This window comes from Budorcas taxicolor, chromosome 21 (genome assembly GCF_023091745.1).
Source record: "Budorcas taxicolor isolate Tak-1 chromosome 21, Takin1.1, whole genome shotgun sequence".
Classification (NCBI taxonomy): Eukaryota; Metazoa; Chordata; class Mammalia; order Artiodactyla; family Bovidae; genus Budorcas; species Budorcas taxicolor.
This window is the reverse complement of record NC_068930.1, coordinates 31,264,947-31,553,304: the sequence shown is the minus strand read 5'-3', so window position 1 is coordinate 31,553,304 and position 288,358 is coordinate 31,264,947. Positions and strand designations below refer to the sequence as shown.

Below are 288,358 nucleotides of genomic sequence, written 5' to 3'. Positions count from 1 at the left end.
GGGAAGATTCCACAAGCTGCAAGGCGACCAAGCCTGTGAAAGTCAAAGTGAATTTGCTCAGTCGTGTCCGACTCTTTGCGACCACATGGACTGTAGCCTACCAGCCTTCTCCATCCATGGGATTTTCCAGGCAAGAGTACGGGAGTGGATTGCCACTTCCTTCTCCAGGGGATCTTCTCAACCCAGGGATCAAACCTGAGTCTCCCGCATTACAGGGAGACACTTTACCCTCTGAGTCACCATGGAAGATGCACCAAAACTATTGATTGAGCTTTCATGCTGCAACTACTGAAGCCCGTGCCTAGAGCCCATGCTCAGCAACAAGCCCTTCGCAACAAGACCAAGCATCACAATGAACAGTAGCCCCAGCTTGCCACAACTAGAGAAAAGCCCAAGCAGCAATGAAGACCCAGCGCAGCCAAAAGTCAACAGTAACAAAAAAAGAAGACAGCTTTACAATAGGACAGGGGGCTGCAAGGGGCACCCCAGAGAGGGAGCAGGGCCACTGTCCCTTAACTGTAGCAAAATGAGAGGCAGATTGTCCCTGCATCAGAGGCCTCCTCAGAGTGGGAACAAAAGGTTTGAGGCTTTGTCTCTTCAAAGTGGCCCCCTCCCAGCATTCTGGCTCCCATGTGTTGGTCTGAGAGAAGCTTCTGTGGGAGATCCACAGCCTAGAGCCGCCCCACCAGGCTACCTCAAGGCATGGCCCTTAGGGGTGGGGGATGCAGCCAGAAAGGAAGGGTAGCTCCTCTCCTAGCCCTTCTCACCCCGGATGAAGACTCTATAGGTCCGCCCCTCCCCCCTAGAAAAAGAAAACACAGGTTGCTGGCCCCAGGTAGCTAAGGTGGACATCAAAGTAATGATTTCAGTGAGCCCAGACTTTTGCATATCTTCCCATACACAGTAAAGCGCCAAATTCCTTAACTTGGGATATCTGGTTTTCTTTAATTAACAATCATCTTTTGATGTTCAGGGCTTCCCTGGTAGCTCAACTGGTAAAGAATCCACCTACAATGCAGGAGACCGCAGTTCTTGATTCCTGGGTTGGGAAGATCTGCTGGAGAAGTGAAAGGCTATCCACTCCAGTATTCTGGCCTGGAGAATTCTATAGTCCATGGGGTCAAAAGACATCACTGAGCTACTTTCTTGATGTTCAGACCACCTGCCCTTTGTTGCAAAACTTCTATATAACCTGACTCCTCCCCCACTCACCTCCTGGAAGCAGTTCTCTCAGGGTCACTTGAAACACTGTCTCTCTGGCTTAAAGTCCTAAAAATTCCCACCAAATAAAACATAACCGTCAAACTTTATGTTGTGAATATTTTTTAAGTCTACAGGATCAAATGAGTTACTGCATGCAAAACGCTCAGAGCAATGCTTGGCATTTGGGTACCAGTCACTGCCCAGTAGGTCTTTTACTATGCTGATCTCATTTCTACACCAAGCACATTAAAACACACCAAGGCCGATTGATCCAGCTGTACATCCTTAGCCATGAACAGTGGTTACCTGAAGTGGGAGTGAGGTGGGAGAAAGGGGGTCAATATGTTGCAGGAAGGGGGACCCCTTCCAGGGCCTGAAACTGGGCTCTTGTCTAACACTCAGAAATGAACTGTCCAAGGAGACACACGTGCTGACAAAGCAAGAGCTTTTATTGGGAAAGGGCACCCTGGTGGAGAGCAGTAGGGTAAGGGAACCCAGGAGAACTGCTCTGCCATGTGGCTCACAGTCTCGGGTTTTATGGTGGTGGGATTAGTTTCCGGGTGGTCTTTGGCCAATCATTCTAATTCAGAGTCTTTCCTGGTGGTGCACGCATCGCTCAGCCAAGATGGATGCTAGCGAGAGGGATTCTAGGAAGTGGACGGACACGCAGTGTCTCCTTTCGACCTTTCCCGAACTTTTCCGGTTCATGGTGGCTTATTAGTTCCGTGTTCCTTATCAGGATCTCCTGTCATAAAACAACTCATGCGAATGGTTACTAAAGGGACTGACCAGGGTGGGCGGTTTCAGTCAGTGTGCTTCCCTAACAACTCCCCCTGAGAGACTTCATACTCAAGATACTTCTTGGGAATTGAGGTGGAGGTCTCTTTCTTCTGCAACTTCCTTCTGCTGTGCATGGGCATAGGCCTGCCTACTAGAGCAGAAGTCTCTCTTTACCTGATCTAAGTCAAGGTATTTTTTTGCCTGAAACCAGCATTCACCCTTGTAATAACAGCAATTTAGTTAGAAATTGTTGGCCCCTCTCAGAGATGAAATCGACAGGGGCCAAACAGGAGACCTAACAGGATGGTCATCTCTGGTCCCTGGAAACAGAAGGCAACATTTGGGGTGAGGGTTGCGGGGTTTGTGACCCTTTTTGATTGGTTGGTGGTGAGGCAACAGAGCTGAAGTTACCATCCTCCACCTGGGTGGGGGCTCCAGTTCTGTAAAAGAACTCAAAGACATTGTTGTGCATATTTCTTTGAGTAGGAACTAGGACCCTGTCTGGAGGCTGTACCAACCTTTGATTGTTTCTCTTGTTTCTGTATCCCCTCCCTTCCATGATTAGCAATCCTTTGAATCCACCCTTTGGAACTCAGGGAAAGTAAAGGAGGCTGAATGAAGCCTGTATCTTACAGACAAGAAATGGAGGACACAGAACAGATCTGTACTCCAGAGCCCCAAAGAGTCCTGCTTAGTTTTAATTTAGGGAACAGGGCAACTATGACTGTGATAACTTCCTGTCAAAATGGGGCATAGGACTGCCTCAGCTTGGAGAAGAGACACTGAAATGGAAGCATTTCTGAGTTCCAAGTCCTACATCTGAGCCTTGTATGATTAAAATCTCAATCTCTTGGTCTGTCATTTTGTTGTAACAGACCCAATTAGAAGTAGCCAGAGGAGGGATAACTGGAATTTTAATAGACAAAATAAATCTCATTTCTTTTTAAAAGAATAGGCCTGAAACTCAGTTTGGACCTGGCACTTCGGGGAGACTTGTAGCCAGGTAGCCAGTTGCCTAATTTTATAAAAAGCAAGGTTGCAATTACTAGCTTCCAGCAGACATTGTTTTGAGAATGGTGGCATCTAAACCTGACACAACTCAGAAAACTCAAATGTTAGCAATACAATGTCTAATCAGAAATTACACCATAGTGTCACCTAGTTATTTCTCAGTATGTCTGAACCATAGCCACTCTATTTTGACTTTTTAACTGTAAAATTTTCCTTAATAGCCAAAGCAGATGTCACCGTTAATGACCTCAGTGTTTCTCTAGGTATGAGAAGACGCAAGAATCGGAACTCATAAAATCTTTTCTTGAGAGGATCTAACTGAATGCCTGTTCTGCCAGTTTTTTCCAGAGCACAGAGTATCTCATTTCTGATTTTCACCCTGAACTCCTTTCAGGGGCGTCGAAAGTCAGCAGTTGCAGTGGCCATAATTTAATCTTTGTAGACGTAGATGGCAAGCATCAGTTTTCAGTTGGCAGAGCCCCTTTTTGCTCATAAACTTGACCATGATTTTGAGGGGGGCATTTCATGATCATATTATCCCATGGTGCTGAGAATGTCCATTCTCAGGTTTGGCAAAGACTTTGTTGTTAGGCCACTCAATGTGCTGTTACTGGAAAGTGAAAATGAAAGTGAAGTCGCTCAGTTGTGTCTGACTCTTTGCGACCCGTGGACTGTAGCCCACCGAGCTCCTCCATCCATGGGATTCTCCAGGCAAGAGTACTGGAGTGGGCTGCCATTTACTGGACTAGGCCATAAAACAGTATCCAAAATTTTCTGGACCACCTGTCTTACTAGCCTCTTGGTCCAGGAAAATATTTTTTCTTGTTGTTTCTTCCCATATCTTGAGTTACACTGTTATCATCATCAATCTCATATGGAACTATATATTATTCTATCAGAGGTCTCAGTCACACATTTGGCAGTGGAAGAAACAGCAATTTTGTAAAACAGGTGAGATACAAATAACATAGCCAGCAGTATTAATAAAGTCACAAGTAAGACTTAAGTTAAGAGCTTCCCTTAGATGTAGCCCAGTATATCTCAAGTCATCTGACTTAGTCTGCTCTGTAGAATCTTTATCTTCCAGAGAAATTATATATTGGCACCGTCTATAAGGTACATAGCCCAGTTTTCTAGTGTTACTAGACTGATTATCCTTCAGTTCAGTTCAGTCGCTCAGTCGTGTCTGACTCTTTGCGACCCCATGAATCACAGCATGCCAGGCCTCCCTGTCCATCACCAACTCCCGGAGTTCTCTCAAACTCATGTCCATAGAGTTGGTGATGCCATCCAGCCATCTCATCCTCTGTCGTCCCCTTCTCCTCCTGCCCCCAATCCCTCCCAGCATCAGAGTCTTTTCCAATGAGTCAACTCTTCGCATGAGGTGGCCAAAGTACTGGAGTTTCAGCTTTAGCATCATTCCTTCCAAAGAAATCCCAGGGCTGATCTCCTTCAGAATGGACTGGCTGGATCTCCTTGCAGTCCAAGGGACTCTCAAGAGTCTTCTCCAACACCACCGTTCAAAAGCATCAATTCTTCGGCGCTCAGCCTTCTTCACAGTCCATAGTATGATTTAATTGTTTCCAACATAGAGGGGACTTTAAACCTAAATTACCATAGCATGGTGTTATCTATATAAATCCATCTCATAATTGTGGGAGATTTTTTTCCTCCTTTGCTGAAACTTCGCTTGTTGCTCTGATTGAGCTTGAGTAATAGAAGAAAGCTCAAATTTATGGCCAGAGTCAGAGAAGACATTATTAATTGGCCCAATGAGGGGATCCCATCTAAAAATATCATAGTCACCTGAATATGACTATAATTTTTTTTTAAAGTAAATTTTCTCAGGGCCAACCAGTTAGAGTCTTGTAGTAGAGAAATTTACAAAGGTAACCCAGAACTGCTGCTGCTGCTGCTAAATTGCTTCAGTCATGTCCGACTCTGTGCGACCCCATAGATGGCCTCCCACCAGGCTCCCCCGTCCCTGGGATTCTCCAGGCAAGAACACTGGAATGGGTTGCCGTTTCCTTCTCCAATGCATGAAAGTGAAAGTAAAGTCGCTCAGTCGTGTTTGACTCTTAGTGACCCCATGGACTGCAGCCTACCAGGCTTCTCTGTCCATGGGATTTTCCAGGCAAGAGTACTGGAGTGGGGTGCCATTGAACTAGACACAGGTAATTGGCCACAAACCCAACAATTGGATTGATTTCTAAAACTAGCATAGGGTCAGGCCTATGATAGAAAAGCATTTGATTTATATGCAAAGGTCCAAGAAGTCAAGGAAACATTATAAATGATCATACGAATCAGGTCCAGCATCTTGGGCAAGCTGTCTACCTCGGATGTCATCTTCTCATCCTGGTGTAGTGTAGTTTCTCCTCTGTTTGAGGATCATTTTAAGGTGAGATTAGGTCAGCTATCTTTTTTATAGACCAATTCAGTGTAGGGGACTTTGGAAGTGGGAATTAGTCTAAGAGTTAATTTCCCTTCAGTTTCATTGTGCATGAGCTAGTTAAGAGTACCTGATAATAAAGTCCTTCATCCAGGTTGGAGACAGTCCCTTAAATTATGTCTTTTTCCAGTCCTGGTTGCAGGTCATGAGGCATCTGATCTTCATCCAAAGATAGATTACTGAGATAAACTTCAGAAACAAACTTAGGGTGTTCTTTAAGAATTCAATTAAATTTTATAGTAATATTACATAACAGCAAAGAACTATCCAAGAGATGAGTCTTACTACCTCCATTGGTAGACCTCCATTAACAAACTGGGATTTAGCATTTATTGAAACATCTTATTCTCCCTAAAATTACCCTCATTTTTATCAAATATAACCAAATTAAGGCTAGCTTGTTTGCAAAATAGGTCTGTTCTAATTTTGGTCTGATGATTTATATAACCATAATTGATCATAGACTTTTTATTTTGCTGAAACATTTATAGAGTCTCAGATTGAACTTTTAAAATAAAACAGGGCTGGGAAACTCACACCAAAGGCTTATCACAGATTTTGCCTAACAAATCTAAGTGAATTTTTCCCTTTTTAAGGTCTCAAAATTCCTTGAGATTTTTGTACCTGTTAGTCAGATAACCTTCCTAATTAATTTGATAAACTTACTGGAAAACTAAGAGTTTCCAATTTCTGGAGGAGTCAGAGAGAAAATATAATTGATTTGTTTATAATGTATAATTTCACCAAAGTATTGTCATAATTAGTTTGAGAGGAAGGTTTTCCCTACTCCCGGAAAACATAATCCAAACCCATAATTTTTCAGACAGAAACCATAAAAGTTATAAGCATACTCACTGGTTCATTTAGTCTTTTTGTTGCAGGAAGGGGGACCCCTTCCAGGGCCTGAAACTGGGCTCTTGTCTAATACTTGGAAATGAATTGTCCGAGGAGACACACGTGCTGACAAAGCAAGAGATTTTATTGGGAAAGGGCACCCGGGTGGAGAGCAGTAGGGTAAGGGAACCCAGGAGAACTGCTCTGCCATGTGGCTCACAGTCTTGGGTTTTATGGTGGTGGGATTAGTTTCCAGGTAGTCTTTGGCCAATCATTCTAATTCAGAGTCTTTCCTGGTGGTGCACGCATCGCTCAGCCAAGATGGATGCTAGTGAGAGGGATTCTGGGAAGTGGACAGACACCCAGTGTCTCCTTTCGACCTTTCCCGAACTCTTCTGGTTGGTGGTGGCTTATTAGTTCCATATTCCATATCAGGATTTCCTGTCATAAAACAACTCATGCAAATGGTTACTATGGTGCCTGACCAGGGTGGGCGGTTTCAGTCAGTGTGCTTCCCCTAACATTTTTGTTAACTTTTGTGAAGTCGTCAGGTTTTCCATTATAATACCAGGACATAGCAGAATGTTAAGAACTCCATATAATTTCTAGGATATCTGTATTAGTAATTTTATCATATATTATAATGAGAGTGGATTTATTACTCACTGATAATCTTTTTCATGTAATTTAACCAACCAAATAAACACAGTTTAATATCTCACTTTGGGATGTTTCAGCGGCCCTCTGAAGCACCTCAAAGTTAGCCAGAGGTCAAAAGAACTTAAAAAGAATTCGATTTAGGAAGTTTTATTGAAAAGATCAATTAAAAGGATTTAGAACATTTGGTCAGATTTAGTTGATGGGTGTATTATTTAGCTTGTTGATATGTCACAATGGGCTTTGCCAAGAAAATGCACTGGTCATAGCAAACACCCTCTTCCAACAACACAAGAGTAGACTCTACACATGGACATCACCAGATGGTCAACACCAAAATCAGATTGATTATATTGTTTGCAGCCAAAGATGGAGAAGCTCTATACAGTCAACAAAAACAGGACCAGGAGCTGACTGTGGCTCAGGTCATGAACTCCTTATTGCCAAATTCAGACTGAAATTGAAGGAAGTAGGGAAAACTGCTAGACCATTCAGGTATGACCTAAATCAAATCCCTTATGATTATACAGTGGAAGTGAGAAATAGATTTAAGGGCCTAGACCTGATAGATAGAATGCCTGATGAACTATGGACTGAGGTTCGTGACATTGTACAGGAGACAGGGATCAAGACCATCCCCATGGAAAAGAAAGGCAAAAAAGCAAAATGGCTGTCTGGGGAGGCCTTACATATAGCTATGAAAAGAAGAGAAGCGAAAAGCAAAGAAGAAAAGGAAAGATATAAGGATCTGAATGCAGAGTTCCAGAGAATAGCAAGAAGAGATAAGAAAGGCTTCTTCAGCGATCAATGCAAAGAAATAGAGGAAAACAACAGAATGGGAAAGACTAGAGATCTCTTCAAGAAAATTAGAGATACCAAGGGAACATTTCATGCAAAGATGGGCTCGATAAAGGACAGAAATGGTCTGGACCTAACAGAAGCAGAAGATATTAAGAAGAGGTGGCAAGAATACACAGAACTGTACAAAAAAGATCTTCACGACCCGGATAATCACGATGGTGTTATCACTCACCTAGAGCCAGACATCCTGGAATGTGAAGTCAAGTGGGCCTTGGAAAGCATCACTACGAACAAAGCTAGTGGAGGTGATGGAATTCCAGTTAAGCTATTTCAAATCCTGAAAGCTGCTGCTGTGAAAGTGTTGCACTCAATATGACAGCAAATTTGGAAAACTCAGCAGTGGCCACAGGACTGGAAAAGGTCAGTTTTCATTCCAATCCCAAAGAAAGGCAATGCCAAAGAAGGCTCAAGCTACCGCACAATTGCACTCATCTCACATGCTCGTAAAGTAATGCTCAAAATTCTCCAAGCCAGGCTTCAGCAATATGTGAACCATGAACTTCCAGATGTTCAAGCTGGTTTTAGAAAAGGCAGAGGAACCAGAGATCAAATTGCCAACATCCACTAGATCATGGAAAAAGCAAGAGAGTTCCAGAAAAACATCTGTTTCTGCTTTATTGACCATGCCAACACCTTTGACTGTGTGGATCACAATAAACTGTGGAAAATTCTGAAGAGATGGGAATACCAGACCACCTGACCTGCCTCTTGAGAAACCTATATGCAGGTCAGGAAGCAACAGTTAGAACTGGATATGGAAAAACAGACTGGTTCCAAATAGGAAAAGGAGTACGTCGAGGCTGTATATTGTCACCCTGCTTATTTAACTTATATGCAGAGTACATCATGAGAAATGCTGGACTGGAGGAAACACAAGCTGGAATTAAGATTGCCAGGAGAAATATCAATAACCTCAGATATGCAGATGACACCACCCTTATGGCAGAAAGTGAAGAGGAACTAAAAAGCCTCTTGATGAAAGTGAAAGAGGAGAGTGAAAAAGTTGGCTTAAAGCTCAACATTCAAAAAATGAAGATCAGGGCATCCGGTCCCATCACTTCATGGGAAATAGATGGGGAAACAGTGGAAACAGTGTCAGATTTTATTTTCGGGGGCTCCAAAATCACTGCAGATGGTGACTGCAGCCATGAAATTAAAAGACGCTTACTCCTTGGAAGAAAAGCTATGACCAACCTAGATAGCATATTAAAAAGCAGAGACATTACTTTGCCAACAAAGGTCATCTAGTCAAGGCTATGGTTTTTCCAGTAGTCATGTATGGATGTGAGAGTTGGACTGTGAAGAAGGCTGAGCGCCGATGAATTGATGCTTTTGAACGGTGGTGTTGGAGAAGACTCTTGAGAGTCCCTTGGACTGCAAGGAGATCCAACCAGTCCATTCTGAAGGAGATCAGCCCTGGGATTTCTTTGGAAGGAATGATGCTTAAGCTGTAGCTCCAGTACTTTGGCCACCTCATGTGAAGAGTTGACTCACTGGAAAAGACTCTGATGCTGGGAGGGATTGGGGGCAGGAGGAGGAGGGGACAACAGAGGATGAGATGGCTGGATGGCATCACTGACTCGAGGGATGTGAATCTGAGTGAACTCTGGGAGTTGGTGATGGACAGGGAGGCCTGGCGTGCTGTGATTCATGGGGTCGCAAAGAGTCAGACATGACTGAGCAACTGAACTGAACTGAACTGAACCAAGGCTCAAGGTCTAGTGAAATCAGCTCCGCCATCTTGGACCAAATTGGCTTTAACCAGTTTTCTTATGGCTGTGTTATTTCTAACAAAATCCATTTATCTGACTAATTGTAATCCAATTTTAGAAAATCCTGATCATGCATAACTCTTTTTAGTATTTTTCATAACTTTTTTTTTTAACTGAAGACACACTTCCTACTTTTCTTTAGCAACCAAGAACTAACTTTTATATCAACATTTTATAGATTGGTGAGCATAAACACCAGTGATAATTTCTAAAACCCTTGCATTTTTAGAACATTTTAGGATGGCTCCAAACATTATTCACTTATAGTCCCAAATTTCTTTGTTTCTCTGTAAAAGGAAATTAGGGTTTAGTAGTAAATGTGTCAAAATCTTATTTTATTTGGATAATGGCCTAACTATTTAATAGACTTCTAACACTTAGCACACTTAGCATAACCCATAGAAATTCAAGTTACGCCAATCTGGAGAGACTATTTTAGACAGATATTCCTAAAGAAGATTTTCTAAGTTTAGTCATGAATTAGATATTACAATATAAATTTTACTAGTTTATAAAAAAACAGTCGGAAGAAATAAAACTTTTCTTTCCATTTTTACTCAGTGTCAGGGGTTAGAGATGGTCTAGATAAGTGTTCCTGAGAGCCCTGGTCTCAAGGCACAGGGAAAGAAAATCAAGTTCTAACAAAATGGTGGTAGGTCTAAACCAAATGGTGGCCAGACAAAGCAAAATGGCCATCAAAAATCACAACACAGAACACAGAGTTGAAGTACACACATATAAACCTGGCAGTCCTCGTCAGACGCTTTCTTAAATATAAGAATACAGTCTCTCAGAAAACCTCCTATAGAGACACAGAACTTTAGATCCAAGTACTAACACTTTAAGGAAAATATCTCAGGTCTTCAAAGATTTCAAAGGGAGGAAAGGAAGCCAGGTTGAAAGAAGAAGGGGGAGGAGGTGGGAGAGAGGGGTAAAAGGGGTGGCCTTACAGACGTCTCCTGCCACCTGCAGATACCCAGGAATTATGGGACTTTACCCTGGGCTTCCCTGGTGGCTCAGAGGGTAAAGCATCTGCCTGCAAAGCGGGAGACCTGGGTTCAATCCCTAGGTCAGGAAGTTTCCCCTGGAGAAGGAAATGGCAACCCACTCCAGTATCCTTGCCTGGAAAATCCCATGGACAGAGAAGCCTGGTAGGCTACAGTCCGTGGGGTCGCAAAGAGTCGGACACGACTGAGTGACTTCACTTTCACTTTCACTTTCTTTCCCTGGTGGCTCAGATGGTAAAGCACCTGTCTACAATGCAGGAGACTTGGGTTTGATCCCTGGGTCGGGAAGATCCCCTGGAGAAGGAAATGGCAATCCACTCCAGTACTATTGCCTGGAAAACCCCATGTACAGAGGAGCCTGGTAGGCTACAGTCCATGGGGTCGCAAAGAGTCAGACACGATTTCACTTTCACTTTCACCCTGGGCCTCCAGAGAAGGGAGGACTGGAACTTGGCCCTACCAGAAATCAGACCAGAACAGAACCAGAATTCGAGTTCTCTACTAAGAGGAGGTGATCAATCTTCAATCCTCAGCTCAGGCTGAGGCCCTTCGACCAGATTCCTGTGTCCACGACCGGAGAACTAGAAAAAAGGAGGAGGATAGGAAGGGTTAAGGAGAGGAAGGAGAGAACGAAGGGGAGAGAGGTCAATAAAGTCTCTTGCTCCTTACCAGTCAGGGCACTCTGGCCAGTTGTCCGCGTCAGGAGGAGACCAGGGACAAAAAGGTCCCAGTTGCGGCTGCTCGGTCTGGTTCATTGGTAGGCAAGCTGGCCCCTGAGTACCTCAAGTGGTTAGGATGTCAGTTGCAGTGAAGAGTCCCACCAGAGTCGCCATTTGTTGCAGGAAGGGGGACCCCTTCCAGGGCCTGAAACTGGGCTCTTGTCTAACACTCAGAAATGAACTGTCCAAGGAGACACACGTGCTGACAAAGCAAGAGATTTTATTGGGAAAGGGCACCCTGGTGGAGAGCAGTAGGGTAAGGGAACCCAGGAGAACTGCTCTGCCATGTGGCTCACAGTCTCGGGTTTTATGGTGGTGGGATTAGTTTCCGGGTGGTCTTTGGCCAATCATTCTAATTCAGAGTCTTTCCTGGTGGTGCACGCATCGCTCAGCCAAGATGGATGCTAGCGAGAGCGATTCTGGGAAGTGGACAGACACCCAGTGTCTCCTTTCGACCTTTCCCGAACTCTTCTGGTTGGTGTTGACTTTTTAGTTCCGTATTCCTTATCAGGATCTCCTGTCATAAAACAGCCCATGCAAATGGTTACTAAAGGGCCTGACCAGGGTGGGCGGTTTCAGTCAGTGTGCTTCCCCTAACAAATATGGTGTCTATTGGTCTACAGTCAATGGATAAATCCTTTCAATTTCCTCTAAAAAGTACTAACTCCTGTAGGTAGGCAAGTATACAGATGACAAATACTCAAATGGATGTAACAGGACAATGCAGGCAGAGCCCTGGGACCTGAGGCCCCTCCAGGTCCCTGAGAGGCACTCAGGAATGGGATGGGGGTGGGTGGGGGCGGAGCTGGGAGGTGGACCCTGGAGAAGGGGCACTGCACAGAGCTAGGCCATGATATTCATCATCGCCACTCTCCTTTCTGCCCCGCTCTTCGATCCACCACGTCCCAGGGCTCAAGTCCCCCCAGTGGACACAGTCAGTGAGTGGACAGTGATCTCATCAGAAAACGCACAGCCTTCCTGAAGGTCCAGGGTCCCAGCTTAGTGGGAGAAGCGGTGTAGGCACTGTTTGAGACAGGAGCTGGCTGACCCCAGGCGGGGGACGGGGGTCAAGGCACGAGGAGGGTGGTACAGCCGGTACCCTGCACCCCTTAGACCTGGAAGGCAGGTACACTGTTCATTCATTTCATAGTTCCCTGTAGGGCTAGCCTAGGGCCCCGGGGAAGAGGCAGGGGTGCGGCCTGCGACCTCCATCTTCCTCCCGCTCCTCGCTTCCCCCTCCTGCCCTTCCCAACCCTCCCTCCCTCTCATTTCCCTTCAGGTTCCTTTCTTCTCCTCCCCACTCCCCGCTCCTGTCCCCTTGCTTCTTCTCCCCTTTCTTGTCCCTCCTAACCCTCTTGCCTCTCTTCTCCCCGACCCTCCTTCGCCTTTATCTTTTATCCTCCCCCATCTCCTGTCCCCCCCCGCGCCCTGCCCCCAAGCAGAGGCGGGCGGGCTGGGTGGCCCCAGGCTCGGGCCCCGCCCTGTGCTCGCACCTGCTCTGCGGCCGCGTGGATTCCCCGCCCCCGGCTCCGCGGCTGGAGGGAATGTGGGTCAACGCGGAGCCGCTGCGCCTGTGTTTGGGAGCAGACGGGGGACCCGGGACCTCTGCCGGGGCGGGAGCCGCAGGCGGCCGCTTGCGTAGCCGAGGATGCGGGCCCGCTGGCCCCTCCTCGCCCCCTGGCCCGCGGGAGGCTGCTTCCCTCCGTGATGCCCAGGCCGCTGCGCCCAGCGCGCCTGCACTTCATCTGGCGGGTCGGAGGGTCTCCCCTCCAGGACTTGGTTCCCGCTACCCGACGCTGCCCCCTAGTGTCAGCCCCCGGACTGCGCAGGCTGGAGCCCAGCTCAGGAGCACGCCCTTGTGAGCGTCTGTCTGACTCCCCCAGACCCCGGCCCTTCTGCCCAGGTGTGCGGGGCCCTGGGTCTGCTCTGTGGGGAAGCCCCGAAGCGGCCCTCTCGCCTCTATCCAGGGCGGTGCTCCCGCCTGTAGCCTGGCTGAGCGCTGTCCAGCCGCACCCTAGCCCAGCATCCTGAAGTCCCGTTGCAGATCCAGGTCCCTGGCCTGCGGCAGGGACCAGCTATGGGACCATGGAGATGACCTGGCCTCCCAGGCATCAGCCCACCCTGGGCCTCGCTGCCTCCTGTACGGCCCTGGGACTTCTCGGGTGGGCATCGCAGCTCTACCACCTCCTAGTACACTCATTCTGAGCTCTCTCCAGCCTAGGCCTTGGATTCCTCCTGGACTTAAGCCTGATCCTGGAAAGCCCTACCCCTTGTTCACCTGACCAGTGGGTCACCTTAGCCCAGAACCATTCCAAACCCTCTAGCCAGAATGCTGCTTCCTGCCCTGGTTCCCGGGATCCACAATTTGCATCTGTCAGTGACCAGGCTGAGCACTGGCCTGTCAGGGAGGCTGGTGTCTGTGAACCCCAGCAAGATGAACTTCTGATATAGGAAGCAGGAGGCCTGCTCAAGTCAGAGGCTGCCAGAGTCTATCCACCCCGACTCCACACCCACCCCCCACGCCCCTGCCCTCACAGGGCTCCAGGTTTGAAAGACTGCCTGGCGTCCTCAGTCATGTCAAACTCTTCTCAACCCCAAGGACTATAGCCCGCCAGGTTCCTCTGTCCATGGGATTCTCCAGGCAAGAATCCTGGAGTGGGATGCTCTTTCCTTCTCCAGGGCATCTTCCAGACCCAGGGGTGGGACCTCTGTCTGCTGCATTGTCAGGCAGGTTCTTTACCACCGTACCACCTCCAGACAAATCATCTGTGGAGCCCTGTGGATCTCTTGGTAAACAGCGATCAGGAAAAGCCAGGGTAGGCCCTGCCCACTCAGTTAGGAAACAGATTTGGATTCAGTTTAGTTTTGTTTTTATTTGAAGCTTTGGTCACAGGCAGGTTATCATCGTTGAGGATCTTCCTTCCCATCAACTCCCGCTGAGTTCTGAGGCTCTGCAGTTCTCAGGGGAACAGACACTGGTTAATAAAACTTGGAAGGGGCTTTTTTTTTTTTTTCTTCATGAAGTAACCCTCCTTTCATGTATGTTTACTGCCGGGCTCCATCTCTGGCTCCACATAGTAACGTCTGATTAAATGCCCAACATGTCCCGGGGCAAGAGACACATAATTGCAGTGCTTCGTTTTCCCATGTGATGATTAAGGAAAGCTTTGCTCATTTTGTACGTGTGGGAAAGAAACGATGTTAGTATTTGGATTTGAAAACTTGGTGTTGCTGTCCTGAGAGTGTGATACAGTGTGGGTTGCCCCTGCAATGGTTACGATACAACTTTGAAAACAGAACAGATTTTTGGTGTCAGATGGTACAATGGGGCATGGAGGGAGGTATTCCCAGCCTGCCTTATATGTAACGTTACACACAACAGCAGGACATATTTCTTCCTCAAACAATAGATAAACAACATACACCATAAATGAGGATCCTTTGTCATTAAAGATCTCAGTGTGACTAATGTTTTGGACCTTCCACAAGGCTTTTTTTCTCAAGTAAAAGGAGAAAATATGCCTACCTGTACTGCTTCTCCTATGGAACTTTCCTGCCTCTGACTCTATGGGGAGAATGGAAAGAGCCTGGCCAAGGAGTCAGGAGTCTGTTCAGTGATGAATTTGGCTGTGAGCTGGCTGTGTTACGTTGCAGAAATCACTGCCCTTCTCTGGTCTCAATTGCATTATATGTGTATAGACAAGAGAGTAATCTCTCTTCCTCCCTTTCTTTCTCTTTCCCTCCCCTTCCTTGTTTTCCATATTTTTGGGGTTTATTTGTTTGTTTCTGGGTTTCTTGGCTGCACTGGGTCCTTGTCATTGCTGAACAAACTTTCTCTAGTGAGTGGGGGCTACTCTCTTGTTATAGTGCTTGGGCTTCTCATTGCATTGGCTTCTCTCGTTGTGGGGCCCAGGTTCTAGGGCATGCAGGCTCAGTAGTTGCAGCGCATGGGCTTAGTTGCCCCTCAGCATGTGGGATCTTCCCAGACCAAAAATTGAACCTGTATCCCTTTCACTGGAAGGAGGATTCCCAACCACTGGAGCATGGGGAAAGTCCTCCTGTGATTTTTTATTATGGAAACTTTCCATTTCAAAGATAACCAATTGTAGAGAGAACAGTGAATAAATAATAAGCTGTCATGTACCCCCTCACCAGCTTCAACAGTGACTATCATAGAACACATCTTGTTTCATCTTTGCTTCGACTCAACCCCCGACCCCCAGCTTGTGCATGCGTGTTCAGTCACTCAGTCATTTCTGACTCTTTACCACTCCATGGATGGTAGCCTGCCAAGGCTCTTCTGCCCATGGGATTCTCCAGACAAGAATACTGGAGTGGGTTACCATTTCCTCTTCCAGGGGATCTTCCCCATCCAGGATTCAAGCCCATGTTTCCTGCATTGACAGGCGGGTTCTTTACCTATGAACCGCTGGGGCTTCCGTACCCTCCAGCTTATTGGGAAACAAATCCCTAAACATCAGTAATTTCATCTATATATGTTTCAGGATTATCTGATTTATCGCTGCAATCTGTTTGCTTGAAACAGCACTACTCTATTAGATTAAGATGCTCTGGCTTGACAGTTTTGGCTGGGACCAACTGGACTGTTCTTCTGTTGATGCTGCCTGGTTCTCTCATATAAAAGTAGTTAGCTGGTGTCTTGCTTGTGGCCACACAGTCTGTGATGGCTTTATGCGTCTGACAGCTGGCCTAGATGCCTCCATTGTCCATGTGGCTCCTCCAGTTAGGCTAGCTTGGGCTTGTTGTCATGGTGGCAGCATTCCGTGAGTTTCCAACGGCAAGAGAAGGCAAACCTCAATGGGAAGTTACTTTTCAAGCCTGCTGCTTGTGTCATGTTTGCTAAAGTCCCATTTGGCAAAACAGGTCTTGTGTAGCCCTGCCCAGAATCAACACGGGAGGGGAAGAGAGATGTACAAGGAGGGAGAAACAGGGGAAGTAATTTACTGGGGGCTGTTACTGCAGCAATAAGGGATCAAAACCATCCCCAGAAAAAGAAATGAAAAAAAGCAAAATGGCTGTCTGAGGAGGCCCTACAAATAGCTGTGAAAAGAAGAGAAGCAAAAAGCAAAGGAGAAAAGGAAAGATATACCCATTTGAATGCAGAATTCTAAAGAATAGCAAGGAGAGATAAGAAAGTCTTTCTCAGCAATCACTGCAAAGAAATAGAGGAAAACAATAAAATGCGGAAGACTAGAGATCTCTTCAAAAAAATTAGAGATACCAAGGGAACATTTCATGCAAAGATGGACTCAATAAAGGACAGAAATGGTATGGACCTAACAGAAGCAAAAGATATTAAGAACAGGTGGCAAGAATACACAGAGTGAAAGTGAAGTCACTCAGTCGCGTCCGACTCTTTGAGACCCCGTGGACTGTAGGCTACCAAGCTCGACCCAGGGATCGAACCCAGGTTCGCATTGGAGGCAGACACTTTAAACTCTGAGCCACCAGGGAAGAGAAGAACTGTACAAAAAAGATCTTCACGATCCAGTTAATCATGATGGTGTGATCACTCACCTAGAGCCAGACATCCTGGAATGTGAAGTCAAGTGGGCCTTAGAAACCATCACTACAAACAAAGCTAGTGGAGGTGATGGAATTCCAGTTAAGCTATTTCAAATCCTGAAAGATGATGCTGTGAAAGTGTTGCACTCAATACGCCAGCAAATTTGGAAAACTCAGCAGTGGCCACAGGACTGGAAAAGGTCAGTTTTCATTCCAATCCCAAAGAAAGGCAATGCCAAGGAGTGCTCAAACTATCGCACAATTGCACTCAACTCACACGCTAGTAAAGTAATACTTAAAATTCTCCAAGCCAGGCTTCAGCAATATGTGAACTGTGAACTTCCAGATGTTCAAGCTGGCTTTAGAAAAGGCAGAGGAACCAGAGATCAAATTGCCAACATCTGCTGGATCATCGAATAAGCAAGAGAGTTCCAGAAAAACATCTATTTCTGCTTTATTGACTATGCCAAAGCCTTTGACTGTGTAGATCACAATAAACTGTGGAAAATTCTGAAAGAGATGGGCATACTGGACCACCTGACCTGCCTCTTGAAAAACCTGTATGCAGGTCAGGAAGCAACAGTTAGAACTGGATATGGAACAATAGACTGGTTCCAAATAGGAAAAGGAGTACGTCAAGGCTGTATATTGTCACCCTGCTTATTTAACTTAGATGAAGAGTACATCAGGAGAAACTCTGGGCTGAAGGAATCACAGCTGGAATCAAGATTGCCGGGAGAAATATCAATAACCTCAGATATGCAGATGACACCACCCTTATGGCAGAAAGTGAAGAGGAACTAAAAAGCCTCTTGATGAAAGTGAAAGAGGAGAGTGAAAAAGTTGGCTTAAAATTCAACATTCAGAAAACTAAGATCGTGGCATCCAGTCCCATCACCTCATGGCAAACAGATGGGGAAACTGTGGAAAGAGTGACTGACTTTATTTTTTTGGGCTCCAAAATCACTGCAGATGGTGATTGCAGCCAAGAAATTAAAAGACGCTTACTCCTTGGAAGGAAAGTTATGACCAACCTAGACAGAATAGTAAAAAGCAGAGACATTACTTTGCCAAAAAAGGTCCGTCTAGTCAAGGCTATGGTTTTTCCAGTGGTCATGTGTGGATGTGAGAACTGGACGATAAAGAAAGCAGAGTGCTGAAGAATTGATGCTTTTGAACTGTGGTGTTGGAGAAGACTCTTGAGAGTCCCTTTGACTGCAAGGAGATCCAGCCAGTCCATCCTAAAGGAGATCAGTCCTGGGTGTTCATTGGAGGGTCTGATGTTGAAGCTGAAGCTCCAACACTTTGGCCATCTGATGCGAAGAGTTGACTCATTTGAAAAGACCCTGATGCTGGGAAAGTTTGAGGGCAGGAGGAGCAGGGGATGACCGAGGATGAGATGGTTGGATGGCATCACCGACTTTTGGATGGGCTCCAGGAGTTGGTGTTGGACAGGAGGCCTGGCGTGCTGTGGTTCATGGGGTCACAAAGAGTCGGACACGACTGAGCAACTGAACTGAACTGAACTGAACCATAAAGATATATTCCTAAAACTTAAGCCCTTTGCCTTTTTAATATAACCACAATTCTGTTATGAAAGCCTACCAAATTGACTACAAATCTTTGATAAGGACAATATCCAGAGTTCCCCCATTTTCATATAAATGTGGAGAAATGGGACCTTTTGGGCAGAACTGGTAAATAATATGGTGCAGCCACAGTGGAAAACAGAATAAAATGGAGTATTGTTTGTGTGTAACTGCTGTTAAGTTTTTTATGACTGTGTGCACTCTTATAGCATAAAATATATCTCTGTTATTAAAAAGGTTTTACAAACCCAAAGGTTGGTCATTTTGTCAGTAGCAGAGGGGACAGAGTTCTCAAGGAATGAGGAGCATTTGTAACAGTTCTGAGGGCTTTTTGCTTGGGTCTGAGCAGCCACACTGTGGCTTTATTGTCATTCATTGTCACTTGAACAGCTACTTTCACATTTCACCAACTTTAAATCTCTCAGTTGCTGTCATTAGTGCAGTAATGAGACACTCAAGTCCTTGCAGGCAAGATCAGTTGAAATACATAATTTTCCTTGATGCAATATAGGTATTATTCTCTAAAATGTAACTGTACACTCTTAGGTCTTAACAGCCATTTAGACAGGGTGGATCTGGATTCTGTGAGGTCTGAAGATTACAGACTTGTGAGACTCCTGTAAGAATTAGATGTTGCAAAAACCAAGTTAGGTATAAAAGTGAATATTTAGAATGAGAAAATAAATCACAACAAATCAGAAACTTTAAAGGGCTGAAAAATGCCCCAAACACTGTAAATCCAGAAATATAACATAACATTAAAAAATATTAACTTCCTGACATAATTATATAGTACTTCTTTTTCTACATTTTTGGCTAGACTTTCTTATATGGCAGTTCTTTTGTCATATATTTTTATAAAGTGTTTAAAAAATGATTAGAAAGTGAAAGTGAAGTCGCTCAGTTGTGTCTGACTCTTTGTGACCCCATGGACTATAAGCCTGTCAGGCTCCTCTGTCCGTGAGGTTTCCCAGGCAAGAATACTGAAATGGGTTGCCATTTCCTTCTCCAGGGGATCTTCCCTACCAGAGATCAAACCCAGGTCTCCCACGCTGCAGGCAGACTGTTTACCATCTGAGCCACCAGGGAGGCCCTAAAAGATGATTAATCTCTGTTATATAGCACAGAGATCAGCTAACTTCTCCTGTAAAAGACCTATCAGTAAATACATCAGGCTTCATGGCCATAGGGTGTCTGTCACGACTACTCAACTCTGCCACTGCAGCATGGAAGCTGTTTTAGATGATGTGCAAATAAAGAAACATGACTATGTTCCAATAAAACTTTATTTATGTAAACGGGTGCCAACCCAGGAAGTGACAGCAAGATGGTGTAATAGGAAGACACAAATACAGAAATTAACAACAATAAATAGTCCAAAAAAGTGTTTCAGAGAACTCCATAAGCCAGTTAGGAAGTCATAACATCTCAGGAAGGTGAAAGCTAAGAATAGCTGTGTTGAAACAAGGAAGAAAAATCCATTTCATTTAAACCGCATCAACCCTTTCCCCAAGCAGGCACAGCTTGCTATCAGGAGAAAGTGCAGCTCCCAGCTTCTCCTTTGAGAGGAAGAGAGCAGAACATACGTCCAATGTTTCAGCTTTTCAGGGGGCTGCCCAAGAGACTGGTTTCTGTCTTTGCTGACTCAAAGCAGTGATAGAACTAGGAGAGCTCAGATGCCCGGGGCCACAGAGAAAGCTCAGCAGCTTGACACTGCTCCAGAGAACTTGCAGTACTACAGGCAGACACCAGAGGGACCAAGACTACAAGCTCCTGAGAAAGAAATTGGCAGACCTCATCAGGAAGATCCTCTGGAGGAGGAAATGGCAACCCACTCCAGTATTCTTGCCTGGGAAATGCCATGGACAGAGGCACCTGGTGGGCTATAGTCCATGGGGTCCCAAAGAGTTGATATGACTTAGCGACTAAAACAACACAGCAGCAACAACAACTTCTCTCTTTAGAAAAGAATATGTTGGTCCCTGTGAACTGGTGAACTCTTTCGACGTTCAGTTCAGTTTAGTTGCTCAGTCGTGTCCAACTCTTTGCGACCCCATGGACTGCAGCACGCAAGGCTTCCCTGTCCATCACCAACTCCTGGAGCTTACTCATATTCATGTCCATCAAGTCAGTGATGCCATCCAACCAACTCATCCTTTGTCATCCCCTTCTCTTCCTACCTTTAATCTTTCCCAGCATCAGGGTCTTTTCCACTGAGTGAGTTCTTCCCATCAGATGCGCAAAGTATTGGAGCTTCAGCTTCAGCATCAGTCCTTTCAATGAATATTCAGGACTGATTTCCTTTAGGATTGACATTGGATCTCCTTGCAGTCCAAGGGACTCTCAAGAGTCTTTTCCAACACCACAGTTCAAAAGCATCGATTCTTCAGTGCTCAACTTTCTTTATAGTCCAACTCTCACATCCTTACATGACTACTGGAAAAACCATAGCTTTGACTAGACGGACCTTTGTTGGCAAAGTAATGTCTCTGCTTTTTAACATGCTGTCTAATTTGGTCCTAGCTTTTCTTCCAAGGAGCAAGCATCTTTTTAATTTCATGGCTGCAGTCACCATCTACAGTGATTTTGGAGCCCAAAAAAATAAAGTCAGTCACTCTTTCCACTGTTTCCCCATCTGTTTGCCATGAGGTGATGGGACCGGATGCCACGATCTTAGTTTTCTGAGTGTTGAATTTTAAGCCAACTTTTTCACTCTCCTCTTTCACTTTCATCAAGAGGCTTTTTAGTTCCTCTTCACTTTCTGCCATAAGGGTGGTGTCATCTGCATATCTGAGGTTATTGATATTTCTCCTGGCAATCTTGATTCCAGCTTGTGCTTCATCCAGCCCAGCATTTCACATGATGTACTCTTCATCTAAGTTAAATAAGCAGGGTGACAAGATACAGCCTTGACGTACTCCTTTTCCTATTTGGAACCAGTCTATTGTTCCATATCCAGTTCTAACTGTTGCTTCTTGATCTGCATACAGATTTCTCATGAGGCAGGTCAGGTGGTCTGGTAATACCATTTATTTAAGAATTTTCTACAGTTTATTGTGGGCTTCCCTGGTGGCTCAGAGGTTAAAGTGTCTGCCTCCAATGCCGGAAACCCAGGTTCTATCTCTGGGTTGGGAAGATCCCCTGGAGAAGGAAATGGCAACCCACTCTAGTACTCTTGCCTGGAGAATCCCATGGACAGAGGAGCTTGGTAGGCTACAGTCCACGGGGTCGCAAAGAGTCAGACACGACTGAGTGACTTCACTTTCACTTTCACTTTTGTTGTGATCCACACAGTCAAAGGCTTTGGCATAGTCAATAAAGCAGAAATAGATGTTTTTCTGGAACTCTCTTGCTTTTTTGATGATCTAGCAGATGTTGGCAATTTGATCTCAGGGTCTTCTGGCTTTTCTAAATCCAGCTTGAACACCTGAAGTTCATGGTTCACGTAGCCAGGTGTTGAAGCCTAGCTTGGAGAATTTTGAGCATTACTTTGCTAATGTGTGAGATGAGTGCAATAGTGCAGTAGTTCAAACATTCTTTCAAAGAGCACAGTGAAAATGGCCACCAAAGTGTGAAAATTGCAAAAATATCATTGCACATGTAATTAAAGAGAATTGCACAATTATGTTTATTGACAGGGTGAAGATGTCAGAACAATCTGGATAAGTGAAGAAAGCTGGCTTCACCTGGAACTCTTAATCCCGTCCAGGCAGCTCTACAAACAAGAAGCTTGCATAAGCGGCAAACATTCCCGAAGGATTCACGCACAGATGGACACAGTGGGTGCCTCGAGGGAGGGGTCCTTTCCAATTTAAATCCTTCCTTGATGTTTGATGGTTTATCGTGTTTATGAGTTGTTTTTACTTTTAAAAAACACAGACATTTATTGTAAACATTTAGAAGCATGCGTGCATGTGTGCTAAGTCGCTTCAGTTGTGTCCAACTCTTTGGGACTCATGGACTGTAGCCCACCAGGCTCCTCTGTCCAAGGGATTCTCCAGGCAAGAAAACTGAAGTGGGATGCCATGCCCTCTTCCGGGGTATCTTCCCAATCCAGGGATCGAACCGGAGTCTCCTGCACTGCAAGCAGATTCTTTACTGCTGAGCCACCAGGGAAGCCCATGTAGAAGTATAAGTTCAGTTCAGTTCAGTTGCTCAGTCGTGTCCGACTCTTTGCGACCCCATGAATCGCAGCACGCCAGGCCTCCCTGTCCATCACCAACTCCCAGAGTTACCCAAACTCTTGTTCATCGAGTTGGTGACTCCATCCAGCCATCTTATCCTCTGTCGTCCCCTTCCCCTCCTGCCCCCAATCCCTCCCAGCATCAGGGTCTTTTCCAATGAGTCAGCTCTTCACATAAGGTGGCCAAAGCATATCAAGATACAAAAGAGAAAGTTCTACCAGCGACTCCACCTCCCAGAAATAAGTCCAATGATCATCTTTGAATTTGTCAGTTAAGGAATTCATACAGACCTTGAACTCTGGATGTCTCTTCAGGCTACTCAGCCTTTTCCCACAACCCTAAATTCGGCCATAGCAGATTTTTCTAGTTCCTGGATGATCTTTTGACACGTTGGGCCACCCCTACCCTGCCCCACCCCGCCCACCTCCCCTGGCCTGTAACTGAGGCCATCCAGGGGCCTCATCTGTTAGTTCTGCACCAATGGCCCCTTGGGCAGCATCCCCTTCCCAACAGAAAGATACATCACAGTAACCCCATGGGCCCAACAGAGGACAAGGACCCCAACGCAGATTTCTGTCTGCAGCTTCACCTCTGCTGCTCCCAGGGGTCCCTCCAGACCCCTTGACTGGTCCTTTCCTGTCTTGTTCATAAACGTCAGCCCTGTCCACACTACACTGTCATTGGCTTTGGGGACACTTTTAAATTCACCTTGTTCTTCCCCTCTGCTTTCTACTCATTACCAGCAAATGGCAAATGTGCTCAATCCTTTGCAGATTTCAGATGCTCAACAAATAGATGTTGAAAACAGCAGAGTGAAGGAGGCTGTGTTTATGGGTGATTGTGGTCCCCACTCGTCACACTAAACACCCCATCACAGCAGCCAGAACTCAGGCCCTACATGGTGGAGCATTCTGCCATTTACAAGGGACTGGGAACTGCGGGGACTTTTCCTGCTGTGGGAAATAAACATTCCCAAAGGCTCACAGCTGCCAGGTCTTCTGTCAAGAAGCAGCCAGGCTTTGGCAGAGGGCAGGATCACCTGTCTTTCCTGTGACACATGGGCAGGAGGGTGGCCATATGGGCCACAGGGAGGACAAAAGTCACCCCACTGTCCTGGGCTGCACTCTCAATACAGGTGATCATCTGGGCTTCTGTTTAGGGTCTCAGCTTTGCCTGGCCCTGCACTCTTGCCTTTAATCCTGATTTAGGATGCACCCCAATGCAGGATGCTTAAGCCTGGTGAGTGGGCAGGATTAATAACATTTGGGCTTAGAGGGAAGTTAATTCTCTCCACTCTTTGGGGTCTGGAGATCTCGGAAAGCACAGGTATCTCCGGGCACATGTAAGGACACGGGCTCTCCCAGGCTCTGTGTTAGCAGCAGGTTTCCCGGCCATTCTCAGGCTGCTCCCACCTGGAAAGAACTGTCTTGCTAAACTTGCAGCCTTGACCATCCTTTGGGCGCTGCCATGAGGAGACATTTTCCTTCATTGGCAAGCCAGCAAAGACTTTCTGAGTCCTGACAAGCCAAGGAACACACTGCTGACTTAAAAAATATTCAAAACCTAAAAGTTGGGACTTATGTTTCATTCAGCAGGAAGTTTTAAGACTTCAAACCCAGAAGGCAGCATTTCAAGTAACCCTGAGAGAACTGCTCCGAGAATCTTACTCAGACCTTTGTGTCCATGTGGACAAATGTGCCTTGAAGGTAGATGGCCAAGAAGCGGATTTTGAATATTCATAGAGGCAGTCATTGGCTTTCTGTACCAAACAAATTTCTTTGCCTATGTAAATTTTTTTCCCCTCCAAAAATCTTTGAAAAAGAAAATAAATAAAACCTGAAATCTCAAGAATCTGAGATAATGAGTATTATCATTTTTTACCCATACACACAGACACACATGTTTACATTAGTGGCATCTCTTCAGCATTTATTATTATAAAAAACTTAGGTATCCTCTAAGTGTTTCCTTCCGACTTTCTCTTTTCCAATTCCCCACCTCCCTAATCTTTTTTAATCTAATATGGACCTCTGGTTAAACATGCTGAATTGAAAGTTGCATTAACCTCTGTTCCCTCCCCAAACTCAGCTAAAATGACAGTAAATGGATGACAAAGGCATTATCCCTAAATGACAAAGAGCTCAGCAGAATATTGGACAGCCCTTGAGAAATGCCCGGGACATTTGGGAAGCAGGGAAACAGCTGGGTTGACTGCTGACCTTGATTCAGCAGGGCTGGGGAAGCTGAAACCTAGCTGCCTTCAGTTGGAAGCACACAGGCTGATTTGCCCCCAATGACCCCGGGAATGTCAGTATTGGGGGGCATCTGAGATCCTTTGGGAAAATATGAAGTCAGCAGCAGTTGCAAGTCAGCCTAAGAAGCAACTGAATCTCCAGGTTGTCTCCTTCACCCCTCAAGTGACTTCCCGTCCCTCTCCTAATAGTAAAACAGGAGGGAAGGGGGACAGGGTACAACCTTTAAAACAATGACATAGCCCAAGGACACAACATAAACTGATTAGAAACAAACATCACCAACTCAGTGGATATGAGTTGGAGCAAACTCCAGGAGAGAGTGAAGGATAGGGAAACCTGGTGTGCTATAGTCCATGGGGTCACAAAGAGTTGGACGTGTCCTAAGAGACTGAACAAGAATAAGGTCAAAGATGGCAAATAGGTCAACTCTACTAGACCTTAAGCCTCAGTATACGTTCACTGTAACACATTAGCTAAATGATACATGCACAGATGCTGTGACATTCCCAAGGCCAACCATTAAGGTAAAAAAATGGGCAGTGGACCAATTTCTGGAAATCCCCACCCCTTCCTCCAAATAGCTGGAATAGTCCTCCCATTCATTAGCCTGTGAAATTAACCACTCCTATAAAAACTGACAACCCAGTACCCAAGGGCTGTTCTCCTCTTCAGAGATGGCCCACACTCTTTCTCTCTAAATAAATGCACTTCTTACCTACCACTGTGTCTTTCATTGAATTCTGCAGAGACATCAAGGACCTGAGTTCCATTATGTCTTGAGGCCAGGTGTGCGATCTCAGTTAAGAGACAAATTTGGGTTGCATGGTTTCAGCAGGAGGTGAAGTTGCTGTCTGGAGAGGTTGAAACCATGAGCCCCATGGATGTGGGAACCCCAGGCACAGTCCAGGGTACAAGATCCATTCTGGACCCAGGACACAGGGGATGTGAACTACTCCAGACCTTTCCTCCCATGGCTCAGGGAAGCTTAGGGGTCAAGCTCATCCACCCAAGTCAGAGGCTAAAGGGCTTCTCTTTGCAAGATTTACTTTATAGGAAAGATACACAGATGCTGGTGTTACCAGAATCATACCCCAGCCCCTCCCTTGAATTGAAACTAATTACTCTTAGCTAAGAGTCAGAATGAAGCTGCAAAAAAAAAACCCCAAAATGAAAATAAAAGCTGGTTGGAACCAACTAGGTCCAAGATAGCAACCTGCAGTAGATCTTGAACCTCATCATAGGCTCACTGTGACACATTCCCTAAAGGACACACCCACCAGCCCAAGGCGGTTGACAGTTGCCATAACAACAACCAGAAAAGCCCATACAAAGGTTATTTTAATGATGGTATGCATATTGTACCATGATTTACTTATTTCTCCTTTGAATGACACTGATTTTGTTTCCAGTTTTTTTGCTACTACCAAAAATGCTGTAGTTAACATCTTTAAATATATATATATATATACATTTATATACACATGAAAGTGAAAGTGAAGTAGCTCAGTCATGTCCAACTCTTTGCGACCCCGTGGACTGTAGCCCACCAGGCTCCTCGCTCCATGGGATTCTCCAGGCAAGAATACTGGGGTGGGTTGCCATTTCCTTCCCCAAGGGATCTTCCCGACTCAGGGATTGAACCCAGGTCTCCTGCATTGCAGGCAGATGCTTTAACCTCTGAGCCACCAGGGAAGCCCCTTATATACACATATATGTGTATTTAATATGCATACATATATATATACTATGTATACATATGTGTACACATATATATATATATAAATAAAAGAAATTGTCATTTGCTCAGTTGTGTCTGACTCTTTGCGACCCCATGGACTATAGCCCTCCAGGCTCCTCTGTCCATGGAGTTCTCCAGGCAAGAATACTGGAGTGGGTTGCCAAGCCCTCCCGACACAGGGATTGAACAAGGGTCTCCTGCATTGCAGGCAGATTCTTTACTGTCTGAGCCACCAGGGAAGCCCATACATATACATGTAGAAAAGATACACAGATGCTGGTGTTACCAGAATCATACCCTTGCCCCTCCCTTGAATGGAAACTGATTATTCTTAGCTAAGAGTCAGAATGAAGCTGCAAAAAAAAGAGATATATATATGTGTATATATATATATGTATATCTTTACATTACATAGAGCTTCAATTTCTGTGAGATAGAGCCCATAGAGGAGTTACTAGTCAACAAGTAAGTGTACTTTTAAAATAATATATTAAATGTATTTTATTTATTTATTTGAATAGTATAGCTAGTTTGACTTCCAAACAGTACTGCAGCAATGAATGAGAATATACATTTCATCAAGATCTCCTTTCACGTTCTTCAGTAAAATTCTATCGTTTCCTCACGTTGAACTTACAAACTTGTTGCTAGGTTTATTGATGGGTGTTTTGTTATTTCTTTAGCAATTTGATGGGGATTTTTTTCTCACTGGGGCTTCCTACTTGGTGCTAGTGGCAAAGAACCCACCTGCCAATGCTGGAGACATAAGGGATGTGGGTTCGATCCTTGGGTTGGGAAGATCCCCTGGAGAAATAAATGGCAATCTACTCCAGTATTCTTGCCTGGAGAATCCCATGGACAGAGGAGTCTGGTGGGCTGCAGTCCATAGGGTTGAAAAGAGTTGGACATGACTGAGCGACTTAGCACGCATGCACGAGGCGGAACTCTTGGGCAATACAGGGATGTGGCACCCAATGCTTCTGCAAGACTAGGGAGAATTAGGACTGAAAATGCTACTGGGGGACTTCCCTGGTAGGTCCAGTGGTTAAGACTCTGTGCTTCCAATGCAGGGGGTCTGGATTTTATCCATGGTCAGAGAACTAAGATCCCACATGATGCAAGGCACAGCTGAAGGGAAAAAAAAGGGCTAGGGCTTAGCAACACCAAGTCCTGGATTGTCTCTCCAAAACCATTTCACCCACAGGCTTCTCTGTGTCACCCAGGGCAACTCCATCCTTCCAATAGCTGCGGTCCTGAGCCTGCTGCGCACTGAGTTTTCTCTACCCCTTCCCCGCCCTGTCATCCCCAGGCCTGGTCCTTCACACAGCCCCTCAGCTCTGCTGTCACTGTATCTTCAGGGTCAGACCACCACTCACCACCCTGCTCCTGCCTTCTCAATGACTGGGCTCCCCTTCTGCCCTGGCCCATCCAGCTAGCCCTCCCAGGGACCACAGGGGTCCTTTTCAACTGCAAATCAGGCCACATGGCTCAGCGAACTCTATGGCTCCTTAGGATGGCTTGCAGGGCCTCCATGATCCCCACTGCACATTGACCCCACTTCCAGCAACCTGTGCTTCCTGGCTCTTCCTCTTTCCAGACATCCCCCCACATACACCCCCTTTCCCCCTCCACCCCCTCTTCCCGACTGCTCCCTTGGCCTGGAGCCTTCTCCCACATTCCTGTACGGCTTAGACCATCCCTTTCCTGGGAGCTTTGTCCACACTGAGAGAGTGGGGAGTGTGTTGAAGAGATGGCAGAGTTGGGCCTCTCCAAGCTCCTAAGCCCCCTAAGAGGAAGAGGTCCTGTCTCCGAGGTCAAGCAACCTCCCGGGGCAAGAAGGAGTGTGTGACACCCCAGGAGTCTGACTCAACACACTAGCCTGTTCCTCATTCTCTCTACCCATCCCCTTTTTCCCTGCAGCCCCCCTCCTTATCTCCCTTCTATCCTCTGGTATTTGGGGTGGTCCTGCTCCAGGATTCCTTCTCAAGGGGAATCCAGAGAAGGGTCAGGATGAGTGAATCTCAGATTTCAGCAGTGATTGCAGCAGCTCACAGTTCACTAAAAGTTAACAAAGTTAGGGCTTCCCTGGTGGCTCAGATGGTAAAGAATCCGCCTGTAATGCAGGAGACACGGGTTTGATCCATGGGTCAGGAAGATCCCCTGGAGAAGGGAATGGCTACCTGTTTCAGTAGTCTTGCCTGGAGAATCCAATGGACAGAGGAGCCCGGCAGGCTATAGCCCACGGGATAGCAAAGAATGGGACATGACTGAGTGACTAAGACACACATGTTGAGGTTAATAGGAAAAGGAAATGCCAAAGCAGAGAGTCCTGCTTAGAGTGCTATGCAGGCTCCAGCAGCTACCATTTATTTATTGAGCTAAAGCCTGTCTGTCCTTAAAAAATTCACCTATGACCTTGGGAATACGTCACTGTCCTCTGAGGCTCAGTCTCTGGGTTCAAGAGGACAGACTGTCCACGTCTGCAGGGAGTGATGACACCTGTGCCCACAGAGGCGAGAGCAGGGTGGGTAACGATGCTGACACAGAGCACCCCATGGGGGACACCCACCACATGCCCACCTGGAGCCCTGGGCCAGAACCTACAGCCCCGCCTCCCTCAAGAAACTGAGCCCTTTTGTGTGGGGCCAGACCGGCACCCCTGAAATAGCCATGACAGAGAGGGACTCACAGAACACTGTGAGCCCCAACCCAGACTGGATAGACCATCAACAAGGATGTCTGTAACAGGCCATGACAGCAGGTTAACAGCGGAGAGAGAGCGTGCCTTAGGCTGGGGGAAGGAGCTGTGACCCAAGGGGCCAGGCCTTGGTGCTGGTCTTACTTCCAGACTGGGGAATCTGGGTGCCGCCCTTGGTGGGGGTGGCCCACCCTGTAGCTGTGGGCTGTCTGCCCCCATCTGCGCCTTTCCGCTCTGCACGCTCAAATCCCTCCCGTGTGACCACCCTTTGCAGCCACCACTTTCTCAAAGTGGATTTAATTTCAATCGCCATTTGCTAAATCTGCCCCCTCTAAACCTTGAGGGGATGGAGGGATTAAGCCTGATTACAGATGTTATAGAAGCACCCCGGAGCCCCAAGGCGGGAGTCTGGAAAGAGGGCAGCTGGAACCTGCACCTGCTCTTCCTGGGCTGATCAGGCTCTGGACCCCTTTGACCAGCCCTTCGGAGGCCCCCACAGGGACTGTGTCTCCACCCATCCCAGGACACGAAAAGCAGGCTCATGGGCTCCGTGAGGAAGATGAGCAGCTCCTTCAAGAGGGGTTCACTCAAGAGCGCCACGTCAGGGTCACAGAAGGTGAGTGGGCAGGCAGAGGGCCTGCGGGGAGGGGATGCTGGTCTCCCGCTGCCCTTTTTCAGAGTGCCTGGGTGGTGGAGGTGGGCGTCCGAGACTAGAGCTCCTGTGTCAGGACTGCTCCTCACCCTTCAAGCCAGTATATCTAACGCCCACCCCTCCCAGCTGCCCCCACCATGCACATATCCCCCACAGCTCTAGAGAAGGCTACTAGGGGTGTGAGCCGTGCAGATAGTATGAGTCTCACATTCCATTCCTCCACTGTGATGCCACCCCCTTAGCTCTCGAGGTCTTGCCTCAAAGTTCACCTTTGTTCCTCATCACATGTCTGCAGGATAACTGTGAGGACTTTGGGGAACCCTCAGTGAAGATCAGAGATGCCTCAGAGGATCCCGGGAGGGCCAGGGGGCTCCTGGGACTCAAAGCAGACTGATGGAAAAAGGTTGTAATGCCCCTGCCCCTGGGCCCCGTACAGCGCCTTGCAAAGAGGTGTGCTGACTTGAACCCTACCTGTGCTTTTCCCAGGTGACTGGACTTGGGGGGTCTGAGCACCTAGGGCCTTAAATGATTCTCTGAACTCAGGGGACCTGGACAGGCCAGCACTTAACACTTACCATTCAGAGAGTGGTGAGATCCAGCCAGGAAACCAGCCTGGGCCACTCTGGGGGCCTCTGGACATCTCAACCCAGAGGCTCAGGGAGGGGGAATCTCTGTTTTCCCTGGGGATGCCCACTGAGGGAAGGGAGTAGGGGAGGCAGCAGAGGTGCCACAGTGCACAAACAGGGGCCTGCCCTGTGTGGGCAGTGAGGACACCCCTCTCCCACAAGCCCTCGCTAGCACCCACATGCAGGCGGACTCCAGGGCCTGGGACTTGAGCCAGGAAAGGCCTTTCCCCTGGGCTGGAAGCAGAGGGGTCATCTTGGGGCTCCCCAGGCTTCAGGCTCCCAGCTGCAAACTGGGTGGGCAGGTATGGACCAGTCTCTCACATCCCATGAGCCTGAAGATTCAGATGGAACAAATGAAAGGCTTTCTCTTCTAAATAAAGAGTTAAAATTCACCTGTCTCAGAAATAGAAAAGATCCATCCTTCGGGGGCTCTGTGGGGGCATCTCTCTGCTTTTATGCGTGTATGAGTCAGTGTTCTTTGCGGGGACAGTACGCACCCATGTCTTGTGCAAAATCAACATCCAAAAACCCACCACAGCATTTGGCAGGAATGAGACCCATGTGCAGCCTGGGACCACGTGACCCCTTCTTCCCAAACCAAGCTTCCACTCTGTTCTCACTGATAAACTCTGAAAAGGAACAGGCTTTTGTTGTTCTTGAACATGATATTTCCTCTTGACCTGTGCCTGACACTGGAGAGGGAATGGGAGCAGGGGAAGTCCCAAATGGTGCCAGATGGGGTCTGGACTCAGGGAATTGGGCAAGAGGGGAGGAGGGGGAAGTGCTCATCTTTTGTTCAAGATTGAAAAACACCTCACTGATATAGACACACTCACAATCTTCACTGTAGGCGACATGCCATCGGTGACAATTCCAAGAACAAAGGTCTCAGCCCCACTTCTCATTTCTGAGCAGACAGTGCCAAACTCATAGAAAAGCTGCATAAGATAAAAAGTCTTAATGTCATCATTTGCCCTATTTACAGCCCTCAGCCCTGGAACTGAGAAGTGCTCTTGCTGATAGAAGAATGAACGACAATACCTCTGGCTTTAAGGAAGCCACTCTTTAAAGCGGTGCTAGGAAACACCCCCCAAAACACACAGGCAGATAGAGGACTGTGCCCATTCTATTTTTTTACATACTTGGCCCTCCTTTGACATCACTAGCTCAAGGCCAGGTCCCTATTTCCTAACCCAAACCCACATTCTTCTGCCTGGTGTTCACTGAAACACACCAGGTGTCCCAAAGGGAAAAAGACTAACACAAGGTATAGCACGCACAACCTCCCTGGGGTCCTCTCATCCGAACCTTCCATTGCCAAAGGCAAATTTGGCCTTTAGTCCTTGTCTGGCCAGCTCTTCTCACCTCTAAGGCTCTTCCTATGGTCTTAGACAGACAGGGATGGCCGGCACGCAGTCCTGGGCGATGAACCAAACTCAGTGGACTTTGGGGCCCCTGGAACTCCATCCTCAGCTGCCTGGCAGAACGGTCTGTCTTCCAGAAAAAGCCTCGAGTGTTCACAAGGGAGATAGAAAATATGTCTGTGTGCGACTCCTTGTCTGTACTTTCGTCTCCGTCTGCATTTTATTTAGCTAAAAGATGCAGAGGACATTTAGAGTCCACAGCCAAGGTCTTAAACACAACTAACTAATAGTCTGGCCCAGTGATTATATCTTAGAGTCAACCTTGAAAAACTGTAGTCCATGTACTCAAGAGAAGCTACACAATGCTTGTGTCAGCGTTGCATGCTGCAGAAAATCAAAAAGAACCAAGCAGTCCCTCTAGGAGGGTAAGGATCAGCTTCTGTTTATTCACACAATGGAATACTCTACAGCACTTGAATAACCAAGCCAGTTATCTCAGCATGGATGCACTGAATAAAAAAGCAAACCCTGAAAGCGCACTCTTTATTGAAATTCTAGAACACAGGAAAATTCCACATAAGTACACATATTTCTTTAGTGTGGAGGTGGTTAGCTGTATCTGTAGTGTGCTCTCCCACCCCCTCCTTCCCTCTTTTTAAAGGTAATAAAAAAATACGAAGCATATATGGAAATTTGGAACACCTGTAACAGCAGGACTGTGGTTCTGTGCTTATCTGTTGTATTAGCTGTGTCTCTGATATTGAAATCAGAGGCATGTTTTAATGATTTTTTAAAAAACGTGCTGATACTTTGCTTTTTAATGTCACAACTGCTACTGCTGCTGCTGCTAAGTCACTTCAGTCGTGTCTGACTCTGTGAGACCCCATAGGTGGCAGCCCATCAGGCTTCCCCATCCATGGGATTTTCCAGGCAAGAGTACTGGAGTGGGGTGCCATTGCCTTCTCTGAATGTCACAACATAGGATTTTATTTCATTAATTCATTCAAATGTTCACTGAAGCTTAGTCCATGCCAGACACTGTGTGAGGCCTTGTGAATAGACAAAGACTTAGATTTTGTGAAGCTGATATTTCAGTGGAAGAGATGAAGTATAACAGAATGTGATAGGAAGTAAACAGGGGTAGGACAGAGAAAGATAGGGTTGGGTAGGTGGCCATCCAATTTACAGATAGTGTCTAAATAGCTGGCATTTATACACATGCCTTCGGTTTCAGAAGGATTCAGCTATTCAAAGAGCTGAGAGAACATTCCAGGCAAAAGGGAACCAAAAAATGTGCTAATACCTTTAAAGTAAGCCACAGAGGCAGTAAAGGTAAACCGTCACTGCCTCACAGGGTGTCCTGACCTGGGGTTGCCCAGCTGTGTGAATGGAGAATGAATTGTGAGTGAGGGCAAAGCACATTACAAAGCGGGCTGAGAAAAGACTCCTGTAAAGCCGCCCCCAGGATTGTCTGAGCCTCCTTCTCAAAGTCAGCATGCAGGCTGGGGTCACTGCCGCCAGTCTCACCTCCTGCAGTCCCACTGCCCCTCCTCTTGCAGCAGCGGTGGCAGGCCTTTGGCACTATGACCAGATCCAGGGCCCCAAGGGGTTCTGCCTCCCCTACTTCTCAGAGGACATTGCTAGAACCTTGGGTGTCATGCATACCCACACAGCCTGCATTTGGAATCCACTTACAGAATTCCAAGTGCGTGTGTCTTCAGTTGCTCAGTTGTGTTCGACTCTTTGCAACCCCATGGACTGTAGCCCACCAGGCTCCTCTGTCCATGGGATTCTCCAGGCAAGAATACTGGAGTGGGTTGCCATTGGTTGCCATTTCCTCCTCCAGCAGAATTTCATATGTAAATCCAAACCATCCCCATCCCCAAGCAGGAGGGGCCCAGCTCCCTACTCTGTCACAAAGGCCATAGAGGTAACAGACTCCCACCATGACCTGTCTTTCCACGGTTGCCTCAACATCTGCGGGACAAAACCTGAAATCTGACTGTTGTGAATAGCCAATTGTTGTTACATCTTCAACCCATTATAGACTGATACTTTCATAGAATGCAATACAAATGAATTATTAAATGATGAAATTTTTAAAAGAGATACAAAATTCAAGCCTTAAGGTTTTAAAAAATTATTAACTGGAACAGACATCCATTGATTCCTTCAAATTGCTGCACTGGCGTGGCCCTCATGGCAGCCCTTACAGTCTACAGCCCCGTGCTCAGGGCGCACTATGAATACAAAGGGCCAGGAGACTACACGACTCCTTTGATCCCTACCACTACCCCAGGGAGCAGGGGCTGTGGTCCCCTTTGAGGCTGAGGAAGATTCTCAGAGCAGAGCTGAGCCAGGGGAGACTAAATCTGGGCCCCGTCTTTCCCCAGGCACTGTGGTGCCTGATTCTCTAGCATCTGAACTGGGCAGGGGAGCTCCCTTTTGTGTGAATATGGAGCTTTGGGGATCCCCAGGCCCAGGAACAGGCCCCAGACTCCATGTTCAAACCTGAGCAGAGTTCCCCAGGCAGCCACCCATGGGAGAAGGGCCTGGGTGATGTGGAAAGAGCCCTTGAGTTTGGGAGAATGTGCCACAGGGGCCCCCAGCCTGTGGACAGTCCAGTCACCCTTCACCTATGTGACAACAGGTGTTCCCAGGGACGGTGGGTCCAGCCCCTCTCTGGGGCCTGTGGGGTCGCCCACTTGCCTGCAGGTCCTAGCTTCTGGTTTACTTGGACTCCTCACTGTTCAGTAGCCCCCAGGTTTAGCCCAGGGGCAGAAAGTTCAAGGCCTGCTTCTTCCACTCAGAGGCCAGGGTGGGGGAGTTGTTATTCAGTCGCTAAGTAGTGTCTGACTTGACAACACCATGGACTGCAGCATGCCAGGCTTCCCAGAGTTTGCCCAAATTCATGTCCATTGAGTCGGTGATGCCATCCAACCCTGGGGGCGGGAGAGAGCAGGGAATGGGCTCGGAGTCACTTGCTCAAAGGATATTGCGCCCTCTTCTCCCTGCCTCTCCTCCTCCCCACAGTATTGGAGAAAGGGCCCTGGAAAGAAGCTGCCAGGGTGACAGGAGTCAAAAGGAGTGGGTTGGGATACAAGGTCTGTGTTTGAGGAAGTTGGAGGGGGAGTACAGGAGGGGCGAGCAGATCTAACATTGCCCAATAACTCACAGGCCCCCAGGGCTGATGTTGGGTCCAGGCTGGGCTGAGGGGCACCCCTGGGCTGAGACCTGGCCAGAGCCCACCACGACTGCTGTGTTGTCCAACCAGCCTGCCGCCCTTGCTTTGGGCAAATACTCAGGGGGAGGTATGACCCTGGCAGGCCAACCCCCACCCCAGTGTAAAGGGGATGCCAAACAAGAGACTCTTGGAAGGCATTCCAAGGAAGGCACCCCTGTACATTCTAGGAGGAGTTTGGCTGGGCTGGAGGGGAAACATTTGGTTGCTTTGTTGAGTCGGCCTGAGAACGAAGGAAAGCCATCACAAGGTTGAGACAAAATCTCTGATGGGTTGGGAGGGGCTGTAGGCAACCAAGATGTCCTGTTGCTTCAGGACCCCCAAGAGGACCCTGTGAAGCCTAACATCAAGAACAGCCTGGAGACAGCAGCCCCTAAACCAGAGGGACCAAGGAGTCCCTTGTTAGAGATTCACAGTGCACACCGCCATATTAAAGGTTCTGATAAGTCTTGCATGAAAGAAACTTCCATTTAACTCAGAGCACCCCACCAAAACACTTTTCATGTCACCATTTTTGGAGCAGTTCAAGGGGAAGGTTGGGTACGCAAAGGCAGCCCTGTGACCTCTGACCTCACCTTACCCTTTGGCCTGTGCTTCACTGTACACAGCAGATCAAGCCACAAACCAAGCCCTTCATCAGAACCCCCATCCCTAGAAGGCAGCTCAGGTGACCCCCACCTCCTGGAACCAAGGCCCCTCTCCCCTGGCCCCTTTCAAAATATCCTCCCCAAGAGATTTTCAGCTGCTAAGAAAAGTCATACTTTTTCCCACATCAGCCCCTCTGGGTCTTGGGCTACATTTCCTCTTTTGAATGCAAGTAAGTGTCTGGAAAAGGTGCACGTGACCCTGAGCAGTAGGTATCACATGGTATAACCGTGGGCCTCGCTGGCAGGCTTGACCTTCAGCTCTAGAGCAGCCTAGAATGCTAGAAAAGAGCCTGGAGCTGGGAAGGCCTCAGTGTAAATCCTAGTTCTGCTGTGTGGCCACAGAGAAGCCACTTAACCTCTCTGGGCCTTGGTTTTCTCATCAGTAAGATGAGCTGGTTTTGCATGGGACTTTTCTAGAAAATTTCTTACTTTCTATATGTTTTATGCCATTAACAACAACGACAACCACAATTTGTAACATATCACAGGTTTAATTTTTAGAACACTGGCTGAAAGACAAACAAAACCCCATTATGATCAGCTAGGAAGTTGTTGGTGCAAGTATGTCATGATTCTTTGTTCTCTGCAAACCCACTGTGGTGTTTTAGTAAAGCCAGGTGCATGCCATCCTTCCCCAGCAAGCACATCTTAGCCCTGCTGCATGCTGCCGGGACCTCTTGGAGCTCAGGAACCAGTGATGGCAAATCAGAAAACAACACTGCCATCAGGGGCAGACATCCAACAGGGTCACCTGGATAAGGTGACAGCTAATGAAAGCATGACAGCAGCAGGAGGGGCAGAGCCTCAGGGCAGGGGCTCCAATTCTATGTTGGCCCCAGAGAAGGAGGCACTGAGCAAGGCCTGAAGGACAGGTGGCTCAGACGGTTAAGAATCTGCCTGCAATGCAGGAAATCTGAGTTCTATCCCTGGGTCGGGAAGATCCCCTAGAGTAGGAAACAGCAACCTACTCCAGTATTCTTGCCTGAGAAATCCTATGGACAGAGGAACCTGGTGGGCTACAGTCCATGGGGTCGCAAAGAGTCGGAAACGACTGAGTGACCAAGCGCACATACATGCACATAACTTTACTGCAGTCAGCTTTGACCTGTTATGAAGGTTTTCGATTCAACAGTAAAAGAAAGATGGTCCAGAAGACTGAGAGTTGGGATTTGGGCAGGGGGGAAGCGGAGGGGGATTGAGTTGCATCTCACCGGATTAGACTGGATTTCACATTCTTCCATGGGCTTGGAAGAACCCCTGGCTTGAACAATACAGTGCTTCAGTGTCTTCTAATTTTACATGGTGCTGTGACATGTATTTCATACTGTCAAGTATGACAGTATGTTCCCCTGGCAGGCTAGGAGAACACATAGGGAAACAGAGCCAGTGTTGCAGTCACTGGGGCCGCCTGCTCCCCTGAACATCCTAGAGTCTGTCAGCACCCACAAGCCCCCTGCTGCCCACCCTCCCTCACCCCACATCCGGAGGAAGCAGTGTAAGCCCCCGCTCCCTCCCATCCTCTGGAGATAATTGGCAGGTGGTTGGTACCCCACTGGCTTCTACACACTCAGACTGGGAAGTACACACACACGGAGGGGTTAGTAGATGGAATCATCTTCGTGTGTGTGTGTCTGCTCAGTCGTGTCCAACTCTTTGCTACCCTTTGGACTATAGCCTGTCAGGTTCCCCTGTGCTTGGGATTTTTCAGGGAAGAATACTGGAGTGGGTTGCCATTTCCTTCTCCAGGGGATCTTCCCGACCCAGGAATCAAACCAGGGTCTCCTGCATTGCAGGCAGATTCTTTACCATCTGAGCCACCAGGGAAGCCATTTTTACTCAAACAGAATTCCGTAGTTCTCATCACTCACACCTTTAGCAGCCCATGTACTCTTTCAGCAGCATCCCTGTAAGCCAGCTGGTCTAGAGCTAAGTCTATCTTGCATTTCTGGGTATTTCATCCATATATGTGTACCCGTGATGGGGTCTTTCATTTCTCTCCCCTCTTCTTCCCTGTCTACTCGCTATGTGCGTGTAACACGGCATCATGATCACTGTGCTCCAATGAACAGACAGTAGAGTCTGTGGACATAGAACGAATACACGTATCTTGGGGTTTTGTCAGTGTCTGCTTCTAAAGATGGGATCAAAAAGAACATGTTTCTTGGTCTTTGGGGATGTAGGTGATTTAAAACTCTTGACATCAGCCCAAATAATTTGAGGAAACGTAGGTCCAGAAAAGGTGACCTAGGACTGGACTTGGCTGGGCTTCCCTTGCCCCCTAAGATCCAGCCCCACCCCATCCCCCTCAGCTCTCCAGCCACACACAGTGCTCCTCTCCTCCGGCCCACTGGTCCCGCCACCTGAGGGCTTTGCACTGGCTGTCCACTCCCCTGGGCTGCCCTTCCCAGAAGCCTTACTCATTCATTCCCTCAGACACCCCATCTGTGGCAGCCACGCCTTTAATTTTCCCTCTTTACATGATGAATCTGCTGGTTTATTCACATTCAGTCTGACTAGAGTGACTGCTCCAGAGAGCAGGGCTCCATCCACCTAGGTGTCCTAGCTCCGCAAAACTGCAGCCTGCGTGGTGAGGGGGTCTCCTTGGGCCTGTGGTGGAAGACGAGCCCTTCATGGGGTCTGAATTTACACTGTACTCCTTGGTATTCTTTTCTTTCAGTGCCTTTTTTTTAGTTTTCTTTTTTAAAAAAATGTGGGCCATTAAAAAATGTCTTTATTGAATTTGTTACAATGTTGCTTCTGTTTAATGCTTTGGTTTTTTGGCTGCAAGTCATGTGAGATCTTAGCTCCCTGAGGAGGGATTGAACCTGCACCCCCGAACTGGAAGGTGAAGTCTTAACTTCTAGACCAGAGAAGTCCCCTCCTTGCCTCTTTTTGTAGCCAGATTCCCACCATCAGCCTTTCCAGCCCCTCTGTGGTTAAAAAGACTCTGGGACCAAAAAGGAGCAAAATGTATCCACACTTGAATCCCCTTGGCCACTGGGAGGAACCTGAGGAGCCAGAGATCTCTCCTGGAAAGCTATGCTACAACCAGTCACGCCTCCTTCCCCAGGGTCTCCTATCCCCTCAGGCCCATGGAAGAATATGTGCTTTTTAATACTGCTGGTTGTGGTTAATAGCAAAGGGGGCAGAGGCTGTAGATTTGGGAGGGCTCATTTGCTGCCCAGTGGCCATTCTAACACTGTGTGAAGCCTCATTGGCCATGGGAGGAAGGGTGAGTACGAAGGAGGCCAGGCAGCTGTGGGTGGTGGGGATCATGGACCCACCTGGGGGGCTGCAGGATCCCAGCAATCCCGAGATGGGGGCGAGGGTACAGTTCAAGGGTAATCCAAGTAATGGCCTGGGAAGCAGGATGGCAGCTGGAGGGCTAATGCTCCTTAGTATCTGCTTTCGTGTGATTAATGGCTGTGGATAAACCCTTGAGCCCGGGAAAGCGGGTGCCACAGCTAAGCCTGGCTGCGAGCATCACTTTGGGTTATCCTGGGAGCAGGGAGTATTCCATCCATTTACATTTTAGCACAACTGTTTGAGGACAGTGGCCAAGTCATCATCTGAGAAATACTAAAAGCTGACTAATAACAGAGGTGGGGCTCTGAACTCACGGAGAGAGCAGAAAGAAAGCCAGGAGGGAGCCTGGTGCTGGGGCCCCAAGTACCCTCTCACTGCCTCCTGCCTGGGCTCACAGGTCTTCTGCCCCACCTGGACGGCTCCTGGCCGCACCAGTGGTAACACCAGGAGCATTCTGCCTCTGAATCATCTACGTGTCTTTCCTCTGCATGTGATCCATTTGCACTTCACCAGTACCCTGTAAACAGCAGGATCGGTGCAGACAAATCAGATGCCAGGCAGGGCATTAGGCAGGTCCCCGCTGTCTCAGGTGTGCCCAGCATTAACCCTTCAGCCCCTGGGTCATAGAGAAGAGTCCAGGGTTCCAGGGGAGGCACGCGGGTGCCTGGGCAGCTCTGGACAATGGCTATTTCCTAACATGTATAGAGGCATCCTGATGTTTTCCCATCTGAAAGTGCATTCCTGCTGAAGCCCAGCCCTGCCTGTGATCACCTGCCTGTGCAGGAGGCAGGTGCTTGGTTCCTAAAATCACAGGTGAAAACACTCAAGCTCAGAGGGCTCTGGACTTTGGCACCATCCAGCGTTCCCATCAGACCAGGCACTGACTGCATTTGTCATGTCCTTTCCTTTCTGCCAAATTGGCCCGCTGCAACCAAGGCTCGTTGCCCCAAGGCAGCTCTCACTCATCCTCCAATGTTGGTTAACCTCTGGGCCAGGAGAGGCGCCCCACCCAGGCGTTAACTGTTCCCGCCCACCTGTCCTCACAGAAGGAGCCGCTGTTTCTCTCCCAAGAACAGTGAGTTGCCTGTCTTTGCCCAGGGGTGCCTGGCTGCTGCCCTCACTGAGCACACCCTCCCTCTTCCCCCTTCCTGGTCCTCGGGGGAGGGAGGTGAGTGTTGTTCTCACACCCATTCACTCCCCACAGGCAGTCAGTTTCTATGCCAACATCTGAACTGCCCCCAGAGCGACTACAGAGAGCTGACAAACTCCCGGCCTCTTCTGAGCAAGTGCTAAAGCTGTACTTCACGATTGTTCTGTTTTTTTTTTTTTTTTTTTTTTTTTAGGGGGAGGAAGATGTTCAAGATTTTTTTGGAGTATAGTTGATTTACAACGTTGTGTTCAGTGTACAGGAAAGTGAATCAGTTATACATACACATATACCCACTTTTTTTAAAAAGGCTCTTTCCCCACATAGGTCATTACAGAGCATTGAGTAGAGTTCCTAGTGCTGTACAGCAGGTCCTCGTTTGCTATCTATTTTATACATTGTAGTGTGCCTATGTCAGTTCTAATCTCTCAATTTATCCCTCCCTCCATCCCCTGTAGGATTGTTCTTTATACCCATGTCTTTTACCCTACCTTTTCACCCATGTCCCTCCATTCCTTTTTGTAAGACCCTGCTAATCCATGGTATGAGGTTGGACCACTGAAAATCTGCCATTTGTATGGGTCAAAACCAGCCAACTAGCGGCAATTTCATGTTGCTTCAGGGAGCTGGCAATTTAGAGCCAGACAGATCTCCGACTGTGGTCAGATGGGCTGTAGAGGCGGCCAGGAGAGGGCAGCAGAGAGCTGAGCCGGCACAGCTCTGGTCCACAAGCGCGGCTGGGGCTGGTGCACGAAGCCAGCCGCCTCCGGCCTCTTCTTGAGCCCTAATCCTGTCCCAAGTGGGGTTTCCGGAGGGGGCAGCTGCCTTCCATATCCATCTCTGCGGTGGCTCCAAGGCTCTGGAAGCAGGGAACCACTGGCTCCGGCAGCCAGCTTTTGGTTTTATTTATTTTCTCTGTTGATTCTCTGTTTTTCATTTCATTGGTTTCCTTTCAAATTTTTATTATTTCTTTCCTTGCCCTTGTATTAGGCTTAATTTGTTCTTTCTCTGGTTTCCTAAGGTGGAAGCTTAGACTATTCATTCTTTATATTCCTTCTTTTTAATTATAAATGCATCAAGGCTATATATTTCCACCTCGGCACTGCTTTTGCTGCATCCCACGGATTTTGCCTTGTTTTGTCGTTGAGCCGTGTTTGAGTCTTTGTGACCCCTTGAACTGCAACATGCCAGGCTTCCCGGTCCTTCACCAAGTCCCAGAGCTTGCTCAAACTCATGTTCATTGAGTCGGTGATGCCATCCAACCATCTCATCCTCTGTGGCCCACTTCTACTCCAGCAGTATACATTTACCTCTAATCTAGGTCCCCTTGAATAACATGCCAGTTCAGCCCATCTTCTGGGCGCCCACAGAAGCACAAACACCAGGCCTGTGGGATGACTGGAGAAAATGCAAATCACAGGGACCCTACTGTGGCCACGCAGAATGGGTCACGGCTGCCTCTGCCCTGTTTCACATTCCCAAGGGGAAACAGACCAGCGGACTGGACTCAGGCCATTACTGCAGAACCCACTCTAGACACAGTTCTCCCTTTGTGTGTTCAAGTGTTCTCCTTATCTTGTATTTGTAACTTTAAAAAAGATTGATTGATTTATTTTTATTTGGCTGCACTGGGTCTTAGTTTCAGCATGAAGGATCTTTAGTTACTGTATGTGGGAACTTAGTTCCTGACCAGGGATTGAACCCAAAGCCCCTGCAGTGGAAGGTAAAGTCCTAGCCACTGGACCGCTGGGGAATTCCCCCCACTGAAGGTTTCCTTTGACATCTCCAAAATCACTGAGTCTCCAGTATCTATTCTGCCAGTGAGCCCATCAAAGGCATTGTTCATTGCTATTATAGTGTGTTTGATTTGATTTCCTTTTTATTCTTTTTTAGAGCTTTCATCTCTTTGCATGTATTTCCCCTCTATTTTTGCTTGTCATCTTTTTTCACATTAGACCCTTTAGTGTAAAATCGTAATTATTTAAAATTCTTGGTCTGATGATTCCAAAATCTCTGCTGAATCTGAGTCTGGTTCTGTTGTTTCTTTTGTCTCTCAGACTGTTTTTCCTTGTCTTTCAGCACTCCATGTAATTGTTGAAAGCAAGACATGTTATATTGGATAATGAGAACTGAGGTTCATATGACTTTAGTTGGAGGCTTTATATTTATTTGGCTAGCAGTTACACTGTGTTTGCTCTTTACTGTGGTTGTAGATGTCTGAGGCTTTACTTTCATCCAGTGTATTTTTTACTTTCGTCTATTTTTTTTTTGGTCTTTGAGTTCCTTTGAGAGTCCTTAGCATCTGAGCCTTGTGATCCACCCAGCTGTAGCCCTTCTATTCCACAGGAGCTCTGTTGTGGTGGGTGGGAAGATATGAGGGCCGGTGGGTGTACAGAAGCATTCTGTTACCCTAAGATCAGGTCTCAGTCTTAGTGTGCCTGTGCCCTGGGCTCCAACCTTCCCAAGTGCGTCTCAGCTTTCTTCTCCCACTTACACAAGACAAGAAGACTGGAGGAGGTTAAAATTATAAATTTTATGTTATATATATATAGTTTAGGGCAGGTAGAGAAGGGGGCAATAGAGGATGAGATGGTTGGATGACATCACCAACTCAATGTGCATGAGTCTGGGCAAACTCTGGGAGATAGTGAAGGACAGGGAAGCCTGACATGCTGCAGTACATGGGGTTGCAGAGTCGGCCATGACTTAGCAACTGAACAACAAATAAAAGGATTTTATGTCTATTCTTTAAAAACAACAAAAACATTAATTGGATGCCATCAACTCTGCATCTGGAGACTGGTGTCTTCACTTGGTTTGGGTGTTTTCGGCAACACAGATGAGGGGGAGAAGGGGAAACACCCCAGGCCTCCTGCAGCTCCCCGGAGGGGCAGAGATGGGAACCCAGAGGCAGGTGAGAGTAGCCCCCAGTGGAGCAGAGGCAATGGAACCAGGCAGGGGCCTCAGAAGAGCTTTGGCGCAAGGCTGCCAGGTGTGGATAGAGACCCCAAGAGCACAACCAGAGTAGGGCCCTGGGGAGGGAACTCCAGGAGGGGCTGCAGCATTGCGGCCGCAGCAGAGAAATAGGAGCCCAGAGCACAGCCATGGCATAGAGCTGGTAGCCCCTGTGGGGGCCCGCAGGGCATTTAACACTCAGGAGAACTTCTATCAGGCCCACGGGGACTCCTGCGCTATGATGATATCCCAGGCCGTGGAGTCATGTCTGGCAGGGAGTACTGGCCTGTGCACAGTCGCTCCCATCCCAGGTGGGATGGAAGGTGCTAGGGAGCCAAGAAGGACACAGAGTCCCCAGGCTGGACCACCGAGGAAGGAGTTTGTCCTGCTGGAGAAGCTGGCCCTTTGTGGAGCTTGGGACAGAAAGTGGGGCCCGTGCTCCTCAAATGTGCTGGATAAAATGTCAAGGGCAAGAAAGAGAAGGAGGGAAGGAGGGCAAGATTTAGAGCCCTGCAAAGAGAGGGCAGAGTTGCCTGGTCTAATGGGGTGGGAGCAGGACCACAGAGGCAGGGTTGCACAGGATGCTGAGCGTGACAGCTGGCCACAGGACAGTCACCAGACCACCCTCTGCCCCTGACTCTCCAGGTCCTGTCTGGCAGGGGGTTCAGGGGGTTCAGGGGGCAGACCCTGGAGTCTGAGAGAGCAGGGGTCTGCCTCCATTTCCAGCTGGTTTAGCTGGGACACTTTCATCAGGTACCATTCTTGTCACCCAGCTGAAGGTGGGTGACAGTGTGAGTGATTCAGACAGAATGCACACAGGGAGATGATCCCATCTCACCAAAGCCAAGGAGGTTTCTATAGGGATCCTTAGCATCCCATCTCCAGACCTTCGGATGGACCTGGGCAGGGGGCAGTTTGCCTCAGAACAGTCATCAGCCCCCCGATGGTTAAGCTCCTGGTACTTGGGGAGGGGGCTTCCCAAACCCTTCCTTGTGACTTTGGATCTGAGATACACTTGGAGGTACTTCAGAAGAAAAAGGGGGATTAAGGGCCAATGAGTTTGGAGAACACTGGGTTATGTAAAATTAAAGACGTTTATTGGTTGTAGGACTTCTCAGAGCCTTTCCACATCCTAACATGTGAATCTCTGAAAGGAAAATACAATCTGCAAAATGGTCTCAGTTAGTTCATATGGGACCATTTTTTGAGAATGTCCAGTCTCGGAGGAGCCCAGTTTAGAAGTTTAGGGAATGTTGTTCCTGGGCAGACTTGATTCTCTAAGGAACAGCATCACTGAATTAGGAACTCCTCACAGCAGAGATATTCCTCTTCATCTCAAGGGGCTTAAAAAAATGTTTAATTGGTACCTTGGGAGGAGGGAACTGGGTGTGATGGGGAGAGAAATCTCAGCTAGCAAATTTTCCCAGCACTAGGGGAAATTCCGGACTCATTGCTAACAATCTCATAGCCAGTGTTGTTTGTTGTTTGCTTTTTTTCTGAATCAACTGGGAGAGAAATGGTAACCTGAAAAAAATAGAGTGATTCAGTCCTGAGAAGAAGGAAATCCCGTGATTTCCCCCCTCCCAATCCCGCCCCCCAGCCCCTGGACCTGGAGGGCATTGCCCTAAGTGAAATAATTGAAATAAGTCAGATAAAGAAAGACTGAGTCACATGCCTGCGTATTGGGAAGAAAATAGACCTTAAGTGGTATCACCACGAAAAAAAAAAGAGAGAAGAAGAGGGTGGAGATGGTAGCTAATACTATTTCGGTAATCATTTTGCAATTTAGAAATGTATCAGATCAACACTTACTTACACGATGTTGTGTGTTAATTATTTCAATAAAGTTGGAAAAAATAAACATAACATGAGACCTTGGAACAGAGAAAGGAATTAGATAAAAGAACCTAAGTTTAGCTTTTTAAGGGAACTCCATACTGTTTTCTATAGTTCAGTTCAGTCGCTCAGTCATGTCCGACTCTTTGCAACCCCATGAACCACAGCACACCAGGCCTCCCTGTCCATCACCAACTCCCAAAGTCTACCCAAACCCATGTCCATCGAGTCGGTGATGCCATCATCCCTTCATTCTTCCTGGAGTTATTTCTCCACTGATCTCCAATAGCATATTGGGCACCTACTGACCTGCGGAGTTCCTCTTTCAGTGTCCTTATCTTTTTGCCTTTTCATACCGTTCATGGGGTTCTCAAGGCAAGAATACTGAAGTGGTTTGCCATTCCCTTCTCCAGTGGACCGCATTCTGTCAGACCTCTCCACCATGATCCGGCCATCTTGGGTGGCCCCACATGGCCTGGCTGTATCAATTTACATTCACACCCATAGTGTAGGAGGGTTCCCTTTTCTCCACACCCTCTCTAGCATTGTTTGTAGATTTTTTGATAATGACCATTCTGACTGGTGTGAGGTAATACCTCATTGTAGTTTTGATTTGCATCTCTATAATATTGTTATATTGAGCATCTTTTCATGTGCCTCTTGGCCATCTGTATGTCTTCTTTAGAGATATGTCTATTTAGGTCTTCTGCCCATTTTTTGATTGGCTTGTTTGGTATTTTTGCACAGGGGACTCAGCTTGGTACTCTGTGATGACTAGAGGAGTGGGAAGAGGGGGTGGGGTGAGAGGGAGAATCACTAGGGAGGGGATATATGTATACATAAGGCTGATTCACGCTGTTGTACAGCAGAAACTAACACAACATTGTAAAGAAATTATATTCCAATGAAAATAAATTAAAATTAAAAAACTAAGGAAATCTGAATAAAACATAATCTTCAGTTAGTGATAATATATCGATATTGGCTCATTAACCATAACAATATACCACAGTATATGAGGCTTTCCCAGGTGGCGCAATTTTAAAGAATCCACCTGCCAATGCAGGAGACACAGCTTTGATCACTGGGTTGGGAAGAACCCCTGGAGAAGGAAATGGCAACCCATTTCAGTATTTTTGCCTGGAAAATCTCATGGACAGAGGAACATGGCGGGCTGCAGTCCGTGGGGTCACAAAGAGTTAGACATAACTGAGTGACTGTTCACACACACACGCACCATAGTATATGTTGTTGTTCTTCAGTCATTAAGTCGCATATATGCTACCAGAATAATGTATTGGAGAAGGAAATGGCAACCCACTCCAGTATGCTTGCCTGGGAAATCTCATGGACAGAGGAGCCTGGAGGGATACAGTCCAAGGGGTCACACAGAGCCAGACAGGGCTTAGCAATTAAACAAAGAACAACAACAGTATATACAACATATATACATTTATATTCTAGTATAAATGGACCATAATAATATGTTTATATTATTAAAGAGTAGAGGGGAGATGGAAACTATCTATACTTTCTCTTTTTATTTTTATTTGTTTTACGTTTTATTTTCTTTAACACCAAAAACATTTTGTATTGGGTATAGCCAATTAACAATGTTGTGATAGCTTCAGGTGAACAGTGAAGGGACTCAGCCATACATATACATGTATCCATTCTCCCCCAGTGGAGAAGGAAATGGCAACCCACTCCAGTGTTCTTGCCTGGAGAATCCCAAGGACGGGGGAGCCTGGTGGGCTGCCATCTACGGGGTCACACAGAGTCGGACATGACTGAAGTGTCTTAGCAGCAGCATTCTCCCCCAGTCCCCCTCTCATCCAGGGTATGCTGCTGCTGCTGCTAAGTCACTTTAGTCATGTCCAGGGTATACTGTCTTCTCAATTTTTCTATAAATCTAAAACGGTTTTTAAAATTAAAGTCTACTTAAAAATTTTTTTAATTTTTAAATGGCAACCCACTCTAGTACTCTTGCCTGGAGAATCCCATGGACAGAGGAGCTTGGTAGGCTACAGTCCACGGGGTCACAAAGAGTCGGACACGACTGAGTGACTTCACTTTCACTTTCACTTTCACTTTAAAAATTTTTTAAAAAGTAAAATGCCAGAGTCTTTCTTGCTGTTTCTAGAACCGAACCTTACAGACCATAAGCTCTGTGCTCTCACACTGGCCACCTTCCTCCAGAGCACCCTGCCTGGGCTTGTTTTTCAGATACTTTTTGGGAGATTTTCATCAAATGATTAAAAATCAAAGAGTCACTGTTAATGGAGACATGATTCAAGTGACATTGAGTACTTGATTCCCAGAATGTTTTGTTTGAAGCCTTACTGAGATTTACAGGATGTGCCTAAATTTTTATTTTGGTGTATTTTTTTCTTCATTGATTATTGCAACCGAATTGGGTGAAACCCAAATTTTAGTAGCTGTGAAGCATTGCTCAGAAGAGATGAGGCGGGTAGGAGATACGCTGATGAAGACCATTACGAGCACTCCCTTTCCAACGAAGTGTGAGGTAGAAACAACCGAGGTGCCAGGTGGCCAGGGGAGGCCCCGTGTGTAGAATGTGTCTGTGTTCCAAGGCACCTTTCAGGGCCCAGCAGTGAGGAGGCACAGCTGGCTTCCTGGGGCTGAAGTTCCTCCTTTTATCTCCCAGCAAGCCTGTGCTGTTGCAGTCAGCTACTATAAACAAAGTCAGACAGAGGCAAAACAACTTCTTGCATGGTTCCTGCCCAAACGTCTCCTCTGAAACACAGACATCTCAAAGGAAGACAAGGTCACAGTGACTTCCACATAATGGGACCCACATTTTGGGAGATGTGCCACTGTTCCAGAGTGAAGGCTGAAGAAGCATTAACCACCAGTGCTCAGAATTTGTAAGAAGGGCCCTCCTCAGTCCCATCAGAGAGCAGAAGATGACATCGTGGAATTAGATGTGTGGCGGTTCCACCACCGAGACGTGGTGGGTCCTCTTACAGGTGGTTGATTAGTTTGCAGATTAACTAGATGTCAGGAATTTGACGACAAGAAAAACCACCTCAGAAAAATGTTCTCTCCTGGGGACTCCCAGAAGCTCCAGCCATGAGCAGGCCAGCCCCCAGAAGGACAACGCACACACTGCCCTGTGCCCAGACTGGCCACCCCAGTTCCTGGAATTTATGGATGGTGACTGCAGCCATGAAATTAGAAGGCACTTGCTCCTTGGAAGGAAAGCTATGACAAACCTAGACAGCATATTAAAAAGCAGAGACGTCACTGCCAACAAGGTCCGTATAGTCAAAGCAGTCACGTACAGATGTGAGAATTGGTCCATAAAGAAGGCTGAGTGCAAAGAATTGACGCTTTTGAGAGTGTGCTGAGAAAAGGGAACGCTCTTACACTGTTGGTGGGAATGTAAACTAGTACAGCCACTATGAAGAACAGTGTGGAGATTCCTTAAAAAACTGGAAATAGAACTGCCATACGACCCAGCAATCCCACTGCTGGGCATACACACTGAGAAAACCAGAATTGAAAGAGATATGTGTACCCCAATGTTCACTGCAGCACTGTTTACAATAGCTAGGACATGGAAGCAACTTAGATGTCCATCAGCAGACGAATGGATAAGAAAGCTGTGGAACATACACACAATGGAATATTACTCAGCTATTAGAAAGAATGCATTTGAGTCAGTTCTAATGAGGTGGATGAAACTGCAGCCTATTATACAGAGTGAAGTAAGTCAGAAAGAAAAACACCAATACACTATATTAATGTATATATATGGAATTTAGAAAGATGGTAACAATGATCCTATACACGAGATAGCAAAATAGACACAGATGTAAAGAGCAGACTTTTGGACTCTGTGGAAGAAGGCAAGGGTGGGATGATTTGAGAGAATAACACTGAAATGTGTATATTACCATATGTAAAACAGATCATCATTTCAGGTTCGATGCATGAGACAGGGTGCTCAGGGCTGGTGTACTGGGATGACCCTGAGGGATGGGATAGGGAGGGAGATGGGAGGGGGGTTCAGGATGGGGACACATGTACACCCATGGTTGATTCATGTCAATGTATGACAAAAACAACTACAGTATTGTAATTAGCCTCCAATTAAAATTTTTTTAAAAAATTGATGCTTTCAAATTGTGGTGCTGGAGAAGACTCTTGAGGGCCCGTTGGGCTGCAAGGAGATCAAACTAGTTAATCCTAAAGGATATCAACCCTGAATAGTCATTGGAAGGACTGATGATGAAGTTAAAGCTCCAATACTTTGGCCACCTGATGCGAAGAGCTGACTCATTGGAAAATATTGAAGGCAAAAGGAGAAGGGGGCGGATGAGGATGAGATGGATTGATAACATCACCAACTCAATGGACATGAATTTGAGCAAACTCCAGGAGATAGTGAAGGACAGGTAAGCCTGGCATGCTGCAGTTCATGGGGTTGAAAAGAGTTGGACAGAACTTAGCAACTGAACAACAACAACAACCACACCAGTGTGAGGCTCCTACAAAGCTCTGAGGCAGTTGGTCATTTCCACAATAAAATCACCAGCTTTCTTTTTACTGCAGAGATTATTCTGGAAACTAAAATATAGTCAATGTTTGGTTGTGTTTTCGTTTTTTGCCCATGTGCTTGTGATTCCAGGACATATCATCTGCCAGCATTGCAACATAACCCATTGAGAAGCCAAAATAAATAAAGAGAAGAGAAAAAGGAAAAATGAAGAGAAAGCACCCAGGATTAGATAGGAAGCTGTTGTCCATTTGGACTCTCTTGGCCTGTGTCCTCCACTGAAGAATGACCAGAGCTCTGTCTTCACCAGTCTAGAGCCATGTGGGAAGGGGAGGGAATGTGAAAAGGTTGCTGCCAATATTCAACTATTGATCGGAGAAGCACCCTTTGGAGAATGACCTATGCATTTTGGTCTATGTGGCCCGTGAGATTCACCAGAAAGACCCTCTGCTTTTCAGACGGAGAGGGGTGAGCTTCCCAGGCCTGTGTCCCAGATATTTGAGGATCTTCTTTCCCCAAAGTAGAAAAACCTTCCTTGTTCTTCTGTCAGTCAGTGGAGGATTTCCAGAGCTATGGAGTCAGAGTTTATGGTCACCAAAGGTTTTGATGGACCTGTCAGTCTCTGCCTGATCAAGTTTTCCATTTATATTTATGACTATCCTTGATCTTAGTATCAAAGGCCTTCAAGTCCACTCTGACCTTCCTCATGTATACAGGCATTGTTTGATGACATGTGAATTTTAATTTACAAAGCCAATATATTTGTTTGATAAATCTACCATTTCAGCTTTGTTTCAAAGATTCTGCCAAGGGTCATAGGCCATAAGTCAACACTACTTGGTTTTAAAATGTATGTAAATAATTCAGAAATATTGAAAGTGGATGCTGACTCCCGCAGCCATTTCCAGGAGCAGCATAATCTGTCGAGCAGGTACAAGTCCTGCATCAAATGAGACTTTCAGAAGAAGGCCTTTGGGACAGAGCTCTAGGTCAGGATTCACAAATGGCCAGTGCTGGCCCGAGCACTTGGCACTCCCCAGGGCTTTTTCATCCCTCCCTGGACACCTGTATTAATAATGAAAGACCTCAAGTCAATAATCTAATCTTCAGCCTTGCTGCTGCTGCTGCTGCTAAGTCGCTTCAGTCGTATCCGACTGTGCGACCCCATAGACGGCAGCCCACCAGGCTCCTCTGTCCCTGGGATTTTCCAGGCAAGAACACTGGAGTGGGTTTCTGTTTCCTTCTCCAAATCTTCAGCCTTGGAACACTAAAAAAAAAAAAAAAAAACAAAAACCAACGAGCGAGAGTTGGACTGTGAAGAAGGCTGAGGGCTGAAGAATTGATGCGTTTGAACTGTGGTGTTGGAGAAGATTCTTGAGGGTCCCTTGGACTGCAAGGAGATCCAACCAGTCCATTCTGAAGATCAACCCTGGGATTTCCTTGGAAGGAATGATGCTAAAGCTGAAGCTCCAGTACTTTGGCCACCTCATGCGAAGAGTTGACTCATTGGAAAAGACTCTGATGCTGGGAGAGATTGGGGGCAGGAGGAGAAGGGGACGACAGAGGATGAGATGGCTGGATGGCATCACAGACTCGATGGACGTGAGTCTGAGTGAACTCCGGGAGATGGTGATGGACAGGGAGGCCTGGCGTGCTGCAGTTCATGGGGTCGCAAAGAGTCAGACATGACTGAGTGACTGAACTGAACTGAACTGAAACCTGAATCAAGCAGAGGGAAGGAAATAAGACTAGAGTAGAAAGAAATAGAATAGAGAATAGGAGAACAATAGAAGAAATCAATGAAAACAAAAGCTGTTTTCTTGGAAAGATAAACACCATTGATAAGTTAGTTAACGAACCAAGAGAAAAAAAAAAGAAGACTCAAGTTAGTAAAATCAAGAGTGAAAGACAGGATACCACCACTGATCTTCTGGAAATAAAAAGGATAAGTTTAAGGGAAAACCATAAGCAACTACATGCCAGTGTAGTTGTAATGTATAACAACTAAAAACCCGGATGTAATGAACAAATTCCTGAAAAGATTCAAATTATTGAGACTGTCTCAAGAAGAAACAAAAAAGTCTGAGTAGATCTATGAAAAGCAAAGAGCTTGAACTATTAACTTTAAAACTTCCCACAAAGAAAACCTCAGGCTCAGATGTTTTCACTTATAAATTTGATCAAACTTGTAAAGAAGAATTAATACTAACCTTTCACCAACTCTTATAGAAAATAGAAGGTGAAACATTTCCCAGGTCATTCTGTGAAGCCAGGATTATCCTGATTAAAAAACAAGCAAACAAACAATAAAACTGGACAAGAGCATTGCAAGAAATGAAAACTATACTTATTAAGACATCATTTCTTAATAAGATGGACAAAAAAATCCAAAAGTTTAATAACACATTCTATAGACACAGCTGTGGGGAAACAATTCTCATAAAATATTGGTGGAAATGCAAGATGGTGCAACCTCTATTGCGGAGAAGGCAATGGCAACCCACTCCAGTGTTCTTGCCTGGAGAATCCCAGGGACAGTGGAGCCTGGTGGGCTGCCATCTATGGGGTCGCACAGATGGAAGGAAAACTTTGCAATGTTAGCAAAATTATGTGTGCATTTACCCTTAATTCCAATAATCTCACTTCTAGGAAACTAGCCTAGAAATGACTGGCAAAATACAAAAGGACACGTGGCAAGGCTTTTTGCTGCTCAGTGATTTGTAAAGACCAAAACTCACCCAAGTGTCTGTATGGTTGAATGAATTTTCATGCATTCACTCAAGGATTCAGGATACACAGCTACAAAACAGAAATGAGACACGGCTAAGTAACACCTCCCCAAAGTGGAGAAGATAAGTACAAAAAGCAAGGTGGGAAAAAGTGTATAAAGTCCTCTATCAGTTCCATGAAAAAAATACTGTGTCTATATAGACACAGAATTAATATTATATACCAATACTCAAAAGGAGAAAGATTAAACAAAAAATATTTTAAACCTTACACTTTAAAGTAAATAAACTTTAGGAGGAAATAGATATAGTAGCCAGACACTTCTGAAAAAACCTTCTTTGCAGTTTTGAGTTTGCAATAATGTAATCATTTTCAGTTCAGTTCAGTACTCAGTCCAGTCTGACTCTTTGTGACCCCATGAATTGCAGCACGCCAGGCCTCCCTGTCCGTCACCAACTCCCAGAGTTTACCCAAACTCATGTCCATCGAGTCAGCGATGCCATCCAGCCATCTCATCCTCTGTCGTCCCCTTCTCCTCCTGCCCCCAATCCTATTTTATGTAATTATATTAAATTGAGAAGCCAATTTCTAAAAACCTAGGGGAAAATTCCATATGTGAATCCAACTATGTATCATTTTTGCCAAGTAGCCACACAAGGCAGAATCATTTTTAAGTGATGTGAAAACCCTAAGTCTCTTCAGTTGGGTCCAACTGTTTGTGACCCCATAGACTATAGCCAGCCAGGTTCCTCTGTCCATGAGATTCTCTAGGCAAAATACTGGAGTGGGTTGCCAGGCCGTCCTCCAAGGGATCTTCCTGACCCAGGATAGAGCTGATGTCTCTTCCGTCTCACTCTGGCAGGTGAGTTCTTTAGCACTTGAGCCACCTGGGAAGTCCTTGATGGGATATACCTCAGACCAAAAAGAAAAATAAAACAACATTTTAAACTGCTTTCAGTAATTTATGAGTCACAGTAATACTGTTGCTCTGAAACTTTACCTAAGTTAAAGCAAAAGAGAAACTGTGTCAATGACCTGAAGATAAGAGAGCATAAAGAAAAAGAGACATAAATATAAAATCAAGGACTTTAAAGAAAATCACTGTTTCTAAATGTGAATGGGAAATCATCAGTACGAACTCATGATGAATTTTCTTTTATGTATATTATATAAATTAATATATGTGATAAAAATCACATTTATTTTTATTAATATAACCTGTTAGCATATCATGTTCCTTTCTGGTCCTTTTTTCTCTAAGTATATTTTTACAGTTGGAATCAAACTGTACATAAAATTTACTCATATTTTCCTCCTAGGATTAATTATATTGAAAATTAAAATATTAAAATAGAATATATTAAAATATTAATAATATTTTTAAAAATATGTTTTATTCAACTGCAAACATCCAAAATATCATTTTAACATGCAATCAGTAAAAAATATGATCACCAGTCTTGGCCATTTCATGTGTTTTATGCATAGATTTCATCTCAGATTGAACGGGGCATGTTTCATGTTCTCAGTCAGCAGGCAGATGGCGCTGGGGCCACCGTGTTGCACGTGGCAGTCCCAGGGGACTGGGCTCAGCATACTGGCCCCGGGGAGGATGGGCATTGGCTTGCAGAGGTCTGGGTATCCCATTCTCTCCATCTTATCTGACCCTGAGAAGGGCCTAAATGACCAATGACAGTCATGTCCACTGACTGGAGAGCCACTTACTGGCTGGCTGGGATGGGGTTGGTCCTTGGCACTGACCACCAGGCTTCGTGTTCTGCACCATGGTGGGGCTGGCCATAGAGGCAGCCGCAGGGAAGGCGGGAAGCCTTCCTCGTTGCTCCAGTCTGATTCCTGATGCCCCAGAAGCACCCAGCACCCATAATTTTCCCTCGAGCCCTGCAGTCAGACCTACAGCCACCTGCAGCCTCCCCTCTGCCCAGAAAGACTCCTGCTAAAACCTATGAGCCCATCAGGGATGTGGTCTACAGGGCATATAACCCTGCTGCCAGGCCAGAGCTGCTTCAGGGTAGGCACTGCCGACTCACTCCAGGCTGTGTGCATGGGCAAAGCTTGGCAGGAGTCACACTTTACCCGACCCCAGCACCCTTGCTGGGACAAAGATGTCAAAGATGTCTCTGCCCTCTAGTGGGCAGAGACCTGAGACAAGCTGCTGAAAGCAAAGGATAGACCTCTCCTCCCCAGGCCCCCTGCACAATCCTGCATCCACCTCCAAACTTCAGAGGCTCCCCAAGCCTCTGGGCACCCCCCAGGTGTAGGTATGTTCTCCTGCAGCTGGCGGTGGGGGCTGGTCCCAGGCTTGGCCTGCAGTCCCAGGAGCTCTACAGGGTGGACCTGACAGCCTGGGCCAGTTAGGGTCCTGCCCGCCTCTCACAATGTCTGGGCAAACAGCCTCTTGACTCACATGATCCTCAGTCTCCTCATCTGTAAAATGGAAACTCCCCCAGTGCCCCTGAGGTCCAGTCTGCCTGCATCTCTGTTGGTTCCTCTGGATGACAGAGGGAACCCAGGCTGAGGAGAATTGCACCCCCCTCTGCTGGGGAGGCATTCCTTGAGTGGAAGGCCATGGGTGGGAGAATTTCAGGGCTCAGGTTTCTTCTTTCCTCATTCATGTCCATTGAATCGGCAATATCATTTAACCATCTCATCCTTTCCTGCCCCCTTCTCCTTTTGCCCTCAATCTTTCCCCCATCAGGGTCTTTTCCAATGAGTCAGCTCTTCCCATCAGGTGGCCAAAGTATTGGAGCTTCAGCATCAGTCCTTCCAATGAATATTCAGGGTTGATTTCCTTTAAGACTGACCTGTTTGATCTCCTTGATCACTGGACTAATCATTACAGCAAACCTCAGAAGCTCTCATCAGGGTAGTTGTGGGGTGACTGTGGACATAGGTCGCTTGGGCTGTGGTTGGAGTGGGGACCCGGGGCTCAGGGGCACCAAGACAAGGCTGACAGTCACATGGGACTCACATCCACCTCGACCTCTGGCCCAGCCTCAGATGATATGAAAGGATTAGGGTAATTAGGGCACTGCCTTCAAGCTAAAAGGCTGCTGAAAGAGCCAGTTATGTCCAATTGTCTCAATTATTCAAACAGTGCTGACATTTTTAGCTGGGAAGAGCTGCTGGGGGAAGGGTCACTTCAAAGGGAAAGTTCTCACTCCCTTCCTCCAGCCTCCCCAGACCCCAAGGCTGCTTTTGTGGCATGGACATTGAACAGCCTGGTGGGCTGGGCTTTGGCTTCCTTTTTGGGCTTGGAAGCGAGGTCACAAGCCTCATGGGGATCATGAGAGCTCAGTATGGGGGCTCACGTGCTCCTCATGTGGACACCTCCTCTTAAAGGGTGGGCCCTCCTCGGCCAGCCTCCTGCCTGGCCAGAGGAGGAGGCGGAAAGAGGCCAGCTGCACCCTCTTGGCCCCGTGCTGGGGCAGGTAAGCTCAGGTGTGGGGGAGTGTTGGAGGTAGGACTCAGCTTCCTGGGGCCTCCAGCTCCTCTCCTGTGGAGCCTGGCTGGACAAGGTCATGTGGGAAGGGCCAGTGAATCCATGTTTCCTGAAGGGACAAGCCTATGGAACCGGCCACCACCAGGCTCCATTGTCTAAATGCAGATGCTGGGGTTCTGCTGAGAAGCGCCAGCTCCAGGGCTTGGCCTCCTGGCCTTCACTCCCTAGCATCTTACCTTGGTCCCCTGCTTCCTGCAGAATGTGCATCTGTGAGTCTTCCTCTTGGCCGGGATGTCCCTATAAGCCTTTATCAGCTGACTTTTTAGCTGTTAGTTAAAACCTCGGTGGAAAGATTGATTGGCTGTGAAGGAAGATGGAGATTGCTTCTCACTGCTAGGGGGCAGGGGGTGGGAAACGGTAGCTGGCTTCTAGAAGGCAGTTCACCTGCCAGTGCAGGAGATCCAGGAGATGTGGGTTTGATCCCTGGAGAAGGGCATGCCCCCTGGAACAGGTCATGGCAACCCACTCCAGTGTTCTTGCCTGGGAAATCCCATGGACAGAGGAGACGGGCAGGCTACAGTCCATGGGGTCACAAAGAGTTGGACACAACTTAGCATGCACATACGCCCAAGTCCAACAACTGCACAACTAAGGATATGTCCTAAGGAAATAATCCTGATGGATTAATGTAAATATAAGCCAACATTTATAGAGCACTGTTTACTACAGTAAAACACAGGGGACAATCCAAATGCTGAAACAGAGGACTGGACACATAATCGTGGTCTATCTACAAGGTGGAATGTAGTCTTTTTTTTTTCGATGTGGACCATTTTTAAAATCTTTACTTAATTTGTTACAATACTGCTTCTGTTGTATGTTTTGGGTTTTGGGCCTTGAGCCATCAAGGATTTTAGCTCCCTGACCAGGGATAAAACTCTCCTCTCTAGCACAGGAATGTGAAGTCTTAACCACTGGACCACCAGGGAAGTCTTTGTAATGTATTAACTTTTTAAAAGACAGAGAAGAATGAATAACGACAAAGCAGGATAATCATAGTTTTCATTACACACGCGTGCAGACACACACACACACATCTTATCTATTCATAGGAAAGAGCCAAGGAATACGTTGAAATGCTAGCCATTATTTTAAATCCAGTTAGTTTGTCTGATGTTTATTTATTCCTTTGTACATTTCTTTTTCTTTTACTTTAACAATATTCAATAAGAAATACATTTTCCTTTTGTTATCAGAAAAATTGTAAACTTTAGCAAATATTAGCAAAAATAGTGGGAATGTGGGGAATGTTGAAAATATTCACAGGATTTGTTCTCGGTTGAACAGAGGTAGGAGACGGGAATAAAAGAAGGGAGAGAGGTCGGGAGGAAAAAGACAAGACAGATTTGCTGAGCCTAAAGTAAGTATTTATGGAGGAAATAAGAGGGAAAATCGGCCTCTCTGGGAGAGGACCTTAGTAATACAGGTCTGATTTTGGGAAAGGGTTGTCTTCGGGAATGTTCACCAAATTACATTTTGCAAACTATTGAGCAACATTAAAAAAAAAAATATATATATATATATATATATATACATATAATTTGATTTGTTTATTTATGGCTGTGATAGCTCTTCATTGCTGTGTGGGCATCACTCTAGCTGTGGCCAGTGGGGGCTGCTCTCTAGTTGTGGTGCTCAGGCTTCTCTTATTGCAGAGCATGGACTTTAGGGCACACAGACTTCAGTAATTGTGGCTTCCGGGCTCTAGAGCACAGGCGTCGTTGCTCCATAGCATGTGGGATCTTTCCGAATCAGGGATCGAATCCATGTCTTCTGTGTTGGCAGGAGGATTCTTTACCACTGAACCCCCAGGGAAGCCCTTCAAGCAGCAGTTTTGATTCATGGCATTTGCCGTGATATTTGTCCCATAAAGTGATCATTCCCTGCCTTGTATTTTAGTCAACCAGTGCCAAGGGTATTTGCTGTCATGGTTTATGTTTTATTAGTTATTTTTCAGCAGAAGTCAGGGCTTGTGTTGGGTTTGGCTCCTTCGAAACTTCATTTGTTTGTTTTGCGAAGTTGATAAGTACAAGGCACAGAAAGATGTGCAGGCATTTAAGTGGTTGGTCTTCATTCTGAACTAAGTGAAAACAAAGCAGACTTTCTATTAACTTACAGTCCTCTTGACTTGGAGCACTTAGGTATTCTTAGAAAATTCTCTCTTGCTTTGTTTGAAAATGTTTTAAAGTTGTTCTACAATTTTGTGTGCGCGTGTGCACATTTGTGTGTGTGTGTGTTAAAGTTCTAGATCTGGGAAAATAGAAGCCCTCATCCAGAGGACTAATGAGACCCAGTCCCTGACCTAGAGATTAATGGCATTCAGTATTTAAACACCTCCATTAAAAAGACAGTCACCAGGGATGCATTAATATGCAGAGAGATCTGTCCCTAGACATCAATGTACATTGTAGAGTAGCTGTATCCAAACAAAAATAAGTCATGTTAAAAAAGTTGGTGAAATATAAAAATGTATTTAACTCAATATATCCCCAATATGATCATTTCAAAATGTGGTCAACATAAAAAGTGTATTAGTTTTTTAATGCATTCGCAGCTATTAGCTCAGTTGCGTCTGACTGTTGTGTCCACAGATACAAGGCTCCTCTGTCCATGGGATTCTCTAGGCAAGAATACTGAAGTGGGTTGCCATTCCCTTCTCTAGGGGATTTTCTCAGGAATCAAACCCACTTCTCCTGCATCTCCTGCATTGGCAAGCAGATTCTTTACCACTGAGCCACCTGGGAAAAATCCTCCCAAACACTTTTTCTTTTCTTTCTTTCTTTCTTTTTTGGGGTGGGAGGAGTGGGGTGACAGTACTGCAAAGCACATAGGATCTTAGCTCCCCAAACAGAGATCAGATCCACAACCCTTTATTGGAAGGTGAAGTTTTAATCACTGGACCTTCAGGGAAGTCCCCACTTTTCTTCCTAAGGTCCAGTGTTAGACATGGCAAATGATAACTTGCTGTTTTACATGTAAATTCACAGCATATCCCAACTCAGACCACCCAGATTTAAGATGCTCCATAAGCTACCTATGGCTGCCATGGTGAACTCGACATTTACACCTCAAGGGTGGTCCTTGCACAGCTAGATCATGCCAGAAAAATCTTATTACAACTTTTTTTTTTTAATTCAAAATAGAGATAGTTCTGTTCTCTATCCTCCTTAAAGGGAGGACCTCAAAAGCATCTGCCCATTTTGGAGAAAATTTTTTGTATCTGCCAGAGAAGACAGATGTGAGATGAGGGACAGAGCCATGCAGGGGAGTCAGCCCGGCCACCTGGCCATGAGACTGGCCAAGCTTGTGGCTTCACCATGTCACTGTGTCTTATGTCTTGATGCCCCCTAACTTCCCAGCTGTTGTTCAGTCACTCAGTCGTGTCAAACTCTTTGCGACCCCATAAACTGCAGCATGCCAGGCTTCTCTGTCCACCACTATCTCTCAGAGTTTGTTCAAACTCATGTCCATTGAGTCAGTGATGCCATCCAACCATCACCTCCCAGAGCTCCTACCAAAGTCCTAACCCCTCCACTGTCTGTTTCCTCATCTGTGAAACCACAGTGAGGGAGCCCACGGTCTCTGCATGGCCCCCACCCCAAATGCATCCAGGTTTGAGCGGGCATCACTGTGCCCATCACAGCAGAGAAGGGAGTCCTGGCATTCTTCCCTGTCCTGCTGTCCCCTCTTCAAGAGCACTTTTCTCATTTCTCCTGTGTGGGGGTACTCACAGCCTCAGCCGTGCAGGAGGTCTGTCAGCCTGAGTTCCCACATCCCCAGGGCAGTGCAGGGCAGCCAGAGGTCAAGGTTTTCACATGGGGTTCTTTCTTGCAGTTAATAACAGCAGAGAATTCTCCTGATACAAGGGTCAAACCAAGTCCACGTGTGGGCCCCATGCAGCCCTGGATGAGAGCGCAAGACGTCTGCTCTAAATAGACACATGAGACCAGCGGTTTCTTTTGGCTAAATTGGTCCACAAATCACCATTTCACTGTGGCCTTTGCTGTTAATTTTGGCCCAAGAAGCAGGGCCACTGAGTAAACAGAGACTCACCCAGCAGCAAACCAGCTCTTAGTTCCGAAGCCACTTCCTGAGGCCCAGACCAGGCTGTCCCGTTGCCCCAGCCCCACCCTCCCCACCTTCCCTGGGCACCCCCACTTCAGCCCTGCCTTCTCCAGGCTGTGCCCTGCCCTGCTGCTCCCACCCACACCTCCCCAGAGGCCCCTCCCCATCCACATGAACCCATTCCAGAAGGTCCTGATGCCACCCCTATTCTGAATGGGGGTGGGGGTGGGGGGTGAGGCTGGCTGTCTACAGCTCCTCAGGACTTGGCTCTAAATCCACATAAAAGTCCAGCAAATGACCTGATCATGAGATCTGGTGGTTACTCCCCAGGTTGTATAAAGGTTACCTGGGGCTTTTTATTGTTAATAGCAGATACTTCTTCTTTTTTTTTTTCTTTCTTTGAAAATAAAACAAAAAATGAGCTGGCAGGGCCATCAGCCCACTTCACTATGACCCTCCTCCCGCAAACCTGGCTAGTCCAAGGACACTCGATCCTTAGCAGGCTCCTGAGACACTGTGTCTGTCCTCGACCTCCCAGACCTTGTGTCCCCAGCCCTCTCCCCTGCTCCTGGGGACTCAGTGCCAGACACCTTCCTCACTACTTCCTGCCGTCTCCCCATCAGCAATCTCTCTGATTCCCATTATCTAGAGTTATCTAGATATCGCTATACCCTGGGTCTCATTCATGCAACCACCTGACCCCTTTCCCTCCCTGCAGGTCCAGTGGGTGCCTGGAGCCTGAGGTGTTCACTGCAGGGGGCTGGATTGTCTTCCTCAAGCCTGGGCCTGCGTGGCCCCACCTCCATAAATTGCACCCCCAGCCACCCAGCTCCACCAGCCAGAAACCTAGGTTCGTGATTAGGCCCCTCCTGTCCCTCCATCCCCATCAACATCAGGTCCTTTCCCAGCCCCAACAGCACCACCAAATATCCCATCTGCCTGCTACTGAACCTTCTTCCCCGAGTAAGAGAAACTGACTAGAGGCCAGACCAGGCAAGGCTTTTTCTTTCATTATTAGGAATTGCTGTTCATTTGTGTTATTTTATTATTAGTTATTATTCTATTATTAGTTATTGTTAATCTTTTACTGTGCCTAATTTATAAATTAAACTTTATCATAGGTATGTATGTATGAGAGAAGGCATAGTATATCTCGAATTTGGTCCTATCTGGGTTTTGGGCATCAGCTGCGGGGTCCTAGCATGTAACCTCTGTAGATAAGGGAGGGGAGCTGTTGGAATGACCAAGATTTCCATTTAAATGTGTGTGTGTGCCTGCGTAGTTGCTTGGTCATGTGCGACTATTTTGTGACCCCATGCACTGTAGCCTACCAGGCTCCTCTGTCCATGGAATTCTCCAGGCAAGAATACTGTAGTAGGTTGCCATTTCCTTCTCCAGGGGATCTTCCTGAACCAGGGATTGAATCCAGGGATTGAATCCACGTCTCCTGTAGCACTTCCCAAATATGGCACTAGTATCATCTCAGTTGAAGCTCAGAACTATGCAAAGCAGTGTCCCTTTCAGAGACAGGAAAGTTGCAGCTCAGTGTGGTGGGCAGTGCTCCCACATTCCCCTACTCAGCTTCCTGCACTCTTTCAGATGGGAGCCTAATCCCCAGGACAGGGGTCCCATTACCCTGCCCCAAGGCATTTCAAATAACCACTTCTTCCCTGAAAAAAATAAAATGCTTCTCAATTTCTGTTAAAAAAATAAAATAATATAAATATTTGTGGTGGAAGAGACTACTTCAAATGAGTGAGCGGGATTTAGCCTAGGGGCTGGGGGGACTTGGAGGGTTTATGAATAAACCCCAGGAGGCTCTGCTTCCTTTCATCTCAGTCCACATGCCCTTCCTTAATCCCTTGGCCTGACTCAGCCCTGGGGCATCCTCTGGAGGGCTGGGAGGACTGTTTACCAAGGGGCCCTCCACCCATCGCCTCTCACCTGAATTTGCCTCTGAGACTGAGCTCGCCCCACGTCAGCTGACTTGGGTGACTCCCTGTTCTGTGTGCCCAGCTGCCCTCAGGGGCCCAGGGGTGGGCTGCTGCCCGCATCCCTGGCCACACTCCACCTGGGCTTCTGAATCACCCCTTAGTCACCAGGGGACAGTGAGCACCACCCTTCCACCAGGCACTTCTACAGGAGACCGAACAGGGCTGTGGCTTCCGAGATTCTTGTGGGAGGAAAAGGGTCAGATGAGAGAGGGAGGGTGTGTAGGAATAGCCTGCCGGAGGGGCTGGGGAGCAGGGAGCCAGAGAGCCTCCCTGCCAGGCCTCTTGACGGAAAATAGACCCTGTGAACCATGACTGCAGGCATAGAGTGAGCGACTTCCGGGACCTCTTGTTCATCCTCAGAAGATTCTAGAACATTTCTGGAGACTAACCAGTAACATAGTACCACAGACTTGATGGATATGAATCTCCCACAAAAATCACAGGAGCCACAGTCCTGCTCAGTCCCCTGCAGGAGTGCCTGCAGTAAACTCCAGGAGATAGTGAAGGACAGGGGAGCCTGGAATGCTGCAGTAGTCCATGGGGTGGTAAACAGTTGAATATAACTGAGTGACTGAACAACAACAACAAGCAGTAACTGGAATTTTGGAACTGGATTCTTCCTAACTAACCTAAAAAAAGAATAAGAAAAATTCAGAGTTAGTACTAATGCAAAGCCTTTCTTTCCTCAGGGAAAGTATGGTAATCACATATTAGCTTTTTCATTAGAAAAAGAATGGATTTTTGGTGAAGCAGAGGGAAGTGGGTTGAGCCTGGAGCTGTGTGGATACCAGCTGCTGCCCTTGCCCATGGCTACAAGCAGAGTCAGTGCTGGGCGCCTTGAAAAGCCCCCTTCTGAGTTGGGGGAGCAGATGCCAGGCTGATGCCCCTGGAGGCCCACAGATGCCCTGCACCAGCAGGAAGGGTGCCTGGGGGGCGTTTGAATACTGCCTGTGATGGAATAGATGTGACTATGTCTGAGGCATGTTACTGCCGGCCCTGCTCCTTACCCACCTTAGCACTTGAGACCCTGCAGGGCAGATGGCTTGTCCCCCTTGTGATGACAGGGGCCTGAGCCTAGTTTCCCAAGGGGCTAGACCCTGGCTTTCTGATTTCCCACGTGCATGTGTGCCCTGCCGCTAAGTTGTATCCCTCTCTTTGGGACCACATGGACTGTAGCCCACCAGTCTCCTCTGTCCATGGGATTTCCCAGGCAAGAATACTGGAGTGGGTTGCTGTTTCCTCCTCCAGGGGATCTTCCCAACCCAGGGATCGAACCTGAGTCTTCTGCATTAGCAGGTGGATTCTTTATCACTGTGCCACCTGGGAAGCTCCCCTGATTTCCCACACCTGGTTACTAACAGTTTTCTGTGAGGGGCCCACTTGTTGGTTTCTTATGCAGGGGTGGGGTGGAGGCACTGGGAGGAAGGGTCAGTGAGCCATTAGAGGGAGTGGGGCCTGGAGAGGGATCAGAGGGTGGGAGCCGGAAAGGGTGGGCGGGACTGGGGGGCAGGGCCAAAGATGAGGCAAAAAACTGAACGGTATTCCAGGGTCAGGTCTCTATAGCTCCTGTGACTGTTCCCCAGCCTTTACTTGCTATTCATGGCCTTTGGAGTTTTGAAGGTCAGTGATTTCAGTTATTTTCCAGGATGCTCCTCAATTTGGTTGTCAAAAGTTTCCTCCTTATTAGATTCAGATTTTGCATTTTAGGCAGTTTTTCTTCTCTGCATTTCATCTAGAGGCTCATGGTGAATATTGGTTTCATTGCTGGTGACAGCTCACTTTATTTTAGGTGGTATTTACCAGATTTCTCCAACCTGTCAGGTTTCTCATTTCCCCTTTGTGATTAAGAAATATCTGTGGGAGATGCCTTGAGATTATGTAAGTGTACTATTCCTCTCCAATCCTTTACCTATGGCATGTAGATTTCAACAAAGATTCTTGACAGTTGCCAAATGTTGGTTTTCTTTATTTTCTTTATTTTTTAAATATTTATTTATGTGGCTGTGCTGGGTCTTAGTTGTGGCATGTGGAATCTAGTTCCCTGACCAGGGGTGGAACCTGGGCCCGCTGCATTGGGAGGGTGACTAAAAAAATGCAAGAAAGAGCTTTCCCATCTCCCCTATATATTTATTTATGTATAAATTTATGCCACTGTGAGTTCATGGATCCTTATTTCAGCCAAAGGGTTACAGTTCTTTATTGTGATCATTTAGTTTCATGCTCACATCTCAGATAAAGCCAATGAGAGCCTTTCAAAGAGGGTTGTGTGTTTTCTGACAAGTTCCCAAGTGGAAAGTAAACACTTCCTTACTTTCTGGCACAAGATGTTCCAAGCTCTTCTTGTACTTTCTCTGCCCCAGATCTGGATTCAGTCATTTGTCCTAGGAGCCCTGGCTTTTTTTAGTGGAGAATGTTGTTTAGAAACAAATATTTGCACACTAAGTATATTCAATTCTGTCAGAGTGTTTTTAGCCCCTTTTGGTGGATGGAACCAGGAAATAAATATACATACATGTATATGTGTGGTCAGCCGATGATCCCCAGTCTCCTGAGCTCTGTGCTTTGTGTAACCATGTTGGTCTCAGCCTGTAGAAAATGAAGCTCCTGGCTAGGCATGCCCAGGGCATTCACCCAGGCCTCACTGCAGGGGGTCCCACAGACATCACCCCTCTAGGACTGATGTGGCTGCCCTAACCCTTGTGGTTCTTATTCTTATTACAAAATACACTTCAGACAAGACCAAGGGAACTTGGAGGAATAAGATTTATTAGTCACAGGTCCTGGAGGGTCTATGGCAAACTTGAGGCATGGCCACACACCAAGGTCATACATTCACATCATTCAGATTTTTAAATGGGAAATCTTACACCCGCATGGAAAACCACACACAGATTCTTATGGCATCTTTATTTGGAATTGACACAATTTAGATGCAACCAACTTCAGAGGGTAGATGGGTAAATAATCTGTGGTACATCCAGACCATGGAATATTATTCAGCACTAAAAAAGAGTTATCTGTCAGAAAGGCATGGTAGAAGCTTAAAGGCATACAACCAAGTGAAAGAAGGGGCTTCCAGGTGACACTGCTTGGTAAAGAACCTGCCTGCCAATCCAGGAGACATAAGAGACACAGGCTTGATTCCTGGGTCAGGAAGATCCCCTGGAGGAGGCATGGCAATCTACTCCAGTATTCTTGCCTGGAGAATCCCATGGATACAGGAGCTTGAAGGGCTATAGTCCATAGCATCGCACAGAGTCAGACACAACTGAAGCGACTTAGCACGCTTGCAAGTGAAAGAAGCCAGCCTAAAAGGACTTTAGAGTGGTGATTCCAACTATACAACATCGTAGAAAAGGTGCAACTATGGAGATAGTAAAAATTCAGTGGTTTCCAGAGAGTAGGAGGAGGGAGGGATGAATAGGCGGAGCACAGAAGATTTTTGGGGCAGAAAACACTGTGTATGATACTATAATGGTGGATAGAAGTCATTTTAATTTGTCAAACCATAGACTGTACAATGCCAAGAGTGAAATAACACACACTATCAACTTCGGGTGGTAATGATTTGTCAATGTAGGTTCGACTTTGGTAAAAAATACACTTCCCTGGTGAAGAATGTTGATAAGGATGGAGGGCAGGGAGTTTATGGGAAATCTCTGTACCACCCTTTCAGTTTTGTTGTAAACCTAAAATGGCTCTAAAAAAAATAAAGTCTTAATTTAAAAATTTTTTAAAATTGAAGTGTAGTTGATTTACAATGTTGTGTTAGTTTCAGGTGTACAGCAGAATGATTCAGCTATCTGTATCTGTATCTATTTCTATGTATCTTTGGCCACATTGTGCAGTGTGTGGGATATTAGTCCCCAACCAGGAATTGAACCCAGGTCCCACAGTGACAGCACTAAGTCCTAACCACTGGACCACCAGGGAATTCCCACATATTCTTTTTCACATTCTTTTCCTTTATAGATTATTACAAGATATTCAGTATAGTTCCGTGTGCTATACAGTAGGTCCTTATCATTTATCTGTTTTATATATAGTGGTGTGCATCTGATAATCCCAAGGTCCTAATTTATCCCTCCCCCTCAACCTTTCCCCTTTGGTAACCATAAATTTGTTTTCTGTGTCTGTGAGTCCATTTCTGTCTTATAAATAAGTTTGTTTGTATCACATTTTTAGATTCCACATAAAAGCAATGTCATACGATATTTGTCTTTCTTTATGGCTTACTTCACTAAGCTTGACAAAAAAGAAAATCTTAAAAAAACTAAGCAGGGCCCCAGGCTATGGGCACCTCCTTTCCACCCAGGTCCCTGAGGCCTCTAGGTCTCCTTCTGAGGGAACCACTGCCAGCTGCTCCTGGGGTATCATTCCCATACATGGTGTCTATTTTCTAGAAATTATCCTGTGGCTTGCTTTTTCACTTACCATAGCTCAGTGATTTTCCCCTATCGATAGAATAAGAACATCCTATTCTCTTTCAAAAATTTTGTTTGTTTTGTCAAAGAATTGCATCGATGACTAATTCCATGATTTGGGTAACAATCCCCTACTGATAAGCAGTAGGTGACTCCCAGCCTTTTGATATCACAGACAGTGATGCAGTAAATAGCTTTGGGCCTGTGTCAGCTTGTTCAGGCATATTTGTAGAATAAAATCCTAAAAAATGGCAAGTGAAAACATATAAGCTTTGTAACTACAACAAATGATTGCCAAATAACCCCTGATGGTAAATGTACCAATTTCCAGCCCCAGCATCAATGTTACACGAGGCCCCAGTTTTTCACAATCTTCAATATTTTTAATTATAAAAGTAACAGTTGGTGAATCTGAGCACCAGTTAGAAACATTACTTATAAAATGACTATAGTGCAATGGGGCCTGGGAGTCTAGAGAAGACCAGGTTCTTGTCAGCAAATTGGAGACCTGATCAGAATGACTTCCTTGTTGGTCCAGTGGTTAAGACTTTGCTTCCCAATGCGACAGACATGGGTTCCATCTCTGATCCAGGGGCTAAGATCCCACATGCCTTGTGGCCAAAATAACAAAACATGAATGGAAACAATATTGTAGCAAATTCAGTAAAGACTTTAAAAATGGTCCACACACACACACATCTTAAGGAAAAACAAAACAAAACAAAGACCTGATCAGAGACTGACAATTTTGTCAGCTTTTCCAATAACTCAGGTCCACACCAGGCTCCGCAGGACACTGGCTGTCTCTAGGGGCACCAACATTCCCCTTCTGTAGACTCTGATTTTCATGCAAAGCACAGGTTTCCTAGCCCTACGGAAACCACAAAAGCATATTTCTGAGCCATTTCTCTTAAAAAGAACCAGAGCTAAGATCCTGAAAGGCTTGCATTCACCATTCTTGGAGGTGTTTATTCAGATGTTTTGGGCAGACTCCCTGTTACTATTCATTTTATAAAAGTAAAATAATGAATTCTGAGGTTGGTTTGGGAATATCTCAGTCTAATGTCCACTTTTTTCCTCTTCTAGGGACAGAAAGCTTGGATAGAAAAAACTTTTTGCAAACGAGAGTGTATCTTTGTCATTCCCAGCAATAAAGACCCAAACAGGTAAATTGGAAGCCATAATTAAGATGTTATTCAAAATAGCCCTTGTCCACCAGCTGCCAGCAACTATTCTGGTGTTTGAAGGAAAGGGAGGAGGAGTCAAGGATGCCCAGAACTTATTCTCCATGTGAGTCATTAAGCAGAGAGTCACCTGGGCTATAAACTCCTCCATCAGGATGCAGACAGCCAAAATGACCTACAGATTCAATGTAATCCCTATCAGAGTTCTGGGTGACTTCTTTATAGAAATCGACAAGCTGATTGGCATGGAATTGCAAGGGATCCAAAATAACCAAAACAATCCTATAAAAAAGAACAAAGTAGAAGGGCTCATGTTACCTGGTTTCAAAACTTTCTACAGTTCTACACTAATCAAGGTAGTGTAGTACTGGAATAAGGGTAGACATAAAGACCAATGTAATAGAACTGAGAGTCCAGAAAGAAACCCACTTGTCTATGACTTGTCTATGATTTTTTGGCAAGGTTACCTAACCTGATGGGGGAAGATTAGTTTCTTCATCAAATGATGCTGAAACAACTGGACATCAAGGCACAAAGGAATGGCTTTAAGCCCCTACCTCACACCACATATAAAAATTAACTCCAAATCTATCACATATCAGATATAAGGGCTAAATCTATAAAGTTCTTAGACAAAAATGTAGAAGTTAATCTTCATGACCTTGGATTTGGCAAATGATTCTTTGAATTGACACCAAAAGTATGAGCGGCAAAACAAATACACTTTCAATGTTAATTTGTGTAGAGAAATGTTTTACTAAAGCAATGGAAGAATTTAGCAATATTGAAAAATCCTTGAGGGTCAACTCTATATGGGGGGGGTGGGTGGAGAATGAGTGTCCTTTGTCACAGAATTTCAGTGATTGGTGGCCATAATCATGTTGTCAAAACACCAAAAAGAATTAAAGAACTTCCCTGGTGGTCCAGTGGTTAAGAATCTGCCTGCCAACTGCAGGGGACACAGGTTCAATCCCTGGTCTGGGAAGATCTCACATCCGTGGGACAACTAAATCCCTGTGCTACAACTACTGAGCCTGCGCTCTGGAGCCCTTGCTCTACAACAGGAGAAGTCACTGCAATGAAAAGTCTTCAACTTAACTATAGAGTACCCCCACTCACTGCAACTAGAGAAAGCCTGGATGCAACAACGAAGACCCAATACAGCCAAAAATAAATAAATAAATAAATTTTTTAATAAAAAATTTAAAATAAATACAACAATTCTTAAAAGAAAAAGAATTAAGATGTGTTCAGTAAGGAAGGGCAGTCATCCAATGTGTTTAAAATAGTCTGGTGTGGAAATAGATATGCACTGATTATCTGGAAAAGGACACCATAAGGGGTATTTCTGTCCCCAGTAAAACTGGATGAGGAAAGTGTTAGTCTGCTTCTATTCAGGTTAATGCAGTGTAAGAAGGAGAATGTTCTAGAAAGACCAAGCTTTGTCTTTGTTTTCAGGTGTTGCTGTGGCCAGCTCACCAACCAACACATTCCCCCTCTGCCAAGTGTAACAGCCAGCAAAAATGGAGAGGAAAACAAGCTGGCGGAAGTTCAACCAGAAAAATGGTCTGTTGGCAAACACACCCAGAGCTACCCCACAGATTCCTATGGGATTCTTGAATTTCAGGGTGGTGGATACTCCAACAAAGCCATGGTAAGAGAGGCCTTGGGAAGGGGTGTCACAAAGCCACAGCCTCCATCAGAGGCCCAGCCTCCCAGACTCTGAGACCGTAGACACCTGGGTCTTCTTTCAAGGGCGTGATGCAATCTTCCTAGAGTTTTCATTGTAAAGACAAGAAATATATCTGCACACTCCAATTTTAGCCGTGAGATTTGGAAACTGGGCACTATGATGAAGAGCACATGCTGTGCTGTGCTCAGTTGTGTTTGACTCTTTGCAATTCCCTGGACTGCAGCCCTCCAGGCTCCTCTTTCCATGGAATTTGCCAGGCAAGAATACTGGAGTGGGTTGTCATTTCCTCCTCCAGGGACTGAACCCAGGTTTCCTGCACTGCAGACAGATTCTTTATTGTCTGAGCCACCAGGGAAGTCCCAAGAATACTGGAGTGGGTTGTCATTTCCTTCTCCAGGGCATCTTTCTGAATCAGGGATCGAACATGCATCTCCTGCATTGCCAGGCAGGCTCTTTATCACTGAGCCACCAGGGAAACACAATAAAATCTATACTAAGAATCGAAGTCCAGCCGGACTCTACAAAGAAACTGTTCCATCTCCAGGGATAAGAGACGAATTATGTCATTTGGTTTTTAGGGTTGTTTGGGGCTTTGTTTTGTCTTTTCTATTAAATAACTGCCGGCATTGAGCCACCCTTAAATGGGTGAGGAGCGCCTGGAAATATTTCTCTCTGAAGTCCAAGCCCAGCCTCCCTTGGCAGGCATTCAGCTGGTCCAAGAAGACAAGAAGACGGCGGCCTTTCACATTTGCATGTAAACAGGGAGTGCCCTCTGCCTTTCTGAGGAGCCCTGCCAGAAAGGGGAGGCGGCAGCACTGGGATCCCTTTCAGCCCATTCTAAATAATACTCCCACGGTCCCTGTCAGGCCATTTTTTGCTATTTTATTCTATTTCACTGGCCCAACATCATTGTTCAGATAAAATTCAGAAGTGTTCCAAGCAAATACCATAGCACTGGGTCTTCCAGAAGGGCGCCCTGCCTACTGGCCAGGACACAAAGAGGCATTTTACAGGGGCCAGTGCATGGACTCATTAACCTCTTCTTCATCTTAAGGGAAAGGTCCAGCCCCAAGATCAGTTACAACCCCCATTTCCAGCACCCATCCCCTCTAAGACATCCTGTCCAGCATCTGGAGCCACATTCCAGCTGAGCCAGCTTGGGACCTTTTTTAAAAAATTTTTTATTGGACTACAGCTGATTTTCAATGTTGTGTTAGTTTCTGGTATATAGCAAAGTGAATCAGCTATACATATACATATATCCAATCTTTTATAGTCTGCTCCCATGCAGACCATGAGCAAGTTCCCTGTGTTATACAGGAGGTCCTTATTAGTTCTCTATTATATGTATAGTACTGTGGGTAAATGTCAACCGGAATTTCCCAGTTTATCCCTCCTCCACACCTTGGGTTCTATAGGCTTCCCTGGTGACTCAGTGGTAAAGGATCTGCCTGCAGTGCAGGAGACTCAAGTTAGATTCCTGGGTTGAGAAGACCCCCTGGAGAAGGAAATGACAACCCACTCCAATATTCTTGCCTAGGAAATCCCATGGACAGAGGAGCCTGGTGGGCTACAGTCCATGGGGTCGCAAAGAGTTGGACACGACTGAGTGACTGAGCACGTAAGCATGCACAGAGCTTTACCGCAGTCAGCTTTGACCTGTTATACATGTTTCTGATTCAATAGTAAAAGAGAGATGGTCCAGGAAAACAGATTTGGGATTTGGGTGGGTGGAAGGGGAGGGGGATTGAGTTGACTATCACTGGATTCGACTGGATTTCGCTTTCTTCCATGGGCTTGGAGGAATCCCTGGCTTGAACAATGTAATTTAGCAACGGATCATGAGCACATGAAATATAGCCCAACAATGACCAATTGTTAAAAAGCTTTACATAAAGTAGATAAATTCCTAAATTGCTCTAAAATTTTTGTAAACCTAACAGGCATATTTCTTAGAAGTTTCCAATGAACAAAAAGTATCCAGAAATAAAATCAATCTGGAGTAATTTCTGTGCTCCTATGAATGCTAGACACAGTGAAGAAGTGTTTCAATTGTTGTTTAGAACTATAAATGGTCTTTGCTTTGAAATTTTAGAATGTGTTTCCTTTGAACTTTGGTTTCATTTTCTACAAATTTGTTTCTACAAAATTTCTGACAAATTTGTTAATTTGCAGACATTTGTGCATGTGTGTGACAGTACTTAATTTTTTGGGGATTATTTACTTTAAAAATATTTTTTATTGGAGTATAGTTGCTTTACAATATTGTGTTATTTTCTGCTATAAGTCAGAAACAGAAAAACGAATGTCACATATTAATGCATATATGTGGAATCTAGAAAAACGGTACAGATGAACCTATTTGCAATGCACATAATTTTTAACAAGCTAGTTAAATAATTAAAAATAAATCTTTGCTAATCGTAATATCTTTCAGTATTGGACACTTTCAGGATTCCTTTTACTCTCAGTATTAATTATTGTCATTATAGAAGTTCTGATACTAGGAAAATTGGCTGAGAACTTTGACAAAATAAATCATCCTAAGGCAATGAAAAATGCAACCCACTCCAGTATTCTTGCCTGGAGAATGCCGTGGACAGAGGAGCCTGGTGGGCTACAGTCTAGGGGGTCACAAAGAGTCTGACATGACTAACACTCACACAACACAAGGCAATGAAAAAATAAAAGATAAGGTTTGCCAGGTAAAATACAATACCCCCAATTACACTTGAATTTCAGATCAATAACATGTAATTTTTAAGGATGCCCCAAATATTGCAGGAAGCATACTTATACTAAAACATGTTCCATTGTTCATGTAAAATTCAAGTTTAGCTATGCATTCTATATTTTTACTTGCCGAATCTGGCAACCCTCCAGTGTTCCTTCCCATTGTGTGGCCACGGACTTGCACAGAGGGCCCCAGATCCCTGCCAGAGAGAAAGGCAGGAAACTGTCACTTGAACCGGAGTGACAGTGACACGAGGGTCAGACCCAAGAAAGGGTGCTGAGGGCCACACCCTCTTTTGCAGTATATCCGGGTCTCCTACGACACCAAGCCAGACTCGCTGCTTCATCTCATGGTGAGAGACTGGCAGCTGGAGCTCCCCAAGCTCTTAATATCCGTGCATGGGGGCCTTCAGAACTTTGAGATGCAGCCCAAGCTGAAGCAGGTCTTCGGGAAAGGCCTGATCAAGGCTGCCATGACCACTGGGGCCTGGATCTTCACCGGGGGCGTCAGCACGGGTAAGTGTCGGCCCTCTCCCTGGCTGTGAATGTGGAGACCCTGAGATCACTGTGATTCCCTAGAAGCTTTGGGATAATTAAGATCAAGAAACAAAATATGCTACATCCTGAGATTGAGACAGGCTGGGTCCTGAGACCCTTCGCTGCAGCGCTGGCACCTGGACACACCTCTCCTTGAGATACAAAATCAAAGTAACTAAAGAGAGAGTCTCATAAAGTTATTTTTATGGGACTAAACAGTGTCTATGTGTATGCACAGTTGGGACAAATTCTGGACCCAAAGTTACAAAGAGACTGAAAACAAAAAAATAACTGCCACTTCTGAAGAGCCTGGAGCAAAAGCAGGGGATCAGGAGCAAAAACAGTATTGTGCATGCCCCCTGCACACAGCACCACCTAATAGGTGGGCAAAACACCTAAGCCACCCCTCCAGACTCACCCCTGGACACACTCCTGATCCTCACTCCATGTAAGGAACCAGCTCACCCCACCTTGGGGAGCAAGCAAGGGCACCTGTTGTTTGTTCTCACTACCCCTCCTGCAGCAGCAGGGACCCCAATAAAGTCTTGCCAGAATCTTGTCTGGCCTCTAGGCGATCTCTATTGATGGGGGAAGGCCAAGAACCCTGGTTGGTAACAATAATGTTTATGGCAGAAGTGAAATTTTATGTGGTATCTTGGTATTTATTTTGGTATGATCATGATAATGGTCAACATCTCTGGCACCTACTATATGCTATTCTTTGACGTGAGCACTGGACAAAGCCTCATTTTCACTGAGGCTTCTGACAATTCTTTTCCCATCACTGAGGCCCAGAGAGGTTGAGAAACACACCTGGCCATCTGACTCTCAGCTTTAGCTGAATGCAGACAAAGGGAGACCCTTGCTTCATCCATCCTTAGGTTTTGGAAACTTGTAAAGAAAATTCCTGTACAGTTGCTTTGGTTTTTATTTTCCCTTTCCTAGGAGCTAATGCAGGATGACTAGTTTTTATGAGCTCAGACTTTCAGTGATTCAACCCTGTTCTGCAGGAAGTGGAGCAGCTCAGAGCAGGGATCCCTAAAGTTCCTGAAAAGTGATTTGATGGGAGGTAAAGGGCCTGCAAATATGACTTACGGCTGCTCACAGGTGTCATCAGCCATGTGGGGGATGCCTTGAAGGACCACTCCTCCAAGTCCAGAGGCCGGGTCTGTGCTATAGGAATTGCTCCCTGGGGCATTGTGGAGAACAAGGAAGACCTGATAGGAAGGGATGTAAGTATTTTCTCCCCAGAGGTGTGCAATTTTTAAAAACTGAAGGCTTTATTTTGATGTCATTGTAGATTTCACCTGCAGTTGTAAGAAATAATAAAGAGAGGTCTCATGTAGCCTTTTCCCTTTCATTAGCAGTAACATCTTGCAAAATGATGATACAAGACTTCAAGCAGGATACTGACCGCCCCCCCCCCCCCCCCGCCCCCCGCCCAGTGCTTCAGCAGTAAAGAACCTGCCTGCCAGTGCAGGAGATGAAGGTTCTATCCCTGGGTAGGGAAGATCCCCTGAAGAAGGGCATGATCTAAAATGTTGGGATGTTGGGACTTCCCTGTTGCTTCAGTGGTTAACACTCCATGCTTCCATTGCAGGGGATGTGGGTTCAATCCCCGGTCAGGGAACTAAGATCCCGCATCCCATGAGGTTTGGCCAAAATATGAAAAAAATGTTTTTAATTGCAAAATTAAGATACTGGGTTGTCATGATGAAAGTATTTTTTCTAATTTAATATAAAACTTAGAAACAAACAAACAAAAAAAAAACCTTTCAATAGAGAGGCTAGGGAAGGCAGAGCAGGTTGAAGTGCACAATTAGATGAAGCCGTAGCTCCACATCTGAGTGTTTTTGTTTCTCCTGTTAGTCTTACTGTCGAAGTTCTGCAGCTCTGAACTGTGCTGTGCATTTCATCAGGTGACACGGGTGTACCAGACCATGTCCAACCCCCTGAGTAAGCTCTCCGTGCTCAACAACTCTCACACGCACTTCATCCTGGCTGACAATGGCACCCTGGGCAAGTATGGGGCCGAGGTGATGCTGAGACGGCAGCTAGAGAAGCACATTTCTTTGCAGAAGATCAACACGAGTAAGTTGTTCCACGGGTCGGGGCTGTCCTACAAAACAGGCTGGAGAAGAGACTGCCCGCAGGCATTTACAGCCTTCCCTCGACTCCTATTCGACCATAGCAAGACCCTTTCCCATGGCCACCGACCAAATCCCACTCCTCGAGCTGCACTAGGATGCTTTTCCCCAAGTTCACAAGGAGTGCAGACCCGAGAAACAGCCCTGCAGCCGTTGTCATGGTGATGGCATTCCCCACCATGTTGACAGTGGTTCTCATTTCTTGTAATGACTGTCGTTACTTTAAAATAATTTTTATTGGAGTATATTTGATTTACAATGCTAAGTTAATTTCTTCTGTACAGCAAAGTGACGGTTCAAACTCCAGTGATTCTTAATGTCAAACAATGGTCAAACGATCTTAAAGCGTATTTTGTTGTAACCATTATTGGTAAGATTGCAAAAGACATTCTAGACCTGGGAAATGGTCATTGTGAATGATAATTAAAGGGTCTGTGGGGCTGCAGTGTAGTTGGAATGAGACAGCGTGCTATGAAAAGTTGTGGATTTCCAAGCAGCAGCTGCCTGGCTGATGGCTCTCACATTTTTGCTGTTCTGGCCACGTGCATGTTCACACCGCCCAGCCTCCCCTGCCCATGTGACCTGTGGGCTTCCCTTTGTCATCCTTTGCCCAGGGTTCTGAGTGGGGCAGGGACAGCAAAGGGGTGCTCAGTCGTCACCTCCCACAGCACGGAGCTTCAGTAGTCCAGCCTGAACCATGAAGAACCAGCTTTCCTCTGTTTTTAGAAAAGAAGGTGATTGGGTCCCTGAAGTCCTGAAGATCTCAAATGTCAAGCCTTGCAGAGGTTGAAAATCTCAAGGGCAAGTCTGCATAGTCTTGGTCCAATTTCTTCAGCATCTCTTGGTTGATTCATTTCTCCAGCATCTCTTGGTTGGTCCATTTCTCTAGCATCTCTTGGCTAGAGAGCCTGCCTGGTACATACCAGACCCTCAACACATAGCTTCTGAAATGAATATTACTGAGATTACTCTGGTAGGAGACTGCAAAGCTGTTCACAGTGGGACTTCCATGTCAGTCCAGCAGTTAGGACTCCATGCCTCCATTGCAGGAGACATGGGTTCTAGCCCTGGTCAGGGAAGTAGGATCCTGCATGTCTTGAAGTGCAAGCAAAAAAAAAAAAAAAAGTTCAAAATATTTAAGAGTTACTGACTATAGAAATGCACTGTGGAAGCAAACCAGAACCTCTCAATTCCCCTGCTTGAAGTTCTTAGACCTTCTCCCAGCTGTGCTGGCAGTTCCTATCCAGAGTCCTTCAGAACCGTGAGACCAAGGACATGTCTTCTATTCACTGCCTTATTCACCGAGATCAGATAACTCCCATCACAACAAACAGACACTGGGGAAACATGCTCAGAACATAGTCTGTCCTGGCCAGTTTGAGGGTAAAATTGTGAAGTAGGAAAATGGGTCTCTGCTGCTCCTTCACTCCCACTATCTCCCCTCCTACCCAGAATCCTGGGTTCTTGAGGCACGCCTGTTACCACCTGCTTCCCGGAGCCCACCTTCTGGTTCTGCCACCAGAGTCGGCTTGTCCTACCATGTTCAGAAGAGTCCTGTTGTCTCATAGAGGCAGAGGGAGGACTCAGGGGGAAGTTATTATTTTTAAAATTGATTTTTATGAGAGTGAAGTTGCTTTACAAGGTTGTGTTAGTTTCTTCTGTACAGCACAGTGAATCAGCTATATGTATACATGTATCCCCTCTGTTTCTGGATTTCCTTCCCATTCAGATCACCACAGAGCACTGAGTAGAGTCCCCTGTGCTGTACAATAGGTTCTTGTTAGTTACTTATTTTATACCTGGTTGTATATATATGTCAACCCCAATCTGTCAATTCATCCTACTCCCCCGCCTCTTGGTTTTTCTCTACATCTGTGTCTCTATTTCTGCTTTGCAAATAAGATCATCTGTACCAATTTTCTAGATTCCACATATATATATGATGTTTGTGGAAACACAATTTTAATCAGTATATATTTATTGAAATATAGCTGATTCACAATGTTGTGTTAATTTCTGCTGTACAACAAAGTGTGTGTATGTATATATATATACATATATACACACACATATATATATATGATTCTTTATGGGAACAAGTTATTAACTGGCGAGCTAATGATGGCCCATGCCTTTGCCCTCTTAGATAACTCACTGCCTATTCCAGGCACTGGAGGCTAATCAACAGCTACTATACCTACTATAACAACACTGCACATTCATAGCACCGCTTGAGGTTGACAGACCGCCTTGACTTGACAGCCTCACAGTTTCTTATACTTTACATCCATTGCTCCTTCAGGAGGCAGAGGAGGCCCTGGGGTGATTCACCTCTTACTGATGGTCTGCTGCAGTTCAGGGTGGCCTGGTGACTGGCCCCATCTCCTAAGGCTAATTCACATGAGGCTGGTATTATAGAATGGAGCTTTCCTAGCACTGGTCCAGACACCATCTGCAGTGTCATTCTTGAAGGGACAGCCATCCAGAATGGGAACATCACCCAGGACAGGGTAGCAGGGAAGTATTCTTTTAGCAAGAAGAATCTTCCATGTTTCTCGCATCTCACCTTGAAGCATCTTGTAAGCCATGTGAGTGATACATACAGTTGAACCACATATGTGTTGTCAAGTTCGTCATTTTAAGGCTCTGCTTTTTCCAATAAGGCTATGATGTGGGCTTTTAATAAAAGAACGTGAGCAGCCATCACATCCTGAGGGCCTTCAACTCTCCCAGTGAAAACTAACCCTCTGTAAGCGCACGTCCAGGCCTAAGGGTTTCCTTCTTCTCCATGTTTCAGGAGTCAGAGCAAGGGGTCAGATGGGGCCTTGACAGTGGTCTGAACTTGGATGTGGTATGTGTTGCAGGGCTGGGGCAGGGCGTGCCCCTCGTGGGCCTTGTGGTGGAAGGGGGCCCTAACGTGGTTTCCATCGTTCTGGAATATCTCCGAGAAGATCCGCCAGTCCCCGTGGTGGTCTGTGATGGCAGCGGCCGGGCCTCAGACATCCTGTCCTTTGCTCACAAGTACTCGGAGGAAGGAGGGTAGGAACTCTGATGTGTTAGGAAGGGTGGGGTTTGAATTGCCTCTTGTGAGGCCCAGAAGGAGTCGTGGTATGGCTAGCCAGCCCAAAAATATAAGAGAAGGAAGTTTTTCTAGCTCTACTCTCCCACTTCCCAGGGTCAGTAGGTGAGGGTGCTCTCAGAAGCAATGTTTCTTATGGATTCTTTCTTGGGCAGGGGGAGGGTATACATTCTCTCTCAACTTCATTTTCCCTTCTAAGGTTTTCAACCTAATAGCCTGAAATTTGGAGCTTCCCAGCTGGCTCAGCGGTAAAGAATCTGCCTGCCAATGCAGGAGACTCAGGTTCAATTTCTGGGTCAGGAAGATCCCCTGGAGTAGGAAAAGGCAACCCACTCTGGTATTCTTGCTTGGGAAATCCCATGGACAGAGGAGCCTGGTGGGCTAGAGTCCATGGGATCACAAAGAGTCAGACACAACTTAGCGACTAAGCACTCACACAGCCTGAAATTTAGGACAAGCGTAAATGCAGCTGTTGACTGTGGTCCCTTTTGGACTCCTATCCTGGTATCCTGGAATATCCTCCAATGGTTAATTTTCAAACCAGAGATACCAGACATTATCACATTCAGCAGTCCTCAACCTTTTTAGCACCTGAGATCAGTTTTGTGGAAGACAGTTTTCCATGGACAGGGGACAGAGGGATGGTTTTGGGATGATTCAAGCACATCACGTTGATTGTGCCCTTTATTATTACATCAGCTCCACCTCAGATCATCAGGCATTATTAGATCTTGGAAGCTGGGGACCCCTGACTCATATAGATTTATTCATATGGATTTCACCTGTGTTTTCTTCTTTCTCCCATCTCCTTCAAACAGGATAATCAGTGACTCCCTCAGGGATCAGCTTATAGTGACCATCCAAAAAACATTTAATTACAACAAGACACAATCACATCAGCTGTTTGCAATGATCATGGAGTGCATGAAGAAGAAAGAACTGGTAAGTGTCTTGAGTGGGTTCTCGAGGCAGCTCCACAGAGAAAATTGTTTCCTTTCTGATGCTGCCGATGTGTGCAGGATGAAGTTGTTCCTATTTCCATTCAGGCTTTTCCAAGAGGCAGTTTACAGACCCTGACCCAGCTGGCGATTCTGTCCATGTGAGGGAAGCAGGTAAAGCATAGGCAGGTTCTCCTCAGAGTAGGGATACAGGTGCATAGGATCTTGTGTGTGTCAGGGCACCTCAGGCCGCATCCCACCAGTTCTGAGGCTGATGTCATCAATGAGATTTACAGTGTTGGAGTCACAGGGATTTCCCTTGTGGCCCCTATGCTTAAGACTTTATGCTTCCACTGCAGGGGGCTTGGTTGGATTCGATCCCTAGTCAGGGAACTAAGACCCACATGCTGTGTAGTGTAGCCAAAAAGTTTATGAAAAAATTAAATAAATAAAGCACTGAGGAGTGACACACACCATGCTTTCAGGTGTGCTTAGAAAATTCTACCAAATACCCTCAATATTTTCTACCCTTTGCCTCCTTCAAGGGGAAAGTGAAAGTGTTAGTCACTCAGTTGTGTCTGACTCTTTGCGACCCCTGGACTGTAGCCCTCCAGGCTCCTGTGTCCGTAGGATTCTCCAGGCAAGCATATTGCAGTGGGTTGCCATTCCCTTCTCCAGGGGATCTTCCCATCCCAGGGATAGAACCTGGGTCTCCCACTTTGCAGGCAGATTCTTTACAGTCTGAGCTACCAGGGAAGACTTTTACCTCTTCAATTATAAGGAAGACGCACTCTTGTTACACAGGCATTCTTCAAAATTCTAAATCTACAAATTTCCTACAAATGTATCAAATCTGAGTAGAGATGCCTTTGTCACTTTCAGTAGCCATTTAGATATTAGCATGCATGTCCTGCATGGGCTCTTTCAGCTCCACGTGGGGTGAAGAATAAAATAAGGTCCCGGTGAGGATACAAAATGCTGTCCCTTCTGGAAATCAGAAGGCCCTGATGGAAAATCCCCTTGCTCTAGGGATGGTTGTATTAACATTGGCCTCTGAGGTCCTTTTTTTAAGCAACACTCTAATTCTCCCTCTCAATTTCCGCTTTGCTTTACTCAGTCTTTTCACAATTAATCTATTTTCAGGTCACTGTGTTTAGGATGGGTTCTGAGGGTCAGCAAGACATCGAGATGGCGATTTTAACTGCCCTGCTGAAAGGTGAGCTCTCGGAAATGGCTCCTCCTGTCCTTTCCATGCTGGCCTCTCCAGGCCCCACTCTTGGCCAGGAAACCCTCCCCCTGCAACCTCCTCCCGCCAGGAAATGTGTCTGCTGGGGATGGAACCCTGAGCTGGCCAGGCTGCCTAGAGTTATTGTAGTCTAAAGCTGTGGTAACATGATGAGGCTCCAAGTGGGTTCTCTGGAGGGGGACTTTTCTGGGAGGAGGGAGCAATGGTTCACTGGTTCTTGATGGCTAAGAACCAGTTTCCATTGACAGCTAGCTCATGACAGGTTTCAGCTCAGAGAGGGTAAGCATGAAACAATTTTTCATTTGTGATCCCTGTCACTGCACTTTGTCAATTTTCCCAGACTCTCCTAATGATAGGCTGCCACCTGGCTGCTTGAGGAGTCACCTCCCTCCTCCACTGCGAAGGGGAGGGTGCTGGAGGAGAGAGGGGCAGGGGTCCCCATTGGGCCAGCCTCCTGGTGGTACTGAGCTGGTCTCCCTGCAGTAGGGGCTGGTACCCTGGACTGTGCTCCCCTTTGATCTGGAGGAGCAATGCCCCTTGACCTGGCCTGGCGGGTGTCTGGGTGGCCCCAGGGCTCCCGCCCTCTTGCAGAATAGGAAAATGGGGTCGCTGGCTTCCTCCTCTGTTCCCCCCAGGGACAGAAACCTCTTTCCTGACATGGAAAGAGGTTGCCTCCATCCTCCTCCCAGCCAGCTCTTAGAAAATACTGAGTCACTCAGGGGCCAGAGAAAAGGGTGAGATGCTGAGCCAGTCTGTGGAAGCCCATGCTCCCCACCCAGCCCCTTCCCCCACAACCCACCACAGTCCAGGCATGAGGTGAGAACTGCCCCGTCTCTTGCCTTCCAGGAACAAATGCATCGGCTCCGGACCAGCTGAGCTTGGCCCTGGCTTGGAACCGTGTGGACATAGCTCGGAGTCAGATCTTTGTCTTTGGGCCCCGCTGGCCGGTGAAACTAAGTGTTTTCAATCTATACTGTTTGTCATGACTTTGTACAGAGGGTGTATTAGTACAAGCTCCCTTGTGCTGTGGATCTCAGAAAATCTTCTGGGGTTTCTGATGACCCAATGTCTGGTCGCTTCCCTGGTGGCTCAGATGGTAAAGAATCTGCCTGTGATGCACAAGATGTGATTTGATTCCTGGATCAGGAAGATCCCCTGGAGGAGGGCACGGCAACCCACTCCAGTTTTTCTTGCCTGGAGAATCCCATGAACAGAGGAGCCTGGCAGGCTACAGTCCATGGTGTTTCAGAGTCGGACGCAACTAAGCAACTAACACCAACAATGTCTAGTTGTTAGGATTATTAGGAGATGTTGCTGTGTCATTTCAAAGAACCAGCAAGAAATAAGAGCTCCTGGCACTAACTTCAGATTCAAACCAGTGCTCCTGAATAAAGAGCACTAAATATTTTATCATTGCTGGTGAACATGGGTTTTTACACTTTTAAGAAGAAGAAAGAAGATTGCTCATTAAAATGAAATACAATGATTGCATTGAAAGCATTGATTTTTAAACTATGTTCTATGAAACCCCAGAGGGCTAGGGGACTATGTGTTTGACCTTTGTGTGTAGTCTTTGGGGCGTGGTATGTTTGTATGTGGTTTGGTGTATTGTATACGTGTATCTATGTGCAGTATGTGTGTAGGGTGTGAAATGTATGTGTGGATGTGTGGTGTGGTTTACCGTGCATGCAGTGTATGTCTGTGGGATCTGTGTATGTGTGTGTGTGTGTGGTTGTACATGGGTGTGGTGTGGGGGCATGTGTGTGCAGATATGAGCAGGCATGATGAACAACTCTCAGCAGCCTCCTGCTGCTTCAATCAAAGCAGCTTCTTTACAACTTGTGGTTACCAAGTGGGAGAGGAGTAGAGGAAGGATGGACTGGGAGTTTGGGATTAGCAGATGCACACTGCTATATCTAGGATGGATAAACAGCAAGGTCCTACTGTACAGCACAGGGAATTCTATTCAGTCTCCTGGGATAAATCATAATGGAAAAGAATTTTTAAAATGTAATATATGTGTTTATTTATAACTGAATCACTTTGCTGTATAGCAGAATCCCAGAGACAGAGGAGCCTGGTGGGCTACCATCTATGGGATTGCACAGAATCAGACACAACTGAAGCGACTTAGCAGCAGCAGCAGCAGCAGCAGAAATTAGCAGAACATTGTAAATCAACTATACTTCAATTTTTTTAAATTATTTTTTTTTTAAAAAAGCAGTTTCTTTGATAGGTTTTGTGTATTGGGACTTCGGGAAAATTTTTGTTTGCAGAATTAGGGCTCTGCTGCTTCTAAAGGGGGTTTGGAATATCTAGAGGGTTCATGTCAAACTTTAAAAACCTTATTTCTCAAAACAGGCCTGGCATGTACCTTCAAAGTACATCTCATTTTCACAGTTACCTTTTATCCAATTAGTGTGAAGAATTTAAGCAATCAGTGTGTGCATGTGTGCTCAGTGGCTTCAGTCATGTCCAACTTTCTGCAACCCCATGGACTGTAGCCCATCAGGCTCCTCTGTCCATGGAATTTTTTAGGCCAGAATACTGGAGTGGGTTGCCATTTCTTCCTCCAGGGGTAAGGAATCAGAGAAGTGTATTAAAGGAATAAGATACAAGTTTGGGGAGTGGTTTATGCGTGTTGTTTATTGAACTACACAAGTTAAAAGAACACTACCACACCTTACATATTTTAATTTCGTTTTGAATCTCCCGGTTTGTCTACTCTTGGTAAAGGATTTTCGAGCAAAGTGAACCGGTCCATGAGTGGTGATGAGGCAGAGAAGCTAAGAGCTCCAAGACAGGGCTGGCAGGAAGGGCAGTGTCATGAGCTCTGGAGACCGTCTACTCAGAAAGAGGAATCCCAGACCTTGGTTGGTTTTTCTCTTTGAAGGGCAGCTTTATGAAGACACAGCTCTGAATCAGCCACACCGAGAGAGCCAGGTTTTCAGGATTACAGAAAGGGCCTGACCTGGGGAACACATCACACACACAGGGTGCCAGGCTGAAGTAATGGCCTGCACCCACTTTCTTGTTATAGAAGCAATAAGCGGTTTCTAGAAAGTGTGGAAAATACAGACAAGCAAAACAAAGGAAACAATCACTCGTGACCACCTCCCCCTAGAAAAATTCAGCAATACTGTCAATATTTTATAATTTCATTTTTCACTCTTATGTTGGCGTTAAATTCTCTCTGACTTCCATTTTCATGCTGCTTAGTGTTCTTTGCTTTCTGTTATTCAGTAAATGCATAAATATGGTTTGAAAAGCAGATTACAAATCCGAGCATGCCATGAAAAGCAGAGCCCTCACGCCCACCTCCGAAAGCCCCTCAGTTGTCCCCATGTTCTGCTTTCCAAGGGAGCTGTAGCATTTTACATTCCCATGAGCAATGTAAGAGGGTTTCTTGGCATTGGCAGGTTTTAAAAAAAATTTTAGCTTCTTTAATGATAAGTAGTAGTATCTCATTATGGTATATATTTATTTATGATCAAATATACTTTATATTCTCAATGTAGGAGGGACAACCTTCAAACAAATTCCTAATGAAATTCTCATTTAAGACATACATATTTTTTTTCTTTATTGTTTAAATTGAAGTATGGTTGATTTACAATGTTGTGTTAGTTTCATGTGTACAGCAAAGTGATTCAGTTGTACATTTGTATAGATCTGTATTTATTCTTCTTCAGATTCTTTTCCATTAATACTTATTTGTTGCTGTTTAGTCACTCAGTAACGTCCGACTATATGTGACCCCATGGGCCACAGCCCATCAGGCTGCTCTGTCCGTGAGATTTCCCAGGCAAGACTACTGGAGTGGGTTGCCATTTCCTTCTCCAGGGCATTTTCCTGCCCCAGCAACTGAACCCATATCTCCTGCATTGGCAGGCAGGTTCTTTACTGCTGAGCCACCAGGGAAGATTTAATGCATATTACAAGACATTGAATATAGTTCCCTGTGCTGTATATTAGGTCCTTGTTTTTATTTTATTTTTAATTGAGATATAATTGACATATGACATATTAGTTTCAGGTATACAATATAGCAATTCAATATTTGTATATATTATGAAATCACTACAATGTGTCTAATTACCATCTGTCACCACATACAGTTACAATTTTTTTTCTTGTGATGAGAACTCATAAGATCTACTGTCTTAGCAACTTTCAAATACACAACACAGAATTATCAGCTGTAGTCACCATGTTGTACATGACATCCCATGGCATTTATTTTATAACTAGGACTTTGTACCTTTCAACAATCTTTATTCATTTCGCCCTCCTCCATCCTCCATACTAGGTCTTTATGTTAATTCTAAAAATGGAAAAACCAGCAGATTTTACTGTGATTCTGTACAGATTGTTCACAGCTGAGCCTAACATTGTAGCTGAACTCAAAGGGAAAGAAAGGTAGCCCTGGGTGAGTAACCGGGGCCATACAAAGGAAAACACAACAAGCATGAAGGTTTGTACAGTCCATCCATTGTTTAAATTATGCGATCTTTGAGTTTCCTTCATATTTAGACCTTGCCTTATTTGAATAGATAGATGTTTGCTTTCCCTTGCATTTCTTTTTTTAAGAATAAGTTTATTTATGTATGTATTGTTGAGTGTGTTGGGTCTTCATTGCTGCACATGGACTTTCTCTAGTTGTAGCGTGTGGGGGCTACTCTCTAGTTGTGGTGCACAGGCTTCTCACTACAGTGGTTTCTCTTGTTGTGGAGGACGGGCTGTGAGCACAGGCTCAGCAGTTGGGGCATGAGGGATCTTCCTGGACGAGGGATCAAACCTGTATCTCCTACATTGGCAGGCAGATTCTTTACCACAGAGCCACCTGGGAAGCCCCTCCCTTGCATTTCTAATTGATTCTCTCTTTTCTTCTTAGCATATTCCTTACATCATCAAGACTATCTATTCTTTTATTACTGTCCGTTGAGAGGAATTCCCTTTCTTACAGTATCTTTCAAAGGCCCTTGTATCTCTGGAAACATGTGCCTGTCAGTTACACCCAGGAGACCTCAGCCCAGGCTTCTCTCCACACAAGCATCTGTGGTTTCACTTGTCATCTCCGGCCCCTCACAGCTGTTTTCTCTCGTTTCCATCACTTTCCACAGACACTTCTTTTTGGTGCCTTTGAATTTACCTCTCAGCACCCTTTCTTTTGGACAACAACACACATCAACTGAAACAGCCACTTAAAGTACATGAATGTACTTCAAGCATATACGTAATAGAGGGTCGCGAGATCAGGGTCTTTGCCACCAGACAACCTGGCCTGTGACAGCTAAGTGTATGTGTGTGCGTGTGTGCTCACAAGTATGTGTGCCTGTGTTGCCTGTGTGCATGTCTGTCTGTGTGCTCATGCTTGCATCTGTGTGTGTGTGCCTGTGTATCTGTGCATGCATGTGTGTGCTCCTGTGTATCTGGACGTGTGTGTGTGTGTGCACACATGTGCATGCAGAGGGGAGGCACTGGTCCTGGGACAAGGGGAAGCTTTAATCCCTTTCCCAACCCTGCCTGCTTGAACTGCAGCCCCTGGGAAGCCTGGCACCTCCGACAGATAGCAAGGCCACGGAGAAGGAGAAGAAGCCACCCACGGCGACCACCAAGGGGGGAAGAGGAAAAGGAAAAGGCAAGAAGAAAGGGAAGGTGAAGGAGGAGGTAGAGGAAGAAACTGACCCCCGGAAGCTTGAGCTGCTGAACTGGGTAGGTGGGACGGCTCTGGTCCCTTTCCTGGGCTCACAGGGACCTCTCGGAGCCAGTCACCCTCCTCGAGGGGAAGGTCCAGTTCTCGCTGCCTCCTCAGCTGCCCTGTGAACTTGCCCCTACCCCGCAACCCCCAGGTACTCATGCCCCTTTCCTGGGCTCACGCAGGTGAATGCTCTGGAGCAGGCCATGCTGGATGCACTGGTCTTAGACCGTGTGGACTTTGTGAAGCTTCTGATTGAAAATGGAGTCAACATGCAACACTTTCTCACCATCCCGAGGCTGGAAGAGCTTTATAACACAGTGAGTGATCATGAAGGAGGGAGAGTGGAGGGGAGCTGGCCCCATCAGAACACGGCTTTAGTGGAAGAGAGAGGGAAATGGCAACCCACTTGACTTGCCTGAAGAATCCCAAGGACAGAGGAGCATGGTGGGCTACAGTCCTAGGGGTTACAAAGAGTCGGACATGACGGAGTGTCTAAGCATGCATCATTTAAGGGCCAGTGTTCTCGCCTGACCAGTGGCTCGGCGAGGGTCCCATTCTCACCTACCTCTGCCAGGCTACCCAGCCCCCCACCCCATCTGTACCATTAACTCAGGGATGGTGCATGAAGACAAGTTTCTTCAAAGGAAGAGTCCAGCTCCTAGAATCATTATCAGAGTGAAAAGTTCCCGGGGTGAGCAGTCATTTGTTCCTGGGGACTACCACTTTTTATGAGGCTTTGATAAAAATAGAAAACTGAGTTTGCACAACAAGGAGCTCCTGATATGAGAATCACAGTGTTTGGATAAAATCTTGGCTTGTATTCTCACCATATGAACTTTGAGATGTACATTCCCTTCCCTGTTCTAAAATTTTAAGCCTTAGAGGTGGTCCTGAGCAGTTGCTTGTAAAACTTGGTGAACTTTTAAGACGATATGGTGCCCTGTGAGATTCTCTTTAAAATAATTTGATAAATGGTATTTAACATATTTTTGAACATGCAGGATACTTCTTACCCATGACCAGTCCTGTGTTGTAAAAGACATAGGCTGATAGTGGATGACATCCCAGCTTTCACAAATTCATTAATTCTATACAGTTGGATTTTGCTCTAAGAGTTGAAGAGAAAAACATATTTAATATGGCTGAATGCTTCTCTTTCAGAGACTGGGTCCACCCAATACACTTCATTTGCTGGTGAGGGATGTAAAAAAGGTCAGTCTTCTCTTTTTGTCTTTGCTTTTGTTTATATATATAATTTTTTTTGAATGAGCTATTTCAAGGTTTATTTGTTTTTTGTTTTTTTAATTTAATTTTTGGCTGCATGCCATGAAGCATGTGGGGTCTAGTTCCCTGATGAGGGATTGAACCTGTGCCCTCTGCATCAGGAGTTTGGTGTCTTAACCCTTGTATCAGCAGGCAAGTCCCAGTCTGCTGTTCTCTAGTCCTTTACCTGTTGACTTCTTTCAATAAGACATTTTCTAAAGCAATTTTTAAATTTCCAAATGTGGTATCATTTTATTGGAGGCATAGGAAATCATGAATTCTTCTCTCCATAAAAATAGTTTACTTTTTTCCAATGTCATCTTCTTCAAGTGTGGTGTTCATCCCACACACAATCGGCTTGCTCTAAATGACCGTTTGGTGGTAGGTTGGTCCCAGCCAGGGGTGGAAGTGGGGGAGGACAGCAAGTTCCTTTCTGCTGCCCAGGGCCCTCATGCTCTGCAAGTTTCAGATTTGCCCTCTCTCCTTCCCTGTGCCTCTTTCCAGAAGTCCTAGCAGGACAGGCCTCATGTCATTCGGCGTGTCCCACGCAACAGTTCTTCCTGGCCCTGTTTCCTCATTAGACAGTGATAGCCACCTCCACTTCACAGCCCCATCGCCCTTTCCAGCACTACTGCTCCTTACAGTCTTGTAGGATTCCGTCTACTCCCTGTTCTGTCGTGGAGTTTCTGGGGTCCTGTTGGCCACCACAGGCTGGAGGATCAGACCAGGTTAACATAGAATGATTCATGAGGCCAGAATGCAGCCCCTGGCATGCAGAGTACAGGATGGGTGTTTGTGTTCTGAGCAGGAGGGAACAACTCATACGGGAGAAAAGGGCCTTCAGTCAGAGTCCCAGAAAGACTGTTTAGGCTTCAAACAGATATCTGATTCTACTGATGTGAGAATGTGGCTTTTACTACAAATGTTACCAACCTGGCTTCTTGACCTTCCCCAATCAATAGCGATTGACTAGAGGCCAGACAAGGAATTCAGGTGAGGCTTTATTGGGGTTCTTGCTGCAGCAATGGGGAGTGAGAACAAACAACAGTTTCCCTTGCTTGCTCCCTGAGGAAGGGCAAGCTGATTCCTTAGGCAGTGGAGTAAGAGTAGGTGTGTGTCCAGGGTCGGGCTGGAAGGGTGACTTAGGTGGTTTGTTCACCTCTTCCGTTCAGTTCAGTTCAGTCGCTCAGTCGTGTCCGACTCTTTGCAACCCCATGAATCGCAGCATGCCAGGCCTCCCTGTCCATCACCATCTCCTGGAGTTCACTTAGACTCACATTCATCGAGTCGGTGATGCCATTCAGCCATCTCATCCTCTGTCGTCCTCTTTTCCTGCTGCCCCCAATCCCTCCCAGCATCAGAGTCTTTTCCAATGAGTCAACTCTTCACATGAGGTGGCCAAAGTACTGGAATTTCAGCTTTAGCATCATTCTTTCCAAAGAACACCCAGGGCTGATCTCCTTTAGAATGGACTGGTTGGATCTCCTTGCAGTCCAAGGGACTCTCAAGAGTCTTCTCCAACATCACAGTTCAAAAGCATCAATTCTTCGGTGCTCAGCTTTCTTCACAGTCCAACTCTCACATCCATACATGACCACTGGAAAAACCATGGTGCTATATGAAGGGGGCAGTACCCTGCTTTTGCCCCAGGCTTCTCAAAAGAGGCAGTTGCAATGTTTGGTCTCCCTGTATCTTTTGGGTCCAGAATTTGCCCCAACGGCACATGTATGTGATTATTTTTAGGCCCATACAGTTCCTTTGTATTTTGTTGTTCAAGGAGAGGTGTGTCCAGGTGCAAGCATTGCAGTGAAGGATCCCCATTCCCAGCCTATCTCACAAATGCTCATTGGATCAGAGCAGAATCATTGGGTCTGGGAACCAAGAGGGACCAGGGACTGCCCTGCCCTTGTTTCCCACTTTCCCAGATTTCTTAATTAAGGAAGCACTGAGAGTCAAAAGCCACTGCTACTCAAGTGTAGACCCAACCAACCAGGTCTCACCTAAGTGGCTTCGATCATTCTCCTCCCACCCTCCCCAGACACAGGATGCCCTCACTTGAAAGCCAAAGCCTCCTACATCTCATGAAGTTGAGGCTCCATCTAAGACACTTGCATCCACTGGACCCATCACATGCCCACCATACGGGGTCCACCACACGCTCATGTGTTCTGTCCTGGGGCCAAGCATGATCATATCTGTGGTACTCTCTGCCCTCAGTTGCAGCAGCCCCTGCTCTGCCTCAGTGTCACCCTCCCCAGGAAGCCCTTTCTCACCTGCCCACCCAGGCAGAGTGGGGGTCTGAACATGCTCCTGTGTCGAGATTTGGGTGGCTTGGCCCTTAATCCCCTCCCCTGCCACAAACAACAAGCTCACCGAGGCAGAGATATATCTTGTCCCCTCATGTGAAATCCCTGACTTGATCAAGGATCACGATGAGGGATGAACAAACTTGCAAAACCTGAGTGAAGGATGAGGTCCCTGTGCACAAGGAAGACATTCAAAAATTGTAGTCTCCGTGAGTGGAGAAGGAAATGGCAACCACTCCAGTATTCTTGCCTGGAGAATCCTATGGACAGAGAAGCCTGGTGGGCTACAGTCCATGGAGTCACAAAGAGTCAAACATGACTAGTGACTAAATAACAACAGAGTCTCCATGGGATGGACCCCAGGTTTCCTCCATCATTTCAGCTGCAGGAAGTTAACTAAGCCAGAAATAGCACATAGTATAGCATCCTTATAACGGATGGGTCAGCTCTGCCTCCTGGATCAGCCAGCTGCCCAGGGGCATGAGTGACTGGCTTACAGGTGCATGGATGCCCTCAGTCCCTCTCTCTTCTGCCCACACCCTGCCTTCATCTTAACACAGCCTCATCCATTCTGCAGCAGAACTCTGCCCCTTCACCAACTCCCAGCCACTTCAGGGAGTTTGTGTTCTTACTGAAAACTTCGGGGTCCCTCAGAAAATCCTGGGGCACCATGTGGAGATTTCTCCAGAAAGGTCCCAGTCCCAGGAGTGTCCCGTCCTCCCCCTACCTTTCACAGAGTCCTCCTGCCCATCATGTGCTCACTCCCACATTCTGTAGAAAATCTGGACACCAGCCCCTGAAGATACCTTCTCCCTTGCAAGCAGCTGTCAAAGCACCTTCTCAACAGGGCAAATCTACTCACATCAAGGAAGGCTTGTACCAGCTACACCATCTGTTCTCAACGATTTTTTTCCCTTAATCAATTTTTTGTTGAAGTATAGTTGATGTACAGTGTTGTGTTATTTTTTGCTGTACAGCAAACTGATGCAGTTATACATACATATACATTCTTTATTTGTATATATATTCTTTATTTTTATTTTTGGCCTCACTCTGTTGCATGTGGGACCTCAGTTTCCAGATCAGGAAATAAACTGGTGCCTCCTGCAGTGGAAGGCAGAGTCTCAACCTCTGGACCACTGGGAAGGTCCCTCTTTCCTTTATGTTTAAATGCACATTACTGATCATTCTGTCCAAGCCCACAGACGACCCCAGACCTCTCCCCTATAGCCCTGCGGGTTTCTAACTCATCTCATGGGAAAGTTTAACCCATTTTCTGGAACATGGTTCACCCTCTTATCTCTCTCCATCCTGTGGTAACAGAAGATTGTTCAATGCCCCATTGCTTCTGTTAACACCCACATCACCAGCAGGGATGGCCACGACGCCAAGGTGTGTGATGCAGTCCAGGCTGCAGGAGCTTCTCGCAGGGCCTGATACATGGCTCCTTTCCTTACAGGGCAACCTTCCTCCTGACTACCACATCAGCCTCATAGACATTGGGCTTGTACTGGAGTACCTCATGGGTGGTGCCTACCGCTGCAACTACACGCGCAAGAGCTTCCGGACCCTCTACAACAACCTGTTTGGACCCAAGAGGGTAGAGCTCAGCGGACACGCAGTCTTCTGTGGTTCCCAGGGCCACACATGGTTCTTTGCTCACCTCCACAGTAACTCAGCCTATTCAAAGCCAAACTCATCACCCCATCCCCCCACACATCTTCCAATCCTCCTGCAGTGGCTCTCGGTGTGAAGCATCCTTTCTTCCCTTCACACATTGGGCCCACAGCCCAGCACTTGCACCTGCCCCTTCCTTTGTCCACGACTGTCTTCCTCCTGGGCTCCTTTGTCTCTGTTTTCTTCCATGCATCCTATCTCTCGAGCCACCCTGATCCTCCAAAATGAGGAACCTGTTGGGGCATTCCTTGCTCACAAACTCCCAAGGCTCCCCAGTGCCTGAGGAATCACTGTCAAGCTCATGATCAAAGCGTCTAAGGCTCTCCCTCATTATCCACACCCTGTTGTGGGTGACGATGTACCACTTTCAGAACAAACTCTACTAATGTGTCAGCCGCATCCCCCACTTCAAAACCCGATGTGTATCCCATGCCCAGCTCATGTGTGAGACCTCCCATGAAGCCCTCCTCTCGCCCTACTCAGAGCCCCATAGTTCTGTGTCTGCATTTCTGTGAGTGAACTTCTCTGTTCTCCCTGGGGTGGGGGTCCCATGTCTGCACATCTCTCTCCTCACTTGACCTGCGCTGACAGAAGCAGAGGAAAGGAAAATAGATTTTAATAGATAAAAGAGTACTTTATATCATTATAAATGCTTTCCTTAGGTTTGTCCTTCATTGTTAATTATACAAAGTACTTTAAAAATTTTATTTTTAATTGGAGGATTATTATTTTATAATATTGTGTTGTACAGTATTAATTGCTTTACAATATTACAATACAATGTTTTTGCCATATATCAATATGAATCCACCATAGGTATATGTATATGTTCCCTCCCTCTTGAACCTCCCTACCCCAAGTACTTTTTAATATATTATCAATCTACTAGCGATATCAATAATGTATAACTCATAGTATTGTAACTTCAGTTATCTGATTCCATTGAATTTTTTTCCCTCCCTTTTCATTATGCAGCCGAAAGCTCTCAAACTTCTGGGAATGGAAGTAAGTAGGATTTGTTTCCAGTGGTTTCATGGTATCATGGAGCCTCTTCATTTTGTATTTAACATAAAATTGATTGAATTTGTTTTCCATGAATAAATCCACTTCACCGTACACCAAGATTTACTTGGATGATTTAGTCAGATTATATTCAAAGGTCATAGATATTTTTTTAAAAGGTAAAAGCCACCCAGCTGACTTTTATTAAAATCAAGAACAAATCAAGCTCACCCATTATTGTTGGCATCATTATCCCCTCTGGTTTTTAAAAGTGTTCTGGAAATTTTACCACATGAAAACATAAATAAAGGAAGAATATATAGAAGGAGGAGGAAATGATTATTGGCAGAAAAATATTTTGTATAAGTCCAGGATAAGCAACAAAGCTTCCTCGTAATGGGACAAAAATATCCAGAAATAACCTAACAAGTGAACTTAAGAACAAATCACTAGACATGAAAATACATAAACGAGTAGAAGAAGTACCATAACACAATATTGAGACTGAGTATTGTAAAGATTCTTCTCAAATAAATTCATGAGTTAAGTAGCATTCCAATTTCTATATGGATTCAGGGTAGGAGGTTTTGTCTCTTGTTCACAGTTGACACCGACTTTCAGCATAACTAGAAGGGTTATGAAAGTCAGTGTTGCATAATCCCTTAGTCTCTCAGACTGGTTGTCTCATGTAGGGTTTATCTGCTGAGTGAAGCCTTGGTGGAACTCTCCTACATAATAGCCTGTCCAGTGTTGTTGTTAGAGGCCCATTTTTTCACCACTGTAGTAATAACGTTTATAATAGGAGTTCATCGAAGCTTTCTATTTTCTGGAGTCAGCTTTGGTCAGTTATATTTTCATAGAAAACAATTTACTTTATCTAGACTTTCAGGTTCACTGGTGTAAATCTTTGTTGTTGTTTAGTCTCTCAGTTGTGTCCTACTCTTTGTGATCCCATGGACTGTGGCCTGCCAGGCTCCTCTGTCCATGAGATTTCCCGGACAAGAATACTGGAGTGGGCTGCCATTTTCTTCTCCAGGGGATCTTCCTGACCCAGGGATTGAAACCATGTCTCCTGCATTGGCAGGGCGATTCTTTACCACTGAGCCACCTGGGAAGCCCCATAAACCTTTACCGAGTATTTTAATTTTTTCAATTTACTCAAGAATGTCTTTAGTTGTATGCCATTTCTTGTTCCAGTTTTGTTTTTTTTTTTTCATATTTTCTCCCTTTCTTCTTAACCATACTGTCTTTGGATTTCATTGGTATTTTTGTTTAACCCAGCAGCTTTCTTTTTTCTTTTTTCTATTTTATTAATAAATTTTAATTTGTATTCATTCCTTCCATATACTTTGTATGGAGTTATTGTGTTATTTTTATTGACTCAATTTGAAAGTGTTTGCCCATTTTCAATCTTCTTTGTATTTCAATAAATTCATGAAGAGTATACATTTTTCTCTGAGCATTGTTTTTCATGGTATCCTACAGGTGTCAGTAAGTAGAACTTTTATTGATATTCATTTCTAAACAGTTTATAATTCCCTCCTTAAGCCAAGAGTTATTTATAAGCATATTTTAAGTTGCCTAAATACAGACTTTTGTTATTGCGGTTATCTTAGTCTCATTGATTTCTAGTATTACTCTTTAGGTGTAGACTGTATGATTTCCAATATCTAGAACTTGTTGAGATTGAAAATCTCAAAAGAATTGAGGAATAATGCCAGGTGGAATTTTGTTAATGATCTACGTGTGTTGAAACAAATGTATTTTCTCAGTTTGTTGGGCACAATTATATACTTCTCTGCAGGAGACCTGGGCTTGATCCCTGGGTTGGGAAGATCCCCTGGAGAAGGGAAAGGCTGCCCAGAGTTCCCTGGACTATATAGTCCATGGGATCACAAAGAGTTGGACAGGACTGAGCGACTTTTGCTTTCAGCATGCTGTCAGATCAAACTTAGTAATTTTATTATTCAATTTGCTTCCATATGTACTAGTTTTTTCCAATTAATTTCTGACTGAGGTGTGTTTAGAGGCTCTTACTATGATTTGTGATTGTGGATGGATTCATTTCTTAACTTCCAGTTCATATCTTTTGTTATTTTATTGGGTTGCTTCTCTTTTACTTGTTGCTTTGTGTCTTTTCATGCACTTTAGGGAAATGAACCCTTTGTTGGTTATTTTCTGTCTATAGCAATATTAAAATTATTTTATGAGAAGTTGCATATAATTAATATTTTAGTAACATACTATGGAAAGGTAGGATTAAAGGGGTTTCTGTTTGGGCCTTCCCTGGCAGACTCCATTGGTTAGGACTGCGCTTCCACTGCAGGGGGCATAGGTTTGATCCCTGGTCAGGGAACTAAGGTCCTCCAGGTTTCGTAGTGTAGCAAAAAAAAAAAAAAAAAGCTTTCTGTTTTACAATATTTCATTAGTCCTTAGCGGATTTTTATTTGACTTGATATAATCTTGAAAATTTTATATTTCTTTTTTAATTTCAATATTCCCTGAGTGACTGAAACTGCAGTGACTGGGACAAATTAGAACAAAAACATTTAAATTCAAGGCAAGATATGATACTTTCAATAAAAACATCAGAACACCTCATAATGAGCTTATAAAACTTGGTTTAGTCATGATCTACTTGCCATAAGAATTGAAGACTCAGGCTCCACCCCCTCCCCCCCCCCCCATGCCCAGCCTCTCCATTCATGTGAACATGGGCAAATTATTCAGCCTTTAAGCCACAACTTCCTCATCTGACTGACTAGAAGACATTAACAACCTCTCAGGATCAGTGTGAGAATAAAACAAGGTCACTGATGAGAAAGCTATTTGCAAAAGAGCAGAGATCCATTTTTGTTATCCTATTGGGTACCGGATCCTCAGCCTGGAATAGTTTATTCAGTTCAGTTCAGTCACTTAGTCGTGTCCAACTCTTTGCGACCCCATGGACTGCAGCACACCAGGCTTCCCTGTCCGTCACCAACTCCTGGAGGTTACTCAAACTCATGTCCATCAAGTCAGTGATGCCATCCAACCATTTCATTCTCAGTTGTTTTCTTCTCCTCCTGCCCTCGATCTTTTCCATCAGGGTCTTTTCCAATGAGTCAGTTCTTTGCATCAGGTGGCCAAAATATTGGAGTTTCAGCTTCAGCATCAGTCTTTCCAGTGAATATTCAGGACTGATTTCCTTTAAGATTGACTGGTTGGATCTCCTTGCAGTCCAAGGGACTCCCAAGAGTCTTCAACACCACAGTTCAAAATCATCAATTCTTACGCACTCAGCTTTCTTTATAGTTCAACTCTCACATCCACACATGACTACTGGAAAAACCATAGCTTTGACTAGACAAACCTTTGTTGGCAAACAAATGTCTCTGCTTTTTAATAGGCTGTCTAGGTTGGTCATAGCTTTTCTTCCAAGGAGGAAGTGTCTTTTAATTTCATGGATGCAGTCACCATCGGCAGTGATTTTGGAACCCCCCAAAATAAAGTCTGTCACTGTTTCCATTATTTCCCCATCTATTTGCCATGAAGTGATGGGACCAGATGCCATGATCTTAGTTTTCTGAATGATTCCATGCCACATGCATGTTTCACCACCAGTTTTCCCAGTCATGAATGCCTTCCTTTAGGATCCTGCTCTATTATTAGAATGACCCCTCATAATCCCTTGGAAGTGGAAAGCATTGGCCTTCCATTTATAACACATCCATGAGAAGACAAATCTCATTGAAAATAGAACCCCTGCTTCCTTAAACTATTGGTAGATGTGTGTGCATGCTCAGTCATGTCCGATTCTTTGAGAACACATGGACTGTAGGCCTTCAGGCTCCTCTGTCCATGGGATTCTCCAGCCAAGAATACTTGAGTGAGCTGCCATCTCCTCCTCCAGGGGATCTTCCCAATCCAAAGATCAAACCCCTGTCTCCTGTATCTCCTGCATTGGCAGGTGGATTCTTTACCACTGAGCCACCTGGGAAGCCCAAACTACTGGTAGAAAACCAAGATATTTTTCTCCACCTCCTTCTACATTTTTCCTATTAATCTCTGGTTCAGAGTATTGGTATTTAAAGACATCCCTCAAGAAATGAGTTTTGGGCTTTATCTCTCCCACAGGATGATTTGGATTGAGGTGTTTTCTTTGTTTTCATTTTTGCAGCTTCTCTTCAATTTTTAGAGGCTTCTGGAAAAAACAAACAAACAAACAAACAAACCTGCCAACCCAGGAATATAAACTTCAAACAGTAGTATGCCTTTTCAGCTCATTTGATTTTCAATGGTTTACTTCTCATAATAAACATGTGCATCTTTCCAAAAGAATTCATAAGATGGGTGGACACACAGATGTACTTAAGAAGTCTCTCTGTTCCCACAGACAGTGAGGTTTCCCTTCTTCCAGTTGGTCCTGAAACCCTTTACTGCATGTTTATGGCAGAACCACGGTAAGGGTGTTTCTCTCCCCTCAGGATGACGAGCCGCCAGCCAAAGGGAAGAAGAAGAAGAAAAAGAAAAAGGAGGAGGAGTTGGACATTGATGTGGATGACCCGGCCGTGAGTCGATTCCAGTACCCCTTCCACGAGCTGATGGTGTGGGCTGTGCTGATGAAGCGCCAAAAGATGGCGGTCTTCCTCTGGCAGCGGGGGGAGGAGAGCATGGCCAAGGCCCTGGTGGCATGCAAGCTCTACAAGTCCATGGCCCATGAGTCCTCCGAGAGCGAGCTGGTGGACGACATCTCCCAGGACCTGGACAACAACTCAAAGTGAGTGTCTGGAGGGAACGTAGAGCTCAGGGAGACCTGGTTGTTCTGAGAACCACTCCTTTTCCAGGAAGGGTGGCAAATATGGTTCTCACTTAAGTATCATCACATTTAAAGCTTGTTCATCAAATGCTTTGCCATTGTGTCAATATTTTTCCTTCTGTCTTTCTGAGGCATTTCTGAACCGTCATTGTTTTTGTTGACTGTCTTCTTGTGCAAACTATGGAAATGCAATTTTTCATTAATTAATTTTTATGTGAGTATAGTTGCTTCCGGAGAAGGCAATGACACCCCACTCCAGTACCCTTGCCTGGAAAATCCCATACGGAGGAGCCTGGTAGGCTGCAGTCCATGGGATCACTAAGAGTCGGGCACGACTAAGCGGCTTCATTTTCGCTTTTCACTTTCATGCATTGGAGAAGGAAATGGCAACCCACTCCAGTATTCTTGCCTGGAGAATCCCAGAGACAGAGGAGCCTAGTGGGCTGCTGTCTATGGGGTCGCACAGAGTCAGATATGACTGAAGCAACTTAGCAGCAGCAGCAGCAGCAGCATAGTTGCTTCACAATGTTGTGTTACTTTCTGCTGTATAACAAAGAGAATCAGTTACGCTTATACGTGTATCCCCTCTTTTTTGGATTTACTTCCCATTCACATCACCATAGAGCACTGAGTAGAGTTCCCTGTGCTGTACAATAGGCTCTCATTAGTCATCTATTTTATACCTAGTTGTGTATATATGTCAATCCCAATCTCCTGATTCATCTCACCCTCCCTTCCTCCTTGGCATCCATACATTTTTTCTCTATGTCTGTGTCTCTATTTCTGCTTTGCAAATAAGATCAACTATACCATTTTTCTAGGTTCCACATACATACATTAATACCTGATATTTGTGGAAAAACAATTTTAGACAGTATATCTTTATTGAAATATAGCTGATTTACAGTGTGTTAATTTCTGCTGTACAACAGTGTATACATATATATGATTCTTTTTTATATTCTTTTCTATTATAGTTTATCATAGGATACTGAATATAGTTCCCTGTGCTATACAGTAGGACCTTGTTATTTATCTACCCTATATAAAAAAGCTTATGTCTGCTAACCTCAACTACCCACCCCCTCCCTTCCTCAGTTCCAGTTGGTAATCACTGCTGTGTTCTCTATGTCCTTGATTCTTTTTCTGGGAAACACAATTTAAATGCAAAGACAACAAAACTGATTTTTATAAGGAAACACACATTCAGAGGAGTACAGCCTTAGTGAACCTATGCCCTTGGACTTGATCTTCCCAAGGACCTCTTAGGTAGGACAGGATGGCTACAGGGGGCTGGAGCTAGGTATTTCCCTACCCTCAGCTCAGTCAGTCTCTGATAAAACACCAATAGGTTGGACTCTGGTTAACTAGTTTTCCCCAGGGCAGGCTTTGTTAGGAAGAAAAGAGTGCTCTGGGCATAGTTCAGAATGGACCCTCCCCAGGCTGGCAGGATGAGGGGATTCTCCTCCCATCTTCCCTGTGAGAACTCGGTGGGGCACCTGGAGGTAAAACAAATGAAAGCGTGGACACACTTCTTTCTCTAAGCCAAGGCTCCCCAGACTTATTAATCTGCCGATTTGTCCTCATGGGACCTCTGGAAGTCAGCCTCCAACATGGCTGAGCACGGACCCTGGCCTCTGGCTGCCCTGGGAGCTCCCTAATGGGAGAGGACAGGGAGTCAAGGACTCTGTGTCCTGTGGCTCCGTGATGTCCCCATGGACACGGCTCTCTAACAAAGTATATGGCTGTCACTGCCTCACCCGCTCCCATCTGTGTCTCGGCAGAGACTTTGGCCAGCTGGCTGTGGAGCTCCTGGACCAGTCCTACAAGCATGATGAGCAGATTGCCATGAAACTACTGACGTACGAGCTGAAAAACTGGAGCAATTCGACCTGCCTCAAACTGGCTGTGGCAGCCAAACACCGGGACTTCATTGCCCACACCTGCAGCCAGATGCTGCTGACGGACATGTGGATGGGGAGGCTGCGGATGAGGAAGAACCCTGGCCTGAAGGTACCTGTGACGTGGCTATGTAGTGTCAAGTGACACCTGTGGGCTCTGACTCCCTGCCCGGCTGAGCTAAACACTTTCTGTGGATTATTTCATCCATGACTCTGAACAACCCCGGGAGGGAGACCCTGCGGCAATCCTTGCCTTACAGATGGAGAACCTGAAACTTTGAGATGAAGGGATTCGCCTAGGATCCCAGCTGTAAGGTGAAGGGCAGGACCTGAACACGAGTGGTCTAACACCAGAGCCCAACCTGCAGCAAGACTAGCTTGTGGGCATGGAGTCTACTCTAACGAGTTGTGCACCCCTGACCATCCACCCACCACTAAGGCAGGCACCTGAGCTCTGTGGCTATAGATTGCCTTATGACTCTGAAAGTACTTGCTATCATTTTATTATTAATTTTCACTGAAATATAGTTGATTTACAGTGTTGTGTTAGTTTCAGGTATACAGTGAAGTGAATCAGTTTTATATATATATATATATATTTTCCTTTTTTACATCCTCTTCCATTATAGGTTTTTGAACATAGTTCCCTGTGCTATACAGTAGGTCCTTGTTGATTATCTATTTTATACATAGTATTATGTAATATTACATAAAATTACTATGTAATAATAGTTTTAATATTATATTAAAAGTATTTTAATATAATAGTTTGTATCTGCTAATCCCAAACTCCTAGTTTATCCCTCCTTGCTTTGGCTTTATTAAATATGTTTGTTTTCTATGTCTGTGAGTCTATTTCTGTTTTGTAAATAAGTTCATTTGTATTCTTTTTCTAGATTCTATATGTGAGTGACCGTATATAATATCTGTCTGACTAACTTCACTAAGTATGATAATCCCTGTCATTGTTGTTTAGTGGCTCAGTTGCATCTGACTCTTTGTGACCCCATGGGCTGTAGCTCACCAGGTTTCTCTGTCCATAGGATTTCCCAGGCAAGAATACTGGAGTAGGTTGCCATTTCCTTCACCATTGGATTTTCCCAGCTCATTGATAGAACCCACGTTTCCTGTGTTGCAGGCGGATTCTTTACTGATGAGACACCAGAGCAGCCCACGTAATCTCTAGGTTCATTCATGTTGCTGTAAATGGCATTATTTCATTCTATTTTATGGCTGAATAGTATTCCATTGTATATATGTACTACATCTTCTTTATCCATTTTTTTGTTGATGGATATTTATGTTGCTTCCATGTCCTGGCTATTGTTAATAGCGCTGCAATGAACAAACATTGGGGTGCATGTATCTTTTTGAATTATAGTTTTGTTCAGATATATGGCCAGGAGTGGGCCTGCTGAATCATTTGGCAACTCTATTTTTAGTTTATTGAAGAACCTCTATACTGAACATATCTATGAACCAGAAACAGATTCACAGACATAGAGAACAGACTTGTGGTTGCCAAGGGGGATGGGTTGGTGGGTGAGGGAAGGATTGGGAGTTTGGAATTAGCAGATGCAAACTAGCTTATATAGTATGTATAAGCAACAAGGTCCCACTGTATAGCTCAGGGAACTATATTCAATATTCTGTAATAAATCATGATGGAAAAGAATATATGTATAACAGTCAATTTGCTGTACAGCAGAAATTAAACCCAATATTGTTAATCAACTATACTTCAATAAAATTAAAAAAAAAAAAACACAACCAACCAAGGTCTGGTCCAGCCTCAGCATGCAGCTGCCAAGTGGCAGAAAATAAGAAAGCCAGAGGAGCACCCCCAAGTCCACTCTGTGATCAAGTCTACAGGTCCATATGTTCCAGCTCTTCAACCCATAAACAAACAGGGTACATGTGTACTAAAAGTTCACCAGGACTTCCCTGGTGGTCCAGGGGTTAAGACTTTAGGCTCCCAATGCAGGGGGCACTGGTTCAATCCCCGGACGGGATCTAAGATCCCACATGCTACCTGGCACAGCTAAAAAAAAAAAAAAAGTAGTTGAATATATATACTAAAAAGTAATTTTTAAACATGCCAGAATTTAAAGAGTGAGATTAAACTGTATTATCTTCAGCAGCACTGTCCAACAGAAATAAATCACATATGTGCTTTAAACTTTAAATATTCCCATTACAAAAAGATTTTTAATAGCTATAAAAAGTTTTTCAAGTACATTGTAAAAAGTAAAAAAGAAACAGTTGAAGTTAACTTTTAAAACTTATTTGTTTATTTGGCAGCACCGGGTCTTAGTTCAGCATGCAGGATCTTCAGTCTTCATTGAGGCATGTGGGACCTTTTAGTTGCAGCATATGGAATCTAGTTCCCTGACCAGGGAGACAACATGAGCCTCCTGCATTGGGAGCTCGGAGTCTTAGCCACTGGACCACCTGGGAAGTCCTGAAGTTAATTTTAATAATATATTGATTTAAACCAGTAGGTATAAAATGTTTCCAAAAGGAAAAATATCATTAATGAGATAGTCTATATTCTTTTTTTGTACTAAGTTTTTGAGATTTGGTGGGTGTTTTGCAATCTCTTCCTTTTCTTTTTTTAACCTAATCCTTTTTTTTTTTGATATAATGTCTATCCATTGGTATAAATATTTGTAAGCATCAAATTTCCTTCAAAGCATTTTTAATTTGCAATATAAATATGTAATTATTATAAAGCCAGGATTGTTTTTTTAAATTTAATTCTTTGACTTGGTCATATGATATGCACATATGAAAAAATTAAAACTGTTTATGGGACTTCCCTGGCAGTCCAGTGGTTAAGACTTCACTTTTCAAGTGTGGGTTCAATCCCTGGTTCCATCCCTGGTTAAGGAGCTAAGATTCCACATGCCTCTGGGCCCAAAAACCAAAACATAATACAGAAGCAACATTGTCACACATTCAATAAAGACTTTGAAAATGGTGCACATCAAAAAAATAAAAATAAAACTGTTTAAAAGTGTGACAGGTCTTTCTGCTAACTCCTGTCCCCCATGTGACCTATTCCACCCAGTGGCAACCACTGATATTTGTTTCTTGTGTATATTTCCATATGTAAAGTGAATGTGAATACTCTCTTTTCTTTTCCTGGTGAATTAAATATACTTACTGTTTTTCTTTTTCACAAAGGTTGACATAGTCATTGTTATGTACATTTTTTCCACTTCTCTGGGAACTCTTTCTGTATTACGACATAGAACATTCCTTCATTCTTACCTGCTTCCCCTGTTTTCCTTTACACTGGACTGTCACAGCTCAGGCCAGTCCCCAGTGTAAGTCACTCACCCCTGGGGGTGCTATACTCATGGCCACCAAGGCTGCTCTTGGACACACATTGTGCCTCACATGTCTGCTAGGTGAACATCCAGAAGGGGAGCTGTTGGCCCCATGGGCATATGGACTTTTGATCTTGATAGCCTTTCCTTCTGTGGAAGTGTACCCCCTGCCATTGTGCAGAGAGTTTTCCCACAATCCCACCAATATGGTGTGTGAGCACACACTGGAATTTTTACAATCTAATGGTAAAAAATGAGATCTTTGCATAGTTTCTTTGAATGTCTTTCCCCCACCCCACCCCCGACCTTTTTAAAGATGCTATCAGTTTCTTTATTGTTATTTTATTTTTGGCCACACTGCACATGGGATCTTAGTTCCCTGACCAGGGATCAAACCACTGGACTACCTGAAAGTCTCTGAATATCTCTTGTGAGTGAAATTGAACCCATTTGCTGTAAATACAAATGTCCCTAAGTTCACTGCTTTTCCCATTTTTTTGCTGGGTTGTTAGAAGTTTCCTTCTTGAAGTCTAGGAGATCTTTCCTAATTAGAAAGATTCGTCCTTTGCCTGTGTCAAGAGCTGCAAGTATATTTTCCCATGAGTTTGTTTTTTTTTTTTTTACTGTGGTTGTGATACGTGTTTTTGCTGTGCAGAAGTTTGTGATTTAAGTATGAAATTTATTGATCTTTGCTTTGATTGTGTCTTGATTTGGGAGCATCATTAGAAAGGCTTTCTCCTCCATTTATGAAAGAATTCTCATGTGATGATACTTAGTTGTTTAATTGTCTCTCTATGCATCCCCCTCCCCTATTTTCTTTCATGAAATTATTGAGCTAGACAGTTATTCTAGTGATTGTGTGAGATATGGATTCAACTTATTTATTTTATAGATGATCACACAGATTCTCAATACCATGCATTAAATAGTCATCTTTACTCCTCCCATTGAATGTGGTGTTTGTCTCACAAGTAATGACTTTTGTGTATTTGAATCTTTTTCTGGATCCTTCCATTCTGCTCCATTGTTTGGTCTCTTCATATACCTGTACTACACTGTTTTAATTATTAGTGTTTTATAAGATAATTTTTAGTATATGATAGAAATAGCCCCTTTGTGTTGTTCTTAATAATGGATGGCTGAGGGGGAAAGTTTTTTAAAAAATTAGGACTTAACATTGGAAACAGCTCAGTATTGGAGGTACACAACACAACACTGATAAAAATGGCAAGAGTGGCACTTCCTTGGTAGTCCATTTGTCAAAACTCCACTGTTCCAATACAGGGGCTGGGGGTTTGATCCCTGGCCAGAGAACTAAAAACCCACATGCTGCCCAGCATGGCTAAAAAATTAAAAAATAAAAACAGAAATGTGTTTTTTTTTTTTTAAAATGACAGAGGTCTCCATCTATAGGTTAGGCCATGCTTTTGCTGTCTAGGCTGAGCCCATGTTAAGTTCTTCTTTCTTGTTTTCCTAGAAGAACAAAACCAATTTATTTATTTTATAGAATCAACACACATGATTGAGTATGAAGACTGGTAAATCAGAATCTGTAATACAGAAATCAGGATTTCTATATTACATTCTTGAGGCAGAATTCCTACTTCTTCAGAAAAACTTTGAGTTTTTTTCTTCTTTTTTTGTTTTTTATGTTTTTTATTATTGTGATAAAAGTCACATAATATAAAACATACTGTTTTAGCCTTATCTAACTATACAGCTCAATGGCACTAAGTACATCCACAAATCCGTCTTTGAGGTGTCACATTCGTCTTCCAACTCTTGGCCCATATATTCACATTTACATCTAAGTTATTTCTATTTAAAATATTTTGGTCTAATTAATTAATTTTTACTTACTATATTTTACTTTAAAAAATTACCTGCTTTGAAACTCAATGTAAGATCTTTACTTTTTAAGTTAGGATTCCACACCATCCTGCTTGCTGTTCATCTTGAACAATGTGGTGGTTGTTCACATTTCTCAGTGTCTGCAATTCTATCCATGTACTAAACCGAATAAGTCACAGACCATCAGAGCAGAGACAGACCCACTCCAGGGCTGCTAGCTTACTGAGGAATGCTGAAGCTCATCATTTAAAATTTTACCTATACTGGGAAAATTTTCAAGAGTTCTCATAGCTTAAAAATCCACTTTTCTCAATATACCTAGGTTATCATGGGGATTCTTCTCCCTCCAACCATCTTGTTTTTGGACTTTCGTACCTATGATGACTTCTCCTATCAGACATCCAAGGAAAATGAGGACGGCAAAGAAAAAGAAGAGGAGAATATGGTCAGTGATGCCCCCGACCATCAACCCTCATCTTCAAAATGATTGTTATTTCTCTTGCCGTGAATTTAGACACTGCAGGAACACAGAACATTTGAGGTTGAACATCATTAATGTATTTATTTGTTTTCCTTATACCTTCATTGGTGAAATGTCTATTCAAATCTTTTACTCCTTTTCTTTTTTTTAATTTATTTTTTATTGAAGGATAATTGCTTTACAGAATTTTGTTGCCTTCTGTCATTAGCCATTGGAAAAATTCAGTTGTTAATAAATCACAATAATATGTCAAAAGAAAAAGAATACAGAACACTTTTATAATCCTTGATTTGGGAAGGTGCCTGTCTGTTGACTGTGGGGCTAGGGTCCCAAGAGTTTCCCACCTGGCAGCCTGCTTGCCATGTGCTCTGCTCTGTTTTCAGGATGCAAATGCAGATGTCAGCTCCAGAAAGGGGGACGAGGAGAACGAACACAAAAAGCAACGAAGTGTCCCCATTGGGACCAAGATCTGTGAATTCTACAACGCCCCCATCGTCAAGTTCTGGTTTTACACAGTAAGGCCTCCCTTAGCATGTTTTAGATGTGTGAGAATCAAGAAGAATGATTCTTCTTCTTCAAAAAAGTGCTTTTAAAAAAATCAATGGATTAAGATGAATTACGAAAATAGAAGTGAGACTAACTCAGATCCTCAGTTAAATTATATAACATCCCTTATATGCAGAATCTAAAAAGAAATGATACAAATGAGCTTACTGACAAAACAGAAAGAGATCCACAGACTTAAAAAACTGACTTATGGTTACCAGAGGGGAAGGATGGGGGTAAGGGATAGTTTGGGATGGACATATACACACTGCTATATTTAAAATGAATAACAAACAAAGACCTACTATATAGCACAGGGAAAATTCTGCTCAATTTTACATGGCAGCCTGGATGGGAGGGGAGTTTGGAGGAGCATGGATACATGTATATATATGGCCAAGTCCCTTTGATGTCTACCTGAAACTATCACAACATTATTAATCAGCTGCACTCCAATGTAAAATAAAAAGTTAAAAAAAATCAGTGGATTAAAATGAATTATGCACATGAAGTGGGACTAACTCAGATCTTCAACTAAAATTGGACCTAGGTAGATAATATTTATATACAGGAATGTGATCATTCTAGACTAACTATACCATTTCATAAAGCCAAATAATCATATTCTATTTCCTTAAGAAGAAGGATTTTCAAATGTCTTATAGTAATACACACTTAGGAAAATACAGTTCTAGTCCGACAATGAACAAAGATGACTCATATTGAGACAGCAAGTTCACGGAGGCTATTTTTCAGAAGACTGATGGGATCACTCAGAGTAGAGTTGAATCCAAAGCATGAAGTCCTGTATTTGAGGAATGAATCAAGGCCTCCAAACTGTGGCCACATACTCTCATACAGCCCTATCTGTGGCCACTGTCTGGATTGCTCTAGGAGGGCACTGCACCTGAAGCAGGAATGGTCCAGTCTTACACATGCAGATGGGCAGGAGAAGTGGGGCAAAGAGACTGGAGCAGTTTGGAAGGTTCTGAAGGAAACTGGGCTGGTTGTGGGTGGTCCCAGCAGGGGTGGTGGGCACACTGTGCCTCCTGAAATCACTGCAGTCTTCAGGAGGGTTGTGAAGCCCCAGGTACCAGGGCACAGCCCATCTCAGGCAGATCCTGGCCATTAGTGGATCCATTAGTGACTGGGCATGAGCAGGTGATGGAAAGTGAGGAGCCAGGTCCAAGGCCATGGACAGGGCAATGGATGTGGGTAGCCAGAAGGTGGAGGTGGAGCTCCAGGGCACAGCACCCTCAGGGCTACATGGGGACCCAGGCCAGTGAGAGCCTGGACACCCGACCTCTTGGCAGCCACACCTGAAGCCACAGATGTCCATCTGTTCTGGTCAGAACCAGCTGAGGCCCAGGTGGTTCTGAGCCCAGGCCCAGAACTTGAGCTCAAGTGGATAAAGAGGGTGGAGCCAAGAGGCTAACAAGCCTTGGGTGTCTCCCCAGGGCCTCTAAATGCAGCCTGCAGATGTAGGGGAGGGGGGTCGCATGCTTTTACAGCTCAGGAGATGCAGGTTCAATTCCTTGGCTGGGAAGAGCCCCTTGAAAAGGAAATGGCAACCCACTCTAGTAGTATTCTTTTCCTGGAGAATCTCATGGGCAGAAGAGCCTGCAAGGCTAGAGTCCATGGGGTTGCAAAGAGTTGAACACAACTGACATGACTGAGTAAAAGGGGTTCCCAGTGCAACCCAACTTTGAGAACTCTCGCTCTAACCTCCTGCAAAGACTAGACATGGGATGCTGCCTGTATCCTGATTAAAAAAACCAATCAGGAAGGGGCCATTAAAAAAAAAAAAAAGACTGGGAATCACAAATGATCAGTTGCTAGCACACACCTTACCCACACCACCAAAACTTTAGAAGGGGCCTGGACCAGAGGGGTAGGGGCTAGAGCTGAAGATTCTTCATCTTTGGAGTGAGTCAACCTCACTCATCTTCAGATCACCTTCCTCAACCTCGTACCTCACTCCTGTCTCACTCAGCTCTACATGCCTCAGAGATAGGGACCCTGTTGTGGGTGCAGCACACCACAGACATATGGATGCTAATTAAGGGGCCTCAGGACTGCTGGGCGTGCTGGGCAGATTCCCCATTGTCACCCTCCCCACTTTCAAAACTCCCCTGTCCATCAGCAGTGGGAAGATTGAAGAAGGAAATTAGCAATGCAGGGAGGAGTCAGTAACATTTTCCAATTTCCAGGAATGTAGAAGGCATACCAGTATACTACTCAGTGTTTCTCTATTTATCATAATTTTGTGCAACTTCATAATTTCCCCATGAAGCTGATGTGCACGCATGCGTACATGTATGACTCTTTGTGACCCTTCGGACTGTAGCCCACCAGGCTCCTCTGTCCATGGGATTTCCTAGAGAAGAATACTGGAGTGGGTTGCCATTTCCTCTTCCAGCGGATCTTCCCGACCCAGGGATCAAACATGAATCTCCTGCATCTCTTGCATTGGCAAGCAGATTTTTTACTGCTGAGCCATAAGGGAAGTCCCATGAAGCTGACACTAGCAACAGATATACTTTCATTTAGAGAATGGACTTTCAGTGTGCATATTATGCTAAAGTACAAATTGCCTCCCAATCTGTCTCAAGGTTCTTACTGCACCTGTGATGTGAGTAGAAGGTTTCCTCTAATAGACTCCGTGCACCTAAAAATGAAAATTTGTTTTAGAAGATTTGTCCCCCTGTAAACAGGGTTTCAGAGCTTTTCCGGGCTCTGATTCCCACCCCCTATCCCAGACACTGCTGTCGATCTCTGTCTTTCAGATATCCTACCTGGGGTACCTACTGCTGTTCAACTACGTCATCCTGGTGCGTATGGAGCGCTGGCCCTGCCTCCAGGAGTGGATCGTCATCTCCTACATCCTGAGCCTGGCCTTGGAGAAGATTCGGGAGGTGATGCTCTGAAGACCTATCCCATCCCCACTCACCAATGACTTCAATTCAGATGTAGATTCTTTATTTATTTATTTAAATTCTTTTCAGCCACAAGGCATGTAGGATCTTAGTTACCCAGCAGGGATTGAACCTGTGCCCCCTACAATGAAAATACAGTGTCCTAACTGCTGGATCACCAGAGAAGTCCTCATAAGTTGCTTCTTATTGCAAAAATGAGTCATGTAAATCCCAAGTGCCCTGGATGTTTTCTTTCCAGGTGTCACAATCCCAAATTGATTGTTCCCTCGCAGATTTATATGCCTTCTGTTTCAAACTGAAACTGAACTTGGAAATCAGAACACAAAGCAGAGTAGATGGTGTTTAGTGATAAAAAAACAAATCTCAGGGCCTGTAAAAGCAGCAGGAATTCTGCCAGGTACCTAAGATAAACCCATGACTCCAACTGGGTACAAATTGGGGCTCCATTTTCTGGGAGTTGAACGTAGACAGGGAGATGTAGGAGACGACATTTTTCTTGTAACTTAGGACTTTGAACCACCCTGTACTAGCTGGGTCTTCCTCCATCTGAGGTGGGGATTTTTGTGCAAGTGGTTTATTAAAGGAGAGCTTCCAGGAGAGCGGGGAGAAGGAGCAGGGTGGTCAGGCCGGAGAGGGGACAGGGCTGAGGGAGGTGTGGCTTCAGTGCAATCTGTCCCTGGCCTCGGACTCTGAATGTATTCAGTACTGTAGAGTCTGTTCCATCTTGACCAAAGGGATCTGAGTTTCATACCCACATGAGTCAGCCAGCAGGGCCTCTGGGTAAGGGCTCCCATTGCCTAAGGGGGCAAGTGGGAGGGAACAGTGGCCCTTGCAGCAGGTGGGGGCTGGGCACCCCCACCCAGAGGAAGCCTCCAGCACCTCTGGGTAGGCTTCCAGCACATCTGCTGCAAACACAGGAAACAAGGTTTTCAACGAAGTGTTGAAAAAGGACACCAGTTCATGCACGACTCATATCATGGGGACTTGAAACTCACATATCTGAGAGGGCAGTCTTTGCAGGTGGCAGAAAAAGTATGGGCCAGGTCCTTTTCTTTCTAATATCACCTACAGGTTTCAGCTCATTATATCAGCTTATAAAGGGAAAGCTTACATCCAAGGAAATGGCAATCCACTCCAGTATTCTTGCCTGGTAAATTCCATGGACAGAGGAGCCTGGCAGGCTACAGTCCATGGGGTCGCAAAGAGTTGGGCACAACTGCAAGACTAAATAGCAACAACAAAGGTCCGTCTAGTCAAGGCTATGGTTTTTCCAGTGGTCATGTATGGATGTGAGAGTTGGACTGTGAAGAAAGGGGAGCGCCAAAGAATTGATGCTTTTGAACTGTGGCATTGGAGAAGACTCATGAGAGTCCCTTGGACTGCAAGGAGATCCAACCAGTCCATTCTGAAGGAGATCAACCCTGGGATTTCTTTGGAAGGAATGATGCTAAAGCTGAAACTCCAGTACTTTGGCCACCTCATGCGAAGAGTTGGCTCACGGGAAAAGACTCTGATGCTGGGAGGGATTGGGGGCAGGAGGAAAAGGGGACGACAGAGGATGAGATGGCTGGATGGCATCACTGACTCGATGGACATGAGTTTGAATGAACTCCGGGAGTTGGTGATGGACAGGGAGGCCTGGCGTGCTGCGATTCATGGGGTCACAAAGAGTCGGACACGACTGAGCGACTGAACTGAACTGAACCCAAGAAGAAATGAACTTGAGATAACACACAGCAGAATTTCGTATTCTTTCTCCCACTGAGAGAGAAGCAGTATTATTTTTTTGCAATATAATTTTTGTATTGACCCTTTCACTGAACTGAAAAATTATTACTGGCAACTTCTTCCCAGGAGAGCTAATTACATGCTGTCAGTCTGATGACAGCCCCAAAGGAAAAGTGCCAGGTCTAAAATGTTACAACCCATCTCCTACACTTCTTTCTTTTCTACCTGGGCTTCATTCAAACTCTGTGCATGCTACAACAGGGACTTCCCAAGTGGCCTGCGTGCCACCTCTAGTGCTACTGTGAGCTCACTGAGCACCAGCCCTATGCTAAGACACTGTTCTTTACTGCAAAGAGCCCATTGTCCTTGCCCCCCACCCTCAGTTATAGGAAAGAGGGCAGCAGGCATAAGTCAGAGTGCATGGGTTTTCAAACTAGTGAATGCCTTCTGAGTTGGATTATGAATAGCTACCACCCCATTCCACCCCTGGGGTCCCCAGGACCTATTAAGAAACTCCATAGCTAAAGGTGCACAACCTTTAAAGACCCCACCCTGCTGCACACCATAGCTGCATCTATGTTTGCTTTGTGTGTGCCCCTGCATGCTGCTTGTTAAATATTTTCAGTTCTACTCTGAGGAGAGACATCACTTTGCCGACAAAGATGTGTGTGTGTGTTAGTCACTCAGTCATGTCCAACTCTTTATGACCCCATGGACTGTAGCCTACCAGGCTCCCCTGTCCATGGAATTCTCCAGGCAAGCGTCCTAGAGTGGGTTGCCATTCCTTTCTCCAAGAGATCTTCCCAACCCAGGGATTAAACCTGGGTCTCTTGCATTGCAGGCATATTCTTTACCCTTTGGGTCACTAGGAAAGCCTCTGAGAAAGTGTTCTTTTAAGCTGTGGTAACTTTGAAAGGGTAAGATCTCAAGCAGGAGAAAATGAAGCTCAGCTTTCCCCTGACTTCTCATCTCTGAGTTACAAAGGAATCTGGGCTGATTTACCCGTCCTATCCCAGTCCCTCCATCTCCTGTGGGTGGGACGCCCCTCTGTGGGACCACATAGGTTTATCTCTGCTCTGGGGTTTTCTTCCTGGACTAACTCTGGAACATGGGCTCACCGGCACGTGTCCAGAAAATTGGAAAAGGGGTCAAAAGGCAGCTGCTTTCATTATGGCCAGAGGGACATAACTCAGAAGGCATTTCCTGAGAGTTTGTGAAACTAGGAATCTAAAGGCGTCTTGTGGAATTTCCCTTTCTAGATATTTTATCTGCCTAAGAAGATGAGTACTTAGAAATCTCGAGCAGGAAGGGCGACCAGATGCCCTGGAATGCTGCTGTGCTGTGCTTAGGTGCGCAGTCACGTCTGACTCTTTGTGACCCCATGGACTGAGCCCACCAGGCTCTCTGTCTGTGGGATTCTCCAGGCAAGAATACTGGAGCAGATTGCCATGCCCTTCTCCAGGGGATCGTCCCAACCCAGGGATCGAACCCAGTTTGCCCCCATTGCAGGCAGATTCTTTACTGTCTGAGCCACTGCGGTTCAGGGGAAGCCCCTGGAATGCTGCTCCAGCCCTCCATACCCAGGATTCTAAGGTTAAGCTTCCAAAACCACTCTCCCTGTTGTTTGTTGTTGTTGTTGTTGTTTGGCATTTCTTTTCAGATCCTCATGTCAGAACCGGGTAAACTAAGCCAGAAAATAAAAGTTTGGCTGCAGGAGTATTGGAATATCACAGACCTCGTGGCCATTTCCATGTTCATGATTGGAGCCATCCTTCGCCTCCAGAAGCAGCCTTACATGGGCTACGGCCGCGTGATCTACTGCGTGGACATCATCTTCTGGTACATCCGTGTCCTGGACATCTTTGGTGTCAACAAGTACCTGGGACCCTACGTGATGATGATCGGAAAGATGGTTAGTGCCGATGGCCCATGAGGAACTACAAGCACAAGGCTGTTGGTTAGGACCTGGGGTCAGGCCTCAGGCGTGACTCTGTGACGTTTCATTTGATCTTTCCCCAGCAATTGGTTTCTTACAGGAAATGTTCTTTGCTTTAAGCTCTTCTACATATTGATCACTTAATTAAATCCAGTTGACAAACAAGAGTTAAGGGCCTGCTGTATGTATATGTATTTCTGTCGATAACCCAATGGTTAATCTCCTAACATGTTGTAGAAGCCAGAGACAAACAGGTGGGTGCAGTCACTCCTCCACCGCAACTCCAGACAGTTTTCAGATCACATACTCTAGACTGGAGTAACATATAACTTGCTCAGTGCTCAGTCAGTCCTGGTTGACTGCAATCCCATGGACTGTAGCCTGCCAGGCTCCTCTGTCTGTGGAATTTTCCAGGCAAGAATACTGGAGTGGGTGGCCATTTCCTTCTCCAGGGTATCTTCTTAACCCAGGGATTGAATCTGCGTCTCCTGCATTCCACATCTCCTGCGTTGTAGGCAGATTCCTCACTGAGTGGACACAGGCAATGCAGGGGATGAAGTCAAGACAAATCCATGGCAACATTTATCCAGAAGAGGCTATAGAATATGCAACTAAGAATGAACCATCCTTACATCACTTAAAATAGTCTCAGGGTTAGGACTGGTCCTAAAAGACAGGACATCTTTCAAGCTTAGGAATAACTCTTTGTATGGCAAGTGGTTTTGAGGGAAGGAACATATAGTCTAGGTGATCCCAGTCAGGGCTCTCATCTTCAGGGATGTTCAAAATTAAGAATTACACAAGGCCAGTATCCATAGCAACCAGAGCATTACTCACTGTAACGACTCACCGTTAGTATAATGAACGAACATTAGTATACACTCTCAACTCACCATCTTATACCCCCCTAGACATCTCCTCTTCTTACCCCTGAGTTTCCCGTACAAATTCCTGTTTTCCCATAATGGTTCTCTTTCTCTACTTGCAGTCGTAGTTACTAGAGGAATTTGTTATGGGTAACAAGAGAGGAGGGGCTTCACTGGTGACTCAGATGGTAGAGAAGCCACCTGCAATGCTAGAGACCTGAGTTTGATCCCTGTGTGTTGGGAAGATCCCCTGGAGAAGGGAATGACTACCCATTCAAGTATTCTTGCCTGGAGGATTCCAAGAACAGAGAAGCCTGGTGGGGTACAGTCTATGGGCTTGCAAAGAGTCAGACATGACTGAGCAACTAACACATACACAAGAGAGGAGAAGAAAGATTGAGAGCAGGAGATGGGAGTGGCAATGTTCTAGAATAAGGTGTATGTGTTGCATGGAATACAAGAACTAGTAGCCCATGGATGGCAGGGAGAGGGGGGAAGAAGCTTCCTCCATCCTAATTAAGCACTCATGAAGTCTCTGAGGGGAGCACACAGTAATGAACCAGGTGGACTTGGCCCATTTCCTCTCTCCTCAGATGATTGACATGCTGTATTTCGTGGTCATCATGCTAGTGGTGCTGATGAGTTTTGGAGTAGCCCGTCAAGCCATCTTGCATCCAGATGAGGAACCTTCTTGGAAACTGGCCCGGAACATCTTCTACATGCCCTACTGGATGATCTACGGGGAGGTGTTTGCAGACCAGATAGACCGTAAGAATAGAATTCATAGTAAGATTCTCTTCCCTGCTTCCTGAGGCAGATGATCAGTTCCAAATTAATGGAAGAACCTGTGTTAATTTGGGAGTAGGTATTTTTTATTGTGTCATAGGCGTCCAATTATTTTATGAAGAAATCAGTACAGATTATGAAATACAGATTTTTTGAGACACCAATCTTCTACTCTGAGAACCATTCCCTGGAAATCTGAGTCTCACATCCCTTGAGCACATTCTACACATGAATGTGGTCCCAATGCCAACATCCTAATTTTTCTTCAACCTAGATCTCTTTCTGCCCCAAGATAGAGCTCATGGTGTTATTTCAGCCAAATGAGACAGTGAGCATGAAGGTGACTAGTGCCTTGTGTCATCCTGTTCAGGCTTCACAGTTCCTTTTCCATGTAGCTGTGCATCTCCTCCTCACTCCTGAGGTGCTATTTTTGTATTATCAACAGTAATATGGATGTTAGCAGAGGAGATGAGCTGCAATCTTACATGGATTTCTGGGGAATGCAGGCCCCAGCTCTGCCCAAGCTGAATTGGTAGGTCACAGTGTCTCTTGTGTTATAGGGAAGTGAAGTTCAAATGAGCTTACATGATAATGAGCTCGCATTATCAGTGAACAAGTAGCTTCAGACCCATATTCATATTCACACTGCATATTTCGATTTGCATATTGTGTTCTGTCAAAAAGCGCCAGGTACAGTACCATGGCTACTACTTCCAGTAGAAGCAGAAGCTTCTTTAGACTAGAAGGTTTTGAATATCCTTGCGTTGTAGGAGATGCAGGGTTGTTCAGTGTATCTTCACTAGGTGAGACTGATAACCAGTTCACACAAATGCCTTCCACCTACTGCATTTCGTCATGTGATTCAGACCACATTTTTATCATGATTATCTCAGAGTCAATTAGTGGATGTGTTTGTAGCTTGGTAAACCAGAACATAAAAATCTAATTTGGTTTCAAAAGAATATTAGCTTCAGTAAACATACATAAATGTGGAAAAAGTCCCTGGATCTAGACGTAAGTTGTAATATTTTTTAATTAAATTGGGTAAAAACAGAAAATGAAGAGGCAAACTTGAGGCTATTTTCAGTAACAGTGGGAAATGTAGATTTTCAATTCTTGATCTGATTACTTCATAGTAATTTTGTATTTATTTGTGCTGATGAGGTATTTGGGTTGGCATACAGGGGATGTTTGATTGGTCAACCTACACATTAAAATGATCATCTGTCAGTAGCCTCACGTCTTTTTCACAGTCTTTTTAACTAGTGAGCTTTAGCTATTGCTTATGACATCATAAAATAAATATTCATGAAATATATATACATATATTTCCTAGAACTAATAATGTGCACAATTCTCCTAAGTAGATCACTGTTTCCACGTGTGAATGTGTAATTCCCTTGAATACTTTGCATTTCTTGACAGCAAAACAGTTCTTATATTACTCATCATTTGTTTGACATTTCTCTCAACTGTCTTATGTTCTTTTCTTCCTTCCTGTCAAAACTAAAAAAATAAAATGCTGCTATCCAATCACTCTATAGTCTACGCCATGGAAATTAATCGTAAGTTTACACATAATTGATGACTCTAGTCTATGGAATGTGTGTATTAATTAAAGTCTCTTCCTCAGCTAATTACCCAGAGTTGTATGCTGGTTTCAAATACTTGTTTTCTGGTATCAGTGCTTTTTTAAAATAGGAAGTGAAAAATAAGTAGACTGTGAATTCATGGATATTACTTCATTAATGACTCTTAGGATCATCCTATCTTTTTCTTCAGAAAATAAGTCCCATAGGATCAAAGTAGCATTTCATATAAGCAGAGAGAAAAAAGATTGTTTTTCAGAGCACAGAATAGCCAACTAATGAATTTGAGCCTAGAGAGGATACTTACCTCCTACCTCATAATAAAATCATTTTCAAAGTTAATGATCAAGAAGACAATGTAAGTTAATATTACATAATTAGAAGACCCAATCACTTTCTAATGGTTAACAGTGAAAAAAAAAAAAACCATAAAGACAGATGTGTCTGCTTAAAGATGAAGAACACATTTTTTCATTATAGATTTTCACTGTAGATTGAAAAACATAATGCAGAAATGAGAAAATATTTATAAATATGACAAGTTAAAACTAACTCTGAGTGCAGAAATGAGTTTTTTATCTCCTTTGTATGAGTCGATATCTTTCACATGGAAAATTACTGATTAGGAAATCAGAAAAAAAATCACAGTAAAAAAGAAATAGGTCCTTTAATAGCATAGGTCAGTTATTAATCTTTCCATTCTATGTGAAAATCAAGCACAAAAAGACAAACTCTCATTTCAGCTCCTTGTGGTGACAACCAGTACGATGAGGAAGGCAAGCGGCTCCCCCCTTGCATCCCGGGTGCCTGGCTCACGCCTGCCATCATGGCCTGCTACCTGCTAGTGGCCAACATCCTGCTCGTGAACCTGCTCATCGCCGTTTTCAAGTGCGTGTCACAGCTGATGACGGTGTGCTTACTATTTACTGCTTTACAGATTTTCAGTCTAATCTCAGAAACCTCTGAGGCGGCCTGGCATTTACATGGAATCCACTAGGGCTTTCAAATGCATACAAATTTTTTTTTGCAGTCCTTTTTGTTCAACCACAATCAGACTTCATACATTCCTAAATAAAGAGTTGACACCTCAATATATTTACATTCAATCTTAGTTTGTATTTTAACACTTTGGTATGAATTTTAATCTAATGAAAGTATTTCCTCAGATGAAAGTCTCTTGAGATAGAAAGATTTATCAAGTTGAGTCTTGAATTTATGATCAGAGGCACAAAAGCAAAGCTAATTTTATAGGCTGTGGCTAACACTGGATACTAACCTGAGCAAACTCCAGAAGATAGTGGAGGACAGGGAAGCCTGGCATGCTGCAGTCCATGGGGTCACAAAGAGTCAGACATGACTTAGCCAATGAACAACCATGACAATTACTGTACTATTTATTACGTGAAATATTTTTCTTATAATTTACTGAATAGAAGATAAAGTGACCTAGGAAAAAAATGGCTTAAAATTCACAGTCCAGTTTCTTGTAAAACTTGCCCCTCTTGGCATGATGCATTGAGGATGTGACCATGTTTAATAAATGTTGAAAAAACTATTTTAGCTTCTAAGATGAAAAATATGAGAGAAAAATCCCTCACAGAAATAGAGACTCTCAGAGCTGACCAAGGCACTGGAGAGAATATGGTTACACTCCTGACTTAACAGATGAGAAAATGAAGGTTGACAGAGGTTAGCTGGCTTTTCTAAGGACCCCGTGTAGACCACACACTTGATCAGGATTCCAACAATTCTAGGCTTACTGCCTTCTGCTGGAAGCTAAAAGAAGACAAAGATTGTACCAACCTAATATCCAAAATTTGATTTAGGTCATACCTGAATGGTCTAGCGGTTTTCCCTGCTTTCTTCAATTTAAGTCTGAATTTGGTAATAAGGAGTTCATGATCTGAGCCACAGTCAGCTCCCAGTCTTGTTTTTGTTGACTGTATAGAGCGTCTCCATCTTTGGCTGCAGAGAATATAATCAATCTGATTTCGGTGTTGACCATCTGGTGATGTCCATGTGTAGAGTCTTCTCTTGTGTTGTGGGAAGAGGGTGTTTGCTATGACCAGTGCATTCTCTTGGCAAAACTCTATTAGTCTTTGCCCTGCCTCATTCCGCATTCCAAGGCCAAATTTGCCTGTTACTCCAGGTGTTTCTTGACTTCCTACTTTTGCATTGCAGTCCCCTATAATGAAAAGGACATCATTTTTGGGTGTTAGTTCTAAAAGGTCTTGTAGGTCTTCATAGAACCATTCAACTTCAGCTTCTCTAGCATTACTGGTTGGGGCATAGACTTGGATAACTGTGATATTGAATGGTTTGCCTTGGAGACGAACAGAGATCATTCTGTCATTTTTGAGACTGCATCCAAGTACTGCATTTCAGACTCTTTTGTTGACCATGATGGCTACTCCATTTCTTCTGAGGGATTCCTGCCCACAGTAGTAGATATAATGGTCATCTGAGTTAAATTCACCCATTCCAGTCCATTTTAGTTCGCTGATTCCTAGAATGTCGACGTTCACCCTTGCCATCTCTTGTTTGACCACTTCCAATTTGCCTTGATTCATGGACCTGACATTCCAGGTTCCTATGCAATATTGCTCTTTACAGCATCAGATCTTGCTTCTATCACCAGTCACATCCACAACTGGGTATTGTTTTTGCTTTGGCTCCGTCCCTTCATTCTTTCTGTAGTTATTTCTCCTCTGATCTCCAGTAGCATATTGGGCACCTAATGACCTGGGGAGTTCCTCTTTTGGTATCCTATCATATTGCCTTTTCATACTGTTCATGGGGTTCTCAAGGCAAGAACACTGAAGTGGCTTGCCATTCCCTTCTCCAGTGGACCAGGTTCTGTCAACCTAGATAGCATATTAAAAAGCAGAGACATTACTTTGCCAACTAAGGTCCATCTAGTCAAGGCTATGGTTTTTCCTGTGGTCATGTATGGATGTGAGAGTTGGACTGTGAAGAAGGCTGAGTGCCGAAGAATTGATGTTTTTGAACTGTGGTGTTGGAGAAGACTCTTGAGAGTCCCTTGGACTGCAAGGAGATCCAACCAGTCCATTCTGAAGATCAACCCTGGGATTTCTTTGGAAGGAATGATGCTAAAGCTGAAACTCCAGTACTTTGGCCACGTCATGAGAAGAGTTGACTCATTGGAAAAAAACTCTGATGCTGGGAGGGATTGGGGGCAGGAGGAGAAAGGGACGACTGAGGATGAGATGGCTGGATGGCATCACAGACTTGATGGACTTGAGTCTGAGTGAATTCTGGGAGATGGTGATGAACAGGGAGGCCTGGCGTGCTGCAATTCATGGGGTTGCAAAGAGTCAGACACGACTGAGTGACTGAAGTGAACTGAATATCCAAAATAATGCACCTTCAATAAAAAATGTTCAATAATTAATGAACTCAGTTCCAAAAAACTGTAGTCAACTAGTTTTATGACTGAATTGAAAGTTTAAATACTTCAAAATGCTTAGCTGAATGGCTCATATCTTTAACTATATGAAATAAAATATCTGGAGCAGTCTGTAGACTATGGTGTGGTTTTTCAAGAAAGTAGGGGATAACAATCTCAATACCCTTCACTCTTAATTATTTATACAAGTAAAATGCCCTTCAATGTAGACAAGCCACACTGATAGACAAACCAAAAGACAAGTCATCTAGAAGTCAGCCCTAATTCCTAGAATGGAACCAAAAGGCCATTTTATTGCATATTTTCAATTCAGTGTGAGTAACTCTGATTGTTCTGGGAAATCACAATCAAAAGTATTACAACTGCTTTACAACTTTGTGTTATTTTCTGCTGTACAGCAATGTGAATCAGCTACATGTATACATAACATTGTAAAGCAATTATACTCCAATTTTAAAAATTAAAAATTAAAATACTTATTCTAGTGCTAACAAAAGTAATACAACTTTGCAAATAGGTTCCTCTGTACCATTTTTCTAGCTTCTACATATATGCATAAATACACAGTATTTGTTTTTCTTCCTGACTTATTTAATTCTGTATGACACACTCTAGGGCCAATATGATTATATTATATGACTTTTGTTTACTATATGACCATATGGTTATATTATGTGACTTTTGTCACGATAAAAAAAAGTTTTTTGAGTAATATAGCTAACTAAACCTGTAATCTTTTTAAAGCAATACCTTCTTTGAAGTGAAGTCAATATCTAACCAAGTGTGGAAATTCCAGCGTTATCAGCTAATCATGACATTTCATGACCGGCCTGTCCTGCCTCCACCAATGATCATTTTAAGCCACATCTACATTATCATCATGCGTCTCAGCCGTCGCTGCAGGAAGAAACGAGAAGGGGACCAAGACGAACAGGATCGTGGATTGAGTATGTGCTATCCTGGGCGAGTTTCTGAAGAGTTACAATTGGATACCCGTTAGTTTATTACTAATTAATATCACTGAAAGTCCACTCCTGAGGGGATGAAAATTTGAGAGAGTTCTTGAAAATAACTTTTCTCTATAAACCCATTGTTCCTTTCCAAATATTTTACTGTGTTACACTTAAGGAGAATGGGAAAATATTCCTGCCACCTTGCCTCTATCCATAAGATATATGGAAAACATTTTCCAGAAAATGCTTGGTTTCACGTTCCAAATAGCAGCAATTTGAGTTGTGTTAAAAAGTGAGCTGTTTAGGTGTCATGTAACCCAGCAGACGCAGCCAGACGCTCTGTGCTTGAAATTTGAACTTTCAGTGAAAGGAACCAGTTGGGAGCTTGGGATTAGCAGATGCAAACTGGTATATATAGGATAGAAAAACAATAAGATTCTACGGTAGAGCACAGGAAACTATATTTAATACCCTGTGATAAACCATAATAGAAAAGAATATGAAAAAAAATGTGTGTATAACTGAGTCACTCTGCTGTACAGCAGAAATTAACACAGTATTATAAATCAATTATACCTCAATACTCTGGAGGAGTGGCAACCCACTCCAATATTCTTGCCAGGAGAATTCCCTGGACAGAGGAACCTGGCAGGTTACAGTCCATAGGATCGCAAAGAGTCAGACACGACTAAAGTGACTTAGCATGCATACCTCAATAAAAATTTTTATTAAAAGTGAGCTGTTCATCTCCAATGGAAAGATGATCACTGATATTACAGAGTCTTTGTGTGATAACCAGTCCAGGAGGCAGGGTGCTGCCTGCAAGGGATAGGGAAATGAGCTTGATTAAAGGCGGCCTGTGAAAATCACTAGGACACATCTACCTGGCTGATGTCTCACGTGGTAACCTCTTCTGCTTATGCATAGAGCTGTTTCTCAGCGACGAGGAGCTGAAGAGGCTGCACGAGTTTGAGGAGCAGTGCGTCCGGGAGCACTTCCAGGAGAAGGAGGATGAGCAGCAGTCTTCCAGCGAGGAACGCATCCGTGTAACCTGCGAGAGGTGCACCTGGGGCATGGCCACCGGGGGAGCGGGGCATCAGGGCCGAAGGGGACATCGAGTTTGATTTAACATTCACTTGCAGTTCTCCTGTTGACCCAACTTTGGCTTTTTAATGCGTTTCCCTCCCTGAAATAGTGTGAATGTTCCAAATGATGCTTATACATTGTATAAAGAAGTGAATGATGACATTTATCGCAAATATCCCAGGCCAAAACCAAACCAAAACAAACAAAACTGTGACAGTTCTTCCCCAGCCCCTAAATGGGCGCCTTTACAATTCAATACATGGGGAGAACCATCAGCTGCAGGGCCGTGTAACTGCTGGGGACGTTTCTCCCCCGCTCTTGACAAATGCTGTTGCCTTAGCCAAGGGTGGTCTGTCCCCAGCTTGATTTCCTCATCCTGACTGTGCCCTCCTTGCTCCTTCCCATCACCTTTCCACCCTCAGGGAACACAGGTACAGGAAGTGCAGTCATCTGTCCTGGCTACCCATCAAGATCAGCATCATCGCTTACAAGCTACATGAACTGTAGCTTGGGAGTCAGTCAATTAGAGGAAGGCAGGTCTGGGAGGGACAGAGAGGGACTTGTTCTATGCTTTGTAGTATTGCACTTCCTGCAGCAGCTCACCACAGAGCAACTAGCAAAGGTGGACAAGAACAATCAACCCACACTATGGACATTTTTTTTTTCGCATTTTATAGTCTTTAAGAACCTTGGTCACTTCATAAAAGCAACTGAAGCTTGTTAAAGTGCATGAGAATTGATAAGACATCATTCCAAAGACTTGAAGGATGAGCATAGCAAGGGAGCCATGCCTAAGGGGATTCTGGAGCATCATTCTTTTTAAATTTTATTTATTTTATTTTGGCTGTAACAGGTCTTAGTTGTGGCACTGGGGAGCTTCGATCTTCATTGCAGCATGCAGGATCTTTAGTTGCAGCATGAGAACTCTTAGTCAAGGCACATGGGATCTAGTTCCCTGACGATGGATCAAACCTGGGCCCCTTCCATCGGGAGAGCAGAGTTTTAGCCACTGGACCACTGGGGAAGTCCCCTTCTACCCTGGAGTCTTGAGCATTAAAGTTTTCTGAAACCATGTATTTCATGTCTGATATACATGTGTATACCGAGAAACTTAAAAACATGGTACAATGTCAAAAGAATATGTCAGCACATAATTCCCAATCAGGGGCCTCAGCAATTACAAGAGAATACATGATACACCATGAAGTCTTCCTGGTGTGTGTTTAGGCCACCGACTCTGCCCCAGGCCACAGGAGGGACGGTGCCTCAGGCAGCTGCAGGGCTCTGTCCCCTCCCCACTCATACACCTAGTCACCTTGTATTAATAATTCTACCAGCCAAACTCAAGGGTTATCTACACCAACTTTTGGCCTTAATACTTTTCAATAAAACTTTGAGACACTTCTTGGCTATTTTACTAGTAATTACTAACCTTTCAAGATGATGAAAAATGGTTTCTGTATGAGAAGGATAAGGTGCCTCATCTTATAACCTAATCTCCACGTTTTAGTTATACGTTAACTTGACTGTAATCACAGGCAGTGATTTACCATGGGAACAGTGCTCTTTCACCCTGCCTGGCCCCCTCTCCCTTTCCCAGCATTGTTTGGATTTTTACCATTCTTGGATCAAGGCTCCAGGAATGTGATTATCAGGTTGCTGCCAAATTGCATTTTCCTCTTGGGGCTCCTTGCACACGTAAGAGGAATGAAAGTGTGCTGGGGCTGGTGGCAGCGGGTGGGAAGGTAGTAAAAACACAATGCTTTCCATTTCCCTTGGCTGTGTTCTCAGGGTGACGGGAGCACATTCCTGCCCCTCCACTTCCCTTTGTTGACGCTTTCTTGGCTGAATCACAGGTAGATTCCAGAGACAGAAAGAGGAGGGGGTCCAGGAGAAAGTGGCTTTCCTTCACCCTTAACCAGGACTGGGGAGCAATGTGGGAGGAGGATCTTGTGAAGGTCTTGGGTTTCCTGTCGGCTTAATGAGAAATCAGCAATTGATCTTTTGGTGATCTTTGGTATCCTCTTCCCAAGTACCAGGAAGAGAAGATGCTGGTAAGAAAGATGCTTCTAACAAAGACATAACGAAGAGAAACAAGACAGTAACTGCAAAAAGACCTCAAAGAATGATCAGTCTTAGAAAGGAGGTGGTAATTCCTCTGATGGAGAGAATGCCGTCCACATAGGAGTGGGGAAGGTGGGGGAAGAGCTTACCTGAAAGTCTTAATTTTATAAATTCATAAGAGTCAAGGATGCTTAGATGATAGAAGAGGAGTGGGATGAAGTGGTGGAGTTTCAATGTGTCTGGTAAATGACAATCTCGCTCCTTATGTGACTTTGAAAGCCAAATCGGAGATCATTGCAGACATTGGACTGAGATTAAAAACATCAGCTTTATTAGTAATACATTTTGTGCTAGAGGATGTGGATCAGGTCTTGCCAAATACACACTCCTGTCCTCACCCAGGCACAGGCAGCTCCAGGAGCCCACAGCCCACGCCGTCTTCTCCCCTGCTAAGCTTACTCCATGACTCTGACAAAATGAGAACCCACACTCCCTGCAAGCAGCAGGCTCCCAGAGAGAGAGAGAGAGTGAGAGAAGTACACTCATGTCCTGGTCCCCACTCCAGAAAATCAGTTTTTGTCAAGAGTAAATGAAAGGCTAGAGAGAGGCCAAGAGTTTTATACGAATGGAAAATTCGAATTGTAAGAAGAAGCAGTAGGAATGGGGAGAAAGAATGGCCCAGCAACATTACAGACTTGAAGCCAGAAGGAGGATCTGAGTTCACCTTGAGGGGAAATACAGTAGGAACGTCATTAACCAAGAAGTTGCCTGGTGGCAGTAATGACAACCCAGTTGTGGCTCTGTATTGTGTCAAGTCAATGTGGCTCCATGCCTCTCAACCTGATGGCAAGGATGCAGAAAGTGAATGATGCTTGAGGTACAGCAAAAGGGAGGCTGATGGTGGCCTGGGCTGCTGAGAACCAGTCAGTGCAGGTTCCATGGTGATGTCAGGGTTCACAAATGGCAGCAAAACATATTACATCACCTCCAGCCCTGTTTATCCCTGTCCAGCCCTGTAGTCCTGGTCATGATGGATGAAGGCTTAGGGACTGTCACTACTACGTTGGAAGTAAGGGAGAGACAACCTAGGGTATCAATAAGAGCTTCTCTGAGGGCCTGACCAGAGTCTGGCCAGAGCAGAGAACAGAGTCAGGAAAGGTTAATGATTTAGATGACCTGAATTCTAGAATCCAAGGTTTGAGGTGTGCCTGGCCAAGCTGCTGTGTATAAATGATGTGGCATGGAGACAGAATCCCAGAGAACTTAATATTCTTCAGTGATTACTAAGTCTTTTGCTGACTGAAAAGAATGAGTACAGAAGATTGAAGACTCAAGTATTGTTCTTTGTTTAGCCTTTCACATATAAAAACTCCATAAGTAAACACAACCAGGTGCCACCCTGGGTGTTCTCCCTACAATTACTAAACTTACAAGGCAGCCCCATACGAAGAAGCAGATGGGAATTAAAATAGCTGAATTTTGGCTGGATGAGACAACTCTATGATCTATAGACCTGGAATGAAATGACAGGGTAGGAATAGTCTTAGAACTCAACATAGATGACCATGCAATCTTGAAACATGGGTCTTGTCAAGTAGGAACCGGACCTGGTTGCTCCACTAACATTATGTTTTTATGTTACCTTTTAACTCTATCATTAAGGAAACGTTCCCATATAATTTGTGAGACGCCTTGCAGGTAAAGGGTGATTGTTTCACATAAAACAATGACTGTACAAAAAATGAGTTTTAATAACTGGCTTACTACAGAGCTCCCAATGTCTGTGTTCTGTCCTTTGCAAAGACACACAGGACTCTTACCATGAGAATGTGAATTTGGACCTCATATTTTTTATTTATTTATTATTATTTTTAATTGGAGGATAATTACTTTATAGTGTTGTGCTGGTTTCTGCTGTAGAACAAAGTGAATTAGTTATAAGTATACATATATCCCCTCCCTCTTAAGCCTCCCTCCCACCTCCCGTCCCACCCCACTAGGCCATCACAGAGCACAGGCTGAACTCCCTGTGCTATACAGCTACTTCTCACTAGCCTGGACGTTATATTTAATAGATAAGAGTCTATGAAAGTCAATAAAGTTATGCCCTACTTAGGCGTATATTCTCTTGGTGCATGCTAAGTCGTTTCAGTCAAGTCCGACTCTTTTCAACTCCATGGTCTGTAGCCCTCCAGGCTCCTCTGTCCATGGGATTCTCCAGGCATGAATACTGGAATGGGTTGCTGTTTCCTTCTCCAGGGGATCTTCTCAACCCAGGGAGTGAACCTGCATCTCTTGTCTCTTGCATTGGCAGGTGGATTCTTTACCACTAGTGCCACCTGGGAAGCCCAAGTTACTACAAAAGTTCCAGTGATTTATAGATTGTTGTGCCTATTATGTGAATGGAATGGAAAACATTATTCACAGAACCTTAACAAAAATGCATTTTGGTTAAACTACTTTCAGGTTTAGTGGTATAAGATTCAAATTTAAATCCTCTAGGTATTAGATATACTGAGATACGGACAAAAATATTTGAAGATCTGTAACCATTATGACCAACCTAAATAGCATATTTAAAAGCAGAGACACTACTTTGCCAACAATGGCCCGTCTAGTCAAGGCTATGGTTTTTCCAGTAGTCATGTATGGATGTGAGAGTTGGATGGTGAAGAAAGCTAAGTGCCAAAGAATTGATGCTTTTGAACTGTGGTGTTGGAGAAGACTCTGGAGAGTCCCTTGGACTGAAAGGAGATCCAACCAGTCCATCCTAAAGGAGATCAGTCCTGGGTGTTCACTGGAAGGACTGATGTTGAAGCTGAAATTCCAATACTTTGGCCACCTCATGTGAAGAGCTGACTCTTTGGAAAAGACCCTAATGCTGGGAAGGATTGGGGGCAGGTGGAGAAGGGGATGCCAGAGGATGAGATGGCTGGATGGCATCACCAACTCGATGGACATGGGTCTGGGTAGACTCCAGGAGTTGGTGATGGATAGGGAGGCCTGAAGTGCTGCAATTCATGGGGCCGCAAAGAGTCGGACACAACTGAGCAACTGAACTGAACTGAACTGAACCGAACCACCTCTACCCGTATGGTCATGTCATTCTATACCTGTTCAGCACCTAGAGTTCAGGGAATCCTTTCACTGAAAGTTTTTAAAACTAAACTGAAACTGCAAGTACAACCCACAGAAAGCATCTATAAAAGAAAAGAAAAAGTGATAGACTGGATTTCATCAAAAGAAAAAACTTTTGCTCTACAAAAGACACTGCTATGACAATGAAAAATGAGGCACAGACTGGGAGAAAACACATGCAAATCACATATCTGCTGTAGGGCTAGTGTACAGGATATCTAAAGAACTCTCAAAACTCAATAATAAGGGGGAAATGATCCAATGAAAAATGGGTCAGCAACTTCCCTGGTAGTCCAGTGGTTAAGAAACCGCAATTCTAACGCAGGGGGTGCAGGGATCTCGCATGCCACAAACAAGACCTGGTGCAGCCAAATAAATAAATAAACATTAAAAAAAAAAAAAGAACCATACACCAAAAGAAAAAGTAGTCAACTAACTGTATGATAGCTTTAAAGAGAAAACATGACCTTAGGATTACGACATTATTGGAAATATGTCTTCGAGAGGAAATCGAATTTATTTCATGGGTAGGCTGTGGACCTAGAACAATTTTTTGTTCTGTGCTGAAAAGAAAACAGAATTAAGATGTCAAAAGCCAGGAAAGTCCGTATCTCACTGTGAGTTCTGTTATAAACGATGGATTTCTCTTAAATGCTCTCCTGCCATTCAGTGTGTAGAGATGGGACCCTTTCCCAACGGTTTCCTCCATCCCTTCTCTTTCCCCTCCTGAAATGGAAACCCCTCCTTCGATTTCCATATATGGATGTCAAGATTTGTGAAACACACTTAAGTCATCATGTTATAAAAGTTACAAGTCAAGGCTGGAAGGGGAGATAGTTTTCCAAGTGTCCTTTCTGTTAAATCATTTCAGAGAGAAGTGAATGGCATCTGGTTCTTTCTTCCTTCTTTCACACATGCTCTAAAAATTCAATACAACTTTCCTTGGTTTGGCATAAAATGTTCTGTCTCCATGCTGTAGCTATTTAAAAATAAGCTTGAAATAACATTCTATTTAGTTACTTTTTTATTGGAGTATAGTTGCTATACAATGTTGCATTTATTTCTGCTGCACAGCAAAGCACATCAGCTATATGTATACACATATCACCTCTTTTCTGGATTTCCTTCCCATTTAGGTCACTGCAGAGCCTGAGTAGAGTGCCCTGAGCTGTACAGTAGGTTCTTGACAGTTATCTATTTTGAAATAATATTCTTAACTTAAACTACATCTTGAAGCTTTATTTCCTCCACAGCTTCAGTTAAGGGAGTGGCTACAGTAGGGATGGGGCATTTCTGAGACACCTAAAGAGGCTTCTTACGCACAGTGGGGTTATCTAGTCATCACAGGGGAGGAGGGACGGTAGGGAGATGTCAGGGTGACAGAATCAGATGAGTCTGAGGTCTCCTTTTTCTGAGTGGCTGGTGATGCTATCTTCTGGATTAGGTCACACAAGGGATAAGTCAGGCAGAGAATTAGAAAAGATTTGAGAAGATACTTATCTCTATTTTACCAGCTTATTTATTTTTAAAAGTTTGCACAGCTGCTTCATCTCAAAATTCTGTGTTTGTTCAAGGATCTCAAGTCTGTTCCAGAGGCAATGTGATTTCTAATACAAAAAGAATGAATCCTCGTGGCAATGGATTTGAAGGGTGTGAGAAGACATGACATTTAACAGAGAAAATTAAGTTGGACTTGAAGTCATGGAAAATTAGGAGTGAAAAGTTCTTCTGTTGGTCCCTGAAATGCAGGAGGAGAAAGAACCCTTAGAAACTGTAGTCGGGCTCCCTATGGTTGTTGTAGTTGTTTAGTTGCTAAGTTGTGTCCAACTCTTTGCCACCTCATGGATTGTATCCTACCAGGCTCCTCTGTCCATGGGGTTTCCTAGGCAAGAATACTGGAGTAAGTAGCCATTTTCTTCTCTAGGGGATCTTCCTGACCCGGGGATGGAACCCACGTCTCCTGCTTGGCAGGTGGGTTCTTTACCACTGAGTCACCAGGGAAGCCCAATGGTAGGGAAGCTTGTGTTTTTTTTTTTTAATATTTATTTATTGAAGCATAGTTGATTCACAATGTTGTGTTAGTTTCAACTGTACAGCAAAATGATTCAGTTTTATATATATATATATATATTTTCAGATTCTTTTCCTATAGAGATTATTGTAAAATATTGAGTAGAGTTCCTGGTGTTACACAGTAGGTTTATCTTGATCATCTATTTCATATATACTAGTGTGTGTATGTTAATCCCCATAGGGAAGCTTCTAAAGGAGGAAGTCACATCTCCTCATACATGGTGAATTTGGTGAAATCGGTCCTCCTGGTGGCAAACTTCCAGGAAGCCAGATCCTTCCTGCTCAAATGATGTGGTTTCCTAAGGGGCATAAAAATAGTTCTCTCCTCACGAAAAAAATTAAGAATAGAATCCAAGGACCCTCCCACACATCAGAGCACAGCTGTTCAATGCGGCCAACAGTAGAACCTTAGCAGGTTTTAGTTCAGGCAACATTATGATTTCACAGGCTGTTGCCTGATCATCTAAGAATTAGAAGAAAATCCAAAAGCAGGTATTTATAATCTGCCATGATCTTCCTTACAACCCCATAAGGGAAGACCAATTATTAAATATAGTTAACAATTTAAGTTCATTGGTATTTCTCAGATAGCTAAATGACTACTTGTCCCTGAAGTAAAATATCTGATAATCTAAACTTAATTATTTTTGCATTAAAAATTACTTCATTGACGTATAATTGATGTATAATATTGTATTAATTTCTGCTTCAAAGTGATTTAGTTACATACATATATATTTTTCATATTCTTTTCCATTATGGCTTACCCAGGATATTGAATATAATTCTCTGTGCTATACAGTAGGACCTTAATTGTTTATACATCCTACATATACTAGTTTGCATTTGTTAATCAGAAACTCCCAAACCTTCCCTCCCCACTCTCTCTCCCCCTTGGTAACCACAAGATCTGTTCTCTAAGTCTATGAGTCTGTTTCCATTTCATAGATAGGTTCATTTGTGTCATATTTTAGATTACACATATAAGTGATATCATTTGGTATTTGTCTTTCTCCATATGACTTAGTTCACTTAGTCTGATATTCCCTAAGTCCATCCATGTTGCTGCAAATGCCATTATTTCATTCTCTTTTATGGCTGAGTAATATTTCTTTGTCTATACATACCACATCTTCTTTATCCATTCATCTGTTGATGGACACTTAGGTTGCTTTCATGTCCTGGCTATTTTAGTGCTGTTATAAACACAAAAGTTCATGTATATTTTTGAATTATGGTTTTCTCTGAATATATGCCCAGGAGTGGGATTGCTGGGTTATATTGCAACTCTATTTTTAGTTTCTTAAGGAACCTCCATACTCTTCTCCATAGTGGCTGCACCAACTTACATTCCCATTGACAGTGTAGGAAGTTTCCTTTTCTCCACACCCCTCTACAGCATTTGTTATTTGTATACTTTTTGATGAGGGATATATTGTCTGGTGTAAAGTGATAGCTCATTGTAGTTTTGATTTGCATTCCTCCAATAATTTGTGATAAACCTAAACTTAACTATTAACAATGTATTTTCTGAACCCTGAATTTCAAATAAGGATTTGAATGTATTTATTTTGTCATTGTAACCATTGCTTGCTGACAGCTATACTCAAATCTCTCAAACCTAAGTGCTAGTGTCTTCCTTTATCATCAGAGGCAGTGTGATGTGCCAGCTAAGACAGCAGAGCTGGAGCTCATGTTGGAGCCCCAGTGTCTGCCAGCTGTGCATCCTTAGGCAGATTACTTACCCTCTCCTTGACTCTATTTCTTCATGGGTAAAATGTTGTTGTTCTTCAGTCACTAACACTTCAGCAATCCAATGGACTGCAGCTGCTAGACTCCTCTGTCCATGGGATTTCCCAGATAAGAATACTGGTGTGGGTTGCCATTTCCTTCTCCAGGGAATCTTCCTAACACAGGGATCAAATCTGCGTCTTTCTACATTGGCAGGCAGTTTCTTTATCACTGAGCCACCTGGGAAGCCCCATCAATAAAACGGGGGTGTTGGAAAGACTGCCTGCCTCATAGGGCTGCTGTGAGATTAAACAAGCCTAGAGTAGGACCTCAGTGAGTACGTATTAATACATATATAAGGTACTTAGTGTGATGAACAGAGAAGGCAATGGCACCCCACTCCAGTACTCTTGCCTGGAAAATCCCATAGACGGAGGAGCCTGGTAGGCTGCAGTCTATGGGGTCACTAAGAGTCGGACACGACTGAATGACTTCACTTTCACTTTTCACTCTCATGCATTGGAGAAGGAAATGGCAACCCACTCCAGTGTTCTTGCCTGGAGAATCCCAGGGACGGGGGAGCCTGGTGGGCTGCCGGCTGTGGGGTCACACAGAGTTGGACCCAACTGAAGTGACTTAGCAGCAGCAGCAGCAGCAGTGTGATGAATGGTAAAGAGCACCCTATGTGTTAACTGTACTTCTGTTGTTTCCGGATGTTCCTCAGGGTAATTTTCAGTGGTTATATTACGAGTGTGTGACGTTTAAAAATATGTCCGAGTCCCACGATTCCCCAAAGCCTGAAAAAATCATACAACAACAATAACATTAATTTTTGGTTTTAATCTTTAGTTCATCTCGGGGTAATACACCTGTCCCTTTGTATTTACTAGAGTTGAAAACATGTCTATGAGGTTGGAGGAAATCAACGAAAGAGAAAACTTTATGAAAACTTCCCTACAGACTGTGGACCTTCGCCTCTCCCAACTGGAAGAACTATCTAACAGAATGGTGAACGCGCTGGAAAACCTGGCGGGAATCGACAAGTCTGACCTGATACAGACGCGGTCCCGGGCCTCCTCGGAATGTGATGCCACGTTCCTTCTCAGGCGGAGCAGCATCAGCAGCGCCGATGGCTACAGCCTGTACAGGTACCATTTCAACGGGGACGAGCTGTTGTATGAGGATACCTCCTTCTGCATGCCCCTGGGGGCAGCGAACAGGAAAAAAGCCGGTTCCTTCCGTGGGAAGGAAGAGAAGGACCAAAGGACGTACCTGGCCCCAGAGCGCCAGGGCAGCCTTCGCCTGCCACCCAGTACCGGCGCGCCAGCATCCCCAGACCGAGGTCAGCTTGCCTCCGACAACGGCAAGAGCAGCTCGGAACCGAAGTCAGGTTCAGATACTGGGATTTCCGCTGAAAATGATGAAAGGCAGGTAGTCCCTAAAAAAGAAGAAATGACTTCCCCACGTTTAAGTCAAACAGATGCTATACATGGAGAAAACAAGTCGGATTTTCAAAAAAGCACTCAGCAGACAGTGGAAACCACGAAGATAGAAGGCACCATTTCTTATCCCCTGGAAGAAACAAAGCCAAGCCGCTATTACCCTGATGAGACGTTCAGCGCTTGTAAAACGCTAAAGTCCAGAAGCTTTGTGTATTCCCGGGGAAGAAAGGTGGTTGGCGGGGCTAACAATTGGGGTGCAGCCGGGGACCCAACATGCCCCTCGACAGTTCAGCAGTGGACCACGGAATGGAAGTATGAAGTTCAAAAGATTATGCGTTCTCGGAGCACGGAAATACCTTCCTTTTCGTCCGAAGCTGCACTGCAGGCTGAGCATTGTGGACATTTCACAGACAAGGAAGATGAAAACTGTGTTTTTAAAACAGCCCCTCAGATCTCTTGCTTGTCTTTTACTGACAGAACTGACAAGGAAAACTTACTGTCTGTGAAAACACACCAAACTTTGGGATTCCCATCTTCAAGGTCAAAAAGTTTACACAGCCGTCCTAGGAGTGTGAAAGCCCTCCAGGGCAACTTACACAGACCTGGACATGCCAGAAGTGTAAGTAACTTAGTAGTTGTGTCTGGAATTACAATGGAAGACCCCAAGGTTCAGCAAGAGAAGACTTCCTCAGAAACAGCGTGCTAGTGTGTTTTGTTTCTTTGGTTTTTACATCAGAACCACAGATGAGCTCCATCTTGGTCATCTAGACATCATCAGTTTCTGAAAACATTTTCATTAGAGATCTTTGACCATTAATTTAATTTACATTTTGATTAATTTAAAATGTAAAGGCACTAAACTTTAAGTAATAGTTTGGTAGCATATGTTAATAAACTTGGTTTTGTTTTTTTTTAGTTGGAATAGGATCAAGAAAAGTGAAGACTCCAATTGCTTAATCAATAGGCAAGAGCTTATGAGCTCTTTGGGGCTTCCCAGGTGGCTCAGAGGTAAAGAATCCACATGCCACTAAAGGGAGACCCAGGTTCAATCCATGGGCCGCGAAGATCCCCTGGAGAAGAAAATGACAACCCACTCCTGTATTCCTGCCTGGGAAATCCCACGGACAGAGGAGCCGGGGGCTGCAGTCCTTGGGGGTCACAAAAGAGTCCATCATGACATAGCATCTAAACAACAATTACAACAATCTCTATTTCTGAGGGCAACCAAAAACAGACAAAGACATGCTTTTGGGTGTCACCAATAGTTTATTTAAGGGAGTAAGCAGCTTTGTGAGAAAGAGAAATGAAAGAAAAAGCAAACATGAGAAAAGGAGGGGTGGAAGAGAAAACAAACTAAGAGGTGCAAGAAGGGAGGACTGGAAAGGGGACTTAAGTATCATATCTTCTTTATGGGTTTTTGTTTTATGTTTTCATGTTTTAAAATTACACAATAAGAAGAAAAGGCCACGATTATATCAGAGGTCACACTGTAATAGGGTAAGGTGACCAATAGTTTTGTTAATGTGTAAAAATAGTGTCCCATATGAATCTTCTTGTTGTGATATAGTCCTGGATGCCAAATACAAATTAATTGTACTTCTGTCTATTGCAATGGTCTGTGTAAAGCTGTGGCTAAAATCTAAAGGATCCATGTTCGAGGTGGGAGTTCTCAAGAGTGTCAAAGATGAGTCACAGCTAAAAACAAAAGGTAAGGCTCAATTTGGAATTTCAGACATAACATTGCTGTAAAGTGGCAAAGAGTTGGGGAGAGAGGTAGAGAGAGAGACACAGTGCCGTTGTGCCAAAGGTACTGATCAGAGAGACTCTGGAGGCTGAAGAAGTTCATGCACAGATCAGAATCCCTGAACTGGGCTGGATTTACCAGAAAGCACTGCTATACCATTGCATGGATGATGGGAATTTGACATTTAATAAATGATAACATTTATTTAATAAAGAAAACAATTGCTTATCTATTGCTACATCGAGATTGTTCAATCAATCCTGCTTCCTGTGTTATTTGACCCAAGGATAAACCCATTCTATTTGGCCTCATTCCTAATTCTTTGCGTTGGATGCCCAGAAAATTTTCAGCCCTTTCAGTTCAGTTCAGTTCAGTCTCCAGTGTTGGAGTTTCAGCTTCAGCATCAGTCCTTCAAATGAATATTCAGGACTGATTTCCTTTAGGGTGGACTGGTTGGCTCTCCTTGCAGTCCAAGGGACTCTCAAGAGTCTTCTCCAACACCTAGTTCAAAAGCATCAATTCTTAGGCCCTTTGCTACACCCTAAAATAAAACGTGTTTCTCAGAATAAGCTGGAGAACCTCTGACAGCCCTAGAGAACAGGTTTGAAGAAGGCAAAGCTTCTCAACAGAATTCTCCACCTGTCCACTCATTACACCTGTCGCCTTTCTAGGTCCCTCCTACCTTGCCTCAGGTGTGGGGCCTGAATCTATCCCCAGGAGTCTCACTGAGTCTCCTGTTGACATACTGGAAAGGGTAGCTATTCCCTTCTCTAGGGATCTTCCTGACCCAGGGATTGAATCCAGGTCTCCCACATTACACGTGGATTCTTTACCATCTGAGCCACCTGGGAAGCAATATTTCTAATTCTGGTTTACCTAATTTATTCATGTTTCCTATCATTTTCTTTGTGTCTTTAGCTCCATGAAATGCTGGGTGTTGTTTTTTGATCTGTATGAAGGGTATGTCTTCCTGATGTGCTTTTACCGTCTGTAGGAATGCTATTCTGATCTTCTTTTTTATTACAATACTTGTCTATGGGATTTGACTTCCATGCTTTCCCTTGATTAGTGTTATGTGAAATAGGTTTTCTCAAACTTTTTGAAGACGGCAGTTGTCAGGATAGCTTTTCTAACTTCACAAGAGAACCTTCTTTATTTTCACAGTCTGGCATTAAAATTTTGTAAAAGCCAGGGGACTTCCCTCGTGGGCCGGTGGTTAAGAGTCCATGCTTCCACTGCACAGGGCACAGGTTCAGTCCTTGGTCAGGGAACTAAGATGCCCTGCAAACAACAAAAAAAAATTGTAAAGTCAGCTTATTTTCAGAGATTCCTGGTCCTCCATCTTTATTTGGACCTTCCCTTTCCTTTGTCTTGACTTGGCTCATTTTGTTTCCATGCTCAGCAGTCTGTTCTTGGTGTGGCTCCCTTTCTTTAAAGGAAGCACAGGTAGGTCAGTTGCAAGAGTTCCTCTAGCAGCTTCCAAAGTTCTACCCCTCAGACCTCACCAGGAGCCCCTGCGCTCCCAAACACCATTCTCTACTTCACTTGCTCTTCTCCACTTGACTGGCCAGGCCAGTAAATACCTTCTGGGTATTTGGGAATTCTCCAGATGCCTCATTGATTCCCTTTGCTGATATCACAAAAATCTTCTAAGTGCTGTGGTTTGCTCCTACTTACCTATATTTTGGAAATCTTGGGGAAACTAGTTCACTTAGATTTGTGGTGAATGTTGTCCATGGGGCTTCGGTTTTGCTTTATAGTTCCTTTGTCTGTTTTCCTGGGGAAACTGAAAAATTATGCTGCTGTTGTCATCTTCCCAGAATTCCCCCTCAGGAAAAAGATGTTTTATATGTCTTAACAGTTATCTTCAAGGGCCATATACTCAGGTAATGGCATAGTTTTGTAGATGTTGTTGTTGTTTAGTTGCTCAGTCATGTTCTGACTCTTTGCGACCCCATGGACTATAGCCCACCAGGCTCCTCTGCCCATGGGATTTCCCAGGCAAAAATAATGGGTGAGTTGCCATTTCCTTGTACATAACCATCATACACGACCTCTCCCCGACTGCTTCCACCATCACTTTCTGTTATCTGGACTCTTCTAACAGTCCCCAACTAGCATTGTTACGGAAAGTGGGGTCTGGCTGCTGGCTGCTCTAAAGTCAGTAAAGGGGCAAGGTTGGTGGGAAGTTTGCTTTATTTCAGAAGCTGGCAATGTTGCAGGGGGTCAGGGGGAGAGGAGACTCCTGTTCAAAGGCTGACTCCCACCACTGACAATTAGTGGACAAGGGCTTTTCTAGGCAGGAGGGGGCTTCATGCAGAAACAGTACAGGCAGCACTGACAGTCATCTTGAAGTCGGTCATCAGTGGTCTGACCAGTGTCATCTTGATCATTTTGAGTACAATTAATCTTCAGTCCTGGAGTTGGTTTGTTCCCATTTCTTTGAGGACAGTTCTCAGAATTGTGGCAGCTTAGGTCATGAATACAATCTGGTTGTCATGTATTGATAGTTAACCTCTTCTGCCTGGTGGGGGTTTCAGTACCTGTAAGACAGTTCATGGGTTTGAGCAAGCTCCAGGAGTTAGTGATGGACAGGGAAGCCTGGCATGCTGCAGTCCATGGGGGTCACAAAGGGTCGGACACGACTGAGTGACTGAACTGACTAACTGAAGACAGTTCACGGGATATGGCTCAGAGTATCATCTATAGCCCCTGAGGAGGAACTAAAGGTCCTTGACTGTGCTTAATGACTAAACTGTTATTATTTTGTCCTGTTTGACTGTTTTCCTTTGCTTCTGAATTTTCTCACTTCTCTGATTAAATATATTCTTTGACTCAAGTTTTTTGACAGGCAGGAGGCAGGTTTAGGGCATGGGAGGTGGGGGAGAAGCAATGTAGGGTCCTGTTCTATTCAGTCTCACAGCTTCTACCATTATGTACCTCTACAGTGGGGTGTGTGTGTGTGTGTGTATTTTTAAATGTCAGATCAAGTCATTCTCAACTCAAAGCATCACAAAAGCACCTGAACTTTCAGAACCTATGTGATCTGGCTTGTTGATTTTCTCTGACCTCTTCTCCCACTGGATTAGGCTGCTCTGAACACACCAGACAAGATCTCAACCCCGGGCATTTGCATGACTCTCTCCTCTTCCTCCTGATTTCCACCTGGGTTGCTCCTTCACTCCCTTCAGTTTTTGTCTGCTCAAATGTCATCTGATCAGAAAGACTTCCCTGATCACACTCTATCTCCCATTGAAAAAAAGCCCTCATCCTCTTCCTATATTTTTCAATTCATGGCACTTGTTATACATTAATTTTGTGTATCTTTCCACCTGTAATGAAAGTGCCAGGAAAGTAGAAACTGTCTTCTTAGTGACCCAAGTAGTTTTTAACACAGAGTTAGCAATCAATAGGGCTTCCCTGGTAGCTCAGATGATAGAGAATCTGCCAGCCAATGCAGGAGACCCAGGTTTGATCCCTGGGTCGGGAAGATCCCCTGGAGAAGGGAATGGCACCCCACTTGCCTGGGAAATCCCACAGACAGAGGAGTCTGGCAGACTACAGTCCATGGGGTCAAAAGAGTCAGACATGACTGAGTGACTAAAGTGCATCCATATGTAGCAATCAATACAAATTTGGTAACTGACTGAATGAATATATACATTACCTAGCACATAATAGGTATTCAAAAAGTGTTAGCGCCTTTTCTTCCCCTCTTCACAGGGAAAAGGAAATGGTCTGCAGGGAATACCACTATCCCCCACCATTTTTGTTCAGTCACTCAGTGATATTCAACTCTTTGCGACCCCATAGACTGCAGCATGCCAGGCTTCCCTGTCTTTCATTATCTTCTGGAATTTGCTCAAATTCAAGTCCATTGAGTCAATGATGCCATCCAACCTTCTCATCCACTGTCACCCTCTTTTCTTGCCCTCTATCCTCCTATCCTGCACAATAGAAGAACCAATACAAGAAACAGAGTCAGAAAAACAGGACAAAAGAGTGACATTAGAGACAAAGAAGGAGATAGGCAGCTATTTCAAAGGTAAAGAGTATCAAGGAGACCAAGACTAGTGCTTGGAATTGCACTGATTCTCCCAAAATTCAGACACTAAAGCTGAAAATCAGTGAGTGTATTTGGAGATAGGAGATACCTCTTTGCGAGGTAATTAATGTTAAATGAGTTCATAAAGGCTGGGATCGTAATCCAACAGGATTAATGAATGCCCCTATAAGATGAGGCACCAGGAACAAAATTAGGTCATTTGCAGATGTGGACGGACCTAGGGTCTGTTATAGAGTGAAGTAACTCAGAAAAACCAACATTGTATATTAATGCATATATGTGGAATATAGAAAGATGGTACAGATGAACCCATTGCAGGGCAGGAATAGAGACGCAGACATAGAAAATGGACATGTGGACACAATGGAGGGGTGGCTGCATTGGGAGGGTAGCACTGACACATATATACTGCTGCTGCTGCTGCTGCTGTGTCGCTTCAGTCGTGTCCGACTCTGTGCGACCCCATAGATGGCAGCCCACATATATACAATGTGTAAAGCAGATAGCTAGTGGGGAGCTGGTGTGTAGCACAGGGAGCTCAGCTCAGTGCCCTGTGATGACTTAGGGGGTAGGATGGGGAAGGTGGGCAGGAGGCAACAGGGAGGGGATATACGTAAACATATGGCTGATTTGATTCATGTGCAGCAGAAACCAACACATTGTAAAGCAACTATACCCCCCAATAAAAAATTAACTTGAATAAAGAAGAGGCACCAGAGTGAGTTCTGACACCCTGCACCCACCCACCACCCATCTCCCACTGCTCAGCTCTCTTCATTGTCTGCAAGCCCAGAGTGCTTTCACCAGAATTCTATCTTTCGTACTTGATCTTGGGCTTCCCAGCCTCCAGAACTGTGAGAAATAAACTGCTGTTTAAGCCGCCCAGTCTGTGATGTTTTCTTATGGCAACCCAAGCACACTAACACAATTAGATATCTGAAAAAGTCCTAACATTTAGGGTAGGTCAAGACAAATCTGGAAATCAGTTTTTCAGTTTTTTAATTGTATGGTCACTTAATAGAGTTGTAGATCCTAAAACTTGTATGGCAAAGCCCAAGTCACAGTAAGCCATTTCAGCATAAAGATCCATACATTCCTTGCAAAGCGTGTGTGGGAAAACAATCCATTTTGTCCAGTTTTATTAAAGTATAATTGACATATATCACTACACAAGTTTAAGGTGTACAGTTTAATGATTTGACTTGCATATATTGTAGAATGATTACTGCAGTGAATTTAACTGGCATTCATCATCTTATATAAATACAGTAAAGAAAGAGAAAAAAAGTTTTTCCCGTTGTGATGAGAATTCTTAGGATTTACTCCCTTAACTTTCCCATATAACATATAGCAGTATTACATTATTTCCCTAGTACTTACTTTTCTTATAACTGGAAGTTTGTAGCTTTTAACCACTTCTCTCCAGTTCCTCTCTCCCACCTCCTGCCTCTGGGAACCACAAATATGATCTCTTTTTTCTGAGTTTAGTGTTTTTTTTAAATCTATTTAATGCGGACGAATCACAGACAATTCATAAAAAGGTGTTAAATGTATGTGTACAGCAGTGTATGTAATACCTATAACTCAATGGACTTGATATTTTAAAGTACAGTTGTAGAACCTGAGCAAAATGGAATCATATGTCACTCAAACAAGTTAACCAGAAAGATCATTGGGGTTCTGGATCCAAGATAAAATTTTTTTTTTTTAAAAGGTAAATTTTGAAGTCTTATTTAAATTTTGTTGTTTAGTCAATAAGTCTGTCAAGTTCTTTTCGACTCCATGGACTGTGGCCCACCAGGCTCCTCTCTCCATGGGATTTCCCAGCTAAGAATATCAGAGTAGGTAGCACTTTCTTCTCCAGGGGATCGTCCCAACCCAGGGATTGAACCCACATTTCCTGCATCACAGATGGATTCTTTACTACTGACCCACTAGGTTGTTGTTCAGTTGCTAAGTCGCGCCCAACTATTTGCCATACCAGGCTTCCCTGTTCTGCATTATCTCCATGAGTTTGCTCAAACTAATGTCCATGAAGTCAGTGATGCCATCCAACCATCACATCCTGTCACCACCACCTCCTCTTGCCCTCAATCTTTTCCAGCATCAGGGTCTTTTCCAATGAGTTGTCTTTTCCCATCAGGGAGCCAAAGTATTAGAACTTCAGCTTCAGCATCAGTCCCTCCAGTGAATATTCTGGGTTGGTTGATTTCCTTTAGGATTGACTGATTTGCTCTTCAAGTGACTCTCAAGAGTCTTCTCCCGCACCAAAACTTGGAAACATCCGTTCTTCACACTCAGCCTTTTTTATGGTCCAACTCTCACATCCAGTGCATGACTACTGTAAAAACCACAGCTTTTACTATACAGACATTTGAGCCACAAGGGAAGCCCCTTAAATTTTTCAGTGTTTCCATTAGGGACACTTGTCAGAAAGATTGTGACTCAGATGGCCTCACTGGAGCTTCCCTATGGCATTAATTATAAAATGCTAGATTAGAGATTTATTCTTTAAAACATAAGAAAAACCTAGTTTCAATTAATAATTTACCAAAATCTAACATCACCAGTCCCCTTCCACCCAAGGCGGCTCCAGTTCGGAAACATGCTCGAGTTCAGAAATGCCCTGGGCTTCATAAGCTGAAGGTAGCTGATTCTTTGCAATTATTGCGTCCATAGCCTATTTGGTCCAAACAGTTAAGGTCTGCCTCTCGCTGGGCTTTTTGATCATTTATCTGCTCACTGGTATTTTTACACGTGAGGATAGCCAAGAAAAGAAGGCAAGATAACTTGCTTAATATGGAGTTTAATAAAGAGGGTATAAGTTAAAGTAAACGGAGGCGTTCAGGTTGCCTGGCAACGTCCTCTGTCAACAGCCTCAGTATCCCACGCAATTCAGCAGGACACCCGAGTCTCATGGCTCCGTGCACGGACAGACACACTGGGTGATGGAAGGCACCGCGCTGACCGTCTGATCCCGGTCACTGCCCGCTGCCCCGGGCCGCTTCCCCGGTGCCCGATCCTCACAGGCTGGCCGCAGACTGCGTGACCGGTCGATCTCGGGCTACAGGATCCCCTTTCCCCGCTCTGGGATCCTCCTGACTACGGAAAACACCGATCGCGCGAGCTGGGGAAGTAGCGAGCGGCGTCCAGGGACCTGTCGTGACCCCCGCCGGCCTCCGTACGTCCCCATGACCCCCACGGATGGCCTCCGTGACACATGCTGGCCGCCGTACGTCCCCGCGAGCCGCAGTGACCCCCGCGGGTAGCCCCCGTGACCCCAGGCGGCCGCCGTACGTCCCCCTGGCCGCCGTGGACCCTGCCGGCCGCCGTAGGAGCGCCCCCACTCCCGCCCGGGCCGCGCTCTCAAGATGGCTCCCGGGCCTCACTGCCCCCCGGCCCACTCACTGAGGGCAGGGCAGCGGCGCTCGGCACAAGCCTCGCGTTCCGACGCCGGCGCAGCCTAGAGGCTAGGAGCGGCCGGCCGCCGGCCCTGCGCGCGCCGTTTCGCGGGGCGGGGCGGGGCGGGGCGCCGGGCCCCTTCCGGGGATGGGCCCGGGCTCCTCCCCGCTCGGGCGGGCGCTCCGCCGTGTCCCCGCCCGTCAGCCCGCCCGGTCCGGCTGGCTGCAGACCGAGCTCGGGCAGTCGCACCGGGAGCTCTCAGCCCGCGGGCGTCGGGAGGCGGGTCCCGGGCTGCGACCGGGCCGGGCCGAGCAGGCGGCCGCATCATGTTCTCGCTCAAGCCGCCCAGACCCACCTTCAGGTCCTACCTCCTGCCGCCGCCCCAGGTAAACAGTCGTCTCCCCGCTGCGCCCTCTTATCGCGCTTCCGGGGAGCCGCGCGCGGGCCGGCCCGGGAGGCTGTCCCGGACTCTAGACCCCGGCCCCGGATTCCGTTGCGGGGAAGCCACGCTCCAGCGATCCCCACCAGCTCGGGGGAAACTTGCAAAACTCCGCCGCAGCCGTTGTCGGCTCGGAGACGGAACCCCAGGGAGCGATCGAACCTGGATTTATTTAGCCCTTTGCCCAGCGGCTGTCCACGCTGTGACCGCCGGCGGGATTGCATCGCCTGCGGGGTTCTGGAGGGAGGGGTCACCTACCTGTCGTAAATGTGAACACCTTGAGGCACCTCAGGCGGTTGTACAATATTGTGTTTTAGGTCCGACTCCCAATACCTTCACGAACAGGAGTTTAGTAAAAATGTGAAAGAATTTAAGTGGGGGGATACGTGCCTGTCGCGTGTGTCATCACTTAGGAAAAAAATTTGCCTTCTCTCACGGAGTAGGGGGGGAATTTTTATTTTGATTTGTTTTGCTAATGTGTTTCAGACTGAAGATAAGATTAATTCGGAACCGAAAATTAAAAAACTGGAGCCGGTTCTTTTGCCAGGTAAGCATGAGAGTTCTGGCAGATATTTTATTTGACAGATACTGGCCTAAGATTATTTTACCAACTAGTATCATGTGGTTAACTTTACTCATTTACTTTAAACTTTAGCGAGTTAAACACCTAACAGCTGTGGAGGGGGGAAAAGTTGGTTAGAACTAAAGGACAGCAACAAAAAGTAATGATTAATTGATGTTTGTCCTTGAAAATTGAAGCATCATAGAAAACTGTCAAGAATGTCATTACCTCATTTTCTTTTTGTCTCCTGAAATGTTCTTTTTTTAAGCACTCATGAATTGCTTAGGTAGTGAGAGGACACTGTCCTTCATACCCATCTGCAACTTCATGCGTTTGTGGTTAATAGATCATTTCAATAGTATGAAAAGCAACTTTTATTATGTCTCAGTCTCTGTACTAATAACAAAGCTTAGTGCACTTTGAATCACTTACTTGGCAATTGTTTTTTTGAAGGTGTCAGCGGGCTGTGTTTGCAGATCTCCTTGTTTCAATTTAGAATGGAGTTTCCCAACCGAGACACTCCAGACATTTTGGGCCTGGTCATTCTTTGTTTTAGGGTTGTGTTGTGTATTGTGTGCTATTCAGCATCATTCCTGGCCTTTACCCCCAGATGCTAGGAGCACCCCCTCCTCTACCTTTTGTGAGAACCAGAATGTCTTGCCAAACTGTTTTGTCAGGGGAGCTCTTAGCGCAAAACTTTCTCTCTGTGGAGAAGCACTGGTTTAGAACAAAATTGACCTTAAATGACCTTAGAGGTATCAGTAAGAATTGATGGTAAATTGTTATATGCTTTAGTTTTAATGCATATAAGATATTTGTTTGACTGGTAGTTTGAATTGTATAGTAATTATATGATAGTTAGGAAAAGTCAGTTGTTTAACTCGATTATTGGGGAAAGTAACCAGAAAAGCCCATTTTAAACCTGAAATGCAATCAAATACCAGTCTGTGTGGCTACTATCAACATTTTAAAATCTCAGTCATTACTTAATGCTAAATCTGGTAAAATGACTAGAGCTCTATAAGTAGTAACTGAACAAATATGGAAACTTTAAATTTTGTGTTGTAAAATTTTAAATGTTAAGTGAAAAGTGAAAGTGAACGTTGCTCAGTCGTGTCCGACTCTTTGCGACCCCATGGACTATACAGTCCATGGAATTCTCCAGGCCAGAATACTGGAGTGGGTTGCCTTTCCCTTCTCCAGGTGATCTTCCCAACTCAGGGATCGAACCCAGATCTCCCACATTGCAGGCGGATTCTTTACCAGCTGAGCCACAATGTTAAGTAGAACAAACAAATTTAAAACATCAACCTTTGGTTCCATGTTACAGATGTTAACTTTTAAAATTGTTTCAACTTAATTATGGAAGTTAGTTATAAATGTTTTCTCTTTATTTTGTTAATGCTTTTTAGCCAAACTGCATGTACTAAATAATCCTTTGCACTTGTCCCCAGAGTGAAGAATAGAATTAATAAGTAACCTTTGCTCCTTGTGCGTGATCTGTTTTGGCTTTAGTCACTCTGGTCTTTTAAATGTCCCTGCGGCAAGCAGTGCTCATCCTGAATGAGAGCCTGTGAGCTACTGAACTTTGGCTCCTTTTGCTCTGACTGAGCAGGCCCTGTTCTTTGATTCCCTGCTTCCAATACTTGATTTGATTTGACACTAATAAACCACATGGTCTTAGCTACAAATGATACAGCTTGATTTTCAGTAATTAACTTCTGTGTTTAAGATATGCTTGTGAAAGTGTTGATACATATCAGTAAGCTCTAAGTACTTTGTGTGCTTAGTCACTCAGTTGTGTGCAACTCTTTTGTGACCCCATGGACTGTAGCCTGCCAGGCTTCTCTGTCCATGGGCATTTTCCAGGCAAGAATATTGGAGTGGGTTGCCATGCCCTCCTCCAGGAAATCTTCCCAACCCAGGCATCAAACCCAGGTCTCCTGCATTCCAGGCAGATTCTTTACTGTCTGAACTACCAGAGAAGCCCAAGAATACTGGAGTGGGTAGCCTATCCCTTCTCCAGGGGAACTTCCCAACCCAGGAATCGAACTGGGGTCTCCTGCATTGCAGGAGGATTCTTTACCAGCTGAGTTCAACTAAAAACTGGTTCAGTTGCTAAGTCTTGTCCAGCTCTTTACGACTCTATGGATTGCAGCACACCAGGCTTCCCTGTCCATCACCAACTCCTGGAGCTTGCTCAAACTCATGTCCGTTGAGTTGGTGATGCCATCCAACCATCTCATCCTCTGTTGTCCCCTTCTCCTCCTGCCCTCAATCTTTCCCAGAATCAGAGTCTTTTCCAATGAGTTGGCTCTTCGCATCAGGTGGCCATAGTATTGGAGCTTCAGCCAGCATCAGTCCTTCCAGTGAATATTCAGGGTTGATTTCCTTTAGGATTGAGTGATTTAATCTCCTTGTAGTCCAAGAGACTTACCTTTCTGTTAAAGTCAGAGTTTTCTGGGGAAGATGGAAACCTGTTTCCTAACTGTCAGTGGTTTACTTGTCTTAGAGATCATAGCTCAATCTGGATCCTCTTAGCCATGGTAGCATTTTTTCTTTGGCTCTGTGTGTGCACACATGATGGCTTGACACCCAGCATTCTGTCTGCACCTAACCTGTTCCTCACAGAACACTTAGTCCTAAATTACCATGTCTTTCGCCCTCCTTCCCCCTCCTGTTCATACCTTCTCCTGGCCTTCCACCTCTCAGGTTGCATCTCTGACTCCCACTAGAACCTCTGCGGCTCTGTTTCTGGCCTGCAGCCCCCTGCCTTCCACCTGTGAATCGTGGGAGACACGTGGAAAGTAACTGAAGCATTGGTGATCTAAAGACCTGGGCTAGCTTAGGGCTTTTACTGAGAGAGCCTAATAATACAGTTCTAGCCTTCATTATAGTTTAAAAAAGGAAACTTGGCCAAGTCACCTGTGGCTTTGCATAGGCACACGAAACAAGGAAGTAATTGTTCAGAGATGTAGTATTGGACATTACGCTTTGGCGTGGTGCCTTGGGTTCAAGGATATCCTACTTCAGCTGCCCAAAGTTTGAACTTTTAATTCAATAAGCAGATGAAAATTGGAACACACAATCAACTGTTTATTTGTGTGTAGTTACCGAGTGCTCTGTTGAACTTAATGAGGCTATACTAAAATGATCTTGCTTTTATTAAGCATAGGAAACAGAAGAAACTGACTAGAAATTTAATTTAGATGGTGGTTTATATCAGCAATTCCCAGCTTGCCCAGTTTATGAAACTCCTTGAGGTGAAGATTGTATACCTAACTCAGCTTTGTGGCCCCGATGTCCAGATTCACATTACCTGAATCTCATCCTTAATGCGGAGAAGGCAGTGGCAACACACTCTAGTGTTCTTGCTTGGAGAATCCCAGGGACGGGGGAGCCTGGTGGGCTGCCATCTATGGTGTCGCACAGAGTTGGACACGACTGAAGTGACTTAGCAGCAGCAGCAGTAGCATCCTTAATGACTGTGTTGTGTGTGTAAAATTACCCCAATCTTTTGAAAACAGGGAATAAATTTTAAATTGCATGTGTGCTTGTGTGTGTGTGTGTGTTCCAGCATATATAAGGTTGTGTCTGTTTCGTAGCTGCTGGTAGATGCCCTCTCTGAGCTCTTCTTGGGAGCCAGGCACCCAGGCTGCAGTGATGGGGGAGGAGTGGGCATGAATTGCCGCAGGGCTGGGGTGAGTTCCACACAGCCTGTGGACAAGGCCGAAGATGACCTGGGCCAGTGGTTCCCAGATTCTCATCAGGGCCTGACTGGCATCACATCTGGATGGAGTTTTTATCCACCCTTGGTCAAACTGAGACGATGAGGGAAAATGGGGCTTTTTTCCATAAAGCTAAATTGATGTGATTAAAAGGATTGTCCTTTATTCTGAGATTATGTCTTTCCAGCTTCTTTGGTGTAAATATGTTCTTCTGTTAGCAGCTGTCACTTTAATTTTTTTGAGTGTTTAAGTTAGCTCTTGTGTCACTTCCCCAAATTATTTTTGTAGTGTACCTGTTTTGTGGAATCTGAACTGGAGATCATGCTGTAAAATTATTGTTATGTTAAAGGTACAGTTTAATGAGCACTCACCCAAAGGCAATGGCACCCCACTCCAGTACTCTTGCCTGGAAAATCCCATGGACGGAGGAGCCTGGTAGGCTGCAGTCCATGGGGTGCGAAGAGTTGGACACGACTGAGTGACTTCCCTTTCACCCAAAGGACATCTCTTACTTTGTCTGCCTGGAGTCTTTCCACCATCTTCTGAAAAACATACCTCTTCTCTTTTGACAAATTCTCCTTCCGCAACTCTACCCAGCCCAGTGTTCTTGTGTGGCCAGTGAGGGTGATACTCCAACCCTAGACTGGCTGGCAGGAGCACAGGTTTGCCTCTGGGTATCTTCAGATGGGCACTTAGGGAAGACCTCCCTTTTGGTCGTGCTGCCTGTAGCCGAGGCTACAGAGGACCTGCATGAAAGAGTGATGTCACATCGAGAACTGCAGAGGCAGAGCACCAAGGTGGGGGAGAGGGGCAGTCTGGTGGTTCCCTTCTCCTTGAAGTCCAGCCGACACCAGAGACAGAATTCTTCTTCTTGCCAAGCCAGTTCCAGGCTTGTTTCTGACAGTTTCGATTAAGATCCTTAATTGATACATAATGTAGCCTGCAGGTTGCTCCTCAGAGCCACCCCGTCAGAAAGGCACCAACTTCTCTTCCTTCGACCAATGAGAAAACTCCGCAAGTTGTGGAGGTTAAGTAACTTGCCCAGTGATGCCAGCAAGAATAAGGTCAGGGTGACGAGCCAGACTCCAGGCTGTGCCATAACCACTAAGCAGCGGGACCTGTCCAAGTTCCAGATTTATGCTCTAGGCTTGGATGTTGTCCTAGGGGGAATGCTCTGGTGAGGTATAAAGAGCTCTGTCCTCAGCTCTGCCCTTGCTGGCGTGACTGATTTTGAGCCACCTTGACAAGCATCTTTCAGATGGTTTCAGCTGCCAGTAAAGGGGATGCTTGGGGAGTCAGTGGGCTTCCTGTTGCTGGACGAGCTGAGCTGAGGCTGGTGAAGCACCATCGGTTTCATTGTGGGGGGTGATTGAAAGGAGTGGTTCTTGGTGAGTTCTCTCTTCTCTGTGTCTGAGACGTGGTCTTTCTAAGGATCTGCAGACTGGGAACGAGGAAAGCCTGAAGTGTGTGGCCCTCAGCAGGGAGTGGACTGTGGAGCCAGTACTGCATGTGTGCTCCCTACAGGGGAGGACCAAGCAGAGAGGGTCCTGCCCTAAGCCTCAGTCCACTGAGGAGGGGCTTCAGTGGAGGGAGTGGAGGTGGTGGGGGCTCAGAGGAAGGGCACCTGAGCTGGACTGGGGAGGCCTGGGGTTGGGAGAGCACGTGCTCTGTGCATAGGCCGGGGATCAGCTCCACTACCCCTTCTCTCTGCAGTGCCAGCAGCACTTCCACTAGAAGATTAACCAGTAGATCGATAATGAATGCATGGATTGTCAGAGTCCTTTATAATCAGATCAGAAAAGGGTACAACCTTAGGCCATCCGGAAATGAAAATAGCCATTTTTGGACAGCTGTCTGGTTTACTTGCATTTTTTTTTTTAAACATATTCACTGCTTGGACTGTTCATGTATTGCCTCACTGTAGGTATTATTTTCTCTATCGAATTGTGAATCCCTTAAAGCAAAGACTGTCTGTTTCAGGTGTCGTTTTGTTTTGTTGTAGCTAGGATTTAGAGGTCATTATAGACTAAATTTCATAGTATTTTAATTTTTAGATACCCTACTTTTGAGAGACAAAGGCCTTTAATTGTTCTTGGAACCATGAGCAGCGTAATGAGCTGCAGTGTCTTGTTGGGTCTGTTCCTCACTGGGACAGCCTCCTGAGGATTTGGACCCGGCCACTCCTCGGCTCCTGCTGCAGGACCTCAGGCCACCTTGGCACTCCTGACCCTGTGGCTCCTGCTTAGAAACTCTTCATGAACTTCCACAAGAAAAGTCCTGCTCAAGCAGGAGACCATCCCAAGTCTTTAATCTCTGTAATTTGCTGACCGCTGCTCTGCTTCCCAATGTTGATACCTGTCTCTCTCCAACCCAGATGACTTTTTCCTTATCCAGGCCTTGGTTACTGTGATCACGTGTTCTCTCTGTCTTGACTGTCATCTGCCGTCAAGATTTGCCTCTTCCTGAGGCCTGCCCTGCTGCCCTTCTCCAACCCCCATCATGGGCAGCGCTTGCTTGGCCTGGCGCTTGATTCTGTGCTTGTTTGTGTCATGTGTGACCCTGTGAGAACCAGGGGCAGCCTCAGATGGCTGGTGCAGAGTTTCAGCTTTCCTTTGTAACTGGTGGGCCACTTTAATTCCAGGACCTGAATTTCTCTGCAACTCAGGACCTGAGGGTCCTGGCTTTAGTGTTGAAAGTCCCACACCCGGGGATCCTCAGCCCCAGGCCATCTGGAACAGTCACTCACCAGATGTAAGGCCACGACTGAGTTATGCTTTGGGCCTCTGCACGTTCCATAGGTTAATTAGCTTCTGTGTATAGTGAGGCTTTGTCTTAAGCTATTTTTCAAACTAAAATTTATGGGAAAATTATTTTAATTCATCAAATATGTATTGACTTTCTAAACATGTAAGATATTATGAAAGATAATGTGACACGATTTTTTGGTTCTCGGAGTTAAAAGCTTTCCTAGCTGTACCATTTGGAGACTTACTAATTTTAATTATATTTCCTTATTTATCTTTACAGATGAAAACGTCTTGAGAAAACAGACTTTGATGGTTTCTTGATCTCTTACCAGGTTGCAGTAGAACGTCTTGGCCTGTCATCTTCTAGTTCAGATTTTTCTCTGGTACTTTCGCATACCCTGCACCGAAGCTCATTTCCTACTTTTTCTTTGCTGCGGCCCCTGTAGCTTCCTGCCTGTGGTGTGCTGGCAAGTGCCTGAGGCCGAGGATCCTCCCACATGGCTGGCAGCACTCAGGCCTCGTTCCTCAGGGAAAGCCCAGGAGGACAGTCTCTGGGAAACCATGGAGGTTCTCAGGAGCTTTGAAGCTTTTGTTGTGAGTTTCCTCTTCAAGGTCACTAATTTAAAATGTAGTGAGAACAGTCTCGTGGCTCGCTCTTGTGTATCTGTATCTATCCCCTCTGGGAAGAGGACTTTGTGTCCCCTATTTCTCTCCCGTCTATGAGCTGGTTTCCTGGCCTACAGCTTCAGGACGTGGCTGGCAGCCACTGAGGATAGCTCCTACCCAGGGTCCCCTCTTGTTTATAAAGTGTGAGCAGAAGACTATTCTGCGAGCAGAGGGCTGGCTGTGTGATCCTTGTACTATAAAGCCTGGTTCTATGTGAACAGAACTTGGTGTTGTCAGCTAAGCCTCTAGCCAGGTTAACTTGGTTCTTATTTAGTGACGTGCTCACAGGAAGAAGCTCCTACTTTGCATCTCCCCGTGAAAGTGCCCTCCTGTTCTTCTACCTCCCTCCAGCCCTCCTGCCTTTTCTGCCAGGGGCTCATTTCCACTCCACGCTTGAAAAGTTGTGCGACAGTTTTCCTTGAAAGACCACAGCCCAGCAGATCCCTGTTTATTTTTTTTATTTTTATTTTTTTTGGTTTGTATTGTATATTTCTTGTCTATTTTCTTTTCTTTGGTAGTTTTATTTTAAAGTAAACATTGTTGTAAAAGAGTACAGGTAGTTAACACATAGTCTTCACCCAGCATCCCCAAATGTTACTATCTTATAACCTCAATAAATTTAGCTGAACTAAGAAATTAAGCTAATTAGTCAGCCAGGTAGCTCAGTGGTAAAGAATCTGCCTGCAATGCAAGAGATGCAGGTTTGATCCCTGGGTCAGGAAGATAACCTTGGAGAAGGAAATGGCAACCCACTCCATTATTCTGCCCTGGAAAATCCCATGGACAGAGGAGCCTTGCAGGCTACAGTCCATGGGATTGCAAAGAGTTGGACATGACTTAGCAACTAACCAAGAAATTAACAGCACTATTAACTAAGCTGCGAGTTTTATTCACATTTCCCTAGGTTTTTTTTTTTTTTTTTTTCCCCACTAATGGCTATTACCTGTTTTAGAGTTCTAGTGAGGACACCATAGTGGACTTAGTTATCCTGGCTCCCTAACTTCAGTCTGTGACCATTTCTCCATCTTTACTGATGGATCATGAATTCTTTCATCTTGGCTCCTGTGTCCTTTTGAAATATCCTCTCTCTCCTTCCTCTCCCTCTCTCTCCCCCTCTTTCTCTCCCTCCCTCTGTTCCCTGCCCACCCCACACCCCCACCCCCAGCTGTGGCAGAGACATCCAAGGGAAGTTGTGGATCTTCAGCACTGCTTAGTGGGCCTCCTGAGCCCCCTGAGGTCACTGCACCATTGCAGGTTGAAAGTGCCTGTCTTCTGACGGGACGTGCCCAAGTGCTTTTTTCAAGCCTCATTTCACTAATGTTAAGAGATGTCACTTAAGTGACTATCTCTAGCACAGAGCTGGGCAAGCATCTTCTGTGAAATTTCAGTGTTTTGAGATTTTGCAAGCCATGAGGTCTCTGGTTGGAAGTACTTAGCTCTGCCTTTGTCCTGTGGAAGCAGTCCTGATAGTACACACATGAATGAACGGCTACATTTCAATAAAACTTTATTTACAAAAACGGGGGGCTGCCTTCTGGGTTGGCCCACCTTGAACCCATTAAAGGCCTTCTGCTCCCTTCATGTTTGTCTCATTTTTGGTGCCTTGGTGGACTGCATCTGTTGTATTTGTGCCCATGGTAGGAGAGTGCAGCTGGTGGGGGAGGGCTGCCCGCATGCAGATGTCATCAGCACGGTTGGCTAGCAGCACTACTGTGGTCGCATGTCCTGTCCCACAGGCCCACCATCCCTTCCTTTCCGTGATCATCCCTGCTCCGCTTCCCAGGATCTTGAAATCCTGTGGTGAGGCTTTTTTTTTAAAGCATACTTTTATCTAAGTCTAACATACCCCCAAAATGTGTATGAATTATGTGTGTTAACCAGGTGTTTTTGAAGCATTGTTTTGACACTCTGGGTAAATTGGCTCCTTGAGGAAAGTGGTAGAGCATGAAGTGGTGTGGGCTCTGCTTAGTGAGCCAGGAGTTTGTGTAAAGAGCTCAGTGTTACAGGAGTGCCACCTCGAACTGTCTGAGCTGGAAATGACTCTTGTAGTTTCGGGGTTTTTTTTCCCCTCCAAGTTAATTGCCCTCTTATGATTGGTAGCTATGATTTTCTAGTGGAGAGAAAAGGTTGAGTGTTCCATTGCCAGATTCTGATATGGCATTTGGTAAACATTGTGTCCAGGGGGTTATGGAAGATTTAAATTTTATGTATTTGAGTTATTTGGTGAGAATCAATGTGTATTGATGGCTAGCACTTTGAATCTGTAGTTCTGTTTAGTGCCTCCTGCTGTGTCTCGATACAGAGCATTTAATTCTGTGTCAGACAGTAAAGCAAGGCAATGGCAACCCATTCCAGTACTCTTCCCTGGAAAATCCCATGGATGGAGGAGCCTGATAGGCTGCAGTCATGGGGTCGCTAAGTCAGACTCGACTGAGAGACATCACTTTCACTTTTCGCTTTCATGCATTGGAGAAGGAAATGGCAACCCACTCCAGTGTTCTTGCCTGGAGAATCCCAGGGACAAAGGAGCCTAGTGGGCTGCCGTCTATGGGGTCGCACAGAGTTGGACATGACTGAAGCAACTTAGCAGCAGCAGCAGCAGACATTAACGAATCAGCCTGCAATGCAGGAGACCTGGGTTTGATCCCTGGGTTGGGGAGATCTTCCTAGAGAAGGGAACAGCTACCTACTCCAGTATTCTTGCCTGGAGAATTCTGTGGACAGAGGAGCGTGGCAGGCTGTAGTCCATGTGGTTGCAAAGAATCAGACATGAATGATCGACTGATACTTTTCATAAAGAAACAAGTTGAAATCAGAACACTTGCTTGTAAGTTCCAAGTATACTGCTTACTTAAGATCTTGGTCTCTCTCTCAGTCCAGGTCCCTCATCTGACTCTCTGAGCTGATGAGTTGCTGAGAGAACCACATAGGAAAACATTGTGAACCTCCCACCAGAGGATTTTGCAGCTCTCTCTGGTGTGGCAGGCAAGCAGGACAGCCTGGGGCGGTTTTCCGAATTTGTGGTTACTGCTAGCACTTATCTCCTGACCCTCTTGGTGCATGGCCCGATTACATCACTGGTTTCTGTCTGGCTGGAACCATGCCTACCCCATTGGTGGTGCTGGTCTGGTGAACCCAGAGCAGTGAAATGGTTCATTCACTTGTGTATTAGCACTCATTGACTGGGCCCCAGCCCCGTGCTCAGTCTTCACCTCACAACTACACTGTCAGCAGTGGAGAAAAATCAGTCTGTGCTCTACCTCCAGGGGCATGTGGTCCTGAGGGTGGGACAGGCACTGACTGACTTTATGTAGAGTGTACGTCATTGTGCAGTAGCTGTGATCAGAGCTGAGAATTACAAGTAGATGATGCTGTGATTGAGGGAGTTAATCTCTATAGAGGTTTTTCTCAGGCATTCCTGAGAAAGCGATTGGACTGATGGAGAAGGAAAGAGTATGGGCACAGGGTACGAAGACCCCATGGATGAAAGTAGTCCAGCCCCTGAGAGTGACTAGAAACTCACTGAGGCTGGAGAGGAGGGAGGGTGTGAGGACAATGTGGGGGCATGAGGGACCTGGCAGGCCACATGGAAGAGGTTTGTCTGCTTAGAAGGAACAGTTACTCCACTGGTCCAAGCCAAGAATTGGACATGAGCACATTTAAATTTAATCCTCAAGTAAATGTTAGGGTTATGTTCTTAAAACTGGTCTTGCGCATTTTAAGAATTTTGAAAGTTGTCTTTGCAATTCAAATTTATTTGAGAGAGAAGATTGTTTTGAGACACGTTGTGCTCTGTGAATTGGTGGGTGTTTGGGTCTTGTCAGCAAACACTTCTGTCCATCACTGTTAGAGGGTTTATCAGGCAAAGTGGATCAGCACTCCAACCCTTCCACCAAGGACTCTAGACATGGATTACTTAAAGATATCCCTGGGTCTGATTGTATTTTAGAACTTGAAGGATTAATGATGACCATGGTTTAAATCAGTTACAGAAAATCACTCTTTTGAAAGAACGTTATAACTTTTGTTTTGGTTTCATAATTTCTTTTAACTCTTTTAATTCAAAAGCTATATTTTATTTTTTATTTTTTTCAGATTTTATTTTATTTTTTTTACTTTACAATATTGTATTGGTTTTGCCATACATCAACATGAATCTGCCACGGGTGTACACGTGTTCCCAATCCTGAATCCCTCTCCCACCTCCCTCCCCATACCATCCCTCTGGGTCATCCCACTGCACCAGCCCCAAGCATCCTGTATCCTGCATCGAACCTAGACTGGTGATTCGTTTCTTATATGATATTATACATGTTTCAATGCCATTCTCCCAAATCATCCCACCCTCTCTTCCACAGAGTCCAAAAGACTGTTGGATACATCTGTGTCTCTTTTGCTGTCTTGCATACAGGGTTACTGTTACCATCTTTCTAAATTCCATATATATGCGTTAGTATACTCTATTGGTGTTTTTCTTTCTGGCTTACTTCACTCTGTATAATCGGCTCCAGTTTCATCCACCTCATTAGAACTGATTCAAATGTATTCTTTTTAATGGCTGAGTAATACTCCATTGTGTATATGTACCACAGCTTTCTTATCCATTCATCTGCTGATGGACATCTAGGTTGCTTCCATGTCCTGGCTATTATAAACAGTGCTGCAATGAACATTGGGGTACAGGTGTCTCTTTCAGTTCTGGTTTCCTTGGTGTGTACGCCCAGCAGTGGGATTGCTGGGTCATAAGGCAGTTCTATTTCCCGTTTTTTAAGGAATCTCCACACTGTTCTCCATAGTGGCTGTACTAGTTTGCATTCCCACCAACAGTGTAGGAGGGTTCCCTTTTGGATCTCAGCCATTCTAACTGGCGTGAAATGGTACCTCATTGTGGTCTTGATTTGCATTTCTCTGATAATGAGTGATGTTGAGCATCTTTTCATGTGTTTGTTAGCCATCTGTATGTCTTCTTTTTTTTTTTCATCTGTATGTCTTCTTTGGAGAAATGTCTGTTTAGTTCTTTGGCCCATTTTTGATTGGGTCGTTTATTTTTCTGGAATTGAGCTGCAGGAGTTGCTTGTATATTTTTGAAATTAGTTGTCAGTTGCTTCATTTGCTATAATTTTCTCCCATTCCAAAGGCTATCTTTTCACTTTGCTTATAGTTTCCTTTGTTGTGCAGAAGTTTTTAATTTTAATTAGGTCCGATTTGTTTATTTTTGCTTTTATTTCCAGTATTCTGGGAGGTGGGTCATAGAGGATCCTGCTGTGATTTATGTCAGAGAGTGTTTTGCTTATGTTCTCCTCTAGGAGTTTTATAGTTTCTGATCTTACATTTTGATCTCTAATCCATTTTGAGTTTATTTTTGTGTATGGTGTTAGAAAGTGTTCTAGTTTCATTCTTTTACAAGTGGTTGACCAGTTTTCCCAGCACCACTTGTTAAAGAGATTGTCTTTAATCCATTGTATATTCTTGCCTCCTTTGTCGAAGATAAGGTGTCCATAGGTGTGTGGATTTATCTCTGGGCTTTCTGTTTTGTTCCATTGATCTATATTTCTGTCTTTGTGCCAGTACCATACTGTCTTGTTGACTGTGGCTTTGTAGTAGAGCCTGAAGTCAGGCAGGTTGATTCCTCCAGTTCCATTCTTCTTTCTCAAGATTGCTTTGGCTATTCGAGATTTTTTGTATTTCCATACAAATTGTGAAATTATTTGTTCTAGCTCTGTGAAAAATACCGCTGGTAGCTTGATAGGGATTGCATTGAATCTATAGATTGCTTTGGGTAGTATACTCACTTTCACTATATTGATTCTTCTGATCCATGAACATGGTATATTTCTCCATCTATTAGTGTCCTCTTTGATTTCTTTCACCAGTGTTTTATAGTTTTCTATATATAGGTCTTTACTTTCTTTGGTAGATATATTCCTAAGTATTTTATCCTTTTTGTTGCAATGGTGAATGGAATTGTTTCCTTAATTTCTTTTTCTGTTTTCTCACTATTAGTGTATAGGAATGCAAGGGATTTCTGTGTGTTGATTTTATATCCTACAACTTTACTATATTCATTGATTAGCTCTAGTAATTTTCTGGTGGAGTCTTTAGGGTTTTCTATGTAGAGGATCATGTCATCTGCAAACAGTGAGAGTTTTACTTCTTCTTTTCCAGTTTGGATTCCTTGTATTTCTTTTTCTGCTCTGATTGCTGTGGCCAAAACTTCCAGAACTATGTTGAATAGTAGTGGTAAAAGTGGGCACCCTTGTCTTGTCCTGACTTTAGGGGAAATGCTTTCAATTTTTCACCACTGAGGATAATGTTTGCTGTGGGTTTGTCATATATAGCTTTTATTATGTTGAGGTATGTTCCTTCTATTCCTGCTTTCTGGAGAGTTTTTATCATAAATGGATGTTGAATTTTGTCAAAGGCCTTCTCTGCATCTATGGAGATAATCATATGGTTTTTATTTTTCAATTTGTTAATATGGTGTATTACATTGATTGATTTGCAGATATTGAAGAATCCTTGCATCCCTGGGATAAAGCCCACTTGGTCATGATGTATGATCTTTTTAATGTGTTGTTGGATTCTGATTGCTAGAATTTTGTTAAGGATTTTTGCCTCTATGTTCGTCAGTGATATTGGCCTGTAGTTTTCTGTTTTTGTGGCATCTTTGTCAGGTTTTGGTATTAGGGTGATGGTGGCCTCATAGAATGAGTTTGGAAGTTTACCTTCCTCTGCAATTTTCTGGAAGAGTTTGAGTAGGATAGGTGTTAGCTCTTCTCTAAATTTTTGGTAGAATTCAGCTGTGAAGCCTTCTGGACCTGGGCTTTTGTTTGCTGGAAGATTTCTGATTACAGTTTCAATTTCCGTGCTTGTGATGGGTCTGTTAAGATTTTCTATTTCTTTCTAGTTCAGTTTTGGAAAGTTGTACTTTTCTAAGAATTTGTCCATTTCTTCCACATTGTCCATTTTATTGGCATATAATTGCTGATAGTAGTCTTTTATGATCCTTTGTATTTCTGTGTTGTCTGTTGTGATCTCTCCATTTTCATTTCTAATTTTATTGATTTGATTTTTCTCCCTTTGTTTCTTGATGAGTCTGGCTAATGGTTTGTTAATTTTATTTATCCTTTCAAAGAACCAGCTTTTGGCTTTGTTGATTTTTGCTATGGTCTCTTTTCTTTTGCATTTATTTCTGCCCTAATTTTAAAGATTTCTTTCCTTCTACTAACCCTGGGGTTCTCCATTTCTTCCTTTTCTAGTTGCTTTAGGTGTAGAGTTAGGTTATTTATTTGACTTTTTTCTTGTTTCTTGAGGTATGCCTGTATTGCTATGAACTTTCGCCTTAGCACTGCTTTTACAGTGTCCCACAGGTTTTGGATTGTTGTGTTTTCATTTTCATTCGTTTCCATGCATATTTTGATTTCTTTTTTGATTTCTTCTGTGATTTGTTGGTTATTCAGAAGCGTGTTGTTCATCCTCCATATGTTGGAATTTTTAACAGTTTTTCTCCTGTAATTGAGATCTAATTTTACTGCATTATGGTCAGAAAAGATGCTTGGAATGATTTCAGTTTTTTTGAATTTACCAAGGCTAGATTTATGGCCCAGGATGTGATCTGTCCTGGAGAAGGTTCCGTGAGCACTTGAGAAAAAGGTGAAATTCATTGTTTGGGGGTGAAATGTCCTAGAGATATCAATTAGGTCTAACTGGTCTATTGTATCATTTAAAATTTGTGTTTGTTAATTTCCTGTTTAGTTGATCTATCCATAGGTGTAAGTGGGGTATTAAAGTCTCCCATTATTGTGTTATTGTTAATTTCCCCTTTCATACTTGTTAGCATTTGTCTTACATATTGCAGTGCTCCTATGTTGGGTACATATATATTTATACTTGTTATATCTGCTTCTTGGATTGATCCTTTGATCGTTATGTAGTGTCCTTCTTTGTCTCTTTTCACAGCCTTTGTTTTAAAGTCTATTTTATCTGACATGAGTATTGCTACTCCTGCTTTCTTTTGGTCTCTATTTGCATGGAATATCTTTTTCCAGCCCTTCACTTTCAGTCTGTATGTGTCCCTTGTTTGGGGTGGGTCTCTTGTAGACATCATATATAGGGGTCTTGTTTTTGTATCCATTCAGCCAGTCTTTGTCTTTTGGGGGCATTCAACCCATTTTCGTTTAAGGTAATTATTGATAAGTATGATCCCATTGCCATTTACTTTGTTGTTTTCGGTTCGGGTTTATACACCCTTTTTGTGTTTCCTGTCTAGAGAATATCCTTTAGCATTAGTTGGAGAGCTGGTTTGGTGGTGCTGAATTCTCTCAGCTTTTGCTTGTCTGTAAAGCTTTGGATTTCTCCTTCATATTTGAATGAGATCCTTGCTGGGTACAATAATCTGGGCTGTAGGTTATTTTCTTTCATTACTTTAAGTATGTCTTGCCATTTCCTCCTGGCCTGAAGAGTTTCTATTGAAAGATCAGCTGTTATCCTTTATGGGAATACCCTTGTGTGTTATTTGTTGTTTTTCCCTTGCTGCTTTTAATATTTGTTCTTTGTGTTTGATCTTTGTTAATTTGATTAATGTGTGTCTTGGGGTGTTTCGCCTTGGGTTTATCCTGTTTGGGACTCTCTTGGGTTTCTTGGACTTGGGTGATTATTTCCTTCCCCATTTTAGGGAAGTTTTCAACTGTTATCTCCTCATGTATTTTCTCATGGTCTTTCTTTTTGTCTTCGTCTGGGACTCCTATGATTCGAATGTTGGAACGTTTAATATTGTCCTGGAGGTCTCTGAGGTTTTAAAGTTTTGTTGCCAACTAAGTTATTATGTGAGTGCAAAGGGAAACTCGGTTTGGCTTTGTGGGTTTATTTTAGGTTAAATGGGCTTCCCTGCTGGCTCAGGCAGTAGAGAATCTGCCTGCCATGCAGGAGACCCAGGTTCGATCCCTGGGTCTAGAAGATCCCCTGGAGAAGGAAGTGGCAACCCACTCCATTATTCTTGCCTGGAGAAACCTATGGACAGAGGAGTTTGGCAGGCTACAGCCCGTGAGGTCGCAGAGAGTTGAACACGACTGAGCGACTAACATTTTAGGATAAATAGATTGCATTCTTAATCTTGAGATTAACACTGAACTGTTTCTCATCCCTTATGAAAGGAATCGAAGACATGGGCTTTGGAGATCAAGTCACGTGTTAATAGAACACAACTATCCCATCAAGTAATACTCTGCAGGAGACAGGGCAGGTCATTTCTTCTCTGGGATGCCTTTTGGTAAATAATGAGAGGCAGTGTAGCACAACAGACAGTGCAGACTCCAGCTCAGCCCCTCTGGTGGAACATCTCAGACCCCAAGGTCTTTGTGCCTCAGGTTCTGTATCTCACAAATGGAGCACAGCACCCCACTGCGGCTGTTACTGTTGTGAAGTCCTGGCTCAGTGTTTCTTCTTACTGTCATCAGGAAATTTTCCTTCTAGGTCACAAAGCAACTGTTGACATTTTATGGTGTGTTTGTAGTTTGCACAATGATATGTTTCTTTTTGTAAAGGAGAAATTGTTGTAAATGAAGTCAATTTTGTGAGAAAATGCATCGCATCGGACACAAGCCAGTATGATTTGTGGGGAAAACTGATATGCAGTAACTTCAAAATTTCCTTCATTACGGATGATCCAATGCCATTACAGGTGCGTTTGATTTGTATGCTGTTTAATTGTATCAAGGCTTTATACTCTTATACCTTATACCTGGAGAAGGATACGGCAACCCACTCCAATACTCTTGCCTGGAAAATCCTGTGGATGGAGGAACCTGGTAGGCTACAGTCCATGGAGTCACAAAGAGTCAGACATGACTGAGTGACTTCACTTTTGGATCTTCTTGCAGTCCAAGGGACTTTCAAGAGTCTTCTCCAACACCACAGTTCAAAAGGATCAATTCTTCGTTGCTCAGCTTTCTTTGGAGTCCAACTCTCACATCCATAAAAGAAAGCTGAGCACCAAAGAACTGATCCTTTTGAACTGTGGTGTTGGAGACTCTGACTCTTGAGAGTCCCTTGGACTACAAGGAGATCCAACCAGTCCATTCAAAGAAAATCAGTCTTGAATATTCATTGGAAGGACTAATGCTGAAGCTGAAACTCCAATACTTTGGCCACATGATGTGAAGAACCAAATCATTGGAAAAGACCCTGATTCTGGGATAGATTGAAGGCAGGAGGAGAAGGTGATGACAGAGGATGAGATGGTTGGATGGTGTCACCAACTCACTCAATGGACATGAGTTTGAGCAAGCTCCAGGGGTTGGTGATAGACAGGGAAGCCTTGTGTGCTGCAGTCCATGGAGTTGCAAAGAGTCAGACACAATTGAGTGAGTGAACTGAACTGAACTGAATGTAAGGTTAGGAATATATTACATTAAAATCCAAAGTAAAGTTTATGGAGAATGTTGAGGCGGGTATAGTTGGTGAGATGGTTTTAAGTCACATTGCTATATTTATCCTCTGTGATCTTTGCTTATGTAACCTTTTTAATAAGGGAGCTATTATTTCCTTCTAAATCTTTTAACCTACATATAAAAACAAAGAGATCCTTTTTGACTGATGATAAAGAGAAAAAAGTATACAGCAAATAATCTCATAAATGCTGCATGTTTTATGTATTTCATAGTATCTTTAACTGGCATTTTTCAAAAAAAGTCAAATTCTTATTTCAAATTTCTAGTAAGAATGAAGAAAAATATTGATAAAGTTTTTCCTTAATAACCTCTTGCTATTTTATTTTCTAACTGGATAAGAGTAGCTCCATATAATTTGAGTTCTCAAAAGTTAAGTCATTTGACTAACTTAATAATTCTGGACTTTTCCTCAATTCTCATTTTCTATTTTGATTTGCAAAGTGTTATATACTTTACCCCCTAGACCTTTATTTGTGATAGTTATATTTGGATGTAATTCTAAACTTTTGACTGAAGTGTGTGACTATGGATAAGTATATTTCAATCTATTGCAGTGTGTAGGTATATTTAAATTTAAGGCATTTAGATATACCTACTACGTAGAGACACTAGCTTATTAGACTGTAAACTTGGGTTTTTCATTTTGTTTTTAGCTTTATTTCTATCTTTGGCCCCAGATTTCACTGTAAATGAGACCAATATACCTGGAAGAGCTTAAATCCAGTACCACTCATAGAACAAAATTAGCCAGTGCCCCACCAACAGAAGGTTAATAGCATCAGCTATGTCCTTAGTCTGAAAGTGTGTTTAAAAAGTGAGTTTAACAAATAAGCAGTAGTTTGACTAAAGATGTGTATTTCTGGTAGACTTTCTGCTCTAAAATCTCCATTGTGAAAATCAGGCCATGACTTTACCCATTAAAATCTGATGACTTTGAAGGCCCATTTCTTTACTATTTTAGTGACAGTTTTACCTGAACTAGACATGCATGTGTTTGCTGTAAAGTGATTGACAGGATACTGTAACATATCCTGTAAGTTATAGTGACACTGTAGTGTGTAATCTGCCCTAATTTTATTGTTTAAAGTGTGGGAGAAAGGTGGAGAGAATGTGATCGAAGCAGGCATGTCATGTCTCTCTTCCTCCCCTGATTCCTACTGGAATGCATTCTGTGCTGCCACAGTGCCAGCACTGTCATAGCTGCTGCTGCTAAGTCGCATCAGTCGTGTCCGACTCTGTGCGACCCCATAGACGGCAGCCCACCAGGCTCCCCCGTCCCTGGGATTCTCCAGGCAAGATACTGGAGTGGGTTGCCATTTCCTTCTCCAGTGCATGAAAGTGAAAAGTGAAAGTGAAGTCACTCAGTCGTGTCCGACTCCTACCGACCCCATGGACTGCAGCCTATCAGGCTCCTCCGTCCATGGGATTTTCCAGGCAAGAGTACTGGAGTGGGGTGCAATTGCCTTCTCAAATGTCATAGCTACACACAGGCAAGAGCTTTCTGTTCTTTTCAGAGAGCGTCCTTGCAGCTTCTCATCACACCTAACAGTAAGGCTTGTTATTACCATTGGGAAGTGATTGCTGACGGAATTAACATGAACGTACTTTTTAATTTCAGAAATTCCATTACAGAAACCTTCTACTTGGCGAACATGATGTGCCTTTAACGTGTATTGAGCAAATAGTCACACGTATGTATTATTCTTCACTCAGTTGCTAAATTCTCACTTGAAGAATTATATCCCTCGAGTACTTTGGTTGGAATTTTATTTCTGTAGGTTTTTTCCTCTTTTATTTTTATATTTTGGGTCCCAGGAAAATTAATTAAAAAGTAATCAGTGAATTATTTTAAAATAGAGATATAAAATATATGGCTTTTTATATTTTCTGGTATTTGTCCTCTTTTTAATTAAAACTTTAATCATTAAGTATAGATGGTAGTGATTTTGTGTAAAGAGATCTCTTTGCTATCATCAGAAGCAGGGTTAAAACTGACTCCCCAAAGTTCTCAGAATCATATTTGAACAGGAAAGATTCCAGAGAAGCAGTACCCAAGTGGTGGGCGATCTTCCAGTTGTTCTCAGCAAGAGTTTGTTAAAGTATACTAAAGAGTAAGTATCAAGAAAGAAATATTTTTCCTTTTCAGTAAATGACCACAAGAGGAAGCAGAAAGTCCTGGGTCCAAACCAGAAGCTGAAATTTAATCCAACAGAGTTAATTATTTACTGTAAAGATTTCAGAATTGTCAGATTTCGCTTTGATGAATCCGGTCCTGAAAGTGCCAAAAAGGTAATCCTGTTAAGTTCTGTCACAACGTTTGCACTGTGTTCACCAGTTACAGTTCCTTACGGAAATTCTCATTTCTCAGCTGCTCAGGTTTTTGTTTTTTTTTTTAGGGGAAGTTATTAGATGTCTCCCTATGTAAAGTTAAAGTCAGGAATATTTCTAGAACTCTTTCCTTGGACTAGTTTATGGCTACTTTAAGCTATTCTACATAATTTTTTTTTTATCAACTTCTAAAATACAAAAAACTGTCATGTACCTTTTACATTAAGATCATTACCAGCTGGTTTTTTTCTCGTTAAAAAGATTGAAAAGATGATGCTATATTGTAATTGAGGTTTGGTAAGACTTTTAATTCAGAACCTCAGAGCTTTATTATCAAACTAAAAGCTTGATTGAGGTTACATAAGGTTAGGTAAATATGTAGTTGTAAGAGGGGTCTAATAAATATTAGTACAATAAAGAAATTTTAATGAATTAATTTAAATGATATTCCACAGGGGCAAATAAAAGCTAAGGGCTTTTTAATTGCCTTGTTTTTCCCCTGCCTTCCAGGAAATGTTTATTGCAAACTCATGGAGTGAGATTCAAGGGCAGAAATTCCTTCTTTGAGTCCATATTTTGGCTTTAGTAGAGGAGGAAAGCTGGTCTTAAGCAACCTCCCACCCCGGCTAGTCTGTGGTGCAGCAAGTGCAGAGTCTACTAACTGAATCTCCAGGGGAGCCTTGCTCTCTTGTATTGAGAATAGAGGAGCGATGAGGGAGTTTTGGGCCACGAGAAATGGGTGCATTTGTTCTCCATGGTCAGTAAACTTACTGCAGTTAATTTTCTGTTGATATCAGTAAGGCTATAGGAAAAATCTTATGGCAGCTGTCTTCATGTACTTTGGTGGGGAGGTGATCAGTTTATTTTTAGAACCAGAGTCAATAGTTTCTTTACAGGAGGGCAAACATGAATTGAATATCTGAAGATGCCTGGCCATTGCAGCTCGATTAGGTAGCAGAAGTGGTGGTGGGTCTGTAGCTGACCAGTTTTCAGAGAGAGTGTGTTAAGACCATCTTTCTGCATGCTGCAGGATGGGAAATTCAGCCAGAGAACTTTTATGGCTGCTGTTAGCCATTCAGTTCTGCAGCTTGTGATTTTGGCATTTTACTAGTTTGAGGTACCTGTTCTTATGTAGAAAGACTTCAGAATTAATTAGGTGGTAGATTGCATATAAAATAATTGAACCAAGTTAATTTTTAAAATTCCACTATAGTTGTTGTTTAATCAAAGCACCGGGAATCTGCTTACGGAAACATTACCTTCAGTATGTATAGCATGTCAAGAGTAGGGACACCATTGGAACTGAGGGAATGGAGTTAAAACAGGATTTTTTTTTTTTTTAATTTTAAGTAAGAAATTGATACAGTGGCCCAACAGTCTTCCAGGAAGTTTACCTTTCTCCCATCCTCTATTCTGTGTTTCAGATGACACTGTGTCAGTCATTGAAAATCATAATTATCTGACTCCTTCTTGCACCATCTAGGATACTTGTTGCTAAGTATAATTGAGGCGATAAAGCGTGAACAAATGAAAATTAAATTTAACAGTACAAAGTAGAAGCGTGAAAGATATTTCCACATAAATGATTAGTTTCCAAATGAATGAAACAGAAATTCAGAATATCCCTTACCTGTTGTTGCTGCTTGCAAGTGCTTCAGGGGCCTCACTGAACCATCTACACAAAACTGACCAGGCGGCTCCAGTTTTTTATGCCCTTTCTGCAGACCAGATTGCTGGCAAAAATCCTTTCCACACTGTCTTAAAATATAAAAAGCAGTTACCTCACACCCAAAAGAAATACTGTTTTTGTCTTTGTATAATCATAAGAGGGGAAATACAGGAAAGAAACATAGGCATTAAGAATATAAATGGAGGGACTTCCCTAGCAGTCCAGCAGTTAAGACTCCGTGCTTTCACTGCAGGGGACTCAGGTTCATCCCTGGTCAGGGACTCACATGCTATGTGGTATGGCCAGAAAAAAAGAATACAAGTGGAGAATTTTTTCCCTGATTTACATATCTTCAGACACAGGTAAATCATGTATGGCTGCCAAAGCTTAATGTCTTCATGAATTTAAAACAAAAATTCTAGTATACTCTTTTATTTCATGTGAAAATTTTCGTTTGAAACTAGGGCACAGTTGGGAAGTTACAGCTTGATTCTACCTCTGGAAACTTTGAATACTGTTTTCTCTGGAAGTACTCTGATTTTTGTAAATTGTTTTAAAATGACCAGATGTGTGTTCACAGTTCTCTGATGTGTGAACCATTGATAATGTTTGGAAATACAGCAGTTATATTCCTATTTGAATTACAAAATCTTGAAATGTTAAATTGGTTTACATATTGTTAAATATTGCTCCAAAGCCTTCTGGTAGTCTATTTTGTTATTGCCTAAATATCAATCAATAGTATTACAAAAAATTACAATTTCCTACAATAGCCAGGGCAAATGAACTATTTCAGAAGCAGTTTTCAAAGGTGTAGAGTTTTTCTGAACATTTTTTAATGCTTAGGGAATACATTACAAGATTGGAATAAGTGTACATGAAAATGAGACCTACTTTTTTAAGTCTCTTATTACACTCTTAGTGATAGAACCTAGGAATGTGGACATAGTCTTTTTAGGTAGTGTGTGTGGAAAGGCTGAAGGAAGAGGACTCCTGGCTTTCCTGCTCTTCTGAGTGTCCTGCAGTGACAGTGAGAGTGTGACAAAGTTGTGTGTGCCTTTGTCTGGGTTTCCAAAGGTAGCCCGGACTGAGGTTACCTGAGCGGAGTCATGTGCACTTGTGGTTACAGTGCTGACCAACAGCTTAGATCCGGCTGTGTCTCCTTCCCCCAGAATCAACTGTAGTGCAGGAGATTAAACTGAGTCAGTGTCACAAGATTATTTTTGTAGTCTTCTTTAAGTGTGAATGCTTTTAAAGGCTTGTTTCCTAACCTTTGTAAATGTGATGTGCTATTTTTAAGGGCATTTTAGAAATGGGCTGCGCTGGGTTTTGCCTAGCCAGATAGGCTTGGTGGCCATAAAAAACATACTCCATCATCAGTGATCTGTGGATTTCTTTTGTGTAAACACGGCCCCTGACTGCTTTCTGAAGTTCTCAGACAAAATGATAACTAGTATGATGGGCTTGGATTACTTCCTGACTACATTAGGAACTCATTCTGTAAACTAGTATTTTCAGTGCAGCTGTTCTGAAGTGCAGAGCGCCCCCAGAAAGTACTAAGGAGATGGCAGAAGTGCAGAGTCTCCTGGGCTTCCTCAGATGTGCGCAGAGGCCTTGCCTGGTCTTGTCTTCTAAAGAACTAACGTGCTCTCTCCTTCCCTCACTCTATCACCTCACATCCTCTTCCCTGCTCGTTTTACTTTCCCTTTTAGCACTCACACTTGTCTCTTACTATAGACTTTCCTGTTGATCTGGTTCAGTGTCTTTCTTCCCCACTAGAATGTAAGCTCAGGGTGAGCACAGGGTTTGTGTTTGTTTTGTTCATTCTGAGTGCCTGGGGCTTAGGACAGGTGGCTGCTCTGAAAGTACCTGTTGAAGGGAGGAGACCTGGTATCTGCCCTGGAGGAATTGAACTTCATAGTAGAAGTAAAACAGAGAACCCGGTATCCTCCTCCTTATTCATGCTCATGACTAGTATGTGAAGCCCTGGAAAGGACCGCTCCTTTAACTACAGAGCAAGCTCAGTTAACTACAGAGCACTGACCAGAGATGACAGCTTCAGAGAAAGAATGGTTGGTTGATCAGTGGGGAAGGGCTTCTTGAACAGAGTGTGGAGAAGGAGGTGGCTGGGACTGAGTCAGATGGACCATATTCAGACAGGTGCATCCAGACCAGAGACTGCTGAGGGATGGGGTCGGGGGTGGGGGTAGGTACAGGAGGGCTGGTAGAGCTTGCCTGATGGAGGAGATTTAATTCAGCATGCAGGTATCTGGTAATTGCAGCAGATAATCCAGAGAACAGAGTCGTTGCTCAAAAGTTCATCTTTAGAAGAGAATCCTTAAGTGTTATTAATTTTTTTAGAATATAGGGAAGCCCACAGAGATGCCATAAGGCAGGTATGGCTTAAGATTGTGGCTCTGGTAGTGCTGAAAAATGGGACAAAAATGAAAAAACAACCTTGAGAAAAGTGCAACAAAGCTTATAAACTAAACATGGTGCCCAGAGGAGTAGGAAGTGAGAAGGACTTTTTCAAGGTGTAGATTCTGTAGTTTGCTCCTAGAAGAAGTGCTCTAAGCACTGGTGAGCAGGCAGGGGACGGACATGCAGGTCACTGTCTCCTAAACTTCCCAAGTGGGATGGACTCTCAGAGAAGGCTCTCCCACAGGCGTTAAGAATAGCAAGGTATTTTGTAAGTTTCAAGGAGCCATTATTATTGTCATTGTTTTTTGTCAAAACTGAAACTAATGATAACCATTCTCCTAGTTTTATGTTTTAATTTAGTAAGACAGGAAGCATTTATTCTGTAGAAGGCTTCTAAAATATATTTCTAACAACTGACACATACTTACCAGTGAATAGAATCTGCATCAGCCCACTGCAGACATGGCTAATTTGAAAGGACTAACAATTAACTAAACTTCTTGCTTGCTCACTGTCAAAAGCATATCATTCTGGCATAATGCTTTTTCTTCTAAAGGATAACTTTTTAAGTAAAAAGTTGGTCTGTTATTCTCTTGCATCTGTCTTCATTTTCCTCTGTCTGCTTGTGTGAGATTGTTTTCTCCCATCTCCCGTCACTAGTCCGGGGCTCTGTAAGCTGGAATACCATCCTTCAGTCCAGCAGCAGTTGAGGTTGATCGCAGCCATATCCCCCCGTGTGCAGCTGCTCCCGAGGCTGGTGTGTGGTTGAGTTGCCCATCCTTAGTGCAGCCTCGATTTCATCTTCATAATTCACATGCCCAGACTGAGGCTCCAGGCAATGAGTTGACTTCACGCAGGTTCCTGGCAGGTGCTTGGTGGGGCTGGGTGATCCAATGATCCAAGCCCTGATCATTGGATTACAAAGACCATGCTTTTCCCAGCACAGGCAGAGTCTCAACCATTTTACTTAAACAGTTTTTTTTTTTTTTTTTAATGTATCTCTTTTAACCACCCATAGACTTTTGGGTTTCTTACTAATTTTTATTTTTTGTAAGAAAAGAATTGTAGCTCTTCTGTTTTTAGATTTTTCTGAAATCTAAAATGAGTTATGAACATTAAAAGAGCATCCCTTATACTGAGCCTTCTGAATTGCTGGTATTAAATAATTATCGTCCTTAAAAAATGAAAATTTCTCCTTTTTTTTAGGAGTGGATATGTCACTGCCTTTTTTGAGAATGCTTCATTTACTTTCCAAGTTTTGTTTATCTGAGTAAAATTATTTCCCTGTTAAAATTCAGCTCAGCAAACATGTACTGAACACTTAGTGTGTAGTCACTAAAGATTGAACAGTGTCTGGGGGCACAGCAGTGAATGAGATCCCTGGCCTGAGAGAGCCCATTCCAGCTCTAGGTCAGCAGAAAAACATGGAAACAAGTGTCCATAGACCTTGCCCCAGATGATGCTCCCCACACCCAAGGCCTCGTTGTACGTTTCATTTAACCACGTGTGTTGAAATCAATTCTAAATGTAGAATTTTTCCTAGGTATGCCTTGCAATAGCTCATTATTCCCAGCCAACAGACCTCCAGCTACTCTTTGCATTTGAATATGTTGGGAAAAAATACCACAATTCAGGTAAATATGAAAATATTAACTACTGTGACTAACTTTACATTGTCTTAAATTTTATTCTTATGTTTTATGAGAAGCCTCCAAGTACCTGAGCCTTAATGATTGTTGAATTATTACCTTCATAACTATTAGAGAATTAAGCACTCTGTGCTAAAAGAGATAATATTTGTCAGATTATTTCCTTTAAAAGTGAAGAACCTATAAGCAACTGTAACGAAAGGCTTATGGGAAGTGTGTCAAGTATTTTATCTGCAGTCAGTGGCTTGTATTTTATGATGAAGGACGATAACTCTCCCTCTCCACCATTAATTGGTAGCTTGAGTTAAAGTAATCTTACCTTTTAAGAAAACTGGAGGAAATTAAACAACATCTGAAATTCTTAATCTTTTTTGGAAAGGTGTGATTTCATGCAAAAGCTGAAGTGGCTGAACTCTTTAATGGACTTCATTAAGTCAAAATATTGACTTTATAATTATGAATAAGATTCATGAAAGGAAGATGAGCATTCATCTGAAAGACAAAAAACAATGTATTTTAAACCGTTTTTACAAAAGTGAATAGTTCTGTTCACATAGATGTCAGTGATGACACCACCAAAGAAAATTGCAAGTGATCATATAATTCTGAGTTCTTTTATATATAAATGTAATTTTGATCAACCGGTTTCCTTTTTTAACCTCATAAAAGGCTAGAGGAAAATCAGTGAGGTCATTTGTCACTTCTCCCCCTCATAGGTTAGTGAACACCTGTCTGTTGCTTGCTGAATCTCATGCTTGCCCTGTCTTCAAGGGAGCAGGATGAATCAGCTGCATGTTTGTAGTGAAAGGTCCCTTCACCTAGCCAGCATGGTCCTAAAGGGGAGCTTGTAAGTTACTAATTTTACTGGCCTTTTATATTTTGTTAGAACATGTATAGTAATCTAAGTAATGTGTGTAATAAAAGTGTATTCCAGTATCATTATGTTGTAAGTGCATTAAGACGCAGGAGCAGCATATAGCACCCACAGATGCATGTGGTGTCAGTGTACTTCACTGCTTTAGACGATGCTCCTAAACACTGCAGATATGACAGGTGGAAGTCATAGTTTTTGTCTTATGGTACTATACTTGAAGAAATCGGATAACAAAATGTTTGTAATTTAATTTTTCATATCAAAATATAACTGTTTGTAACTTAGGCTTGAACAATACAAATAATTTTTTCATTTCTTAACATAAAGCAAATCCACTTATTGTCTGAAGATGAGGTGCTGTAAGTCTGCACTAGGAGGTGGACAGATGGCCCTCTGGCACATCATCAGGCTGCAGATGCGATCCTCAATCACACTCTCACCTCTCCTAGGAGGGCCTTTGATTCCCACTGTTCATGATACAGACCAGCTGCCTTTTTTCTGGTAGGAACGAGTCCATTGTAGAGACCTGCAAGTTCTGCACAGTGTGATGCCTGGAACTCAGCCAGGACAGTGAACTGTCTGATGCATTTGGTGACCCGAGGCCCGATTCCCTGTCTGCTCACGGTTGTCTCCATCAACTGTGGGCATCTCTGGGATGTTAATATTTTAAATAGTTTATTCAGTCCATAGCCCTTCTACCACTGGGTTTCCTAATTCCCATCCATCTCTTCTGTATCTTCTCACGTGTAGCTTGTCGAGAAAGTAATGATTGACGATTAACATGTAAAATATCTAGGAGCACTTTATATTGCATCCTTCAGACTCCTCCTCCTCGGCAGGCACTTCGTACATGTAGTGCTCAGCCAGAGTTCTGGGAAGGTTCCTCGTAGGGTAACATCCTTTCATACCCTCCCTGAAGGTACACTGCATTTGTAAGATCAAAGGAGGCCTGAAATTTCCACACACTGCAGTCAGAATCCGTTAAACTGATTCTGAAACTGATTGGAAGACCCAGTAACCCACCCTTGACCTTCAGGATGACACCTTGATTCAGCGGCTGGATTAAAGAAGCTCTTACTACAGGCAGGCAGGCGACAAAGCTGTTTTCACAGCTGGGACGAGCAGCAGGAGGATGTGGCCAGCAGTTTTCTAAGAGCCTTTTAGCTGGCCTTAGTCGTTCTGAGGTTTTCTCTTGTGTTCAGCATCACTTGAATACTTCTGGGGGGATCCTGATATTTGGGAAGATGCCTGGTACCCGCGGGGTGGGACAACCCCCACGTTGACACCTTGGCAGGCATAGGCACAAACAGAAACAATAGTTCTGTTTTTCCTCTTTTAACCTGAAGGCAACCATGAGGATGCCGTTTTCAGCAGTCAGTGTGTTATTGGACAAATAACGTCCAAAAGATATAGGTCCATCTTTGTTATGAAATTGACAAGAGGTCAGATTGTGCTTCTGGACTAAAAAGTGAAAACCTCGGGTTCCTGACAGGCCCAGGATCAGCAGCTCCACCCTGTGATAGACCCCTGCTTACAGATGGGGCAACAAGATCTCGGGGTGCAGTGTAAACTCTGCAAGAAAGTCAAGTCAGTGACATCATTTTGTTTTGCAATCTTATCCTCCTTTTGTAAGCATTGGATGTTCCTTTAGGTGCTTATTGGAAAACCACTTGCTGAGAACGAACTCCATTCAAAACTGTAGAAAGTTTTAGTTTATTGTTTGTCAGTTCTTCTAACATTCTCATGTAGCTGTGAATGGTTGTGACTGGTGCTCTGTCTCTGCAGTAGGAGTGCGTCAGCCTATATACCAGAATCCCTGTTGGGAGGGCTTTTAAAAGACAGTAACAGTGGCGCCATCCAGCCCATGAGGTCTGAATGTTGCATCTAAACCACTTTGTTGACTCAGCTCTCTGGAACTTCTTCATGATCACAGTTCTGTTCTTCCCTTCCTTGCCCTCTGTGTGACTCTGATTTCTGCAGTGTCCTTGAAGTGATGGGCTTTGTTTTCCTGTGTTGACTGCTTTGTGGTCTTTACTGTTGCTTGAGGCCATTCTGACTATGGAGGGGCTGGTTACATGGAAACTCTGTAGGGCTGGAGTCTGGGATAAGACCTGTGAACTGTGTCACAGGAACTAGTGAAGGTCAGGATTGCTCCCTGTCCTGTCCCTGTCAGCTGGCTGAGGACGGCTATCCTGAGACCTAAGTCAGCAACGTCAGGGTGGCCGGCTCTTCTAGAGGACCAGCCCAGCCAGCCTTCCCTGGGTACCCGTATACAGGCATGGGCTTCGGGCCTTAGGACTTCCTGGAAAGCATAAAAATTGCCAGACTCACTAGTGACAGACTGAGTACCTGCTGCACATACCATAATAAGCTCTCGCTGGAGAAGATGTTGAGTGTTCAAGATCCCTGATCCTGGCAGCTGAGACATGGATGGGTTCTGAACAGGCAGAACCTGTGGAATAGCACACAGTGCAAGACCCTGTTAGGTGCCTTCGCTTCATGTTCAGAAAAAGCCATCTCTTCATCCTCTGATCTTGAGATTTTATATATTTTTGCCAGAAGAGCAGTCTCATAAACAGTGAGTGTGTTCTCAGCCCAGCTTCCTAGTCTTTGACCTCAGGACACTGAGAAGCATGCAGTCCTGGCTACCCACTAGGGCAGAGCTGCCAGAGTGTTTACAAGCTTCTGGCGAAAGTCCGTGGTGTTCTTTCAGCTTCTCTGTGGTGGTGGTCTCAGTGCGTGGCGGGCACCTCTGTGCGGTGGTGGTAAAGGCAGCGTTTCTTTTCTTGGTTTGAATGTGGATGATGTTTGGTATTTGTTTCTGACAAATAGCCTTTATCGAGTTAAGGAAATCCCCTTTTATTCCTAATTTGCTAAAATTTGCTATTTTTTACATCACGAGCACGTGTTGAACTCTGTCAAATGTTTTTCTGTTCTTGAAAGGGTTTTTCCCCCTTTAATTTGGTCATATGATGAAATTCTTAGGTTTTCTAATACTGGCTAGCTTGCTGTGGGTTTCGGTGTTTTGGAACATTGGGTAAAGCGGGAATTGCCTGGGAGTTCCATGGGGGTTCTGAGTTCTAGAGCAATCACGGGTCCCAGGTTTCCCAGAATGTTCCTGTGGCTGTCACTCTAAGAGCAGGTGCTGAGATGGAGCACCATGCCAGAATGTGGGCTTAGAAGGAGCATTTTAACTTTTAACAGGCTCTGTTAGAATCATGATCATCATAATTTTGATGCCACTTAAAGGAGAAAATCCTAAATTCCTAGCCTGGCACCTGAGACCCTTCCTGATCTAGAGTCATGAGTGCTGTCCAGTGGTGGCGTGTCGTGTGCCCTGCATTGTCTAGTAGAGAAGTCGCTGGCCGTATGTGGCTGTTGAGCACTGGAATGTGCCTGATGCAGCTGAGGAACTGAATTTAAAATCTCAGTTAAACTTAAATTTCATTTGAAATATAAAGATAAAGAACACGTGTGGCTGGTGCTTGCTCTTTGGTACAGCACACCTGTGCGTCTGGGCATTCCCCAGCCTCCCTGCCGCCACCTCTGGCACCCTTACTGCACTTAAGGTAGTTCACTACTCAATGGTGTACAAATCGGCCACATTTCTTAAGTCCAGCTCTGCCCAGCACGCCCTTCTCCTTCTCATCAGCCACTGGGCAGCGCTTGCTTTGGCTGGTTCCTTAGGACTCTGCTTAGAGCATCTCGGGTCAGAAGCCTTCCTCCCCCACCCAGCCTGTGGCCCCAGCAACAGCGCAGGGCTTCCTGCTCCTCATCACTCACGTCCACCCAGTGCACTGACAAGCACCTTGAAGTAGGGGTGAAATCTTACTCGTTTGTCCATTTTCAGGCCTTAGCCTGTGGTCACGTGTCAGTAAATACCTGTTTTACAGCAGGTTTAGTAAGTAGTCCATGGGAACGGGCGCATCATGTTCACCGGACGGAGAAGGGTCTTCACAACTACAGGAGGATGGAAGTTGGAGAGCACTGGGCAACAAGGGTCAGGGCAGGCTTGCGAGGGTACTTCAAGAGAATGCAGTTGGAGACGTTGGGGCAAGGGCAGCATCCTGAAAGCCTGTTTCTCAGGTAGGGTGTCTTGTGGCAGCAATTGGCTGGGCTGAGTGCAGCTCAAGTAGGGAGAGCCCAGGCTGAGAGGGGTACCCTCTGTCACCCAGAGTGGACCCTTCTTTCCCTCTGGTCCCTTTGAGGCCCTCCTGAGGCTGTGCACATGCTCCCAGCAGGTTGCAGCACTTCTCAAGTGGAAAGCTTCCTTGCTTGGGAAGATCAGGTCCTGGCCTCTGTAACCCTCCATTGCACCAGCCCTCTAGTGGAGTGTGAGGAGTCCATGTGAGCTTATCATCAGAGGAAAGCTGAGTAGAGACCAAGAGTGTCACAGTAAGTCACAGTAGGAAAGGGCTGAGAAGTCAGTAGCGGAGAGATGAAAGGTCCAGACGGCTCAGGAGTGCAGGCGCTGGTGGATGCATTCTCTCTCTAGGCAAAACCAGCAGTGACCTGGGTTCATGCTTCAGCTTGGGGCAAGGGGTTAAGAGTGACCACAAACAGTTGAAAGTTGAGGAGGAGATGACTGGAGAGGAAATGTGGGAGCAGCATCGTTCATGCCCTGAGAAGGTGGTCAGTGAATGTAACAGGCAGTGTGTGATGTAGAGTGAGAGTGGTCCAGGTGGCCATGTGAGAGCCTTCTCTAGTGCCAGAAGGTGCTGCAGGCAGAGCTAGTGGTTAGACAGGGCATGGAGGTGCTGCAGGAGTGGACGCGGGGCATGTCCTGAGAGAGGAGGGGGCTGCCTCTTGGCCAGGACAGGTGGGGACAGGCCAGGACAGGTGAGGTGGTCTTGGAGAGACCGGAGACAAACAGGGATGCTACATCGCAGTGTGTTGGCAACAGGAGGCAGGAGAGGGGATTCAGAGCTGGCTTAATACTGTTGCTTTTTCTTGTAGCCAGCAAAGCTAATGGAGCACCCTTGGGAGCTGGGGGCAGCAGCAGCCAGAAGACGCCACTGTTCGAGACGTACTCAGACTGGGACAGGGAGGTGAAGAGGACGGGTGCCTTGGGCTGGAGGGTCTGCTCCATCAACGAGGGCTACATGATCTCCACGTGGTGAGTTCGCTCTGGCAGGGTGCTCACTGCCGGGGTGCTTTTAGGGGTAGTCGTCAGACTCTGCCGTCATTGGTAACTGGATGGGAAACAGACAAGAGGGAGAGAGAAGGATTCGATGCTTCTCGGTAGACTTGAGGGTCAGGTTGGGTTGGTGTGACTGGTGTTTCCTATCCCATAGCTTGTTGAGAGGACCAGGGTGGATTTTGTTTTTTTTTTTAGAAATTGCATACATGTTTGATTAATAGTCATTCTAGACAGTATTTCAAATGCTTCCTTTGGATTCTTCCTCTGCTATAATATAGCTTTTGGGATAACTGACCATGTCACATCTGTTTTCAACTGTATCTAGGCTCCTCAGTGTACCCACAGTGCTCACCAGGTGGGGTGCACATTAGTTACAGTGGGGTCTGCAGAGCATGCTTGTCCCACTGGAAGCCAAGCTCTCACGTCATGATTTGTGTTTTCATCTGCAGCCTTCCAGAGTACTTCGTGGTGCCGAGCTCGCTAGCAGATCAAGACCTGAAGGTCTTCTCCCATTCTTTTGTTGGAAGACGGATGCCAGTAAGTGAGGCCTGCTGGGTCTCTCCAATACTGTGTTCCACTTTCCAGCCGGTTAAGTAAAGACCTTGCTTCTCTCCTAGTTCTGGTGCTGGAGCCACTCGAACGGCAGTGCCCTCGTGCGCACAGCCCTCATAAGAGACGTGCTGCAGCAGAGGAAGATCGAGCAGAGGTGAGTGGGCCACCACCCTCAGAGCTTGGGGTATCTTTGTTGTTCTAGCTAGAGAGTCAGAAGGCACCATGTACTTCATACAAGCATTACCACTGTGGGGAGAATGTGAACGTATTAAAGTTAACTCTCAGGTTATACTAAACGTAGTTTAGTTCTTTGGCATACAAGGATCTTATGTTGCTGACATCTTGCTGTAGTGTTGCTTCTAAAGAACTTTCAGAGTGCAGTGATTCCTGGTCAAGACACTGCAGAATGAATCAGGTTTTTCTTATAGTTCAGTGCGTCCTAGGTTTATCAAGTCACACCAGCTAAGACGGTGGCATAGTTAGCTCATAGTAGGTGCTCAAAACGTATATGTTGAATAAAAGAATGAATAGTGACTCAAAGGTTTTGTCTTTATTAGGATTTGTAATGCAATAACTAAAAGTCATCCACAGAGAAGTGATGTCTACAAGTCAGATTTGGACAAGACCTTACCCAACATCCAAGATATTCAGGTGGCTTTTGTAAAACTTAAGCAACTTTGTGTTAATGGTAATTTTATTTTTATTATATATATATATACATATGTAAACAATGACTGGGTGATTCTATGAGGCATTGTACGAGGCATGTCAGGAAAAATGACATTACTTAAAAATTTAGAAATAGTTAATAAGTAGAGGCTCATTAATATACCTGTACAAATTATTATTATATGAGAATGTCAGAAGCTCTTAGAAAATGAAGTTTAAGCTGCGTTTAGTTTTGGAGGAAAAGTGTCTGCTAGTAGAACAGTGTGCGACCTCACAGACAAACAAAGACTGTAATGTGCTGAGTTATGTCTTGAGTCACATGAAAATGTGTGCAGCCTCAGAGTTCACGTATGTTTGCTGGAGCACACGCTCACGGGGTGCTTCGATGTGCCCCTGGGTGGCTGACTCACAGGAAAGGGCCCTTGGTGTGAAGGATGCGCAGAGAGCCCCTTGTCACTGGGCGGTGGAGAGGCAGCAGGACTGGAAGGCAAGCTGGGTGGAGCCGGGGATGTGTGTTGGTGAACACGGCAACTGTATCTTTCAGCCGTCCAGTACTCGGGGTGGCTAGGGATGGGGTTTGTGAGGCGAGGGGCACCTTGAGACGACCCAGGACAGGCCCTGCCAGGAAGCTGCCCCCTTCCCTGCAGGGGTTGCCACCAAGGCCATGTCAGCCAGGCACTGGCAGAAGGGAGGGGTGGGAGGCAGGGAGGGGTGGGAGGCAGGGAGGGCTAGGCCGGTGGTGGGGAGGCTGGGGAGGGAAGGCCAGAGTCCGGGAAGCCCAGGTCAGCAGCTCTAGGAGGCAGAGGTGGTTGGAGTCTCCGAGATTTCCTCGGAAGAGCCAGAGAGGAGACGGAGGCCTGGGGAGTGCTTGGTTCCATTCCTTATAGAACTGTAGTGCGACTTCTTAAATGTTTTTATTATTAAATGCAAATGTATTGCACTTCTTGAAGCCAACTTTTAAGTATTAGAAACTGTGATGTTTCATCTAACTCTCAATTTGATCATGTTAAGAAGCCCAGAAGTGTTATATTGAATATATATACGAGTGTATAGAATTACATATGTTATTATATTAATTGCAGAACCGTTTGAAGAAACTGAAGAGAAATGGCTGTCTTCACTGGAGAATACACGGTGGTTGGAATACGTAAGGTTTGTACAACTGTTTTCTTTTTCTCCTAACTCTTTATTTTGAAATAATTATATATCTGCAGGAGGTGCAAAAATATTACAGAGCCAAGCACTTCTCACCTGCTTCCCAGTGGTAACAGCTCACACAACTGGATGATGGCTGTGGAGCCGAGAAGCTGACAGTGGTATAAGCTAGGCCCTGTTCAGCATTTATAATCAGGTGTTCTCGTGTGTTTCTGTGTGGTTTCATCACATTTGTAGACCCACGTGACCACCAACAGAGTCAGGATGCAGACTGCCCCATCACTACATCTCCCTCCTGCCACCCCTGGAGGGCTGCGCCCCCATCCCCTACAGCTCCACCCCTGCCCCCTGGGAGCCACTCATCTCTTCTTCATCTCTGTAGTTGGGTGATTTCAAGGTCATGTAAATCAGCAAAGGTTAATGAATTTCCCTGAAACAAAAACCAAACTGTGTTCATATAAATACTGAAGAAACTCCGAAAGGTTACAGAGACTACAAATGGGTATGGTGAGAGATTAGATTTGCTTGACTTCAAGTACTTTAAACAGTATATCTGTAATGGAAGTTTAGTTTTTAACATTGTGTTTCCCTTTCTGTTTCCAGGGCATTTCTTAAACATGCAGCAGAACTCGTGTACGTGCTAGAGAGCAAACGTCTGTCTGTAGTGCTGCAAGGTAACCACTCCTGACCACCGTGGTCCCTGGGCCACAGTATCTTGGGTGCTGTAGCTTTAGGGTACACTTTGAAATTAAGACATGTAAGTCCTCCAACCTTGTTACCAAAATTGTCTTGGTTATTCTAGGTCCTTTGCATTTCTGTGTAACTTTTAGGATCAGCAAAAAGCCTACTGGGTTTTGGATAGGACTATGTTGAACTGGAGACTGGGGAGAATACTGTGTTAACGTGGAATCTACCGATCCATGAAATGAATGTCTCTCCATTTATTTGGGTTTTCTCTCATGTCATGTCAGCTTTATAGTTTTTAGTGTAGAACCCTTGCACTTATTTTGTTATATCTTTGTTTTATTTTTGATGCTGTTGTGAATAGTTGCTTTTTAAATTTCATTTTCAGATGTATTGTGTACTCGTTGTGTATAAAATTCCTGCAACCTTACTAAACTCATTCATTAGTTTTAGTAGTTGTTTATGGATTCTGCAGGGGTTTTATTTTACATATGGACACTCATTGTCCGCAAATATAGTTATTGCTTATTCCTCTCCAGTTTGAAATGCCTTGGATTTCTCTCTCTTGCCTGACTTCTTGTGTAGAGCTTCCCGGACACTATTCAGTAGAAGTGACAGAACAGACATCCTTGTCCTTGTTGCCCATCTTAGGAGGAAAGTGTCCAGGATTTCACTGGCAAGAGTGATGTTAGTTGTAGGTTTTTGTGGATTCCACTTGTCAGGTTGGAATTCCCTTCTCTTCTTAGATTGCTGAGGGTTTTTATCCAGAATAAATGTTGAATTTTAATCAGACAGATGCTTTCTATATATCTAATGAGATGATCATGTAATTTTTGTCCTTTTATTTTTTATTATGGTGTGTTACTTTGTCAGGTGTTAAACCAACCTTGCATTTCTAGGATAAATTCTTGCATTCCTGAGATAATTTGGTTTGTTTATACTTTGTTGATGACATTACATAAAATGGATACTATATGATAGTTTTCTTCTGATTTTTGTGGCTGGCTTTGCTATCAGAGTATTCCTGGTCTTATTATTAAAGGACATCAGATATGAAAGATGGGAGGGAAGCATTTGCCACCTTGTCAGATGATGGTGGATAGTTCCCTTTCTCTCGTTCACCTCTGAGTCACCCTGTCGAGCTATCAGTGGAAAGATTATGGGATATTTAATACTGTTGCCAAAACAGGAATAGAATGGACTCCTGGGAGATTTTTACCACAGATCATTGAAATGTAAAAAGAGTGAGGGCCACACTTCTGATACCTAGAAAACATTCATATGTAAAAGTCCATCTCTCCATTAAACATGAGTGTAAATGATCTGTAGGTAATATTTAGAGTTGCTAGCCTGAATGAAATGTCCTAACACAGATGATCTCAAAGGCCGCCGCACACAGAACACTGAAGTGTATGCTCTGTCTCCCCTTCCGTCCTTCTCTGAGCATTCTGCTGTGTACTGAGCGTTGTCTTTCCATTTCACTGACAGAGGAGGAGGGAAGAGACCTGAGCTGTATCATAGCTTCTCTGATCCAAGTGATGCTGGACCCCTATTTCAGGACCATCACTGGGTTTCAGAGTCTGATACAGAAAGAGTGGGTCATGGCTGGATATCCGTTCCTGGACAGATGCAACCACCTGAAGAGATCGGAGAAGGAGGTAACAAAACCTTCATGCTTATCATCAGCCCTTCAGCATGCACAGGGTAAAACCCCATCATCATGGGGAGAGATATTCTGTGCAGAAGGGGACAAGGAGGCTTTTAAAACATTGCCTTCACTACATCGTATCTTCTTAGTCCAAGACTGACCCATGGATAGAGTTCAAGTCGAGGTGTTTATGAAGACTATCATAACTGTATGATAGGCGACACTCTAAAAAGTAATCTGTTGAGTTTCTCTTAGTTGAAAACTGCTTGAAGAAATGCCATTAATACGGCAGGTCTTCTGTAAGCAGACAATAGGCACGTTAGGTATTTTGGAAAACCAGCTTTGGAGTATCATAGTTTCTTAAAATGGGGTACGTGTGTTGAGGGAGGCTGGGGGGCACACATAAGAGCTGCGAGGCTGGCACGGCCTCGGGTCCTTGTGGGGCTGTGAGAGCCCTGCAGTGTCCCATGTCAGGGAGGCTCCTAAGAGCACTGCTGACTCGCTGTCCCGTGTAACAGTCCCTGCCATCTGAGGAAGCCCCAGCAGTGAATGCTTCTCATGTTGACTCTGACTCATCAAGACACACTGGGTGGATGCAGGGGCTGCTGCCAGCTGCTGCATTGAGGGTGTGCCCCGGGACCCCGAGGCCACACCAGCCAGTCTCTGAAACCCAGGAACGTCTCTGGATGCTGACTGCAGGGTCAGCCAAAAGTTGTTACAGAAGCTTCTTTTTGGTTTGGAGGTTTTTTGTTTTAAATGTTCTGAAGAACTGTTTCCAGGTTTGGCTTAAACACTTATTTCCCTGTTCCCCCTTCACAGGCGATTCCCTGCCTGTCTGTCTAGTTTGCCACTTCACCGTGGTGGACTTGGGCAGAGAGGTGCTGAGACACGTCCCAGGGCAGCCTCGGTCTGAGGGTGCCATGGCCGTCTAGTCTACTCATGTACGCTGAGCTCAGCTTTGGGGCCACGCACAAAGGCTTCACTGTCTACTAATCTCTTCCTTCATGTCAGTGAGAAGTTTGGGAGTAGACGTGAGCCCTGCGGACCAGCACTGAGTAATCTCATTTCCTCGTGTGTCTGCTAGGCTCCCGTGTTCCTGCTCTTCCTGGACACTACGTGGCAGCTGCTGGAGCAGTGCCCAGCGGCCTTCGAGTTCTCTGAGACTTACCTGGCGGTGCTGCACGACAGCACCCGTGTGGCCCTGTTCGGCACCTTCCTGTTCAACTCTCCGCACCAGCGTGTGCAACAGAGCACGGTGAGCACCCACTATGGCAGCGTGTAGTAGCTGTGTTCCTGTTAAACTGTCTCAGTTATGAATACCTTTTTAAGCTGTAGTTTCAGATGGATAACAATCCAGGAACTTGAACCTGTTGCATTTGTATGAGTGAGCAATATAGGTCTTTCTCTCTGACATTTATTGAAAGATGCAGCTTATTTTAACCACCGTAAATGTTGTACTTTTGTATTTATATGTTCACCTTTGAGCTGTCTGAATGGGTAATTGGTAAGATCCTGTTTGAAAACATTTATTTCCTAGGACAGTAGAATAAAAGGAGTATAAAGCAAATGACTTTTCTTCGAGAATTCTATGGGGAAGGAATTTGAGAGGAAACACAGGCATGATGCAAGACTGGAACTCTTGCTGGGCACTGCTTCCCAAGTGTCCTCAGACCCTGATGCCATGGGGCAAGTCACTTTTACGTCGGCCTGTCAGATTCCAGGCCCAACTCTTAACCCAGAGGAATAACCATGACTAGGGAGGGTCTCAAGCCAGACTTGAAACCAGCTTCTGGTTGCCCTGGTGGAGCCTTCTGGAACCACGAGTTCTGTCTTATCCATATCTGGAGAAGTGGGTGTAGCCACAGAGGCTGCAGTGCCCAGAAGGATGCTCTCATGGGTCTTCAGGAAGACTGCAGGAGGGGCTGCCTTCACGGTGAGCTGTGGTCCTAGCCAGGGCTGGGACTCTGCTGAGTCTGAGTTCCTTATCTGTGAAGCTGCTGCCTCAAACCAGCAGCTGAGCGTCCTGAAGACACATGCTATTCAAGATTGTGGGTGTGAGCATGTAAGGAGAGGGTTTGTTCAGGCCACTGTGCTAGGGTGAGCTCCCTCCATGAGTTCACACTCAAGAACATGCTTACTGCCCAGGGCCCCCCTCTTCCTCACGCAAGGGCCATGCCCTCCTCATGCCGGGTGCCAGCAGCGTCTGTTCTGGGGAGCAGAGTATGTTGCCCCAGAGGGGTGGGAATCGCCCTCATTCAGAACATTTCACTTGTATAATGATGAACGACTCATCAAGAAGGAAGTTACCATGAGAAAATCTTGAGTTTGGCATTTTTCACAAATGTTCAAATATTTTATTTTGCAGGAATTTGCTATAAGCAAAAATATTCAGCTGGGTGATGAGAAGGGTTTAAAATTCCCCTCCGTTTGGGACTGGTCTCTCCAGTTTACACCAAAGGATCGCACTCTTTTCCACAACCCCTTCTACATTGGAAAGAGCACGCCTTGTGTACAAAACGGTTCTGTGAAGTCCTTTAAAAGGACAAAGGTAAACTATAAAAACACACTAATGGTGGAAACCTGGTGTTTGCACACACATAACCAAAAACATCTTTTTCAGAACAGAGTATTGAAAGTCCAGGCATGTCCCATGACAGCATTGCTAATGCAAGTTTGAGGGGTCATTTGCTTTGTTTCTTTCTTTTATGGCTGTGCCATGCAGCTCAAGAGATCTTAGTTCCCTAACCAGGGACTGAACCTGTACCCTTGGCAATGAGTGGGAGGAGTCTTAGTCACACAAAGTTTTTTTCATTATCATTATATTTGTGATGGTGATCTGTGATCTCTGATGTCACTATTGCAGAAAGATTACAGCTTACTTAGGCCTTAGACGAGGGTTAGCATTTTTAGCAGTAAACTATTTAAGGTGTGCACATTGTCTTTTTAGACATAATTCTGTTGCACACTTAAGAAATTACCGTATACTGGAAACATAACTTATATGTGCCGGGAAACCAAAAACCTGGTGTGACTTTCTTCATCACGAATCCACTGTCTCCCAGAGGTCTGCCTATGATGGATAGAATATATCAGCTCCACCCTCATACAGGCCATAGCCTGTCAAAGTCAAGGCCCAAGTGTCCAACTCGCAGTGGAGGAGGATTGGAGCAAGTATTACCAAGGGAGGGACAAAATGTCCTTTAAGGTTGAAATTCTACCTGAGTGTATGTTCACCATCACACTTTTACCATCTCTCTGAAAGGGGAAGCTCCAGGAGAATAATGCTAGAATCTCTCTGTACAGAAAAGCTACAGCTCCACACTGAGAGGAATGCCAGCCTCCTTAAAGAACGGCATCATCAGTGAGGAGGAGTTACGGCCAAGGAGAAACTCACTAATCCTGCAGGTGAAGCCAGCGTCTCTGGAGCCGAGGGACAGCCAGGACTGGGACGCGGAGCGGTTCTTCCGAGAATGGGCCTCCAGGCCGGCTGACCTGCACGGGACCATCCTGCCATATCTCTCAGGGGCGCACATCAAGCTGTGGAAACTCTGCTACTTCCGCTGGGTCCCCGAGGCCCAGATCCAGCATGGGGGCTTCATTACGGTCTTCCACAAGCTCTCGCTGCTGGCTGACGAGGTGGACGTTTTGAGCAGGGCACTGCGACAGCCCCGGGGTGGCCCCATGCCAGCCCCCGGCCCCGACCTGGCCCCAAGCAGGCTGTACTTCCGTGCCGGCGGCCCACATGACGCCCCAGGCACTCCGGATTTCCTCTCGTCCTCCTTCCCCTTCTCCCCAGTGGGCAATCTGTGCAGGCGGAGCATTTCGGGGACACCGCTGAGCAAGTTTCTCAGTGGGGCCAAGATATGGCTGTCCACTGAGACCCTCGCCAATGAAGACTGACCATCCTAAGGGACGAGCGGGACTGCTGACCCACGTGGGGCCAAGATATGGCTATCCACTGAGACCCTCACACGTGGAGACCAAAGGGGTCCTCCTGCACGTCCTGAGGGGTGAGCAGAACTGCTGCCCTAGACGTCGGACACACTCATCATTTATCTGTAACAACTGAAATTTGCACTAATCCTTAAAAACATGTTGAATTGTTTCCTTCACGGTTTTTTAAAAGACAGGCCTAACTTTTGTTATTTTTGTTCTCTTTCTGTCATGCTGGATCTGGCTCATTTTTAGGTCATTTGCAGGCAGACATTCCCATGATTTTATTACTGTGATCAGACTAATCAGGTTTTGTGTGTGGTGTTTGTCTTTCTAACCACCTACTAAAGCTTCCCTGATCCTTGGTTGAATTAGCAGCCTGAGCACCAACCATCAGGGGAGTCAAGAACTAGTGTCTGGTGTATTTTCAAGAAGCATCCAGCAGACCCCAGTGGGTATTCAGGGGTATTTGTGCATTTTTCTGGTCACTTTCATTATCTCTAGTTGAACTCACCTGAGAGTTGTGTGTTCCCACACTGTAATTTATTATAGATTGCTGTCTGGGACCGTAGATCACTGTGTTTTAAAATCATGAGTTTGCTTAGGGCTAACTTTAAAATGGTGTGCACTGTTGACTTCAAAAGCATTTGCTGTAGATAATATAATTAAACTTAGAAGTGCCTTTGATTATTAACTATTAAGATATGAATAACTCAGAGTAAAACAATTTGAGTTAGGATATCAGAGTCCTACCACACATCAGAAGGAGGCTAGTCACGAAGCCTCCAGCTGAGAGTCACCTGGACACCCCAGGTCTGGGGAGGGGCGGGGAGCGGAGCCAGCATTGGCAGTATTACCGAGACCCAGCCACTCTGGGCACCTGCCCATGAAAAGCGGTGGTGAGCTCAGGAGTCAGGTCACCTGCAGGGAAGGACAGAGTGCCTGGCACTTGGGGAGGGAGGACAGGTGAGTAGAGGTGGACTTCTCTCAGGATATTGCCATTTTAACCAAGAGCACCTGCCCCGCCCTGCCTGTGACAGCAGCGCTGAGGAGACGAAGACAGGTGTGCTCTTGTCTGAGCTCCTGATGGCGCGTGTGTCATGGGAGCTGCACCAAAGCTGTGCCGGTCAGAGTCATCACACACTTCACTTTTGGGAAAGGATGGATGTTTGAAATGTGACTGTCATATCGTCTTAAACTGCCATCTTATGCTTTTCAAAACATGTTTAAAGTGTGCAGTTAGATTATGTCTTTTTCTAAAACAAGTTTTTTTCAAAACAGTGCTTTACCTTCATATGTAACAAATAGGTATTTCTGTTTGAATTACTTGCCTTTAAAAATTGTTGGATAATGTCTCTGGATTTAAAAGGATGGAAACTCCTATGCAGTGTCTAAGGAAATCCATCTTGTGGTAAGCTCAGTGTTTTCTCCCAACCTGCCTAGAAAATAAGGGCTTTTTTAGTTTATATAAGTTTATATAAGTAGCACTGTTGCCACAAGGACTTTTATAGTCCTTGACTGGAACCAGTTCCAGCCCCCTGAAAACCCCAAATCCCATCTTGCCACTGAAAATGTAACAGTTCTTCCCCATTTTCCATTAGGCTGCTTTTTAATTATTACAAATTGTCTTAATTTGTTACTGTTTTTTTGGGTTGAGCATTTATTTCTCTATAACTTTCTTCCCTATCACATTTATTTCAACCGTTTTAGTAAATGTTTTTAACTTGCAAGTTTTAAAATGATTAGGTACTGTTAAATGCTGTTTTAAAGTAGAAAATGTGCATATTTTTGTATGATAATCAAATGTAAATTACAGTGTTTTATTTTTGCTGAACAGTTGTTTTATCATGATTATTGTGCCACAGTTTATCGTGCATAATATGAACAACAACTATCCCAGCATTAAGTTCTGGCCCCTGCAGAGCCACCGGCCCCGTTGCTGGCCGAGGATGTGGGGACAGGGTCCGAGGGCAGCACCGGACATGGATGCCCAGCTTCTGCTGACAGGGCCACGTGGGCAGACTCTCGGATCGGACTTCAAGGTGTAAAGCGTCTTACTGTTGTTCGTGATGGAAACCAACTTTAAAACCAAAAGTGTCTAACTTTATTTAAGAAAGTATATTAATTTGTGCTAACAGAGGGTGAAAACTGTTCAACACATACTTCAACAAACTCTTCTTGCTATAGCAGTAACCTCGAGTAGCTGAAACTTGATTTTGAAAGAAAATGAAAACCTTTGTGCCTAAACTTGATTGTGACTTGCATTAAAGTAGGATGGGTAGGAAGGTGAGAGATTCTGTTTTCCAGAGTGATGAATGTGAAGGAAGTGCTGAGTGCTAATAAAATGTCCTAGAAATGGTTGCCTTTGTTATTGATGTGAGAGGTGGGATGTTTTCTTCTAGCTATGCTTGTGTCTCATCCCTGCTGCTCTGCCTGCTCTAAACCTCAGTTCACAACTGGCTGTCATCACAGCCATGGGGGTTCATGGACCAGGCCCTAACTCGGCCTTGCACTGTATACATTAAAAAGCTGGGGAGTGATGTTTCCTTAAGATCAGGCAGCAGGTCTGTGGGAGCAGGATCCTGGCCGAGCTGCCCAGGCCTCCCATCCTGATCAATCCCCTCCTGTGTCCAAACCCTCCCGACCCTGCCCTGGGCTCTGCACACCTTGGAGACACTGCAGGTTGGTTCCACATAACCACAGTAAAGTGTCATCACAGTCTGCAAGTCATGTGAATTTTCTGGTTTCTGAGTACATGTAGAAGTGATGCTCTGGTACATTATAGTCTATTAAATGTGCATTATATCTAAAAGAAGTGTACATACCTTTTAAGTATTTTAAAATACTTTCCTGCTGAAATATACTAACCATCATCTGAACCTTCTGCAAGTCAAACCATAACAAATATAACAGAGAAGTCTGAAATCTGTGAGAATCACTGGAATGTGACCAAGACCCAAAGTGAGCACTGCTGGAAGGATGGTGCTGACAGACCTGCCCAACCCAGGGCTGCCCCAGACCTTGGATCTACACAGTAGTGCTAAAGCGAGTTCTGCCAGCGTGTTCTTGCACTAAAGCTAGTTCTGCCAGTGTGGGAGACTGCCTCAGTCATCGGGGACATCCCCAAGGGGCAAGACGGAAAGGGACAGCTAAATGCCTTTGGTAGAGAGTGTCCCTCCCCATGGTGATACAGGCCCAACTGGAGCAAGTGTTGACAGAAATAACATGGCACTTGATGACAATGTGTTTCTTAATTCCTAAAGAAATCAGAGAAATCAGAAAACAAATTGAAGAATCTGTTTCTATTTTTTAGAAAGAAACATTGTGTATGCTACTTTCATAAAAGACTGAAAGCTGTGAATCATCTCGTTCTGCAGTATTCCAGTTTTCTGTAAATATAACTTAATAACATAATGCATCCAGCTCCTGAAATAGCCACCAAGGTTCTGATCTTTTTGGAAGTTCTTTACTAATGTGTGGGATCAGTAAGTGTCCTGAAGCCAATCACTGAGGTTCGTGATACAGACACTGTACGATGATGAGTTCTTAAGGTGCCAGGTTTATTGTGACAACAACAAGACCAAAATTAAATAGGACGTAGTGACATTCTATGCTCTGACAGTCTTAGATGCTTCCGAGCCCTCAGCTCTCAGTCGGGACCCTTGCTCCTGGCCCCGACTGCAGCCACGTGGCAAACCTCCACATCCGCCCCCAGCTGGCGCAGCTCGTCCAGCCAGATCATCTGCTTCTGTGACAGCCGGTCGTGGGGTCCCTTCACTTCCACCAGCTGGGAGACAGAAGGGCTATTCAGGTGGGCTGTGGCAGTTCCCAGTAACGACCATTTATTTAGAAGGCTTGTCCAGCTGCACTGCTGTACTTAGATGTCTATAACAACTAAACATGTACATATGAATTCAGTGAGAAAGTCCCCTATTCTGTAGAAATCAGACTGTCCTCCACAGAGAATTAGGAAATGGATTCATACGTAATATGGCAGCTGAAATAGTTTTCCACCACACATAGCACTGTTACTCTCCTGCTCAACACCCCTCAATCACTTTTTTGTTGTGTCTGCAATTCAACCCAAGCTCCTTGCCAGGACCCACAAAACTGTGTGGCCTGGTGTCTTCCCTGCGCAAGCAGGGCCCTTGACCATGCTTGCCAGTCCCACTGCCTAGGACATGTCTCCCTGCTCTTCACATGTCTGACACCTTCCCCCTCAAAGCTCAGCTCAGATTCATTTCTAGGAGGGTCCTTCTCCTGCCTGTGTACTTGTTTACGGTATGTATCGTAAGATAAAACTGCTCATCGCACATCAGCTCCATGGAACCAGAACTGTGTCAGTGTTGTCTACTACAGAGCACCAAAATTCAAAACAGCGATGGAGACTACCAACATGAACTACAGAAGTTTTTTTTTTTTAATTAATAAAGCATTTACACAGCCTAACAGGAGTTAGAGAGATCTTAACAGAGATCCCAAAAGGCAGAACAGAGAGAGAAAAATATTTGGATAATGGCTAAAAAAATTTTCAAAGTTGATGGAAATTATAAACCCAAAGATCCAAGAAGCTTGGTGAACTCCAAAAGAAGTTGGTGAACCAAAAGAAGCTTGGTGAACCCCTAAAGAACACGACTCTAAGAAACAAATTACATATAAGTTTGAAAAAAAAAAAAAAAAAGGCAGGGCGGGGGGGATCTGCCAGAATTGTCAAAAGCCAGAGGGGAGACTCTACAGACTTTCACCAGAAACAATACAAGCTAGATGACAGTGGACAAATGTTTTTAAGGCATTGAAAAAAAAGTTCTTTGCTTAGGAAAAGCTATCTTTCAAAAAAGAAGACTAAAAGTCTTAAAATATATAAAACCTAAATAATTCATTATTAGCACACTGCCATTGCAAGAAATGTGAAAGGAAGTTCTGTCAGGAAGAGAATGATAGTACATGGAAATCTGAATCTATATAAAGGACTAACCATTAGAATTTGTATCTATATGAATAACTATAAAGGCTCATTAGTCCACTGTAGAAAGCAAAATAATGTGTTACAGGGTTTATAACATGTTGAGGCATAATGTATGAACACAGCACAAGGGCTGAGAGAGGAGATATACTGTTGTAGGGTTCTTTATATTCTATGTGGACTGGTACAACATCACTTGAAAGTAGATAAGTTTAAGTACACACTGTAAACACCACTCCAACCACTTAAAACACATGAAGAGTGAGAGCTAACAAGCCAACAGAGGATAAAATGTGACCTCAGACAAAATGAAGAACTGAGAAAAAAAACAAATAGAAGGTATAAAGCCAAACATGAATAATCACATTAAATGTAATATTCCAAATACTAGAGCACACATTGTCAGATTAGATTAAAAGTAAGACCTATATATATGCTGCCTACAGAATGTAAGAAACTCAAATATAAAAACAAAAGCAAGTTTAGAGACATGAAAATCCTAAGTTTATATGTTGAATAATAAAGCTTCACAATATATATAAAGCAGACATTGATAAAACTGAAAGGAAAAATACCCAAATCCACAACTGTAGTCAGAGGTGTCACATGACACCAGAAGCATGACCCAGAGAGAACAGATGAGCTGGACTTTATCAAAACTTAATACTTCAACTGTTCAATACAATATTTAGACAATGAAAAGTCAAGTCACACACTGAATGAAATGTATCTGATAAAGAACCTGTACCATAATTTTTCTTTTCATCTCAAAATTCAGTAGTTTAAGAAAACCACCAGCCTGTAACAGGCAGGATGAGACCAGGTGAGGAAAGGGTGGTGGCCAGCCTACAGCACGTGAGCAGGCGCTCACTCTCAGAGCTTAGAAAAATCACCCCCAGCCATCCCAGGCTCTTGGTGCTCACACCTGCTGAGTCCCTGCCCTTGACCTGCTTCCAACAGTGGACACAGCACAAGCAATGGTTTGTCGCTGCCAAGCTATAAAAAGAAACTGACTTCCGTCCTGCTTACAGCCTGGCCCTTCTCCCTCACTTGCTCGGATGAAATAGGCTGCCGCGTGGGGAGAGGCCCAGGTGTCAGCACCGTGGATGCCTCTACCAGCAGCCACCGAACAATCCTAGCCCTTAGTCCAGCAACTCTTGAGGGATTCAATCTTGTCAATCACCAAGCAAGAAATGCCTGGATTGTGGCCTTCAGTTGATCATAAAATTACAAACATGACTTTCCGCTCTAGCTCAACTGACCTTGACATGATGACTCTGGGAGCTCCACACAACCAGGTCAGGGAGGCCCCCTCGGCAGTGCCGGAAGTCCACGGCCAGGCGCCGGCACACGCCACTGAGGATGGAACCCCCCAGGCAGGACACAAGATCCTGGATAGGAGACAGAGATGGTCAGCCCTCCCCTGGGATGGAGACCCTGGAGCCCCCAGTAATGGTGAGACGGGGGAGATCCCAAGTGTCACTCAGCAAAGATGGGGTCCTAGGACACCAAGCACCCTTCTGCCCCTGGTGCTGGCACCCTGGCCTCTGGGGATGCGTTCTCCTTGGTCAGTTACTAAGTTTTCACCCGTTCGGGAACATCCAGGGAGCAGCTAAGAAGAGGGGATTTGGGGTGAGCACTTAGGATGCGACAGTGGACCATGGAGGCCACTGGTCACAGGACAGGGAGAGTGTCTTCCCTCCAGGGGCCACAGGCCAGGCCAAGGAGGCTGCCAACCAAATGGGCAGAAGGCATAACTGGGGCTTGTTCACACTTGGGACTGTCCCTTCAGGAACAGAGGCCTGTGGGCAGGGGTACGACAAGCACATGCACATGCACATGTGTATGTGTGTGCTTGCATATATACATGAACAGGTACACACAGGTACATGGGTGTGTGCATACACACATGCACACATATATGTGAATGTGTGCACACGTGTCTTCTGTTACAATTGCCAAAAGGAAACCCACATTGGAGGCACTTCCTGAGCAAACCCTGCCTGCAGACTCTCACCTGGGCTTGCTGCAGAGAAGAGAAGCGATCCCAGCTGACCAGGGAGGACACCCTGCCTTCCTGGGCCTGCCACGCAGCTGCCACCCAGGCCCGCAGGCTCTCCTCGGGGGCGCTGTGGATCTGCTGCAGCCGGGCTTCCATGGCCGGTGCCCTGCTCTCGAAGAAACTGTCTGTGCAGAGGTCCAGCGGGGCCGCCTGTGTGCAGGGAGAACAAGCTCACACTAAGCCTGGGAGGCTGGGGTCATCAGAGGAGCCAATGCCCATCAAATCTGGAAACTGGCCACTCTGATGAAGTGGACTCAGGCTTTTTCTCAAAAGATATATAAAAATCACCCAAGTAATCTGATATAAAAGCAATTTATGACACTGGTTTTTTTAGAGAACTAATTTGCAAAGACAAGCACAATTTGCTAAAAGAGTTCTTAGGTTAAACTGGTGGAGCTCTTGGACTTTCCAGGTGGTGCCGTAGTAAAGAATCCACCTGCCAATGTAGGAAACAGGTTCGATCCCTGGGTCAGGAAGATCCCCTGAAGGAAAGCATGGCAACAGACGCCAGTATTCTTGCCTGGAAAATTCCATGGCAGGCTACCATCCATGGGGACACAGAGAGTTGGACAGGACTGAGCAACTGAACATGCACCACACAGTGGAGCTGTTAGCAGACATGTATGACTAAGCACAGGAATGTACATGGGCCCCACCAGGGTGAAGCCATTTTAGACACTGACACTAAAGGTTTCAAGAGGAATGATTCCAGTAGAGTAGCTTACATTTTAAATTCTATGAATCAGATTTAAAAATTAAAAGCCACTCTTACAGTGAAATTAGCACTAGGATCCAGAAGAGTATAACTGGGGGCAGGTTTCTGGGGCAGCAACCTCAGGGTCCCAGGGTAGGAGTGACTCACGTGTGTGTGCAATCTCTGCAGCCTGAACGCGGCCAGGGTTACCTGATAGGCATTTCTGAAGGCGTCCGGCACCCCGTCCATGAAGATGATGTCCCACAGCAGAAGGCCAAACAGGGTGCTGAAGGTGGACCCCTCCCCATGGATCCCTGAGACAAGGCACACACGAGAAAAATCCATCTCTTCTGTTCTCCAAAGACACCACCATATCCTACTGCCAGCTCAAATGGAAGAGACTAGCAAAAATATTTTAGATTCAAAGGCAAAGGCTGTTTTTGTGCCATCCCCTGCTCATTTTCTTAACATTAGATTGCTTATATACAGAAGCCTTGCTTAAGGATGAAAGTCTTAGTAATTATGACAAAATTCAAATGCATGTTTCAGAGTGGAAAAACCTAAGGGACATGTTTAAAAACAAATAGGAGTCTGACGGGGGAGGGTGAATGCCCAGGAGCCTTTGCCTTCTGACCCCATTCGCCTCCTTCCACAGCACTCCTCTGCCTCGACCTGGACACCACATAGTGCCGGGGTTTTTAAGACTCGGGGTTTTACAGAAAACTTCCACATCAGAGACCACCCAGTCCAGACCCCCTATCCCCACCCCACATCCAGACCACAAGATGGGGTGGTGACCTCAGAGAGGCCCAGCCCAGTTCCAGGCTGTGTGAACAGTGAAGCAGGGTCCCCAGGGCTGGGGCCTCTCTGAGTGGGCCCCTCCTGGCCCTTTGGCACACCTGATGCCCCAACCCGAGACCCCAGCGCTCCTCCACACACTGCAGTACCTCTGAGCAGCTGGCTGTGGGCAGCATCTTGTGGTCCTCTCCAATCCTGTCCACCTGCCTGACCCAAGATCTCCAAGAGCAATCCAGCCACCCTTGCTCCTCATGTCCCTACCAGAACACGCCACTCTCATGGTGGCAGGTGTGAACACTGGCCATGAGGAAGCACACGGCCCTGATGAACTGGAGTGATAAAATTCTCTCCTGTGCCCTCTAGGGCCTCCCACAGGGACAGGATAGAGTGACAACACCCCCTAGTGTGGCCACATGGCCAAGTTACCCTGGTCAAAGCCACAGTGTCTATAATGGGCCAGCGCCAGCTCCTCCACAGAGCACAGGACAGTGGTGGGGGTGGCCCCCCCAGCCTCCAGCACGAAGACAGACTTCCCTGATCCACGCTGTGGGCACAGCCGGCCTGTGACGGTCACCTGGGTGGGTGGGTGGGGAGAGGAACAGCCCATTAGCCCCACTCCTGCTCTAGCCCTGAAGCCCCAGACAAACTCTCCTCTGCCCTCAAAAGGCCACCTGTCCTTAGCGTAGCACCGGGCTGGTCTGTGAGGATGTGGGCAGGTCATCGCCTGGCCCCCAGGAGCGCTGTTCCGAGCTGCTCTCCAGGGTCCTGACTGGGCTGCGGGCAGGAGGCCTGGCAGGGTTGTGAGCTGCTGACTCAGGGGTAGAGTCACAGCCCCTGCTGACCAGGTCTCTTTGACACCTCGATGCCAGGCTGAGGTCGGAGCAAAGGTGGGTCACTGCCCACAGCAAACCAGAGGGCTTTCTGAGTCTATGAGAAATGTGTGCTGGAAACTGCTCTTAGGCTGCGTTCAGGAAAAACCCTTGAAATGCACCCACAGTGCCCCCAGAATATTCACGCACATGTCTGACGTCCTCCACGGTGAACTCTGGGAGCTGGCGGAGGACGTGCCTGTACTTCTGGCCACTGGGAGAGGCCCGCAGGCGCGCGGCTCTTTGGTACAGAGCCAAGCGGTGGCCTGTCCGGACGTGAGGATCCGCCAGACCTGCAGCGATGCACTGGACAGCCTGTGGAGAGCATGGCACTGTCAGTGTCAGTAAGGCCCAGACAGCGGCACCCCCATTTCATGGGATGGGAAACCCCATCATTAATTACTCATTCCTTTTGCTAATCAGCGGTGGGCAAAGCTGCCCTCCAGGGACAAGGACATTATTCCTGTACATCTCACGCAGACACATTCAACGCATAGATGAAGCACAGACCCTGAGGCAAAGGTGTGGGGCAGAAGCAGTCATGTTCCCAACACCACCTCCTGGTCACACGTGTGGACACACTGCCTCAGGAGACAGAGGAGACTGGGGATAGGGACCTGGGGTAGGGCGCTCGGGGCCCCAAGGGGTGCTCAGGCCAACTGCAAAATTATATGTGGATTTTTGACCATGTCGGGGTGAGGGGATGGTCAGAACCCCTAACCTCTGAGTTAGTCTAGGGTCAGCTATATAATTACTGCCACTGAACTAGAGATGGTTAAAATGGCAAAGTTTTTTTTTTTGGTTGTTATATATAATTACTACAATAAATAAAAAGTAACAACAACGACAAAAAAGCCCAGAAGTCAGTGAAGATCAGACCATCAGAGTGTAGCGGCCCAGAGGAATGCAGCAGAGAGAATGAGGCCCTGCTGGCCACTCTGCAGCCCTAATGGAGCCAGGCTGGCTGTAGGGAGGGGTAGCCCGGGGCTCGGCCTGGCCACACTGGCTGCTGGGCAACTGTGGACATGAGCCTCTGCTAGGCTGGCCGTTGCCTGCTCTAGAAACTGACATACAGAGGGAAGGAATGTTGACAAAGTCACAGGTTATGAGTGGCCAGGAAGACCTCTAGGAAAAGGCTAAAAAAAACCAGGACGCTCCATCAACGTCAAAAATAACCTCTGAGCGTTAAAGAACACTCCTCTCAGCAGACCCAAATGATGGGAAAGTCTATAAACTCTGAAGTTTTATTTCAGGGAGAGAGAGAGGCAGTGTGCACACGCCCTCTGTCCACACTGGGTGGGGGCCAGCGGGGGCCTCTCCTGATGCTGGGCAGGGAGCGCCATGCTCACCTCCAGCAGAACAGTTTTCCCTGGCTCGAAACACTTGAGGTGACAAGGCGCCTTTCAGTTTCAGGCAGTAAATGGAGTGTGTCATTGTCCAGGCCCAGAGTCAATTTTTCCAACCCTCCATCACCGGATTCATGTGACCTGCCACTGGAAGAATAAAAGCTCCCAGGGCACCAGTGCCCTCTGCTGGACGCAGACATGGGGTTGGCAGGGACGGGGACCACAGGCAGCCACACAGAGGGCCACTGTTGCTGCCTTGCGAGGCCCTGCACTGCTGGCCACAGTGGCTGGCAGCTGACAGTGTTCTCAGACTCAAAGTCCCTGACAGACAGGGCAGCGCCCAGATGGGATGGTGGCCACCCTGTGGAGCCAGGTGCCACGTCTTCACCCATCTTCCTACCAGGAGGCCCTGGGCAGTGAGTGAATAAAATCACCGTTTCCCAACCAGAGAGCGCACCTGTGTGAAGGTGGGGGACACCTAACCCTCCAGCTCCCGACATGATCCACCTGCTGACCCACAGTCACCCTGTGCTCACACCCATCCTATTTGTGTGGTTGGCAGAACACAGAGAAAGAGAAATTAAGAAATCAATGCTTTAAATCAACTATAGTCCAATATAAAATATAAACTTAAAAAGAAAGAAAGAAATCAACATCCTAACGACAGTTAGACTCTTAAGGTATTAACAGTTTGCTTTACTGTTTAAATGTACGTGAAGCTGAAGAAAGGTTGGTGGCCCTAGAAGCTACGTACTGGCTCCAGGCGCTTCAGGTGCTGGTGTAAGTTAAGGGCCAGCCGGTCCCACCACCGGCCCCTGCTGTCGGGACAGTACACGTCCTGGGACAAGAGGTTTTCAAGCTCCTTCACAGCTTCCTGCAGCAGCAACAAGAAAGAACATGCATTAGACTCTTGCACACTAAGGCTGCTGTTACACTGAGTTGTCAGCAAAACTGGCGAAGGGTATCAGCATCCTTGCCATTCAAAAATAAGGCCCAGGACCCGGGAATGCCAGGAGGGGGCCCTGGGACATCCCCCGAGAGTGGCCTGAGCTCCAGAGGCACCCCCACTTCTCAGCAGGGCCCCTGCCACCTCATGTGGATGCAGCTGTGACACCGCATGGCACTCTCTGTGCACCAGGTCAGCAGCACTGGCCACACGGGGCCAGGCTCTGGGCAGGAGCAGCAGCTGGGCTGCAGGTCCACATGCTTCTGGGAACCCAGGTGGCCACACGGCCAAGGGTGCGAGGAACTGGGGAGGGGGCTGGACAGGTATAAGGCAGTGTCTCCACTCAAAGGCCCCACCTCAACAGGCGGACTTTGTGGTCCACGTTCATGGCTCATGTCTCATGCTCATCTTTTGTGGTCCCTGAATCTTTTTGAAGAATCTAATGATTCTCCTGAGAAAAATGCACAAATCCCAGAGATGCACTTGCAGGTCCACAGACTCTGTTGAAGCCAGTCCCACGGAGCTGCCCAGGGTCCATGGACCCAGGTGAGGAAGCCCTGCTCTAGCATAGCCTCTTTGTAAGATGCCGAGTTTCAATCCAGAACTGTCTGCACAGCAGAAGCTGAGCCTGGCAACCTCACAGCTCTGAGTATGAGCAGGAGCATGACCAGAGCCCTCACTCCTGATTGTAGGTTACTTCCAGACTGTCCGTGACTGCTGTCCTGGGAACTTGAGCAGAGGCGAGGCTTCCACCTCAGGGATGTGGGGAGACGCTCCCCATCACACGGGGTCTCTGAGAGAAGCTCAGGTCTGGCTGCAGACCACGTTGGTGGGAGAAGTCAAGAACCAGGGGCAGAGGGCTGGTGCACTCACCTCGTACAGGTGAAGTCTCTGCAGTATTTCAACGTTTCGGGACAAAATCCTCGTGTAAACCCACCCAACGGTAAAACAACGGAGGAAGAGTGGTAAATTCTCATGGTACCTAAAACGAAGACATCCACCAGCAGTTTACTGGTTCGGTGTGTTTACTATAAGACAATCCTAAGAGGTGATTTAGAAAAGGCAGAGGAACCAGAGATCAAATTGCCAGCATCCGTTGGACCATAGAAAAAGCAAGAGAATTCCAGAAAACATCTACTTTTGCTTCATTGACTACACTAAAGCCTTTGACTGTGTGGATCACAACAAACTGTGGAAAATTCTTAAGAGATGGGAATACCAGACTACCTTACCTGCCTCTTGAGAAATCTGTATGCAGGTCAAGAAGTAACATTTAGAACCGGATGTGGAACAACAGACTGGTTCCGAATTGTGAAAGGTGTACATCAAGCCTGTACATTGTCACCCTGCTTATTTAACTTATATGCAGAGTACATCACACAAAATGCAGGGCTGGATGAAGCACAAGTTGGAATCAAGATTGCCAGGAGAAATATCAATAACCTCAGATACACAGATGACATTACCCTTATGGCAGAAAGTGAAAAAGAACTAAAGAACCTCTTGATGAAACTGAAAGAGGAGAGTGAAAAAGTTGGCTTAAAGCTCAACATTCAAAGAACGAAGATCATGGCTTCCGGTTCCATCACTTCATGGCAAATAGGTGGGGAAACAATGAAAAACAGTGAGAGACTATTTTCTTGGATTCCGAAACCACTGCAGATGGTGACTGCAGCCATGAAATTAAAGGACACCTGCTCTTTGGAAGAAAAGCTATGACCAACCTAGGCAGCATATTAAAAAGCGGAGACAATACTTTCCCAACAAAGGTCTGTCTAGTCAAAGCTATGGTTTTTCTAGCAGTCATGTGTGGGTGTGAGAGTTGGATCATAAAGAAAGCTGAGCACTGAAGAGTCAATGCTTTTGAACTGTGGTGTTGGAGAAGACTCTTGAGAGTCCCTTGGACTGCAAGGAGATCCAACCAGTCAACCTTAAAGAAAATAAGTCCTGAATATTCATTGGAAGGACTGATGATGAAGCTGAAGCTCCAATACTTTGGCCACCTGATAGGAAGAACTGACTCAGTGGAAAAGATCCTGATGCTGGGCAAGATTGAAGGCAGAAGGAGAAAGGGACAACAGAGAATGAGATGGTTGGATGGCATCGCCGACTCAATGGACATGAGTTTGAGCAAGCTCCTGGAGTTGGTGATGGACAGGGAAGCCTGGAGTGCTGCAGTCCATGGGGTTGCAAAGAGTCAGACACGGCTGAGCGACTGAACTGAACTGAAGAGGTGACAAAGCAGACTGAATTTCTTTCTCCTAAGAAGATACATTCTGAACACTGCTTGTCATGTGCAGTTTTTTACACCACAAATCTATGTTCTCATGGCCACCTGCTTAAAGTCACCAGAAGGCAATGTGAAATGAGAGCCAGAGGTCAGCAGACGCCAGCCCCCAGGCCGGACTCAGGACCTCCACCTGATTTTAATACGAGTCCAGTGTGGTTTCCATGTTTATAAATGGCTAAAAGAAGTCAAAAGGAGAAAAACTGTGTGGCACATGAAAATTACAAGAAACATACATTTTGGTGTCAGAGAACACGCCTGCCCTGGGACAGTCCCACCCATTCGCTGGCAGAGCCTGACTGCTGCCCCACTGGGCCTCCACCCAAGAGGCTACTGATCTCTGTCCTATAGGAACCCAACTTCCCGGCCATGAGGTCTTATCTTTTTTTTTAACCAAGAAAATTATCCATTAACTTGTTTTAACCGTTTGTTTTCCTGCCTAGTCTGAGAAATGTTTACAAATTTGCCCAATTACTTAAGACAATCCTCCAGGGTCCATGCACATCACGGGCTAACACTCATTGTAAACACTGGTTGTCTCCTTCCTACAAAGGCCCGTAAGTAAATGCCTCACTCTGTCTACTCCCAAACAAAACACGGAGAAAATATTCAGTTGTTTTTCTTAACAGTAAAGCCTATTTTTCTGGCTATGGTTTTTAAGTTTGTATTATTTCTGTGTAGACTTTTGTCCTAAATGTTTTTCTGAAAGATATATCCAATACTACTAATTTTTTTCATCACTTTGTACTAAGGAAGGAAAAAGTTTCTTAACCCTATGGAACACGCTGAACATTTATTAAACCAAAAATAATGAAGGATCATGTGCTGTGTACTTGAACTCTTGAAGTAAATGTTCAATTTAATTTTCTTTTTTTTTTTTAAGGTATGATTCATTTTCTTGTTCAAAACAACAGCTCCTAGAATTTCCACCAGAAGACAGCTTCTGTCCTGCGGCCAGGCTTCTCCCATAGTTGTAATTCAACTGACCAAACCCCAGAGGGGCCAGTCCCCCTGCAGGTGGCAAGCCACTGTCTGCCACAGACGGACCGGGGGTATAAAAATCACTCCAAACTTTCAGATACTCCCTGCTACTCACCCGGTACTTTTGACTCCATGCAAAGCGAGGAGGAATTTCAACTACACATGATGACCTCACCACAGAACCAAAGGAGCATGTTCCTCATGAAAAAGATGATCTTACGCAGTTAGAACAACTAGGTTAGTCGGTAACCCTCACAGGCACCAGAGAACCACCTCACCTCAAGGACGGGTGGTCTTTCAGTCCATCCCAGTCCTGCTTTGCACACCGAGCGAGCTCCCTAGCCTGCTCCCAGGCCCCACTGGCCATCGCCGTGGAGATGTCATTCAGCGTGTGCGCGGCCACCGCGTACCTGGGGGGGGGACAGGCGGGAAGCCACAACATTCAGGTTTCAGTGGGGGATGAGCACTGACGTACAGAACCTCACATCCTCACATCCCACCCAACACATTCAGATCTGCTTTTGAAAATACAAGGGTTACGTTTTATCTCAGTAATCATTTGACTATTACTCCATGAATGGCCTAGAAGTAAGTATTCATACAGGCCTCCCAGCAAGAAAGATGAAGATACACCTTACCATCATATCACACGTCACATTCCATGATGCAACACTGACCAACTCCTCCTCCCTGACCTCCGGTGCCCAGTCACTCATTCATCCATTCAACAATCTTGGAGCAACTATGACAACATGTAACCAATCTCAGGATTATATGGAAGTGTAGGTTTGGTCATTTAATCACTAAGTCAGAGATGGCCAGAGGGATACTGCCCAAGGTAAGATAATTATTTGGGATTTTCAAAAACAACTTCAGGGACAGTATCTGGGAGATGGCGATGCTAAAATGTTCTGAACCCATGTAACTGAAGAGAGACAGCTTCTCAGCATGTCTTTAGATACCAAAACAAAGACATGGGCCCATAGTTCTGTAACACTGAGTGCTGCAAGTGTTCTGTAACACTGTGCTCTGGACTCACCCTTGAGAGAAGAGCACACACTGGCACTGTGTGCAGAAACTGTCAAATAAGCGAAAAACAGAGCCCCCTAAGTGTAAAAATTTTCTCATACATGCTTCCATCTAGCTCTCTTTTAATACTCAACTGGACAGCTCTAAGGCAATGAAAAATGGAATTGGAGAAAACATTCTAATTAGAAGATCTGACTGAAAAAGTTATTCCTACTGAATACAAATAAGATATTGACCTTCCTAATAACTAAGGCTGCTGCTACTGCTGCTAAGTCGCTTCAGTTGTGTCTGACTCTGTGCGACCCCATAGACGACAGCCCACCGGGCTCTGCCATCCCTGGGATTCTCTAGGCTAGAGTACTGGAGTGGGTTGCCATTGGCAAAATGGGCTAAAATCAGTTTATACTGACTCTGTTTTGATCCAATCATTTCAATAGCTTATTTTTTAAAGCACATACTAGACAACACTTAAACATCTTTTCTAAAATCAAATATCAGAAGCCATTTCAGCTAACTTTGAAACATAAACCTGCAACATCTATGCAATTTTTTAAAAATCAAAATCCACTTTTGCTAAACACTGGCTAAATCCATGCATCAATATAGATTCATGAAAACTTCTATTGGCTGCATGATTCTGGTATATGGTCCACAAATTAGTTACTAGCTTTATTTAAAGCATCATTACCAGGAAGATATTCAGCCTTGTTCATGCCAACAACATACTCACAAGGCAGGTTTGTTCAAATGTCTCTATTTTAAAAATGCTCCCCCTGCCAAAGCTATTTGGGAATATCAACCAGGGGAAAACTGTGTAGCTCTAACTCAAAACTAGTGGGTTTTGGCAACCTTAATCAAACTGCATTTCTACATTCTCCTCACAGTCCTGGAAAAGTATACAAGTGAGCAAAAAACTAAACAGGAAGCAAAAACTTAAAAAATGGTTTTGAGCAGATGTTTCTCTTGTGGATGGCAAAAAACAATAATAGATCCTTCTGCATAAATTTAAAAATACACAGATGTTATAGTGAGCAATCACTCTCTTACCTAATGAGATCATCCCTGTCCTGGAAGATCGGGGTCTTTCGATTGATGGTGTACCTGGGGAACTCCAAGCGGCCCAGGTTGACCAGCAGCACAGTGGAGAGCTGACCCTGGCCCCCGCAGGCGGCCTCCTCATCTTCCACCATGTCGCTCAATGAGAAGAGCAGCAGGGCCCGGGAAAATACTGCCCGAGGGCCTCGAGAGACCCTCAGGGAACGTCCCGCCACGTCTTTAGCTCTGAAAAATACACACTATGGATGAGACTTGCTGGTCTGTAAGCATTTGGACATCAGATTTCATAGATCATTTCAAGCTAAACAGCATTCATTATTCCAAGCCTGAAGCAAACCTCTGGCCTCTAGCTGTGTGATGTTAAAGCATTTGTTAACCTCTCTGGAGCTCAGAGCCCCACTTTGGAACACTGTGAAGATTCGATGAAATTAAACCTGCAGACGATTTCACATAGTGTTTGCCTCAGTAAAAGAGCAGGATAAGGTTTATGCTGGTCCCGAACACGTGAAATACCAGAGAAACTCAAAGTGTTATCTGTTTGACATTAGCAACTCTCAATTCTTGACTCCAGTGACAATTTAGATTAACTGATATTTATTTATTTAAAATAACTTTATTTATTTATTTATTTATGGCGGTGCTGGGTCTTTGTTGCTGTGTGCAGGCTTTTCTCTAGTTGCAGCAAGTGGGTGCTATTCTCTAGTTGTGGTGCACAGGCTTCTCATTACAGTGGCTTCTCTTGTTGGGGGGCACAGGCTCTAGGGTGAGTGGGCTCAGTAGTTGCAGCTCCTGGGCTCTACAGCACAGGCTCCACAGTTGTGGCACACGGGCTTAGTTGCCAGCAGCATGTGGGATCCTCCCAGAGCAGGGATTGAAACCACATCTCCTACATTGGCAGATGGATTCTTTACCACTGAGCCACCAGGGAAGCCCCACAGGTATTTATTTAGAATGTCACTATCAAAGGCTCTTGGTCAGGCAGCAGGTCACAACCAGGGCTTTCTGGCTCTTAACAACCTGGGCACCATGCACGACAGGGTTTCTCTATTGACATCTGGGCCGTGATTTCTTTTCTGGGGGCTGGGGTAGGGGCAAGGTGCCCATTCTGTGCATTAGACGATGCTCAGCTGTGTCCCTAGCCTCCACTCACTAAATGTCAGTGGCACCCACTACCCACCTCAGTCATAACAAGAATGCCTCCAGATGATGCCAGGCATGCCTGGAGGTCAAGGTCCCCCAGGGAGAGCTGGAGTCCAGTGGAGGACCTCACCCTTCCTACCAGCCCAGAAGCTATGAAACCAAAAGCAGAGCTGGCTCCCTGGGGAGTCCAGAGATCAATGCCCCCAGTACAGTCTCGAAGACACAGGGGTAGGGTTCCCACCTCACCACCATCTACATGAGGACCACTTTTCACTTTCATGCATTGGAGAAGAAAATGGCAACCCACTCCAGTGTCCTTGCCTGGAGAATCCCAGGGACGGCAGAGCCTGGTGGGCTGCCGTCTTATGGGGTTGCACAGAGTCGGACACGACTGAAGCAACTTAGCAGCAGCAGCAGCAGCAGCTCACAACTAGAGAGAAGTCTGCACAGCAACAAAGACCCAGCACAGCCAAAAATAAATAAATAAATAAAATTATATATATATAAATAGTCTTAAGATTCTCATTTTTCTATAATTCTCATGTCAGTGATAAAAAATGTTCATCTTAATTCTTCCATTTCTGTTCCTACATGCTCAGTGCTTACACTAAGAAACAGCTAATTTAGTGTTCACTTACTTTTAAAACATTACACACATGAATACCATGAAATGGTTAAGAAATAAAATTAAAGACTTAGAAGACATTTAACCACAGGGATGACGATCTTATACCCCTAAATCAATTAACTATAAATACATAATCTAGTTAAATACTTTTGGAAAATCTACAGTATAAACTTTTTGAAGTGTTGACAGTGACATTTTTCTTAATAATGTATGCCTTATTTATTCCTGTGTTTTACTAAGATTGATATTTGTAGTATCTTCTCAATGAGGATGGGCTCTTGGCACATTAACAGCTCAAAGTTACACACACACACACACACACACACACAAACACACACATTATATAAAATAACAATGATGTTGCTTTAAACTGTTTGCCAAAAGCATTATCTCATCTCATTTTTAATAACTCTGGAAAGTGGATTCCCAGACTAAGGCTGATATAGTTATACTTTAGACATAACATAGGCAGAAGAAATAAATTCTGAGATTTTTATGATCCTTCCCAACCTGAAACTGTTCAGGAACTTTTATAAGGACAAAAGAAACTATCCACAGCTTTTGGTAAATTTTTATGTTTCAACTCAAGAGAAATTGCATATTATTGCTGACAGATTATGTTTCAATAAAAAGTCTACTGAAATAAAAATTTGGCTGGATAGTTCATGTTTAACTCTTGTTAAGGAGAATAGTTAAAACTGCATTTTTCTTGAGTAATAAAATACTAGAATATGCCAAGGGCCCAGTGCCCCTAACCTCTTGCCTCTTGGTTTTTCTTGTCCTAGAAATCAGTGTGGTATGACAAGAATTATGAAAGCTAACCCAAGAAAGAATCCAGACCTGATCATTAAGGTTCTCTGCCTTTTCAGTCTGGCAGCAATCGCAAAAACAATCACAATCTGGAAACACGTACCATTCGTTTTAAGACCTTAGTATGTGCTGTGTGTGTGTGTGTGTGTGTGTGTGTGTTAGTCCTTCAGTCATGTCCAGCTCTTTGTGACCCCCACGGACTGTAGCCTGCCAGGCTCCTCTATCCATGGAATTCTCCAGGTATGAATACTGGAGTGATTTGCCATTTCCTTCTCCAGAGGATCTTCCTGACCCAGGGATGGAACCCAGGTCTCTTGCATTGTAGGCAGATTCTTTACCACTGAGCCACCACGGAAGCCCAACCAACAACTCAAATGTTCTTACTGTAACAAGTTCCTTCTCTGTTCACCTGAAACTACCATAACATTGTTAACTGACCACACCCCAATGCAAAATGTTTTTGGTGTTGATAAATACATAAATAAAATGATTGAAAAAAAAGATCCACAAAACCTTTTCAGGATCACTGCGCCAATGCCAGGCTGGTTCCGGCCCCAAGTACAGACTGAAGGCTGCTTGGCCAATCTGAGGAACGCGTCCACCAGCTGCTGCTTCTGCCCATGGGCACTCGCCAGGTGGAAGGTCTTCGCCAGGGCTTTCAGTTCCGGAGCAGAAAGGAGATCCAGCACCTCAGGGAGCTCCTGCAACTCAGATTCTGAAATATTAAAAAATAAAAAAAAAGTACTTTAAATAAGTTTATTATTTTCCAGTTTGATTGATACTTTAAGAAGAAAGTTTATTTGTTGTCCTAAGATTAAGAACTCAATTTAGGGATTTTCCTGGTGGTTCAGTGGTTAACTCTGAGCTCCCAGTGCAGGTGGCCTGGGTTTGATCCCTCATCAGGGAACAAAGACCTTACATGCCACAACAAAGACCCAACACAGCCAAATAAATTAAAAAACAAAAACAAAAACAAAACAATTTAAAAGATGCACACACAATCATTATTTCTCAGGCACCAATCAGGAGATGACACGAAACCAGCACCACCCTCATTTTGCAGAAACTCCCTTCAACCTGTTTCCACTTTGGTTCCCCTGGATGAACCGTACCTGTCTGCAAGAAGCCTGCCTGTGTCAGCTCTCCAACCACGGGGGTTAAGTCAGCAGAGATCTCTTCATAGTCCAGCTTGTTCACCTTAATCCAGCTGAATTTACGTTGAAAAAGTCTTACATACAACTTTTGACCATTGGCTGTGACAAAATTAAGATATCAGTGAAAAACATTCTATTTCTTCTCGAAAACCACATACGCTATCACTTCCTTTGTAAACCAAAGGGAGTAAAACATGCTGTGTTACAAATACACACAGGCTGACTCAACTGATCTTCCAAGAATATCATTTCTTCCTTTGGAAGACAGAACTTATTTCAAATACAAAGTCCCATAGGAATGTCTCCTTGGCCTGTGTGCAGGACAGGAGGAGCAAGAGGACACAAAGCCTTTGTGACAGGCTTTGGAACTAAGCCTCCCTCTTCTCTTCTGTTATGAAAAGTGGGAGTGGGGGCCAGTAACACCATCCTCCCAAAACCTGTGAAAAGATTAAATGAGTGTATAAACCGTTCCAAAATTGGTAATGATTATTAGCCATTTAAAAACCTAAAGGACTTTCTTTCCTGGTGGTCCAGTGGTTATGAATCTGCCCATCCACTGCAGGGTCCCTAGTCAGAGAACTAAGATCCCACATGCTTGTCTGGTGCAGCCAAAATTAAATAAATAAACAGAGAAATAACACCATCTATTTAAATATATATGTGTATATATATATATATATACATCTTTTAAAAATAATAAAAAATAAAAGTGTAAGATCCAGGTTCCCCACTTTCTAACCAACATTTCTAGTCCCTCAATAGAGACACATCCCACCCCCTCACTGAGAGTTCCAGTTATTCTGTTCTCTGCTTTTGGTTTCATATGCAATATTCTATTTTAGGCTGAAAATCATCTGAAAAGGATTTTCCAAAAAAAGTCTGGCTTTGGTAGAATGGCCATCTCTTAACTCAGTGATCTTCACCAAGCTATTTAATTAACCTGGTCTCAGGTTTTCCTATTACCCAAATTATCTTTCAATTTCCAATTCTAGAGTGGTCTCGGGACTTTCCTGGCCATCCAGTGGTTAGGACTCTGCTCTCCCAATGCAGGAGGCACTGATTCCATCTTTAGTCAGGGATCTGAGATCTTGTATGCTGCATGGTATGGCCAAAAATTTAGAAAAATATAATGATATGACCTTATTTATTAAATTTTCTACAGTTATTTCCCTTTTCTCTTGAAAGAGGCAAAATCGATTCACAGTAGCTATTTTCACAACAGACACTAAAGATGATTCTCTGTGGAGGGCAGCCCGCAAGAATCTGCAGAGCTTACACTAGGAGAATGTTCCTACTTCTCAATCACACCACAGCCCAGGGTTACTAACTCCTTTAATAAATGCTCGTACACCAACCAAAGATCTGGGACCACCCTGGATACAAGAGTCGATGGGGTGTCACTCACACAGGCAGGGCCATAGTTACACTGTGTGAACGTAAAACTGAATTCCTTCTCTTACCCATTATTGGTAATGTTCAGGATTTCTTTTTTGTAACTGGACCAGGAGTCAGACCTGCTACTATTACTAATGGTCAGCATGGCTCCCAAGGAAGTTTTTCCTGCTTGAGAGGGACTCATGTGCACATAGCCATCAGGGTCCTTTGGATGAGCAGCTGATGGCAGGTGGAGATGGGGTGGGCGGGGGAGTGCGCAGCTCTTGCTCTAAACCTGTGCTATTTGCTTTGGGCCACACAGCTGGCTGCCAAGGAATTTAGGTATGCTTTTAAATGTACCAATTCACAAACTTAAAAAAGAAAAAAATTAATGTACCCATTTAGCTTGAAAGCTTCCATTTCCTGCACACCTTTACTTTAAAAGGCAGAGCTCAGGCAACTAAAATGTTATTGGAGAAAAAAAATATGCCTCAGTACCCCTTGGTTTGTTTATTTGCTTGTATTTTATTTTCATTTTTGAGGAAATGGCCCGCAAAAACAACAAATCCACCAAATACAACAGCAAGCTTGATTACATGCCTGAAATGCAAGGTACACTTTTCTAAGTCACACTAATTTTTTCCCCTAATCTGGGAAAGGCTGTTTTACAACCATCAAATAAACATAAAAAGGACAAACAACTGCTTCCATTACAAGCAAAGTACAGTTTATAAGGATGACAGTGCAGAAGCAGGCATCACCTGGCCCCAAATCTTATCTCTTTTTAAAGGCACATCATTGTTGAGCTGAACACCATCACTGGCTCTGATTCCCCTGAGTACTCCCAGGGGGCTCCCCAAACCACTGACTCCTCGGGGTCATCAGGTTTCTGCCCATCACACCCCAGACCAACTCAGGGCAGCAAATGCAAACAAAGCCTCGAAAGCAAACAGGCTCAAAATACCTGATAACTGATGAAACTTAGTTACAATGCCCTTTTCGTGTTCATCAAAGAGCATCCTGTCTTCTTCATTCTCGAACACAGCTTTCAGCACCACCAGGAAACTCCGAAGGTAGTAAGGATGGTCCGACAGTTCTGGACTTGTGGCCCAGGACACATCACAGCTTGACCTCTTCTCCAAAGGCGTCTGATGAGTGATTTCATCCTCTAAGCCACTGTCAGGTTCTGGAGGAAGTGTTTGGCTGTTGGTCTGTACAGAAGCACCAAGTGTAGAACTTGGAGGTTTTGCCTCCCCATGTGAGCCCTGATTTGTCACTTCTGAAACAATAGTCATCTTCACTTCTTCACAATGACTTGTCTCACATTTTTCAGTAACTTCACCATCTACTCCTTTGACACTCTCCTGCTTTGCAACATGGTCCCCAGAAGCAGACTTTCTATGCCCAAGGATTAAATCTGATGAAAACAACATAGGTGCATCACCTGTGAAGGCAGGGGTTAGGGTTGATTGCTCACATTCCTGGGCAGCTGTCTGGCCTTCAGCTTCTTCCACCTTAGTGCCTTCCACTGTATGTGCTGGGGTGCTCAGCTCCTCCTGAGAATCACCAGTAAACATGTTCTCCTTTTGAGAGCTGTTCTCCAAAAGTGGATCCTGGCCCTCCACCTCCAAATAATCAACCAGGCTCTTAACCCTTGTGTATGAGGACCTCTGTAGACTCTGGTAAGTGAACCCCTCATTCTGATTCAGGGATCTTTTAGCCTTTATGTATCTTCTGGACAATTTAGAGGACAGGCTTCCCAGAGAAATGACTTTTACATTATGATGTCTCAGCTCGTCTTGATTTCTGCACACCGAGTCACCTTTACTTTTAAAGTAGGGGCTGGTCTGCTTTTTTTTGCCCATTTTTGCTGAATCACTTTGGCCAGGGGTTAAATTTATCGTTGATGGTGATGACCTCTCTGGCGTTATATCTTCTAAGGCAATACTGGTCAAATCTATGGTGGGCACGTTTGAACTTAAGCCAACGTGCCCGGGGCCACCTGGAGTCATGTCATCGTGGTCAGCACACATTTCATCAAGATGCCGGTTCAGGTCATATCTTGGCACCATCTTACTACAAATTGGGCAGGCAAGTTTAGCAGGGGGTGCATTGTTAAAAAACGAAATAATAGAGTTAGATTCATTTTTTTTAGTTTTGCTACTTGATAAACTTGTACGAGGCCTTTTTTTTGAGGATTTGCCTACAGACATCATGAGTATTATTAGGAAAGCTGGGTGGGGACTTCCCTGGTGTCCAGTGGTTGAGATTCTGTACTTCCACTGCAAGGGGCCCAAGTTTGATCCCTGGTCTGGGAACTGCGAGCCCCTGCATGCCCCAAAGGGCAGCCAAGAAGAAAAAAAAAGAAAGCAAAATTGGGTGTTGTTTTAAGTAGTAAAACACAGGGTAAGACCTGGGAAAGATACCAGTGGTTTACTTTTACTTCCCTGGTTTGAAATCATAAAAAATGGGATCCTATTGGACTTCATGTTATTCATTTAGTTTCTTCTTCCTATGAAACAAAACGTGGATTAATAACTTATTTATGAATTCAACAACAGAGGCGGGAAACGATCAACGATAGTATCTCACGGGATGGAGCCCTGAATAGACCCTGGCCTTGGAAAGAAAAGCCCAAGGCCATCCTCCGGCTGTCCACGCGACCCCAGGGTGTCCCTCAGCCGCAGGGATAAGTTCTAAGACTCTTCTGTAAGATCTAAATCAGCCACCCTAAAAAGGGACATCTGACTACTAGGGGTCTTCGTTTAAAACCGCTGCACGAGGAACTTCTCCCGGGCAGAGAACGCCCATTCCGCCCGCACAGGCCTTTACTGAGGAGCGCCTCCGGGAGTCGCGGACATCTGTCCACCCCCCGCCCCGCCTCCCCGCGATCCCGCAGCTCTGGCCGCCGAAACTCCTGAGGCTAAAGCTCTGCCAGGCCAGCCCTCCCCTGGGATCGTGTGCACACCTGGGATACGCACCTGGGAGGTGCACCTGGGACTGCGCCGTCACCCAGGCCGCCCTTCTCCCTCCCTTCCTTCTGTCCCCCCAACTCGCTCTTCTGGCCCTGCCGGCGCCAGCAGCCAGCTCTCCTCTCATAGCCCACAACCCCGGCCCGACAGCTCCGCGCCTCCTACGGGCTACGCGCGCCAGGCATTCCCAGCCGATTCCCGAGGGCTCGGCCGTCACAGACTAGGCCAGAGGAGGTTCGAGCAATCAATCGGTCTTCCCTCTCACCTTAAAGGCATCCAGCGATTCTGAGGGGCTGAGCCAGGGGTCTGCCCAGATTCCCCACCTCCTGCCTTTCACAACCTGGTGGAGGCGGCGGGCGGGAAGGTGGGCAAGTTGCTGTTCTCGGAGCATTCGTTGACCAAGGAAGCCGCCTCCTGGGAGGAGACGGGCGAAGACTCCACTTGGCCAGCAAGCGTGTGCTGAGGTTCCTGGAAGAGATGCTGTTTGCTGCCGGATGCAAGAGATGCCAAAACCTCAGGAGCACAGGAGTCCAGGGCCATACCACCTTGAACTGAACGCACCCCATCTCATCAAGAGCAAAAGAATAGTAGATCAACAAAGACCTACTTTGTAGCACAGGGAACTATATTCAATATCTTGAGATACCCTACAATACACAAGAATCTGAAAAAGTATATATATATACACACACACACATATATCTGTATCTATAAATCACTTTGCTGTTCACCTGAAATATTGTAAATCAACTATACTTCAATTAAAAAAGGTAAAAGAATGAATGTATTGATAGGTAATAGGGAATGGTGAGTTTGCATATTTTTTACATTAAAATGTAGTTTGTAAATGTAGTTTTTCTTTGTGCTAATAGTTTAATATAATGAGATTACATAATTTAACATAATGGCTATGTGTAACAACACAATTACTGAAAGTTTATCAGCCAGCCCTTGAGTGCAGATATCCTTATAGCAGAAAGTGAAGAACTAAAGAGCCTCTTGATGAAAGTGAAAGAGGAGAGTGAAGAAGTTGGCTTAAAGCTCAACATTCAGAAAGCTAAGATCATGGCATCCGGTCCCATCAATTCATGGGAAATAGATGGGGAAACAGTGGCTGACTTTATGTTTTGGGGCTCACCCCCCAAAATCACTACAGATGGTGATTGCAGCCATGAAATTAAAAGACGCTTACTCCTTAGAAGGAAAGTTATGACCAATCTAGATAGCATATTAAAAAGCAGAAACAGTACTTTGCCAACAAAGGTCTGTCTAGTCAAGGTTATGGTTTTTTCAGTAGTCATGTATGGATGTGAGAGTTGGACTATAAAGAAAACTAAGCACAGAATTGATGTTTTTGAACCGTGGTGTTGGAGAAGACTCTTGAGAGTCCCTTGGACTGCAAGGAGATCCAACCAGTCCATCCTAAAGGAGATCAGTCTTGGGTGTTCATTGGAAGGACTGATGTTGAAGCTGAAGCTCCAGTATTTTACCCATCTGATGCAAAGAGCTGACTCATTTGAAAAGACCCTGATGCTGGCAAAGATTGAGGGCAGGAAGAGAAGGGGATGACAGAGGATGAGATGGTTGGATGAGGTCACTGATTCAACTGACATGGGTTTGGGTAGACTCTGGCAGTTGGTGATGGACAGGGAGGCCTGGTGTGCTGCGATTCATGGATTCAATGAGTTGGACACGACTGAGCAACTGAACTGAACTGAACTGAGTGCTGATATCAGCTGGTTCTAACACCCCAAGGGACCCAAATGGAAACTTTCTGAGAATGGGGCGCCTGTCTGTGGTCCCTTACCATTGCCTACAGCAGCAGCCAGCACTGTGTGATTACTCCATAAATGTGTGCAGAATTAATGCATGAATAAATAAAGAGAAAAGGGACATGAACAGGGAATTCACTGACAAATTGAATGGCATTGAGTGCCAACCTCATGCCTGGTAAAGCCCTTGATGCTGTGAACAGAACAAATGCAGAAATGAGGGGGAAAAAACCCTGCCTTTGTGGCGAGTACATTCTGATGAAGGAAGATAAGAGAAAAAAACAAAAATATACATAAATTATAGAGAGTTTAAAAGGCAAGTACAGATTAAATGAAATTCCTGTTTTATGGCAAGATGAGAAAAATTTAAACATGTCTTTCCCAGTTTGGGCTTCTGCATTAGTGTTGTGTGTTCTGTATCAGCATTAATCAGACCTCCTTTTTTCACAAGTCCTTAGGAGATAAGCTTCCTTCTCAATCATGATGGTCCATGACCCACTTCCCTCTCATGCATAAATCTAGATGTGTAAACTGTCAATAATACAGCATTTAATGTACAGATCTGTGTCTCAAAACCATATGTAATTGTGCCTTGACCTCTAACAGGCGACAGTTTTCAGAGGGGAAGAAGGCTGCCAGAATTCCCTCTTTGGGGCAGCTTTTCCTACCAGGAAGAAGACCAAGAGTAAACCTCCCATAAATTCCCTCTCTGGGGGCATTTTATGGCTATGAAGATGGAAAGACCCCTGGCACCTGAATTTGCAAACATTATCACAAACTTATCTCCCATTTGTTCTTCTAGACCCCTACCTGCTTTTCTTTTCCCTGACAAGTTAGGTGTATAAATCTCTAACCATTTACCCAGCTGCTTTTTTTGTAATACTACAATACATGAATACTTTCCCCTGTTAATCTGTCTTCTATTGTCAGTTTAATTCACAGCCCTCAGGGACTAAACCTAAAAATCTAGACGGCTCTTTCAAGAGGTTTAGTTGTGAAGAGCAGAGAGGTGAGGCAGAACTGAGGGGGTAAGTGGGGTTAAGAGTGTTGTTACTAAACAAATGTTGGAAAGGGTATGGAGAAAAAGGAACCCTCCTACGCTGCTCATTGCTGCTTCAGTGTCAGCTTTGTTCTCATTCTCTACTCCCAAAAGGGTAATGTGAGGCCCTAACAGATGAAAGACTGTCTTCCTTGGATGGAAGGTCAAGACAGGGAGCACCATAGTGGTCATGGAAGGCTCTGAGGGCCACCAGTCTGCCCTCCCGACACATTCACTTCTTCTCTCCTAGCCATATCACCTGCCTCCTCCCACCTGAATGGGGATGGGACTCCCCAGCCTTCATAAGCCTCTGCTCACGCAACACGAGATCACTTCCCAAGGAGAAGGATGTAAGATACATGCATGGAAACCCCATTGTCCTGTGGAAGGATGGCAGGGCTGTGGGAGAAGAAAACCAAGGCCCTCTGAAGACAAGCGAGGACCTCTGCTGTGGGTAGCTGGCTGTGACAGGGAAGCACACACATGAGCACACATGGGTCCAAGCCTGCAGACTGGCCCCTTCCCTGGCCAGGCCTACTGTGTGGGGTCGCTGGGAAGAGAGGTCCCCTCACACACCCAGAGGAAGGCTTGCTATTCTCAAACATCTGTAGTCTGTGTGAAGAAAAGTTCTCAAACATTTTATTACAAAACTGAACCATGACAGAATATAAGCTTACACATGTAAATAGTATTTACATTATATGCAAAATATATTACAGCTTTAATTTATGAACCGATATATCCTGGTTTTTCTTCTTTTTCTTGTCTGTTTTCTTTGCATTGCTGATTTGCATTTTCACTTGATCTTGTAGTTTAGAAAAGAATGCCTGAGATGATTTTAAGGCTTTGTCTTTACCTTCATCCTGCAATTAGAAATAACACAAAGTCATGCTCTACGGTATTATGCTTAAAGATGAACAAAACCAAATGTCTACAACAGGGCATCACAGTGTAAATGTGGAAAAGAACTAGACAGAATTATGACAGCTTGCACCAATTAGAGCAGAAGTATTATACACATTTTATACGACTACAGTGGTCTCACAATGTCAGGTGACCATGAGCCCCTGCACTTGAAACCCAAGGTTTAGGCTGTAACACAGCCAGTGCCCACGGCCTGTCCCCTCCCCTCCCTTCCCTTTCCCTCTGTGGGTGAGCTTGGTCACTAGACACCCAGGTAACCTAAAGTGTGCCATCGGCCCTGTATTCAAGCCCCCTGACAGCTCTCCTCCCCATCCTCACCTTTAGCAGAGAGGCTTTGCCCGTCTTGGTCAGCTGTTTCAGCTTCTCAGAGGCTGCTGCTTTGGTGTATCTCCCTGCCTGGTCTGGGTTATTCTTTTCAAGAAGTCTTCTCCGCTTTTCTTTCTCCTTTATTTTCAAATGCTTTTGATATTTCTTTTTCCTCCTTTCTCGTTTCTTGTCTGTAGCTGTTTTCTCAGCAGCTGTTTTTATATCTCCAGCTTTATTTTTCTCCTATTAAAAAACCACCAACACCACACTCATTAATCTAACCTAATGACTTCAGACACTGTAAGAGAAGCAACTGCACGGACTGTGGCCCAAGTGTGAGACGCAGCCCGAGCGCACGCGGGCTCTGAGGGGCTCTGGCCACTCAGCAATGGAAGACCTGGGAAGCGGTATAAGACCCGGGATACACTGTAAGACCTGTGACGTGTGCTCTGACGGTAACAGTTTGGTCTGCATACTCCTTCACGAAGGTGGCCTGGAGAGCATGGGTGTGAGGCTTCCCCTCTTGGAGAAGCAGGCAGACCCCATCCTAGGCTCCAGGGACCTGCCTACGGCTGCCCAGCTCTGAGCCGCTGAGGGCAGGAAATCTAGCTGGTGAAGGTCCACTTTCTCTCTTTTCTCCTTCACTCCAGCCCAGCCTAGGGTAGGAGGCAGAGGCTCTGAAGGGGGGGTATGGGTGGAGCAAAGCAAGTGAGCACAAAAATGGAGGGCTCTGCTGCCAGGCTGCCGGGGGGATGAGGCCCTGGCAGAAACCACCACCCCTGTGCCAGGCAAGGGTTCCCAAGTACACAAGGCAGGGGTGTCCTGTGTGTGGTATGCCCAGCTCTTCCTAGACCCACACACTCTGTTCTAGACCATGGTTCCAGGACTGATAAGCCTCACGTGGACACAGCAAAAGGGGAAAATGCTAATATCAAAGCACTGCTAAATAACATGCAATTTGTTTCAAGTCTAACATCTTAGCAAACATCTAACAACCTCAAACTTCTAATATTCAACCTGAATTATAACAAGATACTGATGCTAGATATTTGTAATCAGCATTTACAATATTTCTCAAACCTATATCTCATAATAATACCTGATTATAGCAAACTTGTATTTGAATATTCTATAATATTATTAATTTGATTATAGGTGGGAACTGCTCAGATATGTTAGAATAAACACTATAAGCTCAAAGAAAATGATGTTAAATAGAGATCTGACTATAAACGACCAATTTATAAACAGACACTTTGACACTGGCTTCTCACCTTGACCTCCTCTGGGGCCAGGAGGGCTGCGTCACTGACACTCACGGGGGCAACCTCCTCCATGGTGACAGCGGGCAGATTTGATACCACTTTAATCTCTGGAACAGGCTAGGAAAGAGACAACACATTTGATAGGAAGTCAGAAGTGGTCCTCATGTAAAACACTTAAATTGTGAACCTAAAGAAGTATAACATACTTCATAGAGATTATTTAAGATGTGAGATGCGAAGTCTGTTGGCTGAGCTAGTGCACATGAAGGATCTAACCCGACAGGTAGCAGGCAGTGATGCATGCCAGGTAGAGACACCATCCACACCCCCAAGTCCATCACAGAGTGAAAACACAACCAGAGACCAGACAGAGAGAAGGGTGGGAAAGAAGGAGAGCCTGTGGCTAAGACTGAGGGTCTGGCAGGGACCGCCAAGGAGATGGAAGTCAGGCTGGACCAGCTGGGGGGTCCAGATCCATCCTGGGACCAGACACGAGCCTTCCCCATGGGAGGCCCAACGTGTGGTTCATGGTAAACCCTGCAGGTGTGCATTCTGAACCCAAACAAACAGTGAGTCTCTCATCTGTCATCTACTCCCCGAGATGTCACACACTTACTGGCTTGGGGATAAAGTGGAAGTTTGAGAGCGCATCCAACTTTAAGAAGAGGGAGTCCATCATCTTCTGGATTTCTACATGCTCTGGATTTTCTTCCTCTGCTGTTTTTTGCTGAGAAAATCAGTTCAACATCATCAGACTAAAGCGGCGACAGAGGACTAAACACTCAAGGCCCATCAGGGCATCACAAGTTTCTCGTCGTCAGGCTTCAGCTAAAAGACACTTCCCAAGGTAAGGTCACTGTCACAACCGAACTGCTAACATTTAGAACTTACAATTTAGTGCCCTTAATAGTTAGGCATTGTTGGCGGGAATGTAAAATGGTGCAGCCACAGTAGGAACACGTCTGCCTGTGCCTCCAGAAGTTAAACAGAGTATCACCACAGGACCTGGCAGCTCCACTTTTACGTACATGCCCAAGAGAATTAAAGGAGGTACTCACTCATACACTTATTTAAGTACATATACATGTATGTCCATGGACACACTATTCACAAAAGGCAGAAACAGCCCAAATACTCATCAACTGTTGAAACTGGATCCATAAATTGTGGCACACATACAACAGAGTATTATTCAGCTGTAATAATTGCTGGAAAGTTAATAATTAGTTGTGAGAGTACCAGGGGACCAAGAGTGACTGCAAACCACCCCTAGCCAGTGATACTCCGTGGGAGCACTACAGCCCCTCTGCTCCTATAGCCACGCTGCCTCACACTACACAATGTGACCCCAGCTCAGGACTTCTGTCTCTCTCACCTCTCGAGCAGTAGGTAGAACCCACAGAACTCATTCTCTGCATCTCCTCCCTGAATGGCAATGGCTTTGCCATATTGGCCTCCTCACCTGGTTGAGTTTGATGTACTCCTGTTCGTAAATTTCAGCAAGGCTCAGTTTACTCTTTTCGTGGTCCAGTGTTAAACGCTTTTTATACTCAAATGCATCCTCTTTAGGCTTTTCTTTGCGTACAACATCATCCCAAGCCTGAAACAGGAAAGGCACATGGAACATAAATTGACAGACAAAATCTGTAACTTCTTTCTAGGGTCCCTTAGGCCTCTTCCTCTGGAATACCGATTATCATCACAGAGTAAGCAAACTGCAGCCAAAAGGAAGGCATTTTCTCAAAGCAGAGAAGGCATCACTCGTGTCCTTTTTTGTTTTAAATGCTGGTTACCAATTTGAATTCCACAGCTCCCCATGGTGGTTTGTCCAATAGTCAAGACAAGAGTTTGCTTCATTTCAAAGGAAAAGATCCTCTGTGTATCATACCCATCCCTCAAACCCTTCCTATTTTAAACATACACATCTTACAAAGTCATCTCTTGCTATACATGCCCCATACCCAAGTTTTACTCTAAGTTGACAAAATAAGATCAGTTTTTAAACAAAAACTCTTTGGTAGGTTTTACACACTTGAAAACTAGACCCTTCATATGTCACACTAGACACGGTGCCTAGACCAAGGGTCCTGGGTGTGAGCATGTCAAACCAGACCCCAGTCGCCCTCCAGAGCTTCATCCCACACCACATGAAAGGTTAGCAAGGCTGGGGGTTGCGGGGGATGGCAGGGGCTCTGGCTACTTTGCTCTCCTCAGGAAGGACACCCTTCTTTCTGGGGTGCTGGCAAGGACAGTACCTCACACAACAAAGGTCAAGGATACCTTTGGGGTAGACTTAGGGCTTTTAAACAAAAACTTGATAGGAACAAATATTCTAGGAAAACAGAGTGTTATTCCTACTCCCAAAATATTCTATTTCTAAAAATGCCAGTGAACTCTGAATTAAGTTAAATTTCATTCTTACTGACCTGATCTCTTATCCTCTGCTTAATGATATCCTCTAGTTGGAGAGTGGTTTCCTCTGTGATCACAGGTGCTAAAGGATACAGAACGTGTACTGTTAGGTAGATAGAAATGAACCCGTGGTTTTGTGAATTCTTGGGCCACCCCACACCTCCCATATCAGAAATGGGGGGAAAGGGACACTAATGTGTGTGTTAGCTAAATTTTTTGATGCTCCCTGCAATTTGAGAACCACAAAGCTACAAAGTACACACAGTGATAAATGCTAACACTTTTAACCTGTGCACCTGGGGATGTACTCCTTTTTGCACTAAATACAATGAAAATTCATTCTGATGTAATGGGTACAAGAAAGAATTCAATGAGATGGTCAGGGATTTTGGCTGGAGTCACAATTTAATCACTGGACAGTAACAGCAGGCACTGTAAACACATCAGCAGCAGGACTCTAATTATGGGTGACACATTAGGCATCACCAGTACAGTAGTAACTCTCTGATGGATCAGTGGCATTGTGGCTGCACGGGAGAATGTTCTAGTTCTCAAAAAATAGTAAAAGTACTCGAGACCAAAGTGTCATGATCCTGGGTACTTACTTTCAAATGATTCAGAGGGAAAAAAGCACACACACACAGCCACACGTGAACAGGTGGAGAAAGCAAACATGGCCAAAGGTTAACAATCGGCAAACCCAGGAGAATGGCACACATTTGTCCACTGTACTAGTTTTCAACTTTTCTGTATGTTTGCAAGTTTTTAAAATAAAAAGTCTGGGGGAAAGAAATATTACTCCAAATCTATGAAGACCACTGAAAAGGGTACGTGAACACCCATGGAAGCCCAGTGGGCACACGCACCCATGCGCACGGCGTGGTCAAAGTGCAGGGTCTCTTCCAGGAGGCTGTTCTCGGGCCGCTTCTGCGCTGTCACTTCTCCTTGAAGCTGCCAAGGTTTCTTCTCCAACAACTCTTTTTCCAAAGATGCAATTTTTTCATTCATCTGAGAAAGAGACAGGAAGAGTTACCACACATTTGGAAACAGAATTAGACATACAGGTGAGTAAAAGCAACTAATATTTTTACTAGCGGGAGAGCAAGAAATGCATTGTTTCTGAAAAAATCCCGCTTTGTCTTTGCATTTTTTAAGGATGGCAATAGTGACTTCTACACCTATCTGGAGGTAGGATAAGGAGCTGTAAATGACCTCTTTTCCGCACTCATTTGAAATGTTATGTTTACTATTTACTCACTTCTCCCAGAAGCATCTGGGTGTATTTCTGGGCTCTATTCCAGTGAAACTGACCTATTTTATTTATTCACAAGCCACTATCAACTTAATTATTAGGGCATTCCAAGACTAAGTAATTTTTTATTAGAGCATCAGTATCTGATGGAGCCTGAACCTTCTGACTCCAGGCTTTCCAGGTGGCTCAGTGGTAAAGAATCCACCTGTCAGTTTCTGGGTTGAGAAGATCCCCTGGAGGAGGAAATGGTAACCCACTCCAGCATTCTTGCCTGGGAAATGCCATGAACAGAGGAGCCTGGCGGGCTGCAGTCCAGGGGGTGGCAAAAGTCACACACGACTGAGCACGTATATACTACCCCCTTGATCCACACCCACAATCCAAATTATCTCTAATGTCTAAAGAGGTGGCATCTATAATGACTTAATGGTGTACAAGAAGATAGCATTTTCAGTAACCATACCAAATTATCTTTCCTAATAGCTTTCTAGTTCACCTGCTTGGTTTTTCTAGTTCTCTCTCCAAATATGAAAGCTTTCATTTCGGTTTTCTCATCTCTTATTAGTGTTTTCTTTCATAGTTGCCCTGGCTGAGTAACACTTCTATAAGAATCTTAAGTAACAGGGGAAATAGTAACAGTGGTAATGGAAAGAAGTCTTACTCTTGATTTTAAAGGGACGTTTCTAGAATTCTACCAGTAAGCAGGATGGCAGATTTTGGCTAGATACGCTTATGTTTCACTAAAAGTAAAAAAAAAAATTAGGAATGAATATTGAATTTTACTAAATGTCTTTTTTTTGACACATATGGAGGTGACTATATGATTTTTCTCCTTAACCCACTGTAACAAGTATTAAGTTACATTAATAGATTTCCTAATCCTGAATCAAGAGGATGAGGCCCACATAGCTGTGGTAACGTAACTCTTTCATTGCACTATTTTGCATCTCTACATCACTATTCACAAATGAGACTGTGCGTGTTACAAGGTTACCTGTCAGGTTTGGGTATTCATGTAATCATAGCTTCACAAGAAGACAATTTGGAAGCTTCACTCTTCATATGAGGGAAATGATCAAACAGTACTAAATTATCCACTTCTTGAAGGCCAGATACAATTCCCCAGTAAACTAAAGCCACTTTATTTTTTTTTTTTTGTGGCAGTGTAAGAAGGGAAGGTCACTAATTCAAGGACAAGTTTCTCTTTTTCTTTCACTTTTTTCCCCTTAAAGACTTTCTCTTCAGGGAACAATCTGATAATCATAGGTTTAACTCAGATTCTCTTTTTAAAATAATGCTCTTGATATCCTTGATGTCTTTGGTTATTTACTTATTCTCATTTCAAGCTGTGTGATATAATTTTAAGACAGTTAAATGATAAAGCACAATGTCTGGAGCCAGGCTATATCTATTATTTTCAAACAACATTTTGTTTGTCTGACAGCATGTCATAAGAAAATAATTTTTATCAACTTTGGAAAATGTGTTTGAGATGTTATTAATTAGAATTCTGGCTGCACGGCGCCTCACTGCTGCTGCTAAGTCCCGTCAGTCATGTCCGACTCTGTGCGACCACATGGACTGCAGCCTACCAGGCTCCTCCATCCATGGGATTTTCCAGGCAAGAGTACTGGAGTGGGTTGCCATTGCCTTCTCCGACGGCACCTCACAGATACAAGCAATTGAAGCGGTTACCAGGAGAGGCTCATAGGACAGCCAGTTAGGAAAAGACCTGTCTCAGGTATAAAGACAGCAAGGCCAGAGAAACAAGTTTTACACATGGGCTCCATACTGAAAGTGACAGGTGGGGAAAGGCAGCACTGAATTTTGTAAATTGGCTGCTTCCCACGTGGAAGCACGCCACAGAGAGCAACAAGATTTTTTTTTTAAAGGATAATTAGGTGTACCATCAAAAAAAACAAGCCCCCTGCCATACACACACACAGAAAACCAGGGCAGATTAGTTGGTAGTCTGAGTTCAACAGACACTGTTAAACATAATTTAAAAATCCCTTAAATTTGCTAATTATTACCTTCTCTTGTCTTTTTTCAAAAGAGGATTTGACTTCATCATAGTCTTTCTGTACATTTAAGACATTTGTATCTTCAGTGTCCTCATCATTGGGCAGAGCAAAGGTCACTCTTTTCGAGGTTTCTTTATGTTGTTTACTGTCTCCACTTTCTTCAAGGTCATCATCTTCATCCCTATGAGACCAAAACACTTATGAAAGGAAGCATACCAGTTTTCATTAGAATATCAAAAAGAAACAAACTTAGCAGTTAAATTTCTTTTGTAGACAATGCAATTAAATACTAAGAACTTCCAGTATTTAGGTAAAATAGAACAAAGTGTCCAATATATAGAAAACAAATTATTTATCAATCTATAATACAGACTTATCTCACCTAAGTAACAACAGGGTATTTTTATTGGCACAGAAAACGTATCAGAGCTCCTGGTAAGGAAGGTCTGCCTGCTACTGCCAGTCACACTGATTTACACTAGGTCGTCTCTGACGTCCCTTCAAATTTGGAGACTTCCTCTGGCTATTCTGAGACTGTCTGACCTTAGAGAATCCCACTTCTAAGGACAATCACATCTGATGACTAGTAGTACACAGATGACTGGGCAGCTCCAGCTTACAGTGTAAAGGACTCAAAATACTCACGTCTCAGAAATGCTTTCTTCTCCTTCTTCAGCAATCTCTTCCTCTTTATTTGAAGCCAGTTCATTCCCATCATCGTGGACACTTGCTACATCTTCATCACTTTCAACTGGATCAAAGAAATCTTTGTATTTCAGGTTTCTGGAACTTTTACCTGACTAAAACAAAAATACTTTTAAAACCTTTAATCAAGGATAGAAAAATACATTAAATCATGCATAAATGTGTATGCATACTGTATAGGGGAAGTCGGCAACAATAACACTATTACAAAACCCTAAGAACTATTAGACCACAGCAAACTGAACAGAAGCACAGATTCATTTATAACTGGTAAGACAGAGCACCACAATCTTCTCTCAAAATCTTCTAACTACAAGTATTTCCAAAACATCCCTGACTACATAAAGTATACAAATATCTTCTTTCATTCTTATTCTTAGTGCTTGGTGAAAATCCATGTTTGAGGGAAAATTCTGAATCTCCGTAACGTGTATGACTGTGATTCTGAAGCTACAAAGGAGTGTTTCATGATAAGGAAATGATGGCTTTGCTTTAATTTCTCCAGTCCCTTTCTTTTTTACAAAAAAACTGATCTAAATATTTCACTGATCCTCTGGTGAATTTTGAAGTCTTTTAACCCTCTTCTGGAGAAACAGAACCCCATCTCATGTGATGAAGCAGAAAGAACACTCTGTCCTCTCCCCAAACTTTACCTTAAGATCCTGGCCTCCAAACAGTCCTCCTTCATCTTCATCGGAATCCACATCTTCAAAAAAATCAATATCATCTTCCTCTTGGTCATCTCTGTGTTCCTCTTCCTTTTCCATGTTTTCTAAAAAGGTCTCCATCTCAGAGAGCTTGAAGAATTTATCATCTACTATGGACTTTTCTGTTGGTTTCCTAGGCACTCTGCTTTGCACCTTGCTCTGACGTTCCAGTTTGCTGATATCAAAATCAAGATCAGAGTCCTCATCGCTGAAATCTGGGCTTTTCCTCAGATCCAATTTGCTTGAGTTTTTGGCTCTCTCATCTGCTTCAGGATCATCAGCACTCAGGTCTGACACTTCCTCTTCCTCTGCTTCCTCCACCTCCTCCTCCTCTAAATCTTGTTCCAGGTCCTCCTGGCCAGCAGCCTCCAGCTCCATCACATCTTCTTCACACTCCTGCTCTTCACTCTCTGGGAGAAGACTGATGTCTTCATCTTCAATGGTTTCACTAACTGTACTCTGGAAGTGCTGTAAAATTGGTTCATTTTGTAGTTCCAATTGTTGCCAAATCTGCTCATCATCGAAATTATTTATCATCAATTTTTCTAAAGGACTCCCATGTTTCCTGTCATTCTCTAGTACTTTATTAAAATCATAAAGTACTTTTGTCAAAGAAGTAAACTTTGATGCCAGTTCACCTTGAATGCTGTTAAGAGGCAGGGAGAAGGAGTTAAATGATATTTATGAGATTTATAGTTATAGTTAACAAGTTCACAGCACTCAGAAATGAAAGGAAAAAAAAGGCCCAACTCTTGTGCAAAATCAAAATTTTTAAAAGTTGAAGTACTGCTTTAAATATATTAATTTCAGTGATTCAGTATTTTTGATTATACTCCATTAAGTTATTAGAAGCTAGTGGCCAAGAATGTTCCATTGCCGTACAATATATCCTTGTTGCTCATCTAGTTTACACATGGTAGTTGGTATCTCTTAATCCCACAGTCCTATTTCATCCTCTGCCCTGGCCCCCACCCCCAGCAACACTTTTTTGGTTCTGTATATTTGTGAGTCTGTTTCTGTTCTACTATATACATTCATCTATATTTCTTTTAAAATTCCACACATAAATGATAACATACAGCAATTGTCCTTCTATGACTGACTGCAACAGGCATAATATTCTCTAGGTCCTTCCAGGCTGCGGCACATGGCACAATGAAATCTCCATTTTAAGTATAGATTCTGGCCCCCAAGAGTGTACTGTCTTGCCCAAGAGTTACATTAGTATATAAAAGGTGACAACCCAGTATCTCTGAATCTGCTAGATTTCAGGCAGGGAACCCATTACAAACCTCTTTACCTAAAGATAAAGAGTGAATCTCCTGGATGAGGAAATGGCAACCCACTCCAGTATTCTTGCCTGGAGTCCCATGGACAGAGAAGCCTGGCGGGTTACAGTCCATAGTATTACAAAAGAGTCAGGCATGACTGAGCATGGATGGAGTGTATCCTAGCCTTAAATTCTCAACTCTGCTATATCACAGGCCTCTCCATTTAGTCAGTCCACCTGCTGTGGCAAAAGTGGTCACAGAATAGCTGTGATACCTGAGCTGATACCTATCTATAAGATCACAGTCTGACAAAAAATCTGGAGACACATATTTCAGGCAGAAGAAACAGCAAGAACAAACTTCCTAAGACAGAAATGAGGCTGGTGATTCTGAGGAGCAGAAAGGCCAGCTTGGCTTGAGTGTGGTGAAGGAGGCAGAAGAGAAGGTTAGAGAGCTGGGTGGGAGCCAGATCATGCAGGCCTCAGAGATAAGAGGCTGTCATTTTCATAAGCGAAGGTTTTGGGTACTTCCCTGGTGGTCCACTTGCTAAGACTCCACACTTCCAATGTACAGGGTCTGGGTTTGATCCCTGGTCAGGGAATCCCACATGCCACAACTAGGAATTCACATGTAGCAACTAAAGATCCCGAGTGCTGCAACTAAGACCTGGTGCAGCCAAATAAATCAGTAAATATTAAAAGTAAATAAATGAAACAGTACAAATATTTTAAAATCTTAAAAAAAAATTAAGGCTTTAAAGCAGAGAAGCAAAATGACCTGACTTATGCTTGGAGAGATGGCCTGCCAAGAAGAAGGAATGAAATGAAGGTGATCAGGAGGCTGAAGCAGACAAAGGATGCACAACTGTGCTGGGATCAGAGCTGCAGAAATGGTGACAAATAAGCAAATTCAGAATACGGTTTGGAGATGTAACTGACAAGATTTGCTAATGAACTGGATGTAGAATCGAGAAAAAGGAAGACACTGAGGAAGTGGCTTGGTTTGCGTCTGAAAAACTGTAAAGATACGATGTGATATGGAAGGCAGGTGGAAAGGATGGGGAAAGGATCTCAGGGAGGGCAGAGGATAGGAAGCAAACACAGCAACAGTTTATTTTGGACAGACTGAATCTAAGATGCTGAGTGTACGGCTTTAGTTGACTGTGAGCCTGGAGTTCAAGGGAAAGGTCGGGCGTGAAATACAAGATCTCTATACGTCTTCGAACAAAAACACCAAGAGCTTGTGCTGGGAAGAGATTAAAGACAGTTCTAATTTTCAAGAGGCTCAGTCGTGGGGTGGATAGATAAGCAAGTTAGTGCTTTCAATAAAGTCTGATGATGAGTAAGTAAGCACTGGGTGCTGTGGGAACAGATGTGAGAAAGAGCACGGCACCCGGTGCGTCTGTGCGAAGGATGAGGGCATGAAGACCTCGAGACTGTAATAACCCAGGTTAGTTTGAGTTCAGCAGCACAGAACTGGGAGACCCACAGAACATAGCTCTTAACTATCTAAAGAAGTGTGACAGGCCAGGACAGCGCAAACTACCTGAAACGTAAGGAAAAGAGCTCTCCCCTTCTGCTAATCTGGAACTTGCCGGGAGCCCGCAGCCCGCGCCCACGCGAGTCCTGCGCCACACCAGAGCCCGAGATCTGGGCACTTACGTGAGGAAGCACTCTGGGCTGTCGGTGGCTTTACCGACCTCCCTCAGGCACCGCTCCAGGGTCCGCCGACGCCAGGCTGGCCGGGCCATGGCTGACTGCCGCTCGGGACAGTGCCGCATGCAAAGGAAGTGAGCCACCGCCCGGAAACCAGGCCTCAAAGATTCGCCCCCGCGCGACTGAAGCCAGGAAACGAAGGTTCCGCGGCGCACAGGTTCCGGATCCACCTCCAGCCTCAGCCAATGATGGCCCGAGAACTTTAACCCGTTTTGCGCATGGGGCCGGGGATGGAAACCGAAAGTTGCCTTTGGTCAGCTCGATGAAACGTCTCCAAACTTTTTGCTTTGTATTCCCGAGGGGCCCACAGGAGGTGTCGAGTCCTCCTAAAGTTTCTGCTTTAGATGCACTCTAGGTGACTTCAGTACGTTGTGCTGTAAAACAGAGGGCCTGCTCCCCCTCACACACACAAACGCTGCACACTCGCCAGACCCCAGCCTCTTCTGCCCCGCCCCTCGGAGCTTTTGTTCGGCTCTTAGCCTCGTCTGTCCCGCCCCTCCGGGCTCTTGCCCCGCCCCTAGTCTCGTCTGCTCCGCCCTTTCAGTCTCCCGCCCCGCCCCTAGCCAGGTTGTCCCGCCCCTCCGGGCTCTCACCCCGCCCCTAGCCTCGTTTGCTCCGCCCTTTAGGCCTCTCGCACCGCCCCTAACACGATTGTCCCGCCCCGTGCCGCACAGTCGCCCCTCCCACGGAACTGCAAGTCTGGAAATAGCAGATGCTTCCCAAAATGGCACGAGTGCTGAAGGCGGCGGCCGCGAGCGCCGCAGGTGAATACGCCGGGATCGGGGCTGTCCGAGGGGTGGGACCCGCGGGAAGGGAGGCCGGGGCGTGAAGAGGCCGCGTGTGGTCAGCACACTTGGGTCTGCTGCGGTCTGCTCCCGAGGCGCGTTCCTTGGCTGCTGTCAGAGCCCTTAGAGCTTCCCAGGGACTCCTCGGGTTAGCCTGGGGATTTCCTTCTGTGTTTGCATCTGACGGTCAGCAATTCTCTGTGTGGCCCTGGAGGCGGGGTCGTCCGGCTAAGGGGCAGCCAGGCCGAGCCAGACCCAAATATGGTAAATGGCAGAGGGACAGTGAGAGACGGGGGAGGAACCAGAAGAAGCACTGAAAACGCAGGCTGAACTCCCGGCCCACTCTGGAAGGTCAGTTGTGTAAAGAATATGGATGGTGTGTGTCTTCTTCCCACGTACCCTAAGATATTCATGATCTTGTATAAAGCCAGGGAAGAAAGCAGCAGACGGATGTGGAAGGTTTCTTGAGTTCTCTACACCACCATTAAAAAAGAAGCAAAACCCCTCAAGTTCTCTGACATCCCAGTTCATCTACTTTCTCCTCTTTTTTTTTTTTTTTTCATCCTTCATCGGAGTAACTATTTCTCTTAATCTGAAATTCCCTGATAGGAACGAGTTGCCAAGTGGTGATATCTCAGAGTTACTCCTGAACATTCCTGACAAATACTTAAGCTGAGCACCTTCAAAAAGTGTTCAAAGGCATGAACCCCAAATAATGTTAGGTTTTTCTCCTAGAAAATGCTGTCTTGAAACTTACAGTTGAAGTCCTTTAAAGTCGTCTCCCTAACTGAACAAGTACTTTATTGATCACTGTTTTTGGCTCCCAGGTGCCTCAGTGGTGAAGAATCTGCCTGCCAAGCAGGAGACACAGGTTCCATCCCTGGGTTCGGAAGATCCCTTGGAGAAGGAAAGGGCAACCCACTCCAGTATTCTTGCCTGGAGAATTCCATGGACAGAGGAGCCTGGCGGGCTACAGTCTATGGGGTTGCAAAGAGTCAGACATGACTTACTTAGCGTCTAAACAACAACAACATAGTCTTTCTTACAGTCAGAAAATGTCTTATACATCTATCATTGCAGGTCACCAAATCTAAGTGATAAGCCCTATACAAAGTGCACCATAATAGTTGTAGCTGTCTCAGCCCTGGATCAGTTTAAAGAGGTGATATATACATGAAAAAATACTCACAAAACAGTCATCTCATCTCGTAGAAAGCTATTTCTTAGAAAATAGATATTATTCATAGGATTTACCCTAAAGATATTAAAAACTGAGAATCAAAGAATGGTAAAGAAGGACTTCCCTGGTGGTCCAGTGGTTAAGTCCTCATGCTCCCAGTGCAGGGGTCATGAGTTTGATTCCTAGTTGGGGAACTAGCATCCCTCATGCCACACAGCTCAGCTAAAAAAAAAAATGGTACATAATGTTAGTAGAATGGGAAAATTAAACATCATGGTTGAACAACATCAACTTTGTTGTCAGACAGACCTGGACTTGAGACCCAGCTTTGCCACTCATTGTGACCTGGAAGAAAATCAGACCAGTTTTTTTTTTCCCCCTCTAAGTGGGAAGATTATTAAAGTACTCCCTTGAACTATGACTATTCTCTCTAATTTATGGCCATCAAAACTAATAGGCAGAGCTGGACCACCTCACGGTGCACTCCCGTTTCAGAATTTGTGATCACAGTTTGCGTAAGCAAGATTGTGTGGTAGTATTGTTGCATAACTCTAATGTTAAGATAACGTGTAGGTCTTTATTGGGAGAAAGGTCAAATCAGTGAGGTGTTACACAATGGGATATGTCCTCCACGGGTGAAAGATCCCAGCGGTGTGGAGAAGGTGTAGAGACTGGGCCGTTTCTGCGGTCTGACCGATGATTTTCTTGGTTGTTAGCATTTTTAAAATTCACTGTGCCCTTCATATGGCTTCTTGGTCTCCACAGAACCCTGCTTGCCACTGAACCAGCAGTCACTGTGTGTCATTAACAGTAAGAATGGCCAAATTTATTGTTTCCCAGTTATATATGTCTTGCACTGTAGTAGTATATTTTTTTACATCAAATACCTAATTTTTACAAGAAACTAGCAAGGCAGATATTTAGCGGGTAGGACCAGTATTTTTTTTTTTTAATTAAAATAAAATAGAAGAGAAAACATTAGAACACATCCCATCTAGTAAGGATTAGGTATTCTTTTTATGAAATTTGCTTTAAATGGTATATTTATGTGTGTACTGGCTTGGAGCACAATTAAATTTCATGGTGATACACTGAGTCCAAAGAACTGGAGTCGCCAAGGAGAACACAAGCACCAGTTGGGACAGTGTGTGGAGAAGACACAGCAAGATGACAGCAATAGTGGATGTCTGTCCCCCACGGCCAGCAGGTCTATCTCCCTATGGCTAGGGCAGGACACTTTGCCTGTACATGCTCCCCTTTGCCACAGTGCCACAGTGCAAGGAACCTTGTCTCCTCCCTGCGGAGGACAGGTGTGACAGTCACGCTTTAAGCAGGTACAAAGGAGCAGTCATTGATCCTGAGTGAGGGAGAGGCCCCACAAGGTGATAAGAGTGACTCAGGCTGTGGGCTCTGTGTCACTTGGTGAAGCGTTCCAGGCCCAGGCCCCTCCCCCTGCGGCTGAGGAGACTGCCTTCCCGACTAGGAAGACCATACAGTCCTCAATCAAATCAAATGGTGCCACTTTAATTTCCCTGTCAATCAAAAATTTTAGTAAAGGGAAATTATTAATAATTTTAGGTTAGCCGAAGCTCTGTGATACTAGGTGCTATTTAAAGTGTTTTTCATTAAAAACTAACAACCCTTTGTTTAAGTTATGTGTTCTTGGGATTTCCCTTGTGGTCCAGTGGCTAAGACTCCAAGCTTCCAATGCAAAGAGCCCAGGTTTGAACCCTGGTCTGAGAACTAGATCCCACATGCTGCAACTACGAAAGGTCCCGCATGCTATAACTAAGACCTGGCTCAGCCTAATAAATAAAAATAAAATATGTGTTCTTCAATTTGCTATTTCATACTTGTTTATTAAGTGATGTAGTTTTGCAAGATTATATTTAGACCTCATACTTATATGTGATTTTCATTCTTGGGGGGAGTCCAGTTCTTAAAGTCCAGTGTTTTGGGAAGAACACATTGCAGGCTGCTTCTGTTTCCAGTTGCAAAGTTTCTTCACATTTAGAGGCATTTCTGCTTCTAGTCTTTCAAAATTATATAAAGAACAATTAAACTCACTCAGAGAAAGTTCTCATAGGTTTAAGTACCCTCTTGATCTTTGCCTGTTTTTTCCCCTAATGAGATATTTTCTTTAGTTGATAATCATCCAAATAAAGTACACATTAAAAGGTACTTATAGTTATGACTTTCATTAACTTACTACAGAATATAAGACAAAATAATTGGTTGTAGGTAGAGAAGAAAATTCCTTGCTCGCATCATTAAATGCATGTCATTTCACTGTCACATTCAAACTTATGCCTTATGAAATACAGAGAGTAATGAATGATTCTTTGTGATATGCAGCTTTCCTTTAAGTGTTATTGATAAATATAAATTAGTATGAAAAATGTCATCCTTTGTCCTGAATCTAAAAAGCACAGAAGGGAATTCCCCGGTGGTCCAGTGGTTAGGACTCTCTGCTTTCACTGCCAAGAGTGTGAGTTCAGTCCCCAGTCAGGGAACTAAGATCCCAAAAGCCACATGGTGCAGCCAAAAACAAAGCAACAGCAAATAAAAAGTTCAGAATTAGCCTTTTAATTCCAGACAGTTATTTCAGAGCAGGATGAATAATTCTGATGTATGTTTTTCATTTATCTCCTCTGATTTAATTTCCCTAATTAAAAAGAATGAGTAAATAATTTTTACATGTATTTTGAAAAATTATTTTTAGAAAGACATCAGTTCTCAAAAGAGGGATGTCAATGGCAGTTCAATTTTTCAGGGCTTTTCCCCAGACTTCGGACTCCAGTTTCAACAGTAAGAACTTCCGCATCGCTGTCCTCGCATCCAGGGGCTGTCCCTGTATGGAACCTGGGTCGACTCAACCATGTTGCAATCGCAGTGCCAGACTTGGAAAAGGCCAGAGCATTTTATAAAAATGTTCTGGGGGCCGAGGTGGGTGAGCCAGTCCCTCTTCCAGAGCATGGAGTGTCCGTCGTTTTTGTCAACCTGGGAAACACCAAGATGGAGCTGTTGCACCCACTGGGAAGTGACAGTCCAATTGCAGGATTCCTAAAGAAAAACAAGGCTGGAGGGATGCACCATGTCTGCATTGAGGTATTTAGTTACTTTAATCCTTGGTGTTGTAAATTTCTCTTTTAAAATATCTTTTATGTTTTTTAAATTTCTTCAATTTGGTTTGATCTCCTTGCAGTCCATGGGACTCTCAAGAGTCTTTTCCAGCATCCAAGTTCGAAAGCATCAATTCTTCAGCATTCAGCCTTCTTTATGGTCCAACTCTCATGTCTGTACATGACTACTGGAAAAAATCATAGTAATATTGGTCCTCTTCAAAGATGGATCTATAGATATAGTCTCTTTCCCTCTAGAAAACTGCAAATCATAATGAAAGTATGTCTCACTGAAGTTTGGATTTAACTGTCAGTATCCGCTGAAGTTGGCCAAAGCAGATTTGCGTTTTTGCTATGGATTTACTGATCATGTGCACCTTCTGTGCAGTAGGAATACACTGTTTTCCTTGTCACAAGGCAATTAGAAGAAGCAAGTGACAAGACTTTATAAAGTAAGAATTTCCATATAGATGCTAAGTATTATAATTATTTTCTGTCTTTAAAGTTTTAATAACTTGACCCTTATTACAAAGGCAATACATTTTCAGTTACTGACTGTGATTTCCCACATCTTCTCAGTTGCATCTGCTAACAATTTCTGGGAAAAAAAATGTTAGACAAGAACAGTCTCTTTAGAGAGGCTTTATCCATAAATGTTCATGTTTTGAAAACTTGCTTTTGGAATATCAGCAGTATTAATTATGCTTTGATTTACATTATTTTGGTAGGATAGGTCTCTTGATTTAAAAAAATGACATAATTAATAGCTAGGCTCCACTCTCAGTCCAGGAAAGAGGGGGTTTGGATTCCAGTGTGAACACAAGTATTTATTCAGTTCACATTGCAAACATATTAGAGAACCTACTGTGTATCCTCTACTGAGCGCTTGTGTTCAGAAAGAATGTAATCTGTTTAAAGAAATTATAGTTTACTTTTAGTAACATTTGGTATCCTCATCCATGTTCAACCAGTTAAAGGCAGTATGTAATCCTTGGCTCTTTGAAAATAAGTCTGTATAAATGTGAACATTTGTTAAGTCTATATTTGGATACATGGATGTTATCCTCTCTGGGGTTTTGTATTTTTTTAAATTGTTTGTGAAGCTATTAGATCATTAAACTCCAGGGTGATAGGACTGCCTCAGAATGAAGGGGTTCTTACTATCCCTTTCTATCCACTTACTGGGTTCCCAGTCTAGGAGGATGACTTTCTAAGACAGGTACGTGTTAAGTCGCTCTATTGTGTCTGACTCTTTGTGACCCTATGGACTGTAGTCCTCCAGGACCCTCTGTCCATGACCTTCTCCAGGCAAGAATGCTGGAGTAGGTTGTCCTGTCCTCCTCCAGGGGATCTTCCTGACGCAAGGATCAAACCTGTGTCTCTTATGTCTCCTGCATTGGCAGGTGGGTTCTTTTTACTAAAACCACCTGAAAAGCCCTCAGAAATGAGAAAAATCACTCTTGCATCAAGTATTTAGAGACATATTTGCTCCTTTCTAGACTACCAATAAATATGAAGAAAATAGAAATGGCTTAGAAGAGAGTTGCAAAATTATACATGTCTGGATTTTTCAAGAATGGTGAAAGATATTTTGGTGACAGTTTAATAGTGATTTTCATGTATATGAAGTTCTGATCTCAAAAGTAATAACCAGTGATTTCCTTAGTAGTCCAACGGTTAAGAATCCCTCTTCCAGTGCAAGGGGCGCAGGTTTGATCCCTGGTCGTGGGACTAAGATCCCACATGTCATACTGCATGGCCAAAATAAAAGTAATAACCAGTTAGGCAGATGGGAGGTTTGGAGATCAGGGAGGCACTCATATCTGTTGAGTACCTTTTACAAACTGTGCTCAGAGCTTCTCATCTGTTATCTCATTTTGAATTCTTAGCTATATATATGGTGGACCTCATCTCTCTCTTGTAAATGAGGAAGCCAAGACTCTTAGGAAAAATAGCTTGTGAAGAATCATCAACAGTGCTGCAACAAGAAGATGCTATGAAGTGAAGCAGACATCATTTAGGTCCTAAGGAGAAATGTTTACTAATGGAGAAAATGCTTAAGCACTGTGGTTGCTCACCTAGGAAAATTTAGCAAACTCTTATTTTTGTGATGGTTAAAGAATGGTTCTGCCCAACGGCAGAGGAGTTAGACACACGTTTGCAAAGTTTCTTCTATGTCTTAAGATACTGTAGTTTGGTATTTTTATGATCTCAAATGTGTTCTTGTTTATTTCCTTTTCTCAAGGTGGATAATATAAATGTGGCTGTGATGGATTTGAAAGAAAAGAAGATTCGTATTTTAAGTGAAGAGGCCAAAATAGGAGCACATGGAAAACCAGTGATCTTTCTCCATCCTAGTGACTGTGGTGGAGTCCTTGTGGAATTGGAGCAAGCCTGATGAATAATTCACAAGAAACTGATCATCCTGAAAAAGCCTTATCACAGGGTTCTTCAACATCGAGTGCTTCACTGCTTCTGTCACTTAGAAGTCAGAACTAAATTACAGAAAGAGATTTTTAAAATTATATGTGTGTATATACATGTATACACACACAAAATATTTGCTGATTATGTTGGATTCTTTTTTCTTGATTTGCAGAAAACTTTGACTACTGAATACTTATGGAATACTATTAAAGTCATATTCATAGAAATAAATTATTCCTGTTCTGAAATGGGGTTGAGTACAGTGTCTGCTGTGTGGAAAGGGGGGCAGGATAGAGGCAGAGAGGACACCTGACAGCCACATGGCTATATATCTGGGACAAAGCGCTTCCTAAGGATGCTATAGAGAATTTTTTTAGAGTAAACTGTTTAAGGAAAAAAGAGTGTTGAGCTCAGAATTTTTGTTCTTCTGTAGCAGTGCATGTTCACAAGCTCTTTATTTTGGGGGCTAGTGCTAGATTGTAAACAGGAAGTTTTGTGGCAAACTTGGTGCCTAATCTAGTGGGTACATAGATAGGTGATTTTTTTTTTAGTCAGTAGACATAGAAAATTGGAAATATCAAAGAAATATTTCATCCAAAGATGGGCACAGTAAAGGACAGAAGTGATAATGACCTAGTAGAAGCAGAAGAGATCAAGAAGAGATAGAAAGAATACCCTGAAGAACTGTACAAAAAAGATCTTAATGATCCCCGATAACCACAATGGTGTAGTCTCTCACTCAGAGCCAGTCATCCTGGATTGTGACGTCAACAAGTGGGCCTTAGGAAGCACTAAGCACTTTATTTTTAGCCAATAAAGCTTAGTGGAGGGGATGAAATTCCAGCAGAGTTATTTAGAATCCTAAAAGATGCTATTAAAGTACTGCACTCAAAATGTTACCAAGTTTGGAAAACCCAGCAGTGGCCACAGGATTGGAAAAGGTCAATCCTCATCCCAGTCCCCAAGAAGGTCAGTACTAAAGAATGTTCAAAAACCACCTGACAATTGTACTCATCTCCCAGCTTCCCTGGTGGCTCAGAGGATAAAGAATCTGCCTGCAATGCAGGAGACCTGGGTTCGATCCCTGGGTTGGAAAGATCACCTGGATAAGGAAATGGCCACCCACTCCAGTATTCTTGCCTGGAGAATCCCATGGACACAGGAGCCTGGTGGGCTACAGTCCACAGGGTTGCAAAGAGTTGGACACGACTGAACAACTTCACACACACCCATGCTAGTAAGGTTATGCTCAAAACCCTCCAAACTAGGCTTCAGCATTATGTGAAGAACTTCCAGATATTCAAGCTGGGTTTAGAAAAGGCAGAGAAACCAGAGATCAAATTGCCAACATTCGCTGGATCATAGAGAAAGCAAGGGAATTCCAGAAAAACGTCTACTTATGTTTCATTGACTATGCTAAAGCCTTTGACTGTGTGGATCACAACATACTGTGGAAAACTCTTATTTAAAGAGATAGGAATACCAGACTATCTAACCTGTCTCCACATACAGAGAAACCTGTATGCGGGTCAAGAGCCAACAGTTAAAACCTTGTATGAAACAACTGACTGGTTCAGGACTGAGAAAGGAGTACGGCAAGGCTATTTTTGTTGTCACCCTGTTTATTTAACTTACATGCAGAGCACATCATGAGAAATGCCAGGTTGGATGAGTTATAAGCTGAAATAAAGATTGCCAGGAGAAATTTCAACAACTTCAGATATGTGGATGATACCACTCTAATGGCAGGAAGTGAAGAAGAACTTAAGACCCTCCTGATGAGGGCAAAGGAGGACAGTGAAAAAGCCGGCTTAAAATTTAACATTAAAAACACTAAGACCACGGTATCCAGTCCCATCACGTCACGGCAAGTAGAAGGGGAAAAGGCGAAAGCAGTGACAGATTTCCTCTTGTTGGGCTCTGAAATCTCTGTGGATGGTGACTGCAGCCATGAAATTAGAAGACTGTTGCTTCTTGGCAGGAAAGCGATGACAAACCTAGACAGTGTGTTAAAAAACAAAGACATCACTTTGCCGGCAAAAGTCTGTATAGTTAAGGCTATGGTCTTTCCAGTAGTCATGTACAGATGTGAGAACTAGATGATAAAGAAGGCAGAGCACTGAAGAACTGATGTTTTTGAATTGTGGTTCTGGAGAAGACTCTTGAGAGTCCCTTGGACAGCAAGGAGATCAAACCTGATCATTTACTGGAAGGACTGTTGCTGAAGCTGAAGCTCCATTACTTTGGCCACCTGATGCGAAGAGCGACTCATTGGAAAAGACCCTGATGCTGGGAAATATCAAAGGTGAAAGGAGAAGGGGCAACTATAGAAGAGATGGTTAGATAGCATCACCGACTCAGTGGACATGTGTCTGAACAAACTCAGTGTCCTTGAAAATTACATTATTTCATTTTCTTCTGGCAGAGTCATGTTCCATTGTGTACATGGGTCTCTTTTTCTTTATCCGTTTATCTCCCCGTTGACAATATGTTTATTTCCATTTTTTTGGCTATTGTAAAGTATAGTCCAGTGCTAACTCGGTTGCATGTGCATTTCAAAATGTTGTCTTCTTCTCAAATATTCCTTGGAGTGCTTCTGCAGGATCTTATAGTAGCTTTATTTTTATTTTTTTAAGGCAGTTCCATTTTCATCTCTATGCTGTTTTTATCTTTTACCTGCTACAAGCACCATAAATGGGTTCCATAGTCTCTGCCTTTTCACTGTTTCTTCTCTGCAGAATGTTCACAATGGCCTTTCACACTGGTGCAGAGTGATCCCTCATTATGCTCTTGGCTCACACATCTCTCATAGATCACGATGTTCAGCAACTTGGGTATTTTTTAAAACAGTATGATGAGAATTTACAGTTGAAAGTATTTTTCTTGAAAGTCTGCCAACTTTGAACTTGTTTTGATGGGATTCCCTTGAAAATTTTTTAAGGTCATGTATCATTTAGATCCCAGCACCGCTTGTGAATATGAAGTAACTTAGAGCAGTATTTTTAGGTTGCTGTTTTGAAAAATGGACACAAGGCAGAGGAACACCTTCATGCCCAAGTTTTATTACTATGGGATCCAAGGCCTGAGTTGTAGTCTTAGAGCGCATTTGTAAACTAGAGTGGAATATGTGAGAAGAAGCCACCCAAAGCTTGGGTCTCTTTAATACTTTTGTTTCCCCTAATAATATGTATTTTTAATTGGACTAAAAATGACTTACAAGGTTATGTTATAGGTGTACAAAATCTTGTTCAGTTATACTTATTTCTGTATATATTCATCTTTTGGGGTTTTTTTTAAAAATCATGTAGGTTATTACAGTGTGTTTAGTCCAACACACTTTCTCAAGTAGACCCATGTTGATCACTTATTTTTTATGTATTTGTGGGTATGAATTATTTCCTCCCTCCTAATTTATGCCTTTTTTCCCACCATTCCCCATGGGTGACCATAAGTTTATTGCCTAAGACTGTTTATTTCACATGTCAATAAGCTCATAGTACTGAAGCACCTTAGCATGCACGCATGCAGTGAGTACCTATTTCCTGTACATGATATCATATAATAATTCCCTCTCTCCATCTAACTGACTTTACCCAATGATATTACCTCTAGATTTATCTGTGTCCCTGCAGTTGACATTATCTCATTTTTTTAAGTCAGAACCATATTTCTTTGCATGCGTGTATTCCTTTTTCTTTCTCCATTCGTCTGTCCATGTACATTTGCTTACTTCCATATCTGGGCTATTTTGTGAACTGCTGCAGTGTCTGCTTGTGTGCACAAGTTTTCTAAAATCTGGTTTTCTCCACATACACTCTCAGCAGTTGGGCTGCCAGATTATAGGGTCTGTCTGTCTCAGCTGTTAAAAATGCACATCTACATATGTCCTCCAACGAACATTACCAATAAACATTCACCAGCACTATCTAAGGGTCTTTTTTCTTCACCTGACTCTCACGTTCTTTGTCTCTAGAATGTTTGAGAGTGATCTTTTGGACTTCTCCACGGCCATACATTGTTGTCATTTTGATTGTCCTGTGTCTAATTATTCACCTGAGAACCTTTTTCTGTGCTTTCTTAAGAAAAACTTATAGACTGTATTTATCTCTTGGTATTTTCTTCTGATAGTTTGACCTTTTTTGCATCTTTTTTTCTTTAGCTCTGGAGACTTCTTGATATCAAGTGTCATTTAGAGCCCAGCAATTTTTGTGAATATTAAGTATTCAGAAGCAAAACTTTTAAGGTTGCTGCTGTGGGGAATTTCCAGAAGACTGCAGGACATCCTTATGCCCAAAGGTGGTGACCCTGTCAGTGAGAATTTTAGACAGTTTTAATTGGGGTCTGTACAATATTCTGGGCTTCTCTGGTGGCTCAGATGGTAAAGAATATGCCTGGAATGCAGGAGACCTGGGCTTAATCTCTGAGTCTGGAAGATCCCCTGGAGAAGGGAATGGCTACCCACTCCAAGATTCCTGCTTGGAGAATCCCATGGACAGATGAGCCTGGAGGGCTACAGTCCATGGGGGTCACAAAGAATTGGACACGACTAAGTGACTAACATTTCAGACAATATTCTGGTATGTACTTGAACCAACACCCAAAAGTTTATTTTAATGATGTGGTTTGCTTACCAGTAGCGTAGGAGCGTTCCATTTTCTCCAGTCCCTGTTACCCTGGTATGACATCTCAAAACTGAAAAACTCTTAATTGTTGATAGGTATATCAATTTCATTTTAGCTCAGTTTGAACAGAGAAGCAAAAATATCAGGGGTGAGATGTATGAAGAGAGTAACATGGAACCTTGCAATACCATATGTAAAACAGATAGCCAATGGGAATTTGCTGTATGATTCAGGGAACTCAAACAGGGTCTTTGTAGGTAGGGGAGGGGGGTAGGAGGGAGGTTCAAGAGGGAGGGGACATATGAATACCTATGGCTGATTCATGTTGATAGTTGACAGAAAACAACGAAATTCTGTAAAGCAATTATCCTTCAATTAAAAAATAAATAAATTTTAACAAAATCAGGAGGGTTATTTGTTCAGGTTTCTTCAGGGAGGAAAATGAAACTATTAGAAGGCAAAGTACATGCAGCTTATGGGCTCTTTGAGTCAGTACTTTTTGCAGAAAAATTCTAATTTTTTTTTCTTCAAATTTGACCTTTCATTCATATAACAACAAATAACAGAATAAGAAGAAACTAACTTGAAATGATGGCTTGTTTCTACCCAGAAAATCTGAATACAAAGGAACCAACGAGAACTGCAATGATTAGGGTGCCAAGCTCTTAACAATATTTTAGGTTTGCAAATAATAATTAGTATGCTTGCAATTTCAACAATATATTTTTATTCTGATAAAGAATATACTGTTTCAGAGGCTTCTAGTGTGGTCGCCTCCTGCTGGAAGCCTGGGATGCTGGAATCAGGTCACTTCCTGTCTGTCTTTACAGGACACTGGGCTGCACTCTAAGAAATTCCTGGATCTCCCCTGGATCCTGACCATCATGTGGCTAGAGAAATTGGTAATGTTGTTTTGCCTGTTGAGATGTTTAATGACAAGATTCTTTCTTTCCTGGTGTGGGTGAAGTGTGGAGCCGAGTGATGATTTCTTCTTCAAGAAATGTACATCCTAGTTCCCACAAGAAGGTAAGCCCCTGTCCAATGATGAGAGACCCTGCATGTGTGTGACCTGTGCCTCCTGGGAGACCAGCCCTAAACTAGTTTGAACCTGACCAAGTTCCATCTACATGGTAGGTTTGCTACTGCTAAGCCGCTTCAGTCGTGTCCGACTCTGTGTGACCCCATAGATGGCGGCCCACCAGGCTCACCCATCCCTGGGATTCTCCAGGCAAGAATACTGGAGTGGGTTGCCATTTCCTTCTCCATGGTAGGTTTAGACCTCTCTAAGTCTACACTGATGATGTTGAGACTTGACCATGCACTTTTTACAATGAGAACATTTAGGCCTGACTGTTCTGTGTGCGCTGGGACGTGGAGACCCGGGTGCAGGCCTAGCCTCTGTCTGGGAAACTCCGTGCCTGCGTCTGAGCGTCAGTGCTCAGATGTCTGGGCTCTGGGGCTGGGTGGGCTTCTCTGGGAACCGTGCCCTCCTTAGTGGGCTTCCCTGGCCCTCCCGAGGGTCAGTGCTGCAGTCGGGCTCCTAGTCTGTCCCCTGCAGGGTTCACCTTCCTGGGGCTCCTGGAGACCCCTCAGGTGGGCTACCTGGTAATCATTCCAGTGTTCCAGCACATTCAGGTTGAGTAGGGAGGCAGGTTCACCTGGTGAATTGATTCCAGGGCACAGGGTTCAGGCAAAAAGCCAATGGGCAGCAGATGAGTTTGCTGCTGTGATCCCCTTCCAGTCGACTCTCTCCTCTGAAGAGAACAGAGCTGCCCCTTGTCTTTCAGCCCAGTTTTCCTGTGTTTTCTCAGCACTCAGAGCGACAAGAAAGAGCCTGCCAGAACCGAGGTACTGTGTTCACCTCTAGCATGAGCATTCAAACCAGCAAAAAATCACACAGAACCAAAGTGAAAACAGGAGGTGCCTGACTTCTCAGGGATAATTGAGGGGAGAGGAGATGGTCCCTACACTTCTTTCTAGGGTCCTAGGAAGCCCCAGAGACCTGGCTTGTTTACACATTAGGGGCCTGCTGACCAAAGCCATGGTGTCCTGACCAAGGGGATGTGTGACCCCAGGTTGGGAGACTAGGCACTGTGTGAGCCTCATTCCATCTGCATAGGTCAGGATTATATGTATGGGGAGACCACACACACACACAACCAAGAAAAAGGAAGAATACATGAGAGCTTCACTGGTGTTTAGGAATTCATGCTTTACAGTATTCACTTTATACAGGCCTGTGCCTGTTTGCCTCTTTACCCCTGCAAGGTTCACCCTCCCTGGGGCTCCTGGAGCTTCCTCAGATGTCTACCTGGTAATTACTCCGATTCACCAGGATGAGCATGGTGGGGAGGGAGGTAGGCTTACCTGGTAAATTGATTGCAGGGCACATGGATCAGGCAAAAAGTCAATGGGCAGCAGGTGAGGTTGCTGCTGTGATCTCCTTCCAATCGGCCATCCCTATTCAGCAGAGACCAGACTTACCCCTCGTCTTCCAGCCCTGCACCTCGTGTTTGTCTTCTCAACACCTCAGTAGAACAAGAAAGGACTGAGCCTGCCAGAAACAAAGTAGTGTGTTCAACGTTATCATGACAGCCATAAAAACAGTGAGTATCATATAGAACCAAAAGGAAAAGAGGAGGTCTTCCCTGGGACAAGCGTGGGGAGAGATTGACTCTACACTGCTTTACATCTTCCCAGGAGGTTACAGGAGCCCACTTGTTTTCACCTTAGGGGCCCAACCAGCAGAGACCTGGTGTCCTAACCAAGGGTCGTGGGACACCAGGTGCAGAGTCTGGGGATTGTGTGGTCTCACCCCCTCTACATGGGACAAGATCCTGTACCTGAGACCACATATCTGGTCTTTATCTGCAGTGTGTTCTGTCCCCTCTGAGATTCCCAACATCTGAATTGAGGGTGTTGCCCTGATTAACCTGTGGTCCTTTTTCTTCATCTTGTTGCATTCATATGAGATCAGGCACCTTAGTGGGTTGCTGCTGTGTGTTCTGCTGAGTGAAAACCTTTGGAGGTGTCGTATTAATATCATAGCATATCACATGTCTAATTCATAGTGTCACTACTATCTGATTTCCCCTTCACCAAGCTCAGATAATTTCTTTGTAATTTAATTTTTATTTTATAGTGGACTAGAGTTGATTTCCATTGTTTCATTGGTTTTATGTGTATAGGAACTTGATTCGATTTTATATAGAAGTATATCTATTCTTTTTTCCATTTTTTTCCTCATATAGGCCATTACAGTTTTTTCAATAGAGTTCCCTTCTCTATTCAGTAGGTCCTATTAGATTCTCAATTTGATAAATATTAGTGTTTATATATTAATCAAAACTCTTCATTTATCCCTCCCTTTTAACTTTCTTTTGATAATCAGAATTTGGTTTTCATAATCTGTGAATCCATTTCTGTTTTGTACATTAGTTCATTGGTATGAATTTATAGATTCCACCTGTACATAATAGGATATTTATCCTTTTCTCTGACTTACCCCACTTGGTATGAAAATTTCTCAGTCCCTCCATGGGGCTGCCAATATCATTATTTCATCCTGTTTCATGACTGAGTAGTATTCCAGTGTATAGATATACCACATAGTCTTCATTTTTCTGTCAGTGGACATTTCAGTGGATTCTGTGTCTTGGCTGTTGTAAATAGTGCTAGCCTGAAAATTGGGGTGCACATGTCATTTTGAGTGATGAACTTCTCCAGAACTAAACCTGGGAGTGGGATTGCAGGATCATATGATACCTGTATGTTTAGTGTTCAAGGAAATTCTTGCTGTTTTCAATAGTGTCTCCATTCACCATTTACATTCCCACCAAGATGGTGGGAGGATTCCCTTTTTTGTACTTTCTCTGCAGTATTTATTCTTTGCAGATCTTTTCCATGATGGCCATTGTGACCAGTGTGAGGTGATACTTCATTGTAGTTTTGATTGACATTGATTTAATAATTGCTGATGTGAAGTATGTTTCCATGTACTTTTGTTATTTTACACCTTGTGAGTACAATTTACCTCTTGAATCTGCTTTCCTGAAAATTGGCCCTGTTTGGAATTCTTTTCTGATGATTTACCCCAAGACATTTCTTGAGTGTGGGTATCCGTTTACAGCCCTGTCAGACTTGTGACTATTAAGATCCCGTCAGCACATTTTTTATGGTATATATATTTATCTGAACCAGCTAATTTCTCTCTGCCGGCTTCAACTTTCTTCTTTGGTAACCATAAGTTTCTTTTTTAAATCTCTGAGGCTGATTCTCTTGTAAAAAGTTCATTTGTATCCATTTTTCAGTTCAGTGGAGTCTCTCAGTCGTGTCCAACTCTTTGTGACCCCGTGAATCTCAGCATGCCAGGCCTCCCTGTCCATCACCAACTCCCGGAGTTCACTCAGATTCACGTCCATCGAGTCCGTGATGTCATCCAGCCGTCTCATCCTCTGTCGTCCCCTTCTCCTCCTGCCCCCAATCCCTCTCAGCATCAAAGTCTTTCCAATGAGTCAACTCTTCACATGAGGTGGCCAAAGTACTGGAGTTTCAGCTTTAGCATCATTCCTCCCAAACAAATCCCAGGGCTAATTGCCTTCAGAATGGACTGGTTGGATCTCCTTGCAGTCCAAGGGACTCTCAAGAGTCTTCTCCAACACCACAGTTCAGAAGCATCAGTTCTTCGGCACTCAGCCTTCTTCACAGTCCAACTCTCACATCCATACATGACTACTGGAAAAACCATAGCCTTGACTAGACGGACCTTAGTTGGCAAAGTCATGTCTCTGCTTTTGGATATGCTATCTAGGTTGGTCATAACTTTTCTTCCGAGGAAGCGTCTTTTAATTTCATGGCTGCAGTCACCATCTGCAGTGATTTTGGAGCCCCAAAAAATAAAGTCTGACACTGTTTCCCCTCTTTCCCCATCTATTTCCCATGAAGTAATGGGACTGAATGCCATGATCTTCATTTTCTGAATGTTGAGCTTTAAGCCAACTTTTTCACTCTCCTCTTTCACTTTCATCAAGAGGTTTTTAGTTCCTCTTCACTTTCTGCCATAAGGGTGGTGTCATCTGCATATCTGAGGTTATTGATATTTCTCCCGACAATCTTGATTCCAGCTTGTGTTTCTTCCAGCCCAGCATTTCTCATGATGTACTCTGCATATAAGTTAAATAAGCAGGGTGACAATATACAGCCTTGACGTATCCATTTTTAGGTTCCACCAGAAACGATATCCTATGATACCTGTCTTTCCCTGTCTCAGTTCATTTAGTAGGCTCATCTCTAGTTTCTTCCCTGTAACTGAAAATGGCGCCATCTCATCCATCCCTCTTTATTTCTGAGTAATATTGCATTGTGTGTATCCACATCTTCTGTATCCATTCATCTGTCCTTGTACATTTAAGTTGCTTCCTGGTCTTTGCTATTGTACCTAGTGTTGCTGTAATCGTTGGGGGGCAGGTATCTTTTAAAACTTTGGTCTTCTCTGGTCTATGCCTAGGTACGAATTGCTGGGTTACTTGGTACTTTTGTGCTTAGGTTTTTTTATGTTTAGTTTTTTAGAGAACTTCCATAGTGTTTTCCCTAGTGGATGTATCCATTTATATTCCCACCCATGGTGGGAGGGTTTTCTTCTCTCTGCAGAATTTATTGTTGTAGAGTTTTTGAAACAATCATTCTGATTCATTGGACAATTGATTTGCCTTTCTCTAAGAACTAGTGATGCTGAAAATCTTTTCTTGTGCTTTATAGCCATCTCTATGCCTTCTGTGGAGAAATGTGCATTTAGATCTTGGGCCAATTTTTTACTGGATTTTATTGAGCTTTATGAGTTGTTTGTATGTGTAGAGATAATTTTCCTGTGGCTATTTTCTTTTGCATGAATTTTTTTAATTCTGATCATCTTTTTCTTTCACTGATAGTTTCCTTTGTTGTGAAAATGTTTTTAATATCTATTATGTCCCATTCATTTATTTTTGTTTTATTTGTACTGATTCTTAGAGGTGGATCAAAAAAGATCTTGCTGCATTTTATGTCAACATGTGTTCTGCTTTTTTTACTCAAGGGTTCCATTGTATCTGTCCTTGTATTTAGACCTTTCATCTACTTGCTGTCTATTTTTATGTTTGGTGTTAGGGAGTAGTCTAATTTCATTCTCATTTTCATGCTAAGGAACCTGCCCAATGTCCTCCAAGTGGCTGCTCCCAATTTCCATTCCCAGCATCAGTGCAGGAAAGTTCCCTTTTCTGTATACCCTTTCCAGCATTTATTGTTTGTAGCATTTCTGTCTATGGCCTTTCTGACTGGTGTGAGGTGATACCTTGTTGAAGCTTTGATTTGCATTTCTCTCATATTTAGTGATGTTGACATCCTTGCATGTGATTTTTTAAAACAGTGTGAGTTAAACTTACTTATTCAAATTGGCTGATTGAATGACTTCTCTGTTTTAATATTTTTCCGATGACCTCCCCTAGGACATTTCTTGAGGGCAGGTGTTTTTTCACTTAAGCCCCTCAGGCCTTGTGAATGTTAAGTGCCCAGGAGCATCTATTTTAAAGTTGTTGTTATGGGAAATGGCCACAAGGTGGCAGCATGTCTTTATGCCCAACTCCTTACTGAGGAAATAGAGCCTTGGGGAAAGTCGTGTTCCCGGATTGTCAATTAGAGTGGAAAGTGCCAGAAGAAACACTTAAGGCTTATGTCCCATTCCTTCTTTCTTCTTTACCCCTATTCCTTGGCCAAATCCTATTTCCTGAAACACCACTCTGTGGAGAGTGATGCTGGGAAAGATTGAAGGCTGGAGAAGAAGGGGATGACAAAGGATGAGATGGTTGGATGACATCACTGACTCAATGGACATGAGTTTGAGTAAGCTCCGGGAGGTGGTGATGGACAGGGAGGCCTGGCGTGCTGCAATCCATGGGGTTGCAAAGAGTTGGATATGACTGAGCGACTGAACTGATATGATATTTATATTTCTCTTTCTGACTTACTCTGTATAATAAGCTCTAGGTTCGTCCACCTCATTAGAACTGACTCAAATGTGTCCCTTTTTATGGCTGAGTAATATTCCAGTGTGTGTGTGTATACACATACATACATACCACAGCTTCTTTATCCATTCATCTGTTGATGAACATCTAGGTTGCTTCCATGCTCTAGCTATTGTAAATGCTGCTACAGTGAACATTGAGGTACACGTATCTTTTTCAATTTTGGTTTCCTCAGAGTATATGTCTATTGCTGGCGATGGAATGAAACACCAACACTGCAGAGTGGTTTGAATCTTTGTATTTTAACACTTGCTTCTTACAGCTGCCTTATTTTATATCCCTTGCACAACAACCTACAGGGCAAGCTGCCAAGCACTATGATTCAGAGACTATACAGTGCGCAGGCGCAGGGCGGGATAACCTTTACCTTGACTTATTTACTGCAGCTAAGACTTTGTTTTGGGGAACTTCCTTATCAACTTAGAATCCGTTTTGTCCCTGGGTCTGTTCCTTTTGAGGAATCAGAGAAACATCCTTGTGTGCAAGAAATGTTCTTTTCCCATGGGAACAAACAGAGGATTCTTAGCTGAACATCTCGTTTGCAAGAATGTTCAGCCCTGTGAGAGTCTCGTTTGCAAGCACTTCTCAACCTTCCTTATACCTTGTTCCCTACATCTCCCCCTTTCTTTTCTTGCAGGTGCTGAATACGCACTTGAGTTTGCAAAGCTTCTTCTTTCAATTGTTTCCCTTTTTGCCAGCACCGGTAGACTATAAAAGCAATAAAACGTAAAGCAACAGTTAACAAAGCATTTACAAAGGATGTTGTTAACAATGTAGATACATGCCCTAAAGGATTAAGGTTATCTAATCCTTCTTGAAGACTCTTCAGTATATCAGAACCAAGAATATCAGGCAGCGTCTTACTAAAAGTTGAGTAGTTTGTTTCAATTCCATAATTTCAGCAGTTAAATTCTGGTGTCCCACTAAAGACCTTTTCACCTTTTCTTAACCCTCACTCATATTAAAGGGAGCAGGGGTTACACATAGGTGAGATGAGTTCCAATCACATTTTAACACACTCTTTGTAGCTAACACAGTCACTTGATCTCCTAACCAGGAAACAGTGTGTTGTAAATTCAATACATCAGTAGCCAATTGAGCGTCCAAATCATGCTGTTGTTGCCACAATAAATGAGCATCCTTATGCCACTCCCTGACAAAATCAGCAGTCTGTATGCCCTGATGCAAAGCAAGACCTGCTCCAGTTGCTGTTGCTGTTACTGAAGCCACGGCGAGAATTGATGCGATGACAATGCCAAGCATTCTTCGAGATCGATGGAGAAGAGTTTGTACAGCATTCACAAGATGAGTGACAGCAAAAGAGTCCGACCAAGGTCGAGTAAGATTAGCAGGCAACCAGAGTTCAGTCCGTGCTTTCACAATGACCAAAGAGTAATTACTGGAATGGACCATCTTGTTTTCAACATTTTCCCACCAGGAATGATTTATACATTGAGTCAAGTTACAATCAGAACATGATATAACTCCCAAAATTTCATTCCAAATCCATTGCCCATACAGTAAAGAATAAGGAAATTTTACACACGCTATAGCAGAGTAAGATTTATTAATATGCAAGTGAACTTGAAATGGCCCCTTAGGATCATTAATATTTAAAATAAAGTTTCCCGTCCATATAGTAAGGTCACCTGACACTGCCCATAATTTCCATATATCTCCTTGTAATTGAGGGTGCCCATCCATTTGTAATTGAGGTGGAACCAATGCAAAATGTTGCCATTTTACAGTTTCATTTCCTTGACCATTCAAGGTACCATTTATGCGATGCCATTTTAAAGATCGCTTAGACCATTTTTCTAAAAATTCTCCATGAGTAGGACTCCAATCTACAATTACATGATTTGAAAAATTCATAACTAGACGAGGGTCATGATCCCTGCAATGTTCCCACTCCAGACGTGATAAAGATGCTTCAAAAAATGAAGCAGGGCAGAGGGACATATGTATCCTCTTACTCTTATTTAAATAAGACCGTGAAGTATTAAAGCCACGAGAAGAAATGAGCACAGTAAAAACTGCAAAGTGTTGTCCCCTATAATTAACTCCCCAAGTATTATAAGAATGATGTGAGTGTGTTTTTGTAGACAGACAAAAAGAATGCCCTCCTATACATAAAGGAATACCTTCAGCTGCTATAGTAAGATTAGTAACGTTATAATTTTGTACATGCTGGGATAATTGCTCAATCCCTCCACAATCAGGTGGAGGGAAAAAATTAGTTTCGTTAGTACAAACTTGGACTTCTACTTCACCCCAGGACACCGCCCGCACCAAAGGAGGATTAGGGATATAGGCCCAGTAGTATAGTTTGCGGCTTCCACATACATTACCTGGCAAGTTACCACCGCCATCATGGCCAACAAAAGATTAGTAGGATTCAATGGTTGTCCTGCTTTCTGCAATGTTCTCTCAGCTTCTTGAGTCAGTTTCTTCAACTGTCCCCATGTCGGTGGACCTGCCTCTCTTGTCGCAAAGGTGAAAGTCCTCTGCATTGACAGTTCCTGAAACTGGCGCACGAACGGGTCGCTCATCCTGCAACTTAACCAATCTCAATGGAACCCAGATCCTGGAATTATTCACAGAAAAAAAAGCATACCCTCGCCCCAAGAAGTGAAGTACTGCTGGAATCCATCCCTTTATCTCATCCTTATACCATACCTGGGAATGTTCAAAGCTTTTTGTCTTCTTTTCTGAATTGCCAAAATGCTGTTCTGCTGGAGTCATCTTACTTTTTCCCCAGACATTCAAAAAGTTAAGAGTTAATAGTGTTTTATTTAATACATCCCTTGGTGATATCACACCCTTTTTCCCCTTTCTTATTTTTTCAATGTATTCTCAAAGAGTCCGATTAGCTCTTTCAATTATAGCTTGTCCTTGACTATTATAAGGAATACCAAAAGTGTGCTTAATATGATATTGTTCTAAAAATTGAGATAATTTAGAGGATTGATATGCAGGAGCATTATCAGTTTTTAATTCTATAGGTATGCCCATAATAGCAAAACAAAATAGTAAATGAGTAATAACAGAATCTGCCTTTTCTGAACTTAAAGCTGTAGCCCATTGAAAATGAGAATAGGTATCTATAGTATGATGAACATATTTCTGTTTACTGAATAAAGAAATAAAAACAACATCCATTTGCCAGATTTGGTTAGATTGTAATCCTGTGGGATTTACTCCAGGAGGGGCAAAGGGCAAAAAAAATGGTGCACGTATGGAACAAGAACGAACAAGAACGTTGAGCTTGTTTTCGTGTTAACGAATAAGTTTTTTGTAACCCTTTAGAATTAGTATGATGTAAGCAATGTTCTTGTGTTGCAGACTGTAAAGGATAAAGTAAGGCATCTATATTTGCATTTCCTTGAGATAATGGTCCGGGGAGAGAAGAATGAGCTCGAATATGAGTAAAAAAGACAGGGTTAGTTTGCCTAATTAATAATTGTTGAACCTGAAAAAATAATTTATCAATATTAGTTTTTAAAGTTACCGGTAGAGTAGCTTCAGGAAGATAAATACATGAAAAGACTGCATATTTAGAATCAGAAACAATATTAATAGGAATATCAAAAAAAAATCCTGTAATGCCAAACAAATGGCCCAAAGTTCAGCAGGCTGCACGGAAGAAAAGGAATGTGGAACAACTTTAGAAATAGTATCAGTCCAATAGCCAGCAGTATTTTTATTGGCATCTGTAAAAATAGTTTTTCCTTCAACTGGAGTATTAGATATAGGAGATTTACAAACCATTGATGTATGTCAAAGAAAATCTATCATTTTAGATTGAGGATATTGATTAGAAAAAGTCCCTGAATAAGATGCAAGAGCTATCTGCCAATTTTCATTGAACTGTAAGCAATTAGATATTTGGAAGTAAGTTGAGTAATAATTGTTTGAGGGTCACTTCCAATTAACTGAGTAATACGGCCTCGACCTTTCAAAATAAGGAAAGCAATTCTATCCATATAAGTAGTAAGGTTTTTTGTATAGTTATTGGGTAAAAATACCCACTCAATCAACCCTGCAGATTGAGCAATAACTCCAGTAGGAGAATAGGGAGTATGGAACACTATGAAATATATAGGTTGATCCTGTTGCAGATAAGTAAGAAACCCTTCATTCAACCGTTGCTCTACAAAGTGTAATTCCTCTTTTGCTTGAGAAGTAAGAGATCGAGGACTGTTAAGAGCAGCATCACCCTCCAAAGTAGAAAATACATGGTGCAATTAATGTGTAGGGATCCCTAATATGGGATGTAACCAGTTAATATCACCCAAAAGCTTCTGAAAATCATTAAGAGTTTTCAAATTATCTCGTCTAATTTGGACCTTTTGAGGTTTTATTCTTTGTCGTTCCAAAATAGCACCTAAATATGAAATAGGAAATTCAGTTTGAATTTTTTCAGGAGCAATTTGAAGATTAAAATCACTTAAAGCTTTCTTCACATGAATAAAAAATTTCTCTCGTTCCTCTTTACTAGGAGCTGCCAATAGAAGATCATCCATATAATGATAGAGAAGGCAATTAGAAAATTGTTGCCTCACAGTAATAAGAGCACGATCAATAAACTCCTGACAGTGTAGGGCTATTAATCATTCCTTGAGGCAACGCTGTCCATTGATAACGTTTTACGGGCTGCCCATGATTATACACTGGAATAGTAAAAGCAAATTTATTTCTATCTTTTATTTGCAAAGGAATATTAAAAAAACAATCCTTCAAATCTAAAACCATCAAAGACCAATCCTGTGGAATCAAAGCAGGAGAAGGGAGACCTAATTGCAAAGCTCCCATAGGTTCTATACATTTGTTAACTTCCCTTAAATCAGTCAACATTCTCCATTTACCAGATTTTTTCTTAATGACAAAAACAGGGGAATTCCAAGGAGACGTGGAAGGTTCGATATGGCTGGATTGAAGCTGTTCTACTAATTGTTCTAAAGCCTCGAGCTTCACTTTTGGAAGCGGCCACTGCTCAACCCATTTAGGGACATCAGTTAACCATTTCAATGGGAGAGCTTGAGGAATCTGAGCAGTGGCTACCAGTTTTCCGACGAGATGGTCAGCGTTGTTCCTAAAGAAAATAAAAGATCCCTTCCCCAGATATTAATAGGTATGTTAACAATGTAAAAAGAAATAAATACTTTCTTTCCATTAGACAATTGGCATGACAAAGGTTGAGCGCTTCTCCACACATCTGCTATTGATGCTAAGCCTGTTAAAACAAAAGGAATTTTTTCTTTTTTCCAGTCATTAGGCCACTGCTGGAGAGAAATAACCGAAAAATCTGCTCCTGTATCCACTAATCCTTCAAACTGTTTACCTTCAATAATCAGTGACATTAAAGGACGAGAGTCATTAATGAGCATTTCCCAAAGTATACTTTTTCCTGTACTTCCAAACCACCGACTCTCTCATTTGAATATGAAGAAAACGGGTGACAAGGTAACAAGAGAAGTTGTGCAATCCGTTCCCCTGCTAGTAAAGAAAGAGTTTGTGATGTAGAAACCATAATTAAAATTTCCCCAACATAGTCAGAATCAATTACTCCTGGGTATACAGTCAGTCCTCTTAATGTTGCACTACTTCGTCCCAAAATTAACCCAAAAGTTCCTCTTGGTAATGGGCCAAAAACATTAGTCCGTAATTTATAAACACCTCCTCCTGGGGATAGAATAACATTTTCAGCTAATGGAAGATCTGCAGCTGCACTACCTAATGTAGCAGCCTTCAAATCTGAAATCATCATTTGAGCACCATTCGAGGAAATTGGCTGTCGAGATTGGCATTGACCTGTGCAGGAAACTGGCAAGGAGCTCCCGGTACTGTTCCTGGGCCCCAGGAGCTCAGGCCCACTGGGAAGTTTCCCGACAAAGGGGCACTTAAGGGATTCCCTTCCCGATCAGTTTTGGATTTACACTCCTGAGTCCAATGCTTTCCCTTGCCACATCTCCTACAAAGACCTGAGGGCTGTCGCTTTTCTGGCAATCGTTCATTTTTTGTCTCATCTTTTTGTCTCTTGCAATCTTTTCGAAAATGTCCTGGCTTCCCGCAATTAAAACAGTTTCTTCCCCTCTGAGGTTTCACAACCTTTGCCAAAGCTGCTGCAAAAACAGAGGCTTGATGTTTAGCTCCTTCAACTCCAGAGCATGCTGTTATGAACTCAGCCACAGAAGCCCCTTGTCCTTTTAAAGGTCCCAAAATCCTTTTACATTCTGGATTAGCATTTTCATATGCCAATGTATCAAGTAAAATTTTTGAGATCTCATCTTGACCGACTGTCCGTTCAATAGCCACCCGAAGGCGGGCCAAAAAATCTGTATAAGGCTCATTAGGACCTTGTATAGTTTTCATAAAAGACGGTTGAGCCTGTCCAGTAGGTACCACTCTACGCCACGCCCTTAAGAAAACCTGACTCACCTGTTGTAATTCCTGATCTGTGTACTGAGCTTCTTCCCTCAAAGCTTGATACTGCCCTTCTCCCATCAACTTATCTTCTAAAGGACCTTGTGGATTTTGTCCCTCATTAATCCTAGCTTGTTTTCGGGCTTCTTCTTCCCACCAACTACGAAGCTGTAACCATTGAGATCCTTCTAAAACAGCTTGAGCTACAGATTCCCAATCAAGAGGAAGAATTAATTTAGAAGTTCCCACATTCTCTAATATTGATAACACAAAAGGAGATTGGGGACCATATTGAGAAACAGCGGCCTTAAGATCTTTAAAAAATTTATACTCCAAAGGCATATATTGAACATTAATCATTCCCGCTGTGCATCATGCTGACGTATAATGGGAAAGAGGAGAGTTGGATCCGCAAAACCTCCAGGGGGCGCTGAAAGATCATTATCATCATAGAACATAGTAGCAGGAAATGTAAATGGCTGATTCTCTCTGCCTACCTCAGCCTTGTTGGCAGCTACTGGAAATAGGGATGCGTAGAGTGGTGCAGAAGATTTAACAGCCTTGGAAGTTCGCTTTTTATTTGATAAAACCTTTTGAAAGGCAGTAGTCATTGCCTCTACAGAATCTGAATCCTCCCCAGAACTCACATCTCTATCTGGCTCAGTGGATGAATCTTTACTATCATCTGCGGGTTTGAGCGGAGGCCGAGATGAAGCCCCCCTTTCACCTTCATCTTCCTTCTCCTCACTCATAGGCACATCCTCATACAGGGGATCTTCCTTCTTAAGAGAACATGAGACGGCCTCACTATCAGCAGCCATTAATTTTAAAGCCTGTGTTATAGCGCTACAGAGAGTCCACAGCCTTAAAGGAATCACATTTCCTTTTTGATGCTGCCTTCTTAACTCTTTCTGCGCCACTTTCCATTCCTTCAAATTCAGCTGTACTTCTGTTTGATATTGAAACCAATAGCAATGCTGCTCTGTAAGACAGAACAACTCACTCAAGCGGCGAGTAGACATTTTAATTCCTATGGAATGCAGGAGCCCCTTAACCAGCTCCATATATTGTGACTTTAAAGACGGGGAATTCCCCATAATTTTTTCTTTTTCTTGAAAGTCCCCCTCTCAGCGTTTCGCTCCGGGGTGCTCACCCTTCCGGATTTTTTTTTCTTTTCTCTTTTTCTCAAAAGTCCCCCTTTCAGCGTTTCGCCCCGGGGTACTTACCCTTTCGGTTCTGTCGTGCCCTGGGCTGGGCGCCAGATGCTGGCGACGGAATGAAACACCAACACTGCAGAGTGGTTTGAATCTTTGTATTTTAACACTTGCTTCTTACAGCTGCTTTATTTTATATCCCTTGCACAACAACCTACAGGGCAAGCTGCCAAGCACTATGATTCAGAGACTATACAGTGTGCAGGCGCAGGGCGAGATAACCTTTACCTTGACTTATTTACTGCAGCTAAGACTTTGTTTTGGGGAACTTCCTTATCAACTTAGAATCCGTTCTGTCCCTGGGTCTGTTCCTTTTGAGGAATCAGAGAAACATCCTTGTGTGCAAGAAATGTTCTTTTCCCACGGGAGCAAACAGAGGATTCTTAGCTGAACATCTCATTTGCAAGAATGTTCAGCCCTGGTTGAGAGTCTCGTTTGCAAGCACTTCTCAACCTTCCTTATACCTTGTTCCCTACAGTCTATATACCCTGTGGGATTGCTAGTCATATGATAGCTAGTCATATCATATGCTGGTCATATGGTAGTCATATTCCTAGCTTTTTAAGAAGTCTCCATACTGTCTTCCATAGTGGCTGTATCAATTTACATTCCCACCAGCAGTGCAAGAGTGTTCCCTTTCCTCCACACCCTCTCCAGCATTTATCGTTTGTAGACTTCTTGATGATGGCCATTCTGACTAGTGTGAAGTGGTATCTCATCATAGTTTTGATTTGCATTTCTCTAATAATGAGTGATATTGAGCATCTTTTCATGTGTGTGTTAGCCATCTGTATGTCTTCTTTGGAGAAATGTCCTTTTCCCACTTTTTGATTGAGTTGTTTGTTTTTCTGGTATTGAGTTATATAAGCTGCTTGTATATTTTAGAAATTAATCCTTTGTCAGTTGTTTTATTTGCTATTATTTTCTCCCATTCTGAGAGTTGTCTTTTCACCTTGTTTGTAGTTTCTGTTATTATGCAAAAGCTTTTAAATTTAATGAGGTCCCACTTGTTTATTCTTGTTTTTATTTCCATTACCCTAGGAGGTAGGCCATAGAAGATCTTGCTTTGATTTATGTCACTGAGTGTTCTGCCTATGTTTTCCTCTAAGAGTTTTATCGTTTCTGGTCTTATATTTAGGTCTTTAATCCATTTTGAGTTTATCTTTGTGTATGGCATTAGGAAGTGAAATAATTTCATTCTTTTGCGTGTAACTGTCCAGTTCTCCCAGCACCACTTATTGAAGATGCTGTCTTTGCCCCATTGTGTATTCTTGGCTCCTTTATCAAAAACAAGGTACCCATAGGTGAGTGGGTTTATCCCTGTGCTCTCTATCTTGTTTCATTGGTCTATATTTCTGTTTTTGTCCCAGAAATCTTTATTTCACCTTGTGCTTTATCCAGCCTGGTATTTCACACCCTGATGCTGTGAAAGATTGAAGGCGGGAGGAAAAGGAGACGACAGAGGTTGAGATGGTTGGATGGCATCACTGACTCAATGAACATGAGTTTGAGTAAGCTCTGGGAGTTGGTGATGGACAGGGAAGCCTGGTGTGCTGCAGTCCATAGGGTCGCAAAGAGTAGGACATGACCGAGCGACTGAATTGAACTGAACTGAAGCACAGTGACAATATACAGCCTGACATACTCCTTTCCCAGTTTGGAACCAGTCTAATGTTCCATGTCTGGTTCTAACTGTTGCTTCTTGCCCTGCATTCAGGTTTCTCAGGAGGCAAGTAAGTTGGTCTGGAATTCCCATCTCTTTAAGAATTTTCCACAGTTTCTTGTGATCCACACAGTCAAAGGCTTTAGCATAGTCAATAAAGCAGAAGTAGATGGTTTTCTGGAATTCTCTTTCTTTTTCTATGATCCAACAGATGTTAACAGTTTGATCTCTGGCTCCTCTGCCTTTTCTCAATCCAGCTAGTACATCTGGAAGTTCTTGGTTCACGTATCATTGAAGCCTAGCTTGAAGGATTTGGACCTTACCTTGCTAGTGTGTGAGATGAGTGCAATTGTGTGGTAGTTTGAACATTTTTGGCATTTTCCACAATTGGGATTGGAAAGAAACCTGACCTTTTCCAGTCCCATGGCAACTGCTGAGTTTTCCAAATTTGCTAGCATATTGTGTGCAGCACTTTCACAACATTATTTTTTAGGATTTGAAATAGCTCAGCTGGAATTCCATCACCTCCACTAGCTTTGTTCATAGTGATGCTTCCTAAAGCCCACTTGACTTTGCAGTCCAGGATGTCTGGCTCTAGGTGAGTGATCACACCATCATGGTTATCTGGTTCATTAAGACCATCTTTGTGTAGTTTTTCTGTGTATTCTTACCACCTCTTCTTAATACCTTCTGCCTCTGTCAGGTCTATACCATTTCTGTCCTTTATTGAGCCCATCTTTGCATGAAATGTTCCCTTGGTATCTCTGATTTTCTTGCAGAGATCTCTAGTTTTTCCTATTCTATTGTTTTCCTCTATTTATTAATCATTGTTTACTTAAGGCTTAGTCCTTGTGGATTATTTGTTACAGCAACAAACTTCTATGTATATGTTAGAAATAAGTATTTCTGTGTACTTGTGCTGGAAGAAAGGAAGGGAGGCAAGAGATAATCCTTGTGGATTACCTAATACAAATACAGATTTCTGTGAGTACGTTAGAGATACAGATTTCAGAGCATATCTGGAAGGAAGGAAGGAGATAATGATCTTGGATTATCTATTATAGATAGAGATTTCTCTGTACATTTAGAGATACAAATTTCTGTGTATATTTGATAGAAGGAAGAAAAGAAAGAAAGATAATCCTTCTGAATTATCTATTACAGATCCAGATTTCTGTGTCTCTGTTGGCTCTGATGTCACAATTCATCCTTGTTCTTTCACTTTTTCTTAAAAACTTCTGTTTGTGTTTGAATTCTCAGAGTCACTTTTTGTGTTGTAAATTTGCTCCTTTGTATCTATTTTTAAATTTTGTCTACAAGGGACATCATGTGCTATTTTCTTTCTCTGCCTGGCTGACTTCACTTAGTCTGTAATACGCCAAGTTCCATCCTTGTGACTTTTAGTGGCATAATTTCATAATTTCAGTAGCTTTTTTCCATGGCTGAATGAGAGTCCATGGTATATGTGTACTACATCTTCTTTAATCTTCAGTGTGTCAAAAGACATCTTGATCTGTGTCTTAGCTCCTGTAACTAGTGCTGCAGTGAATGCTGGGGTGCACGTGTCTTTTTGAATGATGGTTTTCTTGAATATAGGCCCAGTTGGGGGTATGTGAGATTCTAGGCTTAGTTTTTTGGAAGATTTTTTTTCTAGCATGTAGAGGCTGTACTTTCTAGGGCTTTGGCAAGCTCCATTCCCACTGACTGTATCAGTAGGTTCCATCACCACCCAGCTCTCTCCCGCATTTATTGTTTGCAGACTTGTGAGAATGGCCATTCTGATAGGTTGGATTTGATTTCTTGTTGTCATTTTGATTGACATTTCTCCTGTAATAATTAGGAATGCTGAGCATCTTGTCCTGTAACCGTTTGGGTTCTGTTTTTCTTTCTTTAGAGGATGTGAGGAAAATTGACCTTTGAAATTGGCTTCTTGAAAATCGGTTGTGTTTGGAATTTATTTCTGCAATACCTGCCGCAGGACATTTCCTGAGGGCAGCTGTCATTTACAGCCCCACAGGCCTTTTGAATTGGAGGTGCCAGTAAGCACTGGTGGGCAAGTTGTAGTTCTTGTACATGTCCACAAGGTGGCAGCACTTCTCCATGCCCAACTCTGGTTCCACCTGCAATCAGAGCCTAGGGAAAGATGGCTTCCTGGGCTGTGAATTAGAGTGGAATGTGTCTGAACAAACACCAGAGGGCTTGTATCTTACTACTTATGACCCCTAAATCTCCACTCATCCCCTCCAGACTCCTCCCATCCTGGGGCACTGCTCCCTGTTGAGCTGCCTAGGAGGCTGCACTCTCAAGAAGGAGGCTTGAACTGGGGATACCAGTACCACGATACCTGAAGGCTAGGTTACTTTTCCAAGGTTTGAGGCTAGAGGGTCTACCCACCATCCTCTGGGTGCATTTGGGACTCTGGTCCCACCCAGAGTAAACCAGACAATACAGGTTTAAGAGGGGGCTCAATGAAAGACATCCTGCCCAGCTCTCTCAACCTGATTCCAGGCCAGTCATTGAACCCAAGCCTGCTCAGGCTCCAGGAATGGGAGAGCGGCCTAAGTCAGGGACGTCAAAGGGAATAAACTGGATTTTTTCTTTTCTTTTCTTTAATCTCATGCCAGGGCTATGTTGGAGTATAGCTGACTTGAAGTTTTTTGCTTGTCATTAGATTACTGCTGCCTGATTTAGTATGACATGCACATACAGCGTATCTCTTTCTTTGGATTCTTTCACCACAGAGTAATTGCTGAAGGTCTAGCAAAGTTCACCATGCTGAACATCAGGTCTTTGTGAAGTATCTATTAGAGATACAGATTTTGGTATATATGTTAGACGTACAGATTTTTGTTTATATGTGTAGGAATGAAGGAGATAATCCTTGGAGATGATCTATTACAGATATAGATTTCTATGTATATGTTAGTGATATAGATTTCTGTATATTCTTCAGAGATTCCAAGATTTCTGTATTTGAGGGAGGAAAGTTTTTTGTTTTTTTTTTTAAAGGTGAAAGTATTATTTGCTCAGTCATGTCCGACTCTCTGCCACCCCATGGATTATAGCTCGGCAAGGCTCCTCTGTCCATGGAATTCTCCAGGCAAGAATACTGGAGTGAGTAGCCATTTCCTCCTCCGGGGATCTTCCTGATCCAGGGATTGAACCCAGGTCCCCTGTATTGCAGGTAGATTTACTGTTTACTGTTTAAACCACAAGGGAAACCCATTTGTGGGAGGAAGGGCCAAGGAAAGAAGAGAAGAGGGAATCCTTTTGGATTATCTACTTTAGACACTGATTTCTGTGTATGTTAGTCCCATCCTTCTAATTCATCCTTGCTCTTTCAACTTTTTTGGAACCCTCTGTTTGTGTTTTGAGTTCTCAGAGTCTCTTTTTGTGTTCCTCTATTTCTTCTTTTAACTTTGCCTGGAATCACAGCATATGCTATTTCCTTACTCTGTCTGCCTGACTTTATGTAGTGTGCGATCCTCCAAGGTCCTTCCTTGTGGTGACCAGTGGAGTAATTCCATAACTTCAGTGGCGGCTTTTCAAGGCTGAGTAATGGTCCATTGTGTATGTGTACCACATCTTCTTTAAGCTTTAATGTGTCAGTAGACATTTTCCTGGGCCTGTGTTTTGGCTACCATAAGTAGTGCTGCAGTGAACACTGGGGTGTATGTGTGTCTTGGAATGATGGTTTTTCTTGGGCCCACATGTGGGAACATCAGATCCTAGGCTAAGTTGTCTAGAAAGGTTTTTTGTTTTTTTTTCTCCTGTCATGGGGAGGCTGTCCTTTCTAGTGGCTGTTGCCGATCTCCATTCCCATGTACTGTGCAGGGGGTTCTCTCTCCTCCTGACTCACTCCAGCATTATTTTTTGTGACATGAGAGTGGCCATTCTGAGTGGTGGGATTTGATTTGTCATTTTGATTTGCATCCTCCTGTAAAGATTAGGGGTGTTGAGCATCTTATCCTGTTGCAGGTTGGGAGTTTTTGTTTTTCCTTTATTCTTTTCTTTAAAGGATGTCAGGAAAATTTACCTGTTGCAACTGGCTTCTTGAAAACTGTTTGTGTTTGGAATCTACTTCTGCAGTGCCAGCCCCAGATCCTTTCCTGAGGGCAGCTTTCGTTAACAGCCCCACAGACCTTGTGAACTGGAGGTGTGAGTAAGCACTGCTGGTTGACTTGTAGCTTCATGCTCAGCTCTGGTTTCTTGAATGTCTGCTTAGTGAATGTCTTAGTGAATGTCAGCTTCCTGGGCTGAGACTTAGAGTGGAAGGTGCCTGAGTAAACACCCAAGGGCTTGTGTCCCACTACTTCTTCCCCCAAAGCTTCACTCTTCACCTCTCAACTCATCCCTGCCTTGCCCACAGAACCCTGCTGAGGTGCCTAGGAGGCTGCACTCTCAGGAAAGAGGACTGATTTGGGGACTAAGTTACTTTTCAAAGCTCAAGGCCGGAGGGTTGGGCAACCATCCCTTGGTTGAGCTAGGATGTCTGGTCGCAGCCAGAGCAAACCAGACAGCATGGGTTAAAGAGGGGACTCCATTAAGGATACTGTGCCCAGCTGTTCAGTCCCACTCCAGGCCAGTCATAGGATCCAAGGCTGCTCAGACTCCAGGGATGGGATAGCAGCCCAAGTCAGGGAGGTGGGAGTTAATTAACTAGGCTTTGATTTTCTTTAATCTAATGGTGATGCTATACGGGAATATGGCTGGTCTGCCATTTGGTTCTTGTCATCAGTATACAGCCACCTGGTTCAAAATGACATATATTAACATCCTCCAGGAAGATCCCCAAGAGGAAGCAATGGCAACCCACTCCAGTATTCTTGCCTGGAGAATCCCATGGACAGAGGAACCTGGTGGGCTACAGTCCATCGGGTTGCAGAGAGTCAGACATGACTGAAGCGACTTAGCATGAATTAACATACTGTTCTTTCTTTGGGTTGTTTTGCCCTAGAGGTTATTGCAGGATTTCAAACAAAGTTCTCTGTGCTGAATATTGGGTGTCTGTGCAGTATCTGTTAGACATACAGATTTCTGTGTAAATGTGGAAGAATGAAGAAAGGAGATAATCCTGTGGACTGTCTATTACAGATACAGACAGCTTTTTGGGTATATATTAGTGTTATGTGTTAGTCGCTCATTCTGTCCGATTCTTTGCGACCCCATGGACTGTAGCCCACCACTTGCTGCCCATGTAATTCTCCAGGCAAGAATACTGGAGTGGGTTGCCATTCCCTTCTTGAGCTCCTAATTCATTGGCTTTTTCATTTTTTTTCCCTTTGGAATTCTTTGTGTTTCAATTCTCAGACTGTCTTCGTGTTGTAAATTACTTCCCCTTATTTCTTTTTTAAATTTTGCCTACAGGGAACATCTTCTGCTGGTATCTCCCTCTGTTGCTGACTTCACTTAGTGTATGATCCTCCAAAGTCCATCCTTGTGGGGACTATTGGCAGAACTTCATAATTTCAGTGGCAGTATTTCATGTCCAATTAAAGCCCATTGTATATATGTACCACATTTCTTTAAGATTTAATTTGGTGAGGGACATTTTCTTGGGTCTGTGGTGAACGTTGGGGTGCATGTGTTATTTTGAATGACTGTTTTTCATAATATAGGCCCAGGTGTGGGTATTAAAATTCTAGGCTTGCCTCTATTGAAATTTACTTTCTGGTCTGTGGAGGCTGTCCTTTCTAGGGGCTGTTGTCAAGGTCCATTCCCACAGAATATGAAGGAGGGTTCGCTCATCTCCAGGGTCTCTCTATTATTTATTGTTTGCTAATAGTCAGGATGGCCATTCAGTCAGATGGGAATTGATTTCTTGCTGTTTTGATTGGCATTCCTCCTGTAATAAGTAGGGAGGTGGAGTATCTTGTCCTTGGGTCTTATTTTTTCCTTAAGGGGCGTGAGGAAATTTTACCTGTTACAGGTGGCTTCTTGAAAGTTGGTTTTGTTTGGAATTGATTTCTGCAAAACCCACCACATGACCTTTCTTGAGAGCAGCTGTCATTAACTGCCCCCCTTGTGAATTGGAGGTGCCAGTGAGCACTGGTTGGCCAGTGTAGTTCCAAGAAATGTCCACAAGGTGGCAGCACTTCTTCATACCCAACTCTGGTTCCATCTGCAACCAGAGCCTTAGCGAATGTCGACTTCCTGGACTGTGAATTAGAGTGGAAGGTGCCTGAGAAAACACCCAAGGACTTGTATCTCACCACTTCTTCCGCACTGAAGCTTCATCCTCCCCTTTAGCTTCATGCCTACCTGGGGCACTGCTTCCTGCTGAGGTACCAAGGAGGCTGCACTCTCAGGAAGGAGTCTTGAGCTGGGGACCCCAGCACCAGGACCCCGGGGGTCTGGGCAATTTTCTGTATTCCTCCAAGTCAGAGGGTCGGGCCATTAGGATTTCAGTTCACTAGGGATTCTGGCCCCAGTTAGGGCAACCCAGACAGTACAGGTTGAAGAGGGCTGTCTATGAAAGACACCCTGCTCGGCTGTCTCGACACCACCCCCATCCAGCCCTGGCTCAAACCTACTCAGCTACCAAGATTCAGATAGCATCCTAAGTCAAGGAGGTTGGAAGGAATAAACTAAACATTACTTTTCTTTCCTTTATTTCATGCCAGTGCTATGTTGAATTCTAGTCTATCTGCAGTTTTGCCATTGTCCACTGACTGATTCAGCTACAACAAATGCATATGGGCTTTAGTGCTTTTTATTGATTATTTTGCCATTCAGTTTATTGAACAAGGTGGAGTAAAGTTCTCTGTGCTGAACATCAGGTCCCTGTGGAACATTTATTAGAGGTACAGTTTTCTTCTATGTGTGCAAGGAATGAAGGAAGGAGATAGTCCTTGTGGGTGTTCTATTACAGCTACAGATTTCTTTGTATATGTTTGAGATAAATATTTCTATGGATACATGCATGGAAGGAAGGAGGGATGGAAGGTGGCAAATAATCCCTGTTGCTTGGTTAATACCGATACATATTTCTGGGGGTGTATTAGAGATCCTGGAGGAGGAAATGGCATCCTACTCCAGTATCCTTGCCCGGGAAATGCCATGGGCAGAGGAGCCTGGTGGGCTACTGTCCATGGTGTTTGCAATTTTTCTGACATGACTTAGAGACCAAACAACAAGAACAATGTTAGAGATAGACATTTCAGTGCATATGTGGAAGGAGAATGAAGGAAGGATATAATCCTGTATTATCTATTACAGATACAGATTTCAGTGTATAGGGTAGTAACAACCTCCTAATTCATCCCTGGGACTTTCTCTCTCTTTTTTAAAAAAAAAAAAATCTTTGCGTTTGAATCTCAAAATCTCTTTTTATGCTGTAAATTATTTCCTCTGTATCTTTTTTTTTTTTTTGGTTTTGCCCTCCAGGACATCACCTGCTATTTTCTTCTTCTGTGGCTGACTTCACTTAGTGTATTTTCCTCCAAGGTACATCCTTGTGGGGACCACTGGTATCACTTCATAATTTCAGTGGCGATATTTGAAGTCCGAGTAATAGCCCCTTGTATATATGTACAACATTTCCTTAAGATTTAATCTGTCAGTGGAACTTTTCTTGAGTCTGTTTCTTGGAAGTTGGAGGTACCACTGCATTGAAGGTTGGGTCATTTTGAATGATGGGTCATTTTGAATGACGGTTTTTTGTAATGTAGGCCCAGGTGTGGGTATTAGAATCTTAGGTTTAGTTCCCTTGACCTTTTTGTTCTGGCCTGTGCAGGCTGTCCCTTCAAGAGGCTGTTGCCAATGCTTGTTCCCAGGGAACATGAAGGGGGTTTCCGTCATCTCCTGGCTCTCTTCTCCATGTACTGTTTGCAGACTGTTAGGATAGCCATTCTGTCAAATGGGATTTGATTTCTCGTCGTTTTGACCATCGTCACTCCTATAATAATTTGGGATGCTGAGCATCTTGTCCTGTGGCTGTTTGGGTTCTTTTTTCCTCTTTTCCTTTTTTCTTTCCTTAAAGGGTGTGAGGAAAATTGACCTTTTGAAATTGGCTTCTTGAATTTAGGTGTGTTTGGTGTTCATTTCTGCAATACCTGATGCAGGACCTTTTCTGAGGGCAGCTGTCATTAACTGCCTTACAGGCCTTTTGAATCGGAGGTGCCAGTAAGCACTGGTGGACAAGTGTAGTTCCAGGAAATGTCCACTAAGTAGCAGCACTTCTTCATGCCCAACTCTGGTTCCACCTGCACCCAGAGCCTTAGGGAAAGTCGACTTCCTGGACTGTGAATTAGAGTGGAATGTGCCAAGCGCTTGAGTCTCACTACTTCTTCCCCCTAAAGCTTTACCCCTCTCCTTCAGACTCTACCTGGGGCACCGCTCCCTGCTGAGGTGCCTAGGAAGGTGCACCCTCAGGAAGGAGGCTTTGGCTGGGGACCCCAGCGCCAGATCCCTGGATACTTGGTTACTTTATTCTGATCCTTGAGGCCAGAGGGTCAGGCCACCATCGTTGGGGTGCACTAGGGATTCTCTTCCCAGCCAGAGAAAGCAGACAGTGCAGGTTTAAGAGGAGTCTCTATGGAGGGCACCCTGCCTGGCTGTTTCAACTCCACCACAGTCCAGCCCCTGGGACTCTAGTCTACTCAGAGTCCAGGGATGGAATAGCAGCACAAGTCGCAGAGGTCAGAGGGTGTAAACTAACATTATATTTCTTTTCTTTTGTCTCATGCCACTGCTATGTTGAAGTCTAGTCGATTCGCAGTTTTGTGCTTGTCTTCAGTGAACGACAGACTGATTCTCTTATGACAGATACATACAGCATATTTGTACTTAAAAAAAAAAGTTTTTTGCCATCCACTTTATTAAACAAGGTTCATAAACTTCTCTGTGCTGAATATCAGGTCCCTGTGGACTCCTTATTAGAAATACAGATTTTTTTGTACATGTGCAAAGAACCAAAGAAGGAGATAGTCCTTGTGGATTGTCTATTACAGCCACATATTCCTATGTATATGTTAGAGATAAATATTTATCTGTAAATGAACATGGAAGAAAGAAAGTAAAAAAGGAGATAATCCTTGTGGATTAGCTAACATAGATACAGATTTCTGTGTATATGTCAGTACCAACCTCACAATTCATCCCTGGCCCTTTCCATTTTTTTCCCCTGTAATTCTTTGTTTGTGTATGAATCTCTGAGTCTCCTTTTGTGTTGTAAATTACCTCTGCTATATATCTCTCTGTTTTCTTTTACTTTGCCTAGAAGGGACATCATCTGCTATTTTCTTCCTCTGCTGGTGAATCCACTTACTGTATGACCCTCCAAGGTCCATCCTTGTGGTGACCAGTGGCTTAATTTCATAATTTCAGTGGCAATTTTTATATCTGAGTAACAGCCTATTGTATATATGTACCACATTTTTTTAAGATTTAATCTGTCAGTGATGTTTTATTGAGTCTGTGTCTTGGCTATTGAAGTAGCATTGCGGTGAACATTGGGGTGCATGTGTCTTTTTGAATGACGATTTTCTCAGGATTTAGGTTCATGTGTGGGAAATCAATATCCTAGGCTTAGTTTTCTGGAAAGTTTTTTTTTTTTCCTGGCATGGGGAAGCTGTCCTTTCTAGTGATTGTTGCCAATGTCCATTCCCGCTGGCCATGCAGGGAGGTTCCCCCTTTTCCCAGCTCTCTCCCACATTTATTATTTGTCGACTTGTGAGGATGGCCATTCTGACAGGTGGGATTTGAATTCTTGTCGTTTTGGTCGGCATTCCTCCTGTAATATTTAGGGATGTGGAGCAGCTTGTCCTGTGGCCATTTGGGTTTTTTTTTTCCTTTTCCTAAAAGGTGTGAGGACATTTTACCTGTTGCAAGCTGCTTCTTGAAAGTCCGTTATGTTCAGGATTGATTTCTGCAATACCCACCCTAGGACCTTTCCAGAGGGCAGCGGTCATCAACAGCCGCACAGGTGCCAGCAAACACCAGCGGGCAAGTTGTAGTTACAGGAAATGTCCAAATGGTGGCAGCACTTCGTCATGCCCAGCTCTGGTTCCACCTGCAACCAGAGCCTTAAGGAAGGTCAACTTCCTGGGCCATAAATTTGAGTGGAATGTGATTGAGCAAACCCCCAAGGCCCTGGGTCTCACTGCTTCTCCCCCCTAAAGCTTCACCCCTCCCTTCCAGGCTCATGCCTACCTGGGGCACTGCTCCCTGCTGAAGTGCCTAGGAGGCTGCACTCTCAGGAAGGAGTCTTCAACTGGGGACCCAGCACCAGGGCCTGGATACTTGGTGACTTTACTCTTGCCCTCAAGCCCAGAGGGTCAGGCCACCATCAGTGGGTTGCACTAGGGATTCTGGTCTCAGCCAGAGAAAACCAGAGACAGTACAGGATTGAAACAGATCTCCATAAAGAGCATCCTGCCTGGCTGTCTGGACTCCACACTAGCCCAGCCCTGGAATTCAAGCCTAATCACGTTCCCAGGATGAAATAGCATCCTGAGTCCAGCAGGTGGGAGGGAATAAACTAGGCATTACTTTTCTTTTTTTTTCTTTAATCTCATGCCAATGCTATGTTGAAGTCTAGTCAATTTGCAGTTTTGTGCTTGTCCTCAGTGTGTTGCTGGCCAAAATCTTGGCCTCTCTGTCCACTGAAGCTGAATGAAAAATATGGAGACAGAGTTTGGGGGAAATAGAAAAGTGGCTTTAATTCTCAGCTGGCAGAGAGCGGAAGACAGTAGTCTCATGCCTCAAGAACTGTGCCCCTGCTCCATGAGGAGTCTAGGGGCTTATATAAGATGAGGGACAAAGGCGACAGGATCTCAATTTCTTCCTCGTGCATTGTTTTGTCAACTAAAAAATATAGTCACAACCTGAAAGTAGAGAGTTATTTTATTTGGTGCGAATGTTAAGGACCCCAAGCTCTGGAGACAGCATTTCAGTAGCTCTGACAAAACTGCTCCAAGAAGGCAGAGGGTGAGTCAGGCTATATACAGGTTTGCAACAAAGAGAGCAGGCAGTCTGCACATCAGAGATCAGCTATCAGGTTAAGGAATCCAGCATTCTGTCGGGGAGGTGCAGCCTCGGGGTCACTGCCTCCACTCCTTTCCCGTGACCTCAGCCATCAGGGTCAGTCCTGTCTCCTTGCTCACCTTGCTTCCTGCACCCCCAGCCCCTCAGCAGTCACCATGGGAGGGGGATGGCAACACTCCCTGGATCACAGTTTGGGGATCATTCATTCACATTTGGAGGCCAGAAATCACTGATGGTGGTGATGTTTCTTGTTTATTAATATGGCAGGAGAAGTTTTCATTTAACAGTTTTAAAGACAGTCACAGGCTGGCATCAGTAACTCAGTTATTCTGTGGCAGTTCAGTGGCTCTGTGGCCTACTTTCCGTTGTATAACTACAAGGGGAAGGGTGTTGTAAGCAGATAGGAGATGTATTTAACATAGAGTCAAAAGAAAAAAAGTGAATTGTAGCTCTTGCAGAGTTAGGGAGGAGGAAAGTGCTGCACTCAATATGCCAGCAAATTTGGAAAACTCAGCAGTGGCCACAGGACTGGAAAAGGTCAGTTTTCATTCCAATCCCAAAGAAAGACAATGCCAAGGAATGCTCAAACTACCACACAATTGTACTCAGCTCACACCCTAGTAAAGTAATGCTCAAAATTCTCCAAGCCAGGCTTCAGGAATATGTGAACCGTGAACTTCCAGATGTTCAAGCTGGTTTTAGAAAAGGCAGAGGAACCAGAGATCAAATTGCCAACATCCGCTGGATCATCGAAAAAGGAAGAAAGTTCCAGAAAAACATCTATTTCTGCTTTATTGACTATGCCAAAGCCTTTGACTGTGTGGATCACAATAAATTATGGAAAATTCTGAAAGAGATGGGAATACCAGACCACCTGACCAGCCTCTTGAGAAACCTGTATGCAAGTCAGGAGGCAACAGTTAGAACTGGACATGGAACAGCAGACTGGTTCCAAATAGGAAAAGGAGTACATCAAGGCTGTATATTGTCACCCTGCTTATTTAACTTATATGCAGAGTACATCATGAGAAATGCTGGGCTGGAAGAAGCACAAGCTGGAATCAAGATTGCCAGGAGAAATATCAATAACCTCAGATATGCAGATGACACCACCCTTATGGCAGAAAGTGAAGAGGAATGAAAAGCCTCTTGATGAAAGTGAAAAAGAGTGAAATAGTTGGCTTAAAGCTCAACATTCAGAAAACTAAGAGTTTTCTGGTCCCATCTGGTCCCATCACTTTATGGGAAATAGATGGGGAAACAGTGGAAACAGTGGCTGACTTTACTTTTTTGGGCTCCAAAATCACTGCAGATGGTGACTGCAGCCATGAAATTAAAAGACACTTACTCCTTGGGAGGAAAGTTATGACCAACCTAGACAGCATATGAAAAAGCAGAGACATTACTTTGCCAACAAAGGTCTGTCTAGTCAAGGCTATGGTTTTTCCAGTAGTCATGTATGGATGTGAGAGTTGGACTGTGAAGAAAGCTGAGCACCAAAGAATTGATGCTTTTGAACTGTAATGTTGGAGAAGACTCTTCAGTCCCGTGGACTGCAAGGAGATCCAACCAGTCCAACCTAAAGGAGATCAGTCCTGGGTGTTCATTGGAAGGACTGATGTTGAAGCTGAAACTCCAATATTTTGGCCACCTGATGCGAAGAGTTGACTGTTTGGAAAAGACCCTGATCATGGGAAGGATTGGGGGCAGGAGGAGAAGGGGACAACAGAGGATGAGATGGTTGGATGGCATCACCGACTCAATGGACATGAGTTTGGGTAAACTCCAGCAGTTGGTGATGGACAGGGAGGCCTGGCATGCTGGGATTCATGGGGTCGCAAAGAGTTGGACACGGCTGACTGAACTGAACTGAAAGCAAACTTAGTTACAGACCTGCAGAGTTAGTGAAAGGTTGTTGCTGAACCACACAAAGACGCCAGGATTCTTGGCTTCTGGAGGAGAAGAATTCAATCCGAGGCCAGAGAGCAGGCTTGATCGCTCAGAGCTTTTGTGTAATAAAGTTTTATTAAAGTATAAAGGAGATAGAGAAAGCTTCTGACATAGATATCAGAAAGGGGTAGAAAGAGTACCTGCTTGCTAGTGTTAGCAATGGAGTTATATACTCTCCAGTGAATCAAGAGTGTCTGGAGGTTGTAAAGACCTCACCAGACCTACTCCTATAATTTACATTTTAAGATAACAGGATTAGCCAGAAGGTTTAATCCAGAGACTGTCCTCAGGCAGGATACATTATTGTTATATAATCCTAAGGAATGTAGAGGGGAAAAAAGTTTGTCCTTTCTTTCTCCTTGAGAATTCCAGACCGCTCTCTCCTTGAGGACCGCTAGACTTCTTATCAACCTGCCTAGGAAGTGACTCTCTCATTAGGAGCAGTTACAGACCTGCAGAGTTAGGAGCAGTTGAAGTAAAAAAAGACTAGGAATGTTCAGGCAGGTCTGCTCACTGTTCTCTTTATCTTCTTTGTTCTCAGGAAAGAGAAAAACCTATTCCTCTTTTTCTCCTTTCATTGCAACGTGTGCAACGGACTGATTCAGTTATGACATAATCATACTGCTTATTTGTACTGTTTATTGATTCATTTGCCATAGAGGTTATTGAACAAGGTAGAGTAAAATTCTCTATGGTGAACATCAGGTTCCTGTGGAGTAACTATTAGAGACATAAATTTTTTTTGTATGCGCAAGGAATGAAGGAAGGAGATATTCCTTGTGGATTATCTATTACACTGACAGGTATTTATTTATATGTGAAAGATAAGTATTTGTGTACATAAATGGAAGAAAGGCAAAAAGGAAGGAAGGCGGGGAGGAGATAATCCTTGTGGATCAGCTAGTACAGGTACAGATTTCTGTGGCTAAATTAGAGATACAGATTTCAGCGCATAGGTGGGAGGAAGGAGACAGTCCTAGTGGATTATCTGTCACAGATGCAGATTTCTGTGCATACATTAGTACCGACCTCCTAATTCATCCCTAGCCCTGTCCTTTTTTTTTGTTTTCTCCTGGATTCTATTTTTGTGTTTGAAGCTCTGAGTCGCCTTTGGTGTTGTAAATTACTTCTAGTGTATCTCTTTGTTTAACTTTGCCTAGAAGGGACATCATCTGCTATTTTCTTCCTCTGTTGCTGACTCCACGTAGTGTTTGATCCTCTAGGGTTCAACTTTGTGGTGACTAGTGGCATAATTTCACAATTTCAATGGCAGTTTTCATGTCTGAGTAATGTCCCACTGAATATATATACCATGTTTCTTTTAAGATTTAATCTATTAATAGTAAGTAGTGGTGCAATGAAGGCGGGGGTGCACATGCCTGTTTGAATGGTGGTTTTCTCAGGACATTGACCAGGTGTGGGAATGTCAGGCCCTAGGGTTACCTGTCTTAAGAGGCTGTCTCTACCCCGCCCTAGTCCTTTTTCCTTTCTTATTTATTATCTATTTACCTTTTCCCCCCAGGTTTGTGTTTCAATCCTTACCAAATTCTAATGGAACTATTTGGTATGATTTGAGTATAGAGCCTCTATCTGATATGTGTTTTGGAAATAGTGTCTCTCAGTTTGTGGTTCATTATTTAATTTTCTGAATAAGATGTTTCATAGAGTAAAAGTTTTTAATTTTATAAATAATTTTTTAAGGTTTATTTTTCTGAGGAAGTTTTTAATTTTCTGGGAAAGTTTTTAGTCGTATGAGAGTGAGTAATTGTATGGAAGTGAGTAATATGAAAACTAAGATCACGGCATCCAGTCCCATCACTTCATAGCAAATACGTGGGAAAACAGTGAGAGACTTTATTTGCCAGGGTTGGGGCGGTGGGCTCCAAAATCACTGCAGATGGTGACCGCAGTCATGAAATTAAAAGACGCTTGCTCCTTGGAAGTAAAGCTATGATCAACCTAGACACCATGTTAAAAAGCAGAGATATTACTTTGCCAACAAAGATCTGTCTAGTCAAAGCTATGATTTTTTCAGTAGTCAGGTATGGATATGAGTGTGTGTGTTAGTCGCTTAGTCGTGCCCGACTCTTTGCGACCCCATGGACTGCAATCCACCAGGTTCCTCTGTCCATGAGATTTTCCAGGTGAGGATACTGGAGTGGGTTGCCATTTCCTTCTCCAGGGGATCTTCCCAACCCAGGGATCGAACCCGGGTCTCCTGCACTGCAGACAAATTCTTTACCAACTGAGCTACAAGGGAAGCCCTGTGGATATGAGAGTTGGACTATAAAGAAAGCTGAGCACTGAAGAACTGAAGCTTTTGAACTGTGAGGCTAGAGAAGACTCTTGAGAGTCCTTTGGACTTCAAGGAGAGCCAGTCAGTCCATGCTAAAGGAAATCAGTCCTGAATATTCACTGGAAGGACTGATGCTGAAGTTGAAGCTCCAATACTTTGGCCACCTGATGCAAAAAACTCACTCATTTGAAAAGACCCTGATGGTGGGAAAGATTGAAGGTGGGAGGAGAAGGGGGTGACAGAGGATGAGATGGTTGGATGGCATCACTGACTCAATGGACATGAGTTTGAGTAAACTCCGGGAGTTGGTGATGAACAGGGAAGTCTGATGGGGTCATGAAGAGTCGGACATGACTGAGTGACTGAACTGAACTGAGTAATATGAATGTTATTAATTGTATGAAAGTTACTAATTTTATGAAAGTTATTCAATTTATGAAAGTTATTTTTATGGCAGTTTTAATTTTATGGAATATCTACATTTATATATATTTATCTACTGAGAAATATAAATATGTATCTACCCAGAGATGTTAAAATCTACACAGAGGTATAAAAATTATATCTTGATAAAGTTATCTATGTACATATCTGTTTATATTCTTTGGCTAGGTGTGTTGTGTTTTTCAGTCTTTACCAAATGTAAATGGGGCTGTTTGGTCTAATTTGAGTACAGATCCTTTATTTGATATGTGTTTTGGAAATGATTTCTTCCAGTCTGTGGTTCATCTTTTGGGTTTCTGAATAAGGTGTCTCATGGAGTAGAAATTTTTATTTTATAAATAATTTTATAATTTTAATATTATGAGGAAGTTTTTAATTTGATGAAGTAGTTTTTAATTTCATGAAGTTTTAAATTTTCAGAAACTTCTTCATTTTATGACGGTTTTTCATTTTATGAAACTTTTTAATTCTTTGTTGCTGTTGTTCAGTTGCTAAGTTGTCTCCAACTCTTTGTGACCCCATGGACTGCAGCACGCCAGTATTCTCTGTCCTTCACTCTCTCCTGGAGTTGGCTCAAACTCATGTCCATTGAGTCAGTGATGCCATCCAACCATCTCATCCTCTGTCACCCCCTTTTCCTCCTGCCCTCAATCTTTCCCAGCATCAGGGTCTTTACAAATGAGTCAGTTCTTCACATCAGGTGGCCGAAGTAATGGAGCTTCAGCTTCAGCATCAGTCCTTCCAATGAATACTCAGGGTTGATTTCCTTTAGAATTGACTGGTTTGATCTCCATGCTGTCCAAGGAACTCTCAAGAGTCTTCTCTAGCACCATAGTTGAAAAGCATCAGTTCTGCAGTTCTCAGCCTTCCTTATGGTCCAACTCTCATATCCATACATGCGAAAAACCATACTGGAAAAACCAAATCCATACTGGAAAAACCATAGCTTTGATTATACAGACCTTTTTCAGCAAAGTGATGTCTCTGCTTTTTAATATGCTGTCCAGGTTTGTCATAGCTTTTCTTCAGAAGAGCGAATGTCTTTTAATTGCATGCTGCAGTCACCATGAAATTTGAAGTGCAGTGATTTTGGAGCCCAAGAAAAGAAAATCTGCCACTGTTTGCACTTTTCCCCCTCTATTTGCCATGATGTGATAGGACTGGATGCCATGATTTTAAGTTGAGTTTGAAGCCAGTTTTTTCACTCTCCTCTTCCACCGTCATTAGTTCTTCTTAGTTTTCTGCCATTAGGGTGGTATCATCTGCATATCTGAGGTTGTTAATATTTCTCCCAGCTGTCTTGATTCCAGCTTGTGATTCATCCAGCCAGGCATTTAGCAAGATGTACTCTGCATATGGCCTTTATATAGTTCATGAGGTTCTTAAAGCAAGTATACTGGGGTGGTTTGCCATTCCCTCCTCTAGTGGATCACGTTTTGTCAGAACTCTCTGCTATGGCCCGTCCATCTTGGGTGGCCCTGCATGGCATGGCTCATAGCTTCATTGAGTTATGCAAGCCCCTTTGCCACAGCAAGGCAGTGATCCGTGAAGGGGATTCTTCATGTTATTGACCCTTTTCAAACAACACAAGGGATGACTTTACACATGGACCTCACCAAATGGTCATTACTGAAATCAAATTGATCACATTCTTTGTAGCTGAAGATGGAGGAACTATATGCAGTCAGCAAAAACAAGACTTAGAGCTGACTGTGGCTCATATCATCAGATTTTCACAGAAAAATTCAGGCTTAAACTAAAGAAAACCTGGGAAAAACACTAGGCCAGCCAGGTATGACTTAAATCAAATGCCATATGGATTCACAGTAGAAGTAATGAATATATTCAAGGGACTAGATCTAGTTATGATTGTTCCTGAAAAACTATGGACAGAGGTCTGTAATATTGTACAGGAGGTGACAAACAAAACCGTCCCAAAGAAAAAGAAAAGCAAGAAAGCAAAGTGGTTATCTGATGAGGCTTTACAAATAGTGGAAGAATGAAGAGAATCGAAAAGCAAGGGAGAGAGGGAAAGGTACATCCAACTAAACGCAGAGTTCCAAAGAGCAGCTAGAAGAGAAAAGAAGGCCTTCTTCAATGAACAGTGCCTAAAGCTAGAAGAAAACAACAGAAGGGGGGAGACTAGAGATCTCTTCAGGAAAATTGGAAACATCAAGGGAGCATTCCACCCAAAGATGGCATAATAAAGGATAAACATGGTAGAGACCTAGTAGACAATGAAGAGATCAAGAAGAGATGAAAAGAATACATGCAACAACTGTATAAAAAAGATCTTGATGAACCACATTACTACAATGGTGTGGTTAGTCACCCAGAGCCAGACATTTGGGAGTGTGAAGTCAAGTGGGCCTTAAGAAGCACTGCTGTTAAGAAAGCTAGTGGATGCAATGAAATTCCAGCAGAATCATTCAAATCCCTAAAGGATGATGCCATCAAGATTTTGCATTCATTATGTCAGCAACTCTGGAAACCCAGCAGCGGCCACAGGACTGGAAAAGGTCAATCCTCATCCCAGGTCCCAAGAAGGGTAGTACCAAAGAATGTGCTGACCTTCTGACAGTTGCACTCATCTCCCATGCTAGTAAGGTCATGCTTAAAATCTTGCATGCTAGGCTTCAGTATTATGTGAATCAAGAACTTCCAGATGCCCAAGCTGAGTTTAGAAATGGAAGAGAAACTAGAGATCAAACTGCCAACATTCGCTGGATTATAGAGAAAGCAAAGGAATTTCAGGAAAACATCTGTCTCTGTTTCATTGACAACACTAAAGCCTTTGACCATGTGGATCGTGACAAACTGTGGAAAGTTCTTAAAGAGATAGGAATACCAGACCATCTTATCTGTCTCCTGAGAAACCATGTGTAGGTCAAGAGGCAACAGTTAGAACCCTGTATGGAACAACTGATTGGTTCAAGATCGAGAAAGGAATACGACAGGGCTATCTGTTGTCACCCCGTTTGTTTAAGCTATACTCTGAGTACATCATGAGAAAGGCCAGGCTGGATGAGTTACAAGCTGGAATCAAGATAGGCGGGAGAAACATCAACAGCCTCAGATATGTGGATGATACCACTCTAGTGGCAGAATGTGAAGAGGAACTAAAGAGCTTCTTGCTGAGAGTGAAGGACGAGAGTGAATGAGCCAGCTTAAGACTAAATATTTAAAAAGCTAAGATCATGGCTTCCAGCCTCATTGCTGCATGGCAAACAGAAGGGAAAATGTGGAAGTAGTGACAGATTTCCCCTTCTTGGGCTCCAAAATCACTGCAGTCAGTGACTGCAGCTATGAAATCAGAAGACGATTATTTTGGCAGGAAAGCGATGACTAACCTAGACAGTGTGTTGAAAAGCAGAGACATTAACTCTGCCGACAAAGGTCCATATAGTCAAGGCTATAGTCTTCACAGTGGTCATGTATGGTTATAACAGCTGGACTGTAAAGAAGGCAAAACACCAAAGAATTGATGCCTTCAAACTGTGGTGTTTGAGAAGACTCTTGAAAGCCCCTTGGACAGCAAGGAGATCAAACCAGCCAATTTTAAAGGAGATCAACCCTGAATATTCACTGGAAGGACTGATACTAAAGCTGAAGCTCCAGGATTTTGATTATCTGATACAAACAGATGACTCAGTGGAAAAGTTCTGGGAAAGATTGAGGGTAGAAAGAGAAGAGGGCATCAGAGGATGAGATGGTTGGATGGCATCACTGATGTGATGAACATGAACTTGGGCAAACTCTGGGAGATGGTGAGGGACAGGGAGGCCTGGTGAGCTGCAGTCCACGGGGTTACGAAGAGTCAGACATGACTGGGCAACTGAACATCAACACTACATATAAGTTAAATAAGCAGGGTAACAATATATAGCCTTGACATACTCCTTTCCAAATCTGAACCAGTCCATTGTTCCACGTCCCATTCTAACTGTTGCTTCTTGACTTGTATCCAGGTTTCTCAGGAGGCAGGTAAGGTGGTCTAGTTATTACCATCTCTTTAAGAATTTTCCACAGTTTGTTGTGAGCCACACAATGAAAGGCTTTAATTGTTTGAAAATCTTTTAATTTATGAAAGTTCTAAATTTTATGATATAAAATATATACCTCTATTTTCATATATGAGATATATAAATATGTTGCCATAAAAGATATACCAATATTTTCATATGACATACATATCTGTATTGCCATATATGAAATATATATAGAATATTACTTAGCAAAATAGCAAAATAAAAGTGGGAGATTTTTCAAAATAGAAGATTCCATTAGGAAACTAATTTTAATGAGAATTTTTAAAAATCATATAAAGCAGTTTTCCTCTTAATGTTTTTACAAAGAATTTTTCAGTCAAGCGTGGCCAATGAGTCTAATTGCAGGATCAGTTCTATTCAGTTCAGTTGCTCAGTTGTTTCTGACTCTTTGTGACCCCATGAACTGCAGCACACCAGGCCTCCCTGTCCATCACGAGCTCCTAGAGTTTACTCAAACTCATGTCCACTTGGTAGGTGATGCCATCCAACCATCTCATCCTCTGTCATCCCCTTCTCCTCCTGCCCTCAATCTTTCCCAGCATCAGGGTCTTTTCTAACAAGTCAGTTCTTCACATTAGGTGGCCAAAGTATTAGAGTTTCAGCTTCAGTCCTTCCAATGAATATTCAGGACTGATTTCCTTTAGGATTGACTGGTTTGATCTCCTTGCAGTCCAAGGGACTCTCAAGAGTCTTCTCCAACACCACAGTTGAAAAACATGAATTCTTCATCACTCAGCTTTCTTTATAGTCCAACTCTCATATCCATACATGACTACTGGAAAAAACATGGCTTTGACTAGATGGACCTTTGTCGGCAAAGTAATGTCTCTGCTTTTTAACATGCTGTCTAGGTCATAGCTTTTCTTCCAAGAACCAAGCATCTTTTAATTTCATGGCTACAGTCACCATATGATCCAGCAATCCCACTCCTAACCCTACATCCTGACAAAGCTATAATTTGAAAAGATACATGCAATATTCTAAAAGAATATGTGCATACCAGCTGCATATCTGACAGGTAACCTTTACTCTCACATCTGAGATATCAAATTTGTCTTCACATATTGCCTGCTATATGTAGACCCTTGGTTTATACTCTATGTAATCACATACTGTCATAATTAAATCCTATTTGAATTTTAGCTTTATTTTTAGGATAGGCTTTCCCTCTAACAGCATAGGAGCATTCCCTCTTCTCCAGGTCCTTTTTCCCTGGTATGAAATTTCAACCCTCAAAAATGTTACCTATTGATATGAAAATCAATTTCATTCTAGCTCACTTTGAACAGAGAAGCAAGAAATCAGGGGCCTATGTTTTCTGTTTTCTTCATGTACAAAAATGAAACTGTTAGGAGAAAAAGTTCCTGTAGCTCGTGTGCTCCTTCAATCACTAATTGTTGGCAGGGACTTTCTTTTATTTTTAAGTGTGACCCTTCATTCATAGTATAACATAACAGAATTAGATGAAAGTAGTTTGAAATGATGGCTTGCTTCTACCTAGAAAATCTGAAACAAAGGAAACAATGGAAACTGCAAAGACGAGGGTACCAAGCTTTTAAGAATATTTTAGGTTTGCAAGTAATAACTAGTATGCTTGAAATTTTAACAATATATTTTTATACTGATAAAGAAAGTATTTTCCAGAAGACTTCCAGTGGTCTGGACCTCCTGCTGGAAGCCTGGGATGCTGGAATCAGGCCACTTCCTGTCTGTCTTTAAGACAGGACACTGGGCTACACTCAGGAGTTCCTGGATCTTCCCTGGATCCTGACCATCATGTGACCAGAGAAACTGCTAACATTGTTGTTTTGCCTGTTGAAACGTTTAATGACACAGATCCTTTCAGTTTCCTGATGCGGGTGAAGTGTGGAGCCCAGTGATGATTTCTTCAAAAAATGTACATCCTAGCTCCCACACGAGGGTGACCCCCCATCCAATGATGAGAGACTCTGCATGTGAGTGACCTGTGCCTGCTGGAAGACCAAGTTTGAACCTGACCAAGTTCTGTCTACATGGTAGATTTAGACTTCTCCAAGTCCTGTCTACACTGATGATGTTTAGATGAGACCGTGCGCTTTCTGCGATGAGAATATTTAGACCTGACTGTGTTCTGTGTGCACTAGGGCACGGAGAGCTGGGTAGAGACCCGGCCTGGCCTCTGCCCTGAAAAACTTCATGCCTGCATCTGAATGTCAGTGCTCAGATGTCTGGGGTCTGGAGCTGAGGTGGGCTTCTCTCGGTAACTGTGCTGTTCTCTGGGTGGGGTTCCATGGCCCTCCCAGGGGTCAGTGCTGTGGGTAGGGCTCCTGGAGACTTCTCAGGTGGGCTAACTAGTAGTCATTCCAATTTTCCAGCACATTCAGGTTAAGTAGGGAGGTAGGTTCACCTGGTGAATTGGGGGAGTGGGCAAAAAGTCAATGGGCAGCAGGTGAGTTTGCTGCTGTGCTCTCCTTCCAGTCGACTCTCTCCTCCAAAAAGAACAGAGCTGCCCCTTGTCTTTCAGCCCAGCTCTGCTATTTTCTCAACATCTCAGTGAGACAAGACAGAGCCTGCCAGAACCAAGGTAATGTGTTCACCTCTAGCATGAGCTTTCAAACCAGCAAAAAATCACAGAGAACCAGAAAACAGGAGGGGCCTGACTTCTCAGGGACAACTGAGGGGAGAGGAGACCAACCCTAGACTTCTTTCTAGGGTCCCCAGAGGTCCCAGGGACCAGGCTTGTTTACACATTGGAGCCCGGCTGACCACAGCCATGGTGTTCTGACCGAGGGAACATGTGACCCCAGTTGGGGGATCTGAGGACTGTGTGAGTCTCACCGCATCTGAATGGGTCAGGATCACGTGTATGGGGAGACCACAAACAAAGCTAAGAAAAAGCTAAAAAAATACATGAGAGTTTCACTTGTGTTTAGGAATTAATGCTTCCCGGTATTCACTTTATACAGGCCTGTGCCTGCCTGCCTCTTTACCCCCGTGAGGTTCACTCTTCCTGGGGCTCCTGGAGACTCCTCAGGTAGCTGTCTACCTGGTAATTATTCCAATTTTCCAGCATGAGCATGGCGGGAGGGAGGTAGGTTCACCTGGTGAGTTGATTGCAGGGCACACGGATCAGGCAAAAAGCCAATGGGCAGCAGGTGAGGTTGCTGCTGTGATTTCCTTCCAGTCGACCGTCCCTACTCAGCAGAGACCAGACCTACCCCTCATCTCCCAGCCCTGCATCTGACGTGTTTTCTCAGCACCTCAGTGGAACAAGAAAGGACCGAGCCTGCCAGAACCAAGGTGGTGTGTTCAACATTATCACGACAGCTGTAAAAACTGTTAATATCACACAGAACCAAAGGGAAAAGAGGAGGACTTCTCTGGGACAGTGTGGGAAGAGGAGACTGACTCTACCTCTTTCTACCATCACAGGGGGTTACAGGAGCCCACTCGTTTCCACCTTAGGGGCCCAACCAGCAGAGACCTGGGGCGTGGGCCCAGGTGCAGGGTCTGGGGAATTGTGTGGGTCTCACCCCATCCACCATGTGTCAGGATCCTGCGTACACAGAGACCACATGTCTGCTCTTTGCCTGCAGTGTGTCTTGTCCCCTCTGAGATTCCCAACATCTGAATTGTGGGTGTTGCCCTGATTTACCTGTGGTCCTTTTTCTTCACCTTGTTGCATTCATAAGAGATCAGGCACCTTTGAGTGGCTTGCTGCTCTGTGTTCTGCTGAGTGAAAACCTTTGGAGGCGTCATATTAATATCATAGCATATCCCATATCCAATTCATAGGGTCCCACTGTCTGGTTCCCCTACACAAGCTCAGGTAATGTAATTGCTATTTTGTGTTGGAGTGAGTTGCTTTCCAATGTTTTGCTTGTATTGGATGCACATGAACTTGATTCAGTTATACATAGACATATATCTATCCTTTTACTTTTTTCCCCTCATATATGTTATTAAAAATTTTTCAGTATAATTTCTTGTACTATTCATAAAACTTAATATATTATCAATTTGATATATATTAGTGTGTATATTTTCATCCCAAACTCTCTTCTAACTTTCTTTTGATAATTGGAATTTGGTTTTCTCAGGCTGTGAGTCTGTTCGGTACATTAGTTCACTGGTATGAATTTATATATCCCCCCTGCACATATCACATATTTGTCTCTCTCTCTGACTTTCCTCACATAGAATTATAATTTCTTGGTTTATCCATGCCACTGCCAATATCATTATTTCATTTTGCTTTATGGCTGAGTAGCATTCCAGTGTGTAATGTACCACATGGTCTTCATACTTCTGTCAGTGGACACTGGTGGATTCTTTCTTGGCTATTGTAAATAGTGCTGCCCTGAATATCAAGGTGCACATGTCATTTTGAATGAAGTCTTTTTTTCTGAACCAAAGTTCAGGAATGAGATTGCGGGATCATATGATACCTCCAGGTTTAGTGTTTCAAGGACCCTCCATGCCGTTTTTCACAGTAGCTTCGCCATTCACATTCCCACCAAGGCGGTAGGAGTCCTTTTTCTGTGCGTTCTCGACAGTATTTATTCTTTGTGAATCTTCTCAATGGTGGCCACTGTGACTAGTGTAAGGCGGTGCCTTATTGAAGTTTTGATTGGCATTGATTTAATAATTATTGATGAGTATTTTGGCCGCCGGGAGGAGCATCCCGAGGAGCGGTGGCTGAGCAGGCGCAGAAGGGCCTAGAGGAGCTATCCCACATTGAAGGTCAGGAATGGTGGCAGTAAGGAGATACCCCTCATCCAAGGTAAGAAGCAGTGGCTGTGCTTTGCTGGAGCAGCTGTGAAGAGATACCCCACGCCCAAGGTAAGAGAAACCCAAGTAAGATGGTAGGTGTTGCAAGAGGGCATCAGAGGGCAGACACACTGAAACCATACTCACAGAAAACTAATCAATCTAATCACACTAGGACCACAGCCTTGTCTAACTCAATGAAACTAAGCCATGCTTGCGGGGCAACCCAAGACGGGCGGGTCATGGTGGAGAGGTCTGACAGAATGTGGTCCACTGGAGAGAGGAATGGCAAGCCACTTCAGTATTCTTGCCTTGAGAACCCCATGAAGAGTATGAAAAGGCAAAATGATAGGATACTGAAAGAGGAACTCCCCAGGTCATTAGGTGCCCAACACCCTACTGGAGATCAGTGGAGAAATAACTCCAGAAAGAATGAAGGGATGGAGCCAAAGCAAAAACAATAGCCAGCTGTGGATGTGACTGGTGATAGAAGCAAGATCCGATGCTGTAAAGAGCAATATCGCATAGGAACCTGGAATGTCAGGTCCATGAATCAAGGCAAATTGGAAGTGGTCAAACAAGAGATGGCAAGGGTGAATGTTGACATTCTAGGAATCAGCAAACTAAAATGGACTGGAACGGGTGAATTTAACTCAGATGACCATTAAATCTACTGCGGGCAGGAATCCCTCAGAAAAAATGGAGTAGCCATCATCGTCAACAAAAGAGTCTGAAATGCAGTACTCGGATACAATCTCAAAAACGACAGAATGATCTCTGTTCGTCTCCAAGGCAAACCATTCAATATCACAGTTATCCAAGTTTATGCCCTAACCAGTAACGCTGAAGAAGCTGAAGTTGAACGGTTTTATGAAGACCTACAAGACCTTTTGGAACTAACACCCAAAAAAGATATCCTTTTCATTATAGGGGACTGAAATGCAAAAGTAGGAAGTCAAGAAACACCTGGAGTAACAGGCAAATTTGGCCTTGGAATGCGGAATGAAGCAGGGCAAGGACTAATAGAGTTTTGCCAAGAAAATGCACTGGTCATAGCAAACACCCTCTTCCCATAACACAAGAGAAGACTCTACACATGGACATCACCAGATGGTCAACACCAAAATCAGATTGATTATATTCTTTTCAGCCAAAGATGGACAAGCTCTATACAGTCAGCAAAAATAAGACCAGGAGCTGACTATGGCTCAGATCATGAACTCCTTATTACCAAATTCAGACTCAAATTGAAGAAAGTAGGGAAAACCACTAGACCATTCAGGTATGATCTAAATCAAATCCCTTATGATTAAACAGTGGAAGTGAGAAATAGATTTAAGGGCCTAGATCTGATAGATAGAGTGCCTGATGAACTATGGAATGAGGTTCGTGACATTGTACAGGAGACAGGGATCAAGACCATCCCCATGGAAAAGAAATGCAAAAAAGCAAAATGGCTGTCTGGGGAGGCCTTACAAATAGCTGTGAAAAGAAGAGAGGCAAAAAGCAAAGGAGAAAAGGAAAGATATAAGCATCTGAATGCAGAGTTCCAGAGACTAGCAAGAAGAGATAAGAAAGCCTTCTTCAGTGATCAATGCAAAGAAATAGAGGAAAACAACAGAATGGGAATGACTAGAGATCTCTTCAAGAAAATTAGAGATACCAAGGGAACATTTCATGCAAAGATGGGCTCAATAAAGGACAGAAATGGTCTGGACCTAACAGAAGCAGAAGATATTAAGAAGTGGCAAGAATACACAGAAGAACTATACAAAAAAGATCTTCATGACCCAGATAATCATGATGATGTGATCACTAATCTAGAGCCAGACATCCTGGAATGTGAAGTCAAGTGGGCCTTGGAAAGCATCATTACGAACAAAGCTAGTGGAGATGATGGAATTCCAGTTGAGCTGTTTCAAATCCTGAAAGATGATGCTGTGAAAGTGCTGCACTCAATATGCCAGCACATTTGGAAAACTCAGCAGTGGCCACAGGACTGGAAAAGGTCAGTTTTCATTCCAATTCCAAAGAAAGGCAATGCCAAAGAATGCTCAAACTACCACACAATTGCACTCATCTCACATGCTAGTAAATTAATGCTCAAAGTTCTCCAAGCCAGGCTTCAGCAATACGTGAACCGTGAACTTCCAGATGTTCAAGCTGGTTTTAGAAAAAGCAGAGGAACCAGAGATCAAATTGGCAACATCCACTGGATCATGGAAAAAGCAAGAGAGTTCCAGAAAAACATCTATTTCTGCTTTATTGACTATGCCAAAGCCTTTGACTGTGTGGATCACAATAAACTGTGGAAAATTCTGAAAGAGATGGGAATACCAGACCACCTAACCTGCCTCTTGAGAAATCTGTATGCAGGTCAGGAAGCAACAGTTAGAACTGGACATGGAACAACAGGCTGGTTCCAAAAAGGAAAAGGAGTACGTCAAGACTGTATATTGTCACCCTGCTTATTTAACTTATATGCAGAGTACATCATGAGAAACGCTGGACTGGAAGAAACACAAGCTGGCATCAAGATTACCGGGAGAAATATCAATAACTTCAGATATGCAGATGACACCACCCTTATGGCAGAAAGTGAAGAGGAACTAAAAAGCCTCTTGATGAAAGTGAAAGAGGAGAGTGAAAAAGTTGGCTTAAAACTCAACATTCATAAAACTAAGATCATGGCATCCAGTCCCATCACTTCATGGGAAATAGATGGGGAAACAGCAGAAACAGTGTCAGACTTTATTTTTTGGGGCTCCAAAATCACTGCAGATGGTGACTGCAGCCATGAAATTAAAAGACGCTTACTCCTTGGAAGAGAAGTTATGACCAACCTAGATAGTATATTCAAAAGCAGAGACATTACTTTGCCGACTAAGGTCTGTCTAGTCAAGGCTATGGTTTTTCCAGTAGTCATGTATGGATGTGAGAGTTGGACTGTGAAGAAAGCTGAGTGCCGAAGAATTGATGCTTTTGAACTGTGGTGTTGGAGAAGACTCTCGAGAGTCCCTTGGACTGCAAGGAGATCCAACCAGTCCATTCTGAAGGAGATCAGCCCTGGGATTTCTTTGGAAGGAATGATGCTAAAGCTGAAACTCCAGTATTTTGGCCACCTCATGCGAAGAGTTGACTCATTGGAGAAGACTCTGATGCTGGGAGGGATTGGGGGCAGGAGGAGAAGGGGACGACCGATGATGAGATGGCTGGATGGCATCACCAACTGATGGAAGTGAATTTGAGTGAACTCCGGGAGTTGGCGATGGACATGGAGGCTTGGCGTGCTGCAATTTATGGTGTCGCAAAGAGTCAGACATGACTGAGGTGAACTGATAAAGGTGAGTTAAAATCTTGTTGATTTTTTTTTTTTCTTTTCAATGTGCTGCAACTGGTTCACTTCCACGTAGATGTATACATGTTTTTTGGGGGGTTCTTTTTCTATATAGGTGCTTACATAGTGTGGTATAAGATTCCTTGTGTTACCCAGTGGGTCCTGGAGTCTTACTTTAGGTATGGTTGTGTGCATATGTTAGTCTGAAGCCTCTCATTTCTCCCTGCCCCACATCTTACTTTCTTGGTGACTGGAAGTTTCCCGTCTAAGTCTTTGAGGCTGTGTCTCTTTTTGAAAGGCGTTCATTTGTATCCATTTTTAGATCACACCTGAACTGACATCATGTGACACTGGCATCTCCCTGCCTCCCTCACTTCTCTTGGAGTGACCATGTCCCCTTCCTTTCCTGTGGCTGGACTGTGCATCATATCCTGCTTCCTGTGGTTGAGGTCGCTGCGTTGTGTACGTGTACCCCACCTCCTGTCTCCATTCATGTTGCTCCTGTAATTAGCCTGCTTCCCTGTCTTGGCTGTTAGCTTTGACTACAAAGACCTTTGTCAGCAAAGTGATGTCTCTGCTTTTTAAAACACTGTCTAGGTTGGTCATAGCTTTCCTCACAAGGAGCAAGTGTAGTCCACCAGGCTTCTCTGTCCATGGAATTCTCTGGGCAAGAATACTGGAGTGAGTAGCCATTCCATTCTCCAGGAGATCTTCCCAACCCAGAGATCAAACCCAGGTCTATATTTCTGTATTTCATGTATGAACATATAGGTGCATATTTCATATATGAAAGTAGAATTTTCTGTATTTTATATAAACATATGGTGCATATTTCATGTATGAAAATAGAATTTTCCATATTTCACATATGAAAATATGTGTGTATTTCAGTATGAAAATTGAGTTTTCTATATTTCATATAGAAATATAGGTGCATATTTCACATGTGAAAATTGAATTTTCTATATTTCATATATAAAAATACCACTGCATATTTCACATATGAAAATAGAATTTTATATATTTTATGTATGAAAATATAGGTATTTACATCTGTAGAGTGAACACATTTGCTATTATTCTTTGACCAAAAAATCAAAAATTTACTGTAATTTATAATGATACTAAGTCTTACAACTTGGGCTTGGTAAAATTTGAGTTTTGCCTGGATTTCTAGGGCAATAGTTCTTAAACTTCAGTGTGCTCCAGTGCTTCAGAATCACCTGGAGGGCTTGTGAACTCAAATTGTCAGACAGCAGTTCCAGAGCTTTTGATTTAGTAGATTTGCAAATACCAGTCCAGCGACCAGAATGAAAATCATTGTGTCTTTTGATTAATGCTTTTATTTATTTATTTATTTTTTGTGTCTTTCCTCTTTATTAACACAAGGAAACTCCCAGCACGTCATGTGTAAAGAACACAACTGTCTCCAATGTAGGCTAGGTTGTCCAAATAGCCACAACTCAACTATGAGGCAAAAACTTAAACACATCATCTGCTCAGTACCAGGCACTGTATTTCAGAAGCTGGAAATAAATGGGCGGGGTGGGGGGTTGTGGAGAAAGATAACAAACACAGCAGAGCCAACCCTCTGTCTGCTATTGATTAATGCTTTTAAAGACTTAAAATAACTCTTCTAAATCAAGTATACTGTCTTACATCTTAATACATACGAAAGTCTTAATTTGGAACCAGAAGATTGCTAAGTTACTTTTATTTATATGGCATTGTGAACTGAAATCAATATGTAGGCATCAAAAATAACATTAAATAAAGCTTGTTAGAGAACACTGAAAAAAAGCAACTTTCAAAAAACCATATTCTGTAGTTAGATTGGCTTGACTTGACTAATTAGTTCTTTGTGAAGCAAATTTTAAAAGACTAAACTACTTTATATGATTATTTTAAATCTCACCAAAACTAACTTCTTGATGAATGGAATCTTCTATTTTTAAAAATACCCATTTTATTTTGCTAACGTTTTTGTTGTTGATTTTTTTGTGTGTTTGTAGCTAGCCAGTAACTATATTTTTAAACTGAAGTACAGCTGATTTACATTCCTATATTTGTTTTGGGTGTACAGCAGTGATTCAGTATTTTTATGGAATGTATTTAAAGGCATCAGAAAGTAACGGCTCCATCTCACTCTGCTGTGTGCTGCGTCATGGTAGCTTATTCACCTCACAGACAGCAGTGCGCGTCTCTTATTCCCCTACCCGTCTTGCCCCTCCCACCTCCCTCTCTGCACTGGTAACCGTTAGTTCTCTACATCAGTGAGTCGGTTTCTGTTTCATAGTTAAATTCATTTGCATATTAGATTCCACATATAAGTGAAATCATATGGTATTTATCATTGTCTTTCTGACTTAGAATAATCTCTAGGTCCATGTTGCTGAAAATGGCAATATAATATTTTCTATATTTCATTTATGAAACGTGTGCATATTTTGTCTCTGGAAAGGGAATTTTCTATATTTCATATGAAAATAGAGGTCCATATATCATATATGAAAGTGAAAAGTGAAAGTGAAGTCGCTCAGTTGTGTCCGACTCTTTGCAATATGTCCATGGGCTTCTCCAGGCAAGAGTACTGGAGTGGGTTGCCATTTCCTTCTCCAGAGTATCTTCCTGACACAGGGATCGAACCCAGGTCTCCCGCACTGCAGGCAGACTCTTTACTGTCTGAGTCACCAAGGGCTCAAAGTCACTCAGTCATGTTTGGAATTCTCCGGGCCAGAATACTAGAGTGGGTAGCCTTTCCCTTCTCCAGGGGATATTTCATATATGAAAACAGAGGCACATATTGCAAAGTGGTAAAATTTTCTATATTTTATATATGAAAGAGCTGCATAATTCATCTATGAAAATGGTAAAGTTTCCTGAATTTCATATATGAATATGGACGTGCATATTTCATATATGAAGTGGTAGGATTTCCTTTATTTCATATATGAAAATAGAGCAACTGAAAAAAGTCCTGTCTACACTGATGATGTTTAATGAGACTGTGCGCTTTCTGCAGTGAGGACATTTACCCCTGACTGTTCCGCGTGCACTGGGACGTGGAGACCCGGGTGCAGGCCTGGCCTGGCCTCTGTCTGGAAACTCCATGCCTGCGTCTGAGCGTCAGTGCTCAGATGTCTGGGCTCTGGGGCTGGGTGGGCTTCTCTGGGAACCGTGCTCTCCTCTGAGTGGGCTTCCCTGGCCCTCCCGGGGGTCAGTGCTGCGGTCGGGCTCCTAGTCTCTCCCCTGCCGGGTTCACCTCCCTGGGCTCCTGGAGACCCCTCAGGTGGGCCACCTGGTAATCATTCCAATGTTCCAGCACGTTCAGGTTCACCTGAATGTGAAGTAGGGAGGCAGGTTCACCTGGTGAATTGGTTCCAGGGCACAGGGGTAGGGCATAAAGTCAATGGGCAGCAGGTGAGTTTGCTGCTGTGCTCTCCTTCCAGTCGACTCTCTCCTACAAAGAGAGCAGAGCTGCCCCTTGTCTTTCAGCCCAGCTCTCCCGTGTTTTCTGAACACCTCAGCGGGACAAGAAAGACAGAGCCTGCCAGAACCAAGGTAGAGTGTTCACCTCTGGCATGAGCTTTCAAACCAGCAGAAAATCACACAGAACCAAAGGGAAAAGAGGAGGACTTCTCTAAGACAAGTGTGGGGAGAGGAGACAGACCCTACACTTCTTTCTACCATCCCGGGAGATTACAGGAACCCGCTCGTTTCCAGCTTAGGGCCCCAACCAGCAGAGACCTGGTGTCCTAACCAAGGGTCGTGCGACCCCAGTTGCAGGGTCTGGGGAGGTGGTGCCACCTTGGAGACTGTGGAAGTGTGTCCCCAGGTGCAGGCTCTGGGGATTGTGTGGCTCTCACCCCATCCACGTGGGTCAGGATCCTGTGCACACGGAGACCACATGTCTGCTCTTTACCTGCAGTGTGTCCTGTCCCCTCGGAGATTCCCAGCATCTGAATTGAGGGTGTTGCCCTGATTAACCTGTGGTCCTTTTTCTTCTTGTCACCTTGTCACATTCACATGAGGTCAGGCACCTTTGAGTGGGTTGCTGCTCTGTTCTGCTGAGTGAAAACCTTTGCTGGTGTCATATTAATATCATAGCATATCACATGCTAATTCATGGGGTCACAACGGTCTGGTTTCCCGTAGACCAAGCTAAGGTAATTTAGTTTGTAATTGAATTGTTTTATACTGGAGTAGAGTTGATTTCCAGTGTTTAGTTTTAGGTGTATATGAACTTGATTCAGTTATATATAGATGTATATATATTCTTTTTGTTTGTTTTTCTCATATAGGTTATTACAGTATGTTCAGGAGAGTTCCATGTTCTATTCAGTAGGGACTTTTTCATTATCAACTTGACATATATTCATGTATATATTTTCATCCCAAACTCTTAATTTATCCCTCCCTTCTAACTTTCTTTTGATAATCAGAATTTGGTTTTCTCAGGCTGTTTCTGTTTTGTAGTTCATTGGTATGAATTTATATATTCTAACTGGATGTGATATCTTAAGATGTTTGCCTTTTTGTCTTTGACTTACCTCACATAGAATTATAATTTCTTGGTTCATTCATTGCTGCTGCCAATATGATTATTTCATTCTGTTTTGTGGCTGAGTATTTGAGTGTACAAATGTATGATGTCTTCATATGTGTCAGTGGTAATTTTGGAGGGTTTTGTTTGGGCTATTGTAAATAGTGCTGCCCTGAATATCAAGGTGCACGTGTCATTTTGAATGATGATTTTCTTTGGATCGAAGCCCAGGAATGGGATTGCAGGATCATATGATACCTCTATGTTTAATGTTTCAAGGAACCTCCATGCTGTTTTCCATCATGGCTTCAGCAGTTACATTCCCACCAAGACTGTAGGAAGATTCCATTTTTTGTACATTCTCTACAGCATTTATTCTAGAGTAAGGTGATAGCTTATTGATGTTTTGATTGTCATTGATTTAATAATTATTGATGTGGAGTATCTTCTCATATGCTTATATTATTTTACACCTCGTGAGTACGATTTACCTCTTGAAAGTGGCTTCTTGAAATCTGGCCCTCTTAGGAATTCTTTTGCAATGATTTTCCCAGGACATTTCTTGAGGGCAGGTGTCATTTAAAGCCCTCTTGGACTTGTGACTATTAAGAGCACCTCAGCACCTATGTTACGGCTTCCCTGCTGGCTCAGTGGTAAAGAATCCACTTGTAGTGCGGGAGACATGGGTTCAATCTCTGGGTCAGAAAGCTCCCCGATGGAGGAAATGGCAACCCACTGCAGTATTCTTGCCTGGGAAACCCCATGGACAGAGGAGCCTGCTGGGCTACAGTCCACGGGGTCACACAGAGTCAGACATGACTGACTGAGTAAACAGCAGCAGCTCACGTTCTAACGTGTGTATATCGACCTGAACCAGGTAATGACTCCCTGCCCCTCCACATTTCTTTCTTAGTAACCGTAAGTTTCTTAGATTCTAAGTCTGTGAATCTGTCTCTCTTTTGTAAAGAAGTTCATTTGCATCCACTTTTAGATTACAGCTAGGAGTGATGGATGGTGCTTGTCTGTCCCTGTCTCCCTTACTTCACTTGAAATGATCGCCTTGACCTTCTTCTCTGTGGCTGGACTTAGAATTATTTCCTACTTCTTTATGGTAAGGAAATATTGCATTGTGTATATGTACCCCATTGCGTATCCATTCATCTGTAATTTCATCAATTAGCTTGCTTCCCAGACTTGGCTGTTGTACCTTGTGGGGCCAAGATTGCAGGGGTTCCTGTAACTTTAAAATTTTTTATTTTCTTCAGATTTATGCCCAGACATGGGATTGCTGGGTCCTGAAGTACTTCTATGTTATTTTTTAAATGAACCTCCATGTGTTCTCCCTACTGGATGAACCTATGTACATTGCAATCAATGGTGCAGGAGGGTTCCCTTGTCTTCATACCCCCTCTAGCATTTATTCTTTTAAAAATAATTTTATTTATTCATTTATCTTTGGTTTCACTGAGTCTTGGCTGCTGGGTGTGGGCTTTCTCTCTCTGCAGCAAGCGGGGGCTACTCTCTAGTTTCATGGTGCAGCTTCTTGTGGTGGTGGCTTCTGGTTGCAGAATGTGGGCTCTAGAGCACAGGCTTCAGGAGCTGCATTGTGAGGGCTCAACAGTTGTGGTTCCAGGGCTCTAGAGCACAGGCTCAGCAGTTTTGGTCCATGGGCTTAGTTGTCCCACATATGTGGAATCTTCTCAGACCAGGGATCGAACCCATGTCTCCTGCATTTGCAGGCTGATTCTTAATCACTACACCACCAGGGAAGTCCTAGCATTTATTCTTTAAGATGTTTTGAAACAGCCATTCTGACCAATGTTGAGTGCTTAGCTCATTGGACTTTTGATTTGTGTCTCTCTAATAAAATCTCAGTTGGTAAAGAATCCACTTGCAATGCAGGAGACTCTGTTTGATTCCTGGGTTGGGAAGATCTGCTGGAGAAGGGATAGGCTACCCACTCCAGTGTTCTTGGGCTTCCCTTGTGGCTCAGCTGGTAAAGAATCCGCCTGCAATGCAGGAGACCTGGATTCGATTCCTGGGTTTGGAAGATCCCCTGGAGAAGGGAAAAGCTACCCATTCCAGTATTCTGGCCTGGAGAATTCCATGGACTGTGTAGTCCAAGGGGTCGCAAAGAGTCAGACACGACTGAGCAACTTTCACTTTAGGGCTTCCCTTGTAGCTCAGTTGGTAAAAAATGTGCCTGTGGTGCAGGGGACCAGGGTTTGATCCCTGGGTCAGAAAGATCCCCTGGAGAAGGAAATGGCAACCTGCTCCAGTATTCTTGCCTGGAGAATCCCATGGACACAGGAGACATGATTTAGCGACTAAAGAGAGAGAGAGAGAGAATAGTGATGCTGAGTATCTTTTCATGTGCATAACTGCAATCTGTAGGCCTTCCGTAGAGAAATATCCATTTCAATCTTTGGCCCATTTTGTTCTTGGGTTGTATTTATTTTTGATATTGAGTTGCATGAGCTGTTTGTATGTTTTGGAGATGAATTCCTTGTCGGTGTCTTTGTTTGCACGTTTCTTCCTGTTCTGAGGGTTGCGCTTGTGTCTCATTTAGGATATCCTTTAGTAGGCAAATGGTTTTCAGGTTAATGAGGTCCCATTTTCTGATCTGTGGTTTATTTTTCATTATTCTGAGAGGAAGAGCCACAGCAGACTTGCTGCATTTTATCTCAAATCATGTCCTATTTATATTTTTCTCAAGAATTTCATAGTATTCTAATTTCATTCTCATTTTCATGTCTGAAGGAACCCTCACTGTGGCCTCCATTGTGGCTGTTACAATTTATATCCCAAACATCAGCAGAGGAGTGTTCCCTTGTCTGCACACCCTCTCTAGCACTTACTGTTTTTAGAGTGTCTGGCAATGGCCATTCTGACCAGTGTGATGTGATGCCTTGCTGTACTTGAGATTTGCACTTCTCTAAAGTTTAGTGATGTTGACATCATTTCATGTGATTTTTTTTTTAAAGGATATGAGTTAAACGTACATCTTGACATTGGCTTAATGCCTACCTAGTTTTGAATTCTTTTTTTCATGACCACGCATAAGACATTTCTTGAGGGCATGTGTTTAATTTTTTATAGCCCCTAGATCCTTGTGAATATTAAATGTCCAGCAGCACTGCTCTTCATGGTGTTATTACAGGAAATGGCCACGAGGAGGCAGCACTATTTCATGTCCAACTCTGGTTCTTTATGCACACTGAGCCTTTGGGAAAGTTGGCTTCCAGGGCTGTGAATAAGAGTGGAATGTGCCTGAGCAAACACCCAAGAACTTGTCTCACTGCTTCTTCCCCTTAAGGCTTCACCCCTCCCTTTCAGACTCATCCCAACCTGGGGCACTGCTCCCTGCTGAGGTACCTAGGAGGCTGCACTCTCAGGAAGGAGGCTTCAGCTGGGGACCCCAGCACCAGGGGACCTTAGGTGACTTTACCAAGGTCCTTGTGGCAGGAGGCTCGAGCCACCATCCTTTGGGTGCACTAGGGTCTGTGGTCCCAGCCAGGACAAAACCTGTAACTACAACTTGTAGATGTAGTTACTTAAGAGCAGGCTCAATTAAGGGCACCCAGTCTGGCTGTCTCAACCCTTCTCCTGCCCAGTCATGGGACTCAAGCCTAGTCAGGTTCCAGATATGGCAAGCGGCCCAAGTCAGGGAGATCAGAGGGAATAAGATAGACCTTACTTCTTTAATCTCATGCCTACACAGTGTTGACCTGTGTTTGCAGTTTTGTGCTTGTCAGGGTAAGGGCTCCTGATTCTGTTATGACATAAACATACAGCACATCTGTTCTTTTTCACTTCTTTGCCATGGAGGTTATTGAACAAAGTTGCTGGGGTCCCCAATTCAAGGCCCTTTGAAGGGAGTGCAGCCTTCTAGGCCCCTCACCAGGGGCTGTGCCCAGGGTTGGGATGAGTCTGCAGGGGAGGGGAGAAGCTTAGAAGGGGTGAGACACAAGCCTTTGAGTGTTTGCTCAGGCACATTCCACTGTAAATCACAGGCCAGGAGACGGGCTCTCCTTAAGTCTCTGGTTGCCTGAGGACCAGCGTTGGGTATGAAGAAGTGCTGCCGCCTTGTGGACATTTCCTGTAACTACAGCTTGTACACCTGTGCTTACTGGTACCTCCATTCACAAGGCCTATGGGGCTGCTAATGACAGCTGCCCTCAGGAAAGGTCCTGGGCGGGTATTGCAGAAATAAATTCCAAACACAACCGAATCAAGAAGCCAAGTGCGACAGGTAACTTTCCTCAAATTCTTCAAGGAAAACAAGAAAAAATGGCCACAGGACAAGCTGTTCAGCATCTAATTATTACAGGAGGAATGACAATACTAGGTTTAGTTTGTCCGAAAGGTTTTCTTCCTTTGGCATGTGAAGACTGTCTGTTCTAAGGGCTGCTGGCAATGTCCGTTCTCACCAACCGTGTAGTGGAGTTCAACCATCTCGTGGCTCTCTCCTGCATTTACTGTTTGTAGACGTGTGACAATGTCCATTCTGACTGATGGGATTTGATTTCTTGCTGTTGTGATTGTCATTCCCCTCACTGATGATCATGTCCTGTGGTTGTTCGGGGGTTTTTTCCATAAAGAATCTAGATCTTTACCTGTCATAGTGGCTGACTGAATGTCAGTCCTGTTTGGAATAAATTTCTGCAACACCTGCCCAAGATCTTTCCTGAGGGCTACATGTCATTAACAGCCCCCTAAGAATTGTGAATTGGAGGTGCAAGTGCGCACTGCTGGTCAAGTAGTAATTACAGCAATTCTCCCTGCACAACTCTTATTCCCCTTGCAAGGAGGTCCTTAGGGAAAATCAGCCTCCTGGGCTGTGAATTATAGTGGAAAGTGCCTGAGGAAGCACTCAAGGGCTTGGCCTCAGTACTTCTCCCCCTAAAGCTTCACCCCTCCCCTCAAAACTCCTCCCAACCTGAGCCACAGCACCCTGCTGAAGGGCCGAGGAGGCTCCGCTGTCAGGAAGGCAGCTTGAATTGGACACCAGAGCACCAGAAGACCTAGAGTTAGGTGATTTTCCAAGGTCCTGGAGGTCAGAGGGTTGGGCCACCATCCTTTAGGTGCCCCGGGACTCTGTTCCCAGCCAAGCAAACCAGACAGTACAGGTTTGGGGGGCTCTATTACCAGCACCCTGCCTGCTGTCTGTACCCCACCCAGTCCAGCGTGGGCACCCATGCCTGCTCAGGGCCCAGGGCTGGGACAGAGACCAAGTCAGGGAGGCTGGAGGGAACAAATGCACATTCCTTTTCCTTCTTTTCAGTTCAGTGACTCAGTCGTGTCCAACTCTTTGTGACCCCAGGGACTGCAGCACGCCAGGCTTCCCTGTCCTTCACCAACACCCGGAGTCCACCCAAACCCATGTCCATTGAGTCGGTGATGCCATCCAACCATTTCATCCTCTGTCATCCCCTTCTCCTCCTGCCTTCAATCTTTCCCAGCATCGGAGTCTTTTCCAATGAGTCAGTTCTTCCCATCAGGTGGCCAAAGTATTGGAGTTTCAGCTTCAGCATCAGTCCTTCCAATGAATATTCAGGACTGATTTCCTTTTGGATGGACTGGTTGGATCTCCTTGCAGTCCAAGGGACTCTCGAGAGTCTTCTCCAACACCACAGTTCAAAGCATCAATTTTTCAGCACTCAGCTTTTTTTATAGTCCTACTTTCACATCTATACATGACTACTGGAAAAACCATAGCTTTGTTGGCAAAGTAATGTCTCTGCTTTTGAATATGCTGTCTAGGTTGGTCATAACTTTTCTTCCAAGGAGCAAGCATCTTTTAATTTCATGGCTGCAGTCACCATCTGCAGAGATTTTGGAGCACCCCCCCCCCCAAAATAAAGTCACTGTTTCCATTGCTTCCCCATCTATTTCCCATGAAGTGATGGGACCAGATGCCATGATCTTAGTTTTCTGAATGTTGAGTTTTAAGCCAACTGTTTCACTCTCCTCTTTCACTTTCATCAAGAGGCTCTT

At 44.1% G+C, this 288,358-nt stretch overlaps 5 protein-coding genes across 7 annotated transcripts; 3 read left to right on the top strand and 2 right to left on the bottom strand.

Moving 5' to 3' along the window:
• Positions 1-66,414: 66,414 nt before the first annotated feature.
• On the top strand, positions 66,415-131,191 carry LOC128066460 (transient receptor potential cation channel subfamily M member 1). Its single transcript, XM_052659520.1, has 27 exons — positions 66,415-66,435; positions 67,402-67,481; positions 68,958-69,153; positions 72,228-72,441; positions 73,570-73,694; positions 74,382-74,553; positions 77,474-77,648; positions 78,507-78,630; positions 79,770-79,842; positions 80,719-80,819; positions 85,414-85,587; positions 85,756-85,890; positions 86,735-86,785; positions 90,602-90,742; positions 91,795-91,824; positions 96,288-96,580; positions 98,404-98,632; positions 104,026-104,148; positions 104,568-104,699; positions 107,517-107,645; positions 111,055-111,306; positions 112,790-112,964; positions 114,527-114,547; positions 115,315-115,459; positions 118,743-118,945; positions 119,879-120,011; positions 129,934-131,191. Exons 1-27 carry the CDS (start codon positions 66,415-66,417, stop codon positions 131,189-131,191), a joined length of 4,905 nt encoding a protein of 1,634 aa, XP_052515480.1.
• Positions 131,192-139,926: 8,735 nt separating this feature from the next.
• On the top strand, positions 139,927-183,349 carry LOC128066381 (myotubularin-related protein 10). The gene is made up of 16 exons (XM_052659407.1): positions 139,927-140,083; positions 140,623-140,683; positions 157,382-157,518; positions 159,906-159,978; positions 160,434-160,576; positions 166,249-166,339; positions 172,185-172,344; positions 172,818-172,905; positions 172,986-173,074; positions 173,478-173,608; positions 174,672-174,741; positions 175,348-175,418; positions 176,917-177,086; positions 178,161-178,331; positions 179,442-179,624; positions 180,380-183,349. Exons 1-16 carry the CDS (start codon positions 140,024-140,026, stop codon positions 180,974-180,976), a joined length of 2,295 nt encoding a protein of 764 aa, XP_052515367.1. The 5' UTR covers positions 139,927-140,023; the 3' UTR covers positions 180,977-183,349.
• A 1,207-nt stretch (positions 183,350-184,556) lies between these two features.
• Positions 184,557-206,252, bottom strand: FAN1 (FANCD2 and FANCI associated nuclease 1). 2 transcript variants are annotated; one of them, XM_052659492.1, is made up of 14 exons: positions 206,128-206,252; positions 204,111-205,658; positions 201,731-201,871; positions 201,132-201,333; positions 198,032-198,265; positions 196,234-196,365; positions 193,561-193,669; positions 192,496-192,615; positions 190,546-190,710; positions 189,953-190,100; positions 188,939-189,042; positions 187,990-188,184; positions 187,235-187,363; positions 184,557-184,796 (listed from the first exon to the last, which is right to left on the bottom strand). In XM_052659492.1, the coding sequence occupies exons 2-14, from the start codon at positions 205,360-205,362 to the stop codon at positions 184,659-184,661; spliced, it is 3,069 nt and encodes a 1,022-aa protein (XP_052515452.1). In that variant the 5' UTR covers positions 205,363-205,658; positions 206,128-206,252; the 3' UTR covers positions 184,557-184,658. The 2 variants fall into 2 exon arrangements, with proteins under 2 accessions (XP_052515452.1, XP_052515453.1); XM_052659493.1 differs by having other exon boundaries at positions 184,778-184,903.
• Positions 206,253-209,642: 3,390 nt separating this feature from the next.
• On the bottom strand, positions 209,643-221,575 carry LOC128066785 (U3 small nucleolar ribonucleoprotein protein MPP10-like). Its single transcript, XM_052659895.1, has 11 exons — positions 221,457-221,575; positions 218,471-219,170; positions 217,758-217,912; positions 217,122-217,293; positions 214,703-214,844; positions 213,851-213,918; positions 212,887-213,024; positions 212,041-212,151; positions 211,434-211,541; positions 210,172-210,402; positions 209,643-209,792 (listed from the first exon to the last, which is right to left on the bottom strand). Exons 1-11 carry the CDS (start codon positions 221,573-221,575, stop codon positions 209,643-209,645), a joined length of 2,094 nt encoding a protein of 697 aa, XP_052515855.1.
• Positions 221,576-222,193: 618 nt separating this feature from the next.
• On the top strand, positions 222,194-229,211 carry LOC128066855 (methylmalonyl-CoA epimerase, mitochondrial). Of its 2 annotated transcripts, none has more exons than XM_052659963.1 (3): positions 222,194-222,274; positions 226,249-226,583; positions 228,843-229,211. In XM_052659963.1, exons 1-3 carry the CDS (start codon positions 222,223-222,225, stop codon positions 228,993-228,995), a joined length of 540 nt encoding a protein of 179 aa, XP_052515923.1. In that variant the 5' UTR covers positions 222,194-222,222; the 3' UTR covers positions 228,996-229,211. The 2 variants fall into 2 exon arrangements, with proteins under 2 accessions (XP_052515923.1, XP_052515924.1); XM_052659964.1 differs by having other exon boundaries at positions 222,204-222,274; positions 226,318-226,583.
• Positions 229,212-288,358: the final 59,147 nt, after the last annotated feature.

What these genes read in the sequence shown, in the direction of transcription:
- LOC128066785 (XM_052659895.1), bottom strand. Translation starts at nt 221,575, where the DNA reads ATGCGGCACTGTCCCGAGCGGCAGTCAGCCATGGCCCGGCCAGCCTGG. An exon ending in GAAGAAAGCATTTCTGAGAC is followed by an intron (nt 217,294 to 217,757) that starts GTGAGTATTTTG and finishes TTGGTCTCATAG; the next exon opens with GGATGAAGATGATGACCTTG. An exon ending in AGTACATCAAACTCAACCAG is followed by an intron (nt 212,152 to 212,886) that starts GTGAGGAGGCCA and finishes TGATTTTCTCAG; the next exon opens with CAAAAAACAGCAGAGGAAGA.
- LOC128066460 (XM_052659520.1), top strand. Translation starts at nt 66,415, where the DNA reads ATGACTAATTCCATGATTTGG. An exon ending in GTTTGCAGACCAGATAGACC is followed by an intron (nt 112,965 to 114,526) that starts GTAAGAATAGAA and finishes ATCACTCTATAG; the next exon opens with TCTACGCCATGGAAATTAAT. An exon ending in CTGCTCATCGCCGTTTTCAA is followed by an intron (nt 115,460 to 118,742) that starts GTGCGTGTCACA and finishes ATCTTTTTAAAG; the next exon opens with CAATACCTTCTTTGAAGTGA.
- FAN1 (XM_052659492.1), bottom strand. Translation starts at nt 205,362, where the DNA reads ATGATGTCTGTAGGCAAATCCTCAAAAAAAAGGCCTCGTACAAGTTTA. An exon ending in TAAGTTTCATCAGTTATCAG is followed by an intron (nt 201,872 to 204,110) that starts GTATTTTGAGCC and finishes ATTTTGTCACAG; the next exon opens with CCAATGGTCAAAAGTTGTAT. An exon ending in CTTCTCTGCAGCAAGCCCAG is followed by an intron (nt 187,364 to 187,989) that starts GTGAGAGTCTGC and finishes TCTCCTATCCAG; the next exon opens with GATCTTGTGTCCTGCCTGGG.
- LOC128066855 (XM_052659963.1), top strand. Translation starts at nt 222,223, where the DNA reads ATGCTTCCCAAAATGGCACGAGTGCTGAAGGCGGCGGCCGCGAGCGCC. An exon ending in GGCGGCCGCGAGCGCCGCAG is followed by an intron (nt 222,275 to 226,248) that starts GTGAATACGCCG and finishes TCAATTTTTCAG; the next exon opens with GGCTTTTCCCCAGACTTCGG. An exon ending in TGCACCATGTCTGCATTGAG is followed by an intron (nt 226,584 to 228,842) that starts GTATTTAGTTAC and finishes CCTTTTCTCAAG; the next exon opens with GTGGATAATATAAATGTGGC.
- LOC128066381 (XM_052659407.1), top strand. Translation starts at nt 140,024, where the DNA reads ATGTTCTCGCTCAAGCCGCCCAGACCCACCTTCAGGTCCTACCTCCTG. An exon ending in TCTGTCTGTAGTGCTGCAAG is followed by an intron (nt 175,419 to 176,916) that starts GTAACCACTCCT and finishes TTTCACTGACAG; the next exon opens with AGGAGGAGGGAAGAGACCTG. An exon ending in AGTCCTTTAAAAGGACAAAG is followed by an intron (nt 179,625 to 180,379) that starts GTAAACTATAAA and finishes CTCTCTGTACAG; the next exon opens with AAAAGCTACAGCTCCACACT.